Source organism: Mobula birostris, chromosome 17 (genome assembly GCF_030028105.1).
Source record: "Mobula birostris isolate sMobBir1 chromosome 17, sMobBir1.hap1, whole genome shotgun sequence".
Classification (NCBI taxonomy): domain Eukaryota; kingdom Metazoa; phylum Chordata; class Chondrichthyes; order Myliobatiformes; family Myliobatidae; genus Mobula; species Mobula birostris.
Window position 1 is genome coordinate 17,079,559 of NC_092386.1, and position 288,358 is coordinate 17,367,916.

The following is a 288,358-nucleotide window of genomic DNA, read 5'->3' on the forward strand; positions in this document are numbered from 1 at the left end:
ATAAACAGTGTTCACGGGTTCAATGTCCATTTTGGAATCAGGTGGCAGAGGGGAAGAAGCTGTTCCTGAATCACTTAGTGTGTGCCTTCTGGCTTCTGTACCTCCTTACTGACGGTCACAGTGAGATAAAAAATGAGATGATTCCTCTTCTCCTGGTGACCACGTGGGTTTTTTCTGGGTGCTTGGGTTTCCTTCCACATTCTACAGACATACGGTATTGGAGGTTAATTGAACACATGGGTGTAATTGGGTGGTATGGGCTCATTGGGGTGGGAGGGCCCGTAACCATCCTGTATCTCTAAATACGTACTAAAATTATTGGTTCCCTAATCTGCTGGCTACATATATCTCTACAAATATATATCTACAGAATTGTATTGTTTTTAGAGAGTTTATGTAATATTTAGCAATTTAAGTTTATACTTTAATGAATTGTAATCTCTGGGATATTGGATGTTGGCACATGTGGCAGCATTTGTTCTAATGTATGCACATAGTTATGTAACTGGTTAAAAATGTACTTTTTTTTTGGTTGGACGTCCTTAACTGCTACAGAGCGGAAAAGTACTTGAAAGCCAATTGCATGTATAAGGGTCCTATTTATGGTGACGACATAAATGAATTAATAATTTGGAACAGTGATGTTACTTGATGGAAGATGTTGTCTATATTATTGGGGGAACCTTCTTCAATACTTTATGAAACATCATCTAAGATGAGATCTTGATTTAATCGCCTTCATTAATGACATTTTCTGTCAGAGAGTCGCAATAATAATATTACAGTATTTAAAACATATTAACCTAGTATTTAAACCATTTTAAGTGCCCACAGTGGTGAATAAAGACAGAAAGTATTGTGTTTTTGTAAGTATACAGCCACTCTGAAAGCTCCATAATATGATGCAAAGTGGGAATATCAAGTAGATCGCATATCCTGTCACTAAATGGAAGTTCTAGCTGTATATTAACCTAAAAATTACTCCTTAAGATAGTCATTGAAGTATACATCACTGGAAGCACCGTAAGAAGAATTGAAATATTATAAATGCATAAAGAAGAAAAAACAACTACATAACTCCTTTTCATTGCCCTATTATTTTCTCCAAGCCTAGGATCCGCAAGAAGTTCATGACACTTTTAAGAGTGAAGTTTTCAAATGAGACGGTTGTATAGAAGTTTTATTCGCAATATATTTGTATCCTGTGGACAGGAATCTTTACGCTGTAGATTGGAAGGGGTGTGAAATAGGTGGGGGAGAATGCCACACTTGCACTGAGCGAGGCTGTTCTGAGGCTTCATCTAGTAAGGCATAAGAACATAGGAACAGGAGCCGTCGAGCCTGCTCCACCATTTAGCAAGATCATGGCTGATCTGACCATGGGCTCATCTCCACCTACTTGCCTTTTCCCCATAACCCTTAATTCCCCTACTATGCAAAAACCTATCCAACCCTGCTTCATTGGGCAGAGAATTCCACAAATACACCACTCTCTGGGAAAAGCAGTTCATCCTCATCTCCGTCCTAAATTTACTCCCCCGAATCTTGAGGCGATATGGCTAGAGCTCAGGAATAAGCATGGTTCACTGTGATCAGATTATACTACAGGCCTCCCTGTACCCAGCAAGAAATCGAGGAGCAGGTATGTAGGCGGATTATGGAAGGATGTAAGATCGACAGAATAATCAAAGTGGGTGGCTTTAATTTCCCCAATATTGACTGGGACTCCCTTGGTTGCAGAGGATTAGAAGGGGCAAAATTTGTTAGTCACATCAAAGGAAGTTTCTAACCACAGAAGGAGCCACCTTATATTGGGAATTGGGCATGATTAGATGATCTGTGTTTCAGTGGGGGAACATTTTGGGATCATAATTCCCTAAGTTTTCAGATAGTTACTGATAAAGAGTGGACTTCAGAAAGTGCTAAACTGGGGAAAGGCTAATTACAACAGTTTAGACCAGGGGTTCCCAACCTGGAGTCCATGACATAAAAAATATTGGGAACCCCTGGTTTGGGCAATAGTTTATGACAGAAAGGCCAATTACAGCAGGACCTGGGGACTGTACAAAGAAATGGGGTTAGCTAGATCATAGTTGACACAGACATGGTGGTGTGAAGGGCCCATTACTGTGTTGCAAGTTCTGGTATCAGAGTAACGTCAACATGTCCACTGAAGATCTACTCATTTATAAACAGAACCTTTTGTATGCGAAATCGAGGCAAAGCAAAATGCCTATGTTTGCTAATTTCCCTGTGAGGAATTTTAATCAAGAAGCAAGTATCAAATGTGCTGTTTTGATGATGGTGTTCCACCCCCTTGAGCTAGCAGAGGAAGTCATCAGTGGCATTACCCTACTCTTGCCTGATATAATCACGGAGATGAGTCAGTAAAAGCTATCCAATTTGCTAATGACGTAAGCTTTGATAGCGAGTACCACAGCGGCTGGTAAATAGTGTGAATACTGCAGTAATGAATTATAGATGACCATCAAAGCTCTGAAGGTTTCTAGGAAAGAATGAGCAAACGGGAAGTGCTGAACTTGATTTGGAGTAGGAAATTGTATGTCGTTGCTACATAAGCAGTGAGGAAAAACCTGGAGTGTACATTTGGAGCATGATAGGGAACATGAGAAAATGTTGAGGGAATGTAATTTGTTGACCATAATAAGTTACGTGGCTCTTCAGTAATATTAAAGAACATCTGATACAAAGGGCATAGAGTTACAACTCTTGGCATGTTAAAACTTTTGTTTACTATCACTGACATATGGAATGAAATGTGTTGCTTTGCAGCCACGGTACCATGTAATACATAAAAAATGCTATAAATTACAATAAGAAATATGTAAGTTACAAATCAAAAATATATTTTAAAAATACGTAGTACAAAAAAGAGAGCAGAATAGTGTGATAGTAGTCATGGGTTCAGAAATCTGATAGCGGATGGGGGAAACTCACATGTAAGATGGTGTTGCATGCGCGCTCTGAACCAATTTTGTACTGTCTTCCCCAAAAATGTAATAATGTCACGTGATGCTCAACTCTGTACGTGTGCATGCGTGTGTAATTAAACAGATCTTGTGCCTTTTTGGCTATCTCCCTCACCCTTGCACGGTGGGCAGAGAAGTTCACTCAGACCACATTCTCAGAGTTGGGGATGGTAAAGATAATTGGGGACATAGGTAGATGAGCAGGGCGGGAAAGTCAGGATCAGGGCAGCGCTGAGGAACAGCTCACGTCAGGATTAGTCGGAGTGACAGTTTGGATTGGGAGGTGCATGCCCGTTGGGTTGGGGTTTGGAGATCAGTTTATGGGACAGGACAAAGGGGCAGTGAGTCAGCATAGTGACTGGATTCAGTAGTGTCTGGGATCTGGGGTATGTAGAGAGGTCTGTAACCTAATGTGCTTTGCAGGCTACTACCAGAGGATATCTGTTTAAGATGACTAGAGGCATCTATCTATCGATTTATTTATTTAGAAATACAATGTGGACTAGGCCCTCAAGGTGCTCCTCCCCAGCAAGCCCCGATTCAACCCAAGCCTAATCACAGGACAATTTATAATGACCAGTAAACCTACTAACTGGTACGTATTTGGACTGTGGGAGGAAACCAGAGCGCCTGGAGGAAACCCATGCATTCCACGGGAAGAACATATAACCTCCTTACAGACGGCGTTGGAATTGAACTCTGATCTCTGGAATACACCGAGCTGTAGCACTGCTGCTCTGACCACTATGCCACTTTAGGGGAGATGTTAGAGGGGGTGTTTTTTTTTCACACAGAGAGTGGTAGACGCTGAGAACACACTGCTGGACTGTGATAGTGGTAGATACAATAGGGAATTTAAGTGATTTAGGTAGGACATGGATGAAAGAAAAATGGAGTGCTATGGGCAGCGTACAAGGGAAGGGTTAGATTGATCACGGAGTAGGTCTACATAGGTCAGCACAACATTGCGGAATGAGGGATCTGCACTGTGCTGTAATGTTCTATGGTCTAATTTCTATATTCTTTCAGAAAGCAGTTAAGATCAATCACATTGACCTTGGAGATACAGCATGCTAAGTGGTCCTCCTGGCCAACGAGCCCGTCTTACCTAATTACACCCATGTGACCAATTGACCTTCTAACCTGTACGTCTTTGGAATGTGGGAGGAAACTGGGGCACTTGGAGCAAACCCATGCGGTCTTGGGGAGAATGTACAAACTCCTTACAGACAGTGGCAGAATTGAACCTGGGTCACTGGCGCTGTAGTAGTGTGACGCCAACAGCTAGGCTACGGTTGCTACCCCAAACTGTTCTACGTTCTATATGCTTGAACCGATCGGAGATCGTTTGGAATGGCGTTCATCGAAAGGGTGTTAAGTGTTGGAATGTTCAAATAATGAGTGAACTCAAAAAAAAATTACTTTAGAGGAGAGTCTAAGTTAATGGAAGCTTCAGGCTTTTTAGCATCAGAGGAAGTAAAATCGCCTCCATTTTGACTAACAAATTCCAGTTCAGGCCGGCTCAGAGCTAAATGCTGAAAGATATCAAAATCTCATTTGCACACAGTTTGGTATGCAGTACAGTGCATCTTCCTTAAGCATATACATCAGACTCACAGAGGACCGCCTGATAGGAGGGGAGAGAGGGGTCTGCCTCTCAACGATTCAATCACTTAACATGCAGTTCCCGCCACTGTTTGTACGCTCTCCTCATGACCACTTGGGTTTCCTCTAGGTGCTCCGGTTTCCGCGCACAAACGTACTGATTGGCAGGTTAATCGGTCATTGTAAATTGTCCTGTGACTAGGCTAGGGTTTAATCGGGGTTCGCTGGCTGGCACGGCGTGGTAGACCGCGCTGTATCTCAATAAATAAATAAATAATGTTGCAGTGTGTAATTGAATTTCTTGGTGAAGGAGTTAGAAAATGTGCATTCTTCTAACCACCTGAAGAAAGGATATTGTATAAGAAACTGAATGTTGAAGTAAGTAGGAATATGATGAAATGGGAACAAGATAGAATTGAAGCAGAACCTACGTTATCAAAGATGATAAGAGTATTGCCATTCATTTATCTGCCATCACTTTATCTGAATATCAAATGAGTTTGGCATGCAAATTAGCCTTTCCCAATTCGCCAAGGGCATCTGAAAACAAGTAGAAGAGGTAAGAATCTGAATTAAAATGTTTCGGTGAATAGAATGATAGCAGACCAGTTAATAGAACATGCATTTGAAAGAAGCATGGTCACAACAGGGAAGTGGCAATATTATTCCTGTGTAAGATTGCAGGCTAAAAGGCCTTAGCAAAGAAATTCCATCTTTCACTAACCCACCAAGTTGACAATATTGGTACAAGAAGATTTCAGATAACCCTGCGACGTCCCCTGTCTGCTATTTCACTGGGGATGTGGAAATATCTGGATACTGGCATGTTATGCTTCTCTTACCCGCACTTGTTACTGCCTTAATTGCACATCTCAGTTCTTTCTTTCATCAGCAATAATGATTTCTCTTGCTAACGATCTGGAAAAGTTTCTCAATGCCATTTACTTTGGCTTGTATTAATATTGCAGGCGAGGAATGTTAAACACTAGCTGACCCCAAGACAGGGCTGAGAATGAAACAGAATACCTTGTCTGTTTAGTATGAGTGTTTGAGTTAGCTGTTCTGACAGACACTTTAGTCCAATTGTCCTCATGAATAACACACACAAAATGCTGGAGGGACGCAGCAGGTCAGGCAGCATCTATGGAAAGGAATAAAGAGTCAATGTTTTGGTCCAATATCCTTTATCGGGACTGGAAAGGATGGGCAAAGAAGCCAGGATAAGAAGGTGGAAGGAGGGAGAAGTGGTACAAGATGACAGGTGGTAGGTGAGTAGCTAGAAAGTAGGTAGCTGGAGGAGAGGGGATGAAGTGAGAAGCTGGGAGGTGATAGATAGAAGAGGTAAAGGGATGCAGAAGAAGGAATTTGATAGAAGAGAAGAGTTGCTAGATTAATTTCAAGTTTTTAGCAAAGGGAAGATTGAGACACATGGCTGGATCTAACACAGAGGATGCAGAGGTGACAGAAGGTGGCAACCTCCAGTGTTGAGGTTTGGCAGCCTGTTATTTACTTGCTGTTGACTGCTGCAACTTTGCTAACCAGGGAGACTGGTGAAGGTGGTCTGGTTTCTATGAGCTGTGTGAGGTGGAGATTTTGCTGAAGGTTGTCCAATGGAAACACGGGACCAAAGTGTAATGGAGAGTCCACTGTGATCCAGAGAAAATTGATCTGCATGTAATGACAATGGTAGTAGTAATAGTGTAATCACTCAAGCGAGTATGATGTTCTCCAAAGGGCCTGTCTAATGGTGGGTCGCAATATTCCCTCTAATTTGTATCGACCAGTGTGCGCAAAATCTTGTGCTGTGTTATTTTTTTGCCCAGTGACAACAATGTGTGAGCACTGAATTTTATATATAGAGATAATAATTTTAACAGCTAGCAAAACAGTGCCATTAAGAACTTTGATCTTCTCTGGGTTTGATTGTTTTCGCTCTCATTCATCTGCACTCTCACAAAACATACATCGCAGGCTTGTAGTGGGTAATGAAGGATTTTATCACTGCAGCTTTGGCAAACCGTCCGTATGAAATTTGTTTGCTAAATGATGCTTTAAAAATACAAATTTCTAAATATCCCTCCACTTCATCCCACTTGCAAATTCTCCAGCAACTTTTGCATCGCGACCTTACACGCAGGTTCTCTATTGTACATAAATATTTTTTGTAGCTGCATATTCCTGACCTCATGAGCTTTTGGTGTAGCAGTGTCTACTGTTTCATTAAGGCATTCCGCTTTAAATGATAACAGTTCTCCTGTGCTTCGCGTCCTTTGCTACTTTGGAATTCAACATAGTTAATCAATAATTTCTTCAATTAAAGCAGTATAAGTAAGCTCGTTCTAAAATCTGCAGAGAAATCATCGTAAACTCCAGGGTGTCAACGTTGTCCACATCAGATACTGGAAAAGGAAATGTGATTGTGTACGATCGTAAAATATACTTAACATGCCAACGAGGCAGAGGGTAACAACCTTTCATGTCCAGTTTAAATTCCTTTGTGCAGTGGTAGCAAAAGATGTGTGTGCATGCACACACGCAAACCTTAGAGGGAGCATTGGTGGGTCCTCAGGAAGTTGTAGGGGCTGATCCAGGATACCTATGTCTGGGATGCTAGGATGGATCCCCTTAATGGAAAATGCCAGTATGTGACTTTGTTTAATATGGGGAGGCTGATGTACAGGCAGCCACTACATTGTCCTTGACAGATCGGGGTCAGAGTCCAATGATGTGGAGTGCAAGATGATTGAGAACCCTTCACTGCTGTAGCTGACCTCCACCTTCACTACTGTTGTGAGGAGTCCTCATCTTCCACCAACTCCACCATTGATTTTTTGGTTGGATTGCTCTTCGTCTGGAATCTCCCCTTTGAACTTACTGCCATAGCTGACCCTACCAGGAACTAAGTGCCAGATGACTAAACTCCAGAGAGTATCGCTGTCGGGATGTCAGAGACTCCCAAGCCTTGCCACCACAACAAGATGAAATCCTTGGAGAAAACTGATGATAGCAGCACCGATTAATGCAGTATAATAGCAACAGAGAGCACTGTGGTCCGTGATGGGTGAAACTCCAGGGAACTGGCCCAAATTACAGAGTTGAGGATCACACAAGATCAAGATTTTATATGTGCCACCAAGAGTGGAGTAATAACTATGGAAAGAAGAGGAAGGCAGCAATGGAAACATTTGGCACCAATGAAATAGAATCAGTATTTCAGATCAAAGTTCTTTTCTAGCCTAAAGAGAAAAAATACATATAAATTCTCTCAGGAGGAAGATGACATAATAATGCCCTTCACCTCTGGTTACTTTTCAATATAAAAACATTGGCTAATTCTGAACCTAAATATTCTTGTTGTTAGACAGAAGTTTTATAAATTCTGCTATATGGCTGCTGTTGGGGAGAATGTGAAATATCCACAACATATTTATCCTTCTTTTTCTTGGATATTCCATACTGAAATGGCCTGAGTGTATCACTTTTGGATATAACCATTTGTGTCTGGTATCATTGGAAGCATCTCACTTCCTATCTGACATTCTGAATCTGAGATTGGGCTAACTTTATTGTATAGCATTTCTAAGAACGAATGAAAACAGATTTATAAGGTTCAAAATTCCTGCAATCTGGTGCGGAGGGGAGTGATTTTTCTAGGAAATAAAAGCGAAGTAGCTTTGGTGTTCAGCATAAGACAGTAGTTACTCATCAACTGGTTTGAGTTGTGCACTCACCTTATAAATAACATTGCTCAAAAGCTATGAGAAGGTATAACTTTAAAAAAAACATCCCATGCTTATTTAATTTTGTGTGAAATATAGGGATCTGTGACTCTTTTGACAGTAGGATGTTGTTTAAGTGCAGAAGACTCACTTTATAACCTGCTAGGAATTTTCAGCTGCTGATAATAAATTTCTTTTGAATCACTTTGGAAGCCATGTGCTGAAAATGATACCTACCTTTACAAATCATTGTTGCACTGACAACTCATTGGTTCAAGTTCTTAAAGGCTTTTAGTTTCCAAATAGGCTTCAGTTTGAATCGTTAGACTTCCCTGTCTTGATTTTCTCTGCTAGCAGAGGATAATGATTTTTTTTTTATGTGGACTATGAGAAATGCCATTAAACTATCCATAATCTGCTTCATTATTTAGTTGGCATTCAGTTTTCATCCATGATTCTTTCTCTGAACTGCAAGAATTTACAATTCTCTGGCTTCAATGCATCAGCTCAATTTCTCTTTCTGCCCACTTAAAACCAAGTGCACTATCCCAAGTGCTAAGAGCGGATCAATTTTATGTGTAGGCTGGAGTGTTAGAAGTACAATACCCAACAGTTGTTTTCTCCCTGTCTAGATGATGGCTTGTTCATTCAAACATGAAGCTGAATTACATCGATAGAATAAGCAATTCACACCAGAAGTAAGTAATCTAACATTTTGTTCAAGTTGACATTTTTCACAGGGGCTACACTGTCCAAAGAAACCTCAGTTTATTTGTTTATTTATTTATTTTTATTTAGAGAACCAGCACAGTGGCAGGCCCTCTTGGCCCAACAAGCCCAATTACACCAACAGAACCAATTAACCTACTCTCCCGTACATTTTTGGAATGCGGGAGGAAACCAGGACACGCAAGGAAACCTACGTGGTCAAGGGGAAATCATACATACTTCTTACAGACAGTGTCGGGAATTGAACCCGGGTCACTGGCACTGTGAAGCGTTACGCTAACCTCTACATTGCCATGTCACTCCGGAGGCTCTACGAAGATCAATGAACTGTCTTGCAGCACTGAGATAAGATATGCCATTAAGTAAGTTGTTCTTTTAAGTTATTTCTTTACAGTTACTGAGACAAAACTTTATTATAGCTGGGGAGTTGTCCAATGAATACGTAATTAATGGACACAATTAATGTTTCCTTGTGGTTTTACACCCTGATTGGAACAAGTTAACTATCGTGCAAGTGTCAATGTACAGTTATCAAATAAATCTACTTCCTTGTGTGACTTATTATTACAGAGTCCAACTGCAGAGAAATTCATCCCATCACAAATGTATTATTTATCCCAGATTAATTCTGGTAAAAGGGAAGCTGGTGTCTTAACAAACTGATTGTTAACATGTACTATCAAGTGTTGAGGCAGAATACCTAAGAGATGCTGACCGAATTATTTTTTCCATGCCTGGAGAGATGCATTAAACTAGGAGCACACGCTGAGCCAACACACGTTTTGTGTAAGGCCACCCCACTGTGAGAGCCAAGATGTTGTGTTGTGCCCTCAATGTACAATGTGCACCAAGGCCTCTTCCTTAGCTTGCAAGTTAGCGGAAGGCAAGTATTCCACCTCTGAGCGTGCAGTGGGATGCAAGATGTGTGACGGATGTAGGAAAGATATGGGAGAAGAGAAAATCAGCAATGGAATGGTGGTGTAGCAGCTGATAATGGGCGGTGTGAGCTAATCTCGGGGTTATCTGTCTATTTATTAATTTATTTAGCGATACAGTGTGAAGTAGGCCCTTAGGGCTAGCAACCACCCTATCAACCTCCAACAAACCCAATTAACCCTAAATTAATCGTGGAACAATTTACAATGACCAATTAAACTACCTGGTGCTTCCTTGGACTCTGGGAAGAAACCGGATCACCTGGAGAAAACCCACACATTCCACGGGGAGGACGTACAGACTCCTTACAATTGAATTCCAAACTCCAGAAGGCTAATTGTCATGATGCCTATCTTTTTTCTTTGTGAAGATAAGCTATTAAGTTTATTATTTACAGTTTTTTAAAATGAATATGAGCAATTATCTCTTGCTATGTTTTCTGCATGAAAGAAGAACCTTCGTTTATACAGACAGTTCCAAAATATGCTAAGGTGCTTTATATGCGATGAGGAACCTTAAAAGGTGGTCATTATTGTTAGAAAGTGAACAGTACAGTACAGGCTCTACGGCCCATTATGTGTGCTGACCATTTAACCTACTACAGGGTCTATCTAACTCGTTCCTCCCACATAGCACTCTATTTTTCTATCATCCATGTGCCTATTTAAGACTCTTGTTTTTTTTTTTAATTTATTTTTTTTATTGAATTTCATCATCAAACAAACATTTCCATAAGATGTATTTCAGATACTGTACATATATATCATATAATCATATTTGTCACAAGTCTCCACATAATATTTATCTGAGGTATACACTTACAGAAAGGAGAAGAAAGAAGGAACAATGAAAAGAAGAAAACTATGTACAAAGTAGGGAGTGATCTTTTTTTTTTACAACATATTCATTGACTTGTGAGAATAAAATCAGGCCTATGAGGTCCCTAATGTATCTGTCTCTACCACCACCCTGATAGTGTGTTCCATGCACTTACCATTCTCTATATTTTTAAAAAAAACCTACCTCTAATATCTCCCCTATACTATAATTATGCTGACTAGGATTAGTCAATACCACCCTGGGAGAAAGCTGCTGGCTGTCTACTCCATCTATGTCTCTTATCATCCAATACATCACTATCAAGTCACCTCTCATCCTCCTTCACTCCAAAGAGTAAAGCCCCAGCCGCTCAACCTTTCTTCATAAAACATGTTCTCTAATCCAGATAGCATCCTAGCAAATCTCCTCTGCACCCTTCTAAAGCTTTTCCCTCCTTATAATGAGGTGGCCAGAAATGAACACAATATTCCAAGTGGGATCTAACCAGAGTTTTATAGAGCTGTAACATCACCTCGTGGCTCTTGAAATCAAGGCCAACACACCATATGCCTTCTTAACAACCCTATCAACTAGTGTGGCAACTTTAATAGATCTATGATCATGGACCCCAAGCTCTCTCAGTTCCTCAACACTGCTAAGAATCCTGCCAATAACAAGTCTTCTGCCTTTGAATTCAACCATCCAAAGTGCACTCTTATCTATCAATTCTCAGCCCCGCTCTGCACCTTGCCATTGTCCTGTTGTAACCTCTGATAGCCTTCTATACTATTCACAATTCCATTGACCATTGTGTCATCTGCAAGCTTACTAACCTCAACCTCCACTTCCTCATCCAAGTCTTTTATGGAAATCACAAAGAGCAGGAGTCCCAGAACAGACACCTGCAGAATGCAACTGATCACGGACCTCCAAGCAGAATGCACTCCATCTACAACTACCCTTTGTCTTCTATGGGCAAGCCAGTTCTGAATCCACACAGCCAAGTTTCCCTGAATCCCATGCCTCCTAGACTTTCTGAGTGAGCCTACCATGGGGAACTTTATCCAAAATCTTTCTAAGATAAAGAAGATGGCACCAGTGAAACACCACAATGTTCTGTGGGCCACTTACAATTTACTGAGTATGCCTACAGGAAATGAATCTCAGAGTTGTATATAGTGAGATATATGTATTTTAATAATAAGTTTACTTTGAACTAAAATCCATATATACCACATCTACTACTCTACCTTCATCAATTTGCTTTGCCACACCCTCAAAAAATTCAGTCAGGCTCATGAGTTATGACCTACCCCTCAGAAACCCATTCTGACTATCTCTAATCTTCCCCTCCCTTTCTCGTTTCACTTTCTGTAGGGATCCCTTGTGACTCCCTTGTCCACTCGACCCTCCCCCATTGATCCCCCGCCCTCCAGACAGTCCTCCACATCTGCACGGCATGAAGGAACTTTGAGGAAAAAATTTCAGAAGCTCCATATACTGATTTGAAATTGAATTACAAAAAAAAAATCGTAATTTAGGCAAATTGACAAATAGTGTAATAAACAGCCACTATGCAGCAAGAGGAGGATTTTGTCTTGCTTCTTTGCTTAAGGACCCGTATGAATATTTTTTTATTATAAATACTGCATTGCACTGCTAAAGAAGGCAAATGAATGCAGGTCACCAGAAACTATCCCCCAGATTGTTCACATTGACAAATGTACATCGTATTAACGTTCTATATTTCTGTACTAAGTCATTGTACAATCAATATATAGGAAATCTATTGCACAAAGAAATCTTGGGGGCTGGGGGGTGGATCTCACTGAAACCTTTTGAATGTTGAAAGGCCTCAACAGTGTGGATGTGGAGAGGATGTTTCCTGTGTTGAGGGGACTCTAAGACCAGAGGACACAGCGTCAGACTAGAGGGATATCCATTTAGAATGGAGATGAGGGGGAATTCACCAGAGAGTAGTAAATATGTGGAACTCATTGCCACAGGAGGCTGTGGAGGCCAAGTCATTGGGTATATCTAAGGCACAGGTTGATAGATTCTTGATTGGTCAGGGCATGAAGGGATACGAGGAGACGGCAAGAGATGGGGGCTGAGAGGGAAATGGATCAGACGTGATGAAATGACGGAGCAAATTCGATGGGCCAAGTGGCCTAATTCTCCTGGTATATGTGGGGTGGTATAGTAGCACAGTGGTTAGCACAACACTGTATAGTACCAGCGACCCGGGTTCAAATCCCAGTGCTAACTGTAAGGAATTTGTGCATTCCCCCCGTGACTGCATATGTTTCCTCCGGATGCTCTGCCAAAGATGTACCATTTGGTAGGTTGCAAATTGTTCCGTGACTTGGCTAGGGTTAAATTGGGGATTGCTCGGTGGTGCAGCTCGAAGCGTTGGACAGGCCTGTTCCATGCTGTATCTAAATAAGTATATACGTATGTATGTACATTGTACTGTATAAAGCGTGACAAAATGAAGGTGCTCTTAAATGTGGATGTCGGTCTGGCAAAACCTCTACTGCGAAGGAACTCTGCGGGTCTGTAAAGCTCACTTGATTACATGCTCTGAGTTGTGTCTTCCCTAGGGGAAGGACATACTGACTGTGCTAAATAGATCGTTCTTAGCATTTTACCATCCCCCCCCTCCCCCAGTGCAATACGGGTGGATTTCTAGTTGCAGTGCAGTTTCAGTATCCATATGGATAACATTTCCTTTGTGTTTCTGTGCACTCTGTGGCGCCTTCTCTCCATCAGTCAACACCGTAGCAATTACATAGCAATATGCACATTGACCCCAATTGACATCTTGTAATTCCACGGGTTTTTGGACAGTTAAATAGTTCTGAGATTTAAAAAAAATAATGTATTCTCTTCGGCCTTCCCTTCATCACTGAGTGATGATGTTTAGTACCAGTGACTGTTCTTAAAGTTTTGAAGGTTTGTTGAATTTTTTTTTTATTCATTCACACTTCTTGCATCTTTAAAGTGCAAACTTAAGAAGCGCTGGGGGTGGCATGGTAGCGTAGCAGTTTACTATCACTGACATATGTCGTGAAATTTACTGTTTTGTACAGCAGTACAGTGCACGACACGGAATATTACTACAAGTTGCTGTGAGAAATAACAGTGCAAAAGAGGAATGGTGAGCTGGTGTTCATGGACCATTCAGAAATCTAATAGCGGAGGGGAAGAAGCTGTTGAGTTGTGCATCACAGGCCCTCGTACCTCCTCCCTGATGGTAGTAAGGAAGAGGGGGCATGTCCTGGATGGTGAGGGTCCTTAGTGATGGATGCCACCTCCTCGCCCTTGACAGTAGGGAGGCTTGTGCCCGCGATGAAGCCTACAAGCCTCTGCAGCCTCTTTCAATCCTGTGCATTGAAGCCTCCATAGAGTCAGAGTGCTCGCCAATAAAATAATGGAAGTCAAAAGCATTGCACGAGTCTGAAATAAAAACAGAAAATTCTGGAAGCATTCAGCAGAAAGGAAAGAGAAATAGTTAACGTTTCAGATTGGATACCCTTCAGCAGAATTGAGAAGGGGGGGGAGGTTATTTTTAGTAGCAGAAAAGCTGGCAGAGGAATGGTTAGAGCAAAGGGTCAGTGTCTGATAGTGTGAGAACTAATGACTTACAGTGGCGATTAAAAGCCCATTATGTCTTTTTGTCTGTGATATGCGTTGCTAATAGCAAAGCTTTGAGACATGCCCAATAAAGCTGACTGCACTCATGGAAAGAAAAACCTGAGCCAAAATAATGAAAGGCGGGCTGATAAAGAGGGAGAGAAATGAGATTTCTAAAAGTGGAGAAGTTGATACTGACTGTGTTCCTTTGTTTCCAGAAATGAAATGTTAACTGTTGATCAGTAAAAGCTGTTCAAGAGGATTAAGTAATCCTGGTGAGGGGGCCTTGGCCTGAATCATCGGCTATTCGTTCATTTCCATAGATGCTGCTTGACCCTCTGTGTTCCTCCAGCATTTTGTAAGTGCGGCAAGTGATGAAGTTGGTTACATCTGTTTCTGTCAGAAGAATCCAGAACAAACAGACTGTGGTACTTAAATTTAGAAATAATTCATAGGAATGAAATTGCGAGGGGCAACAAGGTAGCATTGTAGTTAGCACAATGCTTTACAGTACCAGAGACCTGGATTCAATTGGTGCCACTGTCTGCACGGAGTTTGAACGTTCTTCCTGTGACTACCTGGGTTTCCTTTGGGTGCTCCAGTTGGTAGAAACATAGAAAACCTAAAGCACAATACAGGCCCTTTGGCCCGCAAAGTTGTGCCGAACATGTCCCTACCTTAGAAGTTACTAGGCTTACCGAGAGCCCTCTATCTTACTAAGCTCCATGTACCTATCCAGAAGTCTCTTAAAAGACCCTATTGTATCCGCCTCCACCACCACGCCGGCAGCCCATTCCACACACTCACCACTCTCTGCATAAAAAAACTTACTCCTGACATCTCCTCTGTACCTACTCCCCAGCACCTTAAATCTGTGTCCTCTTGTGGCAACCATTTCAGCCCTGGGAAAAAGCCTCTGACTATCCACATGATCAATGCCTCTCATCATCTTATACACATCTATCAGGTCACCTCTCATCCTCCGTCACTCCAAGGAGAAAAGGCCGAGTTCACTCAACCTGTTTTCATAAGGCATGCTCCCCAATCCAGGCAACATCCTTGTAAATCTCCTCTGCACCCTTTCTATGGTTTCCACATCCTTCCTGTAGTGAGGCAACCAGAACTGAGCACAGTACTCCAAGTAGGGCCTGACCAGGGTCCTATATAGCTGCAACATTACCTCTCGGCTCCTAAATTCAATTCCACGATTGATGAAGACCAATGCACCGTACACCTTCTTAACCACAGAGTCAACCTGCGCAGCTGCTTTGAGCGTCCTATGGACTCGGACCCCAAGATCCCTCTGATCCTCCACACTGCCAAGAGTCTTACCATTAATACTATACTAGACCACGGGGTGACCCTTTGAGAGAAGGGTAGTGCAGTCTGATGTGACCAGAATGTACATTAAATTTTCCTGAATGCTATTGTTATCACTTTGCTTTGGAAACTGAAGTAGAAAACCTCAGTTTATTAAAGAAGAACGACACGTAGCAAAGCAAATAAAGCTCCTCCTCGTTTAACGAAGGACAGTTTTGATGGCATCATTTCTGGTTTATCTGCCACCCTTGTGCCTCTCGTTGTCATACTGGAGACATACAGTCCTTTCATCCCGTTTCTTCATTTCTTCTGCTGTTTGTTCTTTGTCTCTGATCCTGGAGACGTGCATTTCTCAGCTCCTTTGTCTCTTCCTCTCTCCTCCTCCTGGTTTGTTTTTGTCGTTCTGGAGATGTGCAGCCCTTTCATCCCCATCTCTTCATCTCTTCTGCTGTGTGTTGTTTGTCTCTGATCTTGGAGACATGCATGCCTCTCCTCCTCTGCCTTTTCTTCCCTCATCTTTTTTTGTCCTGACTCTTTGATCCTGGAGTCGTGTGGCCCTGGCCTCATCTGATTCTTGTTCTCTCCATCTCCTTGTTGCTTCCTGACGACGTTTGGTGCCATCTCTTGACCATAATATCCCCCTTCCCCTTCCATGCGGCATAATTAAGCTGACCATTTTTTTTTTACCCTAATGCTGGATAGAAGATACGAAGCAGCAACACCAAAGGATGCTGATTATTCTTGATGATGTGGTTGGCGCTCTCCCAAATGGACGTGATATAGTCACTGCTGTCCTTTGACTTCAGCAAAGGGTTTTATGTGTATCTTGAAGGATGTCATTACAATAAGATTTAATTATCTCTTATTGATGGGTGGCAGTTTGATCTGTCCCAATCCTGCACATGCTGATGGTGGTTAGCAGAATGTGACCCCCTTGAAATAGAGCTGCCCTGCACTTTTGCTCCAGTAGGTATCGCTACTGAGGCTGGCCGTGTGCATGTGTCGGGCTGTCACGTCCCAATTTCCGTGATGGCCGATCGGCTCTCGGGTGAAAGTGAGCCTGTTGATTTTTGGCAAATGAGCAATTTTATATGCATACATAACTCTGAACTTTGCCTGCATTCTGTACGTTAGTGCATTTTAAATAGATTTAGCCAAAAAAAGTGCCGCTGTAATGCACCGTTTGCGCTAATTGGAGGTCACAAACAGGCAGACAGAGCACGAGAGTTTTAGTAGTATACAGATTCTGCCATCTTATTTGACCTACCAAAATGAACCACATCACACTTATCTGGATTGAACTCCATCTGCCACCTCTCAGCTCAGTTTTGCATCCTATCAATGTCCTGCTGTAACCTCTGACAGCCCTCCACACTATCCACAACACACCCAACCTTTGTGTCATCAGCAAACTTACTAACCCATCCCTCCACTTCTTCATCCAGGTCATTTATAAAAATCACAAAGAGAAGGGGTCCCCAAATAGATCCCTGAGGCACACCACTGATCACCGACCTCCATGCAGAATATGACCCGTCTACAACCACTCTTTGCTTTCCGTGGGCAAGCCAGTTTGGTAGGTGGCCTATTCCATGCTCTACCTGAATAAATAAATAAAAAGAAATTAGGAAACATCTCTCCATTGAAAAATGGTTTTCAGCAACACTAGAGACCACAGATGCCATAGTTTGAAGTGAAAAACAAACTGCTCAAGGAACTCAGCAGGTCAGACAGCGAATGTGGAGGCAAAGGGATCAATATTTCATTAGGACCCTACATGAGGATTGAGAGTGTTGAGGAGAAATGGCCAATAGAAAGAGATGAAAGGGAGGGGTGAGGCAGGGACTGGCTGCTGATAGGTGGAACCAGGATGATGATAGGTAGAGGGACCTGGGTAGGGGAGAGGAAAGGGTAGAGATGAGAGACAGTGTCTGGTGGGTGATAGGCAGGGACAGGAAAGATGGAGCCAGGTATGGCAGGGGAGGGTGAAGATAGATTCAGAGGATCAAAGGTGATAAGTGGAGACTCAAGAGGCTGCAAATGCTGGGATCTAATAAGTGAGGAGGATAAAAGTGAGCTAGATAAGAAAGAGAAGTTGGGTAGATGGAAACAGGAGAGAATGGGGAGAGACTAGAAACCCTGTGGGTTTAGTGTATGGGACATTGGCAGGTAGAATCAGAATCAGGTTTATTATGACTATCACACTGAATGTCATGAAATTTGTGGTTTTGTGGAAGCATTACACTGCAGGACATAAAAATTGTTATAAGTTCCAAACATAAAATAAATCATGCAAAAGATGAATAGTGTGCACTTGTCCTCACCCTGGTGGTGGAGAAGGCTGAGGACTGAGAAGTGAGTGTGGGAGTGGGAAGCAGTGTTGTTATGGTCCCAGTGGCCATCTTGAGCTCGCAGGTGTTCTGGAAAATGTTTGCCTAGTCTAGACTTGGTCTCACTAATGTGGAGGAGGCCACACTGAGGGTACCAGATGCGGCAGAAGAGGTTGGAGAAGATGTACATGAATCTTTGCCTGACCAGGAAGGGCTGCTTTACTCGCTGGATGGTGGTGAGGGATGAGCAGCCCAGGGATTCACGGAGGGAGTGGTCCCTGCAGAAAGCAGAAATGGGTGCGGGGAGGGGAAGGTGAGAATATTGGTGGAATCCCATTGCAGCTGACGGAAATGATGAAGGATGATGTGCTGGAATGCAGAGACTGGGAGGATGAAAGGCGAGGATCAAGGGAAACCTTACCTATTCTGTAAGGGGGGGTGGGATGGGGTGAGTGCAGAAGTCTGGGAAATGTAGTAAATGAGACTGGGGGGCTCCGTCGATGATAAGAGATCATTTCAGGTGCCAGGGCATGGACAGCCTCATCTTGATGGGGTGGAGACAGAGAAACAGAGAAATGGATGGCATCCTTACGAGAGGCCAGATGGGAGGAGGTGTAATGATGGCTGCTTTGGAAAGGTTTTCTGTTTAACAGCACCGTCTGAGTCACTCTGAATATTGTGATTCTTCTCAAAAGTGATTTGATAAATGGTGAGACTTTCATGCGCACTACCTTCATTGTGTTTTTGTCCTCTCTCTGACAGCAGAAGGACCCACTGTATATATATAAAAAAAACCCCAGACATTCTAAACCATTTAAAGTGCACTCAAAGCCGAGAATATAACAGACAAAATCCAGCTTTTAAACTCTGTTGTACAGCTCCCAATGCCTTATTCTCTCTCAATCCAGTCCAGTAGCTTTTCTGGATTTCAGCACCATAATAGGAGTTTAATGTCTCGATTATTCTGATTGATGGGAGCTCCTTAGGTTGGCTGCAAGACATGATATAGTGTGCTAATGAAACACACACACATGCAACTAGTTCAGAGCTCTCAGCTGGCTGATACAGGACTTTCTCAATCTGTCACAATTTGGCTGGTACACAGCGTCCTGGCTGCCAGGAGGTACAACCTGTTGTTTACGTGATTGCTATCAGTCGTGGGAGATCCTTGCAGGAGTCCCATTATCCACCTTTTCCCCTGTTGTTCAGAGTAATTGGTATAGAATTTGCAACATGTCAACTATCCAGCAGAGTTACACCATGTTACAGCAGGAGATAGAAAAGGCGTGTTGGAAAGGCAATGTCATGATAATCGTTGGGGATCTTAACATGAAAGTGGATTGGGAAAACCAGGTCAGTACTGGACCTAAAGAGAGAGAATTTGTAGAATGTCTAAGGGGTGGCTTTTTAGAACAGCTTGTCATTGAGCCCACTAGGGGATCAGCTGTGCTAGACTGTGTGATCCGGAGGTGATAAGAGAGCTTAAGGTTAAGGAACCCATAGGGAACTGTGATCACAATATGATCGAGTTCACATTGAAATTTGAGAGGGAAAAAAAATGAAATCCAATGTGTTGGTATTTCAGTGGAATTAACGAAATTGCAATGGCATGAGAGGGGAACTGGCCAAAGTTGGCTGGAAAGGGACATTTGCGGGAAGGACAGCAGAGCAGCAATGGTTGGAGTTTTTGCAAAAAATGAGGGAAGTGCAAGACAGATATATTCCAAATAAGAAGAAATTTTCAAAGGGAAGAAGGACACTACCATGGCTGACAAGTGAAGTCAGAGCCAAAGTAAAAGCAAAAGTGAGGGCATACAACGAAGCCAGAGCTAGTGGGAAGATAGAGGATTGGGAAGCTTTCAAAAACTTGCAGAAGAAACTAAGAAGGTAATTTGGAAGGAAAAGATGAATTTTGAGAGAAAGCTGGCGATTAATATCAAAGAAGATACTGAAAGTTTTTTTAAGTATATAAGGGGTAAAAGAGAGTTGAGGGTAGATATAGGACCAATAGAAAATGATGTTTGTAACGAGAGACGCAGAGATGACAGAGGAACTGAATGTGTATTTTGCATCAGGCTTCACAGTGGAAGAGATCTGCAGTATAACAGACGTTCGAGTGTCAAGGAAGTGAAGTTTGTGTGGTGAAAATTACAATTGAGAAGGTGCTCAGGAAGCTTAATAGTCTGAGGGTGGATAAATCTCCTGGACCTGATGGAATGCACCCTCGGGTTCTGAAGGAAGTAGCTGGAGAGGTTGCAGAAGCATTAACGATGATCTTTCAAGAATCAATAGATTCTGGTATTGTACTGGATGACTGGAAAATTGCAGATGTTACTCCTCTATTTAAGAAGGGTGGGAGGCAGCAGAAAGGAAACTATAGACCTGTTAACCTGACATCAGTGGTTGGGAAGTTGTTGGATTCAATTGTTAAGGATGAGATTACGGGGTACCTGGAGGCACATGACAAGATAGGCCAAAGCCAGCATGCTTTCCTGAAAGGAAAATCCTGCCTGACAAACCTACTGCAATTCTTTGAGGAAATTACAAGCAGGGTGGACAAAGGAGATGCAATAGACGTGGTGTACTTGGATTTTCAGAACGCCTTTGACAAGGTACCGCATATGAGGCTGCTTAGCAAGATAAGAGTCCATGGAATTACAGGGAAGTTACTGGCGTGGGTGGAACATTGGCTGGTTGGCAGAAAACAGAGTGGGAATAAAGGCTATGTTCTGGCTGGCTGCCAGTTATCAGTGGCGTTCCACAGGGGTCAGTGTAGGGACCACTGCTTTTTACGATGTATGGCATTGATTTGGACTATGGGATTAATGGAGTTGTGGTTAAATTTCCTGATGATACAGAAATAGGTGGAGGAACGGGTAGTGTTGAGGAAATAGAGAGCCTGCAGAGAGACTTAGATAGCTTAGGGAAATAGGCAAAGAAGTGGCAAATGAATTACAATGTTGGAAAGTGTATGGTCATGCACTTTGGTGGAAGAAATAAATGGGCAGACTATTATTTAGATGGGGAGAGAATTCAAAATACAGAGATGCAAAGGGACTTTGGAGTCCTTGTGCAAGATACCCTAAAGGTTAACTTTCAGGTTGAATCAGTGGTGAAGAAGGCGAATGCAATGTTGGCATTCATTTATAGAGGTATAGAATATAAGAGCAGGGACGTGATGTTGAGGCCCTGTAAGGCACTCGTGAGACCACACTTGGAGTATTGTGTGCAGTTTTGGGCTCCTTATTTTAGAAAGGATATACTGACATTGGAGAGGGTTCAATGAAGATTCACGAGAATGATTCCAGGAATGAGAGGGTTACCATATGAGGAACGTCTGGCAGCTCTTGGGCTGGATTCCCTGGAGTTCAGGAGAATGAGGGGAGATCTCATAGAAACATTCCGAATGTTAAAACACCTGAACAGATTAGATATGGCAAAGTTATTTCCCATGGTAGGGGAGTCTAGGACAAGAGGGCACAACATCAGGATTGATGGACGTCTTTTTAAAACTGAGATGCGGAGAAATTACCTTAGTCAGAGGGTAGTATTTCTGTGGAATTTTTTGTCATGAGCAACTGTGGAGGCCAAGTCATTGGGTGTACTTAAGGCAGAGATAGATAGGTTCTTAATTAGCCAGGGCATCAAAGGGTATGGGGTGAACGCGGGAGTGGGGATGACTGGAAGAATTGGATCAGTCTATGTTTGAATGGCAAAGCAGACTCGATGGGCCGAATGGCCTACTTCTGCCCCTATATCTTATGGTCTTACAAAATGTCTGCAACATTAAATTATCCAATTAATGTTGTATTATTTATTTGCCACAATAATTCAAACTTAATTCTGTTGTGCAAAGACAAAGATAGAGGACTCCAGGAGACAACGATACAGAGATGTCAAAACTGCTGGAGATAAGAACATAAGCTATTTGGCCCATTGAGTCTAATTCACCATTCAATCGTGGCTGACTTATTATCCCTCTCTACCCCATTCTCCTGCCTTCCCCGTTATCTTTGACACCCTTACTAATCAAGAACCTATTAACCTCTGCTTTAAATATACCCAATGACTTGGCCTTCACAGTCATCTGTGGCAATGATTTCCACAGATTTATCACCTTCTGACCAAAGAAAAACTCCTCTTCTCTGTTCTAAAGGGACGTCCTTCTATTCTGAGACTGTGCCTTCTAGTCCCAGACTCACCCACTATAGGAAACATCCTCTCCACATCCACTCTATTTTGGCCTTTCAATATTCAAAAGTTTTAATGAGATCCCCCTCATTCTTCTAACCTCCATGAGTGCAGGCTCAGAGCCAGCAAATACTCCTCATATGCCATCCCATTCATTCCCGGAATCATTCTCGTGAATCTCTTCTGGACTCTCTCCAATGCCAGCACATCCTTTCTTAGATAAGGGTCACAAAATTGCTCACAATACTCCAAGTGCGGGCTGGCCATTACCTTATAAAGCCTCAGCATTAATCCTTGCTTTTATATTCTGGTCCTCTTGATATGAATGCTAACATTGCATTTGCCTTCCTTAACACTGACTCAGATAGATTGATTGGATGGAGAGCAGAGAATCCAAGTGTGGTTTGTCTCACATTCAAATTCATTTATTTATCATGTATACATCGAAGCATACAGTGAAATGTGTCGTGTCCGTTAAGATCCAACACATATTAAGGATGTGTTGTAGGCGGACTGTATGTGTCGCCTCATATATACAGTAATGACAGAACAATAGCATTGAAACAACAAAACAAGGCCCTTTCCTCCCTCCCGCCCACTCATATACACAGATAGTGCTCCAACCCTCCAGCCTCCAGTGGAGCCTCCTGGACTTGCAGATTTCAGACCTCTGACCCAGTGGACTCTCAAACTCTCAGAACCACAGAGCTGGAGAGTGGAGCAGAGATTTCTAGGCTGGTCTATGTGCATGTTGAGGGATGTGTTATGGTCACTGCTCTTAGAGAAGGAACTTTTGATTAAATGCCTTATCAGGTAGGGAGCTTAGTAACATGGTGTCATGAGAACAGCCTTCCCCTCAATGTTAACAAAGCAAAAGAGTTGGTCATTGATTTCAGGAAAGGTGGTGGCGTGCATGCTCCCGTCTATATCAACAATCTTCATCTGCATTCTATTATTGGCTCATTATTGTCACGTACTGAGATACATTGAAAAGCTTGTCTTGCATACTGTTCATACAGATCAAATCACTACACAATGCATTGAGGTAGTACAAGATTTTTAAAAAATGCAGAATAAAGCGTAAAAATTATGGAGAAAGTGCAGTCAGTGTTCCCTCTAAGGTGTGCATGTGTGCACGTGCACATCTTTTGCTCCTAACGCACAAAAGAATATAAATTGCGCGCAAACCCTCTACCTCGTTGGCATGTGTACGATTGTACACATTCACATTCCCTTTTCTAGATTTCTGATGTGGATGGTATTGACAATGTGGAATTTGCAATATTTGTCTGCAGATTTTAGAATTGGTTTATTTATACTGTTTTTATTAAAGGAATTATTGATTCACTATGTTGAATTCCAAAGAAGCAAAGGGCATGAGGCGCAAAAAAAACTGCTAGTTCACTTAAAGTGGAATGGCTCACTATCCTTAGAATAGCTTCAGATTTACTTCCGCTTAAGTATTCAGTGAGCACATGTTGTTGTCACTGAGCAAAAAAAAAGCACAGCCCAAGATTTTTGCACACACTGGTCACTACAAACTAGAGGGAACATTGAAAGCAGTGTAGGTAAACAATTAGAAAGTAAATTTATAATGAAGTAGATTCTGAGGCCACAAATCCACCTTATTGTTCAAGAGATTCATTCAAGAGTCTGATCACAGTGGAATAGAAGCTGTTCTTGAGCCCACTGGTACAGGCTTTCAGTCTTTTGTATCTCCTGCCCCCTGGGAGAGAGGAGAAGGGTGCACGTCCGGGGTTGGTGGGCTCCTTGATTACGCCGGCTGCTTTACTGAGGCAGCGAGAAGTATTGACAGAGTCCATGGAGGGGAGGCTGGTTTCTGTGATGTGCTGAGCTGTGTCCACAGCCCTCTGCAGTCTCCTGTGGTCACGTGCCAAGCAGTTGCCACACAAAGCCATTATACATTCAGATGAATACTTTCTATGGTGCTTCAATAGGCATTGGTAAGAAAATGAGCTTTCTTGTCTGTGACATCAGTGTGGTTGAACCAGGATTTATTCTTTTACGCTTTTACTACTTCAGTGCTCTGTATAATAATCTGATCTCTATGAACAGTATGCAAGAGAAGGTTTTCACAATATTTTGGTACATGTGACAATAATAAACCAATTCTAATTCCACTCCAGCAGTGTATATGAGCAGCAACATGACTGGAAGTACTCATACCAGGAGTGGCAAGGAAAGTGAGTGTGGATTTGGGAAGTGACCATATCAGAAGAAAATAAGGGATGTTTTGAAGATATGATTATTTACAAGTTCAAATTCAGCTGTCATTCTACTTTACATGTATACAGCCAAACAAAATAGAATTCCTCTAGGGCCAAGGTGAAAAATACAGTACCAACAGATGGTGCTTGGGTGTTATCAGCAAGAACAAGCAGTTCTCAGCAGTCCGCAGATGAACTTGTGCAATCCAGCTTGTTCCACTAAGCAAACACTGGAGGGCAGCACTGATGGGAGGGGCCAACCCCAACCCAGCGTGGATGCCTTGCCACACAACCTCCAGCATCTCTCCTCCTGGACTGCTGCAACAGGCAAGCCCGCGGCACGAGGCCAAATCGTCACTACAACCAAGGCCGCACAGCTCCCCCGCTATCGGTCTTGACAATAAACCATTGCAAAATCCGAAGGTTGCAGGTTAGTTGAGGAGCTTGATGATAGTGGTTTTAAGCCTAGCTTAAAATATGTAATTTAATAAAAAAAAATCATCTAGTACAATTGCAAAGTATTGTGAGTGTAGGAAACCTGAAATTGAAAAGAGCACATGCTGGAAATCAAAGTTGCTGGTGAACGCAGCAGGTCAGGCAGCATCTCTAGGAAGAGGTACAGTCAATATTTCGGGCCGAGACCCTTCGTCAGGACTAACTGAAGGAAGAGCTAGTAAGAGATTTGAGAGGGGGAGGGGGAGATCCAAAATGATAGGAGAAGACAGGAGGGGGAGGGATGGAGCATCTCTTACTAGCTTTTCCTTCAGTTAGTCCTGACGAAGGGTCTCGGCCTGAAACGTCGACTGTACATCTTCCTAGAGATGCTGCCTGGCCTGCTGCGTTCACCAGCAACTTTGATGTGTATTGCTTGAATTTCCAGCATCTGCAGAATTCCTCGTGTTGTCGTTCATGCTGGAAATACTGATTGTGTCAGGCATACTCTGTGGAGAAAGACACGTGGTTAATGTTTGGGGTAAATGACCTGTCAATTCTAATTCTGCAGGGAACTGTGGATAGGGTTGTAATTAATGATTTACTGTGGAGATAAAAGGAGCAGGTGTGGTAAGCAACCCTGCAGCACAGTCGGTGAGGTCGTCCCCAGCACACAAGGGCTGCTGAAAGGAGGGTGGAAGATTTAGCTCATTAGGACTCTTCCTTCAGAGAAAATCACTTGTGTAAGTGTAAAGAACTGCCTATGACTGGGGAGACATGAGAATTTAAATTTGTCTGCTTTCCATTGACACTTCAATCAGATGTATAAATTTACACATATATGCACATACTTAATGTGGTAACTGGTCATTAGTGGAGGTGGTTTGTGTCAGTGACCCAGCTGGCTTCCTCTGCCCACATCCCTTGCATTCATTTGGGGATTAATATTAATGCTGCGCTCACACCCGCTGAGAGGAAGGGGAGGAAGGGAAAAAATGTCGATTGACTAACACTTATGCCAGATAAGGAAGAGATTTCAGTGTAGATAATTGAGTGGTTATCACAGAAAATAGTCAGGGTTGATTGCCATTGCTTCTAATTTCTATATATAGCTCTTCCAGCATTGGTCGTTGGTATGTGGCACATGAGGAGTGGATTTTGGATGTTCTGACTGGGTTCAGTGAATTTGAAATTAATACTTGTGGAAGGATGAAATAAAAGGCTGATTTGAATATATGATTGTGATGTAATGGTTATCTATATGTTTAGTTTGGAAGGTTTATAAAAAAAAAGGAACAGTCACTTGTGTACTCAAAGTGCCAAAGCTTGGAAGCTAGTCGTAAATGAGGTATGCGGCTGTGAAGATAAGGCAGTGAATTGATTATAGGTAGTAATGTAGCATTACTAACTCTGTGAAAATGCTTAGTTAACATGCATAGCTGAAGCATAAGCACCTTCCTTGGCTTAGCAACTGTTTCTCCTGATAATAATTCAGCTTTAACACAGTCAGACTCAGCAATGCCTCCCAGCCAGCTCACTCACTGACAGTTTGAGCACTCGCTGTATAAACAAATGCAGTTCTTTGTACCAGATTGCCGGAGAAAATTATGTTTCTCTGTTCACGGGGAGAACTGAATTGCGAGCCTGCTAATTTTGTCTGCATTGTGTGAAATGGGATGAACTGACAGTGCAGTGGAACTGCAATCAGTAGAAGCCAAAAAGAGTGAAGCTGTAGGGTTAATGTGCCGGTCAACTGCCAAAAATTGCAATGACACCTGCAAAGGGACAGGTAGCAGGTGCAGCAAACGCAGAATACTGGAGGAACTCAGCAGGTCAGGAAGCATCCATGGAAAGGAGCAAAAGGTCGATGTTTCGGGCCGAGACCCTTCGTCAGGACTGGAAGGGAAGGTGGGAGAAGCCAGAATAAAAGGTGGGGCGAGGGGAAGGAGGACAAGCTGACAAGAGATAGATCTTGTATGCCATTCCCTCCCTGCACCTTCTTACACTGCTGAGCTCCTCCAGCTTCTTGTGTTTGTTGCGTTGAATTTCCAGCATCTGCACAATCTCTTGTGTTTATCTTGCCGAATGTTCTGCAGATGGAATGTGTCAGCACAGCACAGCCATCAGAACTGCCAAGTGCTCCATACACAAGCAGCAAGATCTCCTTTGCACTCCAAAGAAATTGGGAGAAGTTCAAGATTCTAGACTCAGGATTGTTTAATGTCATTTCCAGGACACAAGTGTGAAGGAGAATGAAATAATCGTTACTCCAGACCTGATGCAGCTAAAAATAAAACCCACGATAAGATAAAGAATGCAATAATAAAAAAACATAATAAATATAAATACATAAGATATCTTACATAGATTGATTATATCTACATAAGGTGATGCTAGACACAAGAATATCTCTATATAACACAAACAAGAGAAGATCTGCAGATGCTGGAAATTTGAGCAACACACGCAAAATGCTGGAGGAACTCAGCAGGCCAGACAGCATCGATGGAAAAAAGCACAGTCGACCCTTGGTGTTGGCCTGGCCTCCTGAGTTCCTCCAGCATTTTGTGTGTATATCTCTACATAAGGTGACTTTGATAGGAAGTTATAAAGTAGTGGTGGTAGGAGATGTTGTGGGTTGGGTCAGTGGGTGGAGCTGCTGACCAGCCTAACTGCTTGGGGGATGTAACTGCTTTTGAGTCTGCCAGTCTTAGTGTGGATGCTATGTACCCTCTTGCCTGATGGGAGTGGGACAAACGGTCAATGAGCAGGGTGGATGGGATCCTTCATGATATCACTGGCCTTTTCCCGGCATCTTTCAGTGTATATGTCCTTGATGGCGAGGAAGCTGGGCCGTTTTGCCTTCCTGTCAGCTGCAGTGCAGCTTCCGAACCATGCAGTGGGACCAGGGAGAGAGTGAGGCCAGTGTGTCATGGATTGAGCCACGAAACACGAGGGTCCGACTGAACGTTGGCTGGGAGGATCAACTGGTGGGGGTCAGCAACTGAGAAGGTGGTGCTCATTGGCTCAGTGTGTGGATTGGCGGATCAGAAAGGCTGTAGTCAGGGCTTGGGAGGTCGGTAAGTGATGGCATTATGAATGTAACACTCACAACATGCTGGGGGAACTCAGCAGGTCGGGCAGCATCCGTGGAAATGATGAGTCGACATTTTGGGACGAAGGGTTCCGGCCCGAAACGTCGACTCATCGTTTCCACGGATGCTGCCCGACCTGCTGAGTTCCCCCAGCATGTTGTGAGTGTTGCTTTGATCCCAGCATCTGCAGATTATTTTGTGGCATTATGAATGTTACTGCTATCATCAGTAAGACATGGGACTGCTCTCTGCAGTCAGACCCAGTGATTGCCAGGGTTTGCCAGCTCTGAAGTAGCTGGGCAAGTATTATGAGCTTGGTGACAACAAAGGTGAGCCGATAAGTAAGTTATTTAAAGTTGGTAAAATTGGGAACTACAAGTTCGTGTAGTGGTTAGTGTAACAGCACTAGTGACCCGGGTTCAATTCTGCCTCTGTCTGTAAGGAGTTTGTACGTTCTCCCCATGACCATGAGGGTTTCCTCTAGGTACTCCGGTTTCCTCCCACAGTCCAAAAACCTATGGATTAGTGCATTGTGGGCATGCTATGCTGGCACTGGAAGCATGGCGACACATGTGGGCTCCCCCCAGCCCATCCTTGGACATCGCTGATCATCAACACAAACAGCACGTTTTGCTGTATGTTTCAATGTGACAAATAAAACTGGTCTTTAATCCTAGTTCTGGCTTAGTACTGGCATGGGGAGTCCCCTTTAAGTGAAGTAGAGGTAGACTTCACGTGTGTTTGGAATGCTTGTCTCTGTGTGAATGCCCTGCAGAATGAAAATCCCAGGCGCGGCTTCCAGTTATGCATCGCATGTCATAGGATGTCACCACACCTGTCTGTGTCCTCACAGTGTCATGCATCAATTGTGTGGAGGAAATTGGAAAGAAACTTGTAGGCGTTGAGATCTGTTCCTGATTTTCAAAAAGCTTTATTTTGCCTTAGAAAATCCACCACATTACTTAATTTCTAGATGCAGGTTCCTTATATATTATCTTACAATTGTACAGCAGAGGAAAGTTACAAAATACTATCAGTAATTCCTGTCTTTTAGGCAAAGGAAATAGACCTTGAATAAATAAATACTGGAAACTAAATAGTCATTATAATTACAAGAGATTGTGCAAATGCTGGAAAACCAGAGTAACACACACAAAATGCTGAAGAAACCCAGCAGGTCAGGCACATCTATGGAGAGGAATAAAAAGAACAATGTTTTGGGACAAGACCCTTCATCAGGACTGTCCTGATGATCATCCCAGCCTGAAACTTTAGTGTTTTATTTCTCTCCACAGATGCTGCCTGACCTGCTGGGTTCTTCCAGCATTTTGTATGTGTGTTACACTGGCCATTATAATTATAGACTCTTGTCCGAGAATGCGCTATCAATATAGGAAGAACATGAGTAAATTTCACCATCCTTCAAGTACTAAATGTACAGAGGTGGGGTGTGAAATATTTCCTGGCTGCTCACTGTGCAGAACCTACTCTCTCCTTGGCATTACGGGGGCTGTGAAGAAGAGAGCCGTCAGGGAGGCTGCTGAGCGAGTCTCCAGATGAATATGGATCAAGAGGTGTGACCCGTGGACGAATGCTGCTGGAACACAAGCTGGGGCCTGATCAATCCTGGCTGAGTCACCTGGATCGGAGTGTCTGACGTTGAAAGATCCGAAACGCCCGGTAGCTGCAAGTTACATCACTGATGATGTGTCCAAGCACATCCTAGGATATATCTCAACATCATGGCTAAATCCCAGAGCTTTCAAAAACAGTTGCACTTGGGTTTGCCTTTATTTCCAACATATTTACATACATAGCAGTAATTTTACTCAGCAATTCGGTTGTAAGGTTGACTTTGTCAATATGTGATGGAGCTTCACAGCAGATCTTTGTTACCAGTGTTTTTGAACTTCAGATCATTATTTGATACAATGTTACTTTTATGTAGCACTGTCTCATGCTGCAGCACATGCCTGTCCGCAGGGAATTTCCATTTTATACAAAGGAAATATAGTCTGCATCTTCCTAGCCGTCTAATTATTTTGTTAAAAGAGAGAAGGCATCATCCTTTGACTTAATATTGAATTAATGAAATGAGACGAAACAGCTTAAGATAAATGGTAAAAGTAATTTGTTCCAACCAACTTCAAATAAGTAGATGCTATGTGCGTACAGTACAACAGTGTTGTGAGTGTGTAAAGAAATTTAATTAATTCTGTATTTGGAAACAGGATAACATCACAGCAGTGTGCTTCACAGCCACACATAGCTACGCACAAAATGATACAGCAAATAAATTTATGGAATGGAAGGAAAAGGATTCCTCATTTCCATTGTGATCGTTTTAGCATTTATTTATTTAGATGGATTCTTACCCTTCGAACTGCAGTACCCAGCATTCCTGATTTAATCACGAAATGACCGATTGAGCTAACCGATACATCTTTGAAACGTGAGAGGAAACTGGAACTCCCAGAAGAAACCTACGTATTCCACGAGGAGAACGTGCAAACTCCTTAGAGATGATTTCAAAATGGTACCCCAAACCCCGACGTCCCGAGCTGTGGTAGCATTGTGTTAACCGCTATGCTACTGTGGCGCCCATGATTTACATAGTTTCACCACTTGTTGCTCCCGCTGTGGTAGCTTCATGCTAACTGCTATCCCACCCTGGCACCCATGATTTACGTATTTTCACAGTTCCCATTCCTTTACGTGTTCATCGCTTTCAAACAACCTGCTTTCCTTGTTCTGTCAGTAATTGATTAATCTGCTGATATGTTCAGATTTATTTTGAATTTTGACATTTGCGCATGTGACCATTCTTCTAAATTGTTGATTGCTCATGACCGTTTGCACTATTGTCTTGTAAGCTGTTGGTCTCTATTGTGTTGTCTGTTATGGAACTACCCTGTGTTTTATGCTCGGCACCGAACCACAATCAATTCTGGTATGTTTCACGTACTGGTAATAAAGAGCTTCTGATTTTGATTTCCTTTTTGTCACTGATTGGTGACTTCTACATTCCATCCTCCCAGTGCGTAACTAAATTTTTCTTTGACAATCTTATTTGTTCATTGTTTTGTCTGTTTTAGTAATCTAGTGGTAAACTGTAAGTAGAATTGGCAAAAGCAGTAGTTTAAGTGGAAATGGATTACTGAGTTAGAAACCTTGGAGTTACCCAGCATGAATGTGGAGTGCGCAAGAGATCTGGCAAATGCTGGATATCCAGAGCAACACAAACAAAATGTCAGAGGAGCTCAGCAGGTCAGGCAGCATCTATGAATGAAGAATCTTAGCCCTAAACGTTGACTGTCATTTGGTTCCAAACAGTTGTTTTATTGATCATTACAGGATATGCCTCTGGTGCTTCCCACTCACTCCCTTTTCCCAATGATGATTCCTCTCTCCCTCACCCCTCGCCAATCTCATTCCACAATAGAGACCCACATCAGACTTTGGGAAGTCTGATCACCTGGCTGTACTTCTACTTCCTGAGTATAAAGGGAGATTGAAGACTGCAGCAGCAGTAGTGAGGACCAAGAAGGTATGGGGAAGGGAAGTGCAGGAGCACTTATAGGACTGCTTTGAAACAGTGGACCGGACTGTATTCAGGGGTTCATCTTCCAATCTAGATGGCTATGCTTCAGTTGTTACTGACTTCGTTAAAACCTGTGTGGATGAATGTGTGCCTACAAAGACTCACTGTACATTCCCAAACCAAAAGCCGTGGATAAACCACGTCGTCTGCTGAAGGGTAGGTCTGTGGCATTCAAGTCTGGCAACCCAGGTCTGTAGCAGAAAACCAGGTATGATTTGCGGAGGGCTATTTCAAGGGCGAGGAGACAATTTCGAATGAGGTTGGAGGCGACATCAGATGTACGACAACTCTGGCAGGGCTTGCAAGACATTACTTCCTACAAAGCAAAACCCAGTAGCATTAGTTGCAGTGAAGCTTCACTACCAGATAACTGGTGGGAGTATTCAAGGATATTTTCAACCTCTCACTGCTATGGGCGGAAGTTCCCACTTGTTTTAAAAAGGCAACAGTTATACCAGTGCCTAAGAAGAATAATGTGATTTGACTTAATAACTATCACCTGGTAGCACTCACATCTACAGTGATGAAATGCTTTGAGAGGTTAGTCATGACCAGACTGAACTTCTGGCTCAGCAAGGACCTGGACCCATTGCAATTTGCCTATTGCCACAATAGGTCAACAGCAGATGCAATCTCAATGGCCCTTCTCACGGCCTTAGACCACCTGGACAATACAATCACCTATGTCAGGATGCTGTTCATCGACTATGGCTCCGCATTCAACACCAACACAATCACAGTCCTGATTGAGAAGTTGCAGAACCTGGGCCTCTGTTCCTCCCTCTGCAATTGGATCCTCGACTTGCTAACCAGAAGACCACAATCTGTGCGGAGGGGTGATTGATAAGTTTGTGGCCTAAGGTAGAAGGCATCAATTTTAGAAAACCTAGCACATTTATTTTTCAACATAGTCCCCTCCTACATTTACTCACTTAGTCCAGCAGTTGTGGAGCATACGGATCTTGGACCTCCAGAAAGTGTCCACAGCAGGGGTGATTGATAAGTTCGTGGCCTAAGGTAGAAGGAGATGAGTTATACAGCTGTCGTTACATGTACATGCAGGGCAACTCTTTGAGTGATTATGCAGAAAGTTTGAAGTTAATAACTCATCTCCTTCTACCTAGGCCACAAACTTATCAATCACACCTGCTGTGGACACTTTCTGGAGGTCCAAGATCCATATGCTCCACGACCACTGGACTATGTGTGTAAATGTAGGAGGGGACTAAGTTGAAAAATAAATGTGCTCGGTTTTCTAAAATTGATTCCTTCTACCTTAGGCCACAAGCCTATCAATCACCCCTCGTATCTCCTCCTCGCTGATGATCAACACTGGTGCGCCTCAGGGGTGTGTGCTTAGCCCACTGCTCTACTCTCTCTCTATACCCACGACTGTGTAGCTGGGCATAACTCAAATACCACCTATAAATTTGCTGACGATACAACAATTGTTGGTAGATAGAGATGAGAGGGCGTATAGGAGCAGGATATGCCAACTAGTGGACTGGTGCTACAGCAACAAGCTGGCACTCAGTGTCAGTAAGACAAAAGAGCTGATTGTGGACTTCAGGAAGGGTAAGGTGAAGTAACACATACCAATCCTCATAGGGAATCAGAAGTGGAGAGAATGAGCAGTTTTAATTTCCTGGGTGTCAAGATCTCTGAGGATCTAACCTGGTCCCCACATACTGATGCAGCTATAAAGAAGGCAAGACAGCGAATATACTTTATTAGGAGTTTGAAGAGATTTGGCGTGTCAACAAATATGCTCAAAAACTTCTATAATTGTACCATGGAGAGCATTCTGACAGGCTGCATCACTGTCTGGTATGGAGGGGCTACTGCACAGGACTGAAAGATTGGTTGTAAATCTAGTCAGCTCCATCTTGGGTACTAGCCTACAAAGTATCCAGGACATCTTCAAGGAGCGGTGTCTCAGAAATGTAGTGTCCATTATTAAGGACCTCCAGCACTCAGGGCATGCCCTTTTCTCACTGTTACCATCGGGTAGGAGGTACAGAAGCCTGAAGGCACACACTCAGCGATTCAGGAACTGCTTCTTCCCCTCTGCCATCCGATTCCTAAATGGACATTGAACCCATGAAAACTACCTCACTTTTTTAATATATATTATTTCTGGCCTTTTTTTGCACGATTTTTAATCTATTCAATATACGTATACTGTAATTGATTTACTTAATTATTTATTATTATTTTTTCCCTCTTCTTCTCTATTATGTATTGCATTGAACTGCTGCTGCTAAGTTAACAAATTTCACGACACATGCCGGTGATAATAAACCTGATTCTGATTCTGAATTTTAAATTTATCTCAACCCTGCCCTGTCCCTACATCACTGATTCCCTCAGTATTGATCTGTTTTTTGTACACTCAGTAAAATGCTATGACACAGCTCTCAAGGATAAGGAATGCCATCCGCTTATTACTTCCTGTGGGAAGAGATATCTCTGAATCTCAGCTCTAATTGGATGACTTCACTATCCCAAAACACAAGAGATTTTACAGATGCTCGAAATTCAGAGTGACACACACAAATTCCTGGCTGAACTCAGCAGGTTTGGTAGCATCTGTGGAGATGAATAAAGAATGTTCCAGTCCGAGTCCTGATGAAGTTTTTCAGCCCAAAATTTCAACTCTTTATTCCTTCCTCTCCGTAGATGCTACCTGACCTGCTGATTTCCTCTGGCATTTCAAATCTTTCACTGCAAAAACAAACCCTTCAGCCTAACTCGTGCATACTGACAAAGATACCCATGTGTACCACTTTTGCATACACTTATCCCTCTAAAGCAGGGGTTCCCAAACTGAGGTCCACAGACACCACGGTTAATGCTAAGGCTCCATGGCATAAAAAAGGTTGGGAACCTCTACTTTAAATCTTTCCTATCCATGTGCCTGCCCAAATGTCTTTTCAATGTTCTTATTGTATCTACCTCAACCACTTCTTCCAGCAGCTCATTCCTTAAAAGTTGCCCCTGATATTTCAATTAAAATTTTCTCCTCTCACCCTAAACCTATGCTCTCTAGTTCTTGGTTCTCCAACCACTGAAGAAAGACTGTCCATTCACCCTATCTATTCCCCTCATGATTGCTCTGTAATCTTTGAGAAGGAGAAGCTAAAGTCAGATGTATCAGTATTACAGTGTAGAAAATGGAATTACAGAGAAGGCCAGAATTGATTAAAAAAGAACACTGGCAGGGATGATGGCAGAGTAGTAATGGCTGAAATCTCTGGAAGCAATTCGGAAGGCGCAGGATATATACCTCCCAAAAATGAAGAAGCATTCTAAAGGCAAGGTGACACACCATGGGTAACAAGAGAAGACAAAGCCAAAACAAAAGAGAGGACATATAATACAGCAAAAAAAAAAGCAGGAAGTTAGAGGATTGGGAAGCTTTCAAATACCAACAAATGTCAACTAAAAAGACATTAAGAAGGTAAATATGGAATACGAAAATAAGCTAGCCGATAGTATTAAAGAGGATAACAAAAGATTCTTCAGCTACATGAAATTTAAAAGAGAGGCAAGAGTGGATATCAGATCACTGGACAATGATGCTGGAGAGGTAGTAATGGGGACAGGGAAATGGCAGATGAACTGAATAATTATATTGCATCATTCTTCACTGTGGAAGACAATTGCAATATAGTGGAAGTTCCAAGTGTCAGGGGTCATTACGTGTGTGAAGTTTCCATTGCTACAGAGAAGGTTCTTGGGAAACTGAAAGGTCTGAAGTTAGATATATCACCTAGACCAGGGGATACACCCTGGGGTTCTGAAAGAGGGGGCTGAAAATATTGTAGAGGGATTAGTAATGGTCTTTCAAGACTCACTAGATTCTGGGATGGCTCTGGAAATATGGAAAATTGTAAATCCTCTAACTTCCTGCTTCTTGAATTGCACTCTATTCTTCAAGAAGGGAGAGAGGCAGAGAAAAGAAATTATAGGCCAGTTAGTCTGGCCTCGGTGGTTGGGAAGATGTTGGAGTTGATTGTTAAGGATGTGGTTTCGGGGTACTTGGAGGCACATGATATACAGGCCGTAGTCAGCATTGTTTCCTCAAGGGAAAATCTTGCCTGAAAAATCTGTTGGAATTCTTTGAAGAAATAAGAGGCAGGTTAGACAAAGGAGAATGGGTTGCTGTTTTGTATTTGAATTTTCATAAGACCTTTGATAAGTTGCCACACATGAGGCTGCTCAGCAAGTTGTGAGCCCTTGGGTATTGGAGGGAAGATTCTAGCATGGATAAAGCAGTGGCTGATTGATAGGAGGCAAAGAGTGAGAATAAAGGGAGCCTTTTCTGGTTGGTGCCAGTGACTAGTGGTGTTCCACAGTTGCCTGTATTGGAACTGATTGTTTTTACATTATATGGTAATAATTTGCAGATGATATGAAAATGGGTGGAGGGACAAAGAGTTTTAAAGACGTAGAGAGGCTACAGAAGTGCAAATTAGACGAATGGGCAAGGAAGTGGCTGATGAAGTACAACGTCAGGAGGTGTATGGCCATGTACTTTGGTAGAAGAAAGGAAAGCATTGACTATTTTCTAAATGGAGAGGAAATACAAAAAAGTAAGGTGAAAAGGGACTTGAGAGTCCTTGTGCAGAATTCCCTAAAGGTTAATTTGCAGGTTGAGTCTTGTGAAGAAAGCAAATGCAATGTTAGTATTCATTTCAAGAGGACTAGAATATAAAAGCAAGGATGTAATGCTGAGTATAAAGCACTGGTAAGGTCTCACTTGGAGTATTGCAAGCTGTTTTGGGCCCTTTATCTTAGAAAGGATGTGCTGAAACTGGAGGTGTTTCAAAGGAGATTCACAGAGATGACTCCTGGATTGAATGGCTTGTCATCTGAGGAGCGTTTGATGGCCCTGGGCCTGTGTTCACTGGAATTCAAAAGAATGAGGAGTGACCTCATTGAAACCTATCGAAGACCTTAATAGAGTGGATGTGAAGAGGATGTTTCCTATGGTGGGAGAGTCTAAGACCAGAGGAAACAGCCTTAGAACAGACGGCATCCTTTTAAAATGGAGATGAAGAGGAATTTCTTAGGCCAGATAGTCATACTTTATTGATCCCGGGGGAAATTGGTTTTCGTTACAGTTGCACCATAAATAATAAATAGTAATAGAACCATAAATAGTTAAATAGTAATGTGTAAATTATGCCAGTAAATTATGAAATAAGTCCAGGACCAGCCTATTGGCTCAGGGTGACAACTCCTCTCTTGGAGGGTCAGATAGTGGTGAATCTGTAGAATCTGTTGCCACAGGCAACTGTACAGGCCAAGTCTGTGTGTATATTTAAGGCAGAGCTTGATCAATTCTTGATTGGTCAGGGCATGAAGGGATATGGGGAGAAGGGTAGAGATTAGGGCTGAGAGGGAAAATGGATCAGCCATGATGAAATGGTAGAGAAGGCTCGATGGGCCAAATGGTCTAATTCTGCTCCTGTGTCTATAGTCTTATGATCTTATACAACTCTTTAGCATCAACTTTAGTCTCCTATGTTCCAGAAGTCAATAAAGTCCTAGCCTACCAAACCTCTCAACATAACTCCATGTCTTGAATTCTGGCAAGGTCCTTGTAAATCTCTTCTGCAATCTGTCCAGTTTAATAGCATCTTTCCTATAGCACAGTGCAAAAGACTGAGCACCATACTCCAAGTGCAACCTCAGCAATATGTTGCACAAATACGACAAAACATCCCAACTTCTATACTAGATCACTTGAGAGATGAAGACAAGCTCACTTCACACCAGGTCTACCACAATTATTGCCCATTCTCTCTAATCCCATTTGCCTGTATTAAAGCTATACCCTTCTGTGCCTTTCCTCTTGTAGTGCTTCTCTAACTCCCTCTTAAATGTAGTAATGGTGATTGATTCCACCGCCTTGTATGGCAGTGCCTTCCAGATGAGAACTGGTTCCACCAGCCTCAAGCAATTAAAATGGAAAATCAGCCAGCTCTCTTGTTCTTCATTGTCTGCCTCTGTGACTCCCAAGGAGAAACCACCCAGGTCTACACAAAGCAATATGCAAAGGTTGAAGTATTAATTAAATGTCCACACCCATGGATTTGGTCACCAGCACTTTCAGTAGAAACAGGTTTGTTAAAATATAAAGACAGGCGATTCTGCAGATGCTGGAATCTAGAGTAACACACACAAAATGCTGGAGGAACTCAGCAAGTCAGGCAGCATCTATGGAGGGGAACATACAGTCGACATTTTAGGACAAGAAACGTTGACTTTTTATTCCTCTCTATAGATGCTGACTGACCTGCTGAATTATTCCACCATTTTGTGTGTGTTACTGTAGATAAAAAGAATCCTTTCAAATGCCTAAACGCTGTGAAAGAAAGAAAAGCGATATCAAGTTTAAAAAAAACTTGCATTTATAAAAGTCCTCCAAGGACTACAATATGATGGATCCTGACCTCCATTTTCATTCAACATCATCCAGTTCATGCAGCTTCTCAGTTCATAATCTGACAGCCTTTTGTCATTGCCATAAAACAAAACCAGGCTAAATGTGCCAGAAAATCTTGGAGGAAGCTTGAAAGGCTAGTCATAATCCTTTAGGCAGTTCAGTCATGTTTATTTTTGCGTGGTGCCATGCCAAATTTCCTAAGCCATCAACTGGTAGAATGTGGGGGCATTCAAAGTTATTGGCCCTTCCAATGATCATCTTTCGGAAGGAACACATTAAGAAGTGGCAATACAATCTATCTAATTAGATTTCACTATATATGAATATTCTGAGACTGGCAGAATATATGCAACGATTAAGTTAAATTTGGAAATATATTAACAAAATTGTGCATGAAATTAAATGATTTTCTGTTGAAATTGGCTCAAATGTGCCCCATAAATAAACTTCCAGCCACTTCTTCTGTATGCTGCCATCAGGCAGGAGGCTGAGGAGCTTGAAGACTGACAGCTCAAGGTTCAACAACAGCTTCTTCCCTACTGACATCAGGTTCAAAGTAAATTTATTATCAAACTACATGCATGTCACCAGATACAACCCTAAGATTCATTTTCTTGTGGGCATACTCAATAAATCTGTGGGATAATAACCATAGCAGAATTAATGAAAGACTGCCCAACTAGGGTGTTCAACCACAGTGCAAAAGACAACAAACTATACAAATACAAAAAGAATAAAGAATAATAATAAATAAGTAAGCAATAAATATTGAGAACATGAGACGGAAGTCCTTGAAATGAGTCCATTGGCTGTGGGAGCATTTCTATGATGGATTAGGTGAGTTGCGTAAAGTTATTCTCTTTGCTTCAAGAGCTTGAGGGGTAATAACTGTTCCTTTATCTGGTGGTATGAATTCTGAGGCTCCTGTACCTCCTTCCTGTTGGCAGCAGTGAGAACAGCGAATGCCCTGGGTGGTGGGGGTCCCTGATGATGGATGCTGCTTTCCTGTGACAGCATTTCACCTATGTGTACTCAGTGGTTGGGAGGGTTTTACCCATGATGCTCCAGGGTTGAGTGAGGAGCCAATGAGGTGACAGCAGCTGGGGACCTGTTGCTCCAGTAGGCAAAGTGGCGCAGATGTGTTTCATCACCGACCTCTCAAAACGCTTCATCACTGTGGACGTAAGTGCTACTGGGTGATAGTCATTGAGGCAGGTCACCCCGTTCTTCTTGGGTACGACACAATGCCGAAGCAAGAGATTAAAGATCTCAGTGCAAAGCGTAGTCACGCCAAATATTGATTTGATTTAGGTTTTTAACTGTTCATTATTTTTGAAAGCATCTTCGCCTTACAGAATTTGCTTACGTGTGCATATCTTTTGCGGAGTACCGTACACTGGGGGCCAAGAGGCCTGTGCTCTGCTGCCCTGTTCTATGTTCTCTCTTTTGTTTTGTCTCACCTTCAACTTGCACTAACGTTATGTTTACTTGTTGGTTATTTTGCGCACATGTGAGTAATTATAATTTATGTTGTTTATGTTAATTGATGTTTGTCGTGCTTGTAGAATAATGTACCTCTGCAGCAAAAGCTGATTTTCATGCCAGTTACATCCTGTTACACCATAAGACCACAAAACGTTGAAGCAAAGCTTGGCCATTTGGCCCATCGAGCCTGCTCTGCTATTCAATTATCATTGATTGATTTCCCCTCTCAAGCCCTACAAATATTATATTTATGACAATAAACTTGAACAATTATGGGCCTGCATTTGAGAGGATACTTTCAGGTATGGTGGGTTTCTTAGGGTGAGTATTTCTATTACATATTGTCTATGTTGATATTGTACAGTTAATATCTGTCAGCAATTAACTTTCACAAGATGTGAAAAAAATTGTCCACAGAATCTTGTTATGTTAACAACATTAAATCTGAGGTATCTTTCCAGATAAGACAGCACAGCAAAGTACTATAGGACCAGAGGGCACAGCCTCAGAATCGAATGACGTCCCTTTAGAACAGAGTTGAGGAGGAATTTCTTTAGCCAGAGGGTGGTGAGTCTGTGAAGTTCATTGCCACAGACGAATGTGGAGGCACTTTGATTAGCAAGGATGTCCAAGGTTACGGGAGAGAGCAGGAGAATGGGGTTAAGAGGGGTAATAAATAGGTAGAGCTGCGTAACACTAAGGGGCAGAAGACGCTGGTGGGAGTTGTGTACAGGCCACCTAACAGTAGTAGTGAGGTCGGAGATGGTATTAAACAGGAAAATAGAAATGTGTGCAATAAAGGAACAGCAGTTATAATGGGTGACTTCAATCTACATGTAGATTGGGTGAACCAAATTGGTAAAGGTGCTGAGGAAGAGGATTTCTTGGAATGTATGCGGGATGGTTTTTTGAACCAACATGTCGAGGAACCAACTAGAGAGCAGGCTATTCTGGACTGGGTTTTGAACAATGAGGAAGGGTTAATTAGCAATCTTGTCGTGAGAGGCCCCTTGGGTAAGAGTGACCATAATATGGTGGAGTTCTTCATTAAGATGGAGAGTGACATAGTTAATTCAGAAACAAAGGTTCTGAACTTAAAGAGGGGTAACTTTGAAGGTATGAGACGTGAATTAGCTAAGATAGACTGGCAAATGACACTTAAAGGATTGACGGTGGATATGCAATGGCAAGCATTTAAAGGTTGCATGGATGAACTACAACAATTGTTCATCCCAGTTTGGCAAAAGAATAAATCAAGGAAGGTAGTGCACCCGTGGCTGACAAGAGAAATTAGGGATAGTATCAGTTCCAAGGAAGAAGCATACAAATTAGCCAGAGAAAGTGGCTCACCTGAGGACTGGGAGAAATTCAGAGTTCAGCAGAGGAGGACAAAGGGCTTAATTAGGAAGAGGAAAAAAGATTATGAGAGAAAACTGGCAGGGAACATAAAAACGGACTGTAAAAGCTTTTATAGATATGTAAAAAGGAAAAGACTGGTAAAGACAAATGTAGGTCCCCTGCAGACGGAAACGGGTGAATTGATTATGGGGAGCAAGGACATGGCAGACCAATTGAATAATTACTTTGGTTCTGTCTTCACTAAGGAGGACATAAATAATCTTCCAGAAATAGTAGGGGACAGAGGGTCCAGTGAGGTGGAGGAACTGAGTGGAATACATGTTAGTAGGGAAGTGGTGTTAGGTAAATTGAAGGGATTGAAGGCAGATAAATCCCCAGGGCCAGATGGTCTGCATCCTAGAGTGCTTAAGGAAGTAGCCCAAGAAATAGTGGATGCATTAGTGATAATTTTTCAAAACTCGTTAGATTCTGGACTAGTTCCTGAGGATTGGAGGGTGGCTAATGTAACTCCACTTTTTAAAAAAGGAGGGAGAGAGAAACCGGGGAATTATAGACCGGTTAGCCTAACGTGGTGGGGAAACTGCTGGAGTCAGTTATCAAGGATGTGATAACAGCACATTTGGAAAGCGGTGAAATGATCGGACAAAGTCAGCATGGATTTGTGAAAGGAAAATCATATCTGACGAATCTCATAGAATTTTTTGAGGATGTAACTAGTAGAGTGGATAGGGGAGAACCAGTGGATGTGGTATATTTGGATTTTCAAAAGGCTTTTGACAAGGTCCCACACAGGAGATTAGTGTGCAAACTTAAAGCACATGGTATTGGGGGTAAGGTATTGGTGTGGGTGGAGAATTGGTTAGCAGACAGGAAGCAAAGAGTGGGAATAAACGGGACCTTTTCAGAATGGCAGGCGGTGACTAGTGGGGTACCGCAAGGCTCAGTGCTGGGACCCCAGTTGTTTACAATATATATTAATGACTTGGATGAGGGAATTAAATGCAGCATCTCCAAGTTTGCGGATGACACGAAGCTGGGTGGCAGTGTTAGCTGTGAGGAGGATGCTAAGAGGATGCAGGGTGACTTGGATAGGTTGAGTGAGTGGGCAAATTCATGGCAGATGCAATTTAATGTGGATAAATGTGAAGTTGTCCACTTTGGTGGTAAAAATAGGAAAACAGATTATTATCTGAATGGTGGCCGATTAGGAAAAGGGGAGGTGCAACGAGACCTGAGTGTCATTATACACCAGTCATTGAAAGTGGGCATGCAGGTACAGTAGGTGGTGAAAAAGGCGAATGGTATGCTGGCATTTATAGCGAGAGGATTCGAGTACAGGAGCAGGGAGGTACTACTGCAGTTGTACAAGGCCTTGGTGAGACCACACCTGGAGTATTGTGTGCAGTTTTGGTCCCCTAATCTGAGGAAAGACATCCTTGCCATAGAGGGAGTACAAAGAAGGTTCACCAGATTGATTCCTGGGATGGCAGGACTTTCATATGAAGAAAGACTGGATGAACTGGGCTTGTACTCGTTGGAATTTAGAAGATTGAGGGGGGATCTGATTGAAACGTATAAGATCTTAAAGGGATTGGACAGGCTAGATGCAGGAAGATTGTTCCCGATGTTGGGGAAGTCCAGAACGAGGGGCCACTGTTTGAGGATAGAGGGGAAGCCTTTTAGGACTGAGATTAGGAAAAACTTCTTCACACAGAGAGTGGTGAATCTGTGGAATTCTCTGCCACAGGAAACAGTTGAGGCCAGTTCATTGGCTATATTTAAGAGGGAGTTAGATATGGCCCTTGTGGCTACGGGGGTCAGGGGGTATGGAGGGAAGGCTGGGGCGGAGTTCTGAGTTGGATGATCAGCCATGATCATAATAAATGGCGGTGCAGGCTCGAAGGGCCGAATGGCCTACTCCTGCACCTATTTTCTATGTTTCTATGAAAGGCGGAGTAGACTCAATGGGCCAAATGGCTTAATACTGCTCCTGAGCCACCTAGTCTAAGAAGGTCATTTTGTTTTGTTATTGCAAATTTTCTTCACCTCCCTGCTTGTTTTTTCTCTGTCTCACTCTTTCCCTCACCTACTCTCACACAGAGTTCTCCAAGATGCTTGGATCAACCTACCAGCTGATATCCTTATAAAACTGCACAACAGTGAACCTAAGAGGATTGATGCTGTTTTAGAAGCAAAGAGTGGTCACACCAAATATTGATTTGATTTAGTTTTTTTTTACTGTTTAATGCTCTTTATAGTAATTTTTTTGATATTTAGAGACTTTACATTTCATTATATTTGAAAGCATTTTTGCTTTATGAAATAATGGAAGTGAATTGACCTTCCACTTCCATTATTGTATCTGATTAAATCAGTGATAGTGCTTGCGTCTTGCAAAGTTTAAGAATCATACTTCCCAATTTAATGAAGGACAAGAGCTCGCATTGCTAAATGGCAAAAAAAATATCAATCACAACACTACATTTAGAGGCTTAAAAGTCAGTATGAATAAACCTTTGGTTACACCAGCCCTGGGCAAAATGATCATTCAGTAGCATGCATTTGGAAAAGCTTTCTCAGGTTTGGCATAAACTGTGTATGCCATACACAGATTTGTTCTGCTCTACAACCGCTTAATCAATACTCCTTAAAGGGGCAGCAGGAATCAGCTGAGAAAATGGGGAATTAGCTTTCAATTTATTGTAGAATCAGGAGGAACCAGCTGGGGCTTCCTCCCCTTGGTTCACCTCCCTTCCTGAAGACTGGCTTTCACTGTCCTGATGCCTTGGCCATTAAATGCTTTCTGACAAATATTTCATTGTATCTAAATAATTTGGACTATTTCCTGTGAAGTAACATAATTCTCAGACAAATAAGTTTTTTTGAAAGGTGTTTAATTTTGTCACCCAGCTGGTGGCGTAGTAGCATCAGCGTCAGACTTTGGGACAAAAAGTCCTGAGTTCGAATCCAGCCAGCTCCCCCGCACGCTTTCCATCCGTGCTGGGTTATGAGCTGGTGATTTCTTTGGAAACTCATCCGGCAGAAGGTAATGGCAAACCACTGCTGTAACTTCTCTCGTACGTGATTCCTCACTACGTCAGAGAGGCGTGGAGGGAAATCGTCCGCTAACCAGAGTAACTCCCTATGCGATGTACCTTTCCTTTCCTGTTAATTTTGCCATTTGATTGTTAGTTGGCCTGCATCCGCGTGGTGCAGTTGGATCCTGGACTTCCTGTTGGTTCACTGGCAGGTGGCAAGGATGGGCTCCCTCAGCCTCTCTGCCCCTCTGACCCTCAACACAGGAGGCCCCCACCCAGAGCTGTGTTCTGATCCCCCTCCTCTACTGCTTATACACCCACAACTGTGTTGCCATGCACAGCACCAATCTGCTGATCAAACTTACAGATAGCACGACATTGATAGGCCTTACTTCCAACAACGACGAGACCGCCTACAGAGGAGAAGTCAATGCCCTGACACAGTGGTACCAGGAAAACAACCTCTCCCTCAATGTCAAAAATATGAAGGAGCTGATCGTGGATTACAGGAAGAATGGAGACAGGCTCGCCCCTATTGACATCAATGAGACCGTAGTTGAGAGGACAAGTAGTTTCATATTCCTCGGTATACACATCACCGTGGATCTTACCTGGACTGTAAATACTGGCTGTGTGGTGAAGAAAGCACAACAGCGCCTCTTTCACCTCAGACGGCTGAAGAAGTTTGGCATGAGACCCCAAATCCTCAGGACTTCCTACTGAGGCACCATTGAGAGCATCCTGACTAGCTGTGTCACCGCCTGGTATGGGAACTGTGCACTCATCTGGTTGCTTATCTGACTGTACATACATGTATACAAAACAATTCTGTATACAATCCTAGTGTTTGGGCAATATCCTCCCGCGTTTCCCCCCTTTATCGCTTGTACATTGCGATGGAGATGGATGTAGGAAATAAAAAATTCGAATTCAAATTCTTTAGTCATCTTTCCAGAACAATAAGTCCGTTGCCTCCCTGGGCACAGTGACATAATGGTTAGCGCAACACTTTACAGTACCAGCGACCTGCGGTTCAATTCCTGCTGCTTTCTGTAAGGAGTTTGTACCTTCGCCTCTGTGACTGTGTGGATTTCCTCCAGGTGCTCTGGTTTCCTCCCACAGTCCAAAGCCATACCAGTTGGTAGGTTAATTGGTCATTGCAAATTGTCCTGTGGTTAGGGTACGGTTAAATCGGGGATTGCTGGGTGGTGCAGCTTGAAGGATTAGAAGATCCTGTTCCACACTGTATCTCAATAATGACGATGCAGGCAACAATGTTTTAAATTAAAAGTCATTGCTGAGGAGTATTGCCAGTTAATCAAGTAATTCAATTTAAAAACAACACCAGAATTCCAGAAAGTGTGAACTAAAATGACTGTTACCTAAAATAACACACACAAAATGCTGGAGGAACTTAGCAGGTCAGGCAGCATCTACGGAGAGGAATAGACAGTTCTGGGCTGAGACCCTTCATCAGGACTGGAAAGGAAGGGGGAAGAAACAAGAATAAGAACCTAGGGGGGAGGGGGGGGAGGGGAAGGAGGACAAGCTGGTGGGTGATTGGTGAAACCAGGTGAGGGGGAAGGTGGGTGGGATGAAGTGAGAAGCTGGGAGGTGATAGGTGGAGGATGTGAAGAGCTGAAGGAGAGGAGAGTGGACCATGGGAGAAAGGGAGGGAGGAGGGGTACCAGAGGGAGGTGATGGGCAAGTGAGAAGAAGAGAAAAGGGTAAGAGGGGAGCCAGAATGGGGAATGGAAAAGGAATGAAGGGAAGCAGGGGAAAATTACCAGAAGGTAAAGAAATCGATGTTCATGCTGTCAGGTTCGAGGCTACCCAGTTGGAAATATGCTGTGCATATACTGTACTTTACTTAAAATACATGCACAATAGTTATTATTTGGAAAAGAATGTGGAATGATTATAACTCCCTGATGTGAGTCAGACACTTGATATCAAACATACAAATGAGATCCAAGGCTTCACTGCACTCAGGTAACAGAACATTTGCGGGCCTCCATTAGTATCCCAGTATCAATCCCTGAAGTCGGTGCTTCCACCAGATGTTAAAATTTAGCAAGTTCCACACTAGGGACTAATCAAAGCATCTGTTCAGCATACTTTGACTGCGTGCTTTAATATAGAAATTATGTTGAGAGGATCATGATGAACAAATTACAAATGTTCAGTCCATTATAATGGAGTCTGTTGAAAAAGAAGCACACATTCATTTATTTATCTGTGTGCTTGTTTTCTGGGATCTGGCCAGGCCAGCATTTGTCTTTAAGCATGTAGTGGTGAGTGGCTTTGGAACAGGCTGTGAAACATAGAACATTACAGCACAGTACTGGCCCCTCAGCTCATGATGTTGTGTCGATCTTTTCACCTACTTTAAGATCTACCTAACCCTTCCCTACCACATAGCCCACCATTCTGCCTTTCATCCATGTGCCTTTCTAAGAGTCTCTTAAATGTCCCCAAAATATCTGCCTCTACCCCTGGCAACAACCTACCACTCTCACACACCCACCACTCTCTGTGTAAAAAAAAAACTGCCTCTGGCATCCCGCCCCCCCCCCCAAACTTTCCTCCCAAAACCTTAAAGTTATGCCCCTTTTTTGAATAGTCATAGTCATAGTCATACTTTATTGATCCCGGGGGAAATTGGTTTTTGTTACAGTTGCACCATAAATAATAAATAGTAATAAAACCATAAATAGTTAAATAGTAATATGTAAATTATGCCAGGAAATAAGTCCAGGACCAGCCTATTGGCTCAGGGTGTCTGACCCTCCAAGGGAGGAGTTGTAAAGTTTGTTGGCCACAGGCAGGAATGACTTCCTATGACGCTCTGTGTTGCATCTCGGTGGAATGAGTCTCTGGCTGAATGTACTCCTGTGCCCACCCAGTACATTATGTAGTGGATGGGAGACATTGTCCAAGATGGCATGCAACTTGGACAGCATCCTCTTTTCAGACACCACCATGAGAGATTCCAGTTCCATCCCCACAACATCACTGGCCTTGCGAATGAGTTTGTTGATTCTGTTGGTCTCTGCTACCCTTAGCCTGCTGTCCCAGCACACAACAGCAAACATGATCGCAACTGGCCACCACAGAATCACTGCAATCCTTCTCATGAAGGTATATGCACATTGCTTTTGGTAATAAATTCTAGTATTTAGACTGTGACAATGAAGGGCCAATGATTCAGATTGGGATCATAGAGCATTACAGCTCCAAAACGAGCCATTTGGCCCATCTAGTCTGTGCTGGCCTGGTTTTCTGCTTAGTCCCGTCTCTCTGCACCCAGACCAGAGCCCTCTATATCTCCCTCATCCATGTACCTAGCCAGACCTGTCTTAAGTGACTTGGAAAGACCCTGCAGGTAAAGTCATGCCAGAGATCACATGTTTACTTGTTGCTGTAGGAGTAGCCTGGGGAGTAAGTACAGGGCACTTTGTAAATGGCACACGTTGCAGCCACTGTACATCGGTGGTGGTGCAGGATGAATTTTCGAGATGGTTGATGAAGTTCCAACCATCCTGGATTTTGAGCTCCTAGAGAGCTCTTAGAGCCGTGAATAGAGTATCCTATCATAGTTCTGATTTGTGCCGTGTGTGTGATGGAAAACCTATTGGGTGTCAAGATGTGAAGCTTTCTTTACAGAATACCAGCTAAGGTGCATATGAATGGTGCTGTTAAGTTTCAGGTCAGTGGTGACTCCCGGGATGTTGATTGTGAGGGGTCTCAGTGATGGTCATGTCACTGGTGATAACTCTCACCCTCTCTCTCTTGAATTGATCTATGTTTAGAGTTTGTCTAAATAGGTTCATTATTAAAGTGATGAGACATATCCATGTCTTTTTTTCCATTGAGTAACAGCAGCACTTCAAGGGTATTGGGATTTTATATCTGTGCAAATCATAGCAAAAACATGGTGCAAATACTTGGAAACCCTACTTTAGTTCTCTCTCTGTTCAAAGCATGTACCCCCAGAAGTGGGATTACATATGCTCACACATCTTTGTGGCACACAGTTTAACATCGTACAGCATGAAAGCAGACCATTCAGCCCATCGAGTCAATGGTAACCATCAACCAATCACTTGCACTAAAACTCACCACTAATCCTATTTTATTCCCACCACTTTCTTGCCATCTCCCTACAGATCCGATCACTCACCTCGTCACCAGGATGACTAATTAGCCTCAGAACCTGCATGCCTTCTGAATGCGAAAGGAGCCCGGAGCACGTGAGAAAACCCCTGCAGACTCCACACAGAACATCCCAGGTTAGATCAAAGCCAGGCTCCTGCAGCAAAACAAGCACCTTACAGGGAACGTAATTACTCCTGCAGTACTTTCCAACTTCAGTCCCAATGTGTAAAGAAACTACGGATCAAAAAGTATAATTTGCAAAATGAAAGATAAAATCCAAACCCTAGAATCAAATCGGCACAATATTCTGGCCTTTATTTGTCAGGTATATTGAAACACACAGTAAAAATGCGTCGTCTGCATTAATGATCAACACAGTCCGGGGATGTGCTGGGCGCAGCCCACAAGTTTTGCCATGCTTCCAGCGCCAACCTACAAACCTGAACCCTAACATGTACATCTTTGTAATGTAGGAGGAAACCAGAGCACTCAGAGGAAACCCACACGGTTACAAGGAGAAACTCCTCACAGACAGCAACAGGAATTGGACCTGGGCCACTGGCACTGTAAAGTCAACGGCTACACTACTCTACCACCCTGTTTCAACCTTACGCAGTAATCTTCCAAATAATAATCCCTACAGTGCAATCCTGTGATCATAATTACTTGTACAATCCAAGCAATCATTTCAAATGTACATCGCATTATCGCCCTTCCCAACTAGTGAAACAGACTCTTATTTTAATTGCTGCCCATTTCAGTTCTTCCCTTCTTCTATCTACCTTTGCAGTCTCTTTTCTCTGTCTTCGATTTTCTCATACCACTCCTATTCTCCTTCAGTATTCCCTTGATTTGCCATGCCCATTCCCTTCCCCTCACACGCTTTCAGTTCACCACTTACATCAAATCTTTTCAATTCGACCTGAACAATGATTCTCTCTTGTAGAGTGCTTCCTATACTGTTCACCCAGTCGTTGCCTCTGTGTTCCGTAAAGTGGAAGACTTATTTGACTGGAGATGGAAATTGGCTGCATTGAGAAAACGTGACGGGACAAATCATACTTCGGAAAACCAGTGATCAGCGATCGGGATTCAATACCTGCTACTTTCTGTGAATTGTACGTTCTCTCCATGACAATGTGGTTTCCTCCCACATTCCAGACATTCAGTTAGGGTTAGTGAGTTGTGGGCATGTAATGCTGGTGCCAGAATAATGTTGACATTTGCAGACTGCCTCTCCCACCCCCCCCACCCCCAGCACATTGCAAAAACACTATGATGCGAATGACACATCTCACGGCATGTCTTGATGTACATGTGACAAATGGAGCTCATCTTATCTTCAAACAGTGGGCCAGAGTCACAGACTGTTTTCATTTCTGAGCTTTCAGAATGAGTGTCTAGTTTCCAGTCCAGGTGCATGCTAAATGAACCAGAGCAAGGGTGAGGGATGGGCAAACAGGTGGATAACTCTGAGCACCCAAACCAGTTCTTGGGTAACAACTGACAATGCCTGGCCAACTGGCTTTCACGTGTGCAATGAAAAAGCAGTTGAACTAAACCAAGAGGAACCCAGCTCTTTGTTGGGCAATCCCTACTGCAGCATCTTCCAGGATAAGTACAATGCATGCCAAGCAAAAACCAGTCATTTGTATTTTCTTCATTGTAGGAAAGTTTTTTGAGATAATTGATGCTTGCCTATGCTACTGTCATGCTTTGTGTAGTTGTACTTTCTAAACACAGGCAGTCGATGCTTTTTGAATTAAACATCTTGCATTATCAATAAAAGCGAGATTTTAAAAAGCAGTAACTCATATAGAACCATTTCTTATACAGAAACTGTCACTTCTGCTGTCAAATGATGAATCTGTCAGATTTTGATCATTTAACTGACTTTGAAGTTTTGATCTGTGTTTAATAGAAATATATGCCGCATTCGCTCACATTATAAGATGTTTGGTGTGCCCAGGAGCTGTCAGTGTTGTTTGAATGATGGGCTGGATCATGCTTAATCCAACTCGGGTTGTGAGCAGTCTGGCCCAATGCCTGAGTTCATATCCTGCTCGGCTCTTTCAGCCACACTTCTTGCCACTCTGATCAACTTGAAGTGCAGGATGTCTTTCATCTTGCTGGGCACGGACGATCACAAGTGGTGACGTGGCTTCAGGTTACAGATTTTTTTAGATTATGAGGACACTCAGTGCTCTTTTATTGTCATTTAGTAATGCATGCATTAAGAAATAATACAATGTTCCTCCAGAACGATATCACAGAAACACAAGACAAACCAAGACTAAAAAAACTGACAAAAACCACACAATTATAACATATAGTTACAACAGTTCAAAGCAATACCATAATTTGATAAAGAACAGACCATGGGCACGGTAAAAAACAGTCTCAAAGTCTCTCGAAAGCCCCATCATCTCATGCAGACGGTTAAAGGGAGCAACTCTCCCTGCCATGAGCTTCCAGCACCACAAACTTGCCGATGCAGCGCCTTGGAGGCACCCGACCACAGCCGACTCTTGAGTCCGTCCGAAAACTTCGAGCCTCCGACCAGCCCTCTGACACTGAGCACCGAGCACCATCTCTGCCGAGCGCTTCAACCCCAGCCCTGGCAATGGGCAATAGGCAAAGCCGAGGATTTGGGGCCTTCCCCTCTGGAGATTCTCAATCACACAGTAGCAGCGGCAGCGAAGCAGGCATTTCAGAAGTTTCTCCAGATGTTCCTCCGTGCTTCTCACGTTTGTCTCCATCAAATCAGGATTGTGCACAGCCCCTACTTAACAAATACAATATCATTTCGGAGCGGCCGCGCGTGCTGTGTCCCCCAGGTCCTGATCCCTGACCCCCGAATACTCTGACTGGACTTCAATGACATTTTTAATGTTAGAATCAAAGTTTGTGTAGATTTAGCATTTCACCGAAAACTTGGATAAACTTCTGTAGATGCACAATGGAGAATAGCCTTTACTGGTTGCATCACAGCCTGGTGTGGACATACCAATGCCCAGGAGTGGAAAAGGCCACAGAAAATGGTGGACACAACCCAGTCCATCATAGGCAAAACCCTTCCCACCATTGAGCACGCTTACATGGAGCAATGCCACAAGAAAGCAGCATCCATCATCAAAACCCTCAACCACCCAGGCCATGCCCTCTTCTCACTACCACCGTTGGGCAAGAGGTACAGAAGCCGTGGGTCCCACACCACCAGGTTCAGGAATAGACGTTATTCCAACAACCATCAGGCGCCCGAACTGGCATGGATCTGGGGTGGCACGGTAGCGTAGTGGTTAGTATAACACTTTACAGCGCAGGCAACCTAGGTTCAGTTCCTGCCACTGCCTGTATGGAGTTTATACATTTTCCACGTGACTGCTTGGCTTTCCTCCGGGTGCTCTACAGTTTCCTCCCACAGTTCAAAGACGCACTGTTAATTGGTCACTGTAAATTGTCCTGTCATTAGGCTAGGATTGAATTGAGGGATTGCTGGGGGGGTGGGCAAAACTCAAAGGGCCAGAAGGGACTCCTTGCAGTATTTCAATAAATAAAGAATACACTCACCTCGACTCTAAACTGATTCCACAGACCTTCACTTTTAAGGTCTCTACAACTTATGTTCTCAATATTATTTTCTCATTTCCGTAGTTTGTCTTTGTTTGCACATTGGTTGTTTATAGTCTTTGTTCATGTATAGTTTTCTTTGTAAACTCTATTGTATTTCTTTATTTCCCTGCAAAGGCCTACAATTTCCGTAGTTTGTCTTTGTTTGCACATTGGTTGTTTATAGTCTTTGTTCATGTATAGTTTTCTTTGTAAACTCTATTGTATTTCTTTATTTCCCTGCAAATGCCTACAAGAAAATGAATCTCAAGATAGTATATGGTAACATACATGTACTTTGCTAATAAAATTTTACTTTGAACTTCATTTTGAAATAATTATAATAAAAATTAAAAGTTTGCTTAGAAGTGCTTTGTTATTAAAAGTTTTGAAACAAAAGCCAGCAATGGACAACCTTTCAAGGTGAGTGGAGGACAATTTAGGAAAGATGTCAGAAGTCAGTGTTTTACACAGAGAGTTGTTAATTCCATGGAATGCACTGCTGGGGGAGTGTGGTGGAAGCACGTACATTAGGGACATTTAAGAGACTCGTAGAAAGGCACATGGATGAAGGAATGGAAGGTTATTGTCTATGTAGGAGGGAAAAGTTGGAAGGGTTAGATAAACTTAGTTAATTTGGCACCTGCGTACAATGCTCCCAAACTTGACATCTTCTGGTTAGTGCACAAAACTATTCATTTCACTTTTTTTTAAAGTCCTTTACATCTGTTTTTCATCTTGAATGCGTTGCTGGAACTGTTGGAGCCTGTGATTTGATATTTGGAGATCATTTGGGTGATCCATCTCTGAGCGGATTCTGGGAGGCAGAGGCAGCGGCAGCAAACGTGAACTTCGTGACGGGGGACTGCAGGACAGTGCGTGAGCCGATGTTCGACTCCATTTTGCCGATTAAAGCTTCGATTGTTCGTTGATTACAGCGAAGAGGAAGATTGAAACAATTGAGGCAAATATGGAAACTGAGCACCGGCTAACTGCCTTTTGATCACTGGTGGGATTGCACTGTTGCCATAGAGGGGAGAGCCTGCACCTGTGCCTGGAGAATGTTACCCAGGTCTTCCGTGCTTTGGATATGGACTTGGATTATGGACCATGGACTATTTTTTCCAGTCTTGTAGTTCTTTATATTCTGTAGGGAGGAGGGGTTTCCTTGATCTTTCTCTTATTTTTTGCGGGGGAGTGGGATTTAGGGGTTGATAGTCCTGTTCTGTTTTTGTTCTTATTTTTTGCGGAGGGGAGGATAGACTTTGGGGTTGATGATCCTACTGCCATTCTTTTCTTTCTTGATTTTGTGGCTATCTGGTGAAGAAGAATTTCTAAGTTGTATACTTTGGTAATAAATGAACCATTGAACCTTTCTTTCTGACCACTTCAATTGTGAGGGAGGTTAAAAGTTTTTGATCAACATCATGGTACAAAGGGTACTGTGTGGTACTAGTTGATGTCCTATAAAAGAACAAACTATCTATCTGCACTCACTTTTTAATTAATATCAGAGACCCCCATTCAGATAAGTGGGGTTTGAACTACTTACGCCAGCCACGGCTGATTTAAAGTTGAGGGGTCAGGTGTGAAGTGCATCCAGGCACTCTACTCAGTGAATTTGCATTTCAGCCCAGGACCATATCCCATTAGGTTTGACCTTGATAACTGTGTTTCAAAGCACAGGCACAGCAGGCAGGGCTAAGATAGCTGGGAGGACACTGCCAACAGTGCTGCTGGCTCTTCATAATGCTCCATCTTTAAGGATAACATGGATTCTTGGTGCCTTGGAAAGATCACTGCTTATGATAAATTTATGCAGTTTTCCATTTGGTTGGGAGGTTCTTCTGGTGGATTTTCTTTTGCAACATTGCCATATTTAGTTCTTAGTTCTGAAGTCTCAAACACACAGCACAACAGGATCCTGGATGAATTAACTGGTAACTCGTCAAAGCATTCTTAGATCGTGGAGGAAAAATAAATCCCAAAATCTTCCTCCTGATCACTGTCCACTGATCTCTGCTGAATTCCTGTGCATGTAGATGATTGATTGGAGTCCGGAAGGCAATCCTACATTGAGCTCAATGCTGTCTGGCAACTCCTGCAATGCAGCTGGTCTCTGCTATTCCTTCGGGTTCATCAGCTGCGTAGAGAGGCGAAGCCTGCTGCATGGGCAACTGCTTGCTCTCCATATGGTACTGCCCTGACTTGCGTATGATGTAGACAGCGAGGATACAACGTCCATGGTCGACCTTGACCAACAGAGGGCATCAGGTTGATTGAAATGGAGCACAATTGTGTGTGGTATCCCCATGAGTAAATACTGGCTAATACATATGAGTTGCTATGTGGTCCTTTTGTGTTGCAGGCACAACTGTGGTTGAAGAATTGCTTAGGGGTTCAGTCAGGTTCCTGGTGGGCTTCCTGACTGCCACCCTAATGAAGTTAACACTACTAGCTTCTCCACACTGAGCATCCACCTTTGGCTTCAAGTCCTCTACAGGTTATGAACACATGACTTATGGACATCCTGTACATAGTACCGAGCATTTGGGAGACTGGATGGGGGTGGATCTGCAAGCTTCTACGAGGAACGAGGTATTTCTGCATGGCTTCTCTTCAACTCCGCCCTCCAGCAGTAACGAGCAGGAGACAGGGTTGAGCGAGGTGGACTCAGTCACTCACTGAGTCAAAGAGGAGGGTAGGCAACCATCCTTCCCACACCTGCTCGCTCCCTCGTCGCAACCATTTCTGTTCATTTCCACCTACGAGCAGTTGTTGTTCTGAATGTTCTCGTGGTGAGAAGGCTGTGAGACGGGGCACGAGCCAATGTTCAACTCCATGTTGCCGATTAAAGCTTCCTTTGTTCATCAATTAAAGCGACGAGGGAGATTGAAATATCAAGGCATGAACGGAGGGTGAGCACCATTTACCTACCTTTTTATCACAGAGGGGTTGCTTTGCACGGAGAGGGGACAATACCTTTTTATCACTGGGGGATCATTCTGCTACCAGAGAGGGGAAACTGCCTTTTTATTGCTGGGGGATCGCTCTGCTATTCGAGGGGGGAGACAGCCTTTTGATTGCTGGTGAGATAACTCTGCATGGAGAGGGAGGACTGCCTTTTTATCACTGGGGGGATTGCTCTGCTACAGAGAGGGGAGACTGTCTTTTTATAGCCGGGTGATCGCTCTGCTGTTGGAGAGGGAGGCTGCCTTTTAATCACTAGTGGGATTGCTCACTGCCAAAGAGGGAAAAGCCTACACTGTGCCCAGAGAGTGTTACCCAGGGTTTCTGCGTTTTGGATGTGGACTTGGACTGTAGACTTTTTTTTTCCAGTCTTATAGTTTTTTTTATATTCTGTGTTTTTTGCCTGATCTTCTCGTTTTTTTTGTGTGTACGGGGGTGGGGGGGCGGTGGATTACAGGGATCGATGTGCCTGTTCCATTTTAGTTCGTTTTTTTGTGTGGGGAGGAGGGATTTGTGGGTTGATAATTGTACTGCCTTTCATTTCATTTTGGGTTTCATGGCTACCTGTTTCTGGAGAAGAATAATTTCAGAGTTGTATACTTTGGTAATGAATGAACCTTGGAACCTTTGAATGGTTCTGAGGAATGGAACCTGGTCATAACTCAGGAACTGCCTACATATAAATTGATGCCCTGGCCTGCCAGATTATTATCACCTGCCTGAAATCCAGAATAAATGCTTGGATGAAGGACATACTGTTTGAACGAGTCAAACTCCAGTATGTACCATGTCCTGAAAGGGATCAATGCAACTGCACACTATGGATGGAAGTCCCCAGATTTTGCCACATTTCTTAAATTAGCAAGTAACGGTGTCTGTATAACTAACTCGTATCTTACCAATTGAAGTGTGATAGAAATAAAACCACAACCATAGTTTAACACACACAAACCGCCAGAGGAACTCAGCAGGTCAAGTAGCATCTATGGAGAGGAATAAGAAGTCAGCATATTGGGCCGAGACCCTTCATCAGGCTTGATAACTTATGGTAATTTCTTTCCCCTACCCATTCTCTCTTTTTTCATTTTCCATTCTGGTACACTTCTCACTCCTTCCCTTTTCCTCACCTGCTCATCACCTCCTTGTGGTGCCCCCCCACTTCCCTTTATTTTATAGTCCATTGTCCTTTCCCATTAGATTCCTTCTTCCTCAGCCCCTTATCTCTTCCATCTATCACCTCCCAGCTTCACACTTCAAATCCCACCTACCTTCCCACACATCTGGTTTCACCTATTGCCTGTCAGCTTTACTCCTTCCCCACCCCCACCTTCTTATTCTGACTTCCTCCCTCTTTCTTTCCAGACATGATGAGTGTCTCAGCCCAAAACAACGACTCTTTATTCCTCTCCATAGATGCTGCCTGACCAGCTGAGTTCCTCCAGCATTTTGAGTATGTTACTCTGGCATCTGCAAAATCTCTTGTGTTTACAACTATAGTTTAACTCTTTAAATATAATATTGCTTTCACAGAAATTGTGTCCTTTGGCTGTGCTACTACTGTATAATGTTCTGGAATGGGAATAAAATCAAATTTAATGTCCACTGTACTACAAGGAGAAATCTCAAGTGTAAATCTCAATGTTCAAAGTAATTGCCTGCAATTTGGATAATCTAATCACTGATTTAAAGTATTTCTCATTGAAGACATTGCTAGTGTTGGTACATATGCTCTGTAAAGCTTATAGATCTTATTCAATGAGTTTTTTTCATGAACATAGAGGTACAAATTTTTAGAACTTCACCAGGTTTAATCAATTCAATATCAAGTGAGAATACCACAACTAGTTCATGGTACTCTGTCCCAGCAATGTTGACCAGTTACAGTTTCTCTCAGCATGTCATTCTACTGAAAAGCTTGCGATCCAAAACTTGCAAGCCGTAATCTTGCAGGCAAAAATTGGTAGGAGCATCTGCTGACTCACCTGCAGTGCATTACTCAGCAGGCTTCATTAACTAAATTACTGAATTTAATTTAATTAGCTGGTTGTATTTCATAGTTGTTTCTTGCTGCAGTAATTAATTACTTCCTGCATTTAATTTGCTAACTCGCTATGTGTAAAAAATATTCACGGGAAAAAATGTTTATGAATCAGTTTGTAACTATTCTTAATAGTTCCTTTATTATTACTATTAATATTCTATGTTTGTTTATTTTAATAACTATCCACATTGATCATTAATAGCTTCACGAAAGGTAGGGTGGTAAACTCAGTCGAGGAACTGAGTTCAAGAGTCAGACGTTATGTCGCAGCTTTATAAAACTCTAGTTAGCTCACACCTGAAATATTGCATGCAGTTCTGCTTGCCCCATTATTAGGAAGGATGTCGAGGCTTTGGAGGTGGTGCAGAAGAGGCTTACTGACAAAGGGTCTGGGCCTGAAACGTCGACTGTACCTCTTCCTAGAGATGCTGCCTGGCCTGCTGCGTTCACCAGCAACTTTGATGTGTGTTGCTTGAATTTCCAGCATCTGCAGAATTCCTGTTGTCTACTAGCATGTTGCCTGCATTATAGGGCATGTGCAATAAGAAGAGGTTGGACAAGGTTTGGGTTGTTTTCTCCAGAGTGGCAGGGGCTGAGGGGAGATCAGACAGGGTTTTGTTAGGTTACCAGAGGCATAGAGTCTTTCACCCACGGTTGAAATGTCTAATAACAGGCATTTAAGAGAGAAGGGGTAAGTTCAAAGGAGATATGCCGGGCAAGTTTAGCACACAGAGAGTGCTTGGCACCTGGAATGTGCTGTCAGGGGTGGTGGTAGAGGCCGATACAATAGAGGCATTTCAGAGGCTCTTAATTCGGCACATGAATGAGCAGGAAATGGAAGGATTGGGAAAGGGGGCTCGTTTTTCTGCTGTCATCCTGTTTTGTGTTGTGGCTGTTGCTTGTATTCTTCTGTTGAACCTTGTCGCCATGCAGTGTTGGCACCACAATGTGTGACAACACCTGTGAGCTGCTGCCAGCACATCCGGGATTGTTTTGGTTGTTAACACAAACAACGCGTGTCAGTATGCGTTTTGATGTAGATTTGATATATAAATAAATAAATCTGAATCTGGTGTGGTGTAGGCAGAAGGGTTCAGTTTGGTTGGGTATTTGGTTACTAATTTAATTAGTTCAGCACAACATCCTGGGCCAAGGGGCCTGTTCCTGTGCTGTACTGTTCTATGTTCTAGATCAGTATTACATAATGCACATTAAATATTACAACACTTCTCTAATTCACTGTTAGTATTCCAGAAAGATCAGTGGTTTAGTGAACTCCTGGTAGATCACAAGAGTTCATATGACTTTAGCCAGATTTCTATGTTTATTTTGGTAATAAAGGACTTGCTGTTGCACCATTTTCAATTTCCTGCAACAATGCAAATATTTCCCTTGGAGGAACTATTATAGTTTTACAAACTATTTGTACTACCCGTGTAACTTCTCTTGGGAAGAGGATCATGTGGTAAATCTGTTCCATATTTACCACAGTTTAACTGTATCATTATTCGTTTTCTGGTAGGCCTTGTACTTGCCCCTTCCCTTTCTAGCCCCAAGAAGGAACAGATCTGAGAAACTTCACCGGGACTCTAACCTCGAGCATTCGGGAAAAGTTCTGATTCAGATTTATCACGTGCTGATTGAAAAAACACTGTGAAATACTACATTTGCCTGAACAACCAACTCCACCGGTGTCACCACACATTCTGGTGCCAACGGAGCATGCCAACAAAGTTCAAAGCAAAGTTATAATCAAAGAACATATATGTCACTATATACAACCCCGAGATTCATTTCCTTGCAGGCATACTCAATAAATCCATTATAGAATAATAACCATAATAGAATCAGTGAAAGACCATTATTTAACTGGTATTCAAATGACAGCAAACTGCAAAAATAAAGAAAATAAGCAATAAGCATTGAGAACATGAGATGAAGAGCCCTTGAAAGTGGGCCCATAGGTTGTGGGAACATTTCAATGATGGGGCAAGTGAAGTTGCCCCCTTTGTTTCTAGAGCCTGATGGTTGAGGGATAATAACTGTTCCTGAAACTGGCAGTGTGAGTCCTGAGACTCCTGCACCTTCTTCCCAATAACAGCAGCAACAAGAGAGCATGTCCTGAGTGGTGAGGGTCTCTGATGATGGATACTGCTTTCCAGTGACAGTACCTAGTGTAGATGTGCTCAATGGTGGGGAGGGCATTACCTGTGTTGTTCTGGGCCATATCCACTACTTTTTTGTAGGATTTTCCATACCAGGCTGTGATGCAGCCAGGCAATGTAATCTCCACTATTCAGTACATCTGTAGAAGTTTGTCAGGGTTTGCCATGCAAATCAACACAACCTGCTAAGGAAATAGAGGCACTACTGTGCTTTCTTCATAGTTGTGCTGGACCAGGACATGTCCTCCAAACTAATAACACTGAAGAATTTGTACCTGCTGACCGTCTCCACCTCTGATCCTCTGACGAGGACTGGCTCATGAACCTCTGGTTTTCTCCTCCTGAAGTCAATATCAGCTCCTCGGTCTAGCTGACATTGAGTAAGAGGTTACTGAGGCATGACAACACAGAACACAACAAACAACAACATCAAAACAGGTCCCTTTCCATCGTCCCACCCACCCACCAACACAGACAGTCCTCCAACCCCAGAACAGCCCTCTGGGTCTCCATTCTCCAGGCTTCAGTCATCGGGCTTGGACTTCCAGATTTCCAATCAACTTTCAGGCTTTGATCTTCAGTATTGACCCTTGGACTAGCGGTTGACACAACCAGATCTCCAGGCTCGCCAATCTGAAATAGGGTTAAAATATTTTAAGACACATTAGGGCCAGCTTTTGCCTTCACTTAAATTATTTGGCCAAAATACTTCTGACCTTTTGGACGCTTTCTTGCAGAAACATGCGTGTGGGCGCACAATTTTCATAGAGTTCACTTCCTTCTCAACGTTTTCCAAGAGCATTTCAAGGGTGGCACATTGCATATGATCAAATTTTGCTACATTTTCAAACTCCATTGCAGTAAAAACTAATGAATTCCCTTGAGTAAATTAATCACATAATTTAGGAGATGAGACAAATTTGGTTGGAATGATTGGCTGGATAACATGAGTAAGTAACTAAAGTCACAAAATCACAGCATCATACAGCACAGAAACAGGTGAACACAAAGCAATTTCAATAGATTGAAATAAATATGATCTTAAATTTGCAGTGCGCTTTAGTTGAAAGATTGCTGTCACCTATTGGAATGTCAAAATTTCTCAATAAAACTGTTAAAAATAGTAGATTTTGACATAAGGCACAGTATATACTCAGTGGTCACTTTAATTAGGTATGTATGTACACCTGCTTGTACATGTAAATATCTAAGTCAATCATGTGGCAGCAACTCAATGCGAGAAAGCATGCAGACATGGTCAAGAAGTTCAGTTGTTGTTCAGACCAAATATCAGAATGGGGAAGAAATGTGATCTAAGTGGCTTTGACCATAGAATGATTGTTGGTGCCAGACAAGGTGGTTTGAGTATCTCAGAAACCGCTGATCTCCTGGGATTTTCATGCGCAGCAGTTTCTAGTATTTACAGAGAGTGGTGTGGTAAACAAAAAAAATCCAGTGAGCAGCAATTCTGTGGGCAAAAATGCCTTGTTAATGAGAGAGGTCAGAGGAGAATGGCCAGACTGTTTCAAGCTGACAGGAAGGTGACTAACTCAAATAACCAAATGTTATAAGTGTGGTGTGTAGAAGAGCATCTCTGAATGCACAACACGTCAAACCGAAGTGGATGTGCTACAGCAGCAGAAGAACACCAGCAAATACTCAGTAGCCGCTTTATTAGGTATAGGAGGTACCCAGTAAAGTGGCCTCTGAGTGTACTAGCGCATTTGAGTTCACAGGGACAAGTTGGATTTAAACTCAATTTTCCCAACCTGAATTGCCTTTGAAAGGGCCTTCTCAATCAAAACTGAATCAGAGCATTCATCAATTTTCAAAAGCCATTACAACGATGAAAAGTAATTTTCTCCTCCTGTGGCATTTCTTTCAAATGGTTTAGCCGGAGAAAAATCTCAGTGACTTCATCTGACCAAAGAAATTGCGTTTCTCTCCAGCCTTTGATCATCTTTGACACGTTTCGGTGCTTCAATGTGAATTTGAGTTGTGATATTAATAATAATTCCAATAATTGTGTGAGTCAGTCAATTTGTACACTGCAGAGAGCACTGAGAAATTGACCGAATAATCCTTTAGCAGCGTTGGTTCAGGAACACACTCAGTGGCCACTTTATTAGGTACACCCTGTACAGGAAGAACCTAATGAAGTGGCCACTGAGTGTATGTTCATGGTCTTCTGCTGCTGTAGCCCACCCACTTCAAGGCTCATTGTGTTGGACATTCAGAGATGCCCTTCTGCACACCACTGTTGTAATGTGTGATTATTTGAGCTACTGTCACCTTCCTGTCAGCTTGAACCAGTCTGGCCAAACTGCTCTGACCTCTGTCATTAACAAGGCATTTTCACCCACAGAACTGCAAATCATTGGAAGTTTTTTTTTGTTTCTCGCGCCATTCTCTGTAAATTCCAGAGTCTATTGAGCATGAAAATCCCAGGAGATCAGCAATTTCTGAGATGTTCAAACTGCCCCGTCTGGCACCAACAATCATTCCACAGTCAAAGTCCACTGAGATCACACTTCTTCCCACATTCTGATGTGTGATCTGAGCAACAAGTGAACCTTTTGACCATGTCTGCATGCTCTCATGCTGCCGCATGATTGGCTGATTAGGTATTTGCGTTAACAAACAGGTGTACAAGTGTACCTAATAAAGTGGCCACTGACTGTAAGTATTAACCAGGAGAGTGTGAGCTCCCCTTTCGTCTTAGAATCATGCATGGTAGAGCAGAATCATACATCCCCTGGGATGGCAGTCGGGATCGCTTCTTTATAGTTTCCCATCATCATAATGACACAGAGAGCATCCATGCACCTTATAGTGTCTGTGCTGGGTCCTAGAGCAATTTTGTCATCCCAGCAGAATCATAGAATTATTAAGATTGTGTCTCACCTGAAAACAGTGTAGACTCTTTCCACACTGCACTGTACAGTATGATGATATTGTTATATTATTGCCACAGTTGTATAAAACGTTGGTGAGTTTTAATTTGGAGTATTGTGTGCAGTGTTGGTCATCCACCTACAAGAAAGATGTAAATAAGGTTGAAAGAGTACAGAGAATATTTACAAGGATTCTTCCGGGATGGGAGGACCTGAGTTACAAGGAAACATTGAATGGGTGAGGACTTTATTCATTGGAATATAGAAAATTGAGGGGAGGTATTATGAGGGGTGTAAGTAGGGTAAATGCAAGCAGGTTTTTTTTCCCACTGAGGTTGGCTGTAGCTACAAAAGAGGTCATGGATTAAGGGTGAAAGGTGAAAAGTTTAAGGGGAACATGATGGGAAACCTTCAGTCAGAGGGTGGTGTGAGTGTGGAATGAGCTGCCAGCACAAATTTATTTAATTAAAAAAAATCATTTATTTATTTATTTAGAATAGGCCCTTCGAGGCGTACCTCCCAGCAATCCCCCGATTTAACCCTAGCCTAATCACAGAACAATTTACAGTGACCAATTAACCTACCAACCGGTACGTCTTTGTGGGAGGAAACTGGATCACCCAGAGCAGAACCCATGGGGTCACAAGGAGAATGTACAAATTCTGTACAGACAGCAGCTGGAATTGAACGTGAGGTTGCTGGTACTGTGCTACCACGCTACCATTCTGCCCCAATTGAGCTCGCACACAAGTTCAACACTTAAGAAATGTTTTGATAGGTAAGTGGATGGTAGGGGTATGGTGCAGTGCAGGTCAATGGGAGTTGGCATATACTAACTAGATGGGCCAAAGGGCCTATTTCTGTGCTGTACTTTTCTGTGACTCTCTACCAAGATATAGTGAAAAGGTTTTACGTATTTTATGTTACACGTAATCTCAGATCTGCAACACTCTAATTTAACCTGTTCTGCCGTGTTTGATGAGTAATGCTGACTGTACAGATCAGAATGATGCAGTTGTGTCCCATAGTCACAGTGAGTGACTGGAAACAAGATGATCTGTGGCTGAACAGGATATGCCGTCAATAACCTTCCAGCAATGTCGTTCCCTGCAGTCAACAGACTAATGAACTCCTGTCACTGCCACTCCAGCTGACTGGTGCAAGAGCTGTCCAGCTCATGCCACACAACCCTGCCTTCTGTTGCCGTTGCCATGAAAAGCCCTTGCATCAAATTAATCTCTGCTTTAAGGTGATTAAGTCCCTACTACCTGCATTTGTCAATATGGTTTGTGAGAGCAAGATTTGAATGTGCATCAAGTCTTCATTTTGGGGATAAACTAAAATATTTACGCTTTCTTCTGTTAGCTTGTTAGATTTGTCTAATTTGTTCAAAGCATGCTGCAGCCTAGCTACAGAACAAAGAGCATTACAGAACAGTACAGGCCCTTCAGCCCACAATGTTGTGCCGATCTTTTAGCCTACTCGAAGATCAATCTTACCCCTTCCTCCTACACAGCTCTCCATTTTTCTGTCATCCACGTGCCTATCTAAAAAATTTCTTATATGTCCCAAGTGTATCTGCCTCTACCACCACCCTGGCTGGGCGTTCCACCCACCCACCACTCTGGATAAAAAAATGTAAATCTGACATCCTCCCCTATACTTTCCTCCAATCAGCTCAAAGTTATGCCCTCTCGATTTAATCATTTCTGCCCTAGAATTAAGTCTGTGGCTGTCCACGCAGTCTATGCTTCTTGTCATGTTGTACCCTTCTATCAGGTCACCTCACCTTCTTCGCTCCCAAGAGAAGAGCCCTAGCTCGCTCAACCTACCCTTGTAGGACATGCTCTGTAACCCATGTGTTAAGCGGTTTGTTCCTTGTCCCTGTGACCCCGTGCATTTCATCTGGGCGCTCCGGTTTTATTCCACGTTCCAAGGATGTACAGTTAGGGTTAGTGAGTTGTGGGCGTGCTACGCTGGTGACATTTGCAGGCTGTGACCAGTACAAATTCACACTGTGCTGCTCATTGACCTAACCGACGCCTTTCACTGTATGTTTCAAGACAGATATGACAAATAAAGCGAATCTTTAATCTTTCTGAAAGGATACACCTTTTAGTAAGATCGAACGAGGCTTGGCTGCATCTTCCTCACAGATGAGTTGTCTGTTCCCAAGACTGTGTGAAAAATTACCATTGGGAGAGATACCAGACAATGGCTGATTATTTATGAATCAATTTCAGCTTTAATTGATGTCTTCAGGAGGAAAATAATTTTAGAAAACACAGAGAAGCATGCTTGATCCCTTTCATGTGTATTCAACTGCATCAATTAGAAAATTGGAGTAGGAACTTTTGTATTATTTATGGTGTGTGTTAAATGCTTTCATATTTTTTGAGGGGGGGGGTGGCACAATGCTTTATGGTACAAGTGACCCAGGTTCAATTCCTGTTGCTACCTGGAAGGAGTTTGCACGTTCTTCCCGTGACCACGTGGGTTACAACTTGGTCCTACAGTTTGCTCCCACAGTCCAAAGATGTCCCAGTTTGGTAGATTAATCGGCCATTGTAAGTTGTCCTCTGATTAGGCTAGGATTATATTGGGGGATAGAAACATAGAAAACCTGCAGCACAATACAGATCCTTCGGCCCACAAAGCTGTGCCGAACATGTACTTACTCTAGAAATTACCTGGGGTTACCCATAGCCCTCTATTTTTCTAAGCTCCATGTACCTATCCAGGAGCCTCTTAAAAGACCCTATCGTATCTGCCTCCACCACCATTGCCGGCAGCTCATTCCACGTACTCATCACTCTCTGCGTAAAAAAGTTAGCCCTGACAGCTGCTCTGTACCTACTTCCAAGCACCTTAAAACTATGCCCTGTCGTGTTAACCACTTCAGCCCTGGGAAAAAGCCTCTGACTTTCCACACAATCAATGCCTCTCATCGTCTTATACACCTCTATCAGGTCACCTCTCATCCTCCGCTGCTCCAAGGAGAAAAGGCCGAGTTCACTCAACCTATTCTCATAAGGCATGCTCCCCAATCCAGACAACCTCCTTGTAAATCTCCCCTGCACCCTTTCTATAGTTTCTACATCCTTGCTGTAGTGAGGTGACCAGAACTGAGCACAGTACTCCAAGGGGGGTCTGACCAGGGTCCTATATAGCTGTAACATTACCTCTCGGCTGTTAAACTCAATCCTACAGTTGATGAAGGCCAATGCACCGTATGCCTTCTTAACCACTGCTGGGTGCTCCTGTTCAAAGGGCCATAAGTGCTTATTTTGTCCTGTATCTCAATAATAAAGGCTGTCCATGCTAGAGCAACTTGAGTTTTTGTGAGGATATCTGAAGTTATGATTCAGCAGATGTCCTTGTTATAAACATGGGCCTTGTTTGACTCAGTGACAAACAAGAGAAAATCTGCAGATGCTGGAAATCTAAGCAACACACACAAAATGCTGGAGGAACTCAGCAGGCCAGGCAACATCTATGGGAAACAGTGCGGGGAAGATGTAAACTTCTTCAGGGTAGGCGTCCCAGGAAGAGACTTTGCAGTGTAGTATGTCGAAGGGTCTCAGCCTGAAACCTTGACTGTACTTTTTTCCATATCTGCTGCCTGACCTGCTGAGTTCCTCCAGCATTTTGTGTGTGTGTGTGTGTGTGTGTGTGTGTGTGTGTGTTGCTTGTTTGGCTGAAAACTCCTTTGGTGATTTGTAGCAAGAACAACGAATTTTAATTTGACTTTATCAAATAAAGTAAAATATACCCATCATTTTCCTTTAGCAGAATTATAATTTTCGTTCATCTGGTCTTCCTGAACATTGAAACAACTATACAAAGTAAATCCTTGGTCATATCGGTGTAATTGGCTGGTGTGGGCTCTTGGGCCAGTTGGGCCTGTTACTGTTGTATGTCTAAATCTAAATCTAAATTACATAGGAAGAAAAAGCCCATGTAGCACAACTAGTCAGTATTGGCATACATGTTTCACTCAAACTTCTTCCTCATTTTAGGGATGGCAGAGTAGCATAGCGGTTAGCAAAACGCTGTTTATGGCACCAGCAATGTGGGTCCAATTCCTGCCATCTGGCCCAAAGAGCCGAAACCACCCAATATGACCAAGGATTTCAATAAATTTACTTTGCAAAATAGTTTCAGCTCTTTCCCGCAAATGGAAACATATTACCTGCATCTGTTCTACCAAGGACCCTCGTTCTCTCAGTTACCTCTCAACCTTTTTTAGAGAAAAGAGAGTAAGTCTCTTTGTCCTCTCCTAATGTGTATTCTCACGCTGGCCACTTTATTAGGTACCTCCTGTAACTAATAAAATGGCCACTAAGTGTTTTGTTTGAGGTCTTCTGCTGCTGTAGCCCACCCACTTCAAGGTTCAATGTGTTGTGCATTCAGATATACTCTTCTGCACATGCGTGGTTATCTGAGTCACTGTCGCCTTCCTGTCAGTTTGAACTAGTCTGGCCATTCTCTTCTGATCTTTCTCATTAACAAGGCATTTTTGCACACAGAACTGCCACTTACTGGATGTTTTTTTTTGTTCTTTACACTATTCTCTGTAAACTCTAGAGACTGCTGTGCGTGAAAACCCCAAGAGATCAGCAGTTTCTGAGATACTCAAACCGCCCTGTCTGGCACCAACAATCATTCCACGGTCAAAGTCACTCAGATTATGTTTCTTCCCCATTCAGCTGTTTGGGCTGAACAACAAGACCTCTTGACCATGTCTGCATGCTTTGATGCATTGAGTTGCTGCCACGTGATTGGCTGATTAGATATTTACATTAATGAGCAGGTGTATCTAATAGAGGGTACCACTGCATTTCTGATATTACCTGTGTATGTCCTCACATTTCTGTGATCATCAGAGAGAGGGGCAAAAGGAAATCACTTCTTTAAAATTGCACGGACATTTGAAGAGGAGTCTTAATTTGGCACAGTCCAGAATCAGAGCAAGCTAATTAGTATAACAGGCGAGTTTCGTTGCCTGGTGATGTGTGAACCATCGTTCTGTCAGAAGACCTGCATTCTATCTTTGTGAGTGAAATGAGCGTCTTGATGTCTTCTGTGTTATTTTTCAGATGATTAAAAGCACTGTGGAGCTCAGAAGAATTTTCTGGTAAGTTTGCATTTCTCCTTTCTTCTTTGCTGCTGCTATGGCAATTAGTCACCATTCTGTTTTCCTTTATTCTTTTTATGTATTATAATCTTTTTTTTTCCTTTACTGTTAGGTCAGGGGATCTATTTCCCTTACTGAGTCAACAAATCATTACTGCATCAGTTGTTACCCCAACAAGTTAAACATTGTTTCGGATTTTATAACATGAACAGGTTTATCTTTTATTTTAGTATGTAGTCATAATCTGAGAATGTTTAGTGCATCTTCTTTGTTTATTTGAACAAGCAATGTTAAGAATTTGAACAAGATCCACATCTTTTCCAAAAGGAAATTGTGACTATATAACGATATGATTTATTAGACCTTGAGCATTATTAAATATCTGTGAAATAATTCATGTCTTAAATCTATTGTTAATTTTAGATAATGTCAGTGAGATAAAAAACATTCCACCTTGTTGTAAGAAACTGCATTACGTTTAAATTTAACAGGTATAGGCCATGCTCAGGTAACAAACTGGTTGGATTTTGTTTGTAAGTTGGAATATACACAACAATCACTCTATCTAGTTGTAGTGTGATCACTCGAGTTGAGATTAATGCTCTCTTAAGGGGTTGTCTATTGCTGCGTCCTCAGGTCCTGTGGAGGCCGAGCCAGGATCCATATATTCTGGTGCAGTGTGGGCAAGGGTAGGTGGCGACTGTGGTTAACCGTTGGCTCTTTTGGTTGTTCAGTCACTTTCACAACTGCGGCTTGTTCTCTGCGGCACAGCAGAGGTCATTCTCATGTAGCGCAGCTCCCTTTTGAAGAGATTTCCTCCAGGTGTACCTACTCAGTGCGAGGTCTTCCCAGCTTTTTAGATTAAATGCTCAATTTCTTCAGGATGAATCTGATGTTATCTTTGAACCATTTTTTGGCCCACTAGGGGCTCACTGACCTTCCTTCAACTGGGAGTGAAGATTCTGTTTGGGGAGACATGAGTTAGGCACCCAGATGATTTGAGTCTGAGGAGCTTGGTATTGCTTTATTGTGGTGGAGATGCTGTTCATATTGGCCTCATCTAACTCAATATAGTAATCACACCTCCACAGTTTTGTAATGAATGGTATTAAAACACATTAAGACTGTTTTTTGAAGAAAACAATTACTTACAGGCATTAGTTTCTTGATTAATTAGGACATCAAAGGTTATGGGCAGAAGACATAGGAATGGGGTTGAGCAGGCTAATAAATCAGCCATGATGGAATGATGGAGCAGACTCAATGGGCCAAATGGCCTAGTTTTGCTCCAGTGTCTTATTTTCTGAATCTTAAGTCAGACTTCTGAAATTAATAATTTTATAGGAGGTCATCCCATACGTAAGGCTGTTCATAAACATGCATTCCTAACGTGGAGATGTCCTGTATGCTTAAGCAATCTACCTGATTTAAAGAGCCATTTTGTCCCCATTTTCTTCCCAGCATGTTTCAAAAATAGGCATTCATTGTGTGAACCATGGAGGCCAAAATTGTCATTGTCTCATTGGAATTGGCCCTTTGGGTTGTGGCAGTAATCTTGAAATTAATTTAAAGTTCATGTAATTCAAACAGAGTTGTGAGTAATCTAAGATGCATCGAGGATGTGTTATCAAGGTGGAGAAAAGAAGACTGCAGAAAAGGAGTGGCGGCGTTCACAATGCCTCGGCCCTGTATTACTGTAGAGCCCTTAATGTCGATATCGAGGCTCTGTGAACAGACAAAGGTAGATACTGGTCTAAGGGTTTTAGAGTGAATTCCAGGAATGGGACGTGGTGACTGAAGGCATTGATAGGGCAAGTGATGGATTGTCAGGAGAATGGATTAACTCTGTAATTGGTGCTGTGGATTGGAGCAGGTTATAGGGAAGGTGAGGGAAGGAGGGGACGAGTGCCAAGCCCTTTATTGATTTAAATACAAATTTAATAATTGAATGAATACAGCTGTAAATTCAGATGAAAACAAAAATTGATCAGATCAGGCAATCAAACAGGCTGATGACTTTTCCTCAGAACGGGGCTGAATTACAGATGAACAGGTTTTAGGGTTCAGAGAGAAGGGGAGGGGTAGAGAAAAACATACATGTATGATAACTTTAAACTGGAGAAAGGGTAAATTAACAAGACCTGTGACCGGTGGAGTGCCACAGGGATCAGTGCTGGGTCCGTTGTTGTTTGTCATCTATATCAAAGATCTGGGTGATAATGTGGGAAACTAGATCTGCAAGTTTGTGGATTGTGGGTGTAGTAGTCAATGAGGAAGGCTATCATGGCTTGCAGCGGGATCTGGACCAGCTGGGAAAAATGATGGAATTTCATGCAGACAAGTGCGAGGTTTTGCACTTCGGCAGGACCAACCAGGGTAGGTCTTACACAGTGAACGGTAGGGCACTGAGGAGTATGGTAGAACAAAGGGATCTGGGAACATAGGTCCATGATTCATTAAAAGTGGCATCAAAAAGTAAGCTTTTGCCACATCGACCTTCATAAAACAAAAGTACTGACTAGGAGATGGGATGTTATGTTGAAGTTGTACAAGACATTGGTGAGTCCTAATTTGGAATATTGTGTGCAGTTTTTGTCAGCTACCTACAGGAAAGATGTAAATGAGGTAGAAGGAGTACAGACAAAATTTACAGGGATATTTCCAGGTCTGGAGGACCTGAATTATATGAAAAAGTTGAATAGGTTAGGACTTTATTCCTTGGAATGTAGAAGATTGAGAGGAGGTTTGCTAGAAGTATCCAAGATTATGAGGGGTATAGATAGGGTAAATGGAAACAGGCTTTTTCCACTGATGTTGGGTGGGACTACAACTAGGTGTTGTGGGTTAAGTGTGAAGGGTGATAAGTTTAAGGGGAACATGCAGGGAAAGTTCTTGACTCAGAGGATGGTGAGAATTTGGTGCATGCGAGCTCAATTTCAACATTTAAGAGAAGTTTGGATAGGTACATGGATGGTAGGGGTAGTGGTCTGGAGGGCAATGTGCAGGTTGATGGGATTAGGTAGTTTAAATAGTTAGGCACAGAGTGGAATGTCCATAGGTCCTGTACTTTTCTATGACTCTACGATATAAGTGGAAGACTTAATGACAAGTGGACCAAATGGACAGCAGAGTTTTGATTGCCTATAAGTTTACAAAGTTGTAAAATGAGAGGCTGATCAGCAGGCCAGTGATCTCTGCACTTGGATAAGACGTACAGCAACAGATGAGACGTGATGGAACAGGGTAGAAGGAGGCAGCCTTTGAAGGAGTGAAGATGGGATTGGGAGCTTAGCCCAAGCTCCAGCAGGAAGTGGCAATACTGAGGCAAATTGTCTGTTTTATGCAGGAATCCTCAATCTGCACATTTATGATAGAGAACAACGATGATGGCTTTGGCCGTCACAATGGATCATTGGAAGAAAATACCGTTCGTCTCGGTTCCCACACTGAGAGGGGATAAAGCCTTTGAGAAGAGAGCTGATTAAACCATGAGTACCATATGTGACATATGGGGAGCAGAGTTGCCATTAAAGCCAAGGATCTAAAAAGTGAATGGAAAACAAGAACACTGAAACTGCAAATCTGGAATAACGGAAAGCCCTACAAATATTATGAGAGAGCAACAGAGTTAATTCTGTAGATTAATGACCCCTCATAACTGGAAAGGTGAAAAAATCAAATATCTCTAACTCTGGTAATTTCTCCCCACCCCTCCCCCTCTCTCTTTTTTCATTTTCCATTCTGGTTATCTTCTCAGCCCTTCTCCTCACCTGCCCCTTCCTCCTTCCCTTTCTTCCATGGTCCACTGTCCTCTCCTATCAGACCCCTCCTTCTCCAGCCTTTTACCTTTTCCACCAATCACCTACCCACACACCTCATTTCACTTATCAATTACCAGTTTATACTCCTTCCCTCCCCTCCCACCTCTGATTCTGGCTTCTTCCCCCTTCCTTTCCAGTCCTGATGAAGGGTCTCTGTCGAAACGTCAGCTGCTTATTCCCCTCCATAGATGCTGCCTGACTTGTGTGTGTAAATGAAGTGTGTGTTGCTTGAAACAAGAGTGTTTTAAATTGCAGATAGATGGCATCCACCCTATCACAGATGTTTTGTTTGCTCTCTCTCCACCCTCTACGGTAGCCCTGATGACGCAGTGCTTTAGCCCAGTTAATAACAAATGAGGGCAGTTAGAGAGAAAAGCAATGAAGAGTGTGTGCTTGAAGTGTGAGGTACAGAGTGCAGTGTTGCTGGAACCCTAAAAAACCCAGGAATGTTGGAAATGCTCAGCATACCAAGCAATATCTACAGAGAGAAGACGATATTACAGGTGGATGCCCTTATACCAGAATAAATCGAATACATAGTCACTCCACAAGCATGACTGTGAGTGTCCTGTCAACTCTCACTTTAATCTTCATTCCACTCACCCTCTTTGGTCCTCTGCACTGCTTTAACCAAAGTCAAAATTGAGTCAATGTTGCTGTTGTTCTGTTGTTGTTGTTGTTGCTTGTCTTGTTCTGCTGAACGTTGTGGGCATGTTATGTTGGTGCTGAAATACTGTATTCGAGTTGGTAACACCAACTTGACAACACCACTGTCGTGCCCCGAATCAAAGGTAGTGATAAATCAGCATATAGGAGGGAGATTGAAAATCTGGCTGAGTGGTACCACAACAACAACCTCTTACTCATTGTCAGCGAGACCAACTTGATGCGGTCTTTCATTGATTCTGTTATGGTTAGAATTCTGTGGATTTATTGAGTATGCCTGCAAGAAAATGCACCTCAGGGTTGTTATGGTGGCATAGATGTACCTTGATAATAAATTTACTTTGAACTTTGAATGTGTGGCAACCTTTGCCAGCTGCCCTGTGCATCCTTTGGTTGTGTTGTTTGTTGATACAAATAACACATTTACTGTATGTTTCAATATATATGTGTCAAATAAATTAATCTGAATCTGAAGATTAGCTTGAGGAATGGCATATCATGTCCTAGGGACTGGAAAGATGGTTGGCTATATTGATGCAGTTTAAATTGGAGAGATATACTGTAAATAATACCATGATATTGGCTTAAGTGCACATTGGGTAAGTGAAGCATAAAAACAAGAACAGTCAGGATGAGACACAATTTCTTCCCCCAGGCCATTAGGCATCTGAACTCCCTGCTGCATCGTATTTGTAGTGTCACTAGTTAATCTGTTCCGTACCTTAGTAGGCAGCCGTTGATCTCAGGGGATCATGGGTTTGTGCCCCTGGTAGAGATTATCCTCTCTAGGGCATAGGCCTGGGTGGGAAGATTTGAAGAACCGGCTGTTGCCCATGCAGTGGGTTCCCCCTCTCCATGTCACTGGCGTAAACCAAGGGAAGGGCAAGTGCCAATGCAGCTTGGCACCAGTGTCATCGCAGAGATTGCCAGAGTGAAGCTGTAAACAACATAAAACTGCCTTGGGGATCCCAGCTTTGGATTTCTTCCTCAGGGTTTACTCCGGAAACTTTTCCCATGGGTGGGTATGGCTGCAAGGCAGCAGAAGTTTAAAATCAGAGCTTTCCTTCTCATACCTTACAATATTTAATATTAGTGCACTTCAGTTTGTTGTTTATGTGTGATTCATCTGTATAATTTATCCTCATCTTCATAAGTTATCGTGTGTTATGTGTACTACTGTGCTTTACACCCTAGTTCGAAGAAACGTTCTCTTGTTTCTATGTACATAATACGGTTATATACATACTTAAATGACAATATACTTGACTTACCTCTTCTCCTCACCCACCTATCACCTCTCCTGGTACCCTCCTTCTTCCCTTATTCCTATGGTGTACTCTCCTCTCCATTCAGCCTTCTTCTCCAGCCCTTCACCTTTCCCGCCTACCTGGCTTCACTAATCACCTCCTAGCTATTCCAATTTCCTCTCCCACCATCTTTATATGCTTGCCCCTTCCTTTCCAGTCCTGAAGAAGTGTCTCGGCCCGAAACGTTGACTGTTTATTGATTTATTGAGCTGCAGGGCAGAATAGGCCCTTCCGGCCCTTCAAGCTACACTGGCCAGCAATCCCCGATTTAATCTCAGCCTAATCACAGGACATTTACAATGACCAATTAGCTGACTAACCAGTGTGGGAGGAAACCAGAGCACCCAGAGGAAACCCACACGGTCACGGGGAGAATGTACAAACTGCTTATAGGCAGCCGTGGGAATTGATCCCTGGTCACCTGTACTGTAAAGCTTTGTGCTAACCACTTCACTATCCAGAGCAGACCTGCTGAGATCCTCCAGCATTCTGTGTATGTTGCTCTGGATTTAAAACATCTGCAGAATCTCTTGCAGGCATATCAAGTAGAAAACAATAATAAAACTTCATGATTCCCTGTACCCGGAGATTTTAGATTCCTAGAATAATTTGCTAATTTTAAAAAGTTGTCTTTTTTTAAAATAGTAGTTCTTACTTTTTGCTGTAGATATTATTTTGAAACAAACACTGCACCCAGGTACAGTATGTAAATTAACTGCTGGCAGTTCTGAATGCAGTTTGATCCAAAAGAGAAGAAACTGAAATATAACCATTATATATTCTATCAGCAGAAAATTATAGAGTTGCTCGATGATAGTTTTTCTTGTGTTTCCCTTCTGCTGAGTTTCTAGTGTTCACACTTACTAATCCAGCCAGGCAAACTGAGAGTGTAGGTGATAGGCCGGGATTTCAACATTGAGGTGTGAACTGTGTTCCCATAAAACTTATTTACATCTTAAATATGAATCTGTTTTACTTAAATCATGGCAACACTCTTACACCTTTACATACAGTATATTTCACAGTGAAATGAGATAAAAATCCTTGGGTCCAATAAACATTGGACCCTAAAGGTTTCTCCTTACAATATGACTCCTCTTGTTGTCTCTATTATTAAGACACAGTGCATGTAATTCGGCAAGGAAGTTGTGAAATTATAACAAAAAAAAAACGCTCTGAGGAATTCATGTTGTTTAGCTTTAAAAAATTTCAGGAATTTTAGCAGAAATAATCAATTGTGTATAATCAAACCACTGTGAATTTCACTCCCAAAAAGAAAATTTATTATTAATAAAATAATCCTGATGAAGGGTCTTAGCCTGAAATGTGAAAGTTTATTGCCCACATAAATGTTGCCTGACCTGCTGAGTTCCTCCAGCATTTTATGTGTGTTGCTCAAGATTTCCAACATCCGCAGAATCTGTTATGTTTATAACACCAAACAACAAAGATTTTGCTTCCTGAATACTTTTGGGAGTATCTTATGGATTTTGGGCTGCTGATCATGAGAATCACTGTGAAATTTCCCTATCACGCACCATTGTTTGAAAGCATCTATATTTGTTATTTCAGTTCCTAATTCAAGACAAAGTAACAAGATTAAGAAAGGCATTTTTGTTGGTCCACAAATCAAACAGGTCATCAACGACAGACAATTCAAAGAACTCCTGGTGGGACTGAAGAAAATCACGTGGAAGGCAAGATGTTGCTGAAAATTTCTTGGCAGCAATAGAACACCAAACTACGTGCAGCTGCTTGAAAACACACTTCAAGCATACAACACCATGAAGTGCAACATGTCACGAAAGATTCATTTTCTGCATTCTCATTTAGACTTCTTCCCTGACAAATTTGGTGCTGTCGGTGACAAGCATGGTGAAAGGATTCACCAGGACATTGCGGCCATGGAGAGCCGGTATTAGGGCAACTGGAATCCATCAATGCTGGCTGATTATTGTTGGACACTTAAGTGAGAAACTGCAGACACTGAGTACAAATGAAAACCATCAACAAAACATTTTTAGCTTAATTCAACTATTGCAAAGTGTCAGCACCGTCACGCAGTTAAACTTATTATATGCAATATAAGTTAAATTCTTGTTTTTCCAAATTCCTATGTGATACAAGTGGTCTGAAATTATATTTGTGTTCAGCTTCAAGCGGTCTATCATAAACAAAAAAAATTTCTGAGGAAGCAACACTTGCAAATAATTTTATTGTCCAATGTAATCCAAACCACAGTGAATTTCTCTCTCTAAAAGAAAACATTAATAAAAGTCCTGACGAAGAGTTTCGGCCTGAAAAGTGACAGTTTATTTCCCTCCATAGATGTTGCTTGACCTGCTAAGTTTCACCAGCATTTTATGTGTGTTGCTCAAGATTTCCAACACCTACTGAATCTCTTATGTTTATTATTAATAAAATAGCAAGGAAAGCAATCACTCAAGGAAGAAAAATTTTGCATTTCAAGAGGGCTAGAATATAAAAACAAGGATGTAATGTTGAAACATTATAAAGCATTGGTGAGACATCTTTTGAAGTATTGTGAGCAGTTTTGGGCCCCTTATCTTAGAAGGGGTGTGCTGAAACTGGAGAGGGTTTAAAGGAGATTCATGAAAATGATTCCAGGGTTGAATGGCTTGTCGTATGAAGATGGCTCTGGGTTTGTATTCACTAGAATTGAGAAGAATGAGGGGTAACCTCATTGAAACCTATGAAACGGTGAAAGGCCTTGATAGAGGGGATGTGGAAAGGATGTTTCCTATGGTGGGAGCGTCTAAGACCAGAGGACACATCCTCAAGATAGAGGGGCGTCCTTTTAGAACGGAGATGAGGAGGAGTTTCTTTAGCCAGAGAGTGGTGAATCTGTGGATTTTTTTTGCCACATGCATCTGTGGAGGCCAAGTCTTTATGTGTATTTAAGGCAGAGGATGGTAGATTCTTGATTGGTCAGCCGAGGCAATGTGTTGTGTCCTTGAGCAAGGCACTTAATCACACATTGCTCTGCGACGACAGTGGTGCCAAGCTGTATGGGTCCTAATGTCCTTCCCTTGGACAACATTGATGTCATGTAGAGGGGAGACTTGCAGCATGGGCAACCGCTGGTCTTCCATACAACCTTGCCCAGGCCTGCGCCCTGGAGAGTGAAGAATTTTCAGGCGCAGATCCATGGTCTCGCAAAACTAACGGATGCCTTTCTTCTTCTTCTTCAGTCAGAACATGAAGGGATATGTGATGAAAGCAAGAGATTGGGGCTGAGAGGAAAAAATGGATCAGCCATGATGAAATAGTGGAACAGTCTTGACGGGCCAAATGGCCTAATTCTGCTCCTATATCTTATGGTCTGAGAGAAATTTATTAAGAATAAAATAACAAGGGTTGTTATTTCTCCTTAAAGAAGAGAAATCTATTGACAATTGGTGTGAGTCAGAAGGAAGAACCTTCATTACAATCTCTCTCTAAATGACAGCTTACTTCAATAACTGCAAGTGATTCTTTCCAGATGCAAACAACAGTGTTTGATAAAGATAGGCTAAATTCTAGTGCTGACACTTAGACTCCCTTAGAACTGTGACTTTCATCAGCTGCAGTAAATTTATCAGAGTGAGAATAGAGACAGTATTCAAGGGTCGTCTACTTCCTTTCCTTCTGTGTGCAATTTTGTAATGGAGAAGATCGTAAGAGACAGCAGAATGGAATCATTTTTAGCGGGCTGCATTTTCACTGTCCAGAGCAGAATAGCGTCAGCTGGGAAGAAAGGATCACGGATGAGTAAAAATGGAATCTTAAATAAAATCATAGACCATTGTGATCATCATTCGCCTTTGTGTTGCTTCCATATCTGAGCAGGATGGTACAATCAGAGATCTCATTCATGGTTGTAAAAATCCCAAGCAATTAGACTGAGCAATTTTGAGTCTGTTCCGCCATTCCATCATGGCTGATTTATCTTCCCTGTCAGCCCCATTCTCCTGCCTTGTCCTGCAATCCTTGATGCCCTGACTCATCAAGAAACTAGCAACCTCTGCATCTTACGGCGCCATGGTAGCATAGTGATTAGTGTGACACTAATACAGCTCCAGAGGTCGGAGTTCAGAGTTCAATTCCAACGCTGTCCGTAGGGAGTTCGTACGTTTGCCCCGTAGCTGTGTGGGTTTCGTCCGGGTGCTCCGGTTTCCTCCTGCCCCGATTAGTATGTTAATTGGTCATTGTAAATTGTCCTGTGATTAGGCTGGTATTAAATAGGTGGGTTACTGGGCAGCCCGGCTCATTGGGTCAGAAAGGACTGTTCCAAGCTGAATCTCTAAATAATAAATAAATCAATCAATCCATTTGATGGTGACTCACCCATGAGGACTCAGCAAATAGCGACCCCATTGAGCGTCAAGAGCAGGTGGTGACATCCTCTTTATGTTGTAGGTGGCCTGACACTTTGGTGGCACAAATATTCCTTGCCACGCACCATTCACCACAGAACGTCCAGGCTTTGCCGTCCTGTTGTAGCCACTACATTTGTGTGGCCGGTCCCCGTCATCGATGGCACCTGTGAAGTCACTGGGGGTGCTTGGGTTACAATAGTGGTATCAAAAGCAAAATTTGAGATAAATTCTCCAGTGTACTGTAACTGATAGTCCTCTGACATCCCTGGATGTCTGCATGTGTCCTCTACTCACACTCATTTTCACTACACCCATTATGAAATAGTGCAAGATAAAACTATTGCTATTTCTTGCATGATGGGGGAGGGAGGGGGTTAGTACTTTGACTGATGTAAGGTGGGGGGATGGGGGCTTTGGGATTTTGATGTTTCTATCATTCATTCTATGGGGGTTCTTGTTTTGTGGACGTCTGTGAAGAGTAAGAATTTAAGGTTGTATACTGTATACATTCTCTGATATTAAATTGAACCATTTGAAAACTTTACATATATTCCAAGCTGAACCTAACTGAAGAAGTAAATATAAATTCTAATTACTGACATCCCTCCTCTTCCGTTAATACAAATCTGTTACCCTCACCCGATGGTAATAAGAAAAAAATGCAATAATAAATGTCTTTTCATGGCTTTCAAAAAGCTGTCAAAGTGCCATACAATAAATTACTTTCAAGTGCAGGAATCGCTATCTAGTCACATCTGGCAGCCATTTTGCACGTCCTAAGATCCTGATAGCTGCCAAAAGATGAATGAACAGTAGATCTGTTTTTGGTAGTGTAGTCAGGGGAGAAGCTTCTCAGGAAAACCTGGGGAACTCATTCTCTCCAGCATGTCAACCATGGGCATAAGCAGATGAGGATTTGATTTATCGTCCAATATGAAGGATGCTGCATCTGGGATAGTCACTGCGCTGTTGTTTCAGTCTGATTGACGTGTAATATTGAAACCATAGCTGAAACCAAAATCCAATTACACTATGAACAGATCAGGAACACTCCAGAACATTGATGCATCTTGTAAAATAGGTTGTGCTTTCAGTAGTCTGGAGTGTAACATTTTGCACGGTGGTATTCTAACCACTTGGTACAAGTTGGGAATTCTCTCAAGCTGTGGGAATCCACGGTCCACATTAGGAAAACCATCGTTTTAAAATAGTAAGGACCATTATATTTTGTTTCTGCTATAGAATTCCAAGTGCCAAGTCGTGTAATTGTGGATGCAATTCCAGTTCTTCCCCACAAAAAGAAATCGCGTGTTTTATTAGGGGGAGAGACTCGGTCGAAATCAGATCCTCTCTTGCTGGTGGAAAGAGCGGGAGAGATCGATAGAGATTTGACCTCAGCGTACTTTTGAGCATCCCGAACAAAGAGTCGGAAAGGCGTTAGGAATGGACATTCGCTTGTCAGCCTCGGCTGTGTGGGTCTTGAGACAAATACGACGTGATTTAGAATGCTTTCAGTTTATTTACGTGCATATAGAGAGCATGTGGTAATGATTAGACTCAATGCATTCCGTCACCTTTTAAATAAATCGTCTCTCGCTGGTTATTTATCGATATTGTACTCTGCAAATAATCATAAAAGTAAAGAATATTTGACGAATGTCAAATCTCTATGGAAATAAATGATTCTCGATTGCGGGTAGGGCTGTCAGCGAGCCGGAGCTGGTAGAGGCTGCTCCCGCGGCGCCCTCTCCAGGCGCTGCTGTTCACACGGCGCGGCTGGTGACTCCAGCTCGGCCGCTGCACTCACTGCCTGGCGGCTGGCAGTCAGTCTCCTGGCCCATTACTCAAATGTGGTTTACACAAGCGTGAAGCATTGCGCAGCCAAGTGACTTTAGCAACTAATTTACACTAAGTTATGGTCGCACAAAGAGAGCGGGGGAGCGGGGCAGGGGAGATTGTGATCTCCCGATAAATGTCTTGCTTCCTGCCACGGTCATTTCGATCTGGACGGAACTGTAAACTTGATCTCAGGGTTTGCCTCCCCGCCATGTGCAGTCTGCACACGCTCTGCTGGTTGACTGTGGTTCCCAGCCGTGACATGAACTGCGCACAGTGGATGTCAGGGAGAAAAATATTTTTTTAAAAAACAGCTGAAGGATTAACGCTCTCCTGATGAAGCCAAATGGACAGATTTGGCTCTGGTTTTCAGGGTCACATTATTTTCCTATACTGGTTTGCCTTCTCCGTTGAGACCCAATTCCAACTGGGATTTTGCAGAAGTTACAAACTATTGGCTAATTTGTTATTAATCAAATAATGAAGAAACATACACAATCGATAAATGTCTCAATTTATCAAATAATGTAGAGTTTCGTTTTAATCTGTGTATCACCATATCCATTCCGGTTGGGAGGTCTGGTGTGTATATTGCATTTTTTTCTGCTAAGCTGTCTACAGTCGTTTCTTTATATCTAAATTGTGCTAATTTTTCACCTATCTCAATATTTAATGTTAGTGAGGTTGCATTAAATTTTCGGCTGTTGCCTCTCTCGGCTTTTTGCATTCTTCCCTTTGCTCCCCTCCCCTCCCTCCTCCCTCCTCCCTCCTCCCCGAAGCACCTCAAGCTCTGACTAACTCTCACTCCGCCGCGATGAAGTCATGTTCTTCGGCGCGGCCTAACCTGTCAGCGGAAACTGTGGATCGCTGGCCCGGGAGCGGGGCGGGGCGGAGGGCGATGATAGACGGTGGTAGTCCACCAATCACTGGACAAAACTGGTCTGGTGGAATGGCGTTCAGCCAATAGGCTGCGGAGTGGGCGGGAGTTCCGTGCTGGGGCGGTGGGGTAAGGGTGAGTAGTGTAGTAGTGCAGGCTGGCGTGTGTTTGATGCGATAGCTGAGATTGATAGCGCTCGGGCAGACGCACGGTGCGGTATTGCACTGTTTGCATCCGAAAACGATCTTGCATCCCCGGCTCTTCATTTTCCTTCATGCGTCTTTCGCACCTACAGGTCGAGGAGTGGTTCCTGCAGCTGCTACCCCTTCTCGGTGGAGTGCTTGAGCAACTCACTGCAACCTGAATGGATGGTCATGGGGAAAACAGGCTTTTGCTACCCCGGGGCTGAACGGCCCGCCACAGCCTTCACCTTCTTGCTGCTTTTCATTTCGACATTCGCCAACACAGGTAACCCTTCTTCCAATTCCTCAGCACCATCTGTAATGTCAGCATTCGGCGCTGTTCAGGATCTTGGCACCGCCGCTACTGTAGCTCGCCGTAGATTTTAAATGTTCATATTTGTTGCAAGCAAAATTGCATATAAATCTCTCTCGCTTGCAGCCCAGCACTATCACCAGCTGGTTCGTTTATTTTGGAAACTTTCCTGAATTCAATCCGTTTACTCTCATCATTTTTGAGCAGGTATTTTCTTTGGTACTATGGTACATTCCTAATTAAACTAAAGAAAATAACGGCTCACGTCGGGAAGAACTCGGTTGGAAGTGGTAACAGGATTTTTTTTCCCTTGGAGATTGCTAACAGGATTTAACCAGATCTTTCTTACTTGATCTCTTGTTATTTGATTGTGTTTACTTAAAGTCCACAAATCAGCTCAAGTTACGAGTGGCGTGCAGTGACTGGATCGCCTCTTTCCTCCCTCTCGGCACTCCCTTTATTTTTTTGTTCTGCATCTTCCCAAACATTTTAAAATGCTGAACAAGTTTGTTGCCTGGAGTCTGATGACATGTTATGAATAGATTTTCATTTTTAATCTTTACAAATCAGTATCAGACTTTCCGCACATGATACACAGGCTTTGGTTTTTCTTTTGCCTAACTTGTGACATTTTAACTGCGAGCCGAACGTTACGCAGCAATCCCAAACGCATTAAATTTAGCCGCCCCACACTTCAAGCCTTTATATGGCAGTACTTTGACATTGTAAAGTTATCGTGCATTTCATTTCGGTAAATGCAAAAGACTTGTCTTCAATCATGAGATTTAAAATAGTACCGACCAGCGTTTTGCGAAAACTGATTTATCGTTCTGGAATGCAAGTGTGGGTTTAACGGCAATTTGACGCTAGTGCATTGGTTTGTTTACAAGCGTTCGTCTGCTGGTTTCTGACTTTAAATTGCTTCTTATTTTGCAGGGTACTGCCAGCAACAGTATCAGTGTAGGATCCAGAAGTGCACGACCGATTTCGTGGCCCTGACGTCCCATCTGAACACCGCTCTTAATGCATTCGCCTCCGAGTTCTGCATTGCCCTGCGGGCTTACGCCCTGTGTACGGAGCGGACAGCCAAAGCGTGCCGGGGCAACCTGGCTTTCCACTCGGCCACGCTGGGCATCAGCGACTTGATGAGCCAGAGGAACTGCTCGCGGGAGGGGCCCACGTCGATCGCGGCCCAGGACCTCGTACCCGTCAATCACAACATCGGCTTCTGCGACTACGACAACCGGGCGGCGGCGGCGGCGAGCACCGAGCTGCGGGCTGCCCGCCGCCGCTACGTCTTCTGCGGCTTGTTCGGCGACCCGCATCTCAGGACTTTCCGGGATCACTTCCAGACTTGCAAAGTGGAGGGAGCCTGGCCCCTCATTGATAACGACTACTTGTCAGTGCAAGTAACCAACGTCCCTGTTGTGCAGGGATCCAGCGCTACAGCCACCAACAAGGTACCCTTCCTTCCCTTCGCTCTGTCCGGCCGCTCTTTCGCACTCATGTTTTGGGAATATAAGGGGGATATAAGGGGGAAAGAGATAAATGTTGGGAAAATCCCTGCTTTGAAGTGCTTGCAGCTAGGGATGGGAGAGGATCTGTGCACCAGATATCCCGCCCTGAGTTGTAGTTAGTCTTCAAACTGTTTTAATTCTTTCACTTATAATGTCCCCGAACTTTTCAGCTTCGGAATCAGATCTTAGTATCGCTGAATTGTGTCGGGAAATTCGTTGTTTTGCAGCCGTATTTTCTGTATATCGCACTTTTGCAAGGTGCGATATACATAAAATGCTATTTGTTGCAATTTTTAAAATAGAGTTACAAAATACACATGGACTAAAATGTTAACTGTCCTGTGCTATCACCAGTGGGATCATCAGTTGATCTAAAATATATATATATTTGGAGAAGGAAAGCAAAAATAGTGAGGTAGTGTTCACGGGCTGGTTCCTTGTAGGTTCAGAATCAAGTGGTGAAGGTGAAGAAGCTGTGGCTAAAACGCTGAGCGTGCTTCTTCGGGCGCAGAGCTCCTTCCTGATAGAAGAAATAAGGAGGCAGCTTGTCCCGAGTGACGGGGGTCCTTAATAATGCTGTGCCCTTTCGAGGCATCGTCTTGACGATGTCCTTGATGGCGCGGCTACTGCCAGAGTGTGTGTAGATTTTTCTATCATTTGTAGAGAGGGAGAGACAGTGGTGAAGTGAGAACCAGGTTGGACTGGAATAGAATCTATTAATTCTGTAACTAGTGAACTGCATTATAATTCCCCGGGCGCTGTTCTATTTCTCAGTATCATTTTGTTCCCCAGTCCCCGAGGACCATAACACAAATGTCAGCCCCAGTGAAGTCGCTAAACCCCAGTTAAATTGGCAAATGTAGGCGTGCATTTTCCAATTACAACAAAAGCCCTACTCCTATGTATTAAATGTTTGGAATAAAAATCCTGATTGTCATAGCTATTTTGCAAGGTTTATTAAAAGCATAATTGTGGGATGTGAATTGTGATTCTTCAAGTGGGTTTCTATGACCCAATCTGAAGATCCATCTCAATGCCAGCAAGATATGTCTCTGTTTATTTTAGTTCCTGTGTGTGTTGCATACACAAGTATATTTTGATGAGCTCCCAACTAATTAACTATTTTGAAAGTATTTTTCCCCATTCAATAGGAAAATTCCAAAACCTACCTAACAAATCTCTGCATTTATTGGTATTGCACTCTATATGCTCTTTGGATATGAAGAAATGTTAGTTGAGTTTGAACTGATCAGTTTACTAAGGAGTACATAACGTAATCATGAAAATGCATTCAATCCCATTTATGCCTGTTCATCATATTTTTGTGAGCTTCCATCTAATGCATTTTATACACTCACTGGCCACTAATGCAAATATCTAATCACCCAATTATGTGGCAGCAACTCAATGCATAAAAACATGCAAACATGGTCAGAAGGTTCAGTTGTTGCTTAGATTAAACATCAGAATGGGGGAAGAAATGTGATCAAAGTGACTTTGACCGTGGAATATTTGTTGGTGCCAGACTGGGTGCATTGAGTATCTCCAAAGCTGCTGAAGTCTTGGATTTTCACGCACAACAGTCTCTAAGGTTTACGGAGAATGTTGCAGTAAACACAAAAACATTCAGGAAGAGTCAGTTCTGTTGGCAAAAACACCTTGTTAATTAGAGAGGTCAGAGGAAAAGTAGATAGACCGGTTCAAGCTGACAGGAAGGTGACAGTAACTCAAATAATCACAGGTTTCAACCGTGGTGTGCATCCAAATGTCGAACCTTCAAGTGGGTGGGCTACAGCAGCAGAAGACCATTCAGCGGCCACTTTGTTAGGTGCAGGAGATAACTAATAAAGAGGCCATGGCGTGTATATTAGAAATCATTCTGCACGTGACCAGCAACGCTTCAATATTGGATGAAAGTATTGTTTTAAAAGAAGTGTATATTAGGACAGTATATGTATTTTTTTTAGAACCCATGACATGGGCACAGTGCATCCATTTAAATTAATTGCTGATTGAACCCAGCACCATTTTAAAATTCCTCTGCTATACGTCAGATATATTTAATTGACCCTGTGCCTGCAAAAGCGTCCTTGTGTTCACCGTTTTCAATGAATTAGTAAAGCACATGAGATCCCAGTAGTTTAATGGGTAGGCTTAAGGTGGAATTCTGATTACAGAACTGCAAGTTTAATTATTACGCCTGCGTTTAGAAGGAAATTGGTGATTTACCATGTATTACATCGGGGTGATGGAATTAAAGGTCTCGAAATTTGACCTGTGTGTATTGCCCCTAAAGTTAAGACTTATGTGGATGTATGTGTAAGTACATTCCTATGCTTTCTCATCAACACACACTGTTTTTCCCACCAAGTAATCATCATCCATTCTTTTGCACATATGTCCTGATAAGTGGGGGGAACATCAAACAATCCAGGGGGGAGGGGGCGCAGAATGGGTGACAAATCTTCCTTCTCTTGCAGTATTGGGACTGGTTTGTTAGGTATGTCATTTCTCTATGGAATCCTTTGCCACAGACAACTGTGGAGGCCAAATTATTTGGTACATTTCAAACGGGTTGATGAGTTAGGATTTCAAAGGTTACTGGGGGAAGACTGGAGAAAAGAGAGAGATAATAAATCAGCCATAATGGAATGGTGCAGCAGATAGATGGGTCGAATGGCCTAATTCTGCTCCTACGTCTTATGGTCTTGTATATTAGAATATAACATTACAGAACAGGTTCTTTAGCTCATGATGTTACGCCAACCTTTAAACGTACCCTAAGATCAATCTTTCCCTCTCACAGAGCCCTCCATTTTTCTATCACCCATTTTCCCATCTTAAGAGTTTCTTAAATGCCTCTTATGTATCTCCTCAACCACCATCCCTGGCAATGTTTTCTATGCACTCACCACTTTCTTTGTAAATAAGACAACAAGTTACCTCTGACACACTTTCCCCCAGTCACTTTAACATTATACTCACTCAAATTAGTCATTTGCGCTCTGGGAAAACCTATGGCTATCCACTCAATCTACGTCTCTTAACATCTTGTACAGCTTTATCACCTCACCTCTCGTCCTCCTTTGCTCCAGAGAAGAAGTCCTAGTTCACTCGACCTTATCGATACCCTAAGACATGTTCTCAAATCCAGGCAGCGTCTTGGCAAATCTCCTCTGCACCCTCTCTAAGCTTGCACATCTTTCCTCTAATGAGGCGACCAGAACGGAACACAATATTCCAAAAGTGTGGTCCAACCAGGGTTTTACAGAGGGAGGGAATGTCGACTCAGACCATGAGAGGCTGCATCGGGCATTTTCATGCCTTACAAGTTGGAAGTCTATGTGGGGCACCACTCCTTGCACAGACACTAGAGCAGTGTGTGGTTATGTGCCTTGCTCAAGGACACAAACACGCTGCCACAGCTGAGGCTCGAACTAGCAGCCTTCAGATCACTAGACGAACGCCTTAACCAGTTGGCCACGTGCCCAGCACAATGGTTTTACAGAGCCGCAATATATCAAGGCAGAATTGGCACAGGAGGTCAATGTCATGTTCATACAATATGTTGCACGTTCTTACAGCAATTAGCAGGAACACCAGTGAGCCCTCTTTTTAGAAACATAGAAAATAGGTGCAGGAGTAGGCCATTCAGCCCTTCAAGCCTGCACCGCCATTTATTATGATCATGGCTGATCATCCAACTCAGAATCCCGCCCCAGCCTTCCCTCCATACCCCCTGACCCCCGTAGCCACAAGGGCCATATCTAACTCCCTCTTAAATATAGCCAATGAACTGGCCTCAACTGTTTCCTGTGGCAGAGAATTCCACAGATTCACCACTCTCTGAAGAAGTTTTTCCTAATCTCGGTCCTAAAAGGCTTCCCCTTTATCCTCAAGCTGTTACTGGTCTCAGGACAAGCACTAGGACTGGTGAGAAGATGGGAGTATGGGGTTAGGAGGAATTATATATCAGCCATGATGGAATGACAGAGCCAACTCGATGGACCAGTTGGCCTAATTCTGCTCCTAGGTCTTATGGTGGGGATAGCAATTTGCACTTTACTGATTTTAAACTCAGTACAAATCCTGCACTGTTGGAAATTTTGGGACGTCTTTTGCTCTCATTCACAAGGTACAATACATTACAGTGCACCATATCCTGATGTTTGAAGTTATGCCTTGCAGAAAAGATTCACTTGGGTATTCTATGTGGTGTCTGTTAATACACACTGAGTGTGCATAGTTTTAATTTCTTTCAGATAACCATCATATTCAAAACGTATCATGACTGTACAGATCAGAAGGTTTACCAGGCCATGACTGATGATCTGCCTGCAGCGTTCATAGACGGTACAACAGTGGGAAATGGCTGGATAAAGACACTGTGGATAGTGGAGAAAGCCATTGGCAAACACGTGGAGGTGCACGCAAAATACATAGGAATGACGGTAATCGTGCGGCAGGTGGGGCGTTACTTAACATTTGCTTTGAGGATGCCTGAGGAATTGGCGCTGGATGAGGACGACGGCCAGGGACTGCAGCTCTGTGCTCGCGGCTGCCCCATGAACGAGCGCATCGACGAAGGTGGCCACCTCCCCCTGCCGGCTAGTAGTCAGAGCCATCCGCACCACCCCCTGGCCCAGCCTAAACCTGCTTACACGTTAGAGAGCGCAACCGCTAAATGCTACGAGAAGATCCAAGTAAAGGACGTCTATTTTCACTCCTGTGTTTTTGACCTACTGACAACCGGAGATGCAAACTTTACAGCTGCAGCTTATAGTGCACTCCAAGACCTGGAGACATTGCATCCAAAGAGAGAACGGTGGCATATTTTCCCCAGGGGTAACAAAGTTGCCCAGAACACTGGTGTATTATTTAACATTTACGTTGGACTGTTTTCCTTTATTGTGATTGTGTTTTTGTAGGTTTTTTTAGTTTATAAAAATATTAAATATATATTGTTATAATATATTCAGAAAAGTATATATGTATATACAGTATATATGATAGGATGGCAATCCTGAGCAAACAAGACTGTACATATTGTGTAATTTGTTGTGTAAGTTCATACAAATTCAGTTGTAGTATTATATACTTTTTTTTGTTGAAAGTTATTTTGCAAGTTGTGTGTGAGTTGATGGCCCTAAAGTTAGGGTCTGTTGTTACAAAGGGCACTTTATGTTTCTACTTATTGATACTTAAAATAGCTGCCGGTAAAGGTGTTTATAGCTGTCAGAGTTTGATATTCAGTCTCCGAAGGATTACCAGTTGTGCTTCTTGGTTTCAAAATGGATAACTGTTTATATAAGTGGTGATTGTCTAAGTATGTAAATAGTTAACTTATTTATAAACAAAATGTCCTGCTAGAAGAACATAGAGCAAATTCTGTGCTATTTCTGATGTTCGCTCTGCTGTGTTAGTGGTGCCACCTAGTGGATTGCACTTGAGTTACTTCAGTGTTCAGGTGACCAGTGATTACAAAATCTTAATTTGTGACGATTAAACAAAAGGTCTTAAATGCCTTTTATATTGTGATGTGTTAGTTATCCTTTTCAATCACTGCCCCACAGAACCTCCTTTCAACCTTTGTTTGAAATTCTAAACAAAAAATTCATTCCAGGCCCATAAATATTTTTTTCCTAGGTATTTCCATAATAATTGTCTCTTCAAGTTTTAACAGTAATGGAAGCATCTAGTTTTGTTAAATCTTTATACTCCTTCGTCTTTAAAGGTTCAGCTGGTGAAAATGTTGCTTTCAGATTTTGGCCGGTCTGTATTTAACTAGTTAAGAGTATCGTGCTTTATTTTCGTGTGTCTGATTCCTCACTGATGTGTTTTTGAACGAGGAAATGAAAGTTATTCACCATTGTTCTTCACATTTTTACAGCACTTTCTCCTTATTCATTATGGCCCTGTTGGCAAACAGTGCGGTGAAACTCTGGTAAATTGCCCCAATGGTTTCTCAAATTCACAAGCTTTGATCTTGCTAAGTAAAAGTCAGCCAATATGCAAATTGGTCTCATCAAAGTTGCATAAACTGTGGAAATAAATGTTCTTGCCTATGTCTATGGATAGTTTAATTCAATTTGTAACTCGGGGGTAAGCAAAGGGGTACTCTGTATAGGTGCTGTGGATTTTCCGGGGAGCACCTTCCAACTAACAGTGTGTAAGGTAAACAAAGGATCCACCTCCAGAGATGACAACCAGCTTCCTAGTCTTATTTTAGGAAGGGACTGTCAACTATTTTCTATCAGATCTATTCATACATGGTGTTGGAATAATTTATTTTCAAATTGGTGACAGTAAATACTTGAGCAAATCCCCACACCTCCTCATGAAGGTGTGCTGACATGAGGTAAACTTGAGGTAAATCAATGGGGCCTGAGTTGTGAGTTTACTACGTAGCTGCTAACTGAAGTGGAAACTGCACTATAACTTATCACAGCAAAAGGATGTATTTTCTCTTCAGAACAAGGTATAGAAATTACCAGTCAGGTGCTGAGGCATTGTTGAGCCCCCAATGTTTTATTCCTGACTTTTCTCCTTTGTGCTAAAATTCTGGTCCTGCTAGTGAGGTTAGAGCAATTTCCCCTGTGTACCACCTGCTTTTGTACTTGCCCTCCCCGTAGTCTTTCAGAGTGGAAGTTTGTGTATTGAAGTCAAACGTGCATTAAAGTTCTGTTAGGAAGTGTGCACCTAGTGTCTCTCTCTTGTATTAAACTGATTTGCTGAATGTCTTCTTATACAGGCGGAGAAAATTATTTTTTTTTAAAGAGATACAGGCCCCTCCAGCCACGTGACCGGTTAAGCTACTAACCCATACATCTTTGGAATGTAGGAGGAAATCGAAGCCCCACATCGTCACGGATAGAACATACAAACTCCTTACAGGCAGAGCTGGAAGTGAACCCAGGTCGCTGGTGTTTAAGATTAGAGTCATGCTTACTGAGCTGCCTAAATTATGCCTTCAACATGAACGTTGTTAAAGAATGGGTAACATTTGCTAATGTTCACAGCTGTATAAGATATCTCCATAATTTTCAGAGGTGTGGGTTGTGTAGTTCAGCTGTTTCTTAGTGGTTTCATTAGCTAAACCATCATTTGATAATTTGCAAAGAAGGTTGCTTTACATATTTCGGTTCTTCATTACCAGCATAGTTGAAATCCATACAAGAGACTTAAATTCAAGAGAATGCTTTAGGTCTCTTAGAGTACAATTTAACCAGCAACCTTGGTTTGATTATGCTGAACAAATATTGTCAACAGCTTTGGGCTCCATATCTCAGGATGTTATGTTATTGGAGAGTCCAGAGCAGGTTCACAAGGACAATTCCAGGATTGAAGGGGTTAACATACAAGGAGCATTTGGCAGCTTTGGGCCTGTACTCACTGGAATTTTGAAGAATATGGGGAGATCTCAATGAAACCTACCAAATGTTGAAAGGACTACATAAGGTGGATGTGGAGAGGATGTTTCCCACAGTGGGGATATCCAGAACTAGAGGGCACAGCCTCAAAACTGAGCAGCGATCTTTTAGATCAGAGGTAAGGGGGATTTTTGTTTTAGCCAGAGAGTGGTGAATCTGTGGAACGCTCTGCCACAGACTGCAGTGGAGGCCAAGTCTGTGCACATATTTAAGGCAGAAATTGATAGTTTCCTGGTCAGTCAGGGCATCAAAGGATATGGTGAGAAGGCAGGTGTATGGGGTTGAGTGGGATCTGGGATCAGCCATGATGGAACTACAAGGGAGCTAGGGCTTTACTCTTTGGAGAGAAGGAGGATGAGAGGAGACATGATAGAAGTGTACAAGATAATAAGAGGAATAGATAGAGTGGATAGCCAGCACCTCTTCCCCAGGGCACCACTGCTCAATACAAGAGGACATGGCTTTAAGGTAAGGGGTGGGAGGTTCAAGGGGGATATTAGAGGAAGGTTTTTCACTCAGAGAGTGGTTGGTGCGTGGAATGCACTGCCTGAGTCAGTGGTGGAAGCAGATACACTAGTGAAGTTTAGGAGACTACTAGACAGGTATATGGAGGAATTTAAGGGGGCTTATATGGGAGGGAGGGTTTGAGGGTCGGCACAACATTGTGGGCCAAAGGGCCTGTACTATGCTGTACTATTCTATGTTCCTGGTACATCCTATTAGGTCGGTGAACACACTTCACCACATACAATATGAAATAACTGAAAGAAAGATCCAAGCTAATGAAAAGGGGGTTTCAGTTGCGATTCATTACTGACGCAGCAGCCTGCTAACAAAGGCCAAGCAGGATTCCAGCAGGGGGAGGGAACAGATCAATATCATATTGAGTCATATTTCCATCTGGTCAGCAAGCTTCCAGCCTTTGCTATTTCCTGTCTGCAAAAGGGAAGAAAGATCAAAATCTGAATCCAAAATGAGAGAAACATAATTGTGCAAAGGCAAATAATGAAATACCGAGGGGAGAAAGAACACTGTTCTTTTGGGATGCCATCCAGCTTTGTCAGAATTCTTGGAATCTAGTTAGTGTTCTAATATTTTTTTGAAAAAAGTTCACTTGAATTTATTAGCATGTTTAATATCTACCATTCATCTACTTTAGCCTATTAAAAGTTCAAAATAAACATGATCAAGGGATGTACTATACATCACACTATATACTACCTTGTGATTCATTTTCTCACGGGCATTCATGGCAGAACAGAAAAATACAATGAAAAATTACAAAGACTGATAACCAATTTGCAAAAGAGAAACTGCAAATAATAATTTAAAATAATACTGAGAATGAGTTGCAGAGTCCTTAAAAGTGAGGTCATAGGTTACCTTGCCCTTGTATTTTCCTCTATTTAAAAACCAGCTGATGCCACAATAATAATCAAGGCAATAATGAAAAACATGAAGGGTCTAATTTCTTGATGTAAACATGCAGTACGTGCTTGGCTTTTATAATGAACAGATCAACTGAAATCATGAGTGACCTCTAGATGCCGTAGAACAGAGTCTCTGGTTAAGGGACTTTGTGCTGGCAGTTGGAAATGGTTTAGACTGCACATATGTGTGGTTTGGAAAAGCAAGATGCTGACATTGGATATAAAACTAAAGAACAACATTCTATTAACTAACACACGAACAGTGAGCGTGTAGCTCAAAATAACCCCAAAACAGTGCACTAGTGGATGTTCATGTTGCTATACATTTATTAACATTTCCAGCCTAAGCAATTTCAATTATTTTGCTTAGATTATTACTGGACCACAGCTGCTAAACAAAATAAAAACTAGGAATCATCTAATGTCTTAATTGCAAAAAAAAAAAAAAGAAATGGTATTAGGCCAAAGAATACTGGAATGGAAAACCAATAGGACGAACAATAAAGCTGTGCTCTGAGGGGTGCCTTTGGCAGGTGGAAAGCAGAATTTTAGGTAGCAAGTTCACCAGCTTGGGGGTAGCTGGGTATAGAGACAAGGCCTCTGATGTGAACAGAAAGGTACAGACCAACACACACCCACACACAAAATGCATAGGCAGAATCTCTTGGGGTTTACAACAGTATAATACAGGCCCTTCGGCCCGCAATGTTGAGCCAACCCTGCAACCCACTCTAAGATCAAACCCGTTCCTCCCTCAGATTTTCTTCCTCCATTTTCCTACCATGTACCTAGTTAAGAATTTCAATGTCCCTAATCTGCACCTACCATCACCCCTGGCAACATACTTCACATACCCACCTCTCTCCAGGTTAAAAACTTACATCTAACTTACCACCCCCCCCCCCCACCTACCTTATGTTTTTCTCCAATGACCATAAAATTATGCCCTGCTTTTAACCATTTCTGCCCTGGGAAAGTCTGTTAAGTCATCTCTCATCTTCCTTCACTCCAAAGATAAAAGTCCTAACTTGCTCAATCTAAGCTTTTAAGACCTACAGTCTAGTCATGGCAGCATCCTGGTAATTCTCCTCTCCACCCTCTCTAAAGCTTATTAAAGCTTCTTCTTATAACAAAGCGACCAGAACCGAACACAATAATCCAAGTGTAGTCTAACTAGAATTTTATAGAGCTGCAATGTTACCTTGTGGCTCTTGCACTCAGTTCCTTGACCTATGAAGGCCAACATACCATACACCCTCTTAACCATCATATCAACTTGTGTGCAACTTTGAGGGATCTATGGATGTAGATCCCAAGCTTCTTCTGTTCCGTATTAGTGCTGTCATTCTTGGTTCACACTTACTGGTATATTCTTTGATGTTGCATTAATAAACATGGACATAAGCAGAAAATATCGGTAAGTAAATTGGCTAATTTTTGTAATAGTTCTGAGGTGCAATGAAAAACTTTGTTTTACATGCCATACTGATTATTTCATTACAACAGTGCAATCTCCCAGACTAGCCTAGCACGCAGGACCTATTGAGAGTTTTAAGAAACTGGGATTGTCCTCCTGTGAATGAGAAAATTTTAAGGGAAAACTAAATATTCAAAACTGTGATGTACGTAAAGTATGCACATTGTTTCCATTGGTAACTAGATCACTAACTAGAAATTAAAGGTTCAAAATAAAATTATAGAACTGGAGAAGAAATGGACACGATTTCCCCTGTAAGCTACTTGGATATGCAACGCACCAAAACAAAATGGCACGAAGACAAAAAAAGTCTGCAGATGCTGGAATTTCAAAGCAACTGACGCAAAATGCTGGATGAACTCAGCAAGTTAGGCAGCATCAATTGAAATGAATAAGCAGTTGCCAATTCAGGCTGAAGCCCTTTTCTCAAGATAAAAGAATGGTGCAGGGAGATTCCATACCGATTTTCAAAAATGAGTAAAACATCTATTGAATTTTCAGATCTATGGAGACAAGGTATAGATACAGCACTAAATTTACAATTTGAACAAAAAAAACCTAGAAGCAATACATTGTAAAATAATTCCTCCCATTTTGTTTATTGAAATGGCAAGCATTAAGCTTTAAAAAGAAAGCTCAGTTGGTAATAAGTGACATTGGCACCTTACTTTGACTATCTCATCTAAAAAAACATTTTCTCTGATGTTATGAGGTCATATATGAAAGGAGATTCCTTATAAGAGGTTTCTGTTATCTCCTCAGACACTATTTGATTTATGGCATTCTTTGTCCAAAGGAGCTTAGAAAAAGAGAGGGCTATGGCTAATCCTAGGTAATTTCTGCAGTACGTACATATTCGGCACAGCATTATGGGCAGATGGGCCTGTATTGTGCTGTAGGTTTTCTATGTTTCTATATAGAGAAAAGTTATTCAGACCTACTGTAGGCATGGGACTAGCGTCCTGACACTGCCACCCAGAATGACATTAAATAAACTCTCCAGGATAAAATCTGACAGTGACTTTAAATATTTATATTTACATCTTTGTTAACCTACTGTAAATTTAATTGGCTTTTAAAACAATCTGTTATTAAAAATATTTATTCAACAAAACAAATTTGAATGTTTCACTATCCTGTCACCTCATTATATAGTGTAAATGTTGAAGTACAAGAACACTACCTATTGACAAACTCTAAACTGGGATAACAGTTGTTTGATATTTTTGAAGATTATTATTTTATGAGCAATGAGTATATTCCAATGATCGTTTCAGATGATGACAAGGAGGAATACAGGAGTGATAGATCAGCTGGTTGTGATGTTGCAAGAATAACCTTGCACTCAATGTCAATAATATCAAGGAATTGATTGTGGACTTCGGGAAGGGGAAGCTGAGGAAACACCCGCCAGACCTCATTGAGGTAAAAAAAAAACTGAGTGGAGAGGGAGAGCCATTCCAAGCTCCTAGGTGTCAATATCTCTGAAGATCTATCATGGGTCCAACATATTGATGCAATTACAAAGAAGACACGTCAGTGGCTATACTTCACTAGGAGTTTGAGGAGATACGGCATGTCATCAAAGACTCTAGCAAATTTCTACAGATGTACCGCAGACAGCATTCCAACTGGTTGCATCATCAATTAAACAGTTCAGGGGAAGAGGCAGCTCAAAGAACATCCCATCACCAGTGATGGTTGGCCCAGCATAAGTACTAAAGGTTGAGGCATTTATAAAGGACATTCAGCCAGATACAGAGTATATAATTCTCGTTAGCTTCCCCACCATAATAGATAAAAGCCAATTTTGATTGTAGACCATGTGTACCATTCCACGAAATATTAAGAAACAGCTAAGAGCACTGGATGCTGAAAAAGGCTATGGGACCAGTACCATACCTTGGATGTGTGAAGAGTTGCACTCTAGAATGTCTCTAGCCAAACTGCCACCATATAACGTACATAAAATGCTGGAAGAACTCAGCAGGTCAGGCAGCTTGCATGGAAAGGCCTGAAGAAGGGTCTCAGCCCAAAATGTTGAGTCTGTTCATTTCCATGGATGCTGCCTGACATGCTGAGTTTCTCCAGAATTTTATGTATGTTACTTTGGATTTCCAGCATCCACAGAATTTCTTGTGCTTACCTAGTAATACTGGCACGATGTAAAACTGCCCATTTACTCAATGTCCACTAAAAGCAAGATACCTCCAAGCTGGCTAATTATCTCTCATCAAGCAGTACTATCGAGAGGCATTTACGCACCAATGCTCACCACAGGACTATTCCAGGCTGCATCACAAGTGCTCAGATCTCTCTGAAAACCAGGCTTCACAAAGCCCAGATTTTGACAACCTTAATTCTCTCAAGTGGGCACATGGCCAAGTGGTTAAGGCATCGGACTAGCTACCCGAAGATCATGAGTTCGAACCCCAGCCGAGGCAACGTGTTGTGTCCTTGAGCTAGGCACTTAATCACACATTGCTCTGCGACGTCACTGGTGCCAAGCTGTATGGGTCGTAATGCCCTTCCCCTTGGACAACATTGGTGTTGTGGAGAGGGGAGACTTGCAGCATGAGCAACTGCTGGTCTTCCATACAACCTTGCCCAGGCCTGTGCCCTGGAGAGTGAAGACTTTCCAGGTGCAGATCCATGGTCTCGCAAGACTAATGGATGCCTTTATTTGTTTAATTCTCTCAACCAAATGATTGGTGCTTATTTGTCCGACAATTCACTTGTAATATCTCACTGCAGATATTAGCTGTTGAGTAAAGCATTAAAGAAAAACGAACCCAATTAGAGGGTGATAAGAAGAGTTTATAGGCAGAAATAATGATAGCAGGTATAAACACATCCACTGCAGATTACTTCCAACATTAAAATATTTGTTTAAAAATTGCCTGAGACTAATCTCATGCAAATGAATCACTGACAAACACCCTGTAGAACATGTTACTGCATTTATTATAGGTGATTGACAAATTCATTTTATGACAAGAATTTTAATTTCTGAAAGCTTATGTTGGTCTTCTTGATAAGGAGTAGAATTAGAACACTTAGCCCATCAAGTCTGCCCCACCATATCATGGCTGATCCATTTTCCCTCTTAGCCGCAATTCTTGCCTTCTCCCCGTAACCCTTCATGCCCTGACCAATCAAGAATCTATCAAGCTCTACCTTAAATATACATAGACTTGGCCTCCATACTCAGCTGTGGCAACAAATTCTACAGATCCACCACCCTCTGGCTAAAGAAATTCCTCATCTCAGTTCTGAACTAATGTTCTTCTGCTGAATTAAAGTATAGATAGATGAATGATGTGAAAACATGGAGTCACTTACTTGGACATTGATATCATTGTATTTACCTTGGATGCTGTTTAACATGGCAGAAAATACCCTAATGCAAAATTTGGGGAAAATAATCCAGATTTTAAAAAAATATATAAACATGTGAATTCAATATTATGTGCTATATATTGAGCTTAGGACACTAAAAAACACACACTGCTTAAGCCAGCAAATACTTGAACATGCCAATTCCTTGATGTCTTACCATTCATCAGTTTATTTGGCAGTCCTGATGAAGGGTCTTGACCCTTCACAGATGCTGCCTGACATGCTGAGCATTTTGTGTGTGTTGTCATTTGTCACTTTTTAAAAAATCATGAGGTATCAGAGTAAGCTTGAAATTGTTAAGAATGAACATTGCAGCATATAGTTGAAGAAAAGCTACAGCAAGGTTCACATTGGCCAATAATTTGCAGTGAAAATAATGGAAGGTTAGCCACTCAGAGTTATAGTGGAGAAAACTTTCAGCAATGACCGGACTACATCCATCTTCAGTAAACTGCTGTCACTGAATCACTACCTTAACACAGTGGTCTTCAGCAATCTAATCAGCAGCTTGATGAGGACTTCAATTACCAGAACAATTCATGCCATATAAAAAAAACACACTAAAAAGCAGATGTGGTATAACTGAGATTAATGGTGGACAAAGTTTTAAATAATCCTCAATTTAAAAACCCATTTTGCATTATTACCTCAATCAAAAGTATTACAAACTTTTAATTTTAAAAAGTGCATTTCAGTTCTCCTATCAACCTCATAACTTAAAATCACAATCTGCAAAATGCTAACAAGCTTGCTAACAAAAAAAAAAATCAATGCTTGGTTTGCAGTATGATTAGTTTCTAATTCAGCCTGATAACAGCACTATTACCAAAAACTAGAGCCCCATTAAGCATCAGTTGCCCCTCCTCAAAAGTAACAATACACACTTGATTCGGTGATTGGTAGGGTGATCACTTGAGTCAAGTTTGATATTCTCCTGTTGGTGTGTGTACATAATTTGGGTTTTTAAGAAAAGATCCTTCTAATGGCTTGGAAGTTCTACCAGTATTTCCTCTGATAATCAAACAATTCAGCCTCTGTTATAGGAAGAATTGATGAAAATGAAACTTTACAGTAAATAAACACAATTGATGACAGTCTTATTACTACAAAAGTATACTGGCTTTTCACAGAATATTTTGTTCAAAGAATTTTTATATAAATTTAGCATATTCAATTTTATATTCATCTGGTTAATCCAATTAAAGATTTTCTTTCATAAACATGACTGATCTACATTACTTAAAAGATCCAAAAGCTGCAATATTTACCTTAATGTAATTATTAAAGTAGGTCAATAAAACTGGTGTTTTTCATAAATATATCAATAGCTTTACTGTATGGTTTATCCATCGGTTCATATCACAAGTAGAATTAATAGAATCGCTGTGGTATTCCCAAGATCATTTCAAAGAACACTCCAGGAGCAGATGGAAAAAAAATTGATTTTTAACAGTCAATTCTTCATCTGAGCACTGAAGCACAGCTTTCCTGTCCTTTATTCTTTTATAAGTATAATAACAGGATATAATTCATCCAGTCTGTTAATGACACACAGTATTTTGTGGAACTGCAAAAATATTTATTTATTTAATTTAGAAATACAGTGCGGAATAGGGCCTTCCAGCCGCACTACCCAGCAATTCCAGATTTAACCTTATCTTAATCACAGGACAATTTACAATGACCAATTAACCTACTAACCGGTACCTGGAGAAAACCCAGAGTCCATGGGGAGTATGTACAGACTCCTTACATATGACATCGGAACTGAACTCCGATGCCCTGAGCTGTAGCAGCGTCACGCTAACCGCAGCACTACCCAAAGTATAACATATACCTTGTTATGGCAAATAAATGTTGCCCATTTTTCAATCTATCATCATTCTTAGGGGCTGGGAAACATGAAAGCGAATAGCATAGATTAGATTTTTTTTCCAGTATTTGCACATACAAACTATATTTACATCTCTACATTAGTTCACTGTGTAACTTATTCACAGCTATAATGTTTATCCCATTATTACTTGGCACAGTTGCAATTTTTGTTTTTGACCAAAGTTAAAGCACACATTTGCAAGGGAGAGTTACAAAATTACTTTATTAAAAAGTCTGTGATACTTTCTGGAGAAATAAAGGGGATGGGAAGAGATACTGATAATGAATGTGTTGATTTGTACAAATCTGACATTTTTCTTCTAGGGTGAAAAAGATGTCAGGAATTCACACATCATTCTCTGTAAATTTACTTTGTAATATATAGTAGATATTTACATCGGTGTGCATTATAACACCATATAGTTTCCCCAGTTCACCAATGCATTGGAAATTCGTCTGACTGCATAGCACGTTTCATATTATTGCCTGTTTTAGTAGGGAAAAGAATAGGGAAGATGATATATCAAATTCACCTCATTTTATTGTTCTTGCTGTAAATGGAATATTAAGGTGGGAAGGGGGAGAAGTAGATCTGTTTATAAAATGTATCTCAAACTATAATTTGACATCTGAATTTTAAGGAATTTCTCCTATTTAGTTACTACAGCAATCACAACACTGAGTTTAAAGTAAATAAACACATTTCTAATACAAGTTATCAATAAAAAAGTACTACAGGACTAGATATAATGGAATTGATCTTCCCTTTCCCATTTTACATTCTAAACAGTGATTTCAATGACAATTCATTAAAAACTGTAGTACACGGATTTTATACTCATGATGTGAAGGCCTGAGCTGGTGGGGAAAGGAAAGTAGTCAAAAAAAGCCTGAGAAGAAAAAAAGCTCAGATTCGATCCACTAAATTTACAATAATTTACAGTAGTATATTTTCAAAGGCATTACAATTGATCAACAAAATATTTTACAGTTGTAAGTACAGAATTTAAATATTCAAGCTTGCCAAGAACTGGGCAATGTGGTCGCAGTGTAAAATGTAAACAGACTCAATACAAATAACTTTGGGAGGTGTACTAGAGTCCTCTGCCTTCTGAACAGTCTAAATTTTTACTCCGCTCCTAAATTCCTGCATAATCTTGTGTACTTGCATGGATTTAAATTTGTTCTTCAACACATAATTCTGGTTGATGAGGTTGAAACCCTCTATGTCTGAGGAGAATTAATTCTATGATCCAGTGTGTTCGGGGCAGTGTTCCAATATATGCAGTAGTAAACATGTCCACCTTTGAATTAAAAAAACAGGAACAAAACATGCCACAAAGTTGTAGCACAGTGCAGCATTAACCTCAATACAAAAATATTTTCTTCTTGAGATAACAACCTTGCAACCTGTAAGGAGGAGTAACAATATTACTGCTCGAGAAGCAGCTCTTATCTGCTATAAGTCACATAAGGCATTTATTGTGTTCACTTTTTTATGGCTGCATTGGGCAAAGACACGAAGTCTCGTGCTGTTATGTTTTACGGCTGTTCCAGATGTGCTCTGGGGTACTTTTGTGATCAGAGGAATATTCGAGGGGAGATCTATGTTCCAATGGTGATCTAGAGTCATATGGAGATCTCTGATCCAAGGGAGATCTTGGACCACTACTCGATGGTCTGTGGTCCACTGGCCAGTCTGAGTGGTACCTGTAATCCCGGGAGGATTTGTGATGGCCTGAGTATTCTGAACTGGATCTGTGATCCGAATGAGATCGATGCTCTGAACTCGAACGGTGATCTGAGTGAGATCTATGGTCAGCATGTGAGCGACTCTCCTTTGAGCTGGTGTCTGGACCAGATCGGTGATCCCGACTTCTGTGTTCATCAAGTTTTCTATGCTTACTTTCACTGTGATACCTGTAAAATTGGAAGAGATCAGGGTTACTTTCGAAGTTCATGTAAATATACACATAAATCGATAGATTCATTATATATGTGGCAACATTGGATATATTTAAAGCAGAGATTGGTGGGTTCTTGATTCAGAAGGGTGTCAACAGTTATGAGGATAAGGCAAGAGAATGGAGTTGAAAGGGATAATATAACAGCCATGAGGGAATGACAGAAGATTCAATGGACTGAATGGCCTAATTTTGCCCATATGACTTATAGTTTATGCATACCTGTGTCTTGGGTTTCCTCCCCAAAGTGAGTGAAGTAATTCAGGGTATTGAGGTAACTAGTGATGCCCTGAGACCATAAAAGTCTTCAAGGAAGTGCTAGCTCTATCGAACAGCATATGCATAAATTCTCTAATTTGACAGGATAAATATTGAGAGTGGATGAAATACCTGAAGTTCGTTTGCTGATGTACCCTCACCACCCAGCACATGCTCTCTTCTCACTGCTGCCATCAGAAAGGTACAGAAACCTTAGGACTCACACCACTTGCCCCATCATTGAAATGTTCCCACAACCAATGGACTCACTTTTAAGGACTTCATCTCATGTTCTCGATATTTATTGCTTATTATTATTTCTTTCTTTTTATATTTGCAGTTTGTTGTCTTCTGAACTCCAGTTGAACGCCCAAGTTCAGCTGTCTTTCATTGATTCTGTTATGGTTATTATTCTATAGATTTATTGAGTATGCCCACAAGAAAATAAAACTCAGTGTATATGGTGACATATATATACTTCGATAATAAATTTACTTTGAACTTTGATGCCGGAAAGGCAAATGAGTAATGAATAGTAGGTGGTGAATCTGTGGAACTCATGGTTATGGAGGCCAAGTAACTGGTTTTCATTAAAGCAGTTTTAGAGGTTCTTGATTAGTCAGGGTGCCAAAGGTTGCAAGGCGAAGGCAGGAGAATGGGGTTGAGAGGAATAATGAATCAGCCATAATGGAATGGCAGAGCAGATTCGATGGGCTGATTGCATAATTTTGCTCCTCTGTCTTATAGTCCAATGGAATTCTTTTTGCAATTCTAAATGTTTTAAAGGGGTGGATGAGGCAATGTTGTTGGGTATCAATGAAGGGAACTCATCAATTTAAAATGGTTACAAAGAGATTTGGGGAAAAATGTTTTCTTGGAAGTGTTACAAGGTGCTTGCTATCTGAGGTAGTCAGGGCCAAGACTGTTGCCTCTTAAGAAAAATCTCCTATAAACATTTGAAGCAGAGAATACAGAGCTATAAAAAATTAGTTGGCGTTGACAAGATGACCCAAATGCTTTTCTTCTGTATTACTACATGGCTGCCAATTCTCAAACAATAAATTGACTAACTTTCAAAAACCAACTAGACTCAACTTTATCTTACAATTTTTATCCTGCCATTGCCAAAAACAAAAGCATTATATCAATAAACTTTAATATAGATTTTCCAAAGCTTAAGTGTTCCATTAACAGCTTATCTTTAAAAGAAGACAACCTGTCTCAAGGTACCTGCTGTCTGTTCGGTAATGGTCTCTGTCCCGGTGGTCTTTGCCATTGCTAAATGACGAATACAGTCTCTTTCTTGAGGAATCACTTTTTCGGTAGGAATCACCATGGTGACGATCTCGATGATGATCGTGATAATGAGATGAATGGTGTCTTTCAGATGAATGACTATCCCTACTGCTGTCATCATTGTGTGAATTCTCCTTGGGTTTTTCAGATTCTGTTCAATAAAAAATGGAGCCAGGGTTTACCCATCTTCTCAATTTCTTACATATTCACAACAATGAAGCACAAAAGGTCACCCTTAAACTTTCACTGAAAGCTGTAAACTAAATGAAAACATTTTATGTATTTTTACAAAAGGCAGAAGAAAGTTACTCTGGAGCCATACCTGAGAGTTTGGCATGCTGGGTACCAAGAGTACTGCTGTGCTGATCGTTATGCTGGAACACAAAACACAAGCACAAAGATTGAACGATGTCTACAGTGGAAAGACTGGCTTCCACCCTAGAAATATTTTAAGTTTTAAAAAGTTAATGCTATAGTTTCCCATTTTTTAACAGAACGTTTAAGAGGTCAACTTGATTCAGCTGAAACACGTTTGCAAAGTTATGACATTTTAGCTCCATCCCAGGATTGAGAAATGTGCAGACACTGTGGCAGAGAATGGACTGACCATCATACTGATAGCGTCATGCCAGAAATCACACATGTTAAAGCAAATAAATAATAGAATGGATAAATCTGTACAATGTGATCTTGAAAGTACTAAAATATGTTCCAGAGAATCTAACATCATTCTGATGAAATAGAGACAAGAAAAGTTTGGAATTCAAATGGAAAGGATTAGATAAAGAACTGAATAATGTATCAAGTGACAATTAAGAATTAATTGATGCAGTTGACTGTTGTGACCACAGAAACCACAAGAGTGCCTGTTATTAATTATATATTCTCTTAGGTGGACAGTCTAACGTTTTGCAGTGTATTTTCGGTGAGGGGAGAGTAGAAGATCGGGAAATAGCCATGTTAAGAAAGGGACAGAGACATGGTGGGTAACAGTTGTTTGTTAACATCTATATTGGAGTCAGTAATCAAAGAGGAGATAACTCAATTTAGGAAAGCTAATCAAATCTAGTCAACATTTTATTAACGAAAATTCAACAAATTTGCTCAAATTCTTTGGGAGTGATAGTGACAGATGGCAGAGGAGAACCTGTAGATGTAGTGTATTTAGCTCTGAAAAAGGCATTTGACAAAAGGCCCAAGAGGGTGGTGCATAAATTTACAGCCTAAGGTGCTGGAGGAGTATTAGCAGGCTGAAAACTGGAATAAGTAGGTCACAGGAGAGAGAGAGAACAAAGAGAGGGGCTGACAGAGGATGGGGGCTGGGGTGAAAGTGAAATTAAGCACCTGTTAGTTGACACTAAATACCATGAACTCTTTGAGCTGAAGGGCTGTATGACCATGACGACACTTATATTTGAAAAGAAACTTGAATAAATCCAAGCAACACATATCACAGTTGCTGGTGAATGCAGCAGGCCAGGCAGCATCTGTAGGAAGAGGTGCAGTCGACGTTTCAGGCCAAGGCCCTTCGTCAGGACTAACTGAAGGAAGAGTGAGTAAGGGATTTGAAAGTTGGAGGGGGAGGGGGAGATCCAAAATGATAGGAGAAGACAGGAGGGGGAGGGATAGAGCCAAGAGCTGGACAGGTGATAGACAAAAGGGGATACGAGAGGATCATGGGACAGGAGGTCCGGGAAGAAAGACGGGGGGGGGGGGAACCCAGAGGATGGGCAAGAGGTACATTCAGAGGGACAGAGGGAGAAAAAGGAGAGTGAGAGAAAGAATGTGTGCATAAAATAAGTAACAGATGGGGTACGAGGGGGAGGTGGGGCCTTAGCGGAAGTTAGAGAAGTCAATGTTCATGCCATCAGGTTGGAGGCTACCCAGACGGAATATAAGGTGTTGTTCCTCCAACCTGAGTGTGGCTTCATCTTTACAGTAGAGGAGGCTGTGGATAGACATGTCAGAATGGGAATGGGATGTGGAATTAAAATGTGTGGCCACTGGGAGATCCTGCTTTCTCTGGCGGACAGAGCGTAGATGTTCAGCAAAGCGGTCTCCCAGTCTGCGTCGGGTCTCGCCAATATATAAAGGGCCACATCGGGAGCACCAGACGCAGTATATCACCCCAGTCGACTCACAGGTGAAGTGTTGCCTCACCTGGAAGGACTGTTTGGGGCCCTGAATGGTGGTAAGGGAGGAAGTGTAAGGGCATGTGTAGCACTTGTTCCGCTTACACGGACAAGTGCCAGGAGGGAGATCAGTGGGGAGGGATGGGAGGGACGAATGGACAAGGGAGTTGCGTAGGGAGCGATCCCTGCGGAATGCAGAGAAAGGGGGGGGGAGGGAAAGATGTGCTTAGTGGTGGGATCCCGTTGGAGGTGGCGGAAGTTACGGAGAATAATATGTTGGACCCGGAGGCTGGTGGGGTGGTAGGTGAGGACCAGGGGAACCCTATTCCTAGTGGGGTGGCGGGAGGATGGAGTGAGAGCAGATGTACGTGAAATGGGGGAGATGCGTTTAAGAGCAGAGTTGATACTGGAGGAAGGGAAGCCCCTTTCTTTAAAAAAGGAAGACATCTCCCTCGTCCTAGAATGAAAAGCCTCATCCTGAGAGCAGATGCGGCGGAGACGGAGGAATTGCGGGAAGGGGATGGTGTTTTTGCAAGAGACAGGGTGAGAAGAGGAATAGTCCAGATAGCTGTGAGAGTCAGTAGGCTTATAGTAGACATCAGTGGATAAGCTGTCTCCAGAGACCATCAGTGGATAAGCTATCCATCTTGGGCAATGAATTTGCAGAAGCTGTCATATACATAACATTTTGCCAAGTAATCTTTCTACTGACACTGAAGTACTCATACCCGAGAATTCTCCAGTCGTTTCTTGATTGCATGCTTGTAGAGTTTATGCAGCTTTCTTGCATCAAATTCTGTGAACTTTGAAACAAAGATCCAGAGATTTCTAGAAATATTGAAAAAAAAAATTACTGAGCTTTAAAATTTAACACTAAATTTACTGCTTACAACACAAGTCAAATATGGTCTGCTCAAGTTCTAAAAAATGCAACACTTTAACTCAACTGACTTGGGATTCAGTGAAAACTCAGTTTTCACAGGGAAATGGCTTAAATTCAGCTTTTATCAATGGGCGAATGAACATGTTTTCTTTCTCAGAAGGTACCTTCAGCAGCATCTCCAGTGACCAGTTACCAGAGAGCTCAACTGACAAAGTTTCTCAAATGGACTGGTAGTTCAACTGATAAAAGCGAAGGCACATTTCTGATAGTAGGGCTAATACAGAGCTGGAGAGAACGAAGGTACTTTGTTGATCCTGAGTAGCTGACCTCAGCACAAGCTAAGTAGCCATGTGTTGGTTCATGAGTGAAAATTATTAATTGACAGGTATGCTTCTATTAACATACAGTATTCATAGAAATGCTGTTACACATATTTACCTGTTAACAGCTGAAACAAAGCTCCAAATACTCTAGTGAAGTGCTGTATACAGCCACCATTGTGCAGTTGGGCACTACTGCCCTTCACTAGCCATAGTGTTTCATCTGTATTTTGCCTTTTAATCAGTGAGTGAATTAGCTGAGCACATCTGAAAGTATTTCCCGTACTGGTGCCTGACTCATGGAACTGGATGCAGCATTCTGCCCTGCAATCACTATGATACTGTATGATCAGTTGGATTTGGCCGGAACAGGAGGTTCAAAACTGGAGATGAGCACCTGGAGGTAGAGGTTTGACCCACGATACTTCAAAGGAAAGAGCAATTTTGTTGATCTTTGACACGTCCACTGGCAGCTGCAGCTGGACTTAAATATCTTCTGATGCTACATTTTGCTTTATCGATGCAGCTGTACATTTGTAATAACACCACCTGTCTTGGTTGAATTTAAGTCCATTTGTCTCTGCTTATTCACCACAGCATCGTGTATGCAAGATCGTGCTCATCTTACACACTCTACAAACCACAGCACCAAAAATACATATCTGTTGTATCAGCAAGCTAAAGCTGGATACTGAACCAACACCAGACCATGTGGTGGTTTAGGAATGGTAAGAAAAAGACTAATCTTTATTTGAATTTGGATTGCCCATGGTCTGTGTCCAAAGGACACTCAAAGTTGCTGTGCAGGTATACAGTGTTGTTAAGAAGGCATATGATGTATTAGTCTTCATCATTGAGTTCAAGAACCGTGAGGTAATGTTACAGCTATACAAGATCTTAGTTAGACCCCACTTGGAGTACTGTGTTCAGTTCTGGTCACCTCACTACAGGAAGGATGTGGATACTTTAGAGAGCGTGCAGAGGAGATTTACAAGGATGTTGCCTGGATTGGAGAGCGTGCCTTATCAGAATAGGTTGAGCAAACTTGGCTTTTCTTCTTGGAGTGACGGAGGATGAGAGGTGACCTAATAGAGGTATACAAGATGATGAGAGGCATTGATCGTGTGGTTAGACAGAGGCTTTTTCCCAGGGCTGAAATGGCTAACACGAGGGGGCATAATTTTAAGGTGCTTGGAAGTAGGTACAAGGGGGATGTCAGAGATAAGATTTTCACACAGAGAGTGGTGGATGCGTGGAATGAGACGGTGGTAGAGGTGTCAGTTAGGATCTTTTAAGACAGGGATCCCCAACATTTCTCGCACTGCGGACCGGATTCATATTGACAATATTCTTGCAGACCGGCCGATCGGTGGGGGGTGGTTGGTTGTCAACGGACAAGAGTAGCAGTCAAATACGCTGGGTTTTCCCTGAGAAAGACTACAATGACCATGAAGCCTTGCATGGGCACCAGTGCACATGCGTGTACAATTTTTTTTCTACAAATCGTTTTTGGCAATTCTGTTCGGGGGGGGGGGGGCGGGGTGTTAATCACGACCGGAATATAGATGATAATTAGCTAATACACTCAATTTAGTTTCTAGAAGGGTTTATCTAACGAATTTAATATTAAACACACAGCGCATATTTTCCTCGCATGAATATAGTGATAAGTCAATTATCGGGGAGGACAGGGGAGCCTGAAGTAAATGTTGAACGAACTTCCAGTAGAAGTGATAGAGGCAGGTTCGATATCATCATTTAAAGAAAAATTGGATAGGTATATGGACAGTAAAGGAATGGAGGGTTATGGGTTGAGTGCAGGTCGGTGGGACAGTGAGAGTAACCGTTTGGCACGGACTAGAAGGGCAGAGATGGCCTGTTTCCGTGCTGTAATTGTTATATAAGTCAATAGCATCATAACATTTTAAGTATCGTTTGGATATTAAACACGCAGCACATATTTTCCCCGTATGAACATATAAAATCATTGCAACACGCCAATAGGTGGGAGCCCTGGGATTGTTTTCCTGCAACAAGACAGTCCTATTGAAGGGTGACGAGAGACCGCGATACTCGAAGGGGGTTCCTAATGTCCAGTCTATTCTGCAATTTAGTTTTCGTTGCATTCATTGCAGGGATATGTTGTTGGAAATGGAAGCAACGTTTTCAGTGCTTTCATGGCTATCTCAGGATACTTAGCCTTGACTTTGATCCATAATGCCGGCAGAGATGTTATGTCAAACATACTTATCAGCCCACGTCATTTGCAAGCTCGAGGAGTTGATCTTTCACCAAATCATATCATTTCCTCGCGGCCCAGTAGAGCATGCTCTGCGGCCCAGTGGTTGGAGACCGCTGTTTTAAGAGACTCTTAGGTACATGGAGCTTAGAAAAATACAGAGCTAGGTGGTAGGGAAATTCTGGGCAGTTTCTGGAGTAGGTTGCATGGTCGGCACAAAATTGTGGGCTGAAGAGTCTGTAATGTGCTATAGATTTCTATGCTCTATGTTAGGTTAGGGATTATATAATTTGACTTCTAGGTTTCTGATGCACTGTGTATCCATGTTCACCATTTCCCCGTTTAGTTTTCAGATGAGAAGATGAATGAAAGTGATTAAGAATTGCTTACTTTCTCCACTGTTTGATTTGTTCTGGGTTCGAATATTCTTTCAAACATTCAGTGATGTGGTCTCCTATTTTAATCAGGCACTGCCTGGTGTGTTCCAGCTGCTCCTTTTCCGAAAGGCCCTTTTCAGGTCTGTCTAACTGTTTCAGTGCTGCCTTTACAGGTCTCATTCTCTCTTTACACTGAAAAACAAAAATCATATTTATGATAACTCATGAACTGTACCAGTGCTGGCCAAGGCAATACTACAATCTTTGTAGTTATTGTACCACCATGATGGGGAGGTGGAGGTGATCCTTAAAACACTTAACTAGATGAAAACACTTGAACCATCAAGGCATAGAAGACAATGGAAATTGGGTTCATTATGAGAACAGTGGGCCACAGGTTTGTTTCTGTGCCTTATGAGTCTATGCTATGCCAAAGACTACCTTTAAGGCACTTGTTCACCTCCATTCACTTTCATGTAGCAAATGCTCAAAGGATCTGAGAGTACTGAACAGGGATTTTGATGAGACAGTAGCCTGAAGCCGAAAACCATATCAGTAGAGAACTAGTGCTTTTCCATTTGGTAGAAAACTTGCTGGAGTTAGTTTTGATGCAAGTTCAAAAGGTCTATTTGCAATGAAGTAAACAGTGTCAAACTGAGAGTTCACACATAACTAAAGTCAATGATGCAGTCAGGAAGAAAATGTATCCAAGGATGGCAAATTTCCATAGGCTACAACTTGATCTAATTTTTAGGGAGGTGCACACTACTATTTTCTTCCTTTCAAACAGAATAAAGAGTAGTTGCAAGATACACATTAATTCAATCAGCATACTCTACATTTCTTGTTTCAGAAGTTAAATGCTTAATTATCCAATGCTTAGTTAAACAAGCTCTGTAAATGCTTAATTATCCAATGCTTAGTTAAACAAGCTCTGTATTTTGTAATCTTAGACCATATGATAAAGGAGCAGAATTAGGCCATTTGGCCCATCAAGTCTGCTCTGCCATTTCATCATGGCTGATCCATTTTTCCCCTCAGCCCCAATCCTTCGTGTCCTGACTAATCAAGAATCGATCAAACTCTGCCTCAAATATACCCAATGATTACGCCTCCACAGCAGCCTGTGGCAACGAATTCCACAGATTCGCCACCCTTTCTCTGTCTAAAGAAATTCTACCTCACCTCCATTCTAAAAGGACACCCCTCTATTCTGAGGCTGTGTTCTCCGATCTTAGACTTCACCACCATAGGTAATATCCTCTCCACATCCACTCTATCAAGGCCTTTCAACATTTGATAGGTTTCAATGAGTTCACCCCTCATTCTTCTGAATTCTAGTGAGTCCAGGGCCATAGCCATCATATGATAAGCCTTTCAATCCTGGAATCATTTTTGTGAACCTCCTTTGAACCCTCGCCAATGTCAACACATTTTTCTCAGATAGGGGCCCAAAACTGCATCTTCAATGATGTCCTTATGGATGCATGCAGGTGCGTAAAACCAGCAGCAATCTCCTTTGCACACTCGATTAAGATCGCATCTTGTGCTTGAACGATGTATACTGTATTTAAAATGCTCTTAGGATGCAGCTGATGTAGGATGCATTTCCCCACCCTGAACACCAATCAGGACGTTAGAGACAATTTGATCACTTTGGCTTTGGCAGCTCTTCAAGCTAGACAAATAGCCTCTGTGCACTGGTATATACCTAAAGGTGCTTGGTATTTTACACATCTTTGTGGCGGGCATTCCAGATTTTAACATCTAATCATATAAGAAAAGACCAACTCTCTTCTTTTCAGTTACCAATCATCTTGTTCTTTGTTCACTAATTCTTCCTCCAGTGTTACTCTAATACTCCTCCCATGTGCCTCACAACCTTCTGTACTATTTAGATCTCTCTATTATAATTTAACTTTCTTAACTCTGACCAGCATCATCTCCAAAAGTGGTGCCGGAATGAAACCATATCAATGACATCTAGAATTGTTTTTGCAATAAATATCTATTTATATCTTTTAAAAACTCATTAACTTGTCCAACGAATTTCAAAAACTTGCAAATATTAGTATTATCATGCTCCACTAACCATTTGCAGCTACAAACAATATATTCAATCTTCAATTGTGACAGAAGTGACAAAAAGCACTTCAGGGAAGAAAATTATACCCGCAGGATGCCTTCAGTTGAAACTCACATATCAAACTTTAATACAGTTAACATCACTCTTACTTACAATACTAAATGTACTCTGATCAAGTTCTTCTGTCTCTTCTGAGATTGGAACTGGATCACCGCTTGCTGGATAGTGAACTGAGACATCAGTCTTTTTAGGCTTCTCCTTCACCTCTGACTTGGCTTCAATTACCTACATCAAACAGAGTTACAAATTAGAGCAGCACTGGGCCAAAGGGAAAACAAATTTCAAGGAAACTGCAGGACATTCATCTGTTAATAGTTCTTCACTGATTATCACTGGACTTAACTGCTTTCTCCACCAAATCCTTATGTTCTTCTGTAAATTATTGCATGAATATATGAATTAAGAGCAGGAGGCGGCACTTGGAGTCATTCAATTAAGATCATGCACCAGTTCCCATTCTTGCTTATCCTTGGCAACACCGTCACTCACATCTTATCTTTTACCTTGCCATAAAACTATTCATAGATACTGCTTTCACTGCTTTTTGAGGAAGAGTACTTCAAAAGCTCAACTCAAAATTTTACCTCATCTGCTTTAAACAATCACCTTTTATTTCTAAAGAGTGATCCTTACTTCTAGATTCTACCACAAGAAAAAAATATTTTCCACATTCAGCTTTTCAAGATTTTTTTTTTCCAGCCAAGCTGCCTCTTACACTTCTAAGCTCTAGCAGATAAAGCCTACCCTTTGCTCATGTCACAACTAACATCCTTGCTATTGGTCCATTAAGTTTTCTCTCAACAGCTTTGAATGCTATTTACATCCTTGCTTAAATAAGAACAAAACTAAGTAATACTCCAGATTTAGTCCTACCAACATTTTGTGCTGAAGCATGACCTCCAAATTTTTACAGTAAATTCAGTTTGCAATAAATCACCAGATTTAATTTTCTGACATTACACTACAATTACCAGATCTCTGTCTATTTCGCAATCCATCTCTTCTTCACAATGCATCTTTCCACCTCTCCTTACACCAACAGCTAATTCAGCATCCATACTTTCTATCCCCCATTCAAGTCACTTGCAAAAATTTAAAACAAAACTCAGGCCTCACTTTTTCCATCTTTGCATCTTGAAGCCAAAGTCTGATTTCTATCAAAGCCACGTGTCTCGTCCTTTAATTCTGATCAGTATTTCAATTCTTCAAGTTAGTTTCTTATGAGAATTTGTACACGAGCATTGGGATTCTTAAGATTTATAGGCAATCTGCTTTTGCAAGAAGATCTAACATTATCTTCATATTCCCCATTTCCATTGAGGTACTTCATTCTCTTTATCTCTTTAAACAATCCACCACCTACCTACGCCAACCACAGAGTACAATATTTGTACTCCGTCCTGGCAAAATGTTAATCTGCAGCATTTCTACATGGGAAACTGAGCTTCTACTAAAAAAAAGGGTGAACTTAACCTTTCCAATTCATATTTGCCATTTGATAAAATACACACACTTCCACACTGTACAATAACCACATCACCATTCTGGTGAGAGAAGCCTATATGAAGATGCGATATGATGGGATACAGATGAACAAGCAAACGCCAATCTGTTTTTTTTCTGGTAATTACTTCAAGTGATTGAAATTCACAATTCAGTGTAAATCCAAGAATAAAATTCTACATGGAACTGTAATCACTGTATTTACTTTAAAATAATATCTTACCTTCTCTTCTTTTACTTCTTTATCTTTATAAATAGGTTCTTTATCCTTATCCTCCTTTTCTTTTATTTCTTTCTTTGCATCTTTTTCTTTTGTTTCTTTCTTTTCTTCCTTTTCCTTTTTATCTTTTCTGGTTTCTTTTATTTCTTTTTTGATTTCTTTGTCTTCAGACTCTCTCTTGACGACAATTTCCTGTTCTTTCTCTTCAACATCTCTTTCTATTCTCAATTTCTTTTTTGAGGGCTTTGTTCCTGCTGTATCATCCTATAAATAAAATAAAGAAAATTTAATGTTTTGAAATCAAAGTTCAAGGTATATTTATTATCAACATACATATGTCACCATATACAACCCTGAGATTCATTTTCTCCTGGGCATAAATCTATGAAATAAAGGTAACAGAATCAAGACCGGCCAACTAGGGTGTTCAAAAGGTATGCAAAAGGCAACAAACTGTGCAAATACAAAAAGAATAGCAATAAATAAATAACCAATAAATATCAAGAACATGAGATGAAAAGTCCTTGAAAAGTCCACTGATTGTGGGGAGGGGGGAGGGAATTAGTGACAAGTTTGTGGTGCTTTAAGTCAAACAAGGTAACTTTGGTTCCTCCTGGATGAAATCTGGACCTACCACAGACAAATACAGACGGGAAAAAAGACAGCATGACGTTGTTACGTAAACGGGAACAATGAATATCAATCGAGACAGGTTATATAAAAATAACCAAACATTTATTAAACACAGATAAACGATAAAGTAAAAAAAAAACAAACGAAAACTTTAATGGAAGTTAACTGATTTGCAGCCGTTCAACGAATGAACACTCGGCTCTGGTTCTTAAAGCATTAAATGCGAAAACAGTTCTTAAAGCGATAATGTCAGATGTAGTTCTTAAAGCGATAAATTCGAAAGTCCAACAGATCTATACATTCAACTGGGGAGAGACATCTCTGGAGAAGGATTTCTTCACAGACGCAACTTTCCTGCTGGTTCTGTCCACAGAATCCATGTGGAGGTAATTAAACAGTTTAAAACAACTGACCTTAAATTCTTTTAGAGAGAGAGAGCAAACCGTTGCATGAACTCTTTGCTCTTTTTGGCAAGAGTTATCTCCGATGCAAGTTGCTACTCCAACGAAGACTCAATAAGGTCGATCCTTTATTAGACTGCCAAACGATGCCGACTCCTCTCGATCCCGCACTTCGATAAATTCTTCACTCTCCCTTCTAATGTTGGAATTGAGTAAATCAACACCTAGCCAAAAATTTCCAGTCCAATAATGTGGTATCTTGCATCAGAACGCAAAACCGTTTTAAAAATGAAACTGCGTCACAAAAACAAACACGCAACAGAAACGGAGATACAGCACATTCTACCTGGAAATCTACAAACTAAAAAAAACCTCCTGCGTCACCTGGGTCGACCCTTATATAGTCATGGTGCACATGTCATCACGTGACCTCACATCGGCGGGAAAATCACATCAGGTGACCTCCAAAAGACCATTACATCATTCTCACAGAAAAAAACAGATCTCCTTGAGCATGTAACAACGTGTTGAGGGGAAAACAAAAAATGCTGGAAACACTCAGTAGGTCAGGCAGCATCTGTGGAGAGGGAAGCAGATTCAACCTTTCAAGTTGGTTATCTACCAAAACCTTTCATCAGTCTGTGGAGTTCTGGATGGCACTGCACCACAAATCTAGCTAATAATTTTCCTGTTTACCATAATCCATTGATCCATTGGCAACATTTGACTCCATACCTTGATCTCTCCTTCCTCATCTGAGCTTTTGACTGAAGGTGGTGGTGGTGATGATGAATCGCTTTTAATGTCTTCTACTTTCACAATTTTCACTGCTTTGCTTCGTTTATTCCTTGGCTTTCTTTTTCTCGAATTGGCCTTTATGAAACAAAGTGTAAAACCAGTGTGAAAATAGAATTCAATCCAAACCTCTAAGTTGCATATTTAATTAATTAGAATGCCCACCACCATTATTTCACAAAGATTGACTGAATGAAATGCAGCAGAATTACCATTAAGGTAAATTCCATATTTAAATTTTTGAAATAATTTCTCTGGAGTCTGGCTGTAGAACAGCTACCATTTCTTGTAGAAGAATCATAATAATAGTCAGAGCACAACAGCACAGAATCAGGCTTTTCAGCCTATCTAGTACCCTATCTGGCCCCATTGACCTGCAGCTGAACCATTGCTCTCCAAATCCCTTGCAACCATGTACTTATCCAAACATCTTAAATGTTGAAATTAAACCCATATCCACTACTCCCACCGGCAGCTTGTTCCACACTTTACCATCCACTTAAATGAAGATCCCCTTCATGTTCCCCTTAAATATTTCACCTTTCACCCAGCTTCCACAGAAAAAGCTTGCCTGAATTTACCCTACCCATACCACTCAATTTTACATAGTATCTCTATCAAATCTCCCCTCATTCTCCTACACTCCTACATTAGGGAATAAACTCCTAACATATTCAAATTTAGTTTACAACGCAGGTCCTCAAGTCCTGGCAACATCCTTGTAAATTTTCTCTGCACTCTTATCAATCTTAATGATATCTTTTCTGCAGTAAGTGACCAGAACTGCACAAATTACTCTAAATGAGGCCTCACAAACAACTTCAACATAACATCCCAACTCCTGTACTCAATATTTTTGATTTATGAAGGCATATGTGCCAAAAGCTCTCTTTATGATCCTGTACATAATCTTCTGGTCTTTTCCCTTTTGAGAGATGTTGGTTGTGCAACATTACCTTTCTGTACTGCATTAAAAGTTGACTTATAAACTCATGTCAAAATATGTAACACTATTCTTTTAAAGTCCTGGAATTATTTGACTAATGCACAGTAGCAGCATAACAATGCAAGTTTACTGAGAATAACTCAATAGGGATAGGCAATAAATGTTTTCTAGCCTGTCTCTCTCACGTGCCTAGAACAAATACAGACTTTCATTAGTCTTCATTGGACCCATAGAAATAGATTCAGCATGCAGAAGACTTGAAACACAAAATATTGTATTGTAATGTGTACCTCAGCAAGCCTTTGTGCCTCCTTTCTGGCCAGATCTTTACTTAATAGTTTGATGAGGTAGTCAGCTCTGGTCTGCAATTGTTTGGCCTGGGGCTTCTTATCTGGATCATCAGGCAAAATCTAAAGACAAGACCATTTAAACAATTAGCAAAGGCACACTAAAAACATTTTCATCACAGAAAATACCAGACCAAGTCATGTACAATTAAAATATCATTCCATTTGTATAACTAACTGAAACTAAGATTCTATTTCAAATCAATTAAGTTTATCTCAAAATTTCACTTGTTTCAGCACAGCTGACAAATTTTCTTTATTTTCTTGCTACTTCCTCCACTTATTTCAGAGAACCTTCAAGATAGTGGTCTTTTATTTTGCAGAACTGCTTTTTCCGCCACTGCCTGTAAGGAGTCTGTAAATTCTCACCATGACCACATGGGTTTCCTCTGGGTGCTCTGGTTTCCTCCCACAGTCCAAAGTCGTACTAGTGGTAGATTAATTGGTCTATGTAAATTGTCCCGAGATTAGGGAGAGTTTTTGATATATAGAACTGGATAAAAATATACATTACCGATTTACATTTTGAAATGTAATTTGGCTAGGATGTATTAAATATCCACCACTGCAACATTCTGTTAAACCTTCAATGCTTAAAGAACATGCAAGTTTTGTATTAATTTATAATTACTGGGAAATATATTTCTATGTAACAAGAAAGCCAAATTATTTAGATATTCCATATATAGTGTGTTTGTATCTCACAATCTTAATTGATGAATATATTCTTACATTGTGAAGGGTTACAGATCTGAACATAGAACAGTACAGGCCCTTCAGCCCATGATGTTGTGCCGACCCTTATACTCTGTCTTCCATATAACCCCCCACCTTAAATTCTCCCATATACCTGTCTAGTAGACTCTTAAATTTCACTGGTGTATCTGCCTCCACCACTGACTCAGCCAGTGCATTCCACGCACCAACCACTCTCTGAGTGAAAAACCTTCCGCTAATATCCCCCTTGAACTTCCCACCCCTCACCTTAAAGCCATGTCCTCTTGTATTCAGCAGTGGTGCCCTGGGGAAGAGGCGCTGGCTGTCCACTCTATCTATTCCTCTTAATATCTTGTACACCTCTATCAGGTCTCCTCTGATCCTCCTTCTCTCCAAAGAGTAAAGCCCTAGCTCCCTTAATCTCTGACCATAATGCATACTTTCTAAACTAGGCAGCATCCTGGTAAATCTCCTCTCTACCCTTTCCAATGCTTTCACATCCTTCCTATAGTGAGGCGACCAGAACTGGACACAGTACTCCAAGTGTGGCCTAACCAGAGTTTTATAGAGCTACATCATTTCCCAAGACTCTTAAACTCTATCCCTCAACTTATGAAAGCTAACACTCCATAAGCTTTCTTAACTACCCTATCTACCTGTGAGGCAACTTTCAGGGATCTGTGGACATGTACCCCCAGATCCCTCTGCTCCTCCACATTTCCAAGTATCTTGCCATTTACTTTGTACTCTGCCTTGGAGTTTGTCCTTCCAAAGTGTACCACCTCACACTTCCCCAGGTTGAACTCCATCTGCCACTTCTCAGCCCACTCCTGCATCCTATCAATGTCTCTCTGCAATCTTCGACAATCCTCTACACTATCCACACCACCAACCTTTGTGTCGTCTGCAAACTTGCCAACCCACCCTTCTACCCCCACATCCAGGTTGTTAATAAAAATCACGAAAAGTAGAGGTCCCAGAACAGATCCTTGTGGGACACCACTAGTCACAACCCTCCAATCCGAATGTACTCCCTCCACCATGACCCTCTGCCTTCTGCAGGCAAGCCAATTCTGAATCCACCTGGCCAAACTTCCTTGGATCCCATGCCTTCTGACTTTCTGAATAAGCCTACCGTGTGGAACCTTGTCAAATGCCTTACTAAAATCCACGTAGATCATATCCACTGCACTACCCTCATCTATATGGCTGGTCACATGCTCAAAGAAATCTATCAGGCTTGTTAGACAAGATCTGCTCTTCACAAAGCCATGCTGACTGTCCCTGATCAGACCATGATTCTCTAAATGTCCATAGATCCTATCTCTAAGAATCTTTTCTAACAGCTTTCCCACCACAGACGTAAGGGTCACTGGTCGATAATGTCAACCATTCCTCAACCTGACCTGGTGAATATCTCTACCGTTTTCCATTTGAGGAACGTTCTTGTACCTTGTGCGTTAAATTGAGGTCAGGGTCCATTTTAATCATCTCCCAGCTGCCATATCCATATTCATAGATGCCTATTAAAAGATTGGAGTCATCTTCTTTGTTCCACTCCACATCAAAATGAGCAGCTTTAGTATGACATGGGATGGTATACCTGTGGTAGCAACAAATTATATTTAAAAGCAGTACATTTAAAGACTGTACTGAAGTCCCACTACTGAAGACTAAGAAGTGAACCACATTCTAATTAAACAACTACGAAGATTGTTTACAAAAAATGTTCTCTGTACAGTACCAAACTTTTGAATTGTAACAAGCAACAGGTCTGTATTTTACTGTTCATCAAAAGCTAGAAACAACTTTTTCGTGTGCGTGGGTTGCGACGAGGGGCATTTCAGTCTTTTCAATGCAGTATCACTAAATATAACAGATATTTCAGACTTATTTTGCTACACATTCATTTTCCTGTGTGCATCTGTCTGATCTCTAGAAAGTTCCGAATCTTCTCTCAAACATGTAACTACACTGCCATTGCTAAAATGTCTAGAATTTGATTTTAATCCACAGTAAAGCAGTGACGGAGGGCAGAGACGTTAACACTTTGTATCTTTCTTGCTTAATATGTCAGGCAACTGCATGAAGGTTTTTCAGAGAATATTTTGGTGGTACGTAAAGTTACACTGTCCATGTGTTTATGACGGTCCTTCAGTTTGATAGCCCGTACAATTCAAAAGAAAGTGCATCTTCAATGCAAGTATGATTTAGAAGTACTGGCTGAGCAAGTCTTAGTGACTAGAAAACTGTACATCCCTGGAGTTCCACAGAGAATAATGTTAGTTCCTTACTTTTATGGTATATAGCAATGATTTGGATACAAGTGAAGTGGCTTTCAGCAAGTTTCCAGAAGACACTTAAATTCTTAGTGTTATTGGAATCCAATACAGTAAAGAATGAGTAGATGCATTCTGGAAAGGCAAATAGGTCAAAATTATATATTATTATATATTAACAGCAAGCATACCATACAGCTAGGGGACCAGAGGGATCACAGAGTACATGTTCTGAGGCTAGAGATATAAAATTAAGCTAGTTAAGAAGGTTCAAGAAAAATTTACCTTTATTTGTTTGTGGAACACAACATAAGTGCAGAGAAGGTCTGCAGACAATGTTAGGGATGGAGAACATTCCGAAAGATTGACTATGCTAAAGTACCTTGCTTTGGAAGAAAGGAAACTGAAGGGAGATTTAATAAAGATGTCAAAAATTATGAGACATATAATTGAGCTGAACAGGACAGACTAATTTCCAGTAAAAAAAAAGGGAAGTTACGTCGCATCCAGAGTTTCTCCGGTTAGCAGACGATTTCCCTCCACGCCTCTCTGTCATAGTGGGGAACCGCGTACGAGGCAAGTTACAGCAGTGGTTTGCCATTGCCTTCTGCCAGGTGAGTTTCCAAAGAGATTACCAGCTCGTAACCCAGCACGGATGGTAAGTGTGCAGGGCAGCCGGCTAGATTCAAACTCGGGACCTTTCGTCCCGAAGTCCGGTACTGAGTACAGATCCAAAACTGAAGAAAATGGGTTAAGTAATTGGAGGACAGCAAAGGAAAATGTCTGCATCCAACAAGCAGTGCAAGGTCCAGAATAATTACTAGAATGGCAGGTGAAGTGTAAATCTGCAATGTGTTAAAAAAAAAACTGACTGAGCATTAAGTTTACAATGTAAAGGCCTTTGAGCAAAGAGCTAGATTATGGAAACAGACAAGAGGTAATGGAAAAGTCTTTCATAAGGGTACAAGGGACAAAATAACCTCCTTTGAGCTGTAACTTCCTTTGAGTCTGAGATCTCTCAAGCTTCCTCTACTGATAGTGATACTAAAATATTAATTCAATGAAACCAACATCCGTCATTCCTTTTAAGTAGTTAATGGAATTGACACCAAATCATGAAATAAACCAGCCAGCAACAACCTTTTTTTTTAATAAAAAATCAACTTTTCCTCAAGGTATTACCAACCAGGCATATTGCCTGGGGATCTATTTTGTAAGCTTCAATATTTGGTGTATATCAAAGCTGCTTAGGAACATAAAGCATAACACAATGAAGACAATAAAACAGTTATTTAAGTCATGGATTAAATAATAAAATTCTTACTTCTTCCTATCCTCTGGATCTGGAGGAATAGATTTGTGCAAAGGTGCAAGCTCCTCTTCATGTGCAATGACGAGTTTAGCATTCACCTGAACACCTGAGATGCGGAACGTAGGACCTTTCACCTTACCACGCCTGGCAGCTGTTGCAAAATCAAAATTTCAGATGTTGTAAAGGCAAATATACTAACCAAGTGGTTAATGCATTTGTTAAATCAGATGGGGAAGAACACAGAACAGTACAGCACAGGGTCTTCGGCCTATAATGTTGTGCCAACCCTTTAACCTACTTCAAGATCAGTCTAAACCTTCCCTCCCACAGAGCCATCCATTTTTGTTTCATCCATGTGCCAATCTTAAACTACCTTAGTGTGTCTGCCCCGACTACCACTCTCCTCAGTACATTCTATACACTTGCCACTCACTGTGTAAAACAACTACCTTTGACATTCAAGAGAACAGAGAGAGAGAAAAAAAACAGGAACTATCAGAAATTCTTTACAAAACACAGCTAGGTTGTATGCATACACAATGTTTACTGAACATCAGTAGGAGTTCTCTGTTAATGAGTTAGATGGTACTTCTTACCAACAGAATGCAGGAGAAGCCCATATCCAGACCTCTCCAAGCTACTAGAAAACTCTTTCTATTTCACATTTTGCAAAACTAACTTCCCATTAATTTGAGGAGCTTGCACTGGACTTTACTGGAAAAGGTAAAAGTCATTGAAAAATGCGAAAAATAAAATTTAGGTAAGAATTAAGCCCAAAGCAGCATTGAATTAAAGTTTTAAAAAAATCCAAGGCAAAAATACCATACAACATTTGTGCATTTATCACAACAGACAACATGTAGAGAAAGGGAGTTCAGTGAGCAATAATTAGTACGTATTCAGTAACCATTTTTCCTCATTCGCAGTGTTCCCAACAATAATGAGGAAGAAGATTGACTTGTATAAAGTATCTTTCATAAAACTCAATATTTCCAAAGGTTTTTATAACTAACAAAATAATTTTGGAGGTGCAGTTCCTATCTCTATTTGGTAATCAAGGCAGCAAAGTACTTACAGCATTGTGACAAAAGCAGCTAAACATGCTTCATCAACGTTAGTCGCGGATTCAGAGAAAAATATAGCCAAAACTTCAGATAACTTTCCTTCAGTTCTTCAAATTGAGCCAGCTTTACGCCATATAGCGCGAGTACAAAAAGCAGGGAGTACTCCCTTAAAACTACAGAGGTGCTAGAAAGTTTACGAACCCTTTAGAATTCTCCCTATTTCTGAAAAAATTCGACCTAAAATGTGATCGGATCCTCACGCATCCTAAAACTAGAATAAGAGAATGCAATTAAATAAATAACACAAAAGCATTATATTTATTTAATGAGAAAAATGATCCAATATTAAATGTATTTGTTGGAAACGTATGTGAGCCTTTGCTTTCAGTAGCTGGTATGACCCTCTTGTACTGTAATAAATGCAACCAACTTTTTTGGTATCTGTTGATCAGTCCTGCACATCCGTTCAGAGGAATTTGGGCCATTCCTCCTTACAAAACTGCTTCAACTCTGGGATGTTGGTGGGCTTCCTTGCATGAACTGTTTGCTTCAGGTCCTTCCACAATAGGGTTATGATCAGGACTTTAACTTGGCCATTCAAAAACATGATACTTCTGCTTTAACCATTCTTTGCTAGACTGACTTGTGTGTTTAGGGCCATTGTCTCGCTGCATCACCCACTTTCTCCCAGTTTCAGTTCAGGGCTGGATACCCTGACATTTTCCTGTAGAGTTTGCTGGCACAATTCAGAATTCATTGTTCCATCAATGATGGCAAGCTGTCCTGGTCCCAAGTCAGCAAAGCAGACCGAAACCACGACACTGCCATCACAGATGGGATGCAGTTCTTGTGTTGGAATGCTGTGTTTACTTTTCACCAAATATAATGCTTCTCATTTAAACCAAAAAGGTCTATTTTGGACTCATCCACTCCACAGAACATTCTCCTAACAGCCTTCTGGCTTATCCACATGGTCTTTAGCACGCTCTAGACAGGCAGCAATGTTCTTCTTAGAGATAGTAGTTTTCTCCTTGCAATACTGCAATGCACGCTACTGTTGTTTAGTGTTTGCTTGATGGTAGACTCATTGACACTGACAATAGCCAATGCAAGAGAGGCCTGTAGCTCCTTAGATGTTACCCTGGGGTACTTTGTGACCTCCTGGAATATTTAACGCCTTGTTCTTGGGAGTGATTTTTGATGGTCAACCACTCCTGGTGAGAGTAACAATTGTGTTGAATATGCTCCATTTGTACACCATCTGCCTGACCTGGATTGGTGGGGCCCAAACTCTTTAGAAATGGTTTTGTATCCTTTTCCAGCCTGCAGAGCATCAACAACATTTTTTTTTCTGAGGTCCTCGGAAATCTCCTTTGATCGAGGCATGGCACACTTCCAAAAACCTGTGTGGCGAAGATTAGATTCTGATAGTGAAGACCCAGGTTTATGTTCTTCAAATAGGGAAGGGCCTCCCACACTCATCCCATTGATTGAAACACCTAACTCTAATTTCCCCATTAAATGAATGGTGATCCTAGAGGTTCACATACTTCTTCCAACAAATACGTGTAATATTGGATAATTTTTCTCAATAAATAAATGAAGTGTAATTTTTTTGATTTATATATTTAATCCGGTTCTCTCTTCTAGTTTAAGGACTTGTGTGAATATCTGATCACATTATAGGTCATATTTACGCAGAAATATAGAAAATTCTAAAGGGTTCATAAACTTTCTAGTGCCATTATATGTATTCTGAACTAGTTTTACAGCGAGACTTATACCCATGATCATTTAACTTAAATCCACAGCAGGGTTTGCTATAATGGTTCACGATCCTACTCACATAAGTTGGAAAATAGGAAATGTACACACCCGTTTTCTCCTGCCCAGTGGACTCTCGTAGAGCCTTAATGCAACCATTATGCACCATCTCTCCCAATCTCCTGAGGTCGACTTCTGACTTATCCACCAGTTCAGCATCACGAGCAATTGCTTCCAATCTATGGTAACGGATCCAATATGTTAAAAACAATAGCTTTAACAATAACAACAGGAATTCTGCAGATGCTGGAAATTCAAGCAACACACATAAAAGTTGCTGGTGAACGCAGCAGGCCAGGCAGCATCTCTAGGAAGAGGTACAGTCGACGTTTCAGGCAGACACCCTTCGTCAGGACTAACTGAAGGAAGAGTGAGTAAGGGATTTGAAAGGGGGAGGGGGAGGGGGAGATCCAAAATGACAGGAGAAGACAGGAGGGGGAGGGATGGAGCCAAGAGCTGGACAGGTAATAGGCAAAAGGGATACGAGAGGATCATGGGACAGGTGGTCCGGGAAGAAAGGACAGGTGATGAAGCCACACTCAGGTTGGAGGAACAACACCTTATATTCTGTCTGGGTAGCCTCCAACCTGATGGCATGAACATCGACTTCTCTAACTTCCGCTAAGGCCCCACCTCCCCCTCGTACCCCATCTGTTACTTATTTTTACACACATTCTTTCTCTCACTCTCCTTTTTCTCCCTCTGTCCCTCTGAATATACCTCTTGCCCATCCTCTGGGTCCCCCCCACCCCCGTCTTTCTTCCCGGACCTCCTGTCCCATGATCCTCTCGTATCCCTTTTGCCAATCACCTGTCCAGCTCTTGGCTCCATCCCTCCCCCTCCTGTCTTCTCCTATCATTTTGGATCTCCCCCTCCCCCTCCAACTTTCAAATCCCTTACTCACTCTTCCTTCAGTTAGTCCTGACGAAGGGTCTCGGCCTGAAACGTCAACTGCATCTCTTCCTAGAGATGCTGCCTGGCCTGCTGCGTTCACCAGCAACTTTGATGTGTGTTGTTTTAACAATATTTTACCAATACTCTGCTAATAGAAGTCATGAGCAATGCATTTCAAATATAACATGGTTTAACTATATTTTCTAGTTTAAATTGAACAGTAACTGGTAGCATACCTATCCAGAGGTCCACCAAACTTCTTGTAACTCTTGATAAACCTAACAAATACAAAGCAGCATTCACTAAACTGACAATGCATTAAAAGTGAATCAATGCTTAACCATCAACATTTCAAGACAAAAAACCAAATGGGTACAAAGCACTTCTTAAACTGTGCTTCATGTGATGCTATTGCATATAATCGTAGCTCACCCACAATGTCATTACCATTCAAGGTAATAAGAATTTAATTCAAATGTGCTTATACCAGCCTTCACAATCCAATTTTGAGTTGCAGGTGTACTGAAGGAGTGATTTTTCAACATTCACTCACTAATTTATATATATTTTTAGTTTGTTAAGTTTTATTTTAGAGGTACAGAACAGTAACAGGTCCTATCAGCCCATTGAGCTTAAGGCACCTAATTACACCCATGTGATCAATTAACCTACGAACCCATATTTCTTTGGAATGTGGGAGGGAACTGGAGCACCCAGAGGAAAATCATGAGTAGAACGTACAAACTCCTTACAGACACTGGCAGAATTGAACCTGGGTCACTGGCGCTGAAATAGCATATGCTAGCTGTCATTTCACAATGTAATATCTGTTACGAGAAAATTTTCCCTTTAGTCCAACATAGCCAAAAGCCAATTCAGTATTTAATTGTTGGTTCAGGAAAAAATTAGATGTTCTTTTATTTTTCAGGTTATTTAGACCACACATCCTTTAACAAAATGAGATGCTGCACACATGACAAATCATTTGTTGTACATTAAATATAGATGTTTACTTGAGCAAGCCTCCAAACCATAAATATTTCATTATGAAATCTTTGGAGTTTTGTGGTTACAAGTAAACATTTTTATTGTGCTGACCAGTCTGATCTATATTTAAAGCATACCTTCGAATCTCAGCATCACTAAACCCTTTAATATTTTCACGAGGAATTGTCCGAGGTCTTCCACGTTTTTTAGGTCGCTTCCCTTCAGAAATTGAGTCACTGTCAGACTCTGAAGACCGTCTTCTTCTTCGCCTTCCTTCACTTCCATTAAAGCTTATCTGAAGTAGAAAAAACAGCACAAATAAAATTCAAAAACACAAGAAACTCTGCAGTTGCAGGAAATCCACAGCAACACACAAAATGCTGGAGGAAATCAGCAGGTCAAGTGGCATCCATGGAAATGAACAATCAACATTTTGGGCTGAGACCCTTCTTCTGGACTGGAAAGGAAGGAGGAAGGAGACAGAATAAAAAGGTGGGGGAGGAGGAGGGTAGCTAGAAGATAGATGAAGACAGGTGGGTGGGAAAGATAAAGGGTTGGAGAGGAATAAATCTGTAAGAGAGTCTTTAGGACAAAGGAAAGGAGAGAGGCCTAGGAAGGTGGGAAGAGGTAAGAGGCCAGAGTGGGGAACAGAAGAGAGAAAGGGAAGGGAATTATGCCATCAGGTTGGACATAACCTAGACGGAATATGAACCATTGCTCCACCACCCAGAGGGTGGTCACATCGCAGATTGACATGTCAGAACAGGAATGGTGATAGGAATTAAAATGGTTGGCTACTGGGAAATTCTGTTTCTGGTGAATGGAGCGGAGGTGCTCGACGAAGTGTCCCCCAATTTCTGTTGGGTCTCACCGATGTAGAAGAGGCCACATCAGGAGCACCAGATACAAAAGGTGACCCCAACAGATTCCTATGTGGTGTGGCTTCACCTGCAAGGACAGTCTGAGATTCTAAATGGAGGCCAGGGAGGAGGTACATCAAGAGGTACAGCATTCTATCACTTGTGTGGATATGCAGCCAGAGGGAGATTAGTTTGGAGGGACGAATGGACAAGGGATCACGGAGGGAATGATCCCTGAAGAAAGCAGTGACTGGGGGGTGGGGGAAGGTAAAGATGTGTTTGGTGATGGGATCCCATTGAAAGTGGCAGAAGTTGCAAAGAATGATGTGCTGGATGTGGAGGCACATGGGATGGTAAGTGAAGACAACAGGAACTCTTGATAAAATTAAATGTTTCATGCAACTTTACTAAATATGAATAATAAATTGCAGCCCTGAAAATATGCAGCATTTGTAATAAAACATTAGCATTGTTTTCCACTTTACAAATAAGCCACAGGGAACGTCTTGTGTATGGCTTGTTTATGACTGTATGAATTATTGATGAAAGGAATGAAGATTACAGTGCATTATATGCTCCTGCAATACACTTTTCAGATCTAAGATGACTACAATGTGGTGTAATCATAAAATTTCATTTTTGAGAACTTACTGTACTGAGAAGACGCTCCTACAAAAAAAATGTACATATACAAATGGTATACATTGGTTGCATACCAGTTCAGATGTTCAATTCTATTACATCACCCTGATCAGTTTCTGTCTATCTGCCATTGTTCCTGGGAAATGGTGCCATCTAGTGGTAAAAATAATCACCACAAACTAATGTGTACAGAAAATCATCAGCAATTTTAAGGAAACCTTTGGGAACAGAGTTGGCTAATTAATCTCTCAAACTTCTTCAAATGCTACTGAGAACATGACTGATCTATGACCCAACTTGAAAAAGCCACCTTTATCTCAAAGTGCACCTATTTCCTCTCTTCCACTTTTTCTTGTGTTTGAAAACTATTTCTTTTAAAAGCATTCATGTTCCAAAGACAACTGCTTTACCATCTTATTATAGCTGCCCGAGCTGCAGAATATTTCCAAGATTTTCTGTTTTTCCCAAGAAACGGCATCACACTCTTGCAGTAGGTATGTTAACTAGCAACAGTGGATTTACATCCTAACCAGCACTGCTATTTTAACAAGCAGTATATTCTGATAAACTTTGGGTTGAAGGTGGCATTGAATTGGGAGCATCGTCATTCCTGAGTAAGGTTCCAACAGAGCACTTCAAAAGAATGGGCAAGTTGTGAAGAACTTCAAATTATCAAGTATTAGCTAGTTTCCTGCTGGGTTATCGTTTCTTTCACTGCAGTTTTGTGGGTTTTTTTGATGAAGTCAGTGACTGCAAATGCTCAAATACAAGCTTGTCATTCAACCGTATACATGTATATCACCCAATGAAACAATTCCTCTGGACCAAAATGCACAAACAATTCATATAACTCACACACAACACAAAGTAATAATTACCACAAATAAATTAAATGAAATATATTTCACAAGACTGTCATTTAACTCTTCGAGAAAGAAAAATCACGGGAGAAGTCACTTGGAAAGAGATTTACAAAGTGAAGTAAATGCAGAATAGGTTTTAAAAAAACAAATTGCGCTTGATTAATTTGAATTTCATGATGAGCGAGGAGGTTTTTCATGAGAAGGTTCAAAGGGTGAAACTTGTGGATATGGACTTTCAAAATAGAACAAAATAGTACAGCACATTGCAAAGACTTCAGACCACAATGTTGTGCTGACCTTTTCACCAACTTGACAATCAATCTAATCCCTCCCTACCACATGGCCCTCCAATTTTTCTTTCATCTATGTGCGAGCCTCAGACAGTAAGTGTCTCTTAAATGTCCCTAATATGTCGGCCTCTACCACTCCTGACAAGGCGTTTCACATATACCACTGTGCAAAAAAAACTACACCTGACAGCCCCTCCTACACATTCCTCCAATCACTAAAATGTTTAAAAAAGTAACATATTTCAAGCTTGCTAACAAAATTGAAGACTGTATGAAAGGGGCAGTGAGGCACAAGTAAAAGAAAGCTGAAGAAAAGGAACAGTAGAAGTGACAGTTGCTTTCCCACACAGTTGTGTATAGGTGTGTCAGCCAGGGTAATCGTTAAGCCCAATCCTCTTTATGATGCGCACAGCCCAGGCGATGGTATATAGGGCATAATTTTGAAGTCTCAGGGATAAACCACAGAAACATCAATGGTGAGCAGGATAGTAACACAAACTTAAAATAGGTGGGCAAATTACAGATGAAATTTGGAAGTGCTACAGTAAACTTTAGAAAGAATGACCATGGCTTGAAGGAATACACAGAAGACTTACCAGATTGATATCATGATTCATACTATGTGAAGAGATGACAGAAAATAAGACTTCTCCATGATTCAGAAGTCGTATCACATTTGATACAGTAAGTAAATATTCCCAGTATTTCATGAGTTGGTAGAGATTACAGGTTTATGGTAAATTACAAAAGAATAAGAGCCAACAGGAAAAAAACTAAACTACACTTTTTACAATTCTTTGCTGGAAAGAACTGCTTGGAAGTATGCTACGGGCAAATTCAATAATAATATTCAAGAGCATTAGATAAACATGAATATTTATATATGATTAAATGTCTGTAGGGCTATAAAAATGGAACAGGGGAATGGGACTAATTAGAAAAGCTCACTGAAGAGATGCAATTGATGTCCTTCTGCGTCATACCATTATACGATTCTATGCAGGATTGGTCCAGTTAAGAATGAAAATGATAGCCTATTAAATTAAACCAAGAACATTTACCGACATTTCTGCACCCAAAGATCCTTTGGATGAGTAAGATAAGACGTTGAAAATGCTTTATTAGTTATATCTACACTCATTTTACTCCAAGGTGGAAAACCTGTTAGTCTATGTAATGTTTACATATGATATTCTTCCATCTTTCAGAAGAGATTAGGCACTGAGCATTATTCACACCATGTAACCAACAGGATAACAATAAATTACTTAGCCTCCTGTATACAATCTCAAATAGTCAACCTTGTGGGATGTAATGTGCTATGAAGAGTTTGATTTCTTTTATTAGATTAGAAATTTAAATTGAATATACCTGTTTGGCACAATTGCGCATTCGAGGAAGCAAGTAGATCTCTTCAAGTTCTTTCTGTCTTTCTTCTTCCTCCATCCTTCTTCGCTGTGCTTCTGGAATGATGTCATCCCAGTCCCTGTTATTGCGCTGAGGCTCAAGGTCATCATCCATTGTTGAAAAGTTTGCCACCTATGGTGAGAAAAGTAATCTCCAGAAAACCTTGTACAAGAGCATATAATAATTAAAAATAAGCTGGGGGGGGGGGGGGGTGTGCAGTAAGGTAACAGTAACTGTTGATGGCAACACACAAAATGCTGAAGGAACTCAGCAAGTCAGGCAACATCTGTAGAGAGGAATATGGTGTCAATGTTTTAGGCTGAGACTCTTCATCAAGACTAGAAAAGGGAAAGACTAGGTAGAATAAGAAGGTGGGGGAAGAGAAAGGAGTACAAGCTGGCTGGTGATAAGTGAGCTGGAAGGTGATCAGTGAAAGAGGTAAAGGGCTGAAGAAGGAATCTGATATTAAAGGAGGGTGGACCATGGGAGAAAGCTAAGGAGGAGGGGCACCAGAGGGAGGTACTAGGCAGGTGAGGAGAAGGGGCAAGATGGGGGCCAGTATGGGGAATGGGGAAAGAGAGGAAGGAGAGAGGGCCAGCTGAGGAAGTGTGGTCGAAGCTTGTTATTTGTAACCCATCAGGTTAAAGTAGATTTAAATAGATGAAAGAAGATAGGGAAGAGGAGGAGGTAGAAAAATCTGGAACTGTGAGTTAATGCTAGTTACAAAACAGGATTGATAGTTTCATCAAATATATGAAATACAAGAAAATAGTGGTAATGACCATGAGCAACTGTGTAAATCAGGGGGTTCACAATCTTTTTTATGCCATGGACCAATACCATTAAGCAAGGGGTCCATAGACATCTGGTTGGGAACCCCTGGAAAAGAAAAGTGAAATGGTACTAGTTGACAACTTTGCATTAGAACTGACCAATACTAATACAGGTGAACATTCACTTGTCCTACTACCTGTAATCCGGTTCCTTCGGTAATCTGCACGGATTACAAATTTTCCGCGCAACTGTAATTTCAAATTTTCCGGGCCACCGTACCAATCTGCTGCGCGTTGTTTTGGTTACGCTAGATCTGCTCACATGTTGGTGTGCTCTTGTAAGCATAGACAGGCAATTCCTGCTTGTTTTCCTGCATTTATTAATGTCATTTGCGTGAGGCGCGGCTGCCTGGCACCTGCCCTTCTCACCCGCCAGCGGTGGGGGAGCAGGCGCGCTCCGGGTCGGTCCGCCTTCTTGCCTGCTTGCTGACAGTCGCGCACTGCCCTCCGGTGTCGCCCGGCCGGCGCTCCATTCTCTTCTGCCTACAACCTCAGATCAGACTTGATGACCCACTGAATTTAAGCATATTACTAAGCAGATTCCCTCAGTAACTGCGAGTGCAATGTAGCCTTTGGGGTAGCTGCAAGTCTGTGTCTTTGCTATTGCTTAGCTCACGCTTGAGTGCTGGTAGTGGGTGCGCTTTCATTTTTTGCTGGTGGGGAGGAGAATTTCCTTTTAGTTCACATTTCCATCAACAGTGCTTCAAGTATGATGGTTTCAGCAACACTTACTTCTCCTGTTCTCATTTATCTACTTTCATCCCTTCTGTGATTAAGAACCCTCTCTCAGCTGGCATGAACACCATTTGCACTAGTCTCTGTTGGTCTACACTCAATCACAGACATTCTTTTTGCTTTCTCTACCCTTCCCATCTCTGTACAATTGAAAACATGTTTGATTTCCAACATGTTCTTATTCTCATGGAAGGTCATTGACCCAAAGCATTTACTCCATTACTCTCTCCAGTGATGTTGCCTGACCTGCTGAGTATCTTCAACATCTACTGTTTTTATTTCAGATGTCCAACATATGCAGAGTTTGCTTGTTAAAGAAATAAATCCTGGCTAAATCTTTTGCAGTTAATTACATTTATAATACTCAGTTATACCTGGTAGGAAATGCCAAAGTAATTTTTGCTTTACTGTTTTGGTCGGGTGATCTCATTTCATGAATAAATCTCTATCAGACAGGTACTAAATAAATTTCAAAATGCACAGGTCAGCAAGTGCAGGTGAATGTAATAATAAAAGCTCCTCAGTACCTTGAACTGGGATAGCAGCTCCTCCCCAACAGTGGTAGGCCCCTGTTCATTCTCATGGGTTTCAGCACGACAAAGGATTTCATCAATATCCATTTCCTGCAATTAAAATTTGCCTATAATAATTGTTCATAATGTGTTCATTCTGTATATTATATTTCAATAATATGTCCTAAACTTTAAAAAAAAAGACTGGTGCTTTCCCAGTGCATATGATAAATAAACTCTTCTCGGGCTTCCACCCAGTACAGGGTATTGATTGTAACTGACGTTTCTATGACAAACTCTGCAATCTTCATCAGGGATGATGCTGGCCAGGTATTTATACCCCAGTTATCCATCCCTCCCGACTGGTTAGTCATCATCCAATGAAGTTTCTGCTGTACCAGCTTGTTTACAATCAAATTCCAGTTCTGACTTAGAGCGAGATCCCAAGCATCATCCCTGATGAAAGATGACAGAGTTTGTCATTGAAACATTACCCGTACCCGCCTGTAAACCCAAGAGTTTGTATATCCTTAACTATCTTGAGACATTAATCTTCATTCAATATCCCTACAAATCTTACAATGGAAATATTGAGGCAGATTAAAACAGCTTTAAGATACTGGAGAGGAAACAAGTGTGGTTCCAATGAAATCCTAAAATAACTCCTTAAACTTCTGCTTAATTTTACCTCAAATAAATAAGAATCTAATCATAGTTTGAAATTTGAGCCAGACTTTCTTCTACATTGATTTCACTATAAGCATTTACCTTCTCACTGCATGTGGATAAGAATTTAATGCTCAAGGCAACTTAAAGTCTCAAGAACTGATAAGAGGAGGTAAATTTTCTGGTAAGTGGGTTTATTAGTTACCAATTATTCGATCATTTATCTACAAGGTTCAACATTGCCAGTCTTCCAAAAGCATCTAATCCAAATGTACTGCTCTAGTAACACATGCCTCATCAGATCAAGCAACTTCAAGACTCTGTTTTAAACAGACCTCTTATGAATATCTTCCTCTCACACTACTGATATCTACCACTGATGTCTGTAAGCATCTGAATAAACACCTTTAATCCAAATCTTCATTCACTGGCAACTATAAATTGCAAATCTTTTATTGGGAGTCCAACACCTTTTACATCAAGCACATGGCAAACTTCATTACTGTCTGAGTTTGGCATCTAAATTTCCTGCACCTAGAAAACTTTTCTTAAAAGGAGAATAGTCTCACTGCAATGGTCACAAGTGGTAGTTTATCCAATCACAAGCGAGAGAAAATCTGCATGTATCCCAACCATATCTCTTCCATTTTGAGCACGTCTGCCCTCACCCCATCCTCCTCCCACCCCACTAGGGATAGAGTTCCTCTTGTCCACCTAACACCCCACCAGCCTCCACATCTAGCACGATTCTGCAAAACTTCCACTGCCTCCAACGGGATCCCACCACCAAGCAAACTTTTCCCTTCTGCCCATTTTCTGCTTTCCGCAGGGATTGCTCCCTACATGACTCCCTTGTCCATTTGTTCCCCCCCGCCCATCTCCCTCCTGATATTTATCCCTGCAAGTGGAACAAGTGCTAAACCTGCCCCTACACCTCCTCCCTCACTACCATTCAGGGCCCCAAACAGTCCTTCCAGGTGAGGTGACACTTCACCTGAGAGTCTGTTGGAGCCATCTACTGTATCCCATGCTCCCAGTGTGGCCTCCTATATATCGGTGAGTCCCAACATAGATTAGGAGACTGCTTCGTTGAGCACCTATGCTCTGCCTGCCAGAAAAAGCAGGGTCACCTAGTAGCCACCCATTGTAATTCCACTTCCCATTTCCACTCCGACATGTCAATCCATGGCCTCCTCTACTGTCATGATGAAGCCAAACTCAGGTTGGAGGCACACCTTATATTCCGTCTGAGTAGCCTACAACCTGATGGCATGAACTTCTCTAACTTCCAGTAATGGCCACTCCCTCCCCCTACATCATTCCCCATCCCCTTTTCCCTCTCTCACCTTATCTCCTTACCTGCCAATCACCTCCCTCTGGTGCTCCTCCCACTTTTCTTCCCTCCATGGCCTTTAGTCTATCCGATTCCCCCTTCTCCAGCCCTGTATCTCTTTCACCAATCAACTTCCCAGCTCTTTACTATACCCCCTCCCCCCTCCCAGTTTCACCTATCACCTTGTGTTTCTCCCTCCCCTCCCAAATCTGACTCCTCATCTTTTTTTCCTCCAGTCCTGCTGAAATGTCAATTGTACTCTTTTCCGTAGATGCTGCCTGGCCTCTAGCATTTTGTGTCTGTGGCTTGGTAGTGCTGTGCCTGACCTATGAAGGAAAAACTCCCCAAAGGCAGATGGTAAAGAAACATTCTCTGATGACATTGAAGATGACTAAATTTGCTCTAGATTCCACAGTGACCCAGTAATCATTGGATACCAGGACAGAACTGATTAAAAACCCCACCCTGAAGTCAGTATTTTCAAGGAACAAGTCATCAACTCAGCAGAGCCAAGTTTATGATTACAATCAAAAAAAAAATTCAGACCGAAATAGAATACTGGATGAGAGGTCTGACAGAGCTCAAAAGCAATCAAGTTTGCTAACTAGAGTCAAACAACAGGAATTCTGCAGATGCTGGAAATTCAAGCAACACACATAAAAGTTGCTGGTGAACGCAGCAGGCCAGGCAGCATCTCTAGGAAGAGGTGCAGTCGACGAAGTCTTCAGGTCTGACGAAGGGTCTTGGCCTGAAACGTCGACTGCACCTCTTCCTAGAGATGCTGCCTGGCCTGCTGCGTTCACCAGCAACTTTTATGTGTGTTGCTAACTAGAGTTACTGCTGATCATAGAGAACTACTGTAATATGCTTAAAATAGTACGATTAATTAAACATTTACATCATCCTTCTCAGCACTGATGACACCATCCTCCTGGGAAAAAGTTCTGAAAGAACTGACTGACCATTACTAAAGCCTCTGAAATGGTATACTGGTGATCTGGCTGTGGATCAAATGCCGTCATGAATCTATGACAACCTTGCAAAAGATCCTGTTGTGGCTGCAAAGGCCATTGAATTGTCCACAAATAGCTTAGAAAGGCATTATAACTATTTATCTACCTGTGGTTCTTGCTCCTCTCCTTCTGGTTCTTTGAAAAGCTCCTCGGCTCCAAACTTCAAGATAGCTGCCAGTTCTTCTTTATTAAATGGAGTTGAACTGGAATGATCAAAAATGTTTTGAGAAAATCAGAGTAACTAATCACATTCAATGTGTGAACACATTGTATTTATCTGAAAATAAAACAATTCCAGAACACAATCTTCAGCATCTTTGGAATCTAAAATTCCACGGATACGAGAAAATGACTACTACAAGAATTTAACTACATCTACAAGGATGATATCTGGTCACAAGAAAATTGAATTTCACAAGCCCATACTTGCATTTACATTAAATATTACTGTTAACAGACGATAATGCTTTGACAGAAAAAAAACATGGTATTTGTTTTATTCGTACCTTTGAATTTTTAAACATTTTTAAATAATTGAAATTATTATTAAACAGCTTGGTAAACTTACAATATTTGTGATATTAGGTCTACAGCTTTCCTAATGATTTGAGTGCACAGAAGAGCATTTCCAAATTTGAAAATGAAAGGAAAACTTGGTGCCATAAAATACATCAAAGCAGCGTGCTGGTGGAAAGGGTTTCAAGGTCACAGATGATATAATATTGCAAAAAACAATTAAAGTGACATTAGAAAATTCCTTTTTAAATACAGCATATTGTTAGGGTCTGGGTGTTTTGCTGCCTAGAGTAGCAATGGCATCAGAAGCAATTCTAGTGGTGAAAAGGGGAATTAAAAATAGAATTTAGAGTACTATGTGCAGAGGGGCTAGAATTCCTAGATTGCTCATGCATTTTACCTGTCTGGACTTGAGACAAAAAATGCCTCTTATCATGCTGACACCATACTTTATATTCCTCCATCAATATAATTTAAGTTCGGACTACTCACTCGATTATCAAAATGTCTATACAAATCCCTTGGAATCCATACTTTATGGTCAATCTGTGGTTTGGGGTCACATCAGAAATTAAATGGACACACTTAGTTTTCACAGAACTGAATGGTGGTGGAGATGGTGATGGTATAGCTAATCTCATGAAAAGTTACTTGGTAAATTCACATCTCTTGGTACACAACTCTCTTTTGTTCTGGTGAGTAAATACAAATTTACTCATAGATTTTACTACCCAAAAACTATCCAGCTTGTCAACCATTTAACGAAGCCCTGTAAATAAATTGTGAGAGACCTTAGGAAAGCCTGTTTATTTGAAGTTTGCTCTTCAATGGGATATAACAAAGTAATATTCAAACCAAGTTATTTTTGCTGGACAGCTTACAAAGCTAATTAGATGACATCTGAATGGTCTACCACCTTAAAGCACAAGGAAGACAACGCAGTTTTCAATCCTGAGCACTGTGTTTTGTGCAATTAGGATACCTGAAGTAGTTTACTACAATAGAAAGAAATATTAAACGCCCCAGACAACTTTCTTATATTTATTTTTAATTGCTCCTGGACAATAAACCTCCAAATATCCCAAGAACAGAGTAAACAACCAAAAGTGCCTAGATCAACATGGCTGAATATCCTGCTGTGCACTTTTCTCTCCCAACATGGCACATATGTATTGTTTTTGATCAGCTAATTAAAGAAGCAGACTCAATAGTCTGCAGGTGTTTCTGTCGGGCAGGGGAGGTTTGGATTTTCATTTGGTTTTGGTCTCCCATCTTTTTCCAAAGACAGTTGACGAAATGCTTTAAGCATCAATAGTGCACAATAAAATAGTAAATATTGGAAACACTCAGCAGATCAGGCAACATAAAAATGAGAGAGTTAATGCTTTAAGTCGTTTATCCTGGCAGAGATGAAAGAGAAAACCAGAAGAAGCAAATTAACTTGTATTTTTTCCAATTTATTGCACAAATATTACTCAACTTATAAATGTTTCATTTACCAATTTTCACTATGACGCCACTGACTATTTGGGGTACATTATTTTTGATTTCCAGAGCTATTTTTCACTATAATTCTGCCATATGATTTCACTGTACCAATAACTCGCATAATGCTCTTGCTCCAGCCATTTTGATTTAAAAATTTGCTGAACAAAATGCTTTCCAGAAACGTGTGCCTCTTAAAATTCGATGAATGGCTGCACTGCAGTCACTGCTCACAATGCGGTTTCCCATTTGGGAAATCAAATGCAGGCTGATGATCACTTTATTTAACACACATCAGCACCCATGGTCCTGGTCTTAGAAGTTGCATAGTTCTATAGTACTTCTACATATGGCACTGGACTGATGCCACAAAAAAAACATGAGTGATGATAAATCTGATTTTGATATGGGTCTCTTAGTCCACAATAGAGTGGAAAAGGGGCAAGGAAAGGGGAATTGGAGGGAGCAGGAAGCACCACAGAGACATTCTGTAATGATCAATAAACTAATTGTATGGAATCAAATGATTTAGTCAGTCCCAAGGTTGAATGTGTCTGTACCCATGCCATCCCCACCCCTAGCACTCCTTCTCAGCTACCAGTCCCACATTGTTCCAACCTCACCATTCCCAACATCCTTTGCTCCTGCCAGATTCACAAACTCGCTCTCTGTTCCACATTGACAAATACAATACTGTGCAAAAGTCTTAAGCACCCTAGCCATCTCTCCACATATACGTGTAAGACTTTGCACAGTATTGTATTTCCTTTCATTTGTATGGGAAAATTTTGTGAGCGTTCACAGACCCAAAAATAACTTACCAAATCATGCCAAATAACTGTTCTCTTACACCATATAAGCTTGAATAACTAAAAACAAAATCCTTTGTGCCACCCTCCCTCCAACCCAATTAGGCATATTATCTCTTTTTTTTAAATTTGGGAAGGTGAATGAATTTAACTAGTTCAGATAAACAGCACTTTCAACTATGTGTTTTACATTTCAGGCAATTTCTCCCCCTAGTGGTTTCATATATTTATAGGCCATTTACATCAACCTTCTGTTATGCATTGGTCTTTTTCTCACCCTATGGTAATGTTTACACTTTTGTTATCTTCCTGGCTACTCACCTGGCAAACTTATGACCTGTCTTACACCCTAGAATGGGACTGCACCTGATGAATATTTCCAGCATCTGCAGCATTTTGGTTTAGGACACTGACATAGCTTCAAAAAAATAATTGTATTTAAAAATTGGGAAATCTGGTTCCAGCATGGTATTCCACTCTGCAACTCACCCAAACAAACTGAAAAGGATAGACAAGGATTGGGAAGCAGATGTGAGATTCTGCCCAATTGGGAAACCTCACCCTTTATCTGGGCTTTGTCAGAAGCTGAGGCATATTAATGGAACACCAAAAGAGCAATGTGTACAAGAGATTTAACAATTTTAAAAAGAAATTTTGCATATGAAAAATTACACATATAATGAAGATACTGCTACGTACTTTGTAGGATTGGAACCAGTGTGCAGCACAGTTTTCCCCGTTGTATCCATTCTCTGTATAACAAGGTGATCCAGCACCATCTTCTTCTTTGCCCTTTCAATTATCTCTTCCTCTACTGTTCCCTTTGTAACTAGCCGATAAATATTAACCTGAAAGATAAACCTCAACCATCATCTCTTTGCAAATTAATTTTGAATCCATTTTGAGCATATAAAAGAAGAGGTCAAAAAGGGGGCAATTAAAATAGCAAACTAGAACTATGAAATTACAAATATCCAGAAGCAAACAATCTGAAACATTTTTCGACATAAAGGAAGAAAGAATGGGAATGATGACATTGAGAATTGGACTGGATAATACCAGACAATGATAAAGGAATGACAAGAAAATTAAATCACGTCTTTGCTTCTGTATTCATTGGTGGGGTAGTAATAGTGTACAGGACATTGATGAGGGCATGAATAAGTAGTTCAATTAAGAACAAAAAGGAATATATTAAATAAATGAAACAGGATCAAAGTAGATAACATGCATGGCCCAGATGGATTTTATTCCTACATCTTAAAATAATTTATGAGGTAGAAAGGCAAACACATTTTAATAATTCATCAGAAGGTGGTGTAGTGCAAGAGTAGTGGTAGAAAACTAACAAGCACTGTTCTTAAGAAGTGGTCAGACATATCGGGGAAGTGTGGGCCAGGCTGCTTAATAATAGCAATAAGAAAAAAAAACAATGGAATCCCTATTAAAAGAGAGAATGAAACATCTAGAAAAAACCGTAAACTTTGACCAATCTTGTGGTGTTTATTTTCAACAGAAGGTAGGCAAGAAGCAAATTATCTAGGTACATCTTGGAAGGAGTGCAGGATTAGATGGTAGAAAGGATTGTTACCTGTCATTAAGTCAGGAAAGCAAATCAACAACAAAAGGAGTAGAGAATAATTCCCCCTAATAATCAGTACTGGGATTGCTGCTTTACACAATTCGTTTTTAGTGCTTTCGATTCCAGAAACAAAATAGCAATTTCTGAATTTTTTTTGAAGAGGAAGGGAGATGTCAAAGAGGGAGGATTGTCAATACGCAAAAGGACTGCAAATAGCAAAAGGTAGATATCAATAAAATTAAAGAATGGGACTGCAATTGGCAAGCAAATCAATGGAAGTTTCAGATTACAAAGGTTATTTTAAAAAAGGCAGAACAAAGCTTAGTGATTATTTCTACAAGGACACAATTGAAAATTTATAAGTTATGGAAAGCACATAGTGGCCTGCAGAGGGTGAAGAGGGTACATTGAGAAGAAAATTACCAGAAATTAGATGGTATTTCAAGGAAGAATAATTATTCTGGGTGTTTTCTCTTTTGAAAGTTGTGACCAAACAGAGGACTTCCAATTTATTGGAAATTTAAACAAAGAAAGTTGCCACTAAGAAATCCCATTGGGAGTATTGAAAGAACTACTTTATCAGGATGTGCAACTTGCTAACACAAAGAGCAGATGACGCCTTAAAGGCTAAAATAAATGACACGTCAAAGATTTGGAGGTGGCTCAACTTCCGCACATACACTTGCAGAGATAGTTGGGCCAAACAACCATTTCCATATATTATGTGACTAACACAGATTTTTAAATCATCACAGAGGTGGCAGCTGCAAAAAAAAGTTTATCAAAATTTCTAAAATTTCAAACCGATTTGTTTGAATTTAGAGTACATGAGAGAAAGCAGTTCACAAATTGTATCAATATGGTTGTCACCCCACAACAAACGTTGACCACGCACATTCTCAAAGTATAATATTACATTGGTAGCTAGAAAATAGTTACCTGCTTTTTCTGACCAATTCTATGAGCTCTTGCTTGTGCCTGTAAATCATTCTGCGGATTCCAGTCCGAATCAAAAATAACTACAGTGTCAGCAGATGCCAAGTTTATACCTAATCCTCCTGCTCTGGTCGACAGCAGAAAGCAGAAGTCCTGTATTTATAAAGAGCAGATCTCACAATAGATTCTTCACAATACTGCAATACCTCATTCTTACTAATCCCAGGAGAATGTTAAATGCATTGCTATATCCCTTCACTTATATAGTTACTACTAGATCAGTATTCTAATCCATTATCCCTCGCTACTGTTGTACAATGAGCAAGTCAACAAATCCTCCTCAGGGTGCAAAAACTTTGAATGCAGACTTCTACAATGCCAAAACTATAACAAACAAAATGTGAAGATGACTTTAATAACTTTTAAGAATATATTTAAATAATTTTTATGAACAACCTCAGAAACATTGCAGTTGAAAATGATCCTTAGTCCATCAATAACAAGCAGCAAATGTATGTTTGTTTTATTCTGTAACTGTTCTCACATATAACATCTATGGCAAGGCTGTGATAAAAGCTGCTGGTTTATCTGGGTATTGTGGTGGATTTAATATTCTACATTTTTTGTTAGCACAATCAAGAAGAAAAGCCATATAATGAGTAGCCAATTACTGTGGAATCTAGTTAATTTGGACACATCAGGACAGATACATTTTGGCCCAATTAGAGGGCTCCCCAATTAGCCAAAATTTCATGGAAATAGTTAAAAGGCATTAAAAAAATTACAAATTACCTTACAATTTATGTATTTAAATGAAATACATAAGTTAGAACACTACCAATATCTTTATAGTACTATAAAACTGACATATTCTTATGATTAACCGTAGATGAACAAAATCAGCATAGACACCTTGCACAGATAATGGGTGGAATGCCTTCATACAATGCTTTAAATGATTGCATCCTCCAAATCTTCATTTTCCTCATAATTCCTAACTTGTTTGAAGTAGTGAAATCATTACATTTTCACTCCTGGCCATTTCTGGCATCTCTAAGCCTGAATGCTTGAAACCACAAAGGCAGTTCTGAATTGCCTTATTGCTTATTTCATGCCAAATACCAGTGATAAAAAATTACTGTTTTTTGAACACAAACGCAAGCAACTGACGCTACTTAAAAACTGATCGCTCTAAGCATGGTGTAGTATCTAACAGCCTTGCAAGTGCAAATGACTGACACTGGTTCGAAACTGTGCAGCAACTGTTTTCTGCCCAATTAAGCGGCACACTGTCCCAAATAACTGGAGTGAATCCAGCCATTTTCTCAATTTAGTTTTTGTTCTTTAAGAGTTATCCCAAATAAACAACTACCCCAATTATTGACGGTCCAATTAACTGGAATCCAATGTATTTATTTTTCCACAAAATTTTCATTTTAATCAAATGTCTCTAATTTAGACCTCAACTATTCCTCTGAAAATTTTATGAAGCAGTAAGAGATTTACTGATAAAAGATCTTGTCAAGATTAGTGCAGCAGAGGTAAAGAATTAATCTCAAAACAATGGTTGAAACTGTGGCAGGATTCTATTAATAAAGGAAAAACTGTTTGATGACAAATGGCCTGTAAGTATAATGAATCACAACATTTTAAGAATTTCTTCTTTCTTTTGCTTGCTCTTTTCTTCTAGCTCTCTTTTTGAACTACTTATTTTTTAAATATTCAGTATTTTCTTATTGTAATTTGTAGTTTTTCATTGCACTGTACAGCACATGGCATATGCCAGTGATACTAAATCAGATTCTGAAAATTTTCAAAAGGGGATTAATTAAATAGTATTAGAGGGAGAATATTACTCGACTATGGAACAAGCATAGTAAATGGATAAACATGATTGGCCACTTTCAATTACCGCATCATTTTCAGGCTCAGACATTTTTAAAAGAGATTTTGGCTTTTGACACTACTGCACATGAAATCTAAATATCTGCACAATGAAATGCCCACTCTATAAGTAAAATGAATCAATCACGTTACACTGCATGAAATCCAAATGAAAGCTGATGTTCCAAGTTTACCAGTTTCATTACGTTCGACCACATAAGTCATCCAAGATGATCCATCATTTTGCTCTTCAATCAAAGATGGTGTCAATCTGTACATGGCTGGCAGAAAATATTATGCCATACACATAACTATGTCAATCAAACAATCCGACCACAAAACGATGAAACATATTGGGCAGGAACACATGCTAGTGTTCATGAACTAAGTTTCTTTAATCGGTAGCCAATGTATTCTACCTTGTGCACACAGAGATGTTTATAAAAAATTTGGAGTCTTACGTCTGATGTTTCTGCATTGAAATGGTCCAGGGCCTGCTTCCTCAGTTCTCCCTTAATAGATCCATCTAGTCGCTGTAACAGAAGAAACAGAAAGAGTAATTTTTTTTTCCCAGTAATGGATTTAAGGCTATAAACTGGGAAGAATGAAGCTTAGAGAATGTGAAGGCAAAGTTATCTGGGTTAAACAATGAGCCTGAAGATGTGATATTGTCACTTCAAATATGTGAAGGCAAGACAATTTTTTAAAAATGTAATACCCTCAAAGTATTTTATCAATTAAAATAAAATAAAAATGAATTTTAATGATGGCTGCCTGTACAAACATAAATATAAGCTTTAAAGTGAATTATTTCATGTCCTTCATACAAAACAAACACAGTGAACCAGCCTATTTTTATTAAATATGCCATTGATCGCTTACGAAATATCTATCGACTTTTAAACTCTTGTGTGACATTCACAGAAAGCACGTATTAAAATTCAGTAGCACTGGGCCTTTGCTTTATAACCATATAACAATTGTGGGGAAGATCTACATTTTCACAAAATAATAGACTTGAGCAGAAACTACTGAAGTCCATTTAACTAGCTATTTTGATTATAAAAGTTGCTATATCAAGATGAGTAGATAATATTATGCTGAACAATCAACAAAAAAGTAGCTTGCATATTTGCTACCCCAGCACTTAAATATTCACTCCCTCCACAACAATGCAAAGCGGCTGCCAAGTGCACTGATTACATTACACACTGCAACCATTTGCCAATAAGACCATAAGACAGAGGAGCAAAATTAGGCCACCTGGCCCATTGAGTCTGTTCCGCCATTCAATCATGACTGATCCTTTTTTTCTTCCTTAACCCCAGTTCCCGGCCTTCTTCCTGTAACCTTTGATGCCATGTAAATCCAATCAAGAACCTTTCAATCTCTACCTTAAAAACACCCAACAACCTGGCCTCCACAGCTGCACGTGGCAACAATTCCATACATTGGAATTTGGCTGAAGAAATTTCTCCACACCTGTTTTGAAAGGGCTCCCCTCTATCCTGAGGCTGTGCCCTCGTCTTAGACTCTCCCACCATGGAAAACATCCTTTCCACACCTACTCTGTCTAGGCCTTTCAATATTCAAAAGGTTTCAAAGAGATCCCCCTCATCCCTCTAAATTCCAGCAAGTACAGACCCAGAGCCATCAAACGTTCCTTGTATGATAACCCTTTAATTCCTGGAATCATCCTTATGAATCACCTCTGGACCCTCTCCAATGGCAGCACATCTTTTCTAAGATGAGGGGTTCAAAACTGTTCACAATACTCAAAGTGAGGCCTCACCAGGGCCTTATAAAGCCGCAGCATCACATCCTTGCTCTTATATTCTAGACCTTTTGAAATAAATGCTAACATGGCTTTTGCCTTCCTCACCACCGACTCAACCTGCAAATTAGGCTTTAGGGTGTTCTGCATAAGGACTCCCAACTCCCTTTGCATCTCAGATTTTTGAATTTTCTCCTCCTTTAGAAAATAGTTTGCACATTTATTTCTACTAACAAAGTGAATGACGATACATTTTCCAACATTATATTTCATTTGCCACCTTCTTGCCCATTCTCCTAATCTGTCTAAGTCCTTCCGTATCCTACCTATTTCCTCAACACTAACTACCCCTCCACCAATCTTCATATCATCTGCAAACTTGGCAACAAAGTCATATATCATCTACATCAATCATACAAGATTTCTTTTTCACCACCTCCCAAACAATGATGATAATCTGGAAGTAAGGGCAGTAGATACAAGGGAACACAAACATTACAAATTTCCCTCCCACAATAATGACTATATGCATTTCCTTTTCTTCACTAGCACCAAGTCTCAACTCTGGAATTTTTTAATGGCAGTCAGATTATCCTCACCACACAGACTCATGAGGTTCAAAAGGGGGCTCTTTGCCACCATATCAAGTGCAGCTTGGGGTGTGTAACAAGTAGTTATTTAGATTGTAACATCCACAACTTGCAAATGAATGAAGGAAAGTATTAAGTCCCTGCAGTGATAATTAAGGAAAACAAAAAGAATGAAGGAAGCTAGAGGAAAAAAAATGTTTTGATAACCCCATCTTTCCAGGAATAATTTACTGCAGAGTTAATGATACTATCGTAATGTTACAGCTTTATTTAGTGAAGAGAAACTAATTCCAGTGACAGAAATGAGAAATGCACAATAAAATGACTCATGACACATGCAAACCCATTAACAAATTCATGATATGGTAGCTTCAAAAAAAAAGCTTTAACTTATTTGGTTAGAAAAGAATTGTCAAATCAAAGCGTAAATGATATGCACATTACTGTAAATGGGGAAGTTAAATATTATCTTACAATCATAGGAAACCTTCCAAACTATTATGTATGGATCAGCACTTCGAAATAGGTATTTAAATTGCTTCAAGCTTTTGCTCTTTAGGATTATCCCTGTAACCCTTTATATCCTGGTGTGAAAATTAGCAAATCTGTTTTCATTATCTTTGACCATAGAAAAATATAGCAAAGGCAGGCTTTTGCTCTCATGTCAACTAGTCATCATGGCTAACCATTAATCTAAATCCTAACTTATTGCAGAAAAATCTAATCTTTTGTTAAACATCATAAATCTGTGTCCTCTCACTTTGCCAGTGAAGATACGTCTACCCTTGACACCACCTTAATGTTTAGAAAAACTGTAATCAATGAATTTAATAACCACATTAACCTTAAATTCTTCAGGCAAGCTAACTTAGCTTCGACAGTCTTCACTAGACAACCAAAATCCCTTATCCCCTACGATCCTTTCTTCAACATCCTTCCCAGAATGGTGGTCTCCAGAACTGAACACATGATACACAGTGAAATTACACAGTTTAACTTAACTTCCAGAGATTTTATTTTAAAAGCCAGGCTTAGTTCTGCCACCTACGAAGACTTAAATGCACATGTCCAAAATGTGTCTCCTCATCCACCTTAGTTGATATCGCCCTTCCTTGTTTTTAAAACCAAAAAATGTAACTTCATAATTCTTGGTAGGTGGTGCCGCAATATTACCAGATTTTCTTCCTGAAGTTAACCCATTCTCCACAATCTTGTCCTAGATGTTTTCTAATATTATATTATACGATCACTGTAGGAGTTAAAATTGTTCAGATTTTTCTCCCTATCTGCTGTATAATATTTAACATACAGTATAGTTAACTTAATGCAAGGCTACATCAGAAACTCTGTATAGTCAATCACAATGTCACAAACTAACTCTTGCAAAAGGAATAATGTGCAAAATCAGATTGACCTACTGAATACCTGTTAAATCTGTACAACTGCACTCTTACAAGTCACCTTTCAATCGTGCTTACTATTAAGCATTTTCCATCTTTGTTTGACTGCAGCTTCTACACAATAATTGTGCATAACAGAGGACATATGGAACTCCATCTGATTTTTACTAGTGGATAATGTCCAGTGGATGGAGGAAACTCAACCGAATAGGCTAGGGAGGGATTTAAATCCAAGATATAATCTAATTGCATTCGAATGGAGAATTAAGTTCCTTAATTCCTGTTGAAGTATTGTTAAAGCACACATCTCCTCATGGCTGAAGATAAAATGGAGTGCAAGACGACTTTTGCTGCAATGCTTCATAAATTCAGAATAAGAAAACTGACCTGGAAACAAAACTGTCGACATTTCAGATATTCAGCTAGAATGTCCAGCATTCGAACCATTTGAGAGAAGATAAGAACTCTGTGGCCTCGTTCTTTTAGTCGACAAAGCAACTTGTCCAACAGTATCAGTTTCCCACTACTACGGATCATGTGCTAAGAAAAGAAATCAAGAAAAACTGATGGACATAAGTGTATAACCCACTCTTGTGTAGAAGCATAATCAAATTATCTTCAGAGAAAGATAGTTAATTCAGAAGAAATACTATGTATTATAATTCCACTTGTTTCAAATTTAAATATTTACTGCAGACTTTTGCTTTTTTGTCTCTAGGAAGAATTAAAAATAAAACAATGATATTCAAAACCTTGGCATGCAGCTTAAGACACAAAAGTAATCATAGTTTCTCTTAGGAGTTGAGCTGAGAAATCGATTAGGTTTCTCAAAAGTGCATCCAGAAAGCCTTTTAAATTTGATTAATTTTCTATTGATGAGCCTGTAGAAACTAAAAACACCCTATCTCTATATGTTCTTGCTTTCCAGCATGTATAGGTATTTATAAAGAATGTGGATAGTGTCTGTATGTGTTATGGTTGGGGGGGGGGGCGGGGGGATGAGATGAGGATTTTGCCTCTGTTTTACTTTGATGGAAAAATTAGTGAGGGCTTCAAAACCAATCGAAACTATCCTTTGTGAGTGCTAATTACTAGATTAGTAACACACACTTCTAGATTAGGAAACAGAGAATGCAGAATTCAAAATCCACAATGGCAAATTGATTAATTTAACGCAAATTGAATTATTGTTTAAACATCTAGTATAATGTTTCATGAAGAGGTAGGAATGTGAATTTGAAAAAGAAACATGTTGCATATAATGAACCCAGTGCCTCACTCTTGGTAGACCTCAGGGGTAACCGAGCAAACAATTTGGATGTAATGTGGTTAGCACAATGCTGTTACAGCTCAGGGCATCAAAGTTCAATTCCAGCACCGTGTGTAAGGAGTCACTGTACATCCTCCCCGTGGAATGCATGGGTTAAGTGGTCATTTTTAATTGTCCCGTGATTAAGTTAAGGTTAAATTGTGACTGTTGGGGGTTGCTGGGGCGGTACAGCTCGAACAGCCGGAAGGGCCTACTCCACACTGCATTGCTTAAAAATAAACCGTTTAAGGCAGTTACTACCTACGGTTTAATGAACAACAATAAACAATTCCCGTATGGAGAATATTTTTTAAAAAAAAGAGATTGTTACTTTTTCCTCTAAAGGCATCCGTTAGTCTTGCGAGACCATGGAAAGTCTTCACTCTCCAGGGCGCAGGCCTGGGCAAGGTTGTATGGAAGACCAGCAGTTGCCCATGCTGCAAGTCTCCCCTCTCCATGACACCAATGTTGTCCAAGGGAAGGGCATTCGGACCCATACAGCTTGGCACCAGTGTCATCGCAGAGCAATGTGTGATTAAGTGCCTTGCTCAAGGACACAACACGTTGCCTCGGCTGGACTTTTTCCTCTATTAACCAGTTAGATATTCAATGCAGTTTGAAGGGAAGACAAGTAAGTACCTGATAAACATGTCGTTCTTCCTCTAAGTATTGAGCATGCATTACATAAGAACATTCTGAGGTTTCAATGATTAACTGAATATGGCTTTACCACAGATCTACAATTCCAGTCTTAATTAACGTGATCATCTCTAGAAGTTATAGTACTGAAATCTGAAGAATTTTTCCCACACATGAAATCTGGATTTTTGGCAGTAGGGTAATACAACCATATTCAGGTAGTTTGCTTCAAAAGAAATAATGTGTCTAAACAAATGTTTGAAGAGGCAAATCTTAAAATAGTAAATTAAAAACTCTGTAATTGAGATTGCCGGGACACTGTGGTGCCTGATGCCTGAGATTCTAAGAAAATCTAACAGAATTATTACAAGCATAACTCTTCTCAGATCATACCTGTAAGGCCTCCTGTCTGTTATACAAATCATTGTCTTCTGGGAATTTAATGAGGTAGCAATGGTTACAACACTTTTTAAGTTCCATCATGATATTCAGGAACCCAGATGTACTGCCTTTACACCCTTTGCTCAAGGCTTTATAATTCCTGGTTAAAATCCACCTAAGTCAAACAAAAAGACTGATAATTGATTCAGGTATTATAAAGCAATAATGAGTACATCACATTAACATGATTTTCAAGCATAAAAATGGAGGAAATCAACAGGTCAAGCAGCATCTGTAACAATAGCTCCAGTAGTTAGTATTTTTGTTCCAGATTCTAACACATGCAGTCTTGTGCTTATATTTCAACATTTCAAAACTGATCTACTCCATGTACACTGGCACACATCAAAGCAGATTGCTTAATATTCAAAATTTGTTATTTAAGTTAATGGCTTAATGCACTAGCAATAACAAACCAATATCTAACTTTAACAAATATTACTGTTAAACCATTTCATCAGGAATTGATGAGGCCTGGTACTTTGACTGCTTATTCCTCTCTATAGGAGCTGCCTGCCTGCCAAGCAGAGTTCCTCCAACATTTTGTGCGTTACTCTGGATTTCCAGCATTTACAGAATGTTCTTTTTGTTTTGTAAAATTTTGAGTATAATGTCCACATTTTGAAAGAGACACCACGCCCAAAAAATTTTACAAAACCAAATATTAATTCAGCTTCTCTAACCCAGCGAAACCTCATAGACACTTACACATAAAAATTAACACAGTTTAACACCAGGTTGCAGTAATATCTTAAAATAAGTGTATAAGATTATAGACAAAGGGTTTTTTTAGACATGTCTGAAAGGAAGATAGGTAGAGCGGGCATTCAAGAATTGAGGGTTTTGGCAGCTGGAAACTCTGCTTGCAGTGGTGGAATGAACAAAATAGTGGGGTTGGAAAGTCCAAACTGGGAATCACTGGCGTCTGATGATTGCAGGCTTGGTTGAAATTATAGATACACTTGGACACAACAATGGATTTGGATACAAGAACAAGAAATTGAAACTGGGGCACCGTTTTAACTTCAGAATCAATGCAGGTTAGGGAGTATCGATGACAAACAGGACTTGATGCAATTTAGGATATAAACAGAGTAATGATGAATGTTAAGTTTACAAAGGTAGAAAATGGCAGGCTATATGGATTACTCTGAAATGATCAAATCCTGAGGTAACAAAGACATGGTGTCTGTTTCAGAAAATGAGCTTCAATTCAAATGATATTAAGGAGCTAGAAATAGGCACTTTCATTGACTATGGTTATGTGTGCCAAAAGTTACTTCAGGTTCAAAAGCGATATTAAATCTGCAAGTTGTCAGCAAGATAGATGGAGCCAGCAGCAAGGAATAAAGAGTAAAATTATGGTCTTCCTGATCTTGTTAATGTCATGCCACAGGATTACAACTGAAAAATTGCAAGGGTTGAGAGGTGGTATCAAGATCACTCTATGTGTTGTCAGTGTCTATTAAGAAACACAGAGTATTCAGACAACTGCATTGAGGGGCAATATAGAAATCGTTCTCAGGAGCACACACCAAGAATGGATGCAGTTCATCTATTCCTTCTCTTTGCTAAGGTTGATAAAGCTGATGAGTGTTTATAGCACAGAGCTTGAGGAAACCAGTTCATCAGCAAATACCTACTTGTAATATTGCTTTTGCACTGCGCTCATTTCCACTCGTAAGATCTGTTCAACTTTAGCAGGTAGAGACTTCTCAACGTCCTTTTTCACCCTCCGCAACAAGAATGGCTCCAGTTCTCGGTGAAGGCTTGTATAACCAACTTCTCTTCCTTTTCCATGCTCCTCTTCAAACACTTCCCAGGAAGAAAACCTTTTACCCCCCAAAAAATACAGAATAACATTTTTATTAAGCCACTCACAAATAACAATACTCCGAGTAATAGTTGATAGCTAGTGTATGACATAGTACTTTTAGTTTAAGATATTACTTTCTTGATGGAGCAAAAGTAATTCTCCATCAGCTGCTGAAGCCAGGTGAAAGCTTATCGCAAAATGCCTGCTTTTAAATTACCTTTGCAACTGAAAATTGAGAAGAAAAAAACAACTTAAAAATTACTGAATATATTTCCCCATTAAAAAAATTACAATTATTAAGTATTTTCCATGCCATCGGAATGTTTAAATCATTTTATTTTCAATGAAATAAATATGAAAGGCAGTCGTGTTGAAATGCAAGGAATGTGTCAGCTTATTTGTCATCAGTAATATCCCATAAATAGTACTGAAACGTTTAACTGGTTTGAGAAATTTAAACAACAACTGTTAAAATATTATTCCATGGAAGTGAACCTTTCAAACAATACCACACTTCCCCGTCAATTGTGGTCCTATATCTTAGAGCTGAATTATTCATCCCACTTACTTTTCTGGCATGATGAAGTGAAGGAGAGACCAGAGTTCTTTAAGCGAGTTTTGGAGTGGAGTTCCTGTTATGAGCAGCCTGTGATTTGACTTAAAATCCATCATGGTTTTATAAAGTAGAGAATCATCATTCTTCAAACGATGAGCTTCGTCTACCCCGATGAAAGCCCAATTTACACTTCCAAGGAATGACTGAAACAAAACATCAAATTTTAACACTTGAAACTACTTAAATCTACATTAAACAGTATTTCATGTCTAAGTTTTTGTTAGAAAAAGAAAAAGTTAACACACTTTTGGAATAGGCTTTTATCAACTAACTTTCAACAACGCAAATGCAGCACTGAAGAATCCAGAGATTCATGCTAGGATATAATTATAGAGATTATAAATCCACCCGTATTTTCACCCAAAGATTTTTTTTAATCCAATACAACTACTGCCAGCTTATGAAACTAGAGTGATCATGGGTCAGCTTGACAACATTTTTACATTACATATAAAAAGTACAGGCCACTGGTATTGTTAACATATCTAAGATATGGCCAAATATGGCAGCCTCCATAACACTAAAAGTTGGTAACAAGTTGCCGTGATATCCTTTGCTATTTGTCCTCCCCAGCTTTCAAATGTTTTGACCATGTACAACCTGTACATATAACCAAACATTTGGGGGACCAGCTGCTTTCCCATGGCAAATGAAACTGAATTAAAACTGAAAATTATAGTGCTTGTCCACTAAAAATATTATATGGTCACTGCAATCCAAATTCAAATTATATTTTTAGGTGAAACATTAATAATCTTACTTTATTGACTTTTATATCTCCCAGTCCAAAACTTAAGCAACTTGCTTTTGGAAAGATAAACATTTGAAGTTTCTGTATATCTAAATCCATGCACTGCTCTGTCAATTTTCTCTTTTGCAGTCAATTTACTTAAATCAATTATGAATGTTCACAGCAATGAACTGCATTTTTAGATCTAGTGCTCCCTTTTGCCATTTTCTTGAAAATTGATAAAATTATGTGCACCATCTTGATTTCATTGACAAAGTAAACTAAAAATTTTAATCTTTCAAATTATTAGATTCAAAGCCCCACAAACATGAAGGTTTTCTTCCTCCATTTATTCTGACATGAATGTCAATGCTGTTACTAACCACTGGTATTTATTATTCCATCTGCTCTGTCACTGAACTAAAGAGGAACTAGATCAACAGCACTTGTAGGTCCAGAGTTGCATATAAGAACACAAGAACATAAGAAATTGGAGCAAGAGTAGGCCATCTAGTCTGTCCAGCCTGCTCCACCATTCAATAAGATAACTCCCCCATAACTCTTAAATCCCCTACTATGCAAAAATTGATCCAACCTTGTCTTAAATATATTTACTGTAGCCTCCACTGCTTCATTGGACAGAGAATTCCACAGATTAATCACCCTTTGGGAAAAGCAATTCCTCCTCATCTCAGTCCCAAATCTACTCCCCTGAATCTTGAGGCTATGTCCTAGAGATCGTCCTACATAGTTGAGGTTGGGTAAAGATGACAGGTTTTCATCCTGTAAACATGAGTTAACTAGAAAAATCTAGTAGTTTCTTAGCTACTATTCCTTACAGTAGCTAATTAAAAAATGTTGTATTATTGAACCTAAACTACCCAAATGTCATGATGATGCCTCTCAACCCACCATTGTAAAATAACCTAGTACTCATGAATAGCAGCATTGTTTTTTTTAAATTCTAGTTTCACTTAATGCCTTGAATATAAATTCATCAGTTTAGATAATGAAATTTAAATCTCTGTCTCTGATCACATTCAAAAAAATGTTCAGGAGTTTCACTATACTATCTACTTGCAGTTCAGTTTCTTTACAAAATATAAAACATTTTTAAGACATTACTAAACTGAATGTACAGTAAGAATTATGAATTAAGGGAAACCCACAGAATGGCTGGTTATCTACCTTGTCTTTAAGCAGGATCTCATATGTTGTCAGCAAGATATTGAACTTCAATCTCTTAGTCTGAGGATGCATCCATTCGTATGTTCTTATCTGATAACAAAATGAACATAAGTTAAAACAACAAGTCGATGGTTCTTGATAGATTATTTCAGTTTGACAGAATGAGGCTGACTGGGGGGCCATTCAACTATAATATGCAACACATGCAACTAGATGGTGAACTGTTAATTTTCCCAAAGAGGTCAGCCTTGAGTGAACATTTGCAACCCAGGCGTATATACAATCTCTACACGACTTCAAAAGTGAGCTGCATTCACAGTGATTTGAGAAAAGGTCAGAGTGTAATAGAAGACAACTAGATTATGCTCTGCCACACATTGTCAGTGACTCTCTGGATTTGTTTCAAGTGAGTTTTGTGAGAAGGAGTATTGAGAAGATTTGGGATATTTTCCTAGCATCTGGTGGAACAAGACATATAGCATACAATTCCAGGAAACTAGATGGTTGAGAAAAGTGAAGTTGTGACGCAAGTAGTTTTAAGGAGGCAGGGGGAGGAAAACAGAACGACATACAACGGTCATTTTCAAACCTCCAAGAACCACTTTGGAAAAAAAAAATTCCAAAGATATAAAATTTAATCAAATGAACCTGGTCAGGTATTAGATCTCTCGATGGGAAAGCATTTTTGGAGGTAGTGACCACGACTCTATCTCCTTCACCATAGTGCTGGAGAAGGATAGGAGCAAACAATTTGGGAAAACATTTAATTGGGGAAGGGGGAAATATGATGCTATTAGGCAGGAACTTGGGAGCAGATGTTCTCAGGGAAATGCACAGCAGAAATGTGGCAAAATGTTCAGGGAACATTTGCATGGAGATCTGCATAGGTATATTCCATTGAGGCACGGAAAGGATAGTAGGGATAAAGTACCATGGTGTACAAAGAATGTAGAAAATCTAGTTAAGAAGAAAAGGAAAGCTTACAAAAGGTTGAAGAAAATAGGTATTGTTAGAGCTCTAGAAAATTACAAGGTTGCTAGAAAGGAGCTTAAGAATGAAGAGCTAGAAGGGGCCATGAGAAGGCCTTGGTGAGCAGGATTAAGGCAAACCGCAAGGCATTCTACAAGTATGTGAAGAGCAAGAGGATGAGACATGAGAGAATAGGACCAATCAGGTGTGACAGTGAAAAAGTGTGTATGAAACCAGAGGAGATAGCAGAGATACTTAATGAATACTTTGCTTCAGTATTCACTACAGAAAAGATTGTTGGTGATTGTAGGGATGACTTATAGCCGATTGAAAACTTGAGCATATGGACATGTGCTGGAGCTTTTGAAATGCATTGTTAGAAAAGTCACCGGGACCAGATGAGATATGGAATGGTGGTGGAAGCGGATACGATAAGGCTCTTAAGCCTTAGATAGGTATATGGAGCTTAGAAAAATAGAGGGCTATGCGCTAGAGAAATTCTAGGCAGTTACATGGTCAGTATAACATTGTGGGCCGAAGGGTCTGTAATGTGCTGTAAATCCCTAAGTTCTAAGTTCAGACAAAAATACAGATCAAAATGTTTGAGTTAGACTTTTATCCAATCTTAATTGTTTAGCCCACATACTTAACAGTAACTAATTTGAATTTGTGAATGCAGTTCAGGATTCTATCTATCCTCCATAGAGGCCAAAAATCATAATTGTATGGAATATTAAAGCAATTATCAAATAGCACTTTACCATATTACGGCTACTGATGTCTCCTAAGTAAACAACGACGTTCATCTCAGGTGCCCACATCTCAATTTCACGTTGCCAAGAAGTGAGCGTTGAGAGCGGAACTACTAAAAGGAAAGGCCCAAACAGCTGATGGTCATGGAATATATAACTAAGGAAGGAGATGGTTTGTATAGTTTTCCCCAGACCCATTTCATCAGCAAGAATAACACTATTGTTCCTGTGAAATAAAGATAGGAAGAAATCAATGTTTTAAATAAAGCATTTTAAAAGTTTATTTTCATTCTGTGTGAACTATAAAATTAATTAAAATGCAGAGAAAGCTAATATAAAACAGATTTTTAAAGATTGTTTAACAGTAACTAAAATATTACATATTTTGAATAATAAACCAAACAACTTTTAAAACATTTTTTGAAGAAAAATTATACAAAATAGCAATTTCAATATTTATTTTGTAAGCTTTATCTGGATAATCTAAACACGTAAACTAAATCTTTTCCTGACCGTGCCTCAAAGATTTAAGATACTATACTTGGCAAAAAAAAAACTACAAATTAAGCAGTTGAGTTTTCACTTGCTTCATCAGTCGGGGGTGAAACTGGCTGAACCAGTCTAAAAGTTTGGATATTTTGAACATAAGTACATAAGTATTTGCAGTCACTTAAATTCATTCAACAAAAAATACCCTCATATCAAGTTAATCTCTTAAGGCAAACAGGTAGCTATAGGCAAGTTTTGAATATATTCTATGAATCCATTTCAGTGCAAAAAAACTATTTATTACTGTGATCAAATGTGATTTTTGCAAGATTTTATGTCATTATCCACATAATCATATGTTGCAAAAAACTTAAAACTAATTTACCCAGTACAAAGTGTACTCAATTTCTATTGTGCCCAAAACAGCTTGAATCTCATATCTAGCATAGGGTCTTTAATTACTTACTTGCACCAGGAGTGTGCCAACCAATTTAAGCCATCTAACTGATAGTCTCTGAGCTCCAATACATCAGAGCTACCAATGTAGGCTGGCTGTTTCTTCAGTGCAACAAATCTGGGTCTTTGCTTTAAGACCTACATAAAACATAAACCCAAAGGTGAAGAACAATTTAAGAGCCTCCTTAATTACCAGCCATCAACTACAATCTAACTGGAACTGCAAAAAAAACAAATTAAACACTCTATTAAACAAATATTCCAAGTGTTGGTACTACATCATTCGTTTATCTTGAAGTGGAATTCTTCCAAAGAAAAGATAGAAATGGCAGGGTGGTCAATCAGCAATTTATCTCTCGGCTGCTCATTCACCAATCTGTGATGATTTATGAAACACAGAACGCAATCTTCTACTTAAATTTTAATGTTAAAATGATAATGACGGCATATATACATAGAACTCTTTGACCATCACAATGGAAACAATAAATGTTCAACTGGGTGGATAATTGGACAAGGAAATTTCACAGGTGTAATGGCAAATGAATTTAAGTTAAAAACTTCCAATGAGGGCACTCAACAGGATCTACAATCAGCACCTCCCAAACTAAAACTAATCACATCCTAAACTTCTTTAAGAAAAAAAAATCTCAAATTCTTGAGGTGACATACAGAGCAGTTACCATACTCAGCCATGATATACCTAGATAGGATACCTTTTATAGTACATCGATAAAAATTGCTAAGAGGCGATGGGGCATACCAGGTTTCTTTAGCCTCCTGAGGAAGTACAGGAAGTGATGAATTTTCTTGATAAGTAACAGAAATAGCTATAAACTCAAAAAGAACAAACTTTAATGAAAATGTTTGACCAGCTAACTTTAATGGATCATTAATCTACCCAGAGTGCAGTTTTGCTGAAAATGTAGAATTTGCAACATTAAGCCTCCAATACTTTTACTTGAGTCACCACTTCCAAGTACCATTCCACCTGATCTCAAACTGAATCTCTGATCTGAATATCCAGTCCAGAATCATAAATACCAGAAATCCTACAAATGCAGGAAATCCAAAGCAACAAACACAAAATGTTGGAACAACTCAGATGGTCAGGCAGCATCTATGCAAATGAACAAACACCTAATGTTTCAGGCTGAGACCCTTTAAGGATGGGCAAGGAAGGGGGATGATGCCAGAATTAAAAGTTGGGGGGGGGGGGGGAGGGTGAGCTGAAGAGGGAGAAATTTGATAGGAGAGGAGAGTGAACCATAGGAGAAAGTGAAGGGGGAGAGGGGTTCACCAGGTGAGATGATAGGCAGGAGAGAAAAGGCACTTATCCCTGCAAGCAGCCAAAGAGCTACACCTGCCTATTCATCTCCATTCAGGGTCTTAAACAGTCCTTCTAGGTGAGGCAATACTTCACCTGCGAATTTGCTGGAGTCACCTATTGTATTCTGTGCTCCAATGTAGCCACCTCTACACTGGTGAGACCCATCGTAAATTGGGGGACTGCTTCGTGGAGCACCTCCATTCCATCAGCCAAAAACGGAACTTCCTGGTGGCCAAGGACTAATTCCGATTCCCATTCCTGTTCATGGCCTCCTCTTGTGCCCTCAGGGTGGAGGAGCAACAGCTTATATTCTATCTGGGTAGCCTCCAACCTGATGGCACCAGTACAGACTCCTCCTTCTGGGTGTGTAAAAAATCAAATCCCTCCCCCTCCCCTCTTCTTCCTTCTCACCTGCCTGTCACCTCCCCCGGTGACCCTCCTCCTTCCCTTTCTCCTTGTGTCCACTCTCCAGTCAGATTCCTTCCTCTCTAGCCCTTTATCTTTCCCACCCACCTGGCTTAACCTATCACCTTCTAGTATTCTCCTTCCTCTTCCACCCCTTCCACCTTTTTATTCTGGCATCTTCCTTCTTTCTTTCCAACCAACCCTGAAAAAGGGACTTGGCCTGAAACGTTGACTGATTGTTCATTTCTGTGGATGCTACCTGACCTGCTGAGTTCCTCCAACATTTTGTGTGATCCAGTCTAGAATGCTAGGAGGAAGCACACAGCAGTGCTGCCAGTTGTAGGGTCAGGTCAACGAGCAGTGACAGGAAAAAGCGTCAGATACGTATGCAAAGGTTTCTGACAATTATCCATCCCACCAGTGTGGAGTAAGCAATGGTTCAACGGGACCTGTTCCCAGGACTAGAACAGCCCACAAATTTTACTTGTTCAAAGAACGCAAATATTACTAACATGTAGTGCCCAGTTTATTCACCCCCTCAGTCAGGGACAATTAAGAGTCAATCACACTTAAACCAACAGAAAGTAGCTTGAACAAGTTTAATGGATCGATACAAGTTTACAAAAATGGGATTTCATCAAACCCTTTCCCCGAGCCTAACTAGTCTGCTTAAAATAATGAGTTCAATTTGAATTCACCAGTAGCCATCATGGGATTGTCCCTGACTTCTATCTATACTCCTTCCCAGAAACAACTACACCTATTTACTTTTGCAACCTACCACTTAATAAACCCACATCCTCAAACACACGTCTGTGCAAATAAGTCAGGCTAAGTATAAATCATCTATTTTAAAACTGTTCAGTCAAGAATATATTGCAAAGGTTTTCTTCATAAATTACATACAGAAATATTGATCTGTATTTAAATAGTTTAGTGCATATAAACCAAATATTTTAGTTTAATTACCTTACACTCCTTCAAAGGGATGGTTTTGGATTGGTTCCGGTTAGTATATGCATCAATGTGTGACTGAAACTTTCGGGACATAAGGGCACCATCTTCCCAGCTACACTCAGAGTAGGGTAGCCCTTGCCATTTGCACAAGTAGTCTGGATGACCGGAAGCAGACTTCTGGTTGGAGTGTGCTGGTAATGATCAAATAAATAAATGAAGACTTACCAATAATGCCAAAAAAAGTATACAACTTAAAGGATTAACCCTTGGAAGCTGCTTTTTCAGTAATACTACATATATCAAACTACTACTGGGAAATCCAAAACAAATAGAAAATGCTGTACTTCATATACCATGCGCACAGAAACCAACATGTCACAACCTGACATCTTTTCTACATCCTTGATGCTGTCAGAAATGCAGCACAATTTTCTGTATTTACAATATTCCAGTTGAATACACTGATTCAGTATTGCATCTCAGCAGGAATACTCAATAACTTAAAAACAGCCTTTTAAAAAGCTAAGGAAATACTGGATTTTCTGAGAATTCATTATCATGAATCACAATCTGCACATCCACATCCCCCCCACCCCCATTTTCCCATTAATACTTTGATATTGCAGGAAATTGTATTCTGATCAGTGGTACATTATAGAAACAGACTCTAAAGCCTATACCAGTCATCATGTCCATCTTTACTTATCCCACTTGCCTGCATTAATCCCACATCCCACTGTACACCTACATCATTCAAGTACAGGTCCACAATCCCTTATCCGAAATCCTTGGGGCCAGTTGCATTTCGGAATTCAGAATTTTTCAGATTTCAGACCCCCCCACCCCCACCGATACCAAAAGACATGTATGCTCAAGTCCCTCATTTAACCTGTCTCAGTGCGGTGGACTTTAGGACCCGGCGGCACACCAAACCTACGCACATCCTACCGTATACTTTAAATCATCTCTACATTACTTATAATACCTAGTACAATGTAAGTGCTATGTAAATAGTTGTTATACTGTATTCTTTAGGGAATAATGATAAGAAAAAATTTTATTTCCAACAAAAACATTCAATAAAACATAAAAATATACAGCTTCAAACGAACCGAATCAAATACATGGTAAATGACTTATTGGAATAAACGTAGAATGTCACTGTAAAACTTCAGTATCTTGTCTTTGTTTATTTAAATCATATATAGTGGTAGTTCTGACAGTATTTTCTTCAGTAAGACGCCGCACAGACACACCACGATCAAGCTTCTGCAATAACTCCACTTTCTGCATTATTGATAATGATACATGCTTCCTTCTCTTTTTTTCATTGTTACCCATAGGGGTACCTGCAGCTCTTTTTGACATTTTCACAGTGAACTTAAACACAAAGTCAACAGTGAACACAGAATATCGGCGAAAAGCAAATGCATGTGTAACCAGTACGAGCGCTGAGCCACAACTAACGTCTGGCAGCCTCTGCTAGAGCTGCCACATCACACCTGAGTGATGTCAGCTGTTGGCAAAAAAAACTTCGGTTTTTGAAGCTTTTTGGATTTCAGAATTTCAGATAAAGGAATGTGTACCTGTACCTGTATCAATATCTCTTTAATTTTGTTACAGCTCTTCCCTCCATCATCACCAACTACAGCTCATTCTAGATACCAACACTGTGTGAACAATTTACTCTTCAGATCTTCTATGTCGCACCTTAAACCCCACCATATGGATTCTCGATATCTACCCTGTCTCAGCTTCACAATTTTATATCTCAGTATTACCTCACAGGCTCTTTCATTCTGGGGAAAATACTGAACAGTATGGTACAAGAACAGTGCCATGATGATGCCTATCCAAATTTTCCTCATAACTCAGGTAAAATCTTTGGGAGTCTTTTCTACACCTGCTTTAGTTTAGTCGTATCTTTCCTGTCGATACACAATACTCTAAGTGCGACCAAACCCACGTTTTGTACAACTATCACATGATGTGCCAATTCTTGTCCTTAGTGCCCTGGTCAATGAGTGTAAGCATGCCATATGCCTTCTTTACCACCCTGTGTACTAGTGTTGCCACTTTCAGGAAATCAAGTATTGTAATCAAAGGTCTCTGTTCATACAGTTACCCTGTTATAGGAAAGATGGTCAAACTAGATAGGGTGCAAAATAATATTTACTAGGATGCTGCCTGGACTAGAGGGCCAGAGTTACAAGGAGAGGTTTGCCTCACTGGATCTTTATTCCATGGAATTTAGATGAATGAGGTGACCTGATAGAAGGTTATAAAATCAGGAGGGGTACTGATAAGGTGGATGGTCACAGTATTTACCCTTGGACTGGGGAGTCAAAACCAGTAGGCACAGGTACAACAGAGGAGACATTTAAGGAGACCCAAGAAGTAATTTATTACGAGGGTAATGAGGTTGAGGAAATAGTCAAGGAAGGTACGATTGCAACACACAAAATGCTGGAGCAGGTCAGGCAGCATCTATGGAAATGAATAAACTGATGTTTCGAGCCAAGATACTTTTTCAGCTTTGGAAAGGGAGGGGAAAGGCGCCAGAATAAAAAGGGAGGGGGGGCACTAAGGAGGACTAGCTAGAAGGTGATAGGTGAAGTCAAGTGCATGGGAAAGGTAAAGGTAAAGAGCTGGAGAAGAAATGTGATAGGAGAGGAGACTGGATCATGTGAGAAAGGGAAGAGAGAAGGAGGAGCACCAAGGGGAAGTGATAGGCATGTGAAGAGAAGAATAAGAAACTAGAGTGTGGAATAGAAGGGGAAGTAGGAGGGAAAAAAATTACTGGAAGAAGAAATCGATGTTCATGTCAGGTCAGAGGCTACCTAGACGGAATATGAGGCATTGCTCCTCCACCTTGAGAGTGGCCTCATCGTGGCAAAACAGAAGGCCATGGATTGACATGTCAGAACTGGAATGCAGATAGGAATTAAAATGGTTGAGAAATTCTGGTTTTGTTAGATGGAGCAGAGATGCTGGACAAAGCAGTCTCTCAATACACGTCTGGCCTCATCAGTGTAAAGGCCACAATGGCACCACCAGATATGATAGACAACCCCAACAGGTGAAGTGTTGCCTCACCTGGATGGATTGTTTGGGCCCTGAATGGTGTTAAGGGAGGAGGTGAATAGGTAGGTGCTGCATTTCTGTCACTTGCAGGGATATGTCCCAGGACGGAAATCAGTGGGAAGGGATGAATGAACAAGGGAATCACAGACGGAACATTCCCAACAGAAAATGAAGGTGGTAAAGATGTGTTTGGTGGTAAGATCCCATTGAATAAAGCAAAGGTTGCAGAAAGTGATGTACTGGATGTGGAGGCTCATGGGATGGTAAGTGAGGATGAGGAACTCTATCCCTCTTAAGGCGGTGGAAAGATGGCGGTGATTGTGGATAGCCAAGAAATGGAGGAAATGCGGGTGAGGGCAGCATTAAATGGTGGAGGAAGGGAAACCCCATTCTTTGAAGCAAGAGATCTAAGATCTTGGAAAGGAAAGTCTCATTATGGGAACAGATGCAGAGGAGATGAAGGAACTGAAAAAAGGGAAGAGCATTTTTACAGGAGACAGGGCGAGAAACAGTATAGTGAAGATAGCAGTGGGAATTGGTAGGTTTATAAAATAAATCAGCAGACAGTTTGTCTCCAGAGATCAAGAAAGGGGAGAGAAGTGACAGAACTGGACCAACTGAATTTAAGGGTAAGGTGGAAGTTGGGGGCAAAGTTGATGAAATTGATGAGCTCAGCATGGATGCATGAAGCAGCAGTAATCCAGTCATCAATGTTTCACAGGAAGTGTTGAGGAGTATTACTAGGGAAGGGTTAGAACGTGGACTGTTCTATGTCGTCAATGAAAAGGCAGGCATAGCCAAGGCCCATGGCTACCCCTTGAGTGGGGAGAAACGTGAAAGGAACCAAAGGAGAAATTGTTGAGGATGAGAACCAGACAAGGTGCGGAGATACAACTGCAACACGCACTTGAATAGATACATGGACAAGGACGGAGAGTTATGGGCCAAACGGAGGCAACTAAGACTACCAAGGAAGATGCCGTGGTTGGCATGAGCCAGTTGTGCTGAAGGGACTCTTTTCATGCTATATTACCCAACAACTCCTGAGAGCTCTGCCACTCACTGTGTACAACATGCCCTGGTTAAATTTCCCAAAATGCATCACCTTGTCAGCCCTCAACCCTCATCCACGATAGGTTATGTTGATCCTTAAAAGGATCTACCCTCTGGGAAGCTACACTCTCCGTAGCTACCCTGTTACTGCTAGTATGCTTGTAGAATCTTTTAGGATTCTCCTTCATCTTATCTGCCATAGATATCTCAGAACCTTTTTCTGCCCTTCTAATTTCATTCTTAAATGTACTTCTGCATACCTTGCACTCTTCAAAGGATACACGTGATGCCAACTGCCATTATTTAATATATACCTCATTTTTCTTGACCAGATCCTCAATATCCCTTACAAGTAATATTTTATATTAGACTTCACAAAGAACTCAGATTAAAATATAAATTCTATTTGGACAGTTGCAACTAAACATAAACACTTCAAACACGCAAGTCCAACTTTTGAAGAAGAGTTTTAAAACTGACTTCGAAAAAGTTCCCTACAAGCTTGCTTCCTTGTTTTGTCAATGCCAACAAAAGCATTGAAAAAATACGATTTTAAAACAGATGTGAAAAACTTATTAAGAATCCTCAAAGGAAACAAGATACAAGTATAGTATTAACAATAGTAAAGATGAACCAGCTGAAATAGATATTACCAATAAAAGGTCACGTCTGCTTAAATTACACTGAGATCTCTGAAGTAATCTTGCAAGCACATAGTCAGCTGGTCCAAGCCTATTGTATTTGACAGAAAAGCTGTCAAATATTTTACACACATACTGATGTATTTGAAAAACTATGATCATTTTTTTCTGATAAATATTCTCTTGCTTTCAGCTGGCCTGCAATTCCAGAATTAACTGCTCATCTTGCTTAGCTGGTCTAGTATGCTAACATTTACCCAATACTGCAACAATTCTCCAGAATAGAACATCTCCGGCCTCCAGTTATCAGTGAAGATTCAAGTTATCAACAAGCAAAATCTATCCAAAGAAGCTATTGCTGACACTCATTTTGGGTTTAAAGATGCCTTACAGTTCCAGACATCACAGTCTTTACACAATTAAGAACACAATTCACAATGACAGGAAAAAATTTTTTGGCATCAAGTCAGCATTGGTAGAAAAGTCATTGTAAAATAGAAATCAAACAAAAGCCCTCAGTAGCTAAAATCATACTTTACCATAAACCATTCACTACAGCCTCATGCTGCTTAAGATGATCAACACAAAAAAAAAATCAAGGGAAAACAGAACTTTATTCCTTTCTTTAAAACAATGGAAATATTCTGACAGGTACCCATGAAAGTTTTATATAATACACTGCAGCAAACAAACTCAAGAGCATTTTAATACAGTTCCTACTTACTGAAGCAAGTTGATGTTTATAGAAAACAAGCTGAAATAATAAACCCTACATATTATACTTGAGGTCAAAAGAATATTTATAAGCTCTTACCAATTATTCGTTCCACCAACTGATACTGCCTATGCAAATCATCCACCAATTCCTGTTGACAGTTCAAGTATTCGATATCTTCAGGGGATGCTGTTTTCAACCTATAAATTTAAATATATTTTCAAGTTTCAAAATATTTTAAGTATAAACAAACAGTAATAACAGCTATGCCTCAGATCTCTTATATTTCCTCCCTTTATCTTATATCGGTGACCTCTACTTTTGGATTCCACAATCCTGGGGAAAAGACTGACCATCCAAAATACAGCAATTACAGAAATACGGACTTCATGGCTAACGAGCTAAAATTCTGTTTGGAAATGATTTCCTAGCTATAATTTTTTTTATATTGTTCTCTTCCAAATCAGATCTCTGAAGTTATACTACTGCCTTGAGTTTCATTGGTAAAATCAAAATGACTACAAATGTCTACTCTTTTTGAAAAAATCAGCAATTTAAGGATTTCATGTTTTGATATGGAAATCTTGTTATAATTATTGTCAGTTATTTTAAAGATTCCCACAGTTTGTTTTTAAGTTCCAGTTAATACGAACATCAAGGAGACAGTGTGAGCTGAGGTATAACTGGCCATTACCTACATAATTTTGCACTACAATATGTTAATAGATGAGAACAGTGTCAAAAAAAAATCAAGGAACAGATATTAAATAAATTTATTACTTTCTTTTTAATAACTCCTGTGGCAAAAAGGAACACCAATGAAAAAATACACACAAAATGCTGGAGGAACTCAGCTGGCCAGGCAGCATCTATGGAAAATGCTGTTTTCTTTTAACTAAAGCAGGTGACATTGGTTCTCAGCTGAAAGGGAAACCTTATTCTTTTCCCAAAAATGGCATCAATATTTTCAAGTTAACCTGACAGTGAACATATTCAAATACCACCCCACTTTTCCCAAGCAGAAGCAGTGTTTAGAAAATCTTTGTTCCCAACCTAGGGTCCATGGACCTCTCAGTTAATGGTAGGGGTCCATGGCATAAAAAAACGGTTGGGAACCCCCGGTTTACATTGAAGATTTTTCCTGAACTCCAATGAGTGGGAGATTTGATGTTACAATTTTGCTTACAATTGCCATGTTAACAATTCCATACCTAACAAAAGCCAGTTTCTCTACCTTGAAAACTTGCATCCTATTCACATTACCTTAGAATAGAGAAGAAGCTAGCAATCAGATCAATCCCATTCCATGCAATCCAATTTCTCATCGATGCCCATTAATACCAGCCTTATAATCCCACTGTCAATTTAAAGGGGTCTGGGTCCAATTTAAATGCTAGACATAAATGAAATGTGCAGATCCAAAAGAGCAAAATAATGTAAAGATATCTATGTGGTTTCAGAAAGCTGCATAATACATTTTGTAAAAATAATCTCATCTGAACTACATACCATCGCTTGGTTTCCTCCTCCTTTTTCTTATAGTTCTCCAATTTCTTCATTCCTTTTGTATTCTGTTGCAAAAGCGTTTCTTCACTTTCCCAGGTGTTGTGAAGGTGAGACCATCCCTTCCACTTAATTAGATACTGCTGCTCTCCAACCTCCCTCAATGGGTCAAAACCGCCATTGGGGTCACCCTCAGCCTCTACTGCATAGGTAGTAGTGGCTGCACCAGTTGCTAAACAGTATTAAATAATATAAAATGTTAAGCAGAATCTTAGTTTTAATTTAATTTTCAGTTGGATGATATTCTATTAATTGTTTTGCTGGAAAATTCATTATACAATAGTATTTAACACAAGTATTTATCAACTACATAAAATCTTGGTAAATAAGTTTAGCTGAGAACTGTAACACTGCAAAATCAATCTCACTCTATATGCATCATCCAGAAATAACTGCACCACTGCCTTTTCTGGAAATTGAGAGTGTTTGACTGAGCCTACCACCTGCAAGCAACATAACAAACCCAAATACAGGTGCAGGCCAACCACCCAAAATGATCAAGACATTGAAAGTACTCAATGCCTTAACATGATATGTTATTACTAAATTCATCAAGGAAAAAAAGGAAGTTTTCGTTATGGATATTTCCATATATATGCATTAATTATTGGCAATGTGAAAGATATAATGAAGCCTGATTTAGTACTACTCCACAAAATCTCAGTGCTCTTGGACCAGAAGAAAAATATTTTTACAATCAAATGCCAGAAACCAAATCAAAATTAATCAGCTCACTAAATGTGGGCAGACAGCTTGCTGAAAATAGCTACATTATTTACAGTCACTTGGTCAGTGAGAGCACATTACAGCTCATAAACATGCAGTAATATCCCATTAGAGCTGATTTATTTAGCATTCTCATTCCCAGAAATTATGCTAAGTTCAAAGTTAGTTATCAGTATATCAGAGAGACCTGATAAAATTTTCAGCTGATGGACACGCTCTTGTTTGTGCTTCAAAGTTGCAATGTCTTATTAGGACTTACTTCCATTAGTGTAATCAAGTTTTCAGTACATTTTGCCATATTGAAAAATATCTGTTTCACAAAGGGTGGAACATAATCTAAAATTCATGAAGGAAGTTACATAGATCATAGAGCTTATATCAGACAACACTCAAACTGTTCAAAATTGTATTGGCAAAATAGTTTTGCTTGTTTCAATTTGTTGTTTAGTATGTGTCCCTATTAAATGATATTTTACCATATCTTTGAGCCTACCTCCTTTCCTTCCTGTTCGCGATTCCATTACCCTCTCTAATGTTTCAAATTCTTCTTCTTCTTCTGGGGGAGGAGGGAGATCCTCCCCACAGATTTCAAGCAAATCATCAGAATCCGTTTTAGCATCTTCATCTTCCTTATAGCTGACATTTACTGTTGCCTGACGACGGGAACTCCTCTTATGCTCATCATCGTCATCATCATCTTCATCTGATGATTCAACTGGTCTCTTCAGTCCCTTCCCCTTCTTCAGCTTTTTCGTTTTGGCCCTTTAACAAAAGTACAACTTAAAGTTTGCAGCTATATTATTTTCCTGTCAATTCAAGGCCAAAGAAAAACTGAACAACATTGATTTTAAAATGAATGCTTGGGGAGGGGCATATATCCAATTGTTGCAAAGTCAAAACCTGCTAGTTAATCCAGAAAGATAATGTCACCATGCGCACACAACCTTACCCCACTTATCAATACATTTCAAGTTAACCTGACAGTGATCATTACGTGAAATACTGTATGTGAGAGGATGCCTGTGTAGCTGGGGGAGGATGAGGTCTTGTAGAAAGGTAGCTTAAGCTATGGGTGTTACTGATCTCAGGAAAAATGTCTTGGATATGGTCCAAAAGAGCATCTTAATGTAGTTTAGAGTATAAACACTGCTTAGAACATAGATCTTAAAGGCTCTTCAGCCCATGATGTTGTGCTAACCTTTTAATCTGCTCCATGATCAATCTAATCTTTCCCTCCTACACTGCCTGTAACATCCATGTATCTATCTAGGAGTTCCAAGATGTCCCTATTACATCAGCCTCTACCACCACCCGAACAGTGTATCCCAGATAACCCCCTCTCCATGTCAAAAAAAATGACATCTCCTCTAAGCTTTCCTGCACTCACTTTAAACAAATGTCCTCTGGTATTGCAAATAACTTTGAGCAACTAGATGCTATCAGCAGAGTAGAAGTAGCTGAACTATTCTTTGTAAAAAGCTAATAATGAAATATTTAAATTATGCCTTTGAGAAAATTCTACTTAATATATGAACTCTAGCGAAGTATTTTATACAGGTTTTAACTTTTTCTTTTTCTAATATCACCCTTCCCAAATGCTCCACCAGTACGTTCCGTTCTACAACTAAAGGAATCAGCACCTCCTTTATTGTTGATCTACAAACATTTTATTATAACTGGGCACTGACTAAACACATTTTAGTGTTGTATTAGTTCATTAGTTTTCTCTTAACCCAGACACTACCTCCATAACCCTTAGAACCTTTTCCACATTTGTTTTCTTTATTCTAATTGTGTTCTTTCTTGGATAGTTTTGCATAATTTAAATTTGTCTTGTGAATATTGTGTCTCTATTGCTGCTGCAAGTGTTTTAGGGTACCAATGCAATAATTTACTTGTGCATATGACAATAACCTGTCTTCGAAAACTCACTAGCTGCAAGAGCAGGATATCCAACTCAAATCAAGCCCGATTTGGTATTCATACTCGCATACTGATAAAGTGTGGCAGCCTGTGACAATTGATCACATCGATCAGAAACATATCCAGTTTTTGAATTCATAATAAAATATTAATATAGCTTCAATGAAGATAATGATAACAAAAAATGACTAAAAGTGCCTATTCAGTTTGCAAGATTCAGCTAATCTCTTATTTTAAATTCCTTAAATTTGTACCTGCACTGAGGCTTCCTGCTTTTTACTTTGTTGTTGGGCTGGTAGTCAGACTCACTGTCTCCTGAAGTACTCTTCTCTCGAAAATCTTCCTCCTCAGAACCGGAGCCAGACATCTGCCAGTCTTCACTAAAGAGGAAAGAGGGACACTAATGACATTACTTCACTATCACATAAAGCAAGCCCACTAACCTGAAAAATCTCCCTCATCACCTGTGGGTCAGTACCAAGAGCAGCTTGGATCCCCCCCCACCCCCACAGAAACATTTGGTGTCAAGAAAACAACCTCTCCCTCAATGTCGCAAAAACAAAGGAGCTGGTTGTGGACTACAGGAGGAATGGAGACAGGCTAGCCCCCATTGACATCAATGGAACTGGGGTTGAGAGGGTGAACGGCTTTAAGTTCCTTGACAAAAACATCACCAAGGATCTCACGTGGTCTGTACATACCAGCTGTGTGATGAAAAAAGGCACAACAGCACCTCTTTCACCTCAGACAGCTGGAGAAGTTTGGTGTGGGCTCCCAAATCCCAAGAACTTTCTACAGTGGCACAACTGAGAGCATCCTGACTGGCTGCATCACTGCCTGGTTTGGGAACTGTATTTCCCACAATTGCAGGACTGAGTGGTGTGAGCAGCTCAGCACATCTGTAGATGTGAATTTCCCGCTATTCAGGACATTTACAAAGACTGGTATGTAAAAAAGGCCCGAAGGATCATTGGGGACCCAAGTCACATCAACCACAAATTGTTCCAGCTGCTACCATCTGGGAAATGGTAAGGCAGCATAAAAGTCAGGATCAACAGGCACTGGGACAGCTTCTTCCACCAGGCCAGCAGACTGCTTAATTCATGCTGACACAACTGTATTTCTATGTTATATTGACTATCCTGTTCCTCTGGTGCAAATAATCAAAATAAATAAACTTACTCTCTACGTTTCACATGTCTAGCTGTGTCCTCTGAAGATGAGTCTTCATCAGAATCTTCACTGCTTGATGAATCCTCCTGAAGTATCAGAGCAATACAAATAATACTTAACATATCAGCATATATGAAAACAAAAATTACTGCAAACAATTCTGAATGCAACAATCCTTTCACTAATTTAAAGAAACACTTCCAAGTTTCAACACACACTATTAACAAGTGGTGTGCAAGTGATTTTATATTATTCAAGAGATCAAATTTGTGTATGAACAAATATTCTTTTTCACCCCCCCCCCCCCACCTTTTTATTCTGGCATTTTTGCCCTTCCTTTCCAGTCCTAAAGGAGGGTCTTAGTCTGGAATGTCAACTGTTTGTTTATTTGCACAGACACTGCCTAACCTGCTGAGCTCCTCTAGAACTCTGAATGTATTGCTTTGGATTTCCAGCATCAGCAGAGTCTCTCAGGTTTATAACACCAAACCTAGCTACAGTTTATGTATTTAACATTAAGGCCCACAACAAAATGCTAACCAATGCTCTTGCATTGATTACTGCTTTACATACCTCAGTAAAACTGGTAACTTACTATCAAATTACAAGAACGATCTGGGTGTTTCGCTATCAGGTTCATCAGAGATAGTTTCCCCCAATCCCCGTATATTTACCTGGGCATTGGGCATTCCCTTTGAAATCACTATTATCCATTGTCCAGTGTCCCCTTTAAAGCCATTAGATTCACTGGAAATTTTATAGTATACTGCTACTTATTATTTATCACACTAGAAATATTATTATGCTACTCTGAGAATGTACAACATGCAAAAAATGAATTAGAAGTGTGTTGGGCTATTAATAGTCTGGAAAATCTACCAGTTCAGCTCTACCAAACTTCCAAGGGTGCCAGATTACCAAAGTCCCAAATATAACCAGGCTTCAGAAATCAAACACTTTTTTCATATATCAGTTACAGAGTACCTGTCTACCAGAATTACTGACGTGAAGAGCATGACTGGGTTTACTTAAATTATTTCAAGATGCAACTTTTGTTTCTGTATGAATAAATTTAATTGCGCACATGATGAAATACAACTACCACTGAAAGTGACCAGAGGGCAAAATGCCCTGGTTTTCCTTGTGCTAAGTCACCAATGCTGGGTGACTTAGCATGCTTAGCAATTGCCTGTTATATTTAATAGAGTTCTCGCAGGTAGTATTTTAATCAAATGACAAACCTCTGAACTGTTGTTTGAAGAAAGTTGCTGCTGTTGTAGTTGTTGTTTTCTTAACATTCCAGATCTCTGCACAGCCAAAATACTTGGATTTGATTTCCAAAACTGCAACACAGAGGAGCAAGAGCATGTCAACAGTTAAAACTTACGATGGTCACCCACACTTTAATGAGTAATTACCAAAAATCATTGTCTCCCTAATGCAAACAATCTGCTAACTCTTCAAGATAAATTAACTTTTCTGCAGCTGCCAGTACAAGAGTTACCTGGCTTTTACTGGTTACTATAGCCCAAAGGTTACTGCAAATTATGGGCAGGGAAATTATATATTTTGCATATGCTGCCTTTTGCCATTTAATAAGTAATTGCAATAGCTCAAGGAATTCCAATGATTAGATACATAAATTGCAACATCAAATCACAAAATATTTCAAATTCATTTCAAATCTAGCATTACATGCTTCAGTTTAACATGAAGTATTCACACGAACATATTTGTTTCATTTACCTCTGCTCCATCTGTTTTTAGGACTTTATTTTCAATTGGTCTCTTTCCTCTAGATGATGCATTACTTTCGGAACCAGATGAATCAGAATCAGATTGGCTGGCAGAGTCTGAACCACTGTCAGAGTCACTGGAGTCATTGCTATCAGATTGGCTGCTACTTCCATCACTGCTGCTCTCAGAACTTGAGCCTGACTCTTTGTCAGATTGGCTAAAAGAAAAATTACACACAAATGATTAAATCTTCGCTGTAACTGAATTAAGTTTAATATTTTGAAATATTCTTCTTTCCGCAAGCTGCCTAGAGAAATACGGAACCATACCGTAATGTAAACAATCTTGTGGGGTTTCAGTTTGTTAACTTCCCAAAGAAACCAAAGTTACACCAGACAACTATAAAGGGTGATGAAAGGCTAGGCACCTTAAGAGGGCAAAATTATAGAAGTAGGAAGACTTGGAAGAGAATCCCAGAGATTAGGGATTAGACACCAACAGTGCAATAGAAGCATAGAAAACCTACAGCACAATACAGGCCCTTTGGCCCACAAAGCTGTGCCGAACATGTCCTTACCTAGGGTTACCTATAGCCCTCTATTTTTCTGAGCTCCATGTACCTGTCCAGGAGTCTCTTAAAAAGGACTCCACCACTGTTGCCGACAGCCCATTCCAGGCACTCAGCACTCGCTGCATAAAAAAACTTATCCCTGACATCTCCTCTGTACCTACTTCCAAGTGCCTTAAAACTGTGCTCTCTCGTGCTAACCATTCAGCCCTGGGAAAAAGCCTCCGACAATCGACAAGATCAATACCTGTCATCATCTTGTACACCTCTATCAGGTCACCTCTCATTCTGCGTCCCAAGGGAAAAAGGCAGAGTTCAATCAACCTATTCTAATAAGGCATGCTCCCCAATCCAGGCATCATCATTGTAAATCTCCTCTGCACCCTTTCTATGGTTTCCACATCCTTCCTATAGTGAGGTGACCAGAACTGAGCACAGTACTCCAAGTGGGGTCTGATCAGGGTCCTATATAGCTGCAACATTACCTCTCAGCTCCTATACTCAATCCCATGACTGATGAAGGCCAATGCACCATATGCTTTCTTAACCACAGAGTGTCCTATGGACTCGGACCCCAAGATCCCTCTGATTCCCAACACTGCCAAGAGTCCTACCATTAATTCTATATTCTGCCATCATATTTGACTGACCAAAATGAACCAACTCACACTTATTTGGGTTGAACTCCATCTGCCACTTCTCAACCCAGTTTTGCATCCTATCGATGTCTCGCTGTAACCTCTGACAGCCTTCCACACTATCCACAACACCTCCAACCTTTGTGTCATCAGCAAATTTACTAACCCATCCCTCCACTTCTTCATCCAGGTCTTTTATAAAAATCACAAAGAGAAGGGGTCCCAGAACAGATCCCTGAGGCACACCACTAGTGACCGACCTCCATGCAGAATATGACCTGTCTACAACCACTCTGCCTTCTGTGGGCAAGTCAGTTCTGGATCCACAAGGCAATGTCCTCTTGGATCCCATGCTTCCTTAGTTTCTCAATAAGCCTTGCATGGGGTACCTTGTCAAATGCCTTGCTGAAATCCATATACACAACATCTACTGCTCTACCTTCATCAATGTGTTTAGTCACATCCTCAAAAAATTCAAGCAGACTTGTAAAGCACGACCTGCCTTTGACAAAGCCATGCTGACTATTCCTAATCATATTATGCCTCTCCAAATGTTCATAAGTCCTGCCTGTCAGGATCTTCTCCATCAACTTACCAACCACTGAAGTAAGACTCACTGGTCTACAATTTCCTGGGCTATTTCTGCTCCCTTTCTTGAATAATGGATCAACATCCGCAACCCTCCAATCCTCCGGAACCTCTCCGTCCCCATTGATGATGCAAAGATCATTGCCAGAGGCTCAGCAATCTCCTCCCTCGCCTCCCACAGTAGCCTGGGGTACATCTCATCCAGTCCCAGTGACTTATCCAACTTGATGCTCTCCAAAAGCTTCAGCACATCCTCTTTCTTAATATCTACATGCTGAAGCTTTTCAGTCTGCTGTGACTTGAGGCAGGGTGCTTCAGGCCAGAAATGAATACCATTTTCTCACTTACAGGATAAGGTGAACTCAGCAGTGGTAGCAAAGGACAATGAAGTAGAAATAAAAACAAAATAAAATCAAAGTATTATTTGACAACATCTAAATAATTCTTCTACTACTCTTCAACTAGAAAACATTCAGTGACTGATGGTTCCAACTCTGATACATTGTGTTCTGAAAGATAGTAGGCTTGATAAGAAATTAGGTGACTAGATGGCAATGACAGAGCGAATGTGATGCTAATTGATGGAAAAAATACACTTTAAGTTGATTTGACCATCTTAAGTACTTCATTTACAGTGAACAGGTTAAATATTGAAAATGTTCCTCAGCACAGTAGAATTTTAATGAACACTTGACTGAATCACTAATGCCACAGTTTACATAACAAAATAAAAGATGTTAGTTAAATAAAGGTGCTCTCCCCCACAAACCCCTCCCCACCTCTGGTAGGACTCTCCAATCAAGAGAAATGAAACTAATCAAATTTAAAATGCTCATTCCTGAATTTTGTTATTTTATGTACAATTTAAAATACCATTTCCTTGAAATATAACAAAATAATACAAATATTGTTTTAGATGCCATCAGTTAATATTTCTGCCTGCCAGTCATCACAATGTAATAATTTTATTACAGCACAAGGGCAAACAGTAAATGTAAAATCCTCCAACATATTTAGCTACAGTCACAAAGTTCCAAAAATCACAGATCATTTCCCTCCTGCTTTGCAGAGTGCTATCAAATAACTATCAGGATCATCTTTAAAATATCCAAGTGAAAATTTATCTGTTCATATTTTAATGTTATCTCTAAAATCATTACCATGTGCCACACTTTGAGCCTATCAAAAGGATCCAGCTTAAAACTGCCATAAAAATTCTTTAGTATTCCAAGTGCAAGATTAATTACAAATACCATGCTCCATGCATTCAGCTCAAGTCTTAAAGGTACTTTGCAAAGTGCAATCGACAGGTCACTGGGCCTTATATAACCTACCTAACAGCTTTCCAAGGGGGAAAAACAGCTATTTCTCATATTTCCCATTATTTTATTTTGAAATATGAGACGGTTGTTTGCTTGTGATGTCTGTGACATCTCTCAGAGCAGTATCATCAGTCTTATTTCCCAACATATTTCACTGCAACCTATTCTCCCTCAATGCCCGTAAACTCTGTTGATTCTCCTACCACCCACCTACACTAGAGGAATTTTTAATAATCATTTCTTCTATTAGCACAGCATTAGGGTGTGAGAGGAAACCCATGTGGCCGGCCAACTCCCACCTCCCCATTCCGAATCCCCTTTTCCCTCTCTCATCTCATAGCCTTGCCTGCCCATTGTCTCTCTGGTGCTCCTCCCCCTTGTCTTTCTTCCATAGCCTTCTGTCCTCTCCTATTAGACTCCCCCTTCTCCAGCCTCTCTTTCACCTCTCAACTTCCCAGTTCTTTCCTTCACCCCTCCACCTTCCAGTTTCACCTATCACCCTTGTACTTATCCCTTCTCTCCCCTCCCCCCACCTTTTTACTTCAATCTTTTTTTTCCTCCAGTCCTGCCTAAGAGTCTCAGCCCAAAACATCGACTGTACTCGTTTCCATAGATGCTGCCTGGCCTGCTGAGTTCCTCCAGCATTTTGCATGTGTTGCTTTGACAGATTTCTATAGTTTTTTTTATATACATGTCAAATGTGGTGTGCTGAAATAATGTGCTTAGCAGAATGTTCAAATTTATATTCCCAATATTTAAAAAATAATCCATATCATAAATCATCACTTATTTTGGAGGGGAGGGGCCCAAGATGCACATCTTATCCTAGGTGAATAAGGAGAATTTTTATTCAGAGATTGGGAATCATTGTGGTCACACAGTTAAGACTGAGATGGGAATGAGTTTTGTTTCCCACAATGTTGAAGTTTTTGTTATTCCTTTTTCCAGGAAGATGTGGAGGCTGAATACTTGAATATACCCAAAGATTAAATAGATGGATATTTTACTCAGTATTAGAATCAAGAATTATGGACAAAGGGAGAATAACTGGGTGAGCCATGATCTTATTGAATAGGCTCAAGGGAAATCAAATGGTATGGCACTTGTGCCTTTTCTGATGGTCAATGACGTACAATATATAAAAAGACAAAATCAATTCAGCCTGAAGTGTCAAGCAGATGATTCCTCACAGACTCTTTATACTGACTCTTACTGATACCAATTCAAACTTCTACATGCAATATCTAGAAATAATTTGCCTGCAGCCACTGTAATGTATACTGCATACAAAAGGTACTGGTGCTGAAGTTGTATGCTTAATCCCAAATTGAAATTCACCTTTAACTCTTCCATGAATTCAGAACATATTCCATTCATACCTATGAGCAGCAATGCTTTGATAACATCTGGCTTGAACTAATCCACAATTGTGGCACATTCTCAACATTCTGAAATATCCTGCAAACGTAACCTATGAACAGCCAAACCTGGAGAATATTCAGCTACATTGCTGTTCATTCCATGCAAATGCCAGAAAACAAATCAGGCTCACAGACATTTGATAACTCTTTTTTCCCTTTCAAGGTTCTTTTGAAGACCCTGACCCGGAGTTACGTGCTGACTTTGGTTTTTTGCGGAAATGGGACCCGTTCTCAGGGCCTCATGACCAGCCACTTTTTGATATGCTGAGGGCATGGCCTGAAAGAATAGCATGCCTTCAGGGTGCCAGATTTTCGTGGCAGTACACGAAAGATCAAAAGCTGCGATCTGACTGCTGGCTGTGTGCCCAGGGATCCAAGATCTTTGGGCACAGAGCTTGGAAGAAGCAACACAACAGACTTTTAACATCATAAATCAGCGAGCTGCTTTGTTATGTCTCCCCTCTCACCGTGAAACAGGGATACCTTTTCTTCCCTTATTAGGGAGAGAGAGACCCTGTGGTATGACGAATACCAGGTGAACGAGTAGTCTTTGGGGTTCTGATGCTTTGCTGCTGCTTATCCGATGGGGGGGGGGGAGGAGCTGGGGGGGCTTTGGGATTCCAACATTTAACTGTCATTCATTCCTTGGGGCACTCCTCTATTTTTCTAGATGTTTGCAAAGAAAAAGAATTTCAGGATGTATATTGTATACATTTCTCTGACGTTAAATGTACCGATTGAACCTAACTCCAACTACATTCATTGATACGACCACCACTGAATCTTCCATCATTACTCTCTCAGGGGTCCATCATAGGTAAAAGAAGTCAAGGTTAATATAGCAGATAAATAAGTGAATGTTCTGTTCCAACCATATGTCATCCTGACATCTAAAATCACCCCACTACACTAGAAAGCCCTTCGGTTGTGATGGAATTGCCCGGATATGAGCTGTTGCAGGATCATTGAAACATTGGTTCAAATTCCTAATATTCTTCACCTAGCAGTCCTCACCAGACTGACAACAATAGATCACCACTTTAAACAAGACACTCATATGTAATAATAATGCTGCATTTGATGGTATACCAAAATATCACTTTTAGAAACTTCACTTTTCTCTTAGAAAGCGGTGGCCCCCACTTTCTGAGCATTTGCTTTACAACATTTCGCTTTTACGAAAAGACCTACATCAGTACCTATTTTTGCTAACCGAAAGAGGATTTTTGCTTTTACGAAAAAGGATGCCTGCTTTAAACTTGTGTTTACCCGGAGAAAGACTACCACGACCATGAAGCCTTGCGTGGGCAGGTGTGTGCTCATGTGTGTACATGCCGATTTTTTTCTACAAATCGGTTTTGGCTCAATCTTCCCGATTCCATTAAGTGAAACTACACTGTACATACATTATTACTACTTTATATAGGTTGTGTATTTATCATATCATTCCTGCTTTTACTATGTGTTAGTGTTATTTTAGGTTTTATGTGCTATTTGGTAGGTTATTTTTTGGGTCTGGGAACGCTCAAAAATTTTTCGCATATAAATTAATGGTAATTGCTTCTTCGCTTTACGCAATTTGCTTACTTTATACTTCATATTGTCGCCTAACGATTGATACTAGAACGTACAATCATCACAGCGATATTTGATTCTGCGCTTTCCGCTCCTTGGATTACAAATATTAAAAATAGTAAAAATTAGTAAATATTAAAAATTTAAGTTATAAATCATAAATAGAAAATAGAAAAATGGAAAGTAAGGTAGTGCAAAAAAAACAGAGGCAGGTCTGGATATTTGGATATTTACGAACAGTTTTATAGGAACGCTCTACCTTTGGATAGCAGGGGAAACCTGTATTCCAACATAAAAAAATCCCTTAGATTACAGTTAATATGTAGAGAGGAGGAGGAGAAGATGGCGACGCGACAGCAGCGCGCACGGCCACTTCGGTGGTAATGTCTGTTATCTGTCAAGACGGGAACCGTGCACAATTCTGATTTGATGGAGACGGATGAGAGAGTGCGGAGGAACATCTGGAAAACTTCTGAAATGCCCGCTTCACTGCCGCTGCTACTGTGTGGTAACTGGAATCTCCGGAGCAAAGGGCCCCGAAATCCTCGGCTTTGCGTGTTTCAGCAGCTGGGGTGAGGTCGAAGGCGCTCGGGAGGCTGTATCGGAGAGGCTGGTCGGAAGCTCGAAGTTTTCAAACGGATGGACTCAGGGTCAGCTGTGCCCAGCTGCTTCCAAGGCATCAGCAAGTTGACGGTGCCTGGAGGTTTATGGCAGGGAGTTTCTCCCTTTTGCCGCTAGCTATCGGGGACTCGGGAGTCAATTGACTCAGGGACTTTTGAGACTATTTACCGTGCCCATAGTTTGTTCTTTATCAAATTATGGTATTGCTTTGCACTGCTGTAACTATATGTTATAATTATGTGGTTCTGTCAGTGTTAGTCTTTGGTTTGTCCTGTTTTCTGTGATATCACTCCGGAGAAACATTGTATCATTTCTTAATGCATGTATGCATTAAGAAATGACAAATTAAAGAGGACTGAGTGTTCTCATAATCTAATACGTTGCGATATTTTCATAACAATATACAAGGAGTGTTGCGAAATTGTTGAATTCAGTGCACTGATACTAATAATGAAACGGGGGGGGGGGAGAGAGAGAGAGAGAGAGAGAGAGAGAGAGAGAGATTGGAGTGGGGGAGGGGTCATTAAGAAAGAGTGATAGGAATGTTTCAATGGGAAAACGTAGGGGAAAATTGACAACTAGGTTAGGTAGTGAGGTCTGAAACTCTGTCTGAAAGGATGGTAGAGGAACACTCATAATCTTAAAAATACTTAGCTGTTTAACTGATGGGCAAAGCTAGGTTATTTTGTTTTCAACCAAGTGGCACAATAATACATACTGCTGTCTTGTTGTATTTTCAAGGATTCCATGCCGGTAATAAGAGCAAAGGAAGGAATAGCTAAACATACCTTAGTTCAGGGGTTCTCAACCTTTCTAATGCCATGGACCTATACCATTATGCAAGGGTCTGTGACCCCCATGTTGGGAACTCCTGACTTAGTTTGAATTTGAATCTACTTCAGCTCAGTAGTATAATAAAGGAAATGAAGACACACAGAGAATGTGAAACACACATTAAAGGAGATTGTAAAACTTGTGCAATGTGTTACAAGATAAACTTACAATTGGTTAGAATCACAAATGTGTTTACTTTCCCAAATACAAATGAGAGTTACCCATACACCACATTTAAATAGTTTCATTTAGGAAAGCAATGTCAAACCTACATTTAAAAAAGCAGACTACCGTGCAGATCTTGTCCTAAAGCACTATATTCTTCAACAGACTTCTAATTAATGCAAGGCAGGCATTAGAAATTCTGCTGACATGACATTTTTACAACATTAGAAGCTGAAAAGGCCAACATTTTTACAACATTAGATTCACCTAGATAGCTCAATCTAATATCATGTTGCAGACATCCCCTCCTGCAAAAACTCATTTCAGGGAGGTAGCACCATCAATTTGCAGGAGACTCCCAGAACTTCCGGGAGATGTGGGATGTCTGCAATAGAGTAGTTCCTTAGCAGCTAGCCAGCTAGTTTAAATAACATTAGCTATGCTAATGAACGAATGACACCTGTTAGACTCACCTCATGTCTTTTACAGTCTTAACCAACCATGGGCAATAGAAAAGTCACTGTCGCAAACAGTGCAGCGAGCAACACTGTCATTATTTTTGACCCCTAATAGGCAGGGGTACACTTTAGTGTAGTCTGGGGTGACGTATGTTCTACATTTTCTTTTTTTGGAACACTCTGCCATGGCGCTCACACCCTCTCTCTCTCTCCCTCACTCTCAAAAAAAAAATATCGATTTCCGGGATATTGTATATAATTTGCAGGCCACTATCAATATGCGGGAGACTCCCGGAACTTCCGGGAGAGGTGGGATGTCTGATGTTGCATCACTGCCACAGTCCAAACACAACTAAGTCATTGCTGAAACCAAATCTTTGGGTAACAATCCAGTGCCTCATCTGTTTATTTCTAATGAATGAAAGACTTGATTGTGTAGTGGAAGCTAAATGGCAACTTCTGCAAAAATTTAGTAGTCTTCTTTGCTTGGAACCCAGCCAACTGTAAAACAGAGAAATCAAGTTTCATTATTAAAGTACTAAACACTAGAGGGTGCTGCTGCCTTAACATTGTTCAGAGTAACATGATAAACACCTGGCTTTAGAATTATGATGGGAATCTCCTTTTGTGAAGAAACACGCAAAACATTTTTGCGGTAAGATTCAATCCAGAAAAAAAATATAAACTATGAATTAGGCTTGAACAGTATGCTTTCTTATACAGAAAAAAACGTTAATCCTAAATTTTAAGCTCTACTAATAAATAACCAAAGCCAGAGTGGAAAATAGTGCTGGTTATCTATTTGTAAGTAAGCTAGGATTTACCAGGGTTCGAGTAAACTTGGGTTCCTTGAGGTTTTATAGCCAGGGGTGGTAACATGGATAAGCTCTCACTATCTATTTAATGGCTCCTAATGCCGTGCATCTCCAACAGCATCTGACAACCAAGACCAGCTCCTGGTTTCCATGTGTGGCTTAGCTACTAAGACCAGTGGAACAGTTTCTACTGACAGGAGAAGGGGCAAAGGTGGGTATCTGACATCTTAAAATCAGTTGCTTCGGGCAAGTGGGGCTCGTCAGCCGTGGTTGGCAGCTCATCTAGAAGGAAAACTCTGATCTCAAACTTACAGCTATACCCACTCACGGGGAAAGTTTCAGGAATAAGTCAAAAGGCAAAGTCCAAAGCTGCAGTCCCAAGGAAGCTCTACGCTGAGCTCAACGCTGACTGGCATTTCCTGCAACACCTCCGGTGCTAAACTATATTGGCTGCTGCCACTCCTTGGATACATCAGCTGCATGACAGGAAGAGCCTGTTGCATAGACAGCAGCTTGCTCTCCATATCGTATTGTCCTTGCTTGCATATCATGTAGGCAGCTGGGATGCAGCATCCATAGATGACCAGGACCAACAAAGGCCAAGTAAACCAAGTTCCTTAAAATGTACATCCTGAAAAAGTTCTACACTTTATAAATAAGAGATAATCTGCAGATGCTGGAAATCCAAGCAACACACACAAAATGCTGGAGGAACTCAGCAGGCCAGGTAGCATCTATGAAAAAAGATACAGCCGACGTTTCAGGCCAAGACTCTTCAGCAGCACTTATTTTATAATCTTACTTCCAATTGTTAGGTATTACAAAACTCTACCATGATGTATACACACGAAAACTACAACTTTTTAAGCACTCATTCCTTAAAGTTCCTGCTTAAAATTAAAATACCATAGTTATTCAATTCTAACTTGAGAAAATAATGAAGCAAGCAGACTATTGTGACCATACCCTAACTTCTAACACCATTATTGCAGAGAATTTCATTGTTAGTTAAACTATTCATAGCCAAAGACCATAACCCTTGAATTCAGGCAAAGAAACAATGTCAGAACAATGCTGTCTGACCTGCTGCTTCTCCAGTATCTCATGTTGCAACAGAATAGACTACAGATGTCCCCCGATTTTCAAACATTCGCTTTACGACACCTCGCTGTTACGAAAGACCTACATTAGTTACCTGCCTTTGCTACCAGGTGTTTTCACTGTTACAAAAAAAGGCAGCGCGCGCCCCGAGCAGCCAAGCTCCTCCCCTGGAACTGCACTCTAGCCAGCATTGCTTAAACGCGTGCCTGTGTGCATCTATGCTTTATGTCGATTTATTTTGAGCATCTGTTAGCAAGATGAGTTCTAAGGTATTGGAAAAGCCTAAAAGAGCCCGTAAGGGTGTTACACTTAGCGTAAAACTAGACATAATTAAGCGCTTCAATCGTGGTGAATTTGGCTTGTGGAAATTGACGAAGATGATGTTGAAAAGGTTTCAGCATCCCATGACCAAGAACTGATAGATGAAGAGCTGATGCAATTGCAAGAGGAGAGGATAACAATTGAACCCGAATGCAGTAGCGAATGGACCAAAAGTGAAGTCATCCAGGAACTAGACATGAAGCAACTGCGTGAGATTTTCGCTGCAATTGACAACAATGATTACAGAAAAGTACAACCTTAATTTTGAAAGGGTACATATGTTTAGGGCACATTTGCAGGATAGTTTGAGTGCTTACAAAGAACTGTATGATAGAAAGATGCGCGAGGCTAAGCAGTCAAGCATACTGTTGTTTTTCAAGCCTTCCACATCAGCCACAGCAGACAACGAACCTCAACCTTCGACATCGAGACAGGCAGACATAGAAGAAGATGACCTGCCTGCCCTGATGGAAACAGGCGACGATGAGATGACACCCCAGTGTCCCACCACCCCAACCTCCGACAATCATCACACCAACACACCATCATCAGTGTGCTCACTGTCTTCCGGATTCCGGGAAGTGATACTACACTGTACATACATTATTTCTACTTTATATAGGGTGTGTATTTTTTATGTGTTATTTGGTATGATTTGGCAGCTTCATAGCTTAAAGGTTACTGGAGAGAGAGTTTCTGCCAAGAGCGCTTGCGTGAGATTTTCGCTACGGTGGACAGTGCAATGATTGCAGAAAAGTACTTCTACTTTATATAGGCTGTATATTAATCATATCATTCCTGCTTTTACTATATGTTACTGTTATTTTAGGTTTTGTGTTATTTGGCATGATTTGGTAGGTTATTTTTTGGGTCGGCGAACGCTCACAAATTTTTCCCATATAAATAAATGGTAATTGCTTCTTCACTTCACAACATTCCGGCTTACAAACCGCTTCATAGGAACGCTCTACCTTCAGATGGCGGAGGAAACCTGTATCTGAAATCTATCAAGTTCAAGGAAAGTTGTAATATGAGTAATGCTATTGCTGGTTTATTAAGAAGTCTAAATGTAATGGTAACACACAATTAACATATTCAAGTGTGAAATGGTCACAGCAGCATTATCAAAAAAAAAGTTTTGCCACACAAATATAGTAGGAGAAATTACCAGAAGTGCTTACAAACTAATAGGTTTTAAGCAGCAAATTAAAGGAAAGCAAGAATACAGAATGAACTCCAGAGTCCAGGACTAGACACTCACAAAGGTGAAACAATTAAAATCTGAAAGGTTCATCAAACAAGACTCAAGGAGCACATGTATAGCAATTTTGTAAGCTACAGGAAGGGGAGAGATATAACCAAAGAAGAATCTGTAAACAATTGAGAGTTTTCAGGAGGAATTAACATTGGGCAAGCCTACCCAATAAGTAAATAAACCGCACTGCAAGCATCACTGCAGTTTGTCACCTTGCCAACTAACACTCCTATGCACAAGTACATACTTTTGTTGAATTTACAGTGCAATCCTATGGTAATAGTTATTTTTAAATTTCCAAATTAACAAATCATTTGAGTTAACAACAAATTGGGGAAAATAGGAGTTCCCGACTCAAAGTAGTGTGAAATAGTTGCCAGGTTACATGTGCAAGTTCCATAACTTTTTTCTAATTCAGATTTAGTTTAGAGATACAGCATGGAAACAGGCCCTTCTGGACCAATGAGCGAGCCCATTCTGCCCAAATGTATCTATGTGATCAATAAACATACTAATCCATACATCTTTGTAACGTGGGGGAAACCACCACACCTGGAGGAAACCTATGCTGTCGCAAGGAGAACATAGAAACTCCTTACAGACACCAACAGGAATTGAACCCCAACAACATTGTTATGCTAACCACTACACAACCGTTCCACCCCAATTTTTTTTGAAAACCATAACCAAAAAGCTTTAGTGGCCTGCTGCTGACTTCCTTAGTCCAACATGAAATAGCATATCATAAAATACAAAGGAATGGCCACAACAAAAAAAGTTGCCCTCAGTCTTTTTTGCCTGTGATGCATTGCAAGGTAATCAATTTGCATTATTACTAAACGCAAGAACATAAGAATCTGGATCAAAATCAGGACTTGTGACTCTTTATCTACATGACCAATCAAAAAGATTAGTGCTGGTTATTATTATTCCCTTCATGTATGAAAATCTCACAACTCAGTCTCAGAAGTACCAAGTGGCTGAGCACTTACTGCCCTCAGAGACCAAGGATTCCAAAGATTCAGAATTCTAAAAAAAATGTCTCACTTGAGCCTGAAAAGCAACTTATCCTTCTTGTTTCTGGCCTCCAACTAAATTAAGCAGCCTCTGATTTCTGTGGGTCTTGAGATCATCTTTCATAACTTGGTCAAACATAATAAAAAAAGTACTTTACCCTTGAAGATACATGGAAACATTTGGGATATTTTAAAATTAGTTAATAACTGGCATTCTGAATAGAAGTAAAATATACTCAACCTCTATATTTGATTACTCGCCTGAATATAAGCACCATGCCAAAGTTTAATTCAGAAATAAGTCCAGATATAATCTGTTACAGGTTGACCTTCACTAATCCGACTACCTGTAATCTGGTTCCTTCGATAATCCAGCACTGATTATGCTTCATGTGATCCTTCTGTAATTCGGCATTTTCACTAATCTGGCACTTCTCAGGTCCCAATGGTGCCGGATTAGAGAAGGTCAACCTGTACCAGTTTCCACTTGAAATATATCAGAGATAACAAAGCTACTTTTAGGTTAGCTATTGAAAGTGACTACACACTATCCTCGTTATATGCGTCTTCAGACAATGTGGATTCACAGTTGTGCACCGAACCTACTTCTACCAACTTCTCCTTATATGCATCCAAAACTCAGTTATGCAAGGCTATTAGGACGAGAAGCACCACTTTCCCATCAATACAAGTCATGTGCGCACGCCTCACAGTCTCACTCCCGCCAGTCTCGCATTGGTTTTGGCAGCACGTGGATCTGCGATCTTGCGCTCTTAAACCTCTGTTGTTATTACCTATGGTGCACTGATTTTGTGCTTCAAATATTTAACTATGCCTCCTAAGCATCCTACGTCAAGTCCTGGGCCATCAGCCAAGCGGTAGAGAACCGCTTTAACACTTGAAAAAAAACTGGAAATTATAAACAGGGCTGCGTCAGGTGAAGGTAACACAGCTCTGGGACACTACTTCGGCCTGGGTGAGTCCACGATCAGAAACAAAGAAAAATGCTGAGAAAATAAAAAGTGCAGTGATCGATTCATTACAAGTGTCTTCAAAGATTGTTACCCAAGTGCGTAACCCGATTATGACAAAAATGGAGAAAATGTTGAGTTTGTGCATTGAGCATGAAACAAAGAAAAAAACACTCAGCTCTGATCATCTTCATGTGAAAGCTTTGGAAATTTATGGTTGCCTTTGTTCAGAGGCTACTGAGGAAGCATCAAGTGATATTGTTAGCTTTAATGCAAGTAGGGGATCGTTTTCTAAGACTGTTAATCATCACAGGCTTCACAACTTAGCTGTGCATGGTGAGCAAGCTAGTGCTGACCACGAAGCTGCTGAACACTACTCTTTGCAGTTGTGGGCTATGATAGCTGAGTTAGGCATCACACCAAAGCAGGTGTTTAATGCAGATGAGACCGGGTTTTTTTGGAAGCGTATGTCGAAACACACTTACATAAGTAAGGATAAAAAGACCGCGTCAGGTTTCAAGGCAGCAAAGGATAGGTTGACTCTGCTTATGTGTTCCAACGCTGAAGGAGAATGTAAGATGAAGCCTCTCTTAGTTTACCATTCACTGAACCCCCCGTGCTCTTAAGGATTTGAGTAAGAATATGCACACCCTCAAGGGGTTTCCTGCTTTCACTGCAGCTGTCCAGGATTGAGTGGCCCTGGGCCATAAAATTGGTGGGGAAGGACTCTCAGATCTTGAGACTGCTGACATGGTAGAACTCCTGGATTCTCATGATGAAGAAATAAGTGTGGATGACCTTCTGCGTTTAACTCAGACTGAAGGTGATAACAATGATGAAGAAGAAAGTGTCCAGTTGCAGGTGAAGGATTTTACAGTGAAGCAACCGGCAGAATTTTTTAAGGTTGTGGAACACTTGGCACAAATGGCGATGGACATGGACCCAAGTTTAGAACGGAGTCAGCATTTCAGTCATTCCCCGCAGTCAATCCTTCTTCCCTACAAGCAAATTTATACTGAAAAACAGAATGCTGTCAAGCAAACAACCCTCACCACTTTCTTCAAACCGGGTGTCATCTCCTGCTGCCGGCAGTTCTGAGAGTCTTCCTTCACTCCTTGCTGTCCTTGATGATCCTGATGACCCACAGCCATCCACCTCATCCACGTAAAGCTGCCCGACACCACTGCACAACCACTCATCTCCTGCAGCCAACACACCTGCCACTGTTGGTGAGTACTGTACACCCTAGTATGTTAACTTTCTATGATTTATTGTGTTGAATATTACCACAAATTGATGAAATATAATACGAATGTTGCCTTGTGGTACTGCTTTTGTGTTGTATTGGTATGAAAATGTGAATAAATTACAGACAAAACATACTTAGGAAGTCCTCCAAAACACATCCCTATTTTCTCCATTTAAATAATTATTCACATTATGCATTTTCCATACTATGCATCGACTGCGAGGAACGTATCCCCCGCATATAACGAGGATAGGGTGTATTTTAAATTAACTAACCACATGGCGAGTTGTTGCGTCAATGAAATCGCCGGAGAGAATTACTGGTAGATAAAGCAGTTTCTTTATTCGATAAAACAAGGTACAGCAGGTATTATATGGAGATGCTTTTGGTGGAAAGATCTGCTGGCCCAACATGGGACTCGATATTTATTTGCTAAACACAAAGGTCAATTCCATATTTAAAAAGTATAGACAATGCTTTCTTTTGAAACTACACACAAACTTCACACCTTCTGATTTGCATCCATTCCAGATGCCAGCAATCTGGAATCCAGATTGTGGACTGGGATCCACAATACATTATCAAGTAGCCAAAGCCATTTGCTAAATGTAAATGACCTAAACCCAAAAATCACTAACATGGCATTAGTATTTCAAACTTAACATGTCAATTACAGTATAAGTCCTTTTGATGGTAATTTATCAACGTAATCTATTCAAGTTAATCATACCATTAAGTAGTATAACAAATAAGTTTTTCCTTTCATTGACAATCACCCACACAAGCTTATCCAGACACGAAAGCATTACTAACATCACTTTAGAAAATATCATACATTGCTTGAAAATTTTAGCTTCCATTACTGCATTCAAAATTTGATCAGTCTTTTCACCTGCCTTCAATCTGCTTTTATCCCTCCTATCTAGATCTAATTCAATCTCTTGATACCGCATATGCCCTTGTAACTCTCTATGCAATTATATTCTCTTCATGCTTCAATAGCAAACTACTCGCAGTACGAGGTGTAGTCTGACATTTATCAAGACACATTCAGCTTATCCTTCAGTAATTTACCTTCGGTTTCAATGTCATTTGGCCAGTATCTGTACACTTCAAGGATAAATCAATTATTTTGTATACTTAATTACACCTAGCTATTAAATCACAAACAATTAGACATGGTAGCTGTGTATGAGACAATAAAATATATAGTCCCATGTTTTACCTCAAGAACTGTACGTCCAATTATATAATTTTTTTCTATGCATTGGTGAGACACTAGACAGAAAAGTATGATCTAGCTAACAATTGAACTAAATTAATAAAATTCAAATAAATACTTGAATACTTCAAAATGTATCTAAACTGGATGAGCAGCAAGAGAAATGATAGTGTGGAGAATAACAGGCAAAGCACCAAGGTGGTTCTAAAATCACATACTTCAGTTTGATCCAGACAAGGAACTGTGAAATTTACACATTGGTAAGATGTTTAATTGCAACATTTTCAGCAAGATTCACATTGCTGAAATCATGCAACTTAATTCTGAAACAATATAAAAATTGGAGTAGAAGTGTGAGGTGATGCATTTTGCAAAGTCAAGATTTATACTATGAAGGGCAGGACAGCAGGGAGTAATGAAACAGAGGGACTCAAATCTAAGTGCACTGCTCATTGAAAGTGGCGTCACAGGTAGACACAGATGAAGGACAGCACGCTAAACGCCATTTTGTAAGTGGTAAAAATGATGTTTCGCATGCTGGCCTTCATCAGTCACGGCTATGAGTATCGGAATTGGGGCATTATGGTGCAGTTATAAACGTCCCAACTTCTAATTGTTGGTGAAGCCAAATATCAAGCACTGTGACTGTTTTGGTCACTCTGTATTAGGAAAAGTGAGGGTTTGAGTTATAAACAAGGAGAAGTGGGCCAGGCTAGGTCTTTATTTCTACGAATGCAGTAGAATGGAGCAGAGTGGAGCGCAAACTTATAGAAATATTTAAATTATAAAAAACAGATCAGATGGTAACAGAATTTTGCCAGGATATGGGAGACCAAAACCAGAGATGTAGAGTGGGAGTAGGAAGATTAAAAAGGACTGATGTGCAGGGTTTTCCACGCAGAGGGTGGTCAGTAAATGGAACGAGCTCAGAGGAAATGGTCGAGGGAGACACAATAGTATCATTTTAAAACCAAAGGGTTAAATATGTGAAGGGGAAGGCTTAGAGCAGGGGTTCCCAACGTGGGGTCCATGAACCCCTTTGTTAATGGTAAGGCTCCATGGCATAAAAAGAGGTTGGAAACCTGTGGCATAGAAGAATACGAGCTAAAAGCAGGAAATTGGGACTAACTGGGTGGTCACTGTGGTTGGCATAGACTTAATGGGCCAAAGGACCATAAGACACACGAGGAGAATTAAGCTATTCGCCCCATCGAGTCTGCTCCACCATTCCATCATGATGGATTATCCTTCTCAACTCCATTTCACTGTCTTCTCCCATAACCTTTGATGCCCTGACTAATCAAGAACCTATCAACCTCTGCTTTAAATATACCAAATGACTTGCCCTCCATAGCCATCTGTGGTAATAAATTTCACAGATTCATCACCACCTGGCAAAAGTAGTCCCAGCTCACCTCTGTTCTAAATGGACGTCTCTCTGTTCTGAGGTTGTGCCCTCTGGTCCTAAACTCCCCCACTATAAGAAATATCTTTTCCACGTCCACTCTGTTAAGGCCTTTCAATATTTGATAGATTCAATAAGCACCCCCTCATTCTTCTAAACTCCAGTGAGTACAGGCCGAGAGTCAAAACGCTGGGAACACCACAATAGCAATTACAAGAAGAGAAACAAATTTAACATTTCAAGACCATAAGATATAGGAGCAGGAGCAGGCCATTCGACCCATCGAGTCTGGTCTACCATTCAATCATGGGCTGATGCAATTCTTCCAATCATCCCCACTCCCCTGCCTTCTCCCCACACCCTTTCATGCCCTGGCTAATCAAGAACTTATCTGCAGCCTTAAATACACCCAATGTCTTGGCCTCCACAGCCGTTCGTGGTAACAAATTGAACAGATTAACCACCCTCTGACTAAAGTAATTTCTCCGCATCTCTGTTCTAAATGGACGTCCTTCAATCCTGAAGTCATGCCCTCTTATCCTAGACTCCCGTACCATGGGAAATAATCTTGCCATATCTAATCTGTTCAGGCCTTTTAACGTTCAGAATGTTCCTATGAGATCCCCCCTCAATCTCCTGAACTCCAGGGAATACAGCCCAAGAGCTGGCAGATGTTCCTCGCATGGTAACCCCTTCATTCCTGGAATCATTCTCCTGAATCTTCTCTGAACCCTCTCCAATGTCAGCATATCCTTTCTAAAATAAGGAGCCCAAAACTGCACACAATACTCCAAGTATCGTCTCATGAGTGCCTTACAGGGCCTCAACATCACATCCCTGCTCTTATCTTCTATACCTCTATAAATGAACGCCAACAATGCATTCGCCTTCTTCACCACTGATTCAACCTGAAGGTTAACCTTTAGGGTATCTTGCACAAGGACTCCCAAGTCCCTTTGCATCTCTGCATTTTGAATTCTCTCCACATCTAAATAATAGTTGGCCCGTTTATTTCTTCCACCAAAGTGCATGACCATACAGTTTCCAACATTGTAATTCATTTGCCACTTCTTTGCCCATTCCTCTAAACTATCTAAGTCTCTCTGCAGGCACTGTTTCCTCAACACTACCTGCTCCTCCACCTATCTTTGTATCATCGGCAAATTTAACCACAAATCCATTAATCCCATAGTCCAAATCATTGACATACATCGTGAAAAGCAGTGGTCCCAACACCGAGCCCTGTGGAACTCCACTGGTAACCGACAGCCAGCCAGAATGGGATCCCTTTATTCCCACTCTGTTTTCTGCCAATCAGCTAATATTCCACCCATGCTAGTAACTTCCCTGTTAATTCATGGGCTCTTATCTTGCTAAGCAGCCTCATGTGTGGCACCCTGCCAAAGGTCTTCTGAAAATCCAAATACACCACATCCACTGAATCTCCCTTGTCTACCCTGCTTGTAATTTCCTCAAAAAATTCAGTAGGTTAGTCAGGCAGGATTTTCCTTTCAGGAAACCATGCTGGCTTTGGCCTATCTTGTCATGTGCCTCCAGATACTCCGTAATCACATACCCAACAATCGATTCTAACAACTTCCCAACCACGGATTTCAGGCTAACAGGTCTGCTGCCTCCCACCCTTCTTAAATAGCGGTGTAACATTTGTAATTTTCCAGTCATCTGGTACCATGCCAGAATCTATTGACTCTTGAAAGATCACTGTTAATGCATCCACAATCGCTCCAGCTACTTCCTTCAGAAACCAAGGGTGCATTCCATCAGGTCCATGAGATTTATCCACCCTCAGACCTTTATGCTTCCTGAGCACCTTCTCAGTCATAGTTTTCGCTGCACATAGTTCACTATATCGGAACAAAGTTTGGATTCCAAAATTAGGACTATGATGAAGCGCAAATGATTCCAGAATTGATGTTCCTCATGTAATGGGAATAGATTTATAGGAAAGTCAGTTATAGAGGTTAAAGTGCAAACAAAATGTACCCAACATTTACCAAAGGCACTGAAAACTAATTTTTCCAAGAGACTAATAGAAGAACAGATGGCATCTCAAGGTGACACTGACTACAGGGGAGAAGGGGAGGATAGAGTGAATGGAATAAACAAAGGAGGGAGGGAAGAGAATAGGAGAGGGGTATGAGAAAGGAATTCCACAGATTAACACTCCAGGTAAAGAAATCTCTCCCTATACCTTGAAATTAATCTTTTAAAATTCTAAGCAACTCTCAGACCTTAATGTTTTATAAATTTCAAGTAACATCAATTGTTTTAATGTTTTGTTTTAGTAAATACTTTACTTACACAAATTACCTACTTAAAATGGGAGAGGCAGCACATCACTTTAACTATGCATTCACTTGTGTTGTACATAAAGAAAATCATTAAAGACTTATCTTTTGCATTTTTGACTTCAAATGAATGCTGAAAGCCCTTTGAGCCCAGTTTTCTGAAACAGTACAGATCCTCCCCAAGTTACAGCAGGGTTCCATTCCCATAACCTGGAGGGTTCAGAAGGCGGATATATGGCTGCAAAAAAAATTCCCAAGCAGCAGAAAATGCTTGTAGTCAGAAAATCCCAAACCAATTTGTCTCCCAAATGCTTGTTCGTTTGTACAAGTGATACACAAGTCAAGCATTCATAACCTGGTTAGGAAATGAATCCTTTTCTGATCTACTCAGATTTGTCCAGCATGCATAACTTGATTTCCAATTCAGTAACAACGAAAAGGGCAAAGAGCATGAAATGGGACTATTTCTACAAGATAGATCACGAGCTTGCAGGCATTTAACAGAAAATACAAAGCAAGCCATTAAAAGAAGGGAGAAACTTATTTCAGAGAAGGGCAATAACTGCTTCAAATTGTTAACATTTTCAGAAATGTGGGTAATCCAAGTACAGGGAAGACAAATCAGATCTCAAATTATCAACTACTAAAATACCAATTGGGCCACAAGATTGCAATAGAATGTATCAAATATTTTCATATGTAGTAACCAAAATATCCTCATGCTTCATGAATATAAAAAAAATTTAAAAAATATATGTTCGTCCTTCGTAGTCGAAGATGACCGTGGCTTCAAAGTCAAATGGGAGATTGGTGGCTGTGGGTCCGGAGGTGACTGATGAGGCCAATCCGGGCCCTGAAGGCTCGCCCACATGTGGGACACAAGTGGGTGGGTGCTGTCGTGGCAGTGGATGCTGCTCGGGCCTTGCGCACAGCACGCTTTCGTTGCGCCTCAATGATGCGCCTGACTTCAGCTGCACGGGCTCCTGTGGTGATCTTGCTGCGCCAAGCTGGACGGTCCAAGGCAAGCATCTCCCACGTGTTGATGTCGACACCCAGGCCTTTGAAGGACGCTTTGAGGCAGTCTTTGTAACGTTTCTTCTGCCCCCCGACTGAGCGCTTGCCCTGACACAGTTCTCCGTACAGCAGCTGCTTAGGCAATCGGCTGTCTGGCATTCTGACCACATGTCCAGCCCACCTGGCTTGGGCTTTCAGCAGGAGGGTGTAGACGCTGCAGAGCCCAGCTCGTTCCAGGATTTCTGTGTCAGGGACTTTGTCCTGCCACCTGATGTGGAGGAGTCTGCGGAGACAGCTCAGGTGAAAGTGGTTGAGCTGTTTGGCGTGTCTGCTGTAGACAGTCCAGGTCTCGCTGGCGTAAAGGAGGGTGGTAAGGACCACTGCACAGTAGACCTTCAGCTTGGTGGTAAGGTTGAGTCCTCTCCGCTCCCAGACGTTCTCACGAAGTCTCCCAAAGGCTGCGCTGGCTTTGGCAATCCTGTTGTTAACCTCAGCGTCTATGTTCACTGTGCGAGAGAGTATGCTGCCCAGGTAGGTGAAGCTGTCGACTGCCTGGAGGTTCTGGCCCTTCACCGTGATGCGCGGCTCCTGGTATGGCTTTCCTGGGGCAGGCTGGTACATAACTTCGGTCTTTTTGGTGCTGATAGTGAGACCAAAGTTGTCGCAGGCTTGTGAGAAGCAGTCCATTTCACGCTGCATCTCCTGCTCTGTGCTGGCGTTGAGTGCGCAGTCATCAGCAAACAAGAAGTCTCTGATGACAGTCTCTTGCACCTTTGTAACTGCCTGCAGGCGCCTAAGGTTGAACAACCTGCTGTCAGTCCTGTACCTGATGTGGATCCCTTCTTCGTAGTTACGGAAGGCATCTGTCAGCATGGCAGAGAATACCATACTGAACAGAGTCGGGGCAAGAACGCAGCCTTGTTTGATGCCATTTGTCACTGGGAAGGCCTCCGACTCGTCGCCGTCATCCAGAACTTTCACCATCATACCGTCGTGGAACTGCCAGACGATTGTGATGAACTTGCTGGGGCAGCCAAACTTCTCCATGATCTTCCAGAAGCCTTCTCTGCTGACCGTATCAAAAGCCTTGGTTAGATCGACAAAGGTCACAAAGAGGTCGTTGTGTTGTTCCTGGCATTTTTCCTGGAGTTGGCACACAGCAAAAACCATGTCCGCGGTCCCACGTTCAGCACGGAAGCCGCACTGGCTTTCTGGGAGCAGACCTTGCTCAAGATGTTGGAGAAGGCGGTTGAGCAAGACGCGGGCCAGAATCTTCCACGCAATGGACAAGAGGGAGGTGCCTCAGTGGTTGTCGCAAGACTGGCAGTTGCCTTTCCTCTTGTAGATGTGGACTATGCTGGCATCTTTCAGCTGTTGCGGGACCTGTCCTTTTCTCCACATGGACTGGAAGAGTACAGTCAGCTTTTGCATCATGACAGGGCCTCCTGCTTTGTATACCTCAGCAGGGATTGCATCGGGTCCTGGCGCTTTGCCACAGGAGAGTTGCTTCACTGACTTCCTCTACTGTAGGGAGGGTGTCGAGGTTCTTGTTGATCTCTACCTGGGGCAGGCGGGCAATGGCCTCGTCGTTGATGTCGGCAGGGCGGTTAAGGACGTTGTTAAAGTGCTCAGCCCACCGATCCAGAATCTGCTTCTTCTCTGTCAGCAGCTGTGTCTCATCTGCGTTGAGAGGTGAGGAGCCAGAGGACTGGGGTCCGTATACAGCCTTAAGCGCATCGTAGAAGCGCTTTATGTCGTGGCTGTCTGCATAGCCCTGGATTTCATCGGCCTTCTTGCTGAACCAGCTGTCCTGCATCTCGAAGTTTTTTCTGCACCTTTCTTCTTGTGTTGGTAAAGGCATCTGTCTTGGCTAGCGACGTGGGGTCGTTCTGATGCGCTCTGTAATGTAGATGTTTCTCCATTAGTAGTGCCTGTACTACTTCATCATTCTCATCGAACCAGTCTTGGTTTCTTCGGGTTGCCGGTCCGAGATGTTCGAGGGCGGTAGTGTAGACAGCGTCTCTGAAGGCCGTCCACTGTTCCTCAACGCTGGTCCCGTCATCCTGTGGTGTGTCTGGCAGTCTGCCTTCAAGGTCATCGACGAGTTCTTCTGCAACCCTGCTGCTTTTCAGCTTGGAGACATTCAGCCTTTTTGCAGTCTTCTGCCCTTGGGGTCTTCTCATGGGCAGAATGCGAAGCCTGAACTTGGACACAATGAGGCGGTGATCGGTCCAGCAGTTGGCACCACACATGGCTCTCGTCACTCTGACATCCATCCTGTCCCTCTTCCTGGTGATGATGTAGTCAATCAGACGCCAGTGCTTCGATACTTCCACATCAAAGCTGCCCAATCTGCGTTGGCTAACTAATTGAATTAAATAAGATTCAATAATGTGTGGAGCAATAGCTCACAATGCATGGCTTGAAAGAATTTAAAGGAAGTACTCTAAAGGCCATTGTTCATTGCAAAAAATTGAACACATCTTACTGGGACCATAAGATATAGAAACAGAATTAGGCCATTCAGCCCATCAAGTCTGCTCCGCCATTCCATCATGGCTGACCCTAGATCCCACTCAAACCCATACACCTGTCTTCTCGCAATATCCTCTGATGCCCTGACCAATCAGGAAACTATCAACTTCCGCCTTAAATATATCCACAGGCTTGGCCTCCACCGCAGACCATGAAAGACCATTCCACTGACTTATTACTTTCGGGCTAAAAGAATTCCTCCCTACCTCTGTTCTAAAGGGTCGTCCCTCAATTTTGAGGCTGTACCCTCTAGTTCTGGATATCTCTACCAACGGAAACATCCTCTCCACATCCACACTATCTAGTCCTTTCAACATTTAGTAGGTTTCAATGAGATCCCCAGGCATTCGTGTAAATTCCTATGAGTACAGGCCCAAAGCTGCTAAACATTCCTCATATGTTAACCTCTTCATTCCCAGAATCATCCTCATGAACCTCCTCTGGACTCTCTCCAATGCCAACACATCCTTTCTGACATATAGGGCCCAAAACTGTTGACAATACTCCATGTGGCCTGACTAGTGTCTTATGAAGCGTCAGCATTATTTCCTTGCTTTTATATTCTATTCCCCTTGAAATAAATGCCAATGTTGCATTTGCCACCTTTACCATAGACTCAACCTGTAAATTAACCTACTGGGAGTCTTGCACGAGGACTCCAAAGTCCGTCTGCACCTCTGATGTTTGAACCTTCTCCCCATTTAGATAACAGTCAGCACTATTGTTCCTTTACCAAAATGCATTATCATACATTTCCCAACACTGTATTCCATCTGCCACTTTTTTTTTGCCTATTATTCCAATCTGTCCAAGTCCCGCTACAATCACATTGCTTCCTCAGTACTACCTACCCCTCCACCTAACTGCATATCATACACAAACTTTGCCATAAAGCCATCAATTCCATTATCTACATCACTGACAAACAATGTGAAAAGTAACAGTCCCAATACTGACCCCTGAGGAACACTACTAGTCACTGGCAACCAACCAGAAAAGGCCCCTTTTATTCCCATTCATTGCCTCCTGCCTGTCAGCCATTCTGCTATCCATGCCAGTATCTTTCCTGTAATGCCATAGGATTTTATCTTGTTATGCCACTTCATGTATGGCACCTAATCAAACACCTTCTAAAAATCCAAGTAAATGACATCCACTGCCTCTACCTTGTCCTCCATGCTTGTTACTTTCTCAAAAAACTCTAACAGAATTGTCAGGCAAGACTTCCCTTCATAGAAACCATGCTGACTTTGACTTATTTTATCATTAGTCTCCAAGTACATCCTTAATAATAGTCGCCAACACATTCCCAACCACTGATTTTAGGCTAACAGGCCTATAATTTCCTTTCTTTTCCCTTCCTCCCTTCTTAAAGAGTGCTGTGACATTTACAATTTTCCAGTCCTCCATGATCATGCCAGAATCAAATGATTCATGAAAGATAATGATCCATTATCATTTCAGCAACCTCTCTCAGGACTCTGGGATGTAGTCCATCAAGCCCAGACGACTTATCCAACTTAAGACCTTTGAGTTTCCCTTGCACATTTTCCTTTGTAATAGCAATGGCACTCACTCTTGCTCCATGACACTCACTGACCTCTGGTATACTGCTAGTGTCTTCCACAAATGCAAAATAGCCATTAAGTTCACCTTTTTTGCCCCCCATTCATACTGTATCAACATGATTTTCCAGTGGGCCAATATCAATTCTCATCTCCCTTTTACTCTTTATATAATTGAAAAAACTTCTGGTATCCTGCAAGTCTGCCCTCGTATTTCATTTTGTCCCTTCTTATAGCTTTAAGTTGCCTTTTGGTGGATTTCAAAAGCTTCCCAATCATCCAACTCCCCGCTCACTTTTGTTACCCTACATGTCCTTTCCTTGGCTTTTATACAGTCCTTAACTTCCTGTGCTAGCCATGGTTGTCTAGCCCTGCCATTTGAGAACTTCTTCCTCTGTCAAACATATCTATCCTGCGCCTTGTGAACTATTCCCAGGAACTTCAGCTGTGCTGTCATCCCCGCCAGTACCTCCTCTAATCCACCAGGGCAAGCTCCTCATGCCTCTGTAATTCACTTTATTCTACTGCAATACTGATACATCCCTCTCAAATTACAGTATGAATTCAATATTATGATCACTGTCCCCTTTACATTAACCTCCCCAATAAGATCTGGGTTATCATAGAACACCCAATCTAAGCCTTTCCCCGAATAGGCTCAAGCACAAACTGCTCTAAAAAGCCATCTCGTGGGCATTCAACAAATCCCCTCTCTTGCGATCTGACACCAACTTGATTTTCCAAACGCCCTTGCATATTGAAGTCCCCCATTACAATTGTATCATTACCCTTATTACATACCTTTTCCAGCTCCCTTTACAACATCAACCCCACATCTTGGCTTCTTGGAGGCCTATATGATTCCCAAAATGGTTTTTTTACCCTTGCAATTTCTTAACTCCACAAAGATTCAACATTCTCTGACCCTATGTCACCTCTTTCTAAAGATGTAATTCCATCTTGATACAAAGTATACCATTTGACATTAAGCTCCCAACTATGGCTTTCTTTCAACACAACTCAGTGATGCCCACAATGTCATACTGACCAGCCTCTAATTGCACCTTCAGTCATGCATTCTTCATCCTTTTGAATTTTGCCTCTGTGGGACAATTTAACTCTTTGCTCTGTTTGCATCTGTACCCAATCATTGGCTTGTCCCTCCTTACATTCATGTTACACCTATCATATACTTGTAAGCCAGCTGGCTCATGCTCAGCTCTATCATACTGGTTCCCATCCACCTGACATATTTGTTTAAATAACTCCCAACAGCTCTAGTAAATCTGCTCTCAAGAAGATTGCTCTCCCTCGGATTCAAGTGCATCCCGTCCCTTTTGTACAGGTCCCACCTACCCCAGAAAAGGTCCCAAATATCCAGAAATCTGAATTCCTGCCCCTGCTCCAATTCTTCTGCCATGCATTTATCATTCTATTCTTATTCTCTCACTGTCGCGTGGAACAGGCGACAATCCCAAGATTACTACGTATGAGGTCCTGCTTTTCAGTTTCCTTCCTTACTCCGTATTCTTTTTTCAGGACCTCCTCCCTTTTTCTTCTTCTGTCATTGGTACCAATATGTACCACGACTTCTGGCTGCTCACTCTCCCTTTTCAAGATATTGTGGACATGTCCAGAAACACCTCAGACCCTGGCATTTGGGAGGCAAACTACCATCCGTGTTTCCTTTTCACATCCACAGAATCGCCTGTCTGTCCCCCTGAATATAGAGTCTCCTATTACTGCTGCCATCCTCTTCGGTTCCCTACCCTTCTGAGCCGCAGGGCCAGACTCAGTGCCAGAGGCATGGCCGCTGCTGCTTCCCCCAGGTAGGTCTGTTCCCCCCAACAGTACGCAACATGGAGTACTTATTGTTCAGGGGGACTGTCATAGGGGTGCTCTCCACCATCTGACGTTCTCACTTCCCCCTCCTGACAGTCACCCATTAATAAATTATGTACCCTTGGACATTAAGCTCGCAGCTATTATCTTTCAGCCATGATTCACTGACGCCTACAACATCATACATGCCAATTGGTAACTGTGCTACAAGTTCATCTACCTTATTCCAAACATTGCACACATTCAAATATAATACCTCCAGTCCTGTATTCACTCTTTTCAATTTTGCCCGCACTTTACATTACAACTCATCCGGTTGACTGCAATTTTGCCCCCATCGTCAGCATCTCCCTGCTACAAGTCTCACTACACATTCCCTATTTGTAAACCAACTACCCCATCTTCAGGGCTATCACTCCAGTTCCTATCCCCCTATCAAATTAGTTTAAACCCTCCCAAATAACTCTAGCCAACTTGGCTGCAAGGATATTGGATATTCAGGAACAGAGAAACCCAAGAAACCATGTCCATAGTTCTCCAAAATTGTCAACACTGATCAATAGGGTAGTGGAGACAGCATATAATAGCATGTTTGTTGTAACTTTATAAAACAATTAGGGGTATTGTCACCACACTATAAGTATGGATGTGATAGCACTGATAAGTATGCAGGAGAGATTAGATAGGTTGGGCTTGTTTTCTCTGGATCAAAAAAGATAGTCAAAATATTTTTCCAATGATTGGGTACAAAATAAAGTCATAGGTTTCAAATAAGAAAGAATTTTAAAGGGGATCCAAGTGTGTTTCATTTTAAAAAAAAACAGTAGCTGATATCTGGAACATGTCAAAGGTGCTGGCGGAGGAATCAGATGCAATCACTATTTTTAACAGGCATTTAGACAAACCCAAATAGGCAAGGTATAGAGTGATTTAGTCTTAAGGCAAGCAAATGGCAATGGCATAATAGGCTAAGTGATCAATGTGGACTTAGTGCGCTAAATGGCCCAGTTCAGCACAGTACGATTGACTCATGTCCCCTTAGCAAATGAGGACAAACGTAACGTAAGGGATCTAATGAAATGTTGCTGTAATCAACAACACAAAGAGATCCTCAGTTCAGGTAGTATACAATACACAGTAAATACGAAGGCAATCCAACGTAGCTACTGGCTCAGAATCACTGACAGATTTATTACAGTCAGTGCCCACTAAACTTTACTCTATAATTGCTTCAAGTTATTTTGTCATCCATGGTTTATACTTTCCTGTATTGGAGCTGGTGGAAGGAGAAGATGGCAGCGCAACGCAGCGCACGTCGCCTCTCCGGTGAAATGATATTGTATTGTTAAATAGGGGCCGTGCACAATTCTGATTTGATGGAGACAGCCGTGAGAGCATGGAGGAACATCTGGAGTAACTTCTGAAATGCCCGGTTCGCTGCCGCTGCTACTGCGTGATCAAGAATCTCCGGAAGGAAGGCCCCAAAATCCTCGGCCTTGCCTGCTGCTGGCAGCCGGCGCTGGGGTCGAAGCGTTCGGCAGAGATGGTGCTTGGTGTCAAAGGGCTGGTCGGAGTTCGAAGTTTTTGGACGACCCAGTGTCAGACTGTGGTCGGGTATGGCAGGGAGAGTTTTCTTCCCTCTCCCGTCTGCGTGAGATGTGGGACTTTCGAGAGACTTTGAACTTTTTACCGTGCTAAATGGCCTGTTCTTCATCAAGTTACAGTATTGCTTACACTGTTGTAACTATATGTTATAATTATGTGGTTTTTGTCAGTTTTTCAGACTTGGTCTGTCCTGTGTTTCTGTGATATCACACCAGAGGAATATTGTATCATTTCTTAATGCATGCATTACTAAATGACAATAAAAGAGGACTGCGTGTCTTCATAATCTAATCTAATAATATTCCTACACAAATTCTTCAAAGGTTAATAATACATTTTTAAAAATCTTCTTATATATTCTTAACCTAATTCAATGCACTGTGCAACAACTTGATCTATATAACCAGTTTGCAAGACCAGCTTCACTGTATGTGACAATAATATGCCAATTCCTACACAAATCTGTAGTATGGAATATCTTCCTATTACAGGTTGAACATCCCTTATCAAAAACCCCAAAATCCAAACTTTTTGAGCGCTGACATCACAAATGGAAAATTCCACAAGGTGCTGGGATAGTTCTTGGGTCTCTGCGTACCACAGACAGTTCTGAGAAGTGACCCCATATGTAATGAACAGAGGTTAATAATAAAAAAAAACCTCAATCATGTATTGAAAAAGTGGATTTGTCAGCTTTGGAGTGAACATAATATCACTTATTGGCATGCTGATCATGAAACAAACAAAGATCTATCATGACAAACTGAAAATTGAAGGTAACTGTCAATATTTGGCAGGCTGGTTGCAGAAATTTAAGAAAAGCCATGGCATTAAATATTTAAAGGTAATAATGGGTCTGCTGATCAAAAAGTAGCAGAGAAATTCATAGATGAGTTTGCCAAGATCATTGCTGATGAAAATCTAACACATGAACAGTTGCATCAGTACAAGTATAAGACAAAGACTGCTTACCAGTAGCACATAAATTCAGTTGGAAATGATAGCCACTGACATAAAACTACCTTCAGGGTACATGTATAAACCGTATATGTAATGTAAATGGATCTTGTGTTTAGACTTGAGTCCCATCCTCAAGGTATCTCATTACATCAATGCAAATATTCCGAAATTTAGAAACACTTCCAAACCCAAACACTTCAGATAAGGGATGATTTTTTGAATCGTTTGATATAACAAATACTTTAAATGCTGCTGTTACCTCCATAGTTTGCAGTTACAAAGATGGCATTTTAAGTCTGAATGTAAGGCAATAATGCTATGTGTGTGTAAAGTTATAAAAGGCAAATGTGGATAGTTGGAATCTCTATTTTCCAAGGTAGGGCTATCAAAAACAAGGCTGCAGAAGATGAGAGGAAGGGAATTTTGTTTAAAAATAGAATGGTTGACATTTGGAACTTGCTGCAAGTGAAGGTAATGGAGTCAAATATAATCACTAATGTCCAGGTCAAGCACTTAATTAGGCCAGGCAAAGAAGGATACAGAACTAAAATAAACTACTATGATTACTGTAAGTGGTCAGCGTGGATATGATGGGCCAAAAGGTAAGATTGGCAAGGAAGGAGTAGTGAAGGCAAACTTCATGGGTTCAAACAAAAACTGCTGGAGAAACTCTGCACTTCAATCAGCAACCAATTAAAGTAATCAAATTGCTAACTATCTTGTCTACATACACAATATCCACATCCTTCCATTTTCCTCACATTTACGCACCTATCTAAATGTCTCTTAAAAGATAAAAACTTACCCCTTGCTTCTCTTTTGAAACTACTCCCATTCACCTTGAATACATGTCCTCTTGTATTACACTTCAACCTTCGGAAAAAGATATTCCCTCTCTACTCTATCTATGCATGTCAATCTGATAAACCTCCAGCAGATCTCCCCTCAGTCTCCGCCGCTCCAGAGAAAACAACCCAAGTTTGTCACCCTCTTTTTATAGCACATCCTTTAATTCAGCCAACAACCTGGTAAACCTCTTCTGCATCCTCTCCAAACCCTCGATATCCTTCATATAATAGGGCAACCAGAACTGCATGCAATATTCCTGATGCAGCCTGAGTTCTATAAAGCTGCAACATAACTTCCTGACTTTTGAACTTATTGCCTTAACAGAGGCATATGTACGCATGCCAAATGTACCAGGAAATGGACAGTCAATATTTTAGGCAAGACCCTTCATCCAGACTGAAAAACATGAAATGGAGACAGCTAGCATAAAGAAGTGAGAAGGGACAAAACAAGAGCTAGCAAGGTGAATCCAAGTGAGGAGGGGTAAAGAACAGGATGAGACTGTACCCTATAAAAGACCTGTAGCACAGTTATGATACAAGCAACACTCACAACACACTGGAGGAACTCAGCAGGTCGGGCAGCATCCTAGGAACAACGAGTCAACGTTTCGGGCAGGAACCCTTCCTCAGGACTGTAGAGGGAAGGGGCAGAGGCCCTATAAAGAAGGTGGGGGGAGGGTGGGAAGGAGAAGGCTGGTAGGTTCCAGGTGAAAAACCAGTAAGGGGAAAGATAAAGGGGTGGGGGAGGGGAAGCAGGGAGGTGATAGGCAGGAAAGGTGAAGAAGGAATAGGGGAAAACACAATGGGTAGCAGAAGGAGGTGGAACCATGAGGGAGGTGATAGGCAGCTGGGGAAGGGGGCAGAGTGACATAGGGATAGAGGAAGGGAGGGGGAGGGAATTACCGGAAGTTGGAGAATTCTATGTTCATACCAAGGGGCTGGAGACTACCTAGACGGTATATGAGGTGTTGTTCCTCCAACCTGAGTTTAGCCTCATCATGGCAGTAGAGGAGGCCATGTATGGACATATCTGAATGGGAGTGGGAAGCAGAGTTGAAGTGGGTGGCTACCGGGAAACCCTGTTGTGGCGGACGGAGTGGAGGTGCTCGACGAAGCGGTCCCCCAATCTGCGTCGGGTTTCACCGATGTAGAGGAGGCTGCACCGAATGCAATAGATGACCCCAACAGACTCACAAGTGAAGTGTTGCCTCACCTGGAAGGACTGTTTGAGGCCCTGAATGGTGGCAAGAGAGGTGGTGTTGAGACAGGTGTAGCACTTAACGCTTACAGGGATAAGTGCCGGGTGGGAGATCTGTGGGGAGGGACGTGTGGATCAGGGAGTCACGGAGAGACAAATCCCTGCGGAAAGCGGAGAGGGAAAGATGTGCTTAGTGGTGGGATCCTGTTGAAGGTGGCGGAAGTTGCGGAGGATAATGTGTTGGATCCAGAGGCTGGTGGGGTGGTAGGTGAGGACAAGGGGAACTCTGTCCCTGTTGTGGTGGCGGGAGGATGGGGTGAGGGTCGAAGTGCGGCAAACGGAGGAGATGGGGGTGGGGGCATCATTGACCATCACCGCCCTTATCAACTCTGGAGACCTTCCATCCTCAGCTGCTAAACTCACAATTCCCACACCCCGTACCGCTCGGTTTTACCTCTTTCCCAAGATCCACAAGTCTGACTGTCCCGGTAGACCCATAGCTTCTGCCTGCTCCTGTCCCACCGAACTTATATCTGCCTACCTGGACTCCATTTTGTCACCCATAGTTCAGTCCCTCCCCACTTACATCCGGGATACATCTCATGCCCTCCACCTCTTCAATAACTTCCAGTTCCCCAGTCCCGACCGCTTCATTTTCACTATGGATGTCCAATCCCTATACACCTTCATTCCCCATCAAGAAGGCCTCAAAGCCCTCCGCTACTTTCTGGATAATAGACCTCACCAGTTCCCCACCACCACTACCCTCCTCCGGTTGGCAGAACTGGTACTCACACTTAATAACTTCTCTTTTGGCTCTTTCCACTTTCTTCAGACTAAGGGTGTAGCTATGGGAACTCGCATGGGCCCCAGCTATGCCTGCCTCTTCGTTGGTTATGTGGAACAGTCTGTGCTCCAAACCTATTCTGGTACTGCTCCCCAACTTTTCCTTCGGTACATTGACAACTAGATTGGTGCTGCTTCCTGCACCCATGCTGAGCTCGTCAATTTCATCGACTTTATTTCAAACTTACACCCAGCCCTCAAATTCACTTGGTCTATCTCGGACATTTCTCTCCCCTTTCTCAACCTCTTGGTCTCCATCTCTGGAGACAGACTGTCCACTGACATCTTCTACAAGCCCACGGACTCTCATAATTACCTCAACTATACCTCTTTCCACCCTGCCACATGCAAAAATGCCATTCCCTATTCGCAGTTCCTCCATCTCCGCCGCATCTGCTCCCAGGATGAGGCTTTCCGTTCCAGGACATCTCAAATGTCCTCTTTCTTTAAGGATCGTGGTTTCCCTTCTGCCATCATTAATGATGCCCTCACCCGCATCTCCACCGTTTTCCACACTTCAGCCCTGACCCCATCCTTCCGCCACCACAACAGGGACAGAGTTCCCCTTGTCCTCACCTACCACCCCACCAGCCTCCGGATCCAACACACTATCCTCTGTAACTTCCGCCACCTACAACAGGACCCCACCACTAAGCACATCTTTCCTTTTCCGCTTTCCGCAGGGATCGGTCTCTCCGCGACTCCCTGATCCACATGTCCCTCCCCACGAATCGCCCACCTGGCACTTATCCCTGTAAGCACAAGTGCTACACCTGTCCCTACACCTCCTCTCTTGCCACCATTCAGGGCCCCAAACTGTCCTTCCAGGTGAGGCAACACTTCACTTGTGAGTCTGTTGGGGTCATCTATTGCATTCGGTGCAGCCTCCTCTACATCGGTGAAACCCGACGCAGATTGGGGGACCGCTTCGTCGAGCACCTCCGCTCTGTCCGCTACAACAGGGTCTCCCGGTAGCCACCCACTTCAACTCTGCTTCCCATTCTCATTCAGATATGTCCATACATGGCCTCCTCTACTGCCATGATGAGGCTAAACTCAGGTTGGAGGAACAACACCTCATATACCGTCTAGGTAGTCTCCAGCCCCTTGGTATGAACATAGAATTCTCCAACTTCCAGAAATTCCCTCCCCCTCCCTTCCTCTATCCCTATGTCACTCTGCCCCCTTCCCCAGCTGCCTATCACATCCCTCATGGTTCCACCTCCTTCTGCTACCCATTGTGTTTTCCCCTATTCCTTCTTCACCTTTCCTGCCTATCACCTCCCTGCTTCCCCTCCCCCACCCCTTTATCTTTCCCCTTACTGGTTTTTCACCTGGAACCTACCAGCCTTCTCCTTCCCACCCTCCCCCTACCTTCTTTATAGGGCCTCTGCCCCTTCCCTCTACAGTCCTGATGAAGAGCTCCGGCCTGAAACGTCGACTCATCGTTCCCAGGATGCTGCCTGACCTGCTGAGTTCCTCCAGCATGTTGTGAGTGTTACTTTGACCCCAGCATCTGCAGATTATTTTGTTTATGATACAAGCATACTGTCATGGCAACAGATTGTCAGGGTATTGTACCTGTTGATTACTTTATCTTCCAAATTAAGGACTGACTGGTTTATCCACAGCAGGATAGGAGCCAATAACTATCAGACTAATCAGCAGCACTTTATTTCACTTTCTCTATTATCTTGACCTTAAAATAGCAGGTTCAACAAAGTCAGTAGAAAAATCAGTACCAAGTTTATCAAGGACATCACAAATATAGCTCTTTGACAGCCTCCACAAACAACTTGTCGATTCACAGTTAACAGGAGCTACTGCACACAGTCAAGAGAACATCTGCAGATGCTGGAAACCTGAGCAACACACACAAAATGCTGGAGGAACTCAGTAGCCCAGACAGCATCTATGGAAAAGAGCAAACAGTTGATGTTTCAGGCCGAGACCCTTCACCAGGACGTGACGAAGAGCCTCAGCCTAAAACGCCCACTGTTTCCTGCACACAGTGAATGGACTGCCCTGACCAGAACCTGGGAATGACTTTTGGCTTCTCTTCTGAGAACAACCAAGACCAATACAATAAGGATTACTACAAACAGTGTTTTTGAATTGCAAGCTACAACCCAGAAACTGTTCCACAGGTACCAAACAGCAGCAGTCCAACAAACCACCTAAGATTCACAGCACAATCCCAGAAACTGTGGAAAGCTGCCTATGACTTTGGTGCAACTTTTCTACAATGCCAGACATTAATGATCAAATTCGCTACCATCTCCTGTTAGGGATCATTCTGGAATGGTGACATTATGAATTAAATAAAATGAGAAACAATCTTCAAGAAATAAAGCCTTGCACACAATTTAATTTCCAACTAATAATTTGTGGCTAATGAAACCAAGCATTGGATCTGGGACATTCTGATTCTGTCCCATTGAAACTACACAGAAGACAATAGATGAATGCTCCTGGCATTAACACATTGTTAAAGGTGCACTCCTGACACTTAATGCATTTCTCTGTTTTTTCACTTAACTTTCTGATTAGTTACATAATCATGCAATCATTACTCAACACTGTAACAAGAGATACATTTTGGATATGTAGCACTGGTACGCAGAGATATTTAGAAGATACACCAGCATTGAATATTCAAAGGGATTCTACTAGTTGGGATGAGCTATCATTATATGTAATCCTTTAAATTTACTCAAGTAGACTCAGGCTACTTCCACACTACGCCGGATAATTTTGAAAACGCTGGTTTTGAGTAAAAACGACAGGCGTCCACATTAAGCGTTTTTCAAAATATCTCTGTCCACATTAGACAGATATTCAGGAGAATCTCCTCCTACTGGGCATGCGCAAGACACACAGAAAACAAGCGAAGAGGAAATATATACTTGGTGCGCATTTGTCCAGTTACGGAGTAGAAAAAGTTAAAAGGAATTGCTCTTGACTCTTGCGCAGGAGGACTTAAAACTAAAAAAAAACAAATACTGTAGCATATGGAGGCAACCGACAGGGAGTTCACGGACAGTATCACCCAGCTCACGACGAACATTGAAAAACTGACCAACTCTGTTGCATTAATAAAGTACCTTGTTAAATGTATAAAACATGTCTACATCAGTGTTATCTTGTATTTCCATACAATGTTACATTAGGCTGTTACACATCTATTGTCAGAGAAGTACTTGCATAAATAGGTAAACCACCTTCATACAAGCAAGGACAGAAAACAAGGCAAAGTGAGTATACTTATTTATTCAGTAAGCTATGGGTCAAAGTATTTGGTGAGTACATTTCTAACTCTCTGGCTTCAGTCTTGTTGCCGTCTGTTCTGAAATTGTTAGCTTATGTGGGGAGTTGCGTTCAAGAAAACAACGAAATGCCGCACTGCGGCTATCTGTTCCGGCACGTCATGACAGCGTTTTAAAATAGTCAAAAAAGCTCACTTTACAATTTAACTTTCACGCCGTTCACACCGACTGTGCATTATAACAGCCGTACGGCAGTGCTTGCGCAGTACCAAGCAGATGCAGAAAAACCATTGTTGTTGTGGTGTTGTCATGACAGCGTTTTTAAATCTCTCCATTTACCCCATATACACTACAACGGATATTCGGCTTTTTCAGATTTATTCACTCTGGAGACTGTTTCTGAAAATCTCCGTTTTTGGGGGGTGAATACGCCGTTTCAGTGTGGACAGAAGGTCAAAACGAAGAGAAAAAGCTTTGTTTTCAAAATTATCCGGCGTAGTGTGGACGTACCCTCAAATTGCTAGAGTTAAGTAGGTGAATAAAGCAAATTAAACTGTAGTTAATCAGTTTATTAGCACATTGAACAGTACAACACAGAAAAAACCATTACAGACATCCCACCCTGCAAAAACTCGTTTCAGGGAGGTAGCACCATCAATTTGCAGGAGACTCCCAGAACTTCCGGGAGAGGTGGGATGTCTGCAATAGGGTAGCTCCTTAGCAGCTAGCCAGCTAGTTTAAATAACGTTAGCTATGCTAATGAACGAATGACACCTGTTAAACTCACCTCAACATATCTTTTACAGTCTTAACCTACCATGGGCAATAGAAGTCACTGTTGCAAACAGTGCAGCGAGCAACACTGTCATTATTTTTGACCCCTATTAGGCAGGGGTACACTTTAGTGTAGCCTGGGGTGACATACGTTTTATATATTTTTTGGAACACTCTGCCATGGCGCGCGCTCGAGGCTCTCTCTTTCTCTCGTGGTCGCTCTCGCGCTCACTTTCTCGCTCTCGTGCTCTCACTTGCTCTCTCTCTCTCGCACTCTTGCTCTCAAAAAAATTGGTTTCCAGGATATTGTATATAATATCAGGGAGCCACTATTAATATGCGGGAGACTCACAGAACTTCCGGGAGAGGTGGGATGTCTGCCATTATGACCATGATGTTGTGCTGATTCTTTAAACCAATCAAGCATCCATCTAACCCTTCCCTCCCACATAGCCCTAAATTTTTCTTTTCACCATGTGCCTAAGACTCTCTCAAATGTTCCTAATGTATCTGCCTTGACCTGGCAGCAGAGGGAAACCAGAAGACCATGAGCCAGCCCTCATCAGTGGAACATCTTTAATATTCCACACTGTTACTATTTCAGAGGCCCAGCACCTAGGTGCAATTCCGAAGAAAGCATGGCAGCACCTCTACTTCCTTGGGAGTTTACGGAGAATCAGCATATCTAAAACTTTGTCAAACATCTACAGATGGGTAATGGAGAGTACATTGACTGGCTGCATTACATCCTGGTACGGAAACACCAATGCCCTTGAACAGAAAATCCTACTGTTCAGCACATCTACATGAAAAGCTGTCATAGGAAAGCAACATCCACCATCAAGGCCTCCCACCTCCCAAGTCATGCTCTCTTCTCGCTGCTACCATCAAGTAGAAGGTACAAGAACTTCTCAGGACTTGCACTACCAGGTTCAAGAACAGTTACAACTCCGCAACCATCAAGCTCTTGAACAAAAGGGAAAACTTCACTTGGTCTATCATTGAAATGTTCCCACTCCCAATTGCCTCACTTTCAAGGACTCTTCATCTCATATTCTCGTTATTTATTGCTATTTATTTATATTTGCATTTGCACAGTTAATAGTCTTCTGTATTCTGGCTGAGTGCCCTAGTTAGGTGATCTCTGATCTTTTAATTGTTCCTATCCAATGGATGCTCACAAGAAGACGAATGCCAGTGACATACATGTACAGACAATAAAATTTACTTTGAACTTTGAACATTCTATGTACCTACCACTCGCTCCCCCAACTTTTCTCACAACACCCTATATTAGCCATTTCTGCCACAAAGAAAGTCTTTGGCTGTCTATTTTATCCATGCACTTTCAAGTCACCTCTCATCCTCCTCTCCAATGAACAACCCTATCTTGCTTAACCTATCCAGATAAGATGTGCTTTCTAATCACAGTAGCATCCTGGTCAATCTCCTCTTCTCCTTATCTAAATTTTCCACATCCAGAGGGCAACATTACCTCACCATTTTTAAAAATTTAATCCTCCAACTAATGAAGGCCAACACACATGCCTTCTTAACCGAGCAATCAACTTGCACTGTAACTTTGTGGGATCTATGAATGTGGACAAGATCCCCTGTTCCTCCACACTGCTAAGAATATTGTCATTAACACTGTATCCTGTTAACCTTTCAAAGTCAACCACTTCACTCTTCCAGATTCAGCTGCACTGAGCCACTGTTCAGCCCAGCTCTGCATCCTATTAATGTCCCATTATAACCTATGACAACCTTGTACTGTATCCACAACATCACCTACCTCCATGTCACCTGCAAACTTACTAATCTACACTTCCACTTCTTCATCCAACTCATTTATAAAAATCACAAAGAGCAAGGGTCTTAGAACAGATCACAGAGTCAGGTTTAATAATCAGGCATATGTTGTGAAATTGTTGTTTTGTGGCAGCAGTACATAGTAATAAAATTATAAACTACAATTAAGCACATATGAACAACAAATAAGTAGTGCAAAATGAAAGGGAAGAATTACTGAGGAAATGTTCATAGGCTCATTGATCATTCAGAAAGGGCAGGGGAAGAAGCTATTCTTGAAATGTTGAGCATGTCTCTTCATGTCCTGTCCTCATTATAGGAAGAATGTGGAAGAGGAGATTGACTAGGAAGCCGTCTTATGTAGATGGCTTGAGCAAACTCAGGCTTTTCTCATCTGAGAGGAGGATGTGATGGGGCCCCTTAATAATGGATGCCCCTTTTTGAATGCTGGGGAGGCTAATGCTCATGATGGAGCTGGCTGAGTTTACAACTTTCTGTAGCTTTTACTGACCCTGTGCAGTGGCCCCTCCATACCAGATGGTGATGCAACCAGTTAGAATTCTCTCCAAGGTACATCTGCAGAAATTTGCAAGTCTTTGGCGACAAACCAATTCTCAAATGCCTAATGAAATATAGCCGCTTTTGTGCCTTCTTTGTAATTTCGTCAGTATGTTGGGCTCTTCAGAGATGTTGATATCCAAGAACTTGAAACTGCTCACCATTTCCACTTCTGAACCCTCAATAAGGACTCACATAAAAGTTGCTGGTGAACGCAGCAGGCCAGGCAGCATCTCTAGGAAGAGGTACAGTCGACATTTTGGGCTGAGACCCTTCATCAGGACTCACTGAAATTTGAAATCTCTTACTAGCTCTTCTCTCAGTTAGTCCTGACAAAGGGTTTCGGCCCGAAACGTTGCCTGTACCTCTTCCTAGAGACGCTGCCTGGCCTGCTGCGTTCACCAGCAACTTTTATGTGTGTTGCTTGAAATTCCAGCATCTGCAGATTTCCTCGTGTTTGCGGCCTCAATAAGGACTGGTCTGTTCCATCGACTTACCCTTCCTGAAGTCCTCAGTCAATTCCCAGGTCTTACTGACACTGACTGAAAAGTTGTTGAAGCAACATCACTCAACCAGCTGATACATTTCACTCCTGTACACCTGTGGCCATCTGAAATTCTGCCAACGATAATTGTGTCATTGGCAAATTTATAGATGGCATTTGCGCTGTGCCTGGCCACATAGCTGTGGGTGCAGTGAGTACAACAGCAGGCTAAGCACGCATCCTTGAGGTGTGCCAGTGTTGAGTGGCAGTGAGCAGGAGATGTTATTTCCAATCTGCACAGATTGTGCACTCCCATTAAAGGATCCAGTTGCAGAGAGAGGTACAGAGCTTGTTGATTAGAACACACAGCATGACTCTGTTGAACACAGAGTTGTACTCAATAAACAGCAGGCTGACACAAGTATTACTATTGTACAGGTGATCTAAAGCTGAGTGGAGAGCCAGTGAGACTGCATAAACTGTAGACCTATTATGGTGATAGGCAAATTACAATGGGTCCAGGTCCTTCCTTAGGCAGGAGTTGACTTTTACCATGACCAACCTCTCAAAGCAGTTCATCACAGTAGATGTGAGTGCAACTGGGCAGTAGTCATTGAGGCAGCTAAACCTGCTCTTCTTGGGCAATGGTATGATTATTACCCTTTTGACAATAGACAATAGGTGCAGGAGTCGGCCATTCAGCCCTTCGAGCCAGCGCCGCCATTCACTGTAATCATGGCTGATCATCCACAATCAGTACCCCGTACCAGCCTTCTCCCCATATCCCTTGACTCCGCTATCATTAAGAGCTCTATCTCACTCTTTCTTGAAAGCATCCAGAGAACTGACCTCCACTGCCTTCTGAGGCAGAGCATTCCACAGATCCACAACTCTCTGGGTGAAAAAGTTTTTCCTCAACTCCATTCTAAATGGCCTACCCCTTATTCTCAAATTGTGGCCTCTGGTTCTGGACTCCCCCAACATCGGGAACATGTTTCCTGCCTCTAGCATGTCCAATCCCTTAATAATCTTACATGTTTCAATCAGATCCCCTCTCATCCTTCTAAATTCCAGTGAATACAAGCTGAGTCGTTCCAATCTTTCAACATATGACAGTCCCGCCACCCCGGGAATTAACCTCGTGAACCTCCGCTGCACTCTCTCAAAAGCAAGAATGTCCTTCCTCAAATTTGGAGACCAAAACTGTACACAATACTCCAGGTTTTGAAACAGTTCTGGGGCGGCAGCCTGCAAGTGTCGCCATGTTTCTCGTCCCAATATCTAAAGCCCAAAACTTTCTAACTCGTACATCTTTGGAATGTGGGAGGAAATATGAACACCCAGAGGAAACCCATGTGGTAATAGGGAGAGCACACAAACTCCTTGCAGACAGCAGAGGGGTTGATCCCTTGATCACTGACACCGTTAACATGATGCTAGCTGGTACACCACAATATTCAATGATGCGTAAGAAGCCCCCCTTAAAAAAAAAATCATCTCCATTGGTTCCTGGGAATCACTAACCCAAGTCCTCCAAGTTGGGAAGGAACATTAAGGATGGTAAAGAACCTCAAGTTCTTTTGTCAGGAGCATATAGACATGAACGTTAAGAGATGGGAGGACACCACAAGTGATCGCTCTCGCTGGAGGCTGGAACTACGCAGAGGTCTAAAAGGAGAAGAGAAGCTGAGGCTTGCTGCTGAAGAAAAGCATACTTGTCGGAAAAACAGCACCAAGACAACACTGGAGGACAGCGCCTTCAAGTGCAGTCACTGTAGCCGAGACTGTCACTCCCGTGTGGGCGTCTACAGCCACAACAGACGCTGCTCTACTAACACAGACTGAAGCAAGACCTTCCAGGCGCAGATCCATGGTCTCGCGAGACTAACGGATGCCACAACAAAATAGGCATTCAGTATTTGCAGGAATGCACCCCATCTCACGATCTTCCCATCTGCCCACCCCATCAGGAACCATTAGCAAACCGCCACCCCCCCCCCCGGCCTTTCGAACCACGCCGACTGAGCAAATCTATGATTCAACTCCAACCCAATGACAGGACCATTTATAATGACCAATTAACCTACCAACCAGTAGGTCTTTGGAGTGTAGGAGGATGCAGACTCCTTACAGATGATGTTGGAATTGAATTCTTGACTTTCAGCTGTAATAGCGTCACGATAACTGCTATACCACCATGGTTTGAAGAGCTTTTGGTTATCATACTTTCATTAACCCAGCTGACCAAATCCATATTTGGGGCTACATTAAAACTGTATTTTTCTATACCTTCCTTATTTGTATGTCTAAGTGCCTCTTAAAAGTAGTAACTGCATCTGAACCCACCACCTCCAGCAGAAGCGTATTAAAGGTATCAACCACTGTGTACAAAAAAAGACTAACACTAAAATCCTCTTTAAACCTCCCTCCTTTCACCTTAAACTTACATTCTCTTGTTTCTGATACTCCAAACATAGGAACAGGGTTTTGACCATCTTATCTCTGGACACTCCTCAGTCTCATTTATTCCAGGGAAATCAAGCCCAGCCTATCCAATCTTTGCCCATAACTACAGTCCTCCTCTCCTGGCCAATCTCCTGTGTACTCTCTCCAGTACAATCACATCCTTCCTACATTATGGCACCCAGAACAGCACATGATACTCGAAGTGCAACCTAAACAGCATGTTGTAAAGATGCAACACACTGTCCCAAAAGTTATTCTATGTTTCGGCCAACAAAGCAAGAATGCTACATGCATTCTTCACCACAAACTATCTGTGCTGCCACTTTCAGGGAACTATGGATTTGGACCCCAAGGTCTCTGTTCATCAACATTCTTTAGTGCCCAAACATTTACTACAATCTTTCACCTTTGTGAAAGGCATCACCTCAAATTTAAAAAGATTAAATTTCATTTGCTTCACCTGACTTTCTACTAGAACTATACCCTCAGTGGCCACTTCATTAGATACAGGAATGGAATCTGGTGAGTTCTTTGGATGCTGTAGCCCATCCACTTCAAGGTTCAATGTGTTGTGTGTTCAGAGATGCTCGATTCTCCTCTGACTCTCTCACTAACAAGGCGTTTTCACCCACAGAACTGATGCTCACTAGATGATTTTCATTCTCACAAATGGTAGAGACTATTGTGTGTAAAAATCCCAGGAGATCAGCAGCTTCAGAGATAAACAAACCACCCCATCTGGCACCAACAATCATTCTACATTCACTCACTTAAATCTCATTTCTTCCCCATTCTGATGTTTGGTCTGAACAACTGAACCTGTTGACCTTGCCTGCATGCTTTTATGCATTGAGTTGCTGCCGCATAATTGGTTGATTAGATATTTACTTTCACTAGTAGGTGTACAGATGTACCTAATAAAATAACCACTGAATGCATATGCTTTTATAGCTTTAGACAACCTTCTTCACTATCCAAAACCTCCATCAAATTAATCAACTATATATTTACTGTTAGGAAACCATCATTTAGGTTTCATTTATTCAGCTGTTTGTTCCCAAATGACAACTTATCCAGTATATGTTTGCCTGTGGCTGACATCAGCTTGATCAAAACTTCAACAATTTCAATCCTTACTTCCCTCAATAGCACAGATGTATTGCATTCACACAGATGTTCACATTTTGAAGACTGCCAGTTTTAAAAATACATATTAATTTGTTTTACACCATTCAGCATAACTCCATGACTAACAAATTGGCAGACACCATTTATCTTATGAAAACAGATCAAAAACAGTAGTTTTAAAATCTTGGCCCATGTGTTGGGTTTACAAGCAAAAATATAATATTCTTATAACAATATGCTGATTTTGTGGATTTGAGTGACAATAGTAAGGATACATTTATGCTTTAAGGCTGACGGATCACTTTTTGAACAAAATGGTTTAATCTAATTGAATTGCTTAACTTGTCTTGGTGAGACTTGAATATAGGATTGTCAGTCCAGTATCAGAACTATAGAGTGAATATATGGAAGTATAACACACTGTCTTCAGATGTACAAGGGGAAGATAGCCTAGCAAACAAACAAGAGGTAGAGTAACAATTATCCAATGATATTTCTGTGATCGTGTATAACATAATGCAAATTTTTTCCCTATACCCCTAGTTGTATCCTTAAACCTGTGACTAAAGCAATTGAAGTTCCACAGTGAGCTGCAATCTTCTAAACTGTATTTCAATCATGAACAAAATCAACAGAGAAATGGGCAGGAGAGAAACATAAGGTAATCCACTTAAAAACACCTCCAAGTTTCAAGGGCTGTTTTCTTTTTACTGGCACTCCCTAATAGATAATATGTGAAAACAGAATTCTTTCAGACCTGAAGAAGTACATTTCCGCTCTACTGTTTAGACAGTACAACTTCTGGAAGCATTTCTGACATGCTCACAGCCCTATAACCATTCACAACTACAAAAACAATCCTGCCATTCATATTATGTAAGGCAGTTACATCGGAACAACTCATGGAGCTGCAATGCAATTTCAGAAATTGGCTCATTAAAAATTGATGTCTAATATTGTAAATGCTATCTGCTGTGGGAATTTCCTTCTATCATCCTGGTAGCTGTGTACACTCCACCCCAGGCAAACCTCAAGCTGATACAAGAGGAGATGGACATGGTCAACATTTACAAAACAGCGCATATTGATGCCTTCCCAAATATTGCAGAGGACTTCAAAGTGGCCAACTTGAAGTCTCTGACAAACTATGACCAACAGGTCAGCTGTGGAACCAGAGGAGCCAACATATTCGATCGTTGATACACCACCAACAATGCTTACTTTGCCATCCCACACCTGCACTTTCGCAAGTCCAATCACCTGGCTGTACTCTACTCCCAGCATATAGGCAGAGATTGAAGACAGGATTTACAAACACAAAAGATTCTGCAAATGCTGAAAACCAAGAGTAACACACGAAAAATGTTTTTACTCCGGTCAGGCAGCTCTATGGAGAAGAATAAACAGTTGACATTTTGGGCTGAGACCCTTCATCAGCAATTACAAAATTGCTTTGAATCATTGGATCTGAATGATTAAACCACGGCCATCACTGACTTCATTAAGACCTGAGTGGGTAAGTGTGATGCCTTCTAGAACATTAAGCTTTATCAAACCAGAAACCCTGGATGAACCAGGTTTGTAGTGTGCTAAGGGCTCCATTTGTGGCATTCAGGACCAGCAATTCAGAATCCTGCAAATCTAGGTACAGCCTATGGATGGCCACTGCGACAGCAAAAAGATACTTCTGTGTGAGAGACAACCCAATGCGTGACAGCTGTGGCAAGGTGAGACCTAGCAGTATAAATGACAGCAATAATTCACTTCCTAATGAATGCTAATCCTTTTATACCCACTTTGAAAGGGAAGATAAAACTATGCCTGCTCAAAGCCCCACAACATCTGGCACAGTAGCTTTGTGGTCAGCACAATGCTTTCCAGTTCAGTGACCCATTGCTATCTGTAAGGAGTTTGTACGGTCTCACTGTGACCACGTGAGTTTCCTCCCACAGTCCAAAGGTGTATAAATTGGTCACTGCAAATTGTCCTGTGATTGAGCTAGGATTAAAATTGAGGGATTACCGGACAGCATGGCTCAAAGGGTCTGAAGGGTTTAGTCCATGCTGTATCTCAATAAATAAACCCTGTGATCTTTGTCTTGAAAGCTAATGTCAGAACATCTTTCAAGAGGACAAACCCTTGGAAGGTGTCTGGCGCCAAGGGGGTACCTGACCAGGTACTGAAAATCTGTGCTTACAAGATGGCTGGTGCATTTGAGGACATCTTCAACCTCTCAGCTCTGTGGTCTGGGGTTCCCACCTATTTCAAAAGGGCAGCACAGACCAGTATCCTAAAAGCGCAGGGTGAACAACCTAACAACCTCAATGACTACTGACTAACTGTCACATCTACCACAATGAAGCGCTTCAAGAGGTTGGTTATGGCTAGAATTAATGCCCACTTAAGGACTCAGACCTGCTGCTGCCAAAACACAACAGCAAACACAAGCTCACTAGCACTTAATTTTGCTGTGGACCACATAGACAAGTGCAATTTATTGATTACAGATCAGTGTTGGATACCAACATTCCCTCAGTACTAATCACCAAATTTCTAAACATGGGCCTCTGTAACTGGATCCTCGACTCCCTCATTGGGGGACCACAGTAGGTGTGCATCAGTGATAACATCTCTTCAACTGACAATCCACACAGGTAACACCATTGTTGGCAAAATCTCAGATGGCAACGAGGAGACATACAGGATTGAGAATCTCAGCTGGTTAAGTGGTGTTGCAACAACAATCTTCCACTCAACATCAGCAAGACCAATAAAGACTTCAGGAAGAGAAGTTGAGAAAACATGATCAGTTGTGGAAAGGGTGAACAGCTTTAAATTCTTGGGTGCCCTGACACTCAACCTCATTAAGAGTTTGATGAGATTTGGTAAGCCACCAAACACTCTTGCAAATTTCTACAGATTTATGCTGGAGAGCATTTGTCCAATTGCATCTTAGCTTGGTATTAAGTCTCCAATGCACAGGATCGTAAGAGGCTGCAGAAGATTTCAGACACAGCCAGCTCCATCAATGGCACAATCCTATCCACTACTGAGGGCATCTTCAAGATGTTGTGAGTCAAGAAGGCAATATCCATCATTAAGGAAGCTCACCATCTTGTGTTACCACTGCCTGGGAGTTCATAATCTGAGGACCCACACTCAATGATTCAGGAATAGCTTCTGCCCCTTCATACTTCTGAATAGTCCATGAACGCATAAACACTACCTCATTATTCCTTACTTTTTACAATATATTTTGTAATTTATACTAATTTTACATCTTTGCATGGTACAGATGTTGCAACACAACATTTTACATTACATAAGTGAGATAATAAACCTGATTCTTGATATTTTTAAATCTAGTCACATTACTGCTCCAGATAATTGAGCCTCAATACACAACAACCCAACTTTTCACCACAAAACATTTGTGTCACAAACTTGAAGATGTTCCAGAAAAAGGAGACAGCCAAAGGGAGTTACAAAAAATCAGTTCTGGAGACCTTTCACAGAGTCCACATGAAGAAAATGCTCCCACTTGATTTGCAATCCAAAGCTTGGTGCCAGAATTCACAATATTTATGTGACGCCTTAAGAGGAGTAAAATGTCCAAAAGTGCTTCACTTGAAAACTTTCAAATCAAATTAGTCATATAAAGAAACAAATGACAAAAGGCACAGTCAAATAAATGTGTTTTAATTCTCTCATCGAAGCAGAGAGGCAGACAAATGGAGGAGAGAGAGATTTTGGTGGCAAGGGACGGCGGGAGTTGGTTAGTTCCAGTTCAAGGCTGCCAGCAGTGGAGTTAAATTCTACAATCAAGTGGCATGTGGAAATGGGAAGAGGTAAGGCCATGAAATAACTTAAAAAGGAGGATTAGAAATTATAAAATCAAGCTCCAACATAACCTCAGCAGGTAAGTGGAACATGGGAGCAGCGCAGAAGTTTGGATGTTAATTTCCTACAAGGCAGAATGAGAAAAACTAATCTGCAATTTGCTGGATCAGGCAAATACAAAAAGATTTATATAATCCTGCATGAGATTCCAGTAGCAGATCACCTGATGTGGAGTCTGGATGCACTGTTATAGAACTGTATAGCCTGACATATAAGCTGAGATCACATACGAGGATGCAATGCAGAACTCCTAAAGTTCCAGAAAATGGAAATGGAATTATAGCTATGGAAGTGAGCTGGTGGGAATGACTTTGACCATCAAAATACTGAGTTGCAGGAACATTCTTCCACCCGTTATCATACACAAGACAAGACAAGCTGCAATTTATAGATACTCCAGACATCCAACAAATTCAAAACCATTTTTATCCAGGGAATGGTATGAAACTTTGAATGTTCCAATGTGGAACTTTCCAACAAAAACTAATTGAGGTATATATGCTTTAAGAGGAATCTAGATGATTGAGACAAAGACAACTACCCAAAGGGGTAGTTCATTAAGCATCAGCATCACGGGAGAACAGTTGTACAAAATCGCTTAATTCTGTACAGCAATTTCTTAATTTCAATAATTCTACTTGTTCACTGGTTCCAGTTATCCCCTATTTAGATCCTCAATCACTTTTGCATGTTATATGGTTAATCATATGCTGAAAGTAACACACAAAGAATGTTTTATACAATAGACAAGGGGTTGGAAGAGAAAATAAGGTAATTGTCACAGTTATGGTATCCACATTATAAAATAGGACAATATTTGAAAAGCAAAATGTTCTGGACTTAATCCTAAAAAAAATACACATGATGAAAAGAGAGACCAACTCCATCATCAATACAGTACTTCACTGGATCCCTGAATAACGGAGGAAATACAGGAAAGCTAGGAAACCCAAGACAACTTGGCGCTGTACCAAAGAGACAGAAATGAGGCTCCTGAACCACACCTGGCACACAACAGAGAATATGGCTAAGGACAGGGAGATGGAGGACCTTCATTGCTGCCAGCAGCGTAACAGACAGTAACTACCTTTAAGAAAAAAAGGACTAAGAAAACCAAGTGTGCCACATTGATCATTAAACCATGCAACTGCATTCCTTCTCAAGAGTGGAACAATTTGATCTCTTTTTATTAAATCTCAATCAATATTTGGATGTGTACTTGAACATATTTGAAAGATCACATACATAATAATTACTTAAGGTTCAACTGCAATTATAATCAGAAATCTGTGCATTTCATAACCTTGTCCTGCAAATGATGACATCACAACAGGGTCTAGTTTGAGGTCCATATCCCTCAAACAAAAGTGGCCATTAGTTATGTATGCATCATGATCTTTCATTTAGAGGGAGATTTGAACAATTTCCTTCTCCAAATTTTTATCAACTAATGTTTGGGAAGTATTTGTTAACTGGACAGTTCTTCAATGTAATGTAACCAATGCCTTGTCGAGACAATAAAAAAAACTACAGGTTTTACTTCTGCCTTTTGAGAACATATCTTTCAACAGTGCATCAATGGAAAGGCGATAAAAATTTACCGTCAACAAGCAGCATAATTTAAGTTTGCTCTGACATTCAAGCCTGAGAGCAAACTATCTACCACATACTATGAGGGCCATCCCTCTTAGTTAAATGCCAAAAGTAAAAATAATAAAATGCATCCCAAGTAAAACAGGTGCAGGTATTAAATTCTGGGTATGGGACATTTTCCAGTTTGCAATACTAAAGCAAAAACCTTTACACAAGTTCTCTTAGTAAATACTTTAGGACATTTCTGATGTTTCACTGAGTAAGAGAACTTCACAAAATATCATATTAAACATATGAACAACAGCTTCATCACAAAAATGTAATTGTAACAGTCATTTTAAAGTATTAAAACTTAAATATCACACATTTTTGTGATCTGTGGTTTCTCATGAAACGTAATTGTGTAAAACATTGGACAGTACACAAGGTGAGATGTCATTTTTCTTTTGCTGATGACCAGCAATGAAACAAGAGCATAAGATATAGGAGCAAAATTAGGTAGCCCATCGCATTTGCTCCACCATTTCATCATGGCTGATACAGTGTTCCCTTCAGCCCAATCTCCAGCCCTGACAAATCAAGAATCTATTAACTCTGCCTTAAATACACATAAAGACTTGGCTTCCACAGCTGCCCATGGCAAAGAATTCCACAGATTCACCACTCTCTTGCTAAAGAAATCCCTCATCTCTGTTCTAATGGATGCCCCTCTATTCTGAGTTTGTGTCCTCTGGTCTTAAGACTCTCCCACCATAGCAAATATCCTGTTCACATCCACTCTATCAAGGCCTTCGACAGGTTTCAATGAGGCCACCCGTCATTCTTCTGAATACCAATGAATGTAGGCCCAGAGCCATCAAACAGTCTTCATAAGACAAGCCATTCAATCCTGGAATCATTTTCATGAACCTCCTTTGAACCCTCTCCAGTTTCAGCACATCCTTTCTTCGATAAGGGGCCCAAAGCTGCTCACAATACTTCAAGTAGGGCCTCACCAGTACTTTATAAAGTTTCTTGAAATTGCATTTGCCTTCCTCACCACAGACTCAACCTGCAAACTAACGTTTTGGGAATCCTGCACAAGGTCTCAGAAATCCCCTTACACCTCAGTAATTTTGTATTTTTTCTCCATTTAAAAAATAGTCTGCCCTTTCATTTCTTCTACCAAAGTACATGACCACAGAATTCCCGACGCTGTATTCTATCTGCCACTTCCTTGCCCATTCTCCAAATCTAAGTCCTTTCAAAGCTTCTCTACTTCCTCAAAACTACCTGCCCCTAGCTTCATAACATCTGCAAAGAACATTAAAATAATCAGTCCCAACACAGACCTCACCGGCAGCCAGCCAGGAGAAGCTCCCTTTATTCCCACACTTTGCCTCCTGCCAATTAGCTACTGCTTTATCCATGCTAGATTATTTCCTGCAACACCATGGACTCGTAGCTTGTTAAGCAGTCTTATGTGTGACACCTTGTCGAAGGTCTTCTAAAAATCCAAAAACGCAACATCAACAGATTCTCCTTTGTCTATCCTGCTTGTTATTTCTTCAAAGAATTGCAACAGATTTGTCAGGCAAGATTTTCCCTCAAGGAAACCATGCTGACTGCAGACTATTTTATCATGTGCCTCCAAGTACCCTGAAGCCTCATCCTTAACAATCGATTCCAACACCTTCCCATCCACTGAGGTCAGACTCTGCACCTCTGCCTTCTTGAAGAGTGGAGTGACAGTCTTCCAGAATCTAGTGATTCTTGAAAGATCTTTACTAATGCCCCCACAATCTCTTCAGCAACCTCTTTCAGAACTCTGGGGTGTACACCACCTGGCCCAGGTGACTTATCTAACTTCAGACCTTTCAGTTTCCCCAAGAGCCTTTTGCCTAGTTATGGTAACTTCACACACTTCATGTTGGTGCCAGAACTCAGAGGTAAAACAAATTGCAGAATTAAATTAAATGGGACTTTCATTGCCAAATGCCTCCAGAAATGTCGATGGCTACTTGTTCCCCAGACAAATTTCCACCAGGGAATGGCTGATAATGAAACCTGCATGGCAATCAAACACGTAAAGGCACTCCACAGGCAATGGAAATTCTGCAGAGTATCTGACTGTAAACTGTTTGTGTTACACACTTAAAAAGTTAAGATGTCAAAGTATGAAAGCAAAAAAACACTAAGTGGTCTCATACGTTACACGATGTGGACATTCCAAACAACACAAGCAAATGTTGCCCATCCCTGATTTTCCAAACTGAGGATGTGCGGGTTGAGAGTGACATTTTAGCTGGCCAGTAAAGGATGGTAAAAATTTATCCAAAAAGGCACGAGTCAACCAGTGGTTGCACAACTTTTAAAATTCTTGTTTCATTTAATTATTTAAAATTCATCAACTGCAGTGATAGAACCTTGTCAGTGAATACTAGTTTAGTGTCTGCACGTCCAGTAGCTATTACTGCCTTAAATATGTCAAAGTTTCTCTTTGAGAATTTTATTTGATTTTGAAATTCTTGGCAGCATTAACAACAGAATGCTAATTTTCAGATTATTGACAAAACTCTATACCATTCAATTTACTGAACCCACAGGGGTAGAAATACATTTTCAATTTTATATGCAGAATACACCAGGAAATGCCACTTAAATATGTTGCAGCGCGCTAGCTCTGTTGCTTAGCGTTGAGCATAAAGCTTTTAATACCTTGAGTCTCCACTACTGTTACTGACGCTGTCCTCATCACCGTGACCCTCCATTTGCAGGTTCGAAAAGGAAAGTATCAAATGAGTCTTCACAAGCTAGAAAACTGCCAAGATCCCGCTTCGAAATAAAACAGATCGGCCCACACCGGTTCTTATATTTCTGTGTATTCTCCAAATGCGTGCCCCACGTTTCTGCAAGGAAAGAAATAGTATTTAGGAATCTCTTTACAATCGCAAAAGCTAGCGTTACCCAAATTAGAGATAAATAGGGACCGAATACTACGACACTTATTACTGTCTGATAAAAGCAAATAACAAGCATCGATTTTGAACAGCTCTGTCAAAAAGCTCTTAAAATTAACGAAAACACAAAACGTTCTTCGTTCCTACATTCAATCGATTTCGATTGTCTAGCTTTCTTATTTTACACTTGAGGGGGATCACCATGCGGACTCCTGTTACTCACAGTATACACGTTGATGTAAAAGACAATCTTGTTAATCAATACCCATGGCCGTATTGTAATGTCACTTCCACCATTACCGTCTAATGTAAATCGCCAATTTTGCCGGGAAACACCGGACCCCATGTTCGGTCGTCATTGAACATGTACGGATTAACTTACTCCCGCAAAGTGAACATGTCAGACAAAGGAAGATGTGAGGGAGAAAAAAAATCCAAAAGGAGAGAAAAATAAAACAATTATGTCCTGCAAATGCCTACAGTCTTCCAGCACAGCTTGTTCCCAACCTCAGGGTGGCTGTGCGCTGGGCCTTGGATGAACAACAAAGCGCCTGTGGCTGGGGCTGGCGGACCGCACTGTTCATCCACTTGCAGGCCTCGGCCTAGCGCGCTGCTGCGTCGGTGCGGGTCGGTGGGTCGGTCGGTCGGCCGGCCCGCCCGCCCGGGCCCCTCCACTCCGCCAACGCCGGCTGCTGATGGAATGTGCGCGGGCGCGCGAGCCCTCCTCTCGGGCTCCCTCCCCCCGGCTCGAGCCGCTTCCCCGGCGGCCGCACGTCAGCCCGGGAGCTCGCGCTCGGCGTTCCTTCCCCACGCGCCGGGGGCTAACCTTCAGTCCCACACCGCCCGCCCCAAAACGGAGCGGAGGGGAGGGGAAGGGGGGCAACTCCAGTACGGTTTCTCACCCGGTGCGTCTGTTTTGTTCTCCTTCAGTGTTGCTGTCGTCTCGGGACCCTTGCCCCCTTCCGTTTTCTTCCCCCTTCCCTTTACTCGCGGGCACACAGACTTCTTTTTTCCTCTCTTCCTCTCTCTCTCTGTCCCTGCCCCCGCAGTTCGGCTGCCGACAGACAGTTTTATTTTGCGTTCACTATCGCCCTGCCGGCAGACACGGCCGCCATGACTCGCGTTCACACTTTGGGCCGGGAGTCGGACTCACTGCCGATGACGTCAGCCACACCCCGCGGGGGGGAGGAGGGGGAGAGCGGGACGCTTGACTGGAGAGTGGAGCATGACGGGAAGTTGGTTGACAGGCAGGCCAGGAGTCCCGAGCAGCGAGCGCAGCATCTGACCGCTGGACGCGCAGTGCAGCGCAGGCATTTCAAATATGCAGGAGGTCCAAAGGAGGAAACCCCATCCGACCGATCCCAGCTCAAGCCCACGTCTGAATTCGTCCTCCGAATAGTGTACGGTGGAGTCGCTTTTAAGTAATGTGACTCAATGTCTGTGTGACACATTGAGACGCTGCTACAAGTTCTTCCGAATTCAAGGGTCAACCACTGAGTCAAAATCCGAATCTACGCTATCAGAGACGGGACTACTAAAATGAGCTCATTTAACACATGAGATACTGGAAATCCTGTTCAACACGCACACAGAACGCCGGAGGAACTTTGTGTGTTGATCTACATTTAATACCGAATTTTGTGTATTGCCCAAATTGCTCTGGGGTGCCCTGTCAACTTCCTGTCCCATCTATTCAGGCTGAACCAAGATGCAAACCGTTTCTTGTAAACATCCTGCTTAATTCTTACCTAACCGTCATAAACCACAAACACAAGAAATTGTGCAGATGCTGAAAATCCAGAGTGACGCGCGAAATGCTGAGGAACTCAGCAGGGGTAGACAGCATCAGTTCTACAGAGATAAATAAAAGGTCGACGTTTTAAGTAGAGACCTTTCATCAGGGCTGGAAAGGAAGGGGGAAGAAGCCAGAATAAGAAAATGGGTGAGGGAAGGAGTACAAGCTGTAAAGTGATAGGTGAAACCCGATGAGGGGGAAGGTGGTGGGTGGGGGAGGGAGGATGAGGTGAGAAACGAGGAGGTGATAGGTGGAAAGCGCTGAACGAGGAATGTGACAGGAGAGGAGAGTGGACCATCAGAATCAGGTTTATTATCACCGGCATGTGACGTGAAAGTTGTTAACTTAGCAGCAACAGTTCAATGCAATACATAATATGGAAGAAAAAAACTAATAATAAATATATAAATTAAAGTATACATATATAAAATAGATTTAAAAAGTGCAAAAAACAGAAATACTATATATTAAAATGTGAGATAGTATCCAAGGGTTCAATGTCCATTTAGGAACTGGATGGCAGAAGGGAAGCTGTTCCTGAATTGTTGAGTGCGTGCCTCCAGGCTTCTGTACCTCCTACCTGATGGTAACAGTGAGAAAAGGGCATGCACTGGGTGCTGGAGGTCCTAAATAATGGATGCTGCCTTTCTGAGACACTGTTCCCTGAAGATGTCCTGGGAACTTTGCAGGCTAGTACCCAAGATGGAGCTAACTAGATTTACAACCCCCTGCAGCTACTTTAGGTCCAGTGCAATAGCAACCCCCCTCCCCACAACTCCATACCAGACAGTGATGCAGCCTGTCAGAATGCTCTCCACAGTACATCTATAGAAGTTTTTGCGTGTATCTATTGACATGCCAAATCTCTCAAAACTCCTAATAAAGTATAGTGCTGTCTTGCCTTCTTTATAACTACATTGATATGTTGGGACCAGGTTAGATCCTCAGAGATCTTGACACCCAGAAACCTGAAGATGCTCACTCTCTCCACTTCTGATCCCTCCATGAGGATTGGTGTGTGTTCCTTGATCTTACCCTTCCTGGTACACAATCAGCTCTTTCGTCTTACTGACGTTGAGTACCAGATTGTTGCTGCGGCATCACTCTACTAGTTGGCATATCTCACTCCTGTACACCCTCTCGTTACCACCTGAGATTCTACCAACAAGGGTTGTATTGTCAGCAAATGGTATTTGAGCAATGCCTAGCCACACAGTCATGTGCATATAGAGAATAGAGCAGTGGGTTAAGCACACACCCCTGAGGTGCGCCAGTATTGATAGTCAGTGAGAAGGATATGTTATCACCAATCTGCACAGACTGTGGTCTTCCGGTTAGTAAGTCAAGAATCCAATTGCAGAGAGAGGACCAGAGGCCCAGGATCTGCAACTTCTCAATCAGGATTGTGGGAATGATGGTATTAAATGCTGAGCTATGGTTGATGAACATCATCCTGACATGGGTGATTGTATAACCCAGGTGGTCTAAAGCCATGTGGAGAGCCACTGAGATTGTATCTGCTGTTGACCTATTGTGGCGATAGGCAAATTGCAATGGGTCCAGGTCCTTGCTGAGGCAGGAGATCAGTGTAGTCATGACCAACCTCACAAAGCATTTCATCACTGTCGATGTGAGTGCTATCAGGCGATAGTCATTAAGGCAGCCCACATTATTCTTCTTGGGCACCCTCCCCCCACCCTCTTTATAGGGCCTCTGCCCTTCCCTCTTCAGTCCTGATGAAGGGTTCTGGCCTGAAACGTTGACTGATCGTCTCCACAGATGCTGCCTGACCTGCTGAGTTCCTCCAGCATGTTGTGACAGTTGCACTGGTATAATTGTTGCCTTTTTGAAGCAAGTGGGAACTTCTGCCCGTAGCAGTGAGAGGTTGAAAATGTCTTTGAATACTCCCGCTAGTTGGTTGGCACTGGTTTTCAGAGCCTTACCAGGTACTCCATCGGAACCGTCTGTCTTGCAAGGGTTCACTCTCTTTAAAGACAGCCTAACATCAGCCTCTGAGACAGGGATCACAGGATCGTCAGGTGCAGCAGGGATCTTCACAGCTGTAGTTAGGTTCTCCCTTTCAATGTGGGCATAGAAGACGTTGAGTTCATCTGGTAGTGAAGCATTGCTACCATTCATGCTATTGGGTTTCGCTTTGTAGTAAGTAATGTCTTGCAAACCCTTCCAGAGTTGCCGTGCATCCGGTGTCACCTCCAACCTCATTCGAACTTGTCTCTTTGCCCTTGAAATAGCCCTCTGCAAATCATACCTGGTGTTTTGGTACAGGCCGGGGTCGCCAGACTTGAAGCCACAGCTCTAGCCTTCAGCAGACGACGTACTTCCTGGTTCACCCATGGCCTTTGGTTTGGGAATGTACAGTAAGTCTTTGTAGGCACACATTCATCCACACAGGTTTTAATGAAGTCAGTAACAACTGCAGCATTCTCATCCAGGTTCGAAGATGAATCCCTGAATACTGTCCAGTCCACTGATTCAAAGCAGTCCTGTAAGTGCTCCTGTGCTTCCCTTGTCCAAACCTTCTTGGTCCTTACAACTGGTGCTGCAGTCTTCAGTCTCTGCTTATACTCAGGGAGTAGAAGTACAGCCAGGTGGTCAGACTTCCCGAAGTGAGGGTGTGGAATAGCGCAGTAGGCATTCTTGATGGTGGTGTAGCAACGATCCAGTGTGTTGTTTCCTCTGGTATTGCAAGTGATCTGTTGATGGTAATTGTTCAGTGGTTTTTTTTCAAACTGGCCCGGTAAAAATCCCCCAAAACGATGGTGAAGGCGTTAGGGTGCGCTGTTTCGTACATGTTGATCCCTTTGCTCAGATCATCTAAAGCCTGCTCACTAGATGAGAAAGGGAAGGTGGACCAGCACTAGAGGGATTGATAGGCAGGTGACCAGAAGAGAAAGGGTAAGAAGGGAGCCAGAATGGGGACTGGATAAAGGGAGAGGAGGATATACCAGAAGATGAAGAAATCAATGTTCATGCTTCAGGCTGGAGACTACCCGAATGGAATAAGAGTTGTTGCTCCTTTAACCTGAGAATGGCCATGCCATGGCAGGAGAGAAGGCCATAGACCAACATGTTGGAATGGGAATAGGGAGTTCCTCTGCTTAGATGCTGCCTGACCTACTGAGTTGCCTCAGCATTTTGTATGCTACTTCATAAACTCTAAAAAGTTAATTACTAAATTATCTCTATTTGGTGAAAAGAATGCTGAGTACCTATGCGTCTAACTTTTTTATCCTGGTTTACTCCTTGTCTTTAGAATGGTGGCACGTTTAATGAAATGCATTCACACTCTTTGGATAACTCCTGGCTTAGAGAAGAAGGGAAGACAAAGAGGGAACATTAGGCCTAAAGGCTGACAATGAAATTGAATAGCAAATGTTAGTGGTTAGATTTCCCCCTGGAAATATTCATCATTTGGCTACTGTGTGCATGAATATTGTCACACATCAGCCCACGCTTAAATATCATTTATTGCCACATGGAAAAATGGGTTGCTCATTTGCTGAGGACATGACCTTGTGCTTGGTAGATAGCTTTGGAGTGTCTTTGTGAATCATCGTTTACTGATGAGATATGAATGGAATTGAACCTTGTACAGTCACCAGCCAGCATTCCCATGCCTGAACTTGCCATGCAAGGAAAGATCACTTATGAAGCAGCTGAGGATACTTAGGATACTGTCCTGAGAAACTCCTCCAGGGAAATCCATCGCTAAGATGTTTGACCTCCAAAAATTGTGGCTTAGTTCCTTTGTCCAAGCATTGGACTATTTTCCCTCTGATTTTAGTTTTACTCAGGCTTATGGATGGCACACTTGGTCAAATACTGCCTTGATGCCAAAATCGGTCAATCTCACCTCTGTCTTTGAATTCAGTTCCTTCTTCCATTAAAACCATAAGACCTAGAAGCAGAATTAGGCCACTCAGCCCATTGAGTAAGCTCTGCCATTTCATCATGGCTGATTTATTATCCTTCTCAAGCTTATTCTCCTGCCTTCTCCCCAGAACCTTTGACACCCTTCCCAATCAAGAATATATCAACCAATATATTAATTCAAATTCCACAGGGCATTTAAGAGACTTGTAGATGGGCACCTGGATGAAAGAAAATTGGAGGGCTACGTAGATGGGAAGGGTCAGACTGATCTTGGAATAAGTAAAAGGATGGGCACAACATTGTGGGCTGAAGCGCCTGTATTGTGCTGTACCGTTCTGTGTTGTTTGTTTGCAATAAGGCTGTGATGAACTCTGATACTCAGTAATCCTACTGAAAGCAAACTGGGCATCTGGAGTAGATTATTGGTAATAAAGTGGCTCTTGATAAAACTGTACTTCTTCCAACTTTGTGTAGAACTTAGTGGTTATAATGTTGTCTCTGCATTGGATAAACCATTTGCAGATTGAAACATAGAAAACCTACAGCACAATACAGGCCCTTCGGCCCACAAAGCTGTGCCAAACATGTCCTTACCTGAGAAACTACCTAGGGTTACCCATAGTCCTCTATTTTTCTGTGCTCCATGTATCTATCCAGGAGTTTTTGTTAAAAGACCCTATCGTTTCCGCCTCCACCACCATGGCCGGCAGCCCATTCCACGCACTCACCACTCTCTGCGTAAAAAACTTACCACTGATATCTCCTCTGTACCTGCTTCCAAGCACCTTAAAACTGTGCCCTCTCACACTAGCCATTTCAGCCCTGAGATAAAGCCTCTGACTATCCACACGATCAATGCCTCTCATTGGTGTCAACTTTGCAAAGGATTTCAGTTTGGTCCCCTATGACTTTCCACTCACCTATCATTTTAATTTGCCATCCCACTCACAAGTTGACCTCATTGTCTCAGGCTTCTTAAGCTGTTCTTCAAAGCCGGTGCAGAGTCATGGAATAACATATGGCTGTTCGAACTGGGCACGTGTACCGTTAGCCACCCAGGGGAGGGGCGCCAGACACAGTGTGGCAGAGAACAGTTGGACAGAGGATGTGCTGAGTTGGGGACTGGCCCCTACAGGCTGGCTTTCTCATCAGTGCTGCCCTCCAGTCTGTGCTCCCTGGAAGGCAAGCTGAATTCCCATCATCTGCACCTGACTCAGTGCGAGATGAGAAACTGCTGCATTCTTGTTATTGCAAAAGCATGGCTCCAAGACAACATTCCATGCACTATCATCTTCAGATGACGCCACTCAGGGACTTGTGTTAATATTATTTTGTGCCTGTATATGCTATCGTAACTAAATGTGCTCTGTGTGACTGTATATACTTTGTTTAGCATCTTGGTCCCAGCGGAATGATGTTTTGTTTCCCTGTATACATATGTGTGATTTTGTCGGCCGGTGGTGTAGTGGCGTCAGCACTGGACTTTGAGGTGAGTGGTCTTGGTTTCGAATCCAGCCAACTCCTTGCATGCTTTCCATCTGTGTTGGGTCGAGCTAACAACTCAGCCTTGTAAAAAAAGGCAATGCCAAAGAAATGGCAAGGTTGCTTCCCGATGCACCACAAGGCGTGGAGAGGAACAACAAAAACAACTATTATGTATGGTTGAACATTAAATTTGAATCTGATTACAGCTTCCAGGGATTAACTGCAGTGTTTTGTTCCAGCATCATTTTTATTTTAATTCTCATTCTTCTCCCTTTCTTTACATCTCCTTTAGAATGATCTGTGATTAGCAAAATTTTACCAGACCCCTGAAGCTGACATCACCACCACCTATGCCATTGTCGCTATTGATCTCCACCCTATTACAGACATTTCCTTCATTCTTTCGTCTCTGCAACTTTTAATTGATAACTTTTTCTTGATCATATGAAATGTTACTGACCTGAAATATTAATTCTGTTTCCCTCTTCATAGATGCTGCCTGACCTGCTGAGTATTTCCAGCATTTTCGAAGTGAAGAAGTCTGCTGCCGGTGTTAGTTAATCACCAGGGATGGTCTGAAAGCAGCTGAAGCCAAGGAGGAAAACCTGACAGACATTGCAGATGTGCAAAGCTTTCTGGGATACATCAACTTTCTGAACAAATTAGTGCCCCATCATGAGTCACTCAGAACTGGGCCAAGAAAAATATGGAATTATGTTTGATACTCATGAACAAGCAACAAAATTAATCAATATAATAGTCACAGCAGGCAACATTCCATTGTTTTAGAGCTACTACACAATGATAACATCTATTCTAAAATGTGCTTGTTCTATGTATGAAATGCCAATCTCGGTACGTTAGCCTAAATTGGTAATGCCAAATTCTCATGATGCTGGCGTTGTGGCAGAAGTCTTCTGTTTATGTCCTTGTTTTTGAACCAGGATTAGGCTAATGTTGGGACCGAAGGCCCTAAAAGTGGGGGGGGGGGGGGGGAGAAAAGGGTCTGACAAATAAATAATAAAGGGATATAGAAGGGTCTGGGCATGAAATGTCAAGCGACTATTTATTCCTCTCCATAGATACTGCCTGACCTGCTGAGTTCCTCCAACACTTTGTATGCGTCACTCTGGATTTCTGGCATATGAAGAATTTTTTTGTGTTTATAAATTAGAGGGAATCTATCTGTGCTAGGTTTGCAGAACCCGTTCAAGATCTGGTCAGGAGGGAGAATTCCTTAAAATTGTACCACTACCAGTTAAGCAGCACTATTCAAAATCTAGCTTGGATGGCAATCTTAGATTGCAAGAAATTGATCCAAAGTGCAGGCTGCTTTCTCCCTGCAACACTCTAAATGAGTGATATAGAAGGAATAACATCCTTTTGTGTTCATCTGACACGGAAAATGAATCATCTGTGCATGTAGGAATAGTGGCAGAGAGTACTCTGTGATTAATGGAGTGATGTCGTTTAAAATTTTAAAACAGACCTTCTGCCAGCATTTTCCTCCTGTTCTCAGTAGTATTTGAAGACGGCCATCGGATTGAACTGTGTGCAGAAGATGCCCCCAGGAAGCTGCTTTGAAGTGGTTTGATATAATTTGAGTCGATATAAAGTTACTTTGAAAGGCAGCTACGAATCAAGAATGCTAGTGAGGAACTGGAAGCACTTACAGGCCACACCAGGTAAAATGACCTAAAGTAAGTTCTTCTGATTATTTACAAAAATCATCCAGATTACATGGGCTTTGTTAAAAAGTGCAGGCCAGAGTGCAAATACTGTGTGCTTGAATGTGCCTGAACATTGGTAATTGACCTCAAGCTTATATGTGTACTCATGACCAGGTCTTCCAAGAGAGAGATGCAGGGTCAGAGACTACACATGCACAACTGACACAGGAGTGGCAAATGCAGTCACCTGAGTCTAGCCTGCAGCCTGAAATGTCTCAAGGTCAGCTCTCAGGATATCTAGATCGCCATTGCTAAAGTTCATGAGAGAAACTGCTAGGTTTTAGCATCAGTGCGAATGATGTTGGTTTCTTTTACAAAGGCCCAAGCTGTTAACAATTTACATCAATGATTTGAAAGAGGAGTGCAAGTGTAGTATATCATCATTACCTGATTACACTGAGCTGTACATGCTCTATTCTCACTGCAACCATCAGGAAGAAGGTATAGGAGCCTCGGGATACACACCAATAGGTTCATGAACGGTTATTACCCTCAACCATCAGGCTCTTGAACCAAAGGGGATAACTTCACTCAACTTCACTTGCCCCATTATTGAAATGTTCCCACAACCTATGGAATCACTTTCCATCTCATGTTCTTGATATTTATTATTTATTTATTTTCATATTGTTGCCTTTTGCACAGTGGTTGAACAAAAGACAAATGATCTTTCATTGATACTATTATGGATTTATTGGGTATGCCTGCAAGAAAATTAATCTCAAGGTTGTATATGGTGACAGACATGTGCTTTGATAATAAATTTACTTTGAACTTTCAATGACAGTGTGGAAAATACAGGGTATTTAGAGAATATTGGAAATATAGATAGGCTAAGAGTGTGAATGATAGCATGGTCAAAAAGGTCATCAATATCTCTACATCCTCAGGTGGATTTAAAAGCTTGGCAGGACCCATAGACCATTACCATCTTTTTTTGATGCACCTATAAAGCATCCTATCTGGATGCATCATGGCTTGGTAAATCAACTGCTCTGTATGTGATTGCAAGAAACAGCAGAGAGTTATGGACATGCCTCAGCATTTGGAAACCCAGCCTCCCTTCCATGAACTGTCTGTAATTCTCACTGCCTTAGTAAAGTAGCCAGCCTTATTAAAGACCTCACCCACCCGAGACATTCTCCCTTCTTCCCTCTCCCATTGGGCAGGAGATACAAAAGCCTGAAAGTGAGTACTTTCAAGTTTATTGTCATCTGACTGTACACTTATACAACCAAATGAAACAACATTCCTCTGGACCATGCTGCACCCTCAAAACATGCATCACACACAACACATAAAAACAACATATTGCCATAAATAAGTTCATAAAATACAATTCAAAATGCATTTAGTGCACAGTACAGGTAAAGTGAACAACTTGATGTCCTAGTGATGAGACCTTGGTGGCGGTGGCTGGGTATTCATTTGTCTCACAGCCTGAGGGAAGAAGGTGTTAGCCAGTCTGGCAGTCCTGGTCCTGTACCTCCTTCCTGATGACAGTGGATCAGAGAGATTGTGGGTGGGTGGTAGGGATCCCCAACAATGCTTCTGGGCCCTTCCTCTACAACAGGCTCAAGGAAAGATTCTGTTGTAAGATTATCGAATGATCCCCTGGTATGAGATGGCTCCTGGCCTCGCCATCTACCTCATTATGTTTTTGCACCTTACCAGTTACCTGCACCACACTTTTTTGGTATTGCTTACACTTTATGTATTGTTTTTTGCTTTACTTTATTCAAGTTCAATGGACTGCGTATTGATTTGATCTGTATAAAGAGATGCAAGACAAGCCTGTTACAATAATAAACACTAATGAGCTCTTTAGGCTTGTGCAGGGAGCCAGACAGCATTGGGCTCCAAGGTTTTTAGTGCACCTGAATTGGTTAATTTTTGTTTTATGAAAATGGTTAATCGATTAGAATTCCTTGTGTTTTTCTCGAGCGACTCGCTCTTTGTAATACTGACTCTTGGTGCTTTCTGTTCAAGCTTGTTAGGTTTACTTTGATAGGCGCTGCGACTCCGTGTTAATTGCATTATTTAAGCAGATGCCTGATTAGCACTAATCACATGGTCCTAGTTTAGAGAATGTAACATCTCGTGGTGCCTCTCAGCTGAGCCATCGATGTCCTGTTGGAGTTCTTATAAATAAACGCTGGTCGCCATCTCTACACTGGAGTCTGTCTTTCCTTCGCACTTGGGTTCCGACATTGCCAGCGCACATTGTGACATTAACCACGTGACAATGACAAACAAATACTAATCTCAATTTCTGGATGCAGTGAGATGGTCAGTGTTTCAGGCTGAGGCTATGTATCAGGGCTGAGGGTAAAAAATGGCAATACCCAGGAAAAGAAGTGAGTTCAGCTTCTCTTTCTACAGAGGCAGCCTAACCTGCTATGTATTTCCAGCATTTTCTGTCACTACTGGGAATATTTTAACCTGTAATACTGCAGTGCCTCTTTATTCATTCCAAGCTGCTGACTCATCCCCTTCATGCTATAAAGCCATAATATATATGAGCATCATTTAGACCATTGAGTTTGCTCTATAACTCAGTCTTTACTGCAATTGTCCACTCTTTGGCCATCTCCCATTTACTCTTAATCTCCTTACCAATCAAGAACCTATCAATCTCTGCCTTAAATACACCCAGTGACTTGGCCTGCAGAACCCTCTGTTGCTATGAATGCCACAGATGCCCCACTCAGAGGCTCAGAAATTCTTCAGCATCTCAGTTTTACAGAGATGTTTCTTCATTCTGAGGCTCTGCCCTTGGATCCCACACTCACCTAATAATGGAAGCATCCTCTCCACGCCCACTGAGTATCCAGTGGGTTTCAATGAGATTCTCCTCATCCTTAGGAGCTGCAATAGATACAGGCCCAGAGGAATCAAGTGCTCCTCGTTTGTAAAATCTTTCATTCTGGGATTATCCTTGCGGACCCTTTTTGGATCCTTTCCAGGCCAGCATATTCTTCTTTAGATATGCGGGTCCAAAATTGCTCACAGTATTCCAGATGCGTTCTGACTAATGACTTATAACAGTTTCAGAAGTCCATTCTAGCTCTCTTGAAATGAATGCTAACATTGTATTTGACCCCTTTACTACTGACTCAAGTCTCTGAAATTCTCCTGAACCACCCTGATCAACTAGACCATGTCATGTCACCAACATCACCAGTTGAACCCTCCTCACATCTCCTAGTTTCATCTCTCTGGTGGAATGTTCATCTGTTCCATGTGAGCAAAAGTTCCACCATGGATGGTCCCAAGCCCGACTGCAAAAAGAAGTGGGTTTGGCAGGGAGCTAGTAACAACATCCCGTAAAAACTCAGTGCTATTGAAATGCCAACAGAAGCTCCAAGGACCTCATTCCTGAGAGAGGAAGGATATTCCCCTAGAAGACACTTGGGGACAACTTGAAAGACTGGCCCAGGAAGGAGGACTTGGTGAGCTCCCGTCAACAGCCTATGCCCCAGTAGGACCAATGAGGATAGGTAAGTAATTAACTATATATTCTGATGTTTTACGTGACTTCAAATATCCTACGGAGAAACTTGCTGCGCTATATAAACTCAGTGACCACTTTATTAGATACAGGAGGTACCTAATAAAATGGCCACTGGCTGTATTTCATGGTCTTCAGCTGCTGGTGTAATGTTGCTGTACTTTCAGAGATACCCTTCTGCACAATACTGTTATTGGGTAGATAAGTTGTGAGATCATAAAGAATTAATGAAAGTGGAAGTGTGGATGATAGTTGAACAAAAATTTTAATTCATAGGTCAAACCAGAAAACTCAGTTGACAAGACAGTGATTAGTAAAGAAAAGAGTGCTGTAAGAACATACAGGTTACATCCCCTAGGCAGGAAAACCACAACTTGGGAAACGAAAAATGCCTTTGATGTGTAAACTTGTATAAGTAAATAAGTGAAGCAAAAATAAACAAAAGGAGAAACCCTGGTGATGGAAGAAATAATAGAATGAAGGATTAAGGATTAGTTAGTAAGAGTTCCTAAAGAATTCAAAAGATATTTGGATAGGATATCTAAACCAGCACAAAACACTTGCAATTATATTAGAGAAAATAATGCTTAAGAGCAATGTGAGTTTTATAAAAATTGCCAATAAGGAGTTATAAATGAAAATAAGGGAAATAGTGAGAATATTAAGTAATTACTTCACATCACTGTTACACTGGAGCAGGGGTTCCCAGCCCCCTTGCTGAATGGTAAGGCTCCATGGCATAAAATGTTTGGGAACCCCAGACAGGAAGGACATGCTGAATATTACAATAATGAATCAAGGACTGAAACTCAACAATTTGGCACATGCTGCATACCAATTCCCATAACTGAACTGACTTATGTGAAAACTATGGAGAGTTGCACAACATTGTGGACCAAAGGCCTGTTCCTGAATGTTCTATATTCTAACGTGTCTAATTTATTTATATACACTCAGTGGCAACTTTATTTGGTAAATCTATACAGCTGCTCATTAATGCAAAATGTCTAATCAGCCAATCATATGGCAGGAACTCAATGCATAAGAGCATGCAGACATGACCTAGGTGTTCAGATCAAACACCAGTATGGGGAAGAAATGTGATCTAAGCGACTTGGACCGTGGGATGATTGTTGGTCATAGGCCACTGTCCTAGGCCGAAACAAAAGTGGTGATATATTAGCATATAGTGGGGAGATTGAAAATCTGGCGAAGTGGTGCCATAACAACCATCTCTTACCCAACACCATCAAGATGAAGAACCTAATTATTGACTTCAGGAGGAGAAAACCAGGGGTCCATTAGCCAGACCTCATCTGAGGATCAGAGGTGGAGAGGGTCATCAACTTTAAATTCTTCTGTGTTATCATTTTGGAGGGTCTGTCCTGGGCTGAGCATGTAATTATGCAGAAAGTACAGCAAGGCCTCTAACTTGTTAGGAGTTTATGAGGTTTCAGCATGACACCCGAAACTGACAAACTTCTATAGATGCGTCATAGAGAATATATTGACTGGCTGCATCTCAGCCTTGTATGGAAACAGTAAATCCCTTGTATGCCCGCGGATGGAAAATCCTATAAGTAGTGGATACGGCCCAGTCCATCATGGGTAAGGCCCTCCCAACCAGTGAGCACATTCACACAAAGTGTTGTCGCGGAAAAACGACATCCGTCAAGAGGGATCCCTCACCCACGTCATGCTCTATTCTCACTGCTGCCATGAGGAGCCTCAGGACTCACACCACCAGGTTCAGGAACAATTAATACTCCTCAACCTTCTGGCACTTGAACCAATGGGGATAACTCCACTTAAACTTCACCAGCCCCATCACTGACATTTTCCCACAGACTATAGGCTCACTTTCAAGGACCCTTCATCTGATGTTCTTTATATTTATTACTAACTTATTTATTATTATTTCTTTCTTTTTGTATTTGCATAGGTTGTTGTCTTTTGTATACTGGTTGAACACCCAAGGTGGTACGGTCTTTCATTAATTCTATTATGGTTATTAATCTATTAAGCATTTATTGAGTACGCCCACAAGAAAATGAACCTCAGGATTGTATATGGTGACATATATGTGCTTTGATAGTACTTTCAACTTTGGTGCCATATGGGGCGGTTTGGATATCTCAGAAACTGATCTCCTGGGATTTTCACACAACAATCTCCAAAGATTACAGAGAATGGTGCGATAAACAAAAAAAAAAATTCCACTGTGTAGCAGTTCTGTAGGCAAAAATGCCTTGGTGATAAGCGAGGTTAGAGGAGAATGACCGGACTGGTTCAAGCTAACAGGAAGGTAACAGTAACTCAATCATGCGTTACAACAATGGTGTGCAGAAGAGCATCCCTGAATGCATAACACATTGAACCTTGAAGTGAGTGGCTACAGCAGCAGAAGACCGCGACCACACACTCAGTGGCCACTTTGTTAGCTGCAGGAGGTACCTAGAAAAGTGACCACTGAGCATATATTAACTCAAGGTGAATATTTTTTCAAGTTTCTTCCCCCAAGCCATCAGACTCCTCAATACCCAGAGCCTGGCTTGACACCAACCTACTATACCCTCTACTGTGCCTACTGTCTTGTTTATTATTTATTGTAGTGCCTGCACTGTTTTGTGCACTTTACGCAGTCCTGGATAGATCTGTAGTCTAGTGTAGTTTTTGTGTTTTTTCTTACGTAGTTTAGTGTAGTTTTTGTATTGCTTCATGTAGCACCATGGTCCTGGAAAACGTAGTCTCATTTTTACTATGTTCTGTGCCAGCAGTTATGGTTGAAGTGACAATAAAGTGACTTGACTTGATATTGTGAGAAAAGTAATTTCTGATTTCTGTTTTTAAAATCAAAAAATCATCAGTATTCGTTAGCCACATATTCAATTTTCCCATAGCTACAACATCTGTGAGATCTCAAATATAGTTGTTTCTCAAACACATTCCATTCACTTATCTCTTCTTTTCTTTTTCCCAAATTGCCCTTCAGTTTAATCTCAACTGTACGCAGTTTATTGCTAGCTCTCGATTCTAATAAAAAGCCTATCATTTGCTCAGTCAATTGTGTGCAGTTCTGCTCACCAACCTACAGGAAAGATATCAATAAGGTTGAAAGAGTGCAAAGACAATTACAGGGATGTTGCTGGGACTTGAGTACCTGAGTTATAGGGAATGACTGAATAAGTTAGTACTTTATTCCCTGGAGCGTTGGAGAATAAGGGGGGAATTGAGATAATAAAATTATGAGAGGCATACATAGGCTAAACGAATGCAGGCTTTTTCTACTGAGGTTGGGTCGAACTAGAACATTGAGGGTAAAAGGTGAAATTACAGAGATCCTGAGCAGGAACTTATTCACTCAAAGGGTGGTGTGAGTGCAGAATGGGCTGCCAGCGGAAGTGGTGGATGCGGGAACAACTGCAATATTTAAGAGAATTTTGGATAAGTATATGCATAGGAGGTGTAAGGAACGTTATAGTCCATGTGTGGATTGATGGGATCAGGCGGGTTAACAGTTGGCATGGACTAGATGAGCCAAAGGGCATGTTTCTGTGCTGTAGCCTTATGACTCTTCTCCCTCCCACTTTATTTCACTTTCCATCGTTCTTGATATTTCCAAATTCCTGCCACCATCCTGCTCTTTAAATGGCGGACTTGATTGTTCCATTTTCATTAACTACTGATTTAATCTTTCTTAATAATTTCTTCCAATGCATAGTTATTTCAGCACCACTGTTGATGTTGGATCCGCTTTCAGCTATTTGATTCTTATCAACCTTCTCTGGATCACTCAAGCATTTGCAATTCCAGGGTCAAACTCAATGGTCACACCCTGGCTCCAACATTCAGGTCCACCTTTCATACCACCAACTTATGTTCTGTATTTAATGTCCAATTATGCCTTTCACAATTCCAAACAGTTGTTTTCTTATCTATGCCTACAGCATTAACTGTGGGTTGTCACAGAAATCCATGTTTAGATTCCTCAAAGTTAAATAGATCGAATCACAAACAAGAGAAAATCTGCAGATGCTGGAAATCAAACTAATACACATGAAATGCTGGAGGAACTCAGCAGGCCAGGCAGCATCTATGGAAAACAGTAAACAGTCGATGTTTTGGGCCAAGAACCTTCATCGTGATCAGAAAAAAGGATTAGGAGGAAGAGTAAGAAGGTGGGGGAGGAGAGGAAGAAGTACAAGGTAGTAAGCGATAGGTGAAACTGGGAAAGGAGAACTGTGAAGTAAATGGCTGGAAAGTTGATCGGTGAAAGAGGGAAAGGGCTGGTGAAAGGGGAATCTGAAAGGACAGGACAGAAGGCCATGGAAGAAAGGGAAGGGAGAGGAGCACCAGAGGGAGGTGTTGGGCAATTAAGGAGAGAAGGTGCGAAGGGGAAATGGGAATAGTGAAGGAGAAGGGCCCCCTTTCTCCTTCCAGCCCTTCAAACCGTGCCACTCAGCAATCCCCCAATTTTAATCCTAGCCTAGTCTCAGGACAATTTACAGTGACCATTTGACCTACCAATCGGTACATCTTTGGACTGTGGAAGGAAACTGGAGCGCCCAGAGGACACATGATTACGGGGAAAACATAGAAACTGTAAAGTGTTGTGCTAACCACTACACTACCGTGCTACCCCTTTCTATAGTACTGTGACCACAACTGCATACAACATTCCGACTGTGACTTTAACCTAGGTCTTCTCGGGCTGCAACAGGCACCCCATCTCTTATTCTCAATACACCAGCCTACGAAAATATTTAAGCACCTTCTTTAATACCCTGTCCACCCGTGTCACCTCTTTCATGGAGCAATAAGCTTGCACCCAAGAATCAGAATCAGGTTTATTATCACTGGCATGTGTCATGAAATGTCTTGTTTTGTGGCAGTGGTAGAGTGCAATACATAAAACAATTCTGTAAGTTACAATAAGGAATATATAAAAACAATATACGTAGTGCAAAAATAGAGCAAAATAGTGCGGTACTTCTCATGGGTTCATGAAACATTCAGAAATCTGATGACAGAGGGGAAGTAGCTGTTCCTAAAATGTTACGTGTGCATCTTCCTCCTCCCTGATGCTAGCAATGGGAAAGAGGGCATGTGGAAGATTGGTCTGTATTAGGTGTTGATTGTCTTTGGAGTTGATTTAATCTCCTATCCATGATTCTACATATCAGAGTATCAGCAAGGGATGATGTGAGAATTATCATTGACACCGTCAATTATGAATTCATTGAATCAGGAATTAATTTAGTCTCATTTAATTCTTTGATTTCATGTTGCTTAATGTAAGGACTAAAATTGTTCATTCCCAGGATACTTCAGTCGTTAACTTTGCCAAAGTAACACTTAGCTGACACTGTAGTTTAGTATAATTTCTGTCACTTCTGCCTGGATTAGAAAACATGTCTTGAGGATAGGCTGAGTCAGCTTGGGCTTTGCTGTCTGGGGTGAAGGAGGATGACAGGCAACTTGATAGAGATGTACAAGACAATAAGGGGCATGGATCAAGGGAGCAGCCAGCACCAGTGTGGAAATGGTTAATATGAGAAGGCATAATTTTACAGAGATTGGTGGAAAGTATAGAGGGAATGTCAGAGGTAAGTTTTGAGAGGGTGTGTTTGTGGAAAGCCCTGTCAGGGGTGGTGGGGAAGGCAGATACATTAAGGGCATTTAATAAACTCTTAGATAGGCACATGGATGATAAAAGTTGGAGAGCTATGTGGAAGAGAGGAGTTAGATTGACCTTAAAGTTAAAAGGTCAGCACATTATGGGGTGCAGGGCCTGTATTGTGCTATAATGTTTTCTATTCCTTTTAATGTTTCTTTTAATAATGGTCTGTACATACTGGCTGTGTGGTGAAAAAGGCACAACAGCATCTCTTTCGCCTCAGACGATTGAGGAAGTTTGGTATAGGTCCCTAAATCCTAAGAACTTCCTACAGAGGCACAATTGAGAGCATCTTGGCTGGCTGCATCACTGTCTGGTATGGGAACTGTACCTCCCCTATTCGCATGACTTTGCGGAGTGTGGTGCAGACAGCCCGGCGCATCTGTAGTTGCGAACTTCCCACGATTCAGGATATTTACAAGGACAGATGTGTAAAAAGGGCCCATAGGATCATTGGGGACCTGAGTCATCCCAACTACAATCTATTCCAGCTGCTACCGTCCAGAAAACAATACTGCAGCATAAAAGCCAGGACCAACAGGCTCCAGGACAGCTTCTTCCACCAGGCCATCAAACTGATGAACTCATGCTGACTTGAGGGTACTCTATATCACATTAATTGTTCTATTTATTATAAATTATGATTGCACATTGCACATTTAGATGGAAATGTAACATAAAGATTTTTACTCATGTACGGTATGTGAAGGATGTAAGAAATAAAGTCAATTTAATAATGTTTCCTAGAGGTTTGCATGACCTTACGAGGAAAATGGTTATCTAGACAGTTGTAAGATAAGGGATGACAAGGTGAAATCAGTTGCCATCTGTTATTCTGAAAGGAAATACATCCTTTTGGAAGATTTTTATTTTCAAAATAAGTTCTGTCATGCCATAAACAAAGTAAACAGAAACACACTACATTTGGTATTAGTGTTAAAACTGAAATGCAATATTAGTTACAAGTTCTCCTGACTATATGAGGCCAAATTCAAGGACAGATGTTGTGTTTTATCCTCGGGTAGTTTGATAAAACAGTATTATCATGGAAGGGAACATTTGTCATATAACAACGGAGATTCTTTTGACCACTATTATGATCTATATTGCAGTGAATAGTCCAAATCGGAGAGGGTGATCAGGGAAATATATTAGTAATTTAAAAAATGAAGTTTAAAAGCAGCAAAGCACTTAAGACTTATGGTTAACTTTTAAATTTGCAGAGATGAAAAATAAATGAATTGATATGTTAATAATAAATTGATAATGATCAGAGATTTTTAGTTTTGTTAGCACATCTATAATCAGCCATTACAACAGCCCAAGGTCAGCCACCAATAAAAGTTCCTGGGTGTCAGGGTCTATCCTGGTCCAACATATTGATGCAATTACAAAGAGTAATTATAAAGCACAAATAGCTATATTGCATTAGGAGTTTGAAGAGAATATTTATGTCACCAAAGATACTTGCAAATTTCTACAGGTGGAGAGCATTCTAATTGGTTGCATCACTGTCTGGTATGGAGGGGCCACTGCATAGGATCAGAAAAAGCTGCAGAAAGTTGTAAACTCAGCCAGCTCTATCATGGGCATTAGCCTCCCCAGCATCCAGGACACCTTCAAAAGGCGATGGCTCAAAAAGGCAGCATCATCATTAAGGATGTCCTTCACATTGGACTTGCCCTCTTTTCAGTTCTAACATCAAGGAAGAGCTACAGGATCCTGAAGACACACACTCAACATTCCAGATACAGCATCTTCCCCTCTACCATCAGATTTCTGAATGGACAATGATCCCATGAACACCACCTCAGTATTATCCTCTTCTTTTTACACTACATATTTAATTTATATGTTATTATATATACTTATTGGAATTTATAGTTTTTATTGCTATGCATTGCAATGTACTGCTGCCACAGTAGATGGATGGCACATGATTACACAACCACATCATTAGCTCCTAATTGCCTCTGAGGAGACAATTAATAGTCAATAACATTGGTTGGTCTACAAACACATACTCGTGAAGAAAGGTAAGGATTACTATTGATTGTAATTTCCTGGTTCATAATCTGCATCACTGTTATAAAGCTGTTCTTTTTGGACCAGACTTTTGTCACGTGATACCAGAGATCAAAACCACCTTCTATCATCCTAATGACTTTCACTATGACTCATAAGGAGGCCAGATTGAAAAATGTTTTACTGTTCTGTACTGTAACCATTCACTCTGTGTAATGGAAATAGAGAATGACTGGCAACTACTTGACTGATATACTTGCATTGGCACAAGATAATGATGTGCTTTTATGTAGGAAAGGAATGTCAAAGAGTATGGAAAACCAGATCAAATTTTCTTTTTAATTACATGTAATCTTTCTAAAATGCATGGATAACTGAGTGATGAGTGATAGACATACATTTGGGATTGTATTGTCATAGCTGTACAATACGACATGAAGGTACCACATTCATGTCAACCATTCGGCACCTGATAAAGTAGCCACTGAGTGTAAACTCGTGGAAATTTATCATTTAACATAACTTACTAGTATGTTGCTTGGATGCAAAGAGAAATCAGAGAACCTCTGGAAAACCAACAAGATCACAGGAGATCAGGCAAACTCAAAAAGACACAGCAACAAATTTTTGGAATTTTAAGGCTGCCGCATTCGGCTACTCTGTGTTTTACTCTGTCTTACCTTACCAGCCATCCAACAGGCAGAAATAGCATTAAATATATCTGAGTATAGATCAGGTCAATATAGGTATTAAATATACCTATGTATCAACCAGGTACTATAAATATAGATGCAGTGGATTCCAGTTGATTGGGCCATCGGTTAATCAGGACAGCCACTTATTTGGCACAATTCTTAAAGAACAAAAACTAATCAAGAAAATAGCCAGGATTCCCTTCGTTTATTTGAGACACAATGCCACTTAATTGGGGCAGGAAACAGTTGCCAAACAATTTCTAGCTAGCATCTGAGGCATGCACGTGTGTGGTAGTTGACACTACACCATGTTTAGAGAGAACAGATTTTAGATAGTGCCAGTTGTGTGCACTTGTGTTCAAAACAACAACGATTTTTGTCACTGATAGTTGGCAATTAGTAAGCAGTAGGGCAATTCAGAACTGTTTTGCTTACTGTCGTTTCAATCATTCGGGCTTGAAGATGTCAGAAATGGACAGCAGCAAAAATGAAATGATTTCACTACTTCAACAAGTTAAGAACTACAAAGAAGTTGAAGGTAGTGACCACTATCTCCAATGTTACAATGGAACTGAAGATTTGGACCATGCAATTATTGATACCATTTAATGAAGACAGTCCATTATCTACATTAGGTAGATAATCAAGAGCATAGTAAAGAATTTTTACAATTCAATTGAATTGACTTTATTTCTTACATCCTTCACACACGAGTGAAAATCTTTATGTTACATCTCCATCTAAATGTGCAATTATTGTAATTTATAATAAATAGAACAGTTAATGTAACAAATACACTCAGATGGCCTGGTGGAAGAAGCTGTCCCATAGCCTGTTGGTCCCAGCTTTTATGCTGTGATACCATTTCCTGGATGGAAGCAACTGGAATAGATTATGGTTGGGGTGACTCGGGGCCCCAAAGATTCTACGGCTCTTTTTACACACCTGCCTTTGTAAATATCCTGAATCATGGAAAGTTCATGACTGCAGATGCGCTGGGCTGTCCGCACCACTCTCTACAGAGTTCTGCGATTAAGGCAGGTACAGTTCCCATACCAGGCAGTGATGCAGCCAGTCAGGATGCTCTCAATTGTGCCCCTATAGAAAGTTCTTATGATTTGGGGGCCCATACCAAACTTCCTCAAATGTCTGTGGTAAAGGGGCGCTTTTGTGCCTTTTTCTCCACATAGCTGGTGTGTACAGACCATGTGAGATTCTTGGTGATGTAGATGCCAAGGAACAAAGCTGCTTACACTCTCAACCCCAGATCCATTGATGTCAATAGGGGTTAGCCAGTCTCCATTTTTCCTGTAAGCCACGTCCAGCTCCTTTGTTTTTGCAACATTGAGGGAGAAGTTGTTTTCTTGACACTGCTGTGTCAGAGAAATGACTTCTTCCCTGTAGGCCACCTTGTTATTTCTTGAGATTAGGCCAATCAATGTAGTGTCGTCAGCAAATTTAATTAGCAGATTAGAGCGGCGGGTGGCGAACAGTCATGGGTATATAGGGAGTAAAGGAGGGGACTTAGTACACAGCCATGAGGGGTTCCTGTGCTGAGAGTCAGAGGGTTGGAGGTGACGGAGCCCACTCTTACCACCTGCCGGTGATCTGACAGGAAGTCTAGGATCCAGTTGCACAAGGCAGGGTCAAGGCTGAGGTCTCTGAGCTTCCTGTTGAGTCTGGATGGAATTATGGTGTTGACACTTCTAACCTAACATTCTAAATCCATTCCTCAAACTGAGGGATGATACCTTGGATAAACAGATGCTTCTTTTGTCCCAGTTACTGTTGGCCACAGAGGTATCAACTACTAAAACTATCAGTTTGATAGTACTAACACTACTTCTCAGGCTTGGAAGATTGTGCGATTCATGTGGCTGTTTACTAGGCTTCCCCATAATATATCAAAGACTCAGCCTAAGTATAGAAACAGTCTTTCAATATTCAGTTTCACCACTGTCAGAAGTGTGGGCGGCTGGCATTAGAAAGTTCCAGCCAGAGTTTTTAAAACTGCAAACAGAGGTGTAACAGGGGCCTGTGTAAAGAGGATCACTCAAAGACAACAATAAGATTGGAATCACCAACAAAAAAAAAAAAATCTGCAGATGCAGGAAATCTGAGCAACGCACACAAAATGCTGGAGGAGCTCAACAGGCCAGGCAGCATCGATGGAAAAAAGTACCGTCGACGTTTTGGGCAAAAACCCTTCAGCAGGACTGGAGAAAAAAAGCTGAGGAGTAGGTTTAAAAGGTAGGGGGAGGGGAGAGAGCATCACCAGGTGATAGGTGAAACCTGGAGGGGGAAGGATGAAGCAAAGAGCTGGGAAGTTGACTGGTGAAAGAGACAGAAGGCTATGGAAGAAAGAAAAAGGAGGAAGGAGCGCCAGAGGGAAGTGATGGGTGGGCAAGGAGATAAGGTGAGAGAGGCAAAAGGGGATGGGAAATGGAGAAGGGTGGGAGGGATGTCTGGGGGGCATTACCAGATTTTGAGAAATTGAGGTTCATGCCATAGGGTTGGAGGCTACCCAAATGGAATATAAGGTGTTGTTCCTCCAAGCTAAGTGTGGCCTTATCATGACAGTGGAGGAGGCCATGGATGGACATATCGGAATGGCAATGGGAAGTGGAATTAAAATGGGTGGCCACTGGGAGATCCCACTTTTTCTGGCGTAGATGCCCAGTGAAGCAGTCTCCCTATCTATGCCAGGTCTCAATGTACAGGAGCACCGAACACAGTAAATGACCCCAACAGACTCACAGGTGAAGTGTTGCCTCACCCAGAAGGACTCTTTAGGGCCCTGGATAATAGTGAGGGATCCACAGGGGCAGGTGTAGCAGTTGCTCTGCTTGCAAGGATAAGTGCCAGGAGGGAGATCAGAGGGGAGGGACAACTGGACATGGAGCCGCATAGGCAGCGATCCCTGTGGAAAGCAGAAAGTTGGGGGGGGAGGGAAAGATGTGCTTGGTAGTGGGATCCCGTTGGAGATGGCGGAAGTTTTGGAGAATTATGTGCTGGATGTGGAGGCTGGTCAGGTGGTAGATGAGGACAACAGGAACCCTATCCCTGGTAGGGTGGCGGGAGGACTGGGTGCGTGAAATGGAAGAGATGCGGTTGAGGGCAGTGTTGATGGTGGAGGAAAGGAAGCTCCTTTCTTTGAAAAAGGAGGACATCTCCTTCATTCGAGAATGAAAAGCCTCATTCTGAGAGCAGATGTGGTGGAGACGATGGGTGGGATGAGGTGTAGTTCAGGTAGCTGTGAAAGTCCGTGAGTTTGTAATAGATATTGGTGGATAAGCTGTCTCCAGAGATAGAGATAGTGAGATCAAGAAAGGGAAGAGAGGTGTCGGAAATGAAACAGGTAAATTTGAGGTCAGGGTGGAAGTTGGAGGCAAAGTGGATGAAGTTGACAAGTTCAGCATGGGTGCAGGAAGCAGAACAATGCAGTCGATGTAGCATAGCAAAAGTTAAAGACGGTCACCTGGGTAGGCTTGGAACACAAGACTGTTCCACGTAGCTGACAAACAGGCAGGCATAGCTACGACCCATACGAGTGCCCATGCCTACCCCTTTTATTTGATGGAAGTGGAGGCGCCAAGGGAGAAATTATTGAGAGTGAGGTCATTCCTCTAGCACACTTCTACAGATGTACTATGGAGAACATTCTAACTGGTTGCATCACCATCTGGCACTGAGGGGCCACTGCACAGGATGAGAAAAAGCTTGAGAGGGTTTGAAACTCAGCCAGTTCCATCAGAGGCACTGGCCTCTCCAGGACTGAAGACATTTCCAAAAGGCGATGCCTCAAAAAGGCGGCATCCATCATTAAGAACCCCCATCACCCAGGACTTGTTCTCTTCTTATTACTACTGTCAGGGAAGAGGTACAGGAGCTTGAAGACACACACTCAATGTTTTAGCTCTTCCCTTTTGCCATCAGATTTCTGAATAGACAATGAACCCATGAACACAACCTCACTATTTTTGGTCTCCTTTTGCACTGCTTCTTTAATTTAATGTGTGTGTGAATTTCTTTTGTAATTTATTGTATTTTAATGTATTGTATTGCACCGCTGCTGCAAAAGAACAAATTTGACAACATATGTCAGTGATATTAAACCTGAATCTGATTCTGATTCTGAATTGAAACTCAAGACTTTGGGGTGCCTGACGCAGCTGGTGCTGAGTAGATACTCTCTTCCTTCCCCTTTCAGCCAGGCTGACCGAATTGTGGCAACTCAGCTGAAATGGGACCTATATCCTCGCAAGGGGGCTTGACTGGACATTGGGACAGGGCAATAAGATTGGAACTTAATGGGGATTCAGTAAGGAGAGGAACTGTTACAAAGTGCACTGGCAATGTCAGAACCCAAGTGCGGAGGAAAGGCAGACTTCAAAAGAACATCGGTGGCTTGGCTAAGCGACATTGCGAGACATAACATTATCCAAACTAGGACCCAACAATTTCTGTCTGCTTAAATAATGCAAGTAACAAGAAATCCCAGAGTTATCAAAATAAATTGAAGAAGTTCAAACAGAAAGCACCAGGAGATCCCATTACAAAGAGCGAGTCGTTCAAGAGAGAAAAAACACAAGGAACTCTAAATGATTAACGACTCTCATTAGAAACAATTAACCAATTCAGGCACTCTAAAAACCTGCGCCAAAAACTCTCTGGTGCCCTGCACATGCCTGAAGAGCTCATTACAGAAACAAAACATAAATGGAAGTTGGAAAAGTAGCAAGCAAAATAAATAGTCAACTGAAACAAAGGCAAACAGCAACTGGGTCAAAATAGGAGGAAAAAACACTTCTTAAAATGGCAAAATTGAAAGTGTACCAAAAGGCTTACAGTACTCACAGCAATGTAGATGGAATGACACAGAGTTAAATCTAATTGCTGTTAAAGAAAAGCATCTTAGGCTGACCAAAGCTGGAAGAAAGACATTCAAGAATATTTGTCATCTTAGCAAGAACAGTCAAAAGGGGAAAGAGAGTGTACTGAGCAGACCCCAACCTGATGGCATGAACATCCATTTCTCTAACTTCCTGTTATAAAAGGTGGGATTTCCTAGTGGCCACCTATTTCACTTCAACTTCCCATTCCAACATGTTGGTCCATGACCTCCTCTGCTGCCACCATGAGGTCACACTCAGATTGGAGGAGCAACAGTCCATATTCTGTCTGGATAGCCTCCAACCTGATGGCATGAATATTGATTTCTCTAACTTCAGGTATTTCTCTTCCCTCCCCCTACTCTCTTTTTTCACTCCCCATTCTGGTCCCTTCTCTTGTCCTCCCATGCCCATCACCTCCCTCCGATGCCTATCCTCCTTCCCTTTGTCCCATGATCCACTGTCCTCTCCTATCAGATTCCTTCCCCTTCAGCCCTTTACCATTATGCTTACAAAACAAACTGGATATCAAAAGATCAGATTTAGCTATTACTGGGTGAACAGACAGTTCATAAAGGAGTTTGGGGAAAGCATATAGAGCCATTCACAGATATTTCCCTTTCTGACAAGCCTCAATAGAGACTGGGTAGATTACCCCACTCTTGTAGTGACTGTTATGTTAGTTCTGTTTGTGAAACTCCTGATCATTCTGTGATCAATACCCCCAGATAACCAAGGCTTCCTAGCCACGTTTCCAATAGCCTGTCCTGGTCGAACCATGTTAATGTCACAGTCAAGAAAGCTCACCAATGCTTCGACTTTCTCAGGAATCTAAAGAAATTCGGCATGCCCCGCTCTTACTAATTTTTATCAATGCTCCATAGAAAGCATTCTGTCTGGACGCCTAACGGCTCGGCGTAGTAACTGCTCGGCACACGACCGCAAGAAACTGCAGAGTGTTAATGACTGCAGCTCAGCACATCACAGGAACCAGCCTCCTCTCTATGGACTCAGTCTATACGCTCGCCGTCTCAGCCAGCTTAGTGAAAACACAACCACCTCGATCGACGTTATCTCTTCTCATCTCTCCCTTCAGGGAAAAAATACAAAGGCCTGAAAGCACGGACCACCAGGCTCAAGGATAGCTTCTATCCTACTGTTATCGGACTCTTGAACAGCCCTCTTGTACAATAAAGACAGCAAGCCAGGCAGTATCTATCGAAAAGAGTAAACAGTCAAAGTTTCTGGCCGAGAAACGAAGGGGCTCGGCCCGAAACGTCCACAGATGCTGCCTGGCCTGCTGAGTTCCTCCAGCATTTTGTGCGTATCGCTTGGATTTCCAGCATCTTGTGTTTGTGTTCTTGTACGATAAGATGGACTCTTGGTCTTACTACTTACCTAGTATTATGATCTGGCACTTTATTATTTACCTGCATTGCACTTTTTTCGGTAGTTTTTACATTCGTAATTATTATTGTTTTATAATTTAGACACGATACCTGGTTACAAGTATAAAGATGTGATAATGACAACACCAAAGTAAACGGTTTCTTCATCCTCAATGGCAGCTACCCTATTGGATTCATACCTAATCACAATTAACTTTACTCGTAATACATGAATTACAAATTACTGCTGGAATTAAACGTTTTCAAAAGAATTCCTAGGAAACTTTAATTTATTTGGTCGAGTACAGTTTTGCCGATGCTGTAATTTAGTTTGCTGAAGCGACAAGATGAGGAAAATGCGCACCTCTTGAATTGTTTTCAAAGCCTCAAAGGGAAATGATTAGCATGCAGGCCAATGGAAGGCAGGTAGAAATAGTTTGCTTTGAAGCATCTATTTTGTTTTGAACGCCTTTGAAGGGGTTCGTTCATAAAAGCACAAGTCATACTATAATTATCAAAGACAGACTCCGCCAGTAGTCGTTAAAAGCTCATGCCTGTTTTTTTCCTCCACAAATTCTAGTGGGAGGCAAATTTGGAAACCGGGTACAGTAAAGTTTATCACCTTTTATCTCCTCTGTTCGGGGAGATAAAAAAAAACAGTGGAACGATCGTTTTGTTCTCCTTCGACAGCTGAAAGACTTGCGGCAGAAGTGCATGTTTGGTTGCCCACCCAAACATGCAAAACAATGGCATACGTTTTATAAAAAAGAACTGAATCTCGAAAGCAGAGTCCCACACATAGCTGTCAGTATGTAGCATAGTGCGTGTGACACATATGACTAAGGACCCGTTGTGGTCACATTTTGTCCATCTGGTCCTGGTCTCATCCAAGGTCTCCATCACCTGTTAAACCACGTTCCGTCACCAACATATTTGCACCAAATTTGAGAGCATGAAGGGGATGTTCCTCCAAAAATGAGAGAAGATTTTAAAGGAAAGGAATACCAGGAACAGGTATTCACGTTAACAGGTTTTAAATAGTTGGTTAATATAAAATATTTCCAATTGGTTGTCTTTTTGATTTAATAAGTTTTCTCCCCAGTACTCCTGAATTTAGTCAATGGCTTGTTAATTTGTCTTTTTGTTACATTTCTGCAAATCTTTAAAATGTTTTGAAAGCGTTTTAAATGTTCCTATACAATTCTGGAGCCATTCCAGTTATCTCTCTCGGAAGTACTCAGCAAGTCTTAGGCACCCTAGGCTTTAATATGTTGTCGATGGTGTAGTCTCCACAGAGCCCTGTTCTCAACATCATCGAGGCTGTTTGGGATGACCTGGAGAGACAGCGGGAAGAACTGTGGTAAGTTCTCCAAGATGCTTGAAACAACCTACCAGCCGATTTTCTTATAAAACTGCACAAGCGTACGCAAGAGAATTAACGCCTTTTAAAAGCAAAGGGTGGTTACACCAAATATTGATTTGATTTAGTTTTCTACAGTTTATTGCTCTTTATAATATTTTTGATATTTAGAAACTTTTCATTTTATTATTTTTGAAAGCATCTGCACTTTACGTAATTATTTACATGTGCCCAAGACTTTTGCACAGTATAGACTTACAACAACATTTCCCCCCTAAACGGATCACGATGAGTGGTAAAACCCATTTTTTAAAAATGCAAGTCAGAAGTAGCTATGGTTAGTTCGCTGGTGACCACAAAATCCGGACCACTGTATTCGTTCCTACTACCTATGGCGATGGGAAGACAAATGGGTTACTTGTCTACTTCAACCCAAATTATGTTCATTAAAAAGGAAGCTCTGCATAAGGTCCCCAGCAATACTTGATGTATAGCATCACGATTTTGCTGTCTTCCTTACACCATTTTTCAAAAGAATTCCCTTGTATACGAGAAGCAGCCATTTAACTTGAGTTTTTAAATCTCAGGCTGTTTGTGTATGGCTGAAGAGAAGAGTGAAAGAATATCTACAGTAGAGTGCGAAGAGGTCTTAAGCACATACTGTACATACGTAGCTAGGATGCCTAATACTTTTGGCACGGTACTATAGTAATTTTATGTATTTCACTATACTGCTGCCGCAAAACAAAAAAAAACATATTTCAAGACATATGTGAGCGATGATAAATCTGATTCTGATATGCGTTTCTATTGTGGACTGAAAGTGGAAAGGGGGCAGGGAGAGGGGGTCATGGTTGGGAAAAGAGGAAGGGAGAGGGGAGAGAGCGGGAAGCACCAGAAAGACGTTCTGTAAAGAACAATAAACTATTTTGTTACACGAGCGTGGCGGTGGGCGAACCCAAGTGCAGGACAAGGGCGCGGGTCAGAGTCTGGAGGCGTTATTGCCGTAGCGAGCGTGGAATCGGTTTCCAGGAGAGTCTTTACCTGAAGTCTTGGGTTTGGAGAGAATCCAGCAGCGATACTAGACTTAGAACTGATAGTCCTAAGGCCCATGAAACGAGTTTACTCACACCGGAGTCGACCAATGAACTGGCAGCTCCTTATTGTGACCACAGGACCTTTATCCCGCATTTTTTGACGGAAAGCAGGTGTGTGTAGTTCGTGGAACCTGGAATGATTGGAATTAAACGAGGGGATTGAGGCCCAATTCCTGAAGTAAATAGCAAGGTGGGGGGATTGCCAGAAGGGACCATGACATATTTTAAAAAAATCAGATGACGTTGCCTGGCGTCTCAGGTCTGGGTGCGTCTGCAGATGCGCTACACTTCACCCCTTCTCGGCCTCCTGTCCCACACGGCGCACCACCCTGGACATTCCCAACTTCCTTCGCTCCCGCCACATTTACAAACTCGTTCTCCGCTCCTGGTTGACAAGCAGTCCTGTGCAAAAGTCTTAGGCGTTCTAGATTTCTATATATATATATGTCCCTAAGACTTTTGCACAGTACTGTATTACAACATGCCAAAGTTGGAAAATTACCTGGATTGACACATGCGCAGCACATGCATTGTAGTCGTGTCTGGCCGGAAATGTTCCACGGTAAAACAATCAGTGACATCATCAAAAGGACACAATTTGAATAATTTAATGCAACAGTTTCAATTGCAACAAGACACACAAATTGCTGGAGGAACTCAGCAGGTCGGACAGCATCTATGGAGGGGAATAATCAGCAGCTGTTTAGGGCTCAGACGCTTTATCTAGCCTTGACGTCTTCCAGCTGTCACTTCCCAGCTTCTTATGTAGTCCCCACTTCATCATCCCCACTTTACCCCTCACCAGTTTCACCAATCAGCTACAGACGTGTATTCCTTACCTTCCCCCTTTCCTATTCTGGCTTCTGCCCCCTTCTTGTCCTGTTCTGATGGCCCAAAACATCAACAGTTTATTCCTCTCCAAAGATGCTGCAACATTTGCATATTTCCTCCACCATTTTGTGTTTGCTCATCAAGATGTCCAGCATCTACAGAATCTCATGTGCTTACGATTTTCAGTTGTAGTTTTTTAAAATCATTTGCCTCTTTCTTCTACTGTGGCATCAAGTTAGTGCTATAATATATTTCAAATACGATATTAAAATGCCTTGCCTAGAATGCTTCCAATTAAACTCTCTTCATTATGTTTATTGTGTTTTTCCCCGCAGATGCTGACTGACCTTCTAGGTATTTTCTTGTTCTCTTTAAGTTCATGTGTTACATTTTCTCTACTCATTTTAACGGAAAAAGTAGACTTGAGTAACAAGCAGGGAACTCTAGTTTATAAGAAAAGTATTGAAAGGGGGAAATAAATCTCTCCAAAATTATTCACTTTTTAAAGTGACTACAACCATAGAAATAATGTCAAGTGTAATTTGGTGTTAACATTCTTGGCCCCACATCAGCTAGTTTGGATTCTAAAGTACACAATTTAAAATAACTTCCAGAGCAATAGTACAGTGATGCTGCTCTTATTTAACTTTGCTGTTTTTTCTTCAACTAGTGCTTAAGAATAGATACTGCACCTCAAAAACACATTTTTGGTGTGAGGTGGGGAAGGTTTTATGTAATTACAGTTATTTTATATACACTTCGATTAAGTTTTCTGAAATGTGAATAACTGTAAAATACTAACATGGAGACTAGTCGGCTTATGCATTTAACGTAATTGTTGTTGTCTTGTTTTGTCCCTTATTACAAAGGTTTGGAATTTGTTTTGAAAGTTTCCAGTGTACTTCCATACTCTGAATGAACTGTAATCACTTATCCTGATCGTTTCTGTTAAAGATTTATTTGCATTCCAAAATAAATTATGCATATCAATATGACAGGGGTATAGGGGGCTCTGGATAGAGGTAGTACCTTTGATATCTGGCATGCTGCTCCCTACTAGACAGGGTGGACGGGCATCATTGGTACTCATCCATCTCCTAAATCTCTCACGGGTTGGCTCCAAGCGCCATACCCTGGTAAACCGCTTCAGCTGGCGGGCTAAAACACGTGAGAGGGTGATATTAACACGGCACCACTGGGCGAAAGACTTCCATGATGAAGTCACCGGCCGGGGCGGAAAAGTTCTCAGATGAACTATAACGGCCACGTGTTCACGACCAAGGCAAGCCAGCTAGTTGGAGGAAATCGGCTGTGGTCAAACCTGGAGAGGGATGGGCTCCACCAGGTTTCAGATGCCCAAGACACGCCACATGATGAGCACACCAAACTGGTGCAAAGCTTGTCATGACAGCGCCCCAACGACTCCATCAGGAGTTAAGGGCGCATGAAGAAGAAGAAGAAAGAAGAAGATCAATCTGACACAGTGATTTAAAAAATTACGGAGTACCCATGAGATGCTTCAATGGAAAAATCTTAATGGCACAGATCAGAGAGGCATAAAGCTCATTTCAGGCTATGCTAAGTCAGAGTATCTCAGCAAGCAGGTGGAGTGGAGGACAGATTGGTTTCCTGTGTCTTACCACTATCCAAGAATAATTTCCTGGAAAATAATGTTTAAGTTTTTGAATGAGGATGGGTTTTAACATAATTTATTTTAAAGTTGACTATCAGTAGATCAGAAAATTTCTATATTACATTGCATCAACTATTTGAATATTTGAAGTTAATTTATTGTACATAATCACAATTATAGTGGTTTCAAATATATCACTAGCAGCATACAATTGACATAATAACACCAGAAGATGTTATATAAATATTAATCGTGTGCTGCTGTTATTAATTTCATCACACATTCTTGAACAATTGCACATTGTAACACTGAATACAAAATTTACATATTAAAAATCCTGGCTCAATCAGACTATTTTCAATTTGAAAATTTGCATTTGGAACTAATGAAGAATTTATGCTGCTTCATAATTCATTGTTGGCCTTATATTTGAAATGATGGAACAGATATATATGTAATTTACATTTCATTTTTATCACAACTTGGTTCCTGCTGTTATGTGGTTTACTTATTTTTCACGAAGTATGGTTAACCATAAAAGTATGGTTGCCAACAACAAAGCAAAATAGCACTAACTCCCTGATAAAGCAGTGTTTCTATTTTGAGACCATATTGGTCCTTTTTGTTTCGAACTGATAAATGTACAAGTTTAAAGTTTGAAGTTCAATCTCTGATATTTATAAGGGTAAATATAGACATGAAATCAATGAATTCTGCTTCTTTAATTGTTTGATAGAAATCTGAAATCGTCTTTTCTAGTAAAATTTGGAATGCTATTTTCCATACATTACCACTTTGCATTTACTATTGAATAGGAAGGCTCCTGAATTATTCGATTATCCTTTTAAAATTGGAAATGATAGTAATCAGGATCAGAAGTAATGCCAAAAACCTACTAATACTGGGAAGTTGAAGAAACGAAAATTCTGCCTGTGTATAGGTGGCTTACTCTCTGCATGGTCAGCAAGGTAGTAGGTGAGGATGTTTCAAGGCTTACTTACATGATTTTTGAACATAAGCTAACTTTCTTGCTATTTTCCCTGGCTGCATGCAGCTGAGAATTATGGTTTCCCAGCTTTACCACCTCACTGAAGCTACAAGTGTCCAACCTTTTTTTTTCCCATCTAGTATATTGAGGAAGCCAGCTTCAGAGGCACAACATATAGCCGTGCAAATACATTTTATATATATACATAAGCGCACATACATACAACATATAGCCCTGCAAATATATTTTATATATATACACATACACACACACACATATATATATATATATATATATATATACACACACACATACATACACACACACACAGAAACACACATACATACAACATACAGCCGTGCAAATATATTTTATATATATACATGAACACACATAACATACACACATAAAAGAGGCATCCTTCCCGATGCACTAAATTAGCTAACATTATTTTATTTTGCAGATGGCACTATTACAAAAAGGGTAAAAAGCTGATAATCTAATTGCCCGTGAGACATTATTTGTCAGTGCTAAACACCGTCAGGCAAAACTGCACGACCGTAGATCTCTCCGGGGTTTTAACAAAAGTCAGGTTGATATCCGATAGCTTTAAATTGATATCGTCAAACAGTAACTACAATACGTTAACAATAGTGACGAGACTACAAATAAAACTCGCTCGATTAGACGTGACAGTAAACAATGTTGGATGCAATACTTTTTTTCTCTCTTCTGGATATCATGATGTGGCCACTGTATGATAGCGATTCCGAAAAAAAGCTGGACATTTACTTTATATTTGTATAAACTGAGTTTGATTTATCCTCTTAGCCCATCAGTCTTCGAATCCTGAATACATTTTTCCTTTGGAGTATCCAAACAACAAAAAAGTATGAAAAGTTAACGATATTTCTAAGAAAGTTTAACAAGATTCATTTTCGTCATTTTAAATTCTATGCTGTTCAAGTTCTTATGATTTTGATGAAAGTAAAAATGCGTCAACATGCCAAATATAAGCAACCCAACGCTATTTACTTACAGAGTCGAGGGTGTTGTAGAAAACGCTCCGTTAATTTCAACTTCTATCCAAGTCTTGATGAAGCAGAAAAGTTGATTGATTGGTGCTCCACAGAGCGAAGAAAAAAAGTTTTCGCCATGAGATACTAATGCAAAAAAAAAGGTTGTATGCACAAATCTACGGAAAAAGAGCTAGAGTTTATCACGCATTGCCTTGTAAGGAGCACTTTCTCATCCGCGTATCATTGCTTTTCGTTTATAAAGTGCGCACAACGTTCCTGCTTTGCGCCGCTTTGTGGCAGTTGGCACTCTCGGGGCGAACAGCGGGAAGCGAAGACCTCACTTTCCCGGGATGCAGCCGTCCAGGTGGCAGATAGAAGGGGAGTCGGCAGCTGCTGCCCTGATTATTCCTCACGGACGAGCTGGTACACAATCTAATACTGAAGGCTGATATTTCAGCAATATTAAATTAAAATGAAGTCTGTTTAACCTTAAATTTTAATCGTAACTTGGAGCAAAATAAATTGCAAGCGCCCATCAAACACGCACAGATTTGCTACATGCACGACAGAGCTGGAAAGACATCTGGAGTTTCACAATTGTGCTTATGTCAACTATTTCATATTACGTATAACATTGCGATTTTATTAATTCAATATTTACAAGCTGTCCGTGACTCGAAAAGTCACGTATGATCCCCAGAGCTACCTCGAAAAAAGTCAGAATTTCATATTTTATGTGTCATGCTTTTTAAATCAAATTATAAACACTTTAGAAAGTGAGCTTCGCGCATACTGCAGTTCTGGCGAGTAATACGTTTGTTTACCTTTTGAGATTTATATTAAAAATACAAATACTGATTTTGGCAACAATTCCACCCTCGTTCGGAGTTCGATGAAACTTCAAAACATGATTAACTGACACATTTCGTGCCAGCTAATTTCCTAAATAATAAAATGAAGCGTAATCGCTTCCTAATCTAGTAATAATCCCCAATAGCTCAATGTTAACTAGCACAACCCAGATATTCAATTAATCCCGGTCATCTGTTCAGTATGCAATTTTTAAAAAAATATCGTTTCAATACATATGAACGCTAAGTCATCTCGGCTTGATTAGATTGCTAAACGTCTTTGAAACCCATTGATTTTTTTTCAGGATAGCGGCACAAATTTGAATGGATCGAATTTCATCAACAAATCTAACTATGTTCAGTTCGATTGACCATAGGACGTAGGAGCAGAATTAGGCCATTCGGCCCACGGAGTCTGCTCCGCCATTGTGATCGAATTTACTATCCCTCTCAAACCCACTACCTTTACTGAACTCTACTGGCTTCTCCGCTCGAATCAAAAACCTGTCAATTCTCCGCTTTAAGTATACAGTACTCAATGATTCGGCTTCCAGAACCGTCTCCGGCAATGAATTCCACAGATTTACCACCCTCTGGCTAAAGAAATCCCTCGTCATCTCTGTTCTAAATGTCTTTGCTTAAATCGAGATCTAATAGAATGTATCCTGAGCACTTATGAGTAATTTAATCTGTATAAATGTGCTCGCTCTTTATGCATTTAGCAAACAGATCACATCATAATGTGCACTTCACCAGTCGCTGTGACCTCAGAGCAAGCGTCCCTGACCTTTTTTGACGTCATGGACCCCTAGCGTTTACCAAATGGTCTGTGGACCCCAGGTCAGGAAACGCTGCCCTAGGGGAACAGATTTATAGTAATGTCAGCAAAAGGCAATCGAGGCAGTGGATCAAAGTAGCTGGTGAACGCAGCAGGACAGGCAGCATCTCTAGGAAGAGGTGCAGTCGAGGTTTCATGCTGAGACCCTTAGTCAGGACTAACTGAAGTCCTGACGAAGGGTCTCGGCCTGAAACGTCGACTGTACCTCTTCCTAGAGATGCTGCCTGGCCTGCTGCGTTCACCAGCTACTTTGATGTGTGTTGCTTGAATTTCCAGCATCTGCGGAATTCCTGTTGTTTGCGAGGCAGTGAATGTTCGCTGCAAAGCCCCACAGATAACCTTCTAAAAAATTACTAGCTAATTTACATTGAGTGGCCATTTTATTAGGTGTTTCCTGTATGTAATAAAATGGCTACTGCGTGTGGGTTCATGGTCTTCTGCTGTTGTAGACCATCCACTTAAAAGTTCGATGTGCTGTGTATTCAGAGATGCTCACCTAAGTACCAGCGTTGTAACATCGTGGTTACTCGAGTTACTGTGCCTTCCTGTCAGTTTAAACCACTCTTGCCATTCTCCTCTGACTTCTCACACAAACAAAGCATTTTTTGCCCACAGAACGGCTATTCACCGGACGTATTTTGTATTTTGAACCGTTCTCTGTAAACTCCAGAGATGTTGTCTGTGAAAATCTCAGGATATCGGCAATTTCTGAGATACTCAAACCATCCCATCTGACACCAGCAAACATTCCATTGTCAAAGTCATCTAGATCACAATTCTTCCCCATTCTGTTGTTTGGTCTGAACAACTGAGCCTTTTCTTTTCCTTTTGACTTTTTATGGCTGTTGGCAGTCCAACAAAGGTGCATTACTACCACCAACTGAACTGGAGTGTGGTGTAGAGGGTTGGGAAAAATAACGCATACTTCTCTTTTAAACAAAAGCCAAATTAACCCAATAAGCCCTATAGATTGTAAATAATGAAGGAAGATACCTTGAATTGAATTAAAATCACTCTCATAACAAAATAAAGTTTTTAAATGAAAACTATCAACCCAAAAGATTGTAGTGAAGCATGCATTTGTTTTCTGTCAACCTTGTATGCTTCACACTGTAATAGTGCATGTTCAACTGTTTCATGATGATGACAAAACCTGCGCAACCCAGAATGATGTTTTCCAACAAAATACAAGGAATAATTAAGCATAGTATGTCCAATTCTATGTCATGTCCAAATAATGCCTTCCTTTCTTATCTTACCTCCTTCTGCCATAAACCCAAGTTTTGTGTATTCTATAAAGGCATCTTCTCTTATGCCCATTATCCCACAGATCTTGCCATAACCCTCCACTTCTTAACCCTACTAACCCCTGAGCTTCTCATTTGTTAAGTGGAAGTTGTATATCCATGGCTGAATGTTTTTTTTTTAGTTAAACAGTCAACCCGCTCATTCCCCTCAACTCTCCTATGGACATGGACCCAAATGTATCAGCCAATGCTTTGAAGATGAAATAATGTTTGATAAGCTTCCAACAGTAAATCTGATCTACTGCTAGAATGACCTGTTTTAAGACTCAAAACTGAAAAAGGAATCTGAACAAATTACAAGTTTCTTCCACTCACTATAAGCCTAAAATAATGACAACCAATTCTGCTGTATATACTGATAAATGGTTAGTAAGTCATTTCTTTATCATGGCCTGTAATTCAGGCACAAAAAAAGCCATACCAACATTTCCAGTTAAATTATCTTTTGACCCATCTGTAAAAATGGTTAACAAACCCTACTAATTTTCCTTCATATATTGATGACTCTCAGTCATAACAGAATCCTTAGGCTTTATTAAATCATGTAACTAAAGTCAACTGAACCTTTGGATCATGTGTACATACTTTTATGCACTGAGTTGCTGCCGCATGATTGGTTGATTAGATATTTGCATTAAAAATTAGGTGCACAGGTGTATCTAATAAAATGGCCATTGCATGTATTTTGATATTGTAGGTTGAGGAATACGTATTGGCATGACATTTAGGGATCTTCCTTATTTTCGGTCCATATTTCCTTATGACATAGAGGAGGCTATGCAGTCCATTGACTGACTAACAGAACAACCCAATTCTCCAAGTAATATTCCCTATGACCTCATCTCCCTAAACCTCATCAACTTGCTCAGATGGTACTTATTACCCATTAGGGCCAATTAAGAGTAGCTATTAAACCTTCCTAATTTATTGTATAGAGTGTTTAATGTCAACTGAGTAAGTCAGTCATATGGCATCCCTCCAGAAATACTCTGTCAGCGTTTTTCAACTCAATGTATTCCAATGTATCCCTGATGAAGATGACAGAGTTTGTCATCGAAACATCAGTTATAATTAAGGCCTCAAAGCATGTCCAATCCCTATGCACCTCCACTCTCCATCAAGAAGGCCTCAAAGCCCTCCGCTACTTTCTGGATAATAGACCTCACCAGTTCCCCACCACCACTACCCTCCTCTGTTTGGTGGAACTGGTTCTCACACTCAATAACTTCTCTTTTGGCTCTTCCCACTTTCTTCAGACTAAGGGTGTGGCTATGGGAACTCGTATGGGCCCCAGCTATGCCCGCCTCTTCGTTGGTTATGTGGAATAGTCTGTGCTCCAAACCTATTCTGGTACTGCTCCCCAACTTTTCCTTCGCTACATTGACAACTATATTGGTGCTGCTTCCTGCACCCATGCTGAGCTCGTCAATTTCATCGACTTTACTTCAAACTTCCACCCAGCCCTCAACTTCACTTGGTCTTTCTTGGACACTTCTCTCCCCTTTCTCGATGCCTCGGTCTCCATCTCTGGAGACAGACTGTCAACTGACATCTTCTACAAGCCCACTGACTCTCATAACTACCTCAACTATACCTCTTCCCACCCCGCCACATGCAAAAATGCCATTCCCTATTCCCAGTTCCTCCGCCTCTGCTGCATCTGCTCCCAGGATGAGGCTTTCCGTTCCAGGACATCTCAAATGTCCTCTTTCTTTAAGGATCGTGGTTTCCCTTCTACCGTCATCAATGATGCCCTCACCCGCATCTCCTCCATTTCCCGCACTTCAGCCCTCACCCCATCCTCCCGTCACCGCAACAGGGACAGAGTTCCCCTTGTCCTCACCTACCACCCCACCAGCCTCCAGATCCAACACATTATCCTCTGCAACTTCCGCCACCTTCAACAGGACCCCACCACTAAGCACATCTTTCCCTCTCCACCCTTCTCCACTTTCTGCAGGGATCGTTCCCTCCGCGACTCCCTGGTCCACATGTCCATCCCCACGGATCTCCCACCCGGCACTTATCCCTGTAAGCATAAGTGCTACACCTGTCCCTACACCTCCTCTCTTGCCTCCCTTCAGGTCCCCAAACAGTCCTTCCAGGTGAGGCAACACTTCACTTGTGAGTCTGTTGGGGTCATCTATTGCATCCAGTGCTCCCAGTGCGGCCTCCTCTACATCGGTGAAACCTGACGCAGATTGGGGGATCACTTCGTCAAGCACCTCCGCTCCGTCCGTCACAACAAACAGTATCTCCCGGTTGCCACGCACTTCAACTCTGCTTCCCATTCCCATTCGGATATGTCCATACATGGCCTCCTCTACTGCCATGATGAGGCTAAACTCAGGTTGGAGGAGCAACACCTCATATACCATCTAGGTAGTCTCCAGCCCCTTGGTATGAACATAGAATTCTCCAACTTCTGGTAATTTCCTCCCCCTCCCTTCCCCTATCCCTATTTCACTCTGCCCCCTCCCCCAGCTGCCTATCACTTCCCTCATGTTTCCACCTCCTTCTACTACCCATTGTGTTTCCCCTATTCCTTCTTCACCTTTCCTGCCTATCCCCTTCCTTACCCCTTTATCTTTCCCCTTACTGGTTTTTCATCTGGAACCTACCAACCTTCTCCTTCCCACCCTCCCCCCACCTTCTTTATAGGGCCTCTGCCCCTTCCCTCTACAGTCCTGACGAAGGGTTCCGGCCTGAAACATTGACTCATCGTTTCCACGGATGCTGCCTGACCTGCTGAGTTCCTCCAGCGTGTTGTGAGTGTTGCTTTGACCCCAGCATCTGCAGAGTATTTTGTGTTTAGTTATAATCGATACTTGTACCTTGCTGGAAGCCCAAGTAAAGTCTATTTATCAATGTATTCCATATTAGAAGGAATCTGTCTTCTCATTCATTTACAGATCAAAGCCTACTTGCTGAGGTGTGCCTCAGATTTTTCGGTCACTGAGGGGCTTTTCCTGCCTGCGGCAATGTCCTCCTCTTGGTACTCAGCTTGGTACTTGGAAACTCCCTGAGAGAGTTCTCCCTTTGTTCTCCAGTGAGGTACTTTTCCAGTAGTCTCTCCCCACATCCCTACAAACACAACGTGAAGCACCTTCCCTACTTCTGTGCTCTTCCGATCAGTTTATCAAGCTGTCAGTTTCTCACAGTGGTCCTCTCTCAACTCCACAATTCTTGTCTTCAAAAAATAGTTGATATCATGAATTAACATCTGGTGTATACTCATACTAGTACACTCAAGCTATTCAATTTCCTTCTACAACAATTCATGTTCTATCACTGAGTGGTGCCGGAGGATGATACATTTCCAATATCCTTAAATTTTGATATTATTTACTGACCAATGGAAACAATATATGGGTTACAAAACCCTGACTTATGGCCACTCAAACAGATGAATGAGCTCCCATAATATTATTAAACTCAGAAGTCCTCTGTATTGTATGTGCAAATGTTTCTTCCTAAGACATCAGATTTAGCTTTCTCTCCACTTTTAGTAAACGTTTTTTTTTCTTATCAGTCTTCTATGTTTTTGATGCCATTCCTTACAGTATTGTTCAATATGTTTAACATGTCTAGCAACTTTTGTGTACTTTCCGACATGGACAAAATCATGTCTGGTAACACAGAATCCGTTTATTACCCAGGAATGGTTTATATCACTTTTTATTTCATAATGCTTTGTAATATGCCCTGTACTGCTTAAAAAAAAAGAACTAAAATGTGAAACATCATGGGAAACAAGTCTTAGTACTTCTTAGGAGTGAACATTTATCTTCATTACACCTTGTAGTATGACTTGTCCATCAGGAGTACATCAGGAAGTTACTTCACGGGTTAGATCCTTTGCTCTGATGATTCTTTTCAACATTATTGAACATTGTAAGACTTTTGCAATTACTTTCTAAGCCTCTCACCTACCTTGGCGGGATGAGCAATCATTTATAACGTTTCGAACATCAAACACAGAAAAGTACAACACAGCATAGGCTCATGATGTTGTGCCGAACTTTTAACCTACTTTAAGATCAATCTAATCTTTCTCCCTAACATAGCCCTTCATTTTTCTATCATCCATGTACCTTTCTAAGAGTTAAATGTCCCTAATATATCTGCTTCTAGTACCACCCTTGACAGGGAGTTCCACGTACCCCCCACTCTCTGTGTAAAAAAACATCCCTCTGATATCCCTCTTCTGCTGTAATTTTCTCCGATCGCCTTAAAAATTTGCCCCCTTGTATTAGCCAGTCCTGCCCTGGGAAAAAAGTCTCTGGCTGCCCACTTGATCTATACTTCTCATCATCTTACATACTTCTATCAATTCACCTCTCATTCTCCTTCATTCCAAAGGGAACTGTTCTAGTTAGCTTAACCTATCTGCCCAGTTATGGGCAGATCAATTTTGTTTACCATCTCCAGTCTGTCAGTTTGACCATTTATTCACTAGAGGGTTCAAGTAAATCAATTTAATTTTAAAAATAAGACATTCTTGAAAGGCTTCAGGTTACGTGATTTCTCAGCCTGTATCGTTCATACTGTACATCTCTAATATTAGTTCATGTATATTTTTCTCTTTATTTCCCTCTGAGAATGGAGGACACACACAGCTTTCCCCTTTGGGACTTGACCTGTTCTTCCTCTACAGTTTGCAAATCTCACATTCTTTTGTCTAGGTTCTTTGTGTAAAGCTTGGGGCGTACACACAGTGGCCAATTTATTCAGTGCCTCCTGTACCTAATAGTGGCCACTGAATGTATGCTCGTGGTGTTACGCTGCTGTAGCCCGTCTATTTCAAGGTTCGATGTATTGTGCATGCAGAGATACTCTTCTACGCACCACTTTACTATCGCTTTCCTGTCAGCGTGCACCAGTCCAGCCACTCTCCTTTGACTCCTCTCATTAACAAAGCATTTTCACCCACAGAACTGCTGCTCACTTGATTATTTTGTTTTTCACTCTATTCTCTGAAAACTCTAGAGACTGTTGTGAGTGAAAATTCCAGGAGATCAGCAGTTTCTGAGATACTCAAGCCTCCCCTTCTGGCACCAACAATCATTCTATGGTCAAAGTCACTTAGTCAGGTCTAGTTTATTGTCATTTAACTATATACATGTATATTATGTATATAACCATATAATATATATGGAGCAACACACAAAAAAATTGCTGGTGAACGCAGCAGGCCAGGCAGCGTCTATAGGAAGAGGTACAGTTGACGTCTTGGGTCGGGATCCTTCGTCAGGACTAACTGAAAGAAGAGATAGTAAGAGATTTGAAAGTAGGAGGGGGAGATCCAAAATGATAGGAGAAGACAGGAGGGGAGGGGTGGATCTAAGAGCTGGAAAGTTGGTTGGCAAAAGGAATACCAGGCTGGAGAAGGGAGAGGATCATTGGACGGAAAGCCTGGGGAGAAAGAGAAGTGGGGAGGGGAGCCCGGAGGGTGGAGAGCAGGCAAGGAGTTATAGTGAGAGGGATAGAGGGAGAAAAAAGAGAGAGAGAGAAAAAAAGGGGGGAATTAAATAAATATATAAGGGATGGGGTGTGAAGGGGAGGAGGTGCATTAACAGAAGTTAGAGAAAGCAATATTCATGCTATCAGGTTGGAGGCTACCCAGACGGAATATAAGGTGTTGTTCCTCCAACCTGAGTGTGGCTTTACCTTTACAGTAGAGGAGGCCGTGGATAGACAGATCAAAATGGGAATGGAACATGGAATTAAAATATGTGGCCACTGGGAGATCTTGCTTTCTCTGGCGGACAGAGCATAGGTGTTCAGCAAAGCGGTCTCCCAGTCTGTGTCAGGTCTCGCCAATATATAAAAGGCCACATTGGGAGCACCGGATGCAGTATATCACCCCAGTTGACTCACAGGTGAAGTGTTGCCTCATCTGGAAGGACTGTCTGGGGCCCTGAATGGTGGTGAGGGAGGACGTGTAAGGGCATGTGTAGCACTTGCTCCGCTTACAAGGAAAAGTGCCGGGAGGGAAGGGATGGGGGGGGTGACGAATGGACAAGGGAGTCGCGTAGGGAGTGATCCTGCGGAAAGCAGAAAGCGGGGGGGAGGGAAAGATGTGGTTAGTGGTGGGATCCCATTGGAGGTGGCGGAAGTTACGGAGAATTATATGTTGGACCCGGAGGCTGGTGGGGTGGTAGGTGAGGACAAGGGGAACCCTATTCCTAGTGGGGTGGCGGGAGTATGGGGTGAGAGTAGATGTGCGTGAAATGGGAGAGGTGCGTTTGAGAGCAGAGTTGATGGTGGAGGAAGGGAAGCCTCTTTCTTTAAAAAAGGAAGACATCTCCTTTGTCCTGGAATGAAAAGCCTCATCCTGAGAGCAGATGCAGCAGAGATGGAGGAATTGTGAGAAGGGGATGGCATTTTTGCAAGAGACAGGGTAGGAAGAGGAATAGTCCAGGTAGCTGTGAGAGTCCGTAGGCTTTTTGTAAACATCAGTAGATAAGCTGTCTCCAGAGGTAGAGACAGGAAGATCTAGAAAGGGGAGGGAGGTGTCGGAAATGGACCAGGTAAACTTGAGGGCAGGGTGAAAGTTGGAGGCAAAATTAATGAAGTCAATGAGCTCAGCATGCGTGCAGGAAGCAGCGCCAATGCAGTCGTCAGTGTAGCGAAGGAAAAGTGGGGGACAGATACCAGAATAGGTTTGGAACATGGATTGTTCCACAAAGCCAACGAAAAGGCAGGCATGGCTGGGACCCATATGGGCGCCCATGGCTACACCTTTAGTTTGAAGGAAGTGGGAGGAGCCAAAGGAGAAATTATTAAGAGAAAGGACTAATTCCGCTAGATGGAGGAGAGTAGTGGTAGAGCGGAACTGGTTAGGTCTGGAATCCAAAAAGAAGTGGAAAGCTTTGAGACCTTCCTGGTGGGGGATGGAGGTATATAGGGACTGAACATCCATGGTGAAAATAAAGTGGTGGGGCCCAGGAAACTTAAAATCATTGAAAGGATTCAGAGCGTGAGAAGTGTCACGAACATAGGTGGGAAGGGATTGAACAAGGGGGGATAAAACCATGTCGAAGTATGCAGAAATGAGTTCGGTGGGGCAGGAGCAAGCTGAGACAATAGGTCGGCCAGGACAGGTAGGTTTGTGGATCTTGGGTAGGAGGTAGAAACGGGAAGTGCGGGGTGTGGGAACTATAATGTTGGTAGCAGTGGATGGGAGATCCCCTGAGCGGATAAAGTTGGTGATGGTGTGGGAGACAATGGCCTGGTGCTCCTTAGTAGGGTTTCCTCGTGTGTGCGTTTTTAATATATATGGAGACAACGTTTCTCCGAACCAGGGTGTAAAGAACAGTAATACACATAACACACAATAACTTATGGAGGTAAGGATAACACCTACAGATGAATTAACACATAAATAACAGCCTAATGTGTTTGTACATTATTATTAACTATTGTAAGGTACGAAGCAGATTAGCCAGTGACACTTCGAATATGATGATGTTGGGAGTTCAGAGGCCTAATGGCCTGAGGGAAGAAAGTGTTTCTCATCCTGACTCTTCTTGTTTTTATGCATCATAGTCTTCTGCCTGATGGTAGAAAGTCAAAGAAGATTCTGGATGGATGGGTGGGATCCTTAATAATACTAAGGACCCTATGTACACAGCGCTCCTGCTGAATGTCCCCAATGGATGGTAGGGAGTCCCCTGTGATCTTCTCAGCTGTTCTCAGTCCTTTGTAGGGATTTCTGGTCCAATGCTCGTTTCTTTCTCATTCTGATGTTTGCTCTGAACAACAAAACCCTTTGACCAAGTCTGTGCGCTTTTATGCGTTGAGTAGCTGCCACATGATTGGCTGATTTGCATCAACAAGCATGTGTACCTAATAAAGTGGTCATTGAGTGAATATTGGAGCCATGTAAGATATTGTTTAATCACACCTCAGACTAATGTGCGCAGTCCCAGTCACTACACTGTTGAAAGATCATGGAAGCACTAGAGAGGATACAGAAGACATTCATCCGTGTTTGCTTGGAGTGGATGACTTTAGTTACAGGAAGAGATTGGCTAGGCTGGAATTGTTCTCACTGAACACACAAGGCTGACGCGTGACCTTGTTGAAGTCTATAAAGTTAATGGAGACCATAGACAAGGCGGATACTCATAAACAGAAGAGATTTTGCAGTTGCTGGAGATCCAGAGTAACACACGCAAAATGGTGGAGGAACTCAGCAGCTCAGGCAGCATCAACAAAGAGAAATAAACAGTTGACATTTTGGGTGAGACCCTTCATCAGGACAGGAAAGGAAGAGGGAAGACACTGCCTCACCTGCCGAGTTCCTCAAGCATTTTGTGAGTGTAACTCTATTCAAAGTTCAAAGTTTTTACAAAGTTACAGCAATCTAAAACTAGAGGAGAGGGGAATATAGGGTGAGAGGAGAAGCATTTAACGGTGATCTGAAGGAATTTCTTTTCTCACAGAGGGTAATATGGAACCAGAGGAGGTGGTAGAAGCAGGTATAACCACTACATTTAAAAAGCATTTGGACAGTTACATAGAGAGGAAAAGAACAGAGAGAAACGGGGTAAATGCGGGAAAAAGGAATTAGTGTCTCAGCTGGCTTGGATGAATTGGGCCGAAGAGCCTGTTTCTGTGCTGTATGATGCTGTGGTATGGCTCACTTTCCAATCTCCCTATTACTTGCTTATCCTCATTATCTCCTCAGCTTTATCTTCTCACAGACATCCATCTCCCCTAACCTCTCAGTGGCTCACTTATCTCCTTTTCAGCTCTGATTAGGGATCTCTGGCCCAAAACGTTGACTATGATTCCAAGAAAAACTAGGTAAAGTGCCTTAATGAGTACCTTAAGGTGGCTCTGGCATCCACCTTCATGAAGCGCTGGTCATGACCCATACTAACTCCAGCCTTCCAGACAACTCGAACTCCAACTACAATTCACCCTCTGCTTGTTTTTTTCTGTTGTCGCAACTGCTTGTGCTGTTTCGCTGAACAACGTGGGCACACTTGCGTTAGTGCTGGAACGTGCGGCGCCACTTGCAAGCAACCCCCAGCACATTCTCGGATGTGTTGGTTATTAACGCAAATAACGCATTTCACTGTATGTTTTGATGTACATGTGATAAATAAATCTGAATCTCCATTGGGATCTGAAACCGGCCCATGGTAGATGCCATTTCCCCGACCCTATAATCACCTCTGAAATATCTGGACAATAAGTTCAAAGTAAGTTTATTATTAAAGTACACAAATGTCATGATATACAACCCTGAGGTTTATTTTCTTCTAGGCATACTCAATGAATCCATAAAATAATAACCATACCAGAATCAATAAAAGACCATACCAACTTCAGCATTCAAGCGGTGTGCAAAAGGCAGCAAACACTGCAAATACAAAAGAAAGCACTAATAATAAAGTGAGTCCATAGGTTGTGGGAACATTTCAACAAAGGGCAAGTGAAGTTATCCCCTTTGGTTCAGGAGCCTGATGGTTGAGGGGTAATAACTGTTCCTGAACCTGCTGGTGTGAGTCCTGAGGCTCCTGTACCTTCTTCCTGATGGCAGCAATGAGAAGGGGGCATGACCCGGGCAGTGAAGATCCCTGGTGATCCCTTCCTGCAACAGAGTTTTGTGTAGGTGCGCTCAATGGTGGAGAGGGCTTTCCCCGCAATGGACTGGACCGTATCCATTTCTTTTTGTAGGATTTACCACTTACTTTAGACTATTATTTATTAATGACCTCTGGATGACCAGACTGCAATCATTAAGGAATCCGCTATATTCATCCTCGACACTGGTGCCCCATGCACTGTGTCCTCGGCCCCCTGCTCTACTCCCTGTACACTCATGACTGTGTGTCTATATTCTGCTCTAACTTCATCTACGAGTTTGCAGATGATACCACCATAGTGGGTTGTCTCTCAAATAATGATGAACTGGAATACAGGAGCGAGATAGAGGGGTCTTGTAACATGGTGTCATGACAACAACCTTTCCCTCAGTGTTAGCAAAGCAGAAGAGTTGTTCATTGACCTTAGGAAGTGGGGAGTGGTGAACATTCTCCTGTTTACTTCAACGGTGCTGAGGTCAAGAGGGTTGAGAGCCTCAAGTTCCTAGAAGAGAACATCACCAAAAGACTGTCTTGGTCCAATCACGTAGATGCCACAGCCAAGAAAGCTCACCAATGCCTCTATGTCCTCAGGAGGCTAAAGGAATTCGGCATGACCTCTTTGACCTTCACCATATTTTATTGGTGCACCAGAGGAAGTATGCTATCTGGTTGCATCATTGGTCTGGTATGGCAACTGCTCTGCCTGGAACCTCAAGAAACTGGAGAGTTGTGGATGCAGATCAGCGCATCATAGGAAACCAGCCCCCCATGATGACTCTCTCGGTCAAGCAGCCAACATATTAAAGACCACACACACACGTTCTCTCTTCTCCTTCCTCCTTTCTGGCAGAAGATACAAATGTCTGAATGCACATTCCACCAAGCTCAAGGGCAGCTCTATTCCATTACCAGAAGACTACTGAGCAGTCCCCTAGTATGATAAGAGGGACTCTTGACCTCATAATCTACCTTGTTATTGCCGTACAGCTTATTGTCTACCTGTACTGCATTTTTTTCTGTAACTGTAGCACCTTATTCTGCTTTCTTTTATTGTTTTAGCTCAATGCACTGCTCAGATGAAATGACCTGCATGCATGGCATTCAAGACAAGTTTTTTTTTACTGTACATCAGCACATTTGACAATAATAAACAAATTTATCAATTTACCAATCTATTTCACTTTCTATAGATGCACCTTGACCTACATTTTCTTTTATTTTGTTTTGGAAAGACTGCTGAAGTCTACGCCCAGTGTATTTTCCAAAGTGGAGAAGAAGTGTGAAGTATCTGTCATATCAGATGTTCAGCAAATAATATTTTCCAATATCCAGCATGGTAGAGTAGTAGAAAAAACCTGCTGAGTTCCTCCAGAATTTTGTGTGTATTACCTTTAAAGTAATTTTACAGACACTAAGATATGATATGATATGACAGATTCTTCACACTTCTCCACTTTGGAACATACACTGGGCTTGGACTTCAGCAGTCTTCCTAAAACAAAAAAAAGAAAATGTAAGTCAGGGTGCATCAATAGAAAGTGAAATAGATTGGTGAATTGATACATTTGCTTATTATTGTGAAAAACTTGTCTTGCATGCCATCCATTTAAAGGTACGGCAGTTAATTTTTTCCAATACTCAGTATGGTAGTAGAGGCATCTGTTAGTCTTGCGAGACCATGTCTTCACTCTCCAGGGCACAGGCCTGGGCAAGGTTGTATGGAAGACCGGCAGTTGCCCATGCTACAAGTCTCTCCTCTCCACGACACCGATGTTGTCCAAGGGAAGGGCATTAGGACCCATACAGCTTGGCACCAGTGTCGTCGCAGAGCAATGTGTGATTAAGTGCCTTGCTCAAGGACACAACACGTTGCCTTGGCTGGGGCTCAAACTCATGACCTTCAGGTCACTAGTCCAATGCCTTAACCACTTGGCCATGTGCCCACTCAGTATGGTACAGCAGTAGTAAAAACAAGCTGTTCCTACAGCGTTATGTGTGTATTACCATCAATGTACTTTTACAGACACTAAGCATTAACAGTTGTTATTTGTTTTATTTATTCTTATGAGGGGGACCTCCTCATTATCTTCTTATTCATAAATGGTTGAATATGCAATATATATACAAAATCTTTAAGCTCGATAGGTACACTATAGCACTTGAGTCCTGATGAAGGGTCTCTGCCTGAAATGTCCTCTGTTTATTCCTCTTCATAGATGCTGCCTGACCTGCTGAGTTTTTCCAGCATTTTGTGTGTGTTGCTCTGCAGTTCCTGCATCTGCAGAAACTCTTGGGTTCACTTTAATGGCTATCCTTTCTCAGCTTCTGAGAAATTTCTGCATATAAATTATATCATACCTGATCTGTACCTAACTCTATCTACCTACTTTGCTATAGTAACCATTGACATGCATACCTATCCAAAATCTTTCCACCACAGTTTTGAAACTTCCTGTTCACCTCTTGTGAGCTCCATTCTGGGAGAGGCTGTTTAAACATTCACTGTTCTTACCGTGAATAAGTGCTTTTGTGCAGTACTCTTGTATAGATAAGTTTTAATTTTGTTTAGCTCCTTGTTCTGAATCACAGAACAGAAGAAATAGCTAATTCCATTGTCAATGGAAGATTAAAATTTGATCTAAATGATTTATATAGTAAATAGCATTAATCAAAACTCTTGTCCATTGTGAGTTCAAATTCTGTCATGGCAGCTAGGGAATTATATTTAAGCAATTATGTAATTCTCTGAGAAAAAAGCTATTGTCAACCATGTACTGTTGAACCAATTATTTATTTAGCGAAACAGCTCAGAACAGGCCCTTTCGAGACACACCACCCAGAAATTCACCTATTTAACTCTAGCCTAATCACAGGACAAAGTACAATAACCAATTAACCTATTTAACCAGTACATCTTTGGACTGCAGGAGGATGCAAGAACAAAACATCTGGTTGTCCAATACCTTCATGGAAAATATCTGTTCATCCTCATCGAATCTAGCCTTAAACTACTCCAGACTAAACAAATTCATTAGCTTTTAACAGCCATAGCTCAGGGTTCTGAAAAATGAACTATTAATCCCATTTTGCTAGTTCCATAAACAAATAAATTGTATTGCTTTAGATCCTAACTAAACCATTTGATGTGTACAAAAATATGGCTATCATATAATTGTTTAGGATGGAGAATACAGACTTTGTGTACATTTGTGATTATAGAGATAATCATGTTTTGATATTTCAGTTTTAGTTATCTTGTTAGAGATAGTCAGAGTCTTTCTCCCAGGGCTAAAATGGCTAACGTGAGGGGGCATAGTTTTAGGGTGCTTGGAAGTAGGTACAAGGGGCATGTCAGAGTAAATTTTTCACACAGAGAGTGGTGAGTTTATGGAATGCACTGCCAGTGATGGTGGTAGAGGTGGATACAATAGAGTATTTTAAGAGACTGTGAGGTACATGGAACTTAGAAAATTAGAGGGCTATGCGGTATGGAAATTCTTGGCAGCTTCTAGAGCAGGTTACATGGTCGGCACAACATTGTGGGCCGAAGGGCCTGTAACGTGCTGTAGATTTTCTATGTTTCTGTGTTATGTTTTGTAACTTAAAGACATTAAATTAATTCAAAGGAAGACACCAAAGTCCAAAATGTGAGTCTAACTTCAGGTTTACTTTAAGCGAGGTGCAGACATGATAGCAATTCATGTATTTATACATATAACCCAAAATGAATTATTTAAACTAACAAGAATGCTTAATCAAACAATATGTGTACAAGGTTGCACAAACATTGCTTAAATATTAAATATGCACCATATCTAATTGCACATTCAATTTTCATTTGATGATAAAAAACAAAAGATTTTGTCAAGTCACAGAATAAGTCCAACAGATAAAGTAAATATGAAAGAAAATGTTTTTGTTCATTATCTTGATTACACTGCCAAAAGATTGTTAGAGCTAATAACGATCCATGTGAGATTGACAGTAGGCAGATTATAAATGTTTAAATATAAGGAAGCACTTCATGAAGTTCAGCTGTGTGCATAGCATACTTACAATCTGTTAACTAAGTACCTTCAGAATTTCTCTCAGTGCTCCTAAAGGGTAAGAGTCCCGACCAACAGTAGCACATTGACTGATACTCCTTTATTCTACCATATTTTAGAATTGAACTGAATTGAATCGAATTGACTTTATTTCTTACATCCTTCTCATACATGAGGAATAAAAATTTTTACGTTACGTCTCCATCTAAATGTGCAATATGCAATCATAGTAATTTATAATAATTTATAATAAATAGAACAGTCAATGTAATATAGAGTACACTCTAACCATCGTGAGTTCATCAGTCTGATGGCCTGGTGGAAGAAGCTGTCCTGGAGCCTGTTGGTCCTGGCTTTTATGCTGCGGTACCATTTCCCGGATGGTAGCAGCTGGAATAGATTGTGGTTTGGGTGACTCGGGTCCCCAATGATCCTACGGGCCCATTTTACACACCTGTCTTTGTAAATGTCCTGAATCATGGGAATTTCACAACTACAGATGCGCTGGGTTATCCACACCACTCGCTGCAGAGTCCTGCGATTGAGGGAAGTACAGTTCCCATACCAGGCAGTGATGCAGCCAGTCAGGATGCTCTCAATTGTGCCCCTGTAGAAAGTTCTTAGGGTTTGGGGGCCCACATCAAACTTCTTCAACTGTCTGAGGCAAAAGAGGCGCTGTTGTGCCTTTTTCACCACACAGCTGGTGTGTACAGACCATGTGAGGTCCTCAGTGATGTGGATGCTGAGGAACAAAGCTGTTTACCCTCTCAACCCCAGATCCATTGATGTCAATATGGGTTAGCCCGTCTCCATTCCTCCATAATCCAGAACCAGCTCTTTTGTTTTTGTGACACTGAAGGAGAGGTTGTTTTCTTGACACCGCTGTGTCAGAGAGAAGACTTCTTCCCTGTAGGCCACCTTGTTATTGTTTGAGATAAGGCCGATTAATGTAGTGTCATTGGCAAATTTAATTAGCAGATTGGAGCTGTGAGTGGCAATACAGTCAAGAGTATACAGAGAGTAAAGGAGGGGACTCAGTACACAGCTCTGAGGAGCTCCTGGATTGAGAGTCAGAGGGGTGGAGGTGAGGGAGCCCACTCTTACCACCTGCTGGTGATCTAACAGAAAGTCCAGGATCCAATTGCACAAGGCAGGGTCAAGGCCGAGTTCTCTAAGCTTCTTGTCGAGCCTGCATGGAACTATGGTGTTGAATGCTGAACTGTAGTCCAAGAACAGCATTCTCACATAAGCATCCTTCTTCTCCAGATGTGTAAGGACGGTATGTAGAGCAGTGGCTATTTCGTCATCTGTCGATCAATTGTGTCAGTAGGCGAATTGTAGGGGGTCCAGTTTGTGTGGTAGCAAGCTGCAGATGTAATCCTTGACCAGCCATCAAAGGATGCTTTTCAGAGTTAGTTGATGAATAGAGTGCCACCGAAGTACCTCACATTAGTGTTATTCTTTCCAAAAGTGCCTGTAGACTTAGTGCAGTAGATGAATTGACTTGGCTGCCAGTGTAGCTGAACCTGAGCCAACTTGTCACATATTCTGCTTTCGGGCAGGTGTTGTCGGCTGCTGGTCAAGAATGAAAACTTTCAGATTTCATGTAATCTTTACTCGATACAGTTTGTATTATTTGATGTGTTTCCAAATTTAAATGGAATTTTTCTGTCAATTTAAAATGCAGAATTTACTGTATATAATTTTGCATTTAATTTCATGTTCTCACTCACATGAATATGAGAGTATTCAACAAACTATTTGGAACCTCAATTCTAAAATATTTATCCCTTTTAAAAAGATCTAAGTAATTTGATTCAGGAAACTGCTAAAATGCCTCCTAAATTTAAGCAAAAATTGCAATGCGCATGTATTGTTTTTAGGTTGACTTAGTATAGATTCAGGAGATACAATGGCAATTAACATATAAAGTAGGCGACTAGGTCTATTTTCTCTCCTACATTGTAGATTCTAATCATTTGCTTAATTGCAATTATATTTTGAACTTTGACACATTTGGTTATATTCAATGCATCCTGCATACATTAGGAACCAATGTATAATAGATATAGTGCTTTGTACAGAATTCATCAAAAGTGGGTGCACGATTACCAGATGACGATGGCTTTAAGTAAATCTGTATAGTAATTGTCATAAGACCTTCACGATTACTTTCTGAGTCTCTGACCTTCTTTCTCCCGCTGTGGTGATCGCTACTGGCCTGTTGTACAAACGTGTCACATCTGTCCACCTACATGCATAGTTGCCACCTCCGGGGTGCCAATCTGTCCCATGTGCACCAAAAGCCTTCTTTCTACCTTTTTCGTTCTGTGACACTTCTCTTTTTATTTTTAAAGAAAACAGCTTGTTGGTAGGCACAAAATTGACTTGGCTGCTCAAAAATGGCACGTACTTTCATTTAAATAATAAATTAAGTTAGAAACATCTTGCATAGTATATCCACCTCAGACAATCTCAATAATTAAGTATATAATTGCTTAGAAATACTTCTTAGTAATAGTGTGAAGGATTTATTTTGGAAGTGATGTGAAATAATTGAAAAGAAATAATCAAATACACATTATATTGGAAAGCTTCATTCATGTATTAGAAACTATATCCAGGATAAGTTTATCGATCACATTGAAATAGAACAAACACAACATTACAATCACCAGAAGCTAAAACATGAGAAATTAAAATTTGTGTTTTTACGTGCCTGCAGATGCTCAAAGATGTCAGGACTGTTAGATTTACAGCTGTATTTATACAGTACTTCCATAGATGGTGATTTTAGTGCAGTCTTGATATAGTTAAAATCTATCATGTCTCACATCTATTCAAATTGATCATCACTGAAACAACAACTGTAATAAAGGAGGCTGGTATGCAAAGCATGGTTGGTGGCTGATGGCATAATCCAGTTAATTTAACATTATTTCAGATAGGAGAGAATAGTCAGGACATCAACAGCAGACATAGATTACTTAGTTGTTTTTGTCTGTTCTGCAATTCAATTAAATCCTAATTGGTCTTTGCTTTAACTCCATTTATCCACCTTGAACCAATTATTTTGAGACCAGATCTCTTAAGGTACTTTAGATGGACTCTAGTATATAACTGGCCAGCTCCCCCTGAAGTCTAGTTAGCTGCCTAAGCATGAAGCCTTATGCAGTACAATTGTTCTAACAGCCCACACTCAAGTTTTACTGTTGTTGGAATTATATGAGGAGGCTGCTGTGTTTGAGACAAATGGAGGAGATCTTAAAAGGTTTTTTGCATCTGCATTCACCCAGATGCTGGACACAGAATCCACAGAAGTGAGGCAAAATAGCAGTGAGGTGATGGGCTGCTTACAGATTACAGTGGAGAGGGGATTTGTGCCAGGGCCTGAGAAAGTGTTCCCTTGAATCCTATGGAGGTTAGTGCAGAAATTGAAGGGGGCCGAGCAGAAATACTTAAAATATCCTTGGCTGTGGGTGGGGTGCCAGAGGATTGGAGGATAACTAACGTTGTTTTGTTGTTTAAGAAAACCTCTGAGAATATGAGCAATTATAGGCCCATGAGCCTGACACCAGTATTGGGTAAGTTATTGGAAGGTATTCTAAAAGGGATGGGATATATAAGTATATGGATAGATGGGGACTGTATAGGAATAGTGAACATGGCTTTGTGCATGATGGCTAACCAATCTTAAGAGTTTTTCAAGGAAGTTGACTGGAAAGTTGATGAAGGCAAGGTGATGGAAATTTCTTCACTCAGGGTGTGGAACTAGCTGCCAGAGGAAGTGATGTATGCAGGTTTGATTTCAAGAGAGATTTGGATGGGTACATGGATGGGAGGGTTATGGAGGGCTATGGTCCAGGTGCTGGTTGGTGGGACTGGGCAGGTATATAGATTGGCACGGGCTAGATGGGCAGAAGGGCCTGTTTCTGTGCTGTAGTGTTCTGTGACTCCACGATTCTATGACTTCCCATTACTGAAACCAATTGTCCATGTGTGTGCCTGAAGATGCGTTGTTTTGAAAGAAACGTGCCAGGCTAACGACTGTCACCTGCACATGTATTGTCCTAGTTAAGATTTCTACAGCTATGCTGTGAGGTATTTTATTTCAGTAGTTTTCTGTTAAAGCAGTGTGTCCTGTTGGAAAGAGTGTGTTGGCTTCGGCTGAAGATAAGGAGCCATGTTGTCCAACTTGGGAATGTGTGTCTACCAATCAGGATTGTGGGATGTGAGAGAAGGTTCGAGAGAGCTGTGGGGAAGAGTTTTCGGGAAAACAGTGGTCTGGTTTGGGGTCTTTTGGTTGGAGCTGCGGAGCAGGGCACAAGGGAAGGTGCAGCAGAATGCCATTGGAAAGACAGTCCCCATTGCAAGAAGTGCTTTGTACAGATGAGTACCTTCAAGGAGTGAGGGCCAGTACTCCTGAGAGAGCCAGTTCATTCGAGAGGGTCTTCGAGGGGAGTTTGGAATGTGGCATGTGCTTTCACACAGACAGTGGGTCCAGCACATGAGTAAAGACTCCCTGACTACTCCAAATGAGCTCCAGTGTTGTGTGCACATTGGACTGGTTTAGCTATAATGGGTGCTTTTATTTTTCTTTTCTTTTTCTGTAACTCTCTGTATCAATATTGCTCAATATCATCATCATCATCGGGTGCTGTGCCCAGTTTGAGCTTTGACTGCCATGGCCCACACGCTCCTGTTTTGGGTCAAATGGATCAGTTCATTGGTATTCATTTCCAGTTCTCTGGCTGCTGTCTCCATCATCATTTGTCTTTGTCTTCCTCTTGCTTTCTTCCCTTCAATCTTTCCCATAATTACCATGCATTCTAACCCCTCTTTCCTAATCACATGTGCAATGATGTTATATTGCCTTTTCATGATCTCATACATTATTCCTCTTTTTCTGTTTGCTCTGTTCATGACATCCTTGTTAGATATTCATTTTGTCCATGATATTCCTTGCATCCTCTTCAAAAACCATATCTCTGCTGCTACAATTCGTTTCCTCGTGTTACTAGATATTGTCCAACATTCTGAGCCATATAACATAACTGGATAAACGTAACATTTCAGTACTCTGAGGTGGGTTGTCATGCCTAGTTTACTCTTCATTCTCATAAAGGTGTCTTTTGCCATCCCTATTCTTCTTTTGATGTCCATGTCGCATCTGCCATCTGATGTCACCCAGCTTCCTAAGGAGCAAAAGTTCTGTACTTGTTTTATGTCTTCCCCATTTATTCTCAGCCTGCAAATAGATTCTCCTTCTTTTTGGATATCACCATACATTCTGTCTTTTTGCAATTGATAGATAGACTCATTTTTGCACTTTCTTCAACAGCTATATCAATTAAGTTTTGTAGTTCTTCCTCCTTGCTTGCAATTAACAGTGTCATCTGCATATCTGAAATTATTGATGTTTTCACCACCAACTTTGATTCCCAAGATGTCTCTTATTTTTTGTAATATTGTTTCACTGTACACAATAAATAAATCAGGGGAGCAAACACACCCTTGTCTAACGCCTCTCTTGATTTTCGTAAACTGACTCACTTCTCCATCTATTCTTACAGCGGCAGTTTGTTCCCAGTACAGATTCCTGATTAGGTGGAGGTCCTTCAAATCTAGTTTTGAATTTTCTGTAATATTTCAAATAACTTATTGTGCTTCACTTTATCAAATGCTTTTGTGTAGTTGATAAAACAAATATACTTGCTCAATATACTTCCTTTATAACTCTATGCTGGTGTGCAATCTGTCATTTTGGGCTACAGGTAACAGTGCATTTACACAGCATTCGCTACAACCTCTGGTCCGTAATTGGGACATCCTAACTTTCCTGTTTGGTTGAACCCCAAATCATACCAGCTCTAGACGTATATTGTATATGAAAGGTGGCCTTCTCACTGCTGAGTCACATGACCATTAGCAGAGTTGGCTAACGAGCCAAGTTGCTGTACAAGCCCTGGTGAGAGGTTTGCACTGACTTGAACATTTCCTTATTAGATTTCCAATACCTTTATCTGTTGACTTCAGATAGCACCGGTAAGAGATGGCACTTTTCCTGCACCTAATATTCCCAATTAGGACAACTGCCGCTACAATCCACATTCAGAGCCATGGGTACTTCAGTAAGCAGCATCAGTTTAAGATATTTATATAAACTATTTCTACTCAAAATCGGCAAACCCTGGACAGCAGACCTGGGTCACATATGCTGTTCTCCTTTGAGAAAATGAAATGCAAAAGACTTACACCCCCTGACTATCCTGCTGGTGAATGAATAGTCTCTAGAAAATAAAATTGAAGACCTCAAAGCACGATTGCAGTACCAAATGGTCATCAGGGACTGCTCTGTACTTTATATCACAGAAACATGGCTCACACCCACCATTTCCGACGCAGTACTGTAGCCTGATTGCTTCAACATTCTCCACAAAGATAGGACAGCTCAGTCTTTTAAAGGTAGAGCAGGTGAAGTATGCTTTATAATTAACTCATCACGGTGCACAGGTGTGGTGGTTCTGTCTCAGTCCTGCTCACCCGACCTGGAACATCTAACGGTCAAGTGTTGTCCATTTTATCTGCCGAGGGAGATTTCCAGCATCATTTTGGTTGCGGTGCACATTCCACCTAAGGCCAGTGCCAGGCAGGCTCTGAAGGAGGCGAACAATATCATCAGCATTCACGAAACTGTGAACTCTCATGGCTTCCCGATCAGTGAGGGGGATTTCAACCAGGCCAGCTTGAAGAAGTCTCTGAAGAACCACCACCAACATATCACCTGTAGAACCAGAGGAGTCAACACACTTGCCCACTGTCATACCATCATTGAGAACATTTATTGCGCCATCGCACACCCACACTTTGGAAAGTACTTCATCTGGTTGTACTTTTACTCCTGGCAAACAGGCAGAGACTAAAGACCGCAGCACCAGTGGAGAGGACCAGAAAGGTATGGTCAACGGAGGTGGAGGAAGGAGGACTTACAGGACTACTTTGATTCAGTGGATCGGACAATATTAAGGGATTCATCTACAAATCTGAATGAATGCACTAAATTGCCACTGACTTCATCAGGACCTGTGCGGTTGAGTGTGTGTCTTCAAGAACATACCGGGCCTACCCAAACCAAAAGCCACTGATGAATCAGGAGATTTGTACTCTTCTGAGGGCTAGGCCTATGGCATTCAAGTCCAGAACTGTATAAGAAATCCAAGACTGACCTACGGAAGGTTATTTTAACAGCAAGAAACAATCAAGGTTAGAGATGGAACTGGATGCATGTTGGCTCTGGCAGGGTATGCAGGACATTACTGCCTTCAAAGCAAAACCTAACATCATGAATGCTTGTGATTCTTCACTCCCAGATGACCCTTTATGCATGTTTTGAAAGGGAGAATGAAATTACGTTCATGCAAATCCCTGCAGCATCTGGTAACCCTGCAATCTCTGTCTTGGAGTGCGACATCAGAACACCTTTCCAGAGGGTGAACCCTCGCAAGGTGCTGATGGAGAACCTGGTAGGGGACTGCAAACCTATGGGACAACCAGTGGGAGGAGTGTTCAAACACATCCTCAGTCTCTCACTGCTGCAGTTAGAGGTTCCCCCCTGCTTCAAAAGGACATCAATCATCCCAGTGCTCAAGAACAGCAGGGTGAGCTGCTCAACGACTATCGCTCTGACGCACTCGCAACTACTGCGATGAAGTGCTTTGAGAGGTTTGTCATGGCCAGATTCAACTCTTGCCTAAACAGGGACCTGGAGGCACTGCAATTTTCCTATCGACACGGGAAGTCTACAGCAGATGCAATCTCCTGGGCTCTCCACTCGGCGTTGGATCACCTGGACAAGAGCAATACCTAAGCCAGGCTGCAGATTATTGATTACAGCTCAGCATTCAACAGAATCATTCCCTCAGTACTAATCAAAAAGCTCCAAAGCCCGGGATTCTGTACCTCTTTCTACAACTGCACCCTTGACTTCCTCATTAAGTGACCACAGAGAGTGCAGATCGGAAATAACATCTCCTAACTGACAATCAACACTGGCGTGTCGCAAGGATGTGTGCTTAGCCCACTGCTCTACCCTCTCTATACCCACGACTGTGTGGCTAGGCACAGCGCAAATGCTATCTATACGTCTGTCGATGACACAACTCTTGTTGGCAGAACTTCGGATGGTGACGAGGAAGCGTACAGGAGCGAGATAGATCAGCTGGTCGACCGGTACAACCCTATACCTAACGTCATTAAACTCAACTCATTGATTGTGTACTTCAGGAAGGGGAAGTTGAGGGTATACACACCAGCCCTCATCGACGGACTGGCAGCGGAAAGGGTAAATAGTTTCAGGTTTCTGGATGTCAAAATCTTTGTCCTGGGCCCAAACTATTGATTCAATTACAAAGAAGGCATGACAGTGGCTATGTTTCACTTGGAGCTTGAGGAGACTTGGTATGTCATTAAAGACTTCGGCAGATTTCCATGGGGATCACTGTAACGGGTTGCATCACCATCTGGTATGGAGCAGCCACCGCTCCGGATTAAAATAAGCTGCAGGAAGCTGTAAACTCAGTCTGCTCCATCATGGGCCCTCGCCTCCCTTCAAAAGGCAATGCCTCGGAAAGGCAGCATCCATCAATAAGGACTCCCGTCAACCATGACGTGCTCTCTTCTTATTGCTGCCATTAAGGAGGAGATACAGAAGCCTGAAGACCACTGGATTTCTGAATGGGCAATGAACTCATGAACACTTTTTTTCCCTCTCTTTTTGCCCCTTTATTTAATTTACTTTTATATATACTTATTGTAATTGTTAGTTTTTTTATTAGTATGTATTGCATTGTACTGCTGCTTTAAAACAACAAATTTCATGACATAGTGATATTAAACCTGATTCTGATAACACACAGTAAGTTAGAACATCTTTCCAGTTGTCCATTAAATACCGTCACTCTGCATAATTTTATACCTGCAACGTCGGGGTGGAGCGAATTGATGACGATGCTAAACGGGAACCCCTTTGCTTGCATTTTCGGGAACACCTCTATTTCCACCTTTAATATCTCTATTTTTCCCTTTCAGGGTTCTTTTGAAGACCCTGACCTGGAGTTACATGCTGACTACGGTTCTTTGTGGGAATAGGACCCGCTCTCGTGTTTCATAACTGGCTGTTGTTCCGCACGCCAAGGGCACGGCCTAAGAATCCGGCTCAACTTTGGAGGCCTAGGATCTCGGGGCCCTGGAGATGGGCAGATCGAAGGTCGGTGTCACGGCAGGATATCCGTGTGTTGTCTAGGGAGTCGGAATATCTACGGCTGTGTGCCCAGAGACCCGAGATCTTTGGGCACAGAGCTCGAAAAAAGCAACTTAATGGACTTCTAACATCGTAAACCAGCGAGTTGTTTGTTATGCCTCCCCACTCGCTGTGAAACAGAGAGATCTCTTTCTCCCCTATTAGGCGGGGAGAGAGAGAGAGAGCCTTTGGTATGTCGAGTACCGGGTGAAACGCGAAGTCTTTGGGGTACTGCAAGTCTGTGTCTTTGCTGTTGCTTTGCTCACACTTGAGTGCTTGGTGGCAGTGCCAATGCTTTTTTTTGCCGGTAGGGGGAGGGGGGATTGTTGCTTGCTGCCACTTACGCGCGGGAGGAAGGGGAGCTGGGGGGCACTTTGGGGTTCTAACATTTAACTGTCATTCACTCTTTGGGGCACTCCTCTGTTTTCGTGGATGGTTGCGAAGAAAAAGCTTTTCAGGATGTATATTGCCTACATTTCTCTGACATTAAATGTACCTTTGAAACCTTTGATATTTTCGGAGTTAATTCAGAAATTGCACTGAAAGCTTATAATATTTTTCATAATATAAAGGAAATATGCCCTGATGAGTGAGAATTGCGCATCTGCAGCATTTTATGAGCATTTTCAGCACAGTCAGAAGAAAGATATTTTACACAGAGAGTGGTGGGTGCGTGGAAATGTGCTGCCACTGGAGAGAAAAGTTAGATTTACCTCAGAGTAGGTTAAGAGGTTGACTCAACATCATGGGCCAAAAGGCCCATACTGTGCTGTAATGTTCTATGTTCTAATTCTTTGTCCTAGTCACCTCACATAAGGTCAGAATGTTCACTTTAACAAACTATAACAGTAAGTATACTGACTATGTTCCTTTATGAATAATTAAACTAGCTTTGCTATTTCTTGCCTGTGGGGGCAATGATATGTTTTTTTCTTATATACACAAAGAGAATATTTTGGAATCTGCCCTGATTGGTTACATTTCGGCACATAACATCAGGATGAAGCCCGAAAAATTCCTAAACTTTGAAGGATTGGTATCATCAGTCAATTCTTTACCCACCCAATCTATTTATGGAAATATCATTTCCTGGAAATATGGGTCAATGAATTCCTAGTGCTTGTGGGGAACATATTAGTCACACTCTCCCCAGTTTGATCTGCTTTAACTCTTCAGGCAGAATGACCCCTGGATTTACTGTCACTTCTATCTTGATGCCTAAACAAAATCAAAATGTGTTTGGCAGCCACCAGACTCTCTCTGTCGTAATCAGAATCAGAATTAGGTTTGATATCACTGATGAATGTCGCGAAATTTGTTCTTTTGTGGCAGCAGTTTGGTGCAATACATTAAAAATTTACTCGAAGTTACAATAAGAAAAAAATAGTGTAAAAAGGGAACAAAAAAGTCATGTGGTGTTGATGAGTTCATGTTCCAGTCAGAAATCTGATGGCAAAGGCAAAGGAGCTGTTCCTGTGTGTCTTATGGCTTGTATACCTCCTCTTATGATATATGATTATGAGGACACGCAGTCCCTTTTTATTGCCATTTAGCAATGCATGCATTAAGAAATCATAAAAATGTTTTTCCAGAATAATATCATGAAAACACATGGCCAACCGACTTAAAAACTAACCAAAACCACATAATTATAACATGTAGTTACAACAGTACCGTAATTTGATAAGAACAGACCATGGCACAGTAAAAGTCTCAAAGTCTCTCGAAAGTCGCATCATCTCACGCAGACGGTAAACCTCCAGTGCTGCCAACTTGCCGATGTAGCATCCCGGAAGCACCCGACCACAGTCTGACTCTGAGTCCGTCCAAAAAACTCTGAGCCTTCGACCACCTATTCAGCACCGAGCACCATCTCTGCCGAGCACTTCGACCCCGACCCCGGCCCCGGCAACAGGCAATAGGCAAAGCCGAGGATTTGGGGCCTTTGTCTCCGGTGATTCGCGATCGCACAGTAGCAGCGGCAGCGAAGCAGGCATTTCAGAAGTTTCACCAGATGTTCCTCTGTGCTTTCTCACGGCTGTCCCCATCAAATCCGGATTGATGCACGGCCCCCTAGTTACACATATCGATATTCGTTCGGAACAGCTGCGCGCACTGCGTCACCCTGCCATCTTCTCCTCCTCTTTAATAACAATGAGAAGAATGCATGCCCTGGGATGGTGAGGATCCTTAACAATGGATGCTGCCGTTTGAAGATGTGCTCGACGGTAGAGAGGTTAGTGCCCATGATGGAATTTAGAGCCCTCTGCGTCCTTTAGTAACCCTGTGCATTGGCCCCTCCATACCAGATGGTGATGCAACCAGTTAGAATGCTCTCCATGCGATATCACGACTGATGTGCACAGTAAAGCTCAGAAAGTCTTGTTTGATTCTATCTTTCAATGAGTGCGAGTCCCATTGAAAACCTACAAGGGCATGAATTCACTGGTTGGACTTGGAGTTTCCTCAAACACTCACAAGTGGAGGAGGAAGAATATTTGCCCCCAGCACCTCTCTTCTGACTGCAGTTTGAAGACTTCAAAGTTCAAAATTCAAAGTAAAATTATTTATCAGAGTACACATATGTCGCAACATACAAGCCTGAGATTCTTTTGCCTGCGGGCATACCTAGCAAATCCATAGAACAGTAATTGTGAACAGATTCAATGAATAATAAACTGTGCAAAGGCAAATATAAATAAATAGCAATAATAATGGGAGCATGAAATAACAAGACAAAGAGTCCTTAAAGTGAGACCAATGGTTGAGGGAACACCAGCAATAGAATGTGCTGTAATCCTCTTTTGTCCAAAAGCCTAATGGTTGAGGTGTAATAACTGTTCTTGAACCTGGTGGTGCAAGTCCTGAGGCTCTTGTACCTTCTACCTGATGGCAGCAGCGAGAAAAGAGCATGGCCTGGGGGGTGAGGATCTCTGATGATGGATGCTGTTTTTCTATGGCAACGTTTCATGTAGATGTACTCTTTCATTGGGAGGGCTTTACCTGTGATGTACTGGGCCAAATGCACTACCTTCTGTAGGATTTTCCGTTCAAAGGCATTGGTGTTCACATACCAGGTTGTAATGCAGCCAGTCAGCATACTTTCCACCACACATCCATGGAAATTTGTCAGGGTTTTTGATGACATGCCGAATCTCTGCAGACTCTGAAGGAAGTAGAGGCACTGTTGTGCTTTCTTTGCAACTGCATTTATATGATGGGTCCAGAACAGGTCCTCTGACATAGTGACACTCAGGAATTTAAAGTTACTGACCTGCTTCACCTCTGCTGCTCCAATAAGTACTGGCTCATGGACCTCTGGTTTCCCTCTCCTGAATTCTATAATCAGTTCCTTGGTTTTGCTGACATTGAGTGAGAGGTTGTTGTTAAGACACCACGAAGCCTAATTTTCAATCTCCCTCCTGTATGATGATTCATCACCACCTTTGACACAGCCCACATCAGTGGTGTCATCAGCAAACATGAAAATGGTGTTGGAGCTGTATTTAGCCACTCAGTCATAGGTGTAAAGTGAGTAGAGCCAAGGACTATGTACACATCCCTATGGCACACCTGTGCTGATGGTGATTGTGAAGGGGATGCTTTTGCCAATCTGAACTGACTGGGGAATGCAAGTGAGGAAATCTAGGATCCAGTTGCACAAGGGGATACTGAGGCCCAGATCAGCATCTGCAGATTTTCTCTTGTATCAGAGTTTACTGATTAGTTTTGAGGGAATGATGGCATTAAATGCTGAGGTGTAATCAATAAAGAGCATCCTGAGGTATGGATCTTTTCTGTCCAGATGTTCCAGGATTGTGTGAAGAACCAATGAGATGAAATCTGTTGTGGATCTGTTGCTCTGGTGAGCAAATTGCAGTGGATCCGAGTTGCCACTCAGACAGGAGCTGATATGCTTCAACACCAGCCTCTCAAAACACTCCATCACTGTGGATCTAAGTGCCAGTGGGCGATAGTCACTGAGGCAGGTCACCGTGCTCTTCTCGGGCACCGGTACGTTTGAAGCCTGCCTGAAGCAGGTGAGTACCACCTCTTTAATTTTCAACCTCTTTAATTTTCGGTGGCATTGGCATTGGGAAAATTAGCACAAGGGAAAAAAAATAACAGTATCGTTATTGCTTTAACTCGGGTCTGCACCGAACTGAGGCTATGGTTTGCTCCCACCGCAGTGATGCCCGGATTCATGCCTGTGGATTCACTTTCACAAAGCTTCAGTTCTGAATGCTATTTGCTTACTTTTATTGTTTGCACAATTCGTTTTTTTTCTCTCTCTCTCTGCACTTTGGTTGTTTGACTGTCTTCTTTTTTTAATGGGTTCTTTTGGGTTTCTTTGTTTTGTGGCTGCCTGTAAGGAGATAAATCTCAAGGTTGTACAATGTATATACACTTTGATAATAAATGTACCTTGAACTTTGTGTTCCAGTCACAGCAGAAGTGCAGTGCAAGTAGTCAATAAGATACAAAGGCCATCAATAAGGTGGGTTGTGAGGTCAAGAATTCATCATCGTCGTACATGGTCCATTTTAAAGTTAAAGTCTGTCCCAAGCCTTGAGGCCCATCAGGCCGGTGTTTATGCCGGTTTCTGTGGTGTGAAGCTACTGAGAGTATGAGACTATCCCCCCCTCCAAATAGGACGCCAGTCTATCACAAGGTTAACCCCCAGCATTTGCTGGTACCCATTCTTAGCTGGGTTGACTGGAGCAGTGTGTGGTTAAGTGCCTTGCTCAAAGACACAACACGCTGCCTTAGCCGAGACTTGAACCCATGACCTTCAGATCGTGAGCCCAACACCCTAACCACTTGGCCACGTGCCACATGGTCCATACAAGGGTCTTATATCAGTGGGATAGAAGCTGTCCTTGAGCCAGGTGGTGCATGTTTTTAAGCTTTTGATTCTTCTGCCTGATCTCTCCCCAATTCTGACTGTAAGGAGAAAGGCACAAGTCTGCATAAGAACACAAAACTAGCAGGAGAGCAGAAATAGGCCAACCAGCCGTTCAAGCGCACCCCACCATTCAATTAAGTCATGGCTTTTTTGTCCCATGCCTCATTTCCTCCTGTGCCTGTTCACCAGGGTCCTTAATTCACTGAGGTGGGGGAGGGGAGAGAGAAACACAAGGTGATAGGTGAAACTGGGAGGGGGAGAGATGAAATCGATGTTCATCAGGTTGGAGGCTACCCAGATGGAATATAATGTGTTGTTCCTCCAGCCTGAGAGTGTGGCCTCATCGTGATGGTAGAGGAGGCCATCGGTTGACATATTGGAATGGAAATGGGAAGTGGAATTAAAATGGGTGGCCACTGGGAGATCCTGCTTCTTCTGCTGGACGGAGCATAGATGCACGGTGAAGCAGTCTTATGTCGAGTCTCACCGATGTACAGGAGGCCACACAGGCAGCACCAAACACAGTATATGACCCCAATAGTCTCACAGGTGAAGTGTCATCTCACCTGAAGGGATTGTTCTGGGCCATGAATGATAAATTAGGACCGTAAGGTTAGCTTTATTTGTCACATGTACATCGAAATCGATATATCGTTTTAGATACTGTTGGAGAGGTTGGTCTGACAGAGGAAGACCACAGCGAACGGAACTCTAGCATTCTGCCCAGTGCCGTGATCAAGAGAGCAAGGAGAAATGCAGCAGTTATAGGGGATTCCACAGTAAGGGGAACAGACAAGAGATTCTGTGAGCCGGACAAGGATACCTGGACGGTGTGTTGCTTCCCTGGTGCCAGGGTACGGGATGTCTCAGATTGGGTCCAGAGTATTCTGAGGAGAGAGGGAAAGCAGCCAGAAGTCTTGGTACATGTTGGTACCAATGACGTAGACAGAAAAAGAGAAGAGGTCCTGAAGGAAGATTACTGGGAGCTAGGAAGAAAATTGAAAAGCCGGACTTCCAGAGCAATAATCTCAGGATTACTGCCTGAGCCACGCACTAACGAAGGTAAGAATAGCAGAATTAAGCAAATGAACGTGTGGCTAAGTAACCGGTGCAGGGGGCAGGGCTTCAAATTCTTGGATCATTGGGATCTATTTTGGGGAGGTATGACTTATACAAAAATGATGGGTTACAGTGAACTCAAAAGATACTAATATCCTCGCGGGATTGTTTAATATAGCTGTTAGGGAGGGTTTAAACTAAGTCGGCAGGGGGAAGGAAACCAGGGTGTTAGGGTCGAGGAAGAGGAAAATAGAAATAAGTTAAAGATACTGTGCAGCAAAGATGGCAAGAAGGACAGGCAGGTGAATAGACAGGATAATTTGCTGTGCGATAGAAATATAGCAAAATCGGTAACAGATACTAATCTAAATGTACTGTACTTAAATGCACGCAGCATTAGAAATAAAGTGGATGACCTTGTTGCATAGCTACAGGTTAAAAGATATGACATTGTGGCCATCACCGAGTCATGGCTAAATGATGAATGTGATTGGGAGCTGAATGTCCAAGGATACACAGTGTACAGGAAGGATAGGAAGGTAGGAAAAGGGGGTGGCGTGGCCCTGATGGTAAGTAACGATATCAAATCACTAGAAAGAAGGGAAATTAGATCAGAAGAGGTAGAATCCTTATGGGTAGAATTAAGAAATGGCAAGGGTAAAAAGACACAATTAGCCGTTATATACAGGCCTCCAAACAGCAGCCGGGATGTGGACTACAAGTTACAGCTGGAAATAGCAAAAGCATGTCAGGAGGAAAATGTCAAGATAATGATGGGGGATTTTAATATGAAAGTGGATTGGGAAAGTCAGGAAGGTAATGGATCTCAGGAGAGGGATTTTGTACAATGCCTACGGGATGACTTTTTGGAGCAGCTTGTCCATAAGCCCACCAGGGGACCGGCTGTTTTGGATTGGGTGCTGTGTAATGAACCTGAGGCGATTAGGGAGCTGGAGGTAAAGGAACCTCTTGGAAGTAGTGATCATAATATGATTGAGTCAGTTTCAAATTTGAAAAGGAGAAGCTGGTATCAGGTGTATCGATATTTCAGTGGAACAAAGGAAATTACAGTGGTATGAGAGAGGAACTGGCCCAAGTCAATTGGAAAGTAAGCCAGATGGAGGGACGGCAGAGCAGATTTGGATGAAATTCCTACAAGAAATAAGGAAAGTGCAGGAAAAATATATTCCAAGAAAAAAGAAAATCATGAATGGAAAAATGGCACAAATGTGGCTAACAAGAGAGGTTAAGGCTAAAATAAAAGCAAAAGAGACAGTGTACAAGGAAGCAAAAAATTAATGCAAAAAGTGAGGACTGGATGACTTTTAGAAACTTACAGAAGGAAACTAAGAAAGTCATTAGGAAAGAAAAGATGAATTATGAAAGGAAGTTGGCAATTAACATAAAAAAGGATACCAAGAGTTTTTTTAAATATATGAAGAGTGAAAGAGTGACATGGGTAGATATAGGACTGATTGAAAATGATGCTGGAGAAGTTATAATGGGTAACAAGGAGATGGCCCAGGAACTAAGTGAGTATTTTGCATCCGTCTTCACAGTGGGAGACATTAACAACATACCTGATAGCCAGAGGTCTCAGGGAATAGAATTAGGTACAGTCAAGATTACTAGAGAGAAAGTGCTTGGGAAGCTAAATGGACTAAGAATAGATAAGTCTCCCAGACCGGATGAGGTGTACCCAAGGGTTCTGAAGGAGGTGGCTTTGGAGATTGAGGAGGCATTGGAAATGATCTTCCAGGCATCAATAGACTCTGGCATGGTTCCGGAGGACTGAAAGGTCCCAAGTGTAGTTCCGCTGTTTAAGAAAGGAGGGAGGCAGCAAAAAGAAAATTACAGACCTATTAGTCTGACATTGGTAGTTGGAAAGTTATTGGAGTCAATCCTCAAGGACGAGGTTATGAAATACCTCAAGGTGCGTGACAAGATAGGCCCAAGTCAGCATAGTTTCATGAAGGGAAGATCCTACCTCACTAACCTATTGGAATTTTTTGAGGTGATCTCAATTAAGATTGACAAGGGAGAGGCTGTGGATGTTGTGTATTTGGATTTTCAAAAGGCCTTCGATAAGGTGCCACATAAGAGGCTGCTTAATAAGGTGAGAGCCCATGGAATTACAGGAAAGATATTGGAATGGGTGGAGCATTGGCTGATAGGCAGAAAGCAAAGGGTGGGAATAAAGGGATCCTATTCTGATTGGTTGCTGTTTACTAGTGGTGTTCCACAGGGGTCAGTGTTCTTTTTAGAATGTATATCGATGATTTAGTTTATGGATTAAATGGTTTTGTGGCTAAGTTTGCAGATGACACCAAGATAGGTGGAGGAACAGGAAGTATTGAAGAAATGGAAAGGTTGCAGAGAGACTTGGTCAGTTTAGGAGAGTGGGCAAAGAAATGGCAGATGAGATACAATGTTGAGAAGTGTATGGTTGTACATTTTGGAAGAAGAAATAATCGGGCAGATTATTATTTAGATGGGGAGAAAATTCAAAAATCAGAAGTGCAAAGGGACTTGGGGGTCCTTGTGCAGGATACCCTAAAGGTTAACCACCAGGTTGGATCAGCAGTTAGGAAAGCGAATGCTATGTTGGCATTCATTTCAAGAGGAATAGTGTATAAGAGTAAGGAGGTGTTGATGAGGCTCTATGGGGCATTAGTGAGACCTCATTTGGAATACTGTGTGCAGTTTTGGGCCCCCTATCTTAGAAAGGATGTACTGATGTTGGAGAGAGTTCAGAGAAGATTTACGAGGATGTTTCCTGGAATGCAGGGGCTAACATATGAGGAGCGTTTGTCGGCTCTTGGACTATATTCATCAGAGTATAGAAGAATGAGAGGGGATCTTATAGAAACATTTTGAATGTTAAAAGGGTTGAACAGAGTAGATGTGGAAAGCCTGTTTCCCTTGGTGGGTGAGTCCAGGACAAGAGGCCACAGTCTTAGAATTAGAGGGTACCCATTTAAAACAGAGATGAGGAGAAATTTTTTTAGCCAGAGGGTCGTGGGTTTATGGAATTTGTGGCCACATACAGCTGCGGAGGCCTGATCATTGAGGGTGTTTAAGGAGGATATTGATAGGTATCTAATTAGTCAGGGTATCAAGGGATATGGGGAAAAAGCTAGAAATTGGAACTTGTTGGGAGAATAGTTTAGCTCATGGTGGAATGGCGGAGCAGACTTGATGAGCTGAATGGCCTATTTCTGCTCCTTTGTCTTGTGATCTTGTGAAATATTGGAACATAGAGTGCAGTGCGTGATTTGTGTCAATGACTAACCCAGTCTGAGGGTGTGCTGGAAGCAGCCCACAGACGTCACTATGTTCAAGTCCCAACACAGCATGCCTACAACTTGAGGGACGGTGGTGGGATGATTCATTTATTGTTTATTTTATTTAG

General features: G+C 41.5%; 2 protein-coding genes across 2 annotated transcripts; one reads left to right on the forward strand and one right to left on the reverse strand.

Moving 5' to 3' along the window:
- Positions 1 to 79,989: 79,989 nt before the first annotated feature.
- rgmb (repulsive guidance molecule BMP co-receptor b) lies at positions 79,990 to 87,908 on the forward strand. The gene is made up of 3 exons (XM_072281052.1): positions 79,990 to 80,295; positions 81,259 to 81,782; positions 86,102 to 87,908. Exons 1-3 carry the CDS (start codon positions 80,196 to 80,198, stop codon positions 86,765 to 86,767), a joined length of 1,290 nt encoding a protein of 429 aa, XP_072137153.1. The 5' UTR covers positions 79,990 to 80,195; the 3' UTR covers positions 86,768 to 87,908.
- Positions 87,909 to 97,656: 9,748 nt separating this feature from the next.
- Positions 97,657 to 220,188, reverse strand: chd1 (chromodomain helicase DNA binding protein 1). Its single transcript, XM_072281322.1, has 37 exons — positions 219,922 to 220,188; positions 218,778 to 218,968; positions 167,839 to 168,046; positions 167,334 to 167,435; positions 166,102 to 166,178; positions 165,174 to 165,299; positions 163,490 to 163,758; positions 162,217 to 162,442; positions 160,807 to 160,907; positions 155,227 to 155,405; positions 152,533 to 152,660; positions 151,587 to 151,803; positions 149,857 to 149,946; positions 147,891 to 148,081; positions 147,150 to 147,338; positions 145,459 to 145,621; positions 143,505 to 143,657; positions 139,815 to 139,886; positions 137,473 to 137,622; positions 135,651 to 135,799; positions 132,248 to 132,344; positions 129,145 to 129,240; positions 127,014 to 127,181; positions 123,125 to 123,282; positions 122,237 to 122,278; positions 121,158 to 121,285; positions 118,231 to 118,369; positions 116,080 to 116,230; positions 113,854 to 113,973; positions 112,558 to 112,695; positions 110,792 to 111,052; positions 109,159 to 109,290; positions 106,933 to 107,111; positions 103,829 to 103,928; positions 101,291 to 101,342; positions 100,903 to 101,119; positions 97,657 to 99,370 (listed from the first exon to the last, which is right to left on the reverse strand). The coding sequence occupies exons 2-37, from the start codon at positions 218,828 to 218,830 to the stop codon at positions 98,986 to 98,988; spliced, it is 5,406 nt and encodes a 1,801-aa protein (XP_072137423.1). The 5' UTR covers positions 218,831 to 218,968; positions 219,922 to 220,188; the 3' UTR covers positions 97,657 to 98,985.
- Positions 220,189 to 288,358: the final 68,170 nt, after the last annotated feature.

Bases quoted from the DNA above. Each gene is read 5' to 3' on its own strand.
- rgmb (XM_072281052.1), top strand. From the start codon at position 80,196: ATGGTCATGGGGAAAACAGGCTTTTGCTACCCCGGGGCTGAACGGCCC. The intron at 80,296-81,258 runs GTAACCCTTCTT...CTTATTTTGCAG, and splicing joins TTCGACATTCGCCAACACAG to GGTACTGCCAGCAACAGTAT. The intron at 81,783-86,101 runs GTACCCTTCCTT...AATTTCTTTCAG, and splicing joins GCGCTACAGCCACCAACAAG to ATAACCATCATATTCAAAAC.
- chd1 (XM_072281322.1), bottom strand. From the start codon at position 218,830: ATGGAGGGTCACGGTGATGAGGACAGCGTCAGTAACAGTAGTGGAGAC. The intron at 112,696-113,853 runs GTACACATTACA...TGTTTCATAAAG, and splicing joins AGGCACAAAGGCTTGCTGAG to GCCAATTCGAGAAAAAGAAA. The intron at 107,112-109,158 runs GTAAGTAAGAGT...TTTGTTTTTCAG, and splicing joins ATCAGAGTACATTTAGTATT to TGTAAAGAGAGAATGAGACC.